This window comes from Antechinus flavipes, chromosome 1 (assembly GCF_016432865.1).
Source record: "Antechinus flavipes isolate AdamAnt ecotype Samford, QLD, Australia chromosome 1, AdamAnt_v2, whole genome shotgun sequence".
Classification (NCBI taxonomy): domain Eukaryota; kingdom Metazoa; phylum Chordata; class Mammalia; order Dasyuromorphia; family Dasyuridae; genus Antechinus; species Antechinus flavipes.
In genome coordinates, this window is record NC_067398.1 from 300091656 (window position 1) to 300332681 (window position 241026).

The 241026-nt window shown below is 34.0% G+C and overlaps 1 protein-coding gene across 6 annotated transcripts; it reads right to left on the bottom strand.

The window, feature by feature from the left end:
• Positions 1 to 20917: 20917 nt before the first annotated feature.
• On the bottom strand, positions 20918 to 237960 carry CLEC16A (C-type lectin domain containing 16A). 6 transcript variants are annotated; one of them, XM_051963137.1, is made up of 24 exons: positions 237734 to 237956; positions 213151 to 213279; positions 211763 to 211896; positions 208976 to 209124; positions 207663 to 207768; positions 205914 to 206037; positions 205373 to 205547; positions 203814 to 203867; positions 199525 to 199638; positions 186223 to 186451; positions 174996 to 175125; positions 168879 to 168979; positions 161920 to 162042; positions 156052 to 156161; positions 155721 to 155765; positions 148999 to 149049; positions 143174 to 143302; positions 129561 to 129681; positions 76583 to 76734; positions 74637 to 74841; positions 71792 to 71959; positions 35603 to 35764; positions 25534 to 25842; positions 20918 to 24784 (listed from the first exon to the last, which is right to left on the bottom strand). In XM_051963137.1, exons 1-24 carry the CDS (start codon positions 237808 to 237810, stop codon positions 24744 to 24746), a joined length of 3138 nt encoding a protein of 1045 aa, XP_051819097.1. In that variant the 5' UTR covers positions 237811 to 237956; the 3' UTR covers positions 20918 to 24743. The 6 variants fall into 6 exon arrangements, with proteins under 6 accessions (XP_051819097.1, XP_051819115.1, XP_051819106.1 ...); XM_051963173.1 differs by lacking the exon at positions 20918 to 24784 and adding an exon at positions 29249 to 29372 and having other exon boundaries at positions 25754 to 25842; positions 237734 to 237960; XM_051963155.1 differs by having other exon boundaries at positions 20918 to 25842; positions 174996 to 175068.
• Between the last annotated feature and the right edge of the window lie 3066 nt (positions 237961 to 241026).

Genomic DNA, 241026 nt, shown 5'->3' on the forward strand with positions numbered 1-241026 from the left:
AAATGGTTTTGACAACTGTTGCTTTTTAATATAGTATTAAATCTGATACAGTTAGGCTGTATGTTCTGTTTATTTTACAGCATGACTTATGTGGAAACAAGTTAACAAATTAACACATATATATATAACCTATCAGATTGCTTGCCATCTTGGTGACAGGAGGTGGAAGAAAAGGAGGGAAGAAATAAACATTTGAAACTCAAAATCGTATTTAAAATGAATATTGAAAATGAAATGAATATGCATTTAGTTGGAAGAAAATACTGTTAACCAAAAAAAAATGTTTTAGTCATTCATAATCTATCTCCAACCTCAAAACCCCCTGACGTTCAGTTAAGAACACAGAAAAACAAAAACCATTACAAATATGTAAATAAATAGACAATCACATTTCCACAATGGCCATGCTGAAAAAAAAAAAAAAAAGATTTCATTCTGCATTATAAGTTCTTTATTTCTGTATCAAGAGGTGAGTAGCATGTCTCATCCTCTGAAATCATTGTTGGTCATTATGCTGACAAGAGTTCAACATAATAGTATTCCATCATATTTATATTTCATGACTTGTCCATCTATTCCCCAATTTATGGACACCCCATCAGATTCCCATTTTTGCCACTTCAAAAGAAATTATAGTTTTATACAGCCTTAGAATATTTTGTTTAGGACCAGTCCTGCCTTGCTCTGCCTCTAGTTTATTCTTCCTCTAATTCCTCCTCACCCTTTCTCCTTTTCTCCTATTTCCTTGTTGAGTAAAATGTATCTCTATGCCCAACTGTGTGTGTCCTTCTTTTGATCGGTTCAGATGACAATAAAGTTCAGGTGTCAGCCATTCCCCTTCCTGCCTCCTTGTTTGTGCATCCTGATTATGAAAAATGATTTCCCCTAATCTTCAATTCTCTTTTTTCCTCCCTGTTATGGGCTAGAACTCTGAACTTGAAACAAGGATTCTCACAAGGTGCTAATTCAATGGAATTGATGAAACAATGGTTATCTAGTTTAGCATGGTGATTAATAGTTCTCTAAGTTCAATATCATTGATTTAATCTTACAACAAATAATAGTTTCCTAGTGATATGATGATTGGTTTATACTCAGTGTAGAGCATATAAACTGGGACAAACTCAGCCAGGGTCAGAGCCATAATCTCACACCATCTCACATCTCACTCCTGCACTTTCTCCACTGAGACCAAGGCTGGTCTGAAAGGCTCTCCAGAAAGCTGGCCCCGGGTCCCAGTCAAGGAAACTAGATTGTGAAGGAGATAATAAAGGATTTGGACTTCAACACCTGGCTATTTTCGTGGTGATGACAGAATTGAAAAGAAGGCTGGTCCCAAGACCTCCAAAAAAACAACCAAAAAGAATATTACACCTCTCTTCAGTATATTCTTCTTCCCTTCTTTTTTCATAAAATCATTAAGATATCATCACCACTGTCCTCATGATGAAAATTACATTTATATAGCACTTGCTATGTGCCAGGCAATTATTATCTCATCTGACCCTCACAAAAACCATTGGAGGTGAGTGCTATTTTTATCTCCATTTTACAACTGAGGAATCTGAGCTAAAAATAATTTAAGTGACTTGCTCAGGGGTCACCCAGGTAGGGAATGCCTGAGACTGGGTTTGAACTTAGATCTTCCTCACTCCAAACCCAGCACTCTATACCACTGTACCATCTAGCTGTCCCAGAATACAAAAGAACCACTCCTAGGTTCTGTTTAATTTGATTTCCCCTATGAATCCTGATGGTAATAGCGTTCACACATGAATCATCTCTCCATATCTGAATGTAAACAGTTAAAGCTTGTTTAGTCTTTTATGTTTATTATTTAGTTCATTCATGTTTACTTTTTTATGTTTCTCTTTACTCTTGTGCTAGAACTGCAAAGTTTCTCTACAACTCTGGTATTTTTACCTAGAATACTTGGAAATTCTCTATTTCATTAAAGATCTATTTTTTCCTTGTAGCATTATACTTACTGGGTAAGTTATTTTTGGTTTTAAATCTATGTCCTTTGCTTTCTGGAATATCAATGCCCAGGCTCTTAGTTCCTTTATGATAATGCCTGCTAAAGCATGTGTCAGCCTAATTGTGACTCCCTGATAAGTGAATTCTTTCTTTATGACTGCTTGCAGTATTTTATTTTTGACCTGTAAGTTTTGATTTGGCTATGATGTTCCTGGGAGTTTTCACTTTGGGGCTTCTTTAAAGAGGTGACTGATTGATTCTTTCTATTTCCATTTTTATCTTTGATTCCAAGATATCTGGTAGCTTTAAGATTTCTTGAAATGATGTCTAGGCAAGGAGCATTCTGAGAAGTTGGTGGAGTAGGTCAAAAAATTCCAAGATCTCTAGATTTCCCCCACAAACAAATCTGCACCTCAGGGCAAAAGTAGACCAATGAAAACAAATAAGGGTAGGGGGAGAACAGAGGTCCTCCTGGAACAAACAATAGGAAGAAAAATCCCAGGATAGAAGTGTGATCAATGTGAAGAGTAAACACCTCCCAGCTAGCTCCAATGTAACTACAAGCAAAGAGCCCTGGGGCTAGCTGGGGGCACTGCCTTAACATTCATCTCCCAAACAGTATCAGGGCTTGGAGGTCTGACTGAGTCTAGGAAGATTGAAGCAACCTTGCTGATATAGAATAATGAGCCCGGCAGTACTGCTGAGGAACTGCCCTGGGAAAGAGGGAATGAGAAACTTACAATCCTGGTGAATGCAGAAGCAGTGGGATAGGGAAGCTGCTGGCTAGTCACCTAAAAGCAGAGTGGATTTCAGGCCAGAGGGGAGAACTGAAGTGAAGCCAAAGGCACCATCCCCTCACCCCAAGATTAGGGGTGATTACACTAAAAAGCTCTTATTTAAAAAAAAGAGAGAGAGAGAGCAGGAAAAGGAGAATGAACCCAACCATAAAAAGTTACTTTGAAAATAGGGAAGATCAGAGTTCATCTTTAGGAGAGGATACTAAAATAAAAAAAAAAAGTTCTCTCCTACCCCAAAGAATAAAGTTAAATTGCTACTTACCCCAAAAGAATTTATAGAACTCAAAAGACTTTAAAAATCAAATGAGAGTGATTGAAGAAAAACTTTTTTAAAAATCAAGAAAAAAAAAGTCAACCAACTTTAAAAAAAAAAGAGATCTAGAGTATTTTTTTCCTTTCTCTTTTTTTTTTGATCCAAAATCATGAGGAAGAAAATGACTCTGAAAATCAGAATTGGGAAAGGGAAAGTCTTGAAATCATAAGAAACCAAAAGATAATAAAGCAAAATATGAGAAATGAAAAAAAAAACGAAGAGAATGTTAGACATCTCATAAGAAAAACAACAGATCTGGAGAACAGATCAAAAAGAGAAAACATAAGAATGATTAGTCTACCTGAAAGCTTTGATGGAAAAAAGAACAACAACAACAAAAAGAAATAATTAAAGAAAATTGTCTTGAACTGAGAGAACATGAGGGGAAAGTAGAAAGAGAAAAAAACTCATTGAAAGAGATCCTATACCCCCTGAAAGAGATCCTACAAGGAAAATATATAGGAAGATCATTGCTAAATTTTGAAATCCTCAGAGAAAATTTTATAAGCAACAGCAATAACAACAACAACAACAACAACAACAAACAATTCAAATCTCTGGAGTTACAATTAGAACTTCAGAAGACCTATCAGTGGATACAGTAAAAGACCATAAGTCCTAGAAAATTATATATCAATAATAAAAAAACAATAAAAAGTAGAAAATATATTCTGTAAAATTAAGTATAATACTGGATGGAAAAAAATGGGCATTCAACGAACTGTCAGATTTTCAAGATTTTGTTGCAAACAAACCCAAACTTAATAGAAAATTTAACAGATAACAGCCAGCATTAAAGCAAGGGACTCAATAAGGACAAACTGTTTTAGACATGAAATGTAAACCATATGTCTAAATTTGACATTAGAAATTGGGAAGTCCAAAAGAAAGATTGGGGTAGAGCTAAGTATGATGTGATGTTAAACAGCAAAATCATCTAGAAAAAGGTCAAAACAGTAATTATGCTATAAGAATGGGGTGTGAAAGCAAGAAATTACACAGAGGAATTAGAGGGGAGGAAGCCTAGTAGTTTTGAAATCCTACTCACATCAGGAATGGGTTAAAGAGGAAACATTACAGACAAATCTAGAAGGGTATAACACCCTCCAAAATCTATAAAGAAATAAGAGGGCGAGGGGATAGGATAAGGCGAGGTTCAGAAAGATGTGTAGATTAACTGGAATGGAATAAAGAGGGAGGCAAAAGATGGGAGGGGAAAGATAAGGGAAGAATGCTGCAGTCAGGGGAGTAATGATAAGTAATAGCAAGGAAAGCTAGCAGGTAGAAGTAAAGAAGAAGAATTAGCAGGGATAGGAAACAAGAAATACACAAAATCACAATAAAAACAATAAATGATCAGGAGTAGAATTCATTAGGTAGAAAAAGTAAGGGTAATTATCATTGATCTTAGACTGAGTCAAATTTTAAAAAGATTCAATCAAGAGAGAAATCTACATTATATGTCAGCCTTATTAAAACTATTTTAAGATATTTGTGTATGTGTGTGTGTATATATATATATATATGTACATATATATGTTTGTGTGTGTATGTATGTGTGTATATATGTATATATATATAAATGTGTGTGTGTGTGTGTGTGTGTGTGTGTGTGTGTGTGTGTGCGTGTGCATATGATGCTGTTCTAGTGGAAGAGTAAAGAGTTGTGGGAATCCCCTTCTGGTTGGTGTAGGTCCTTCATGAAAGAATTCATGAACCTGAAAAGTCTGACTGGCAAAAGGGAAGTTTTATTGGCACTGCAGAAATCAGTTTGCTAGAAGTCAGTCAGGAGACTTCTTCAGTGACAGAGAAAAAACAAAAGGTTTTTCCTTGAGAGGAGGGTCTCTTCACAGCAGGCAGGAGCCCTGACAGGCAGCTATGCCAAGGAGAGGTTCTTTGACAAGACATAGTCCTGCTTTGGATATTCTACAAAGAAATGTGTTAAAATTGCCCTTTGATAGAAAATCTGAGGCTCAGGTTTCAAATAGAAAAGAAAGCCAAAGTCTCCAGGCCTAGATGCTTATCAATATCAGGCCCAGATCTCCAATTGAATGAAAATCACTTTGAAGGCTTCCTGAATGAGGATCCAGCTACCAATGAGGGGAAGGGGGAACGGTGATTTGCCTTAGAAAAGGTCCAGTCTGAAAAGTATGTTTTCTCCCAGACTCTTTGGGAGCCTGGGAGATCCCAATCTCTCTTCTTTTGCAGATTATAGGGGACATAGTTTCAGTAATTATTTTACACAATTTTTATAGAGTTTACCTGCATCAAAAGAGTATACAATTCAGTTTTCAGAATTCACCCCGTCATATATATGTGCATGTATATATAAATATGTCTGGGGAAGAAAAGGGGAAAAAGAATAAAGTAAAAAGTGCATAGCCGAAAACAAAAGAAAACCTACAAGGAAACAAAGATGGACAGTGTGGAATACAATAATTTCTATTATTATATATGCTTTCTTGAAATGGAAATTTATTGTTACATATTTTTGAATCCTCTCTGATGTTCTGCTGAGCACATAAAGATGGGTTTTTTTCCCCTTTTCTATTTTTCTAGTTTGTATTGAAATTTTAAATTAAAATTTTAAAAAAATGTCTAGGTTTTTTGGTTAAGATATTTGGATAATGTTTAAAAATGCTTTTTCTTTGATCTGTTTCACAAGTCAGTAGCTTTTGCAGTGAAATAAATTATGTTTTCTTCTATTTTTTCATCCTTTTGTGTTTGTTTATAATATTTCTTGTTGCTTCATGAAGTCATTGGCTTCTATTTGGTTCATTCTAATTTTCGGGGAGTTTGTTGCTTAAGCAAGGTTTTGGACCAATTGGTAGTTGTGACCAATGACCAATGTGACTATGGTGACTGGTGTGTGAATTGGATTTAAGTCATTATTGCACAAAATAATCAGCCTTACTCTCCTTCCAGAGACATCAAAGTCCACTGGCAAGACTATTGGTGATGGTCTGGGATGTAGTGGAAGAACCTGGCATCTTCAATGTCTCTTCAAGCTCTAAACACTTCATAGTACCTGCTTTAGTTGACTTCATGTCTGTTGGAACAAATAGTTCTCATTTGCCCATTCTACCAGGATATATATTCACATACTTGGGATAGATATTGCCCTAAATCCTTGATGGTTTTAAGACCTTTTAGTTACCCTCAGTCCTGGTTTATCCTGTCTGCTTAGATGCTTTTACTGGGGTGTGGCTGCTATATATGCTATAGCTTCTTTCTTTGTACTCTGTTTAACTCCCTTTCCAGTTCTTTCTTCCATGGCCCTCAATCCTTTTCTAGTTTTTTTCTCCTAATGCTCCCATTTCATTTAAAAAACATTTTAATTTTAAAAAACTCTTCCTTCATCTTTTCTGAGAGATCTAGTTGAGTTTGAGCCCAAACTGCATTTTTTTCTTTGTGTGTGTGGGGGTGGAGTGGGGGGGATTTGTAAATGTTTTGGAGTCATTTTCTTCTGTTTTTGCATCTTGAGTACACTTGACATCATAATAATTTATTATGGTTGGGGTCATTTTTTGTTTGCCCCTTCTTTCAACTTCATATTTGATGTTAGGACTGGGTTGGGCTAGTTGTGCTGCAGCTTTGGGAAGACTACTGGGATAAGTGGAAAACTGTGAGCTTTCAGTACTCCCAAAATGAAAAAAGGGAAAATTTTATTGTTGCTCTCCTTATTTGAACTCTGCCAAGATGCTGACCTGGGTTTGAGACTGGGTTTGGCTGCTGCTGAACTATTTTTGCTAGAAAGCTGTTGGTGCAGAAGGGCAAAATTGTAGGCTTTCCTTTGTTTGGAATTCTTGCCTTGGTTATTCCCTTGTAAGTTGGGCTAGATCCTTGGAGACTTTGCATTTGGGGGTCTGAAGTACATCATTACTGCTTCTGACTTCTGAATGTTGTCCTTTCTCTGGACATAGCCCAGGACCTCCCTACCTATAATGCCACTCCCTTCTATAGGTCCCCTTCTCAGTCCTCTCTGGTTCTGTGACCTGGAATAAGGAGGTAGGTAATAGAGCTGACAGTTTGCACCTGTCCCCATCTTTGCCTAAGGCTGTTCCAGCCCGATCCCAGTATGGGACCTCCTCTTGCTGTGGTGCAGTCTCTCCTTGGATGCTGGAGTACTATGTGCAGTGTGATCCTGCCTCAAGTCTGCTATATTTCTCTCTAGGCTGAGCTGTTCTAGACAAAGGTCTCACTGCAACTTTTTCTGAATTTTTCCCATCAGGATTCAGTATGGTGCATTTTCTGTAACTGGAGGAATTTGTAGAGGGAGTTAACCACACTGCTTTCTAACATTCTGCTATCGTGAGCTACTCTAGGCCAACTGAACAACTCTTTTATAAATGAATTTTCCTTGCACTCAATTTATTCTCAATCACTGAAAACCTGCTATGCACAGAACATTATTCTGTGTACTGAGAGTGAAGGGAAAGAATAGAAATAACAAATGGCCAAAGTAGTTCTGGCTTCCAAGAAGTACGCAGGACAATAGAGAAGACAAGCTGTACTAATAAGAAAAAAAGTACAAGTGAGAAAAATTTGCAGAATATCTGTATGTAATGCCGAGCATTTAGGTTATGTTTAATGAATGAGAATGATGACCAAATTTGAAGGAGAGAAGAAGCTGACGACAGATATCTTGATGAAGAGGAAAGGGCAGAGGACATTTTTGATGTCTAAAAGACATACTAGAAGTATGGAGAGGACATGAAGAGAATAGATAAGAAGTTGGTTTCTTTCAATAAATTACATAATTTGTTGAATTTCAAGAAGCAGAAAAATTCTTTTTGTCATGGCCCTTTTCCTCCTAATCCTAATCCTTCACATTGGGAAATTCATTCTTGAATGGTTCCAAGGATGAAATACAAGTAGAGTCACGCAAAAGAACAGGTAGTGCTGGTCTGGCATAGTTTACCAGCTGGTTACTTGAGGAATGAAATTCAATTCAATTCAATAAACTCTTGTTAAGTATCTTTTATGGGCAAGACACAGTACTAGTGGCTAGGGTTATAGAGACAAAAAATAAATGGTCCCTGCCCCTAGGGAGTCCACATATTACTAGGAATGATGGGATATATGCACAGATAGGGAGGAATTATGGCAAAGGAAATGGGGGTGGGTTGTGGTGGGGGATAAATTAGGGAAGTCTACCCCGAGAAGGTGACACCTAAGCTGAGCCTTAAAGAATAAGTTCTCTGAAAGGTAGAGATGAGAAAGGAGTTCATTTTAGACATGGTTGTTCATCTTTAATTTTTGAATGACTTATGGGATGATGTTTTGACTTGTGCATAAACTGGATTTAAGTGAGGCAAAGTGTACAAGTTCAATGGCAAGACAAAAGTCAAGACAATCGGTAATGGCCTACATATTCCATATCGGACCAAGCTCTAAGTGTATCAGAGTACCTGCTTCAGCTGGTTTTGTGGCCACTGGAACAAGGTGTTCTCATTTGTTCATTCTACCGGAGGAAGTCTTCCCATGCTTGGGATAGTCACCTCCCTAAATCACCAATAGATCTGAGGCCTGTCACTTACCCTTAACGTGATTTAGCCCATCTGCCAAGGCACTTTTACTGAAGTGTAGTCCCTGTGCATGCTACAGCTTCTTGGAGCCACAGGGGAGAATTAGGTGACAAGCACCAAAAGTAGATGAGCAGCCCTGAAAAGAGTCCAGCAAGCCCTCACACTAGAGGTGCTATTATACCTTCTTGAAAGCCCATGCCATGGAAGATGGCTGGGGAGGTGGGAGATGTTAGTTGGAATTCTGAATTAGCTAGAATAGGGCTCAAAAGATAAGTTAGAATTAGGTTATGGAAGGCCTCAAATGCCAGGCTGCAGAGGGTGGGGATTTGACTTATCTTTCAGGCAAAGAAGAGTCAATAGAGGTTTTAAAATAGGGGAATAACATAGTCAAACATGTTTCTTTGAGATATTATGGCAATCGTTGTGCTAAGAGCTGGAGTACATAAAGAAATGCTTCAGTGACTTCAAGGAGCTCAATGGAGGAAACAATATGTAAACAACTAAGTACATATAAGATGTTTATATCTTATAAGGAAGATAATCTCAGAAGGGAAGGCAATAGCAGTTAGAAGGAAGTGGGAAAGGCCCAGAGAATTTAAGAGATGGGAGTGAAGAGGGAGATCATTCCATGCAAAGGCCAATGCCCTTTGGGAAGTGAACAATGTAGCTTAATCATATTTTGTGGAAAGGAATAAAGTGAACAGAGACCAGAAAGGCAGGAAGATGTCAGATTGTGAAGAGAGTTAAATGCCAGAAGACATATTTTATCCTACAGGTAACAAGGAGCTACTGGAGGTAGGGGTAAGGATGTGTGTGTGTGTGTGTGTGTGTGTGTGTGTGTGTATGTGTGTGTGTGTGTAGGAGCATGATGGGGTGGGAGGTCATAACTACTCTTTAGAGCAATCATGTTGGCAGTAGAGTGGAGGACATATTGGAGAGGGGAGAGAAGATGCTTGGAGATCAACTCAAAGGCAATTGCAATGGTCTAGGAGACATGTATGAGTGCCTACATTAAGATGACAGTTTTGTGAGAGAAGAGAAGTATAGGAGAGAGTTGTGAAGGTAGAAATAGTAAGATTTGACAATAGATCAAACACATGAGGGTGATACAGAGGTTGTAAGCCTGGGTGAGAACATGGTAATTATCCTCTACAATAATAGGGAAGTTTGGAGGGTTTTCTGGGGAAAAATTGAGTTTTAGACATATTGAATTTATAGCACCATCTATATCAAAATATCCCCAAAAGCTGTTGGTTATTTAGTACTGAAGCTCAGGATAGGGACCAGGTTTAGAAAAAGAGATTTGGGGACAAAGCCTGCAATGGAGAAATCTGGATGCCAGATCAATGTGATTAACAGGATGTCCCAGAATAAGTGTTCCTCAATTCCTGCCAGGCAAAGCTGTTGTATCCGCTGAATTGATATATACATATTCCTGCCATGCTTACATTTATATAGTGTTTTAATGTTTGTAAAGTGCTTTACATATATTATCTCATTTGAACCTCCCTCTCCCCAGATGGGTGCTATTATTACTTCCATTTTACAAATGAGGAAACAGGCTGAGAGGCTCTAAGACCCAGCCAAGTTAAGTGTCTGAAGTACAATTTGAATTCAGCTCTTCCGACTTGTCCAACCCAGCACTCTGTATAACCACTGTACCACCATTTAGAAATCATGTTCTTTTCTTACCTCTCACATGACAGTGCTCTGTGTGGGTTGCTTGCCTGTTGGGCTCTACTGAGATGGTCTCCTGCATTGGCTCCTGACAGAGTCGGGAGAAACTTCCAAGGGAAAAAGTAATGACAGCAGCAAGGGTAGGCTCTTAAGCTCACAATCATTAAACACTCAAGGGAAAACTGCTTACATGATGGTCAGAATGGAGGCGAAAAGGCCAGGTCACAGGGCCATATCAGGTGGAGGCAGGATGCAGTGGGGGTGAGGCAAGACTGTAATTCTTTGAAGACCCTGTTTTAGGGAGGTTCCTTTTCTGGGGAATTGCTGTTGCTTAACTAACATGACCAGAAAGCAATTTTTTATTTTTCTAAATCACTTCAGATAGGAATTCTAAACATTCTGACCAAGCCAGAGCAAAAAGCTCAGATACAAAGAGCGGTTGCTAGGGGTTCAAGGAATAAATTATGCGTTGGATTGGGTGATTATCAAATTTCTTTCCAATTCTAAGAATAATAAATGTTCAGTACTTACTATGCGAATAGTACCAGTGCTAGGTATGGGGATATAAAGTTTAGATCTGACACAGGCTTAGTTTACACAAGAATTTGCATTATATAATGGGAAGAATTGGGTTTTAAGACTCAGGAGTTCTGGTTTCAGGTCCTAGTTCTATTTACTATAAGTGTGGTCATAGGTATATTACTTATCAGTTTCATCTTTAAAATGGCATGAATCCTTATACTACCTATCTCACAGAGTTGTAAACCAAATGTTTTATGAATCTTGACAGTTACATAGATAGGATTTATTATTATTCCATTCTAATTGAGCAGTGGGAATGCAGGAAAAAGCAGGATACAGATGAAGAAAAGTAATTCCCTTCTTCCTAGTCTTGTCCACATACATAAACCATAATTTCCTTATTTAATGAAGTTTCTCAGCTTTAGTACTCTCAGGGATATTAGTATGATTTTTCTTTTTATTTACACCACAGAACTGAGTAGAACAATCCTAAATTTCTATATGTAACATATATTACATGCAATATTATATATAATATGTATTACATGTAATAATTCTATATGTGATTAATTTCTAAACCGTAAATGCTATTATCTAAATAACCACATCCAAATGACCACAGAAACCCACAAAGAGGATCAAGTTGTGAAGAAGGTACTAGGAAGGGACTAGATCCTGGCTCTTAATGTCCCCTGGGCCATTATGTATAGTTGGACTGGATTAATCTATGTGAACATCGCTGAGGCTGAAGACATCCTAGATTTCAAAATAGCCCATGAAAACAAGACTGAAAATTGGAATAATCACATTCTTGATCCTTTCTTGGATCATAAAGTCATATAGTTTTGACTGGAATGGAGGTCAATAGTCATCTTTATTTTAGAGATGAACAAACTATGGTCCAGTAAGGTAATTATGGAGTATACAAATTCTTAATAACTTGAACAGACTTCTGCGAAGATACAACACAGCATGCATGGGTTTTAAGACTATAAATACTTGAATAAAGAAGCTAAATTTTCATGATAATATAATTATCTATATGTCAATACCATTTAATAAATTATTTGCATTGTTTGTAAAAATAAAATATTATTAAATATTAATTTATATATTATGTAATGCACTCCAAGATCAGGTTGATTATCTTCAATTATCTGTTGTTTTTCCTAATCCATATTTCAGTTTCTGATTAAGAGGTGATATTTTTCAAATGAAGAGATAGGATATTCTTTGCAACCATGACTGCAACACTGGACTTAAAATTTTAAAATGGCTCTAAGGGATCCCTTCAGGGTAAAAGAAAATCTTATCTACCCAGATTGTCACAATATAGGGCTATATATAGTTTTTGAGGGAGAGGGAGAAGGAGGGTTTCTTGGTCCATCCATAGGGACTTGGCACAGATCCCTGAAGAATATGAATAAATAAATATGAACACATAACCAGTAATGATGGCAGATCCCTCCATGTATAATTTAGGGAAACATCTTTATTTATTCCACCTCTTCAGAAAGATGGATCTGAAGTGACCACTTCTCTCCACAAAAGGAAGCCCAGAGAGCCCAGCTTCATAGTCACAGCTGCAGAGCAGTGGTACTGGCCATGTATTGCTTTTGCATACCCGCCAAAGGCCAGGTTCCCTCCAGGTAAGCCTGACATCAGAGTTCAATTCCATCATGGGCCACTTCCACCTGACTCAATTTCTCTTTTGGCCTGATATTTCAGGCTACAGAACTCAACAAGGTAAATGATGCACAGGCTTAAAAAAATGCAAATGCTACTTACGATTGTCTAAGCTATAGGTGCGATAGCTCTGCCACTGAAGACATCTTCTTGGAATGACTTCTACTAACTTATATTAAGTCCAGAAGGGCTGTCAAGATGTAGCTGTCATGTGCCTGCCCAGGAAAAAACCACTCCCCAATTAGGAGTCAAAGGTATGAATAAAGTTCTGAACTCCACCCCAGGTGGAACACCATCAAATTTGCCCTGGCTATGGAACATCTCTATCACTTCCTTTACCCATGTGCCAGGGGTGCCCTGGGGATCTCTGACTAAAAGACTGTATGGAGTAGTAGGAAAAGTGCTATAGCTAAGAGATGAGACCTAGGTACAAATCTTAATTTTAATATTTCTAGCTACTGAACCATGGAAAAGTAAACCTTTCATCCTCAGTTTCCTCATCTGGAAAATAGGTATGCTACTACTTAGTATGATTTGTTTTTCTTTTCCCTCACCCAAGAGCCTTCTAATTAATGGAGCATAAGTCAAATAGAGCATTAATGAAACATAAGTTTTATCCTGAAAATTCCAATTAGGGAAACTATTTTAAAAACTAAAGAAAGAACAATCTTTTATAGTAAGTCCTTTAGAAATATGGATTACACTTCATTTGGCATTTAATTGTGCCTTTGTGTGCCTTAATTCCTCTCTTATACTTCTTTGTCTACTTCCTCATATCCTACACAAAGTTTATTGAGTCATAAAGCAGGAAAAGTGTTGTACTATTTAGGACATAGAGGGAAAAAATGAACCCCCTTTGCCTTCCATATGATCTGAGCTAAATGAATTTAAAACAGGCATTGGTTGACACTCATTCCCCCTTTCAGGGAAAGAAGTGATGAGCTCAGGGTTTTTTCTTTACCATGGAAAACTATGTTTATTGCCTCTGGCCAGAAAATTCCTCTATATGTGCAAAACCAATTAATCTAAAGTGCTTCAGGCCTCTAAAGCACATTCCTACAACATTTGGTAATTTTCTTGGTGTTAGTTGGAATTTTTTTATACCAACTCAGAGACATAGGGATGAAAAACAATTATAGTTCTCTACTCCCACTATCTCCATTATTTAAAAAATATATATTTACTCCAAGTGGAACTTTTCAATGGATTTTAGCATATCTTTTGGGGGTGGGGAATGAGTTTAGTTTCAGATGTCTGAATATAGTGAAATGGCAAGAACAGTAGTCACTGTGAAAAAGAAAACTTCAATTCCCAAAAGTAACTTGGTATTACCATGGGAAGACTGGGCTCAGGTCCATAGGTTCATTTCACCTTCATGGCAATCACATTTCATTTGACTTGATATTTAGGGGCATTAAATGCTTTACATATTTCTCACCTCTAGGGGAGAGGTGATAGGTAATAGATACAGAATGAGCCACATTTTTGTTTGCTTGACTTTATTAGTTACAAGAAAAGCCTTTAATTGGGGAAGAGGAAATTTGTATGTGAGAAGAGGATAATAATAAAGAATAATAAAAAAGTTATAAATGAAATATATAAAAATATACATAAAAGAGCAAAAGAAAATCCAGTAGAGGAGAGATGGAGACAAGAAATGTTACAACTATCTTCAACTGGACCTAGAGTCAAAAAATAAACAACAAACTACACATGGTAGAGTCATAGTTTCATGTATAATCCTCTTTCTGCCCTTCTTTGAATATTAAAATATGTAATGGGCTGAGGCTCGAGTTGATGCACTGAGGTCCCAAGCATGTGAGGCTGAATAGTAATTGGACCATACTCTACTAATATATAAGATTGGAGAAAAAATGGCCCCCGCCCACTCTTTGTGCAAGGCCTGATGTGTTGTATAGGAAATGACGATTTTGGTGGGTGGAGGCAGGGGAGTGGAAAGGGAAGGGGAAGGAGAGACTGCTGGCTGGTGTCTTGTCACAGCTGCTCACATTGCTATTGTGAGAGCCCTTCACCTCCAATCCCCCTCTGCTAGCTGGCTTCCTGTTGCAGCTGCCCATATTACTATCGCAATCCTTCTTCACCTCTTCACTTTAATAAAGATTGAAGATTTTTCCCTTAACCTGAATTCTTGACTTCGGCTGATTTTAAATACGCGGTCATCATAGAAATATTCATATTTATTGATGATTGTCAATAAAAGAATTAAAAATAAAATACTGCAATATATTATATTTTTACAATGCTAAAGAAAAACTATTTTAAGATAGCTAAAACGACTATGAGAGACTGAGAGGGTCAAACTTGAGAAAATGTAAGGTGAACAAATTTGGAAAATTTGAATCCTCTTTTTACTTCTAAACTGGGCCACCTCTGCATATAGCCCTATGACTCTTTTCCTTCTTCCCTCCCTCCCTTACCCCAACCCCATTTCTTCAGTTTAGATTCCCAAGTTCTGTTCTTCAAGTCCTTTTTGCTTCTAATCTTTAACTGGAGGGACTTGAGCCACTTGTAGAGTGTGGGGCTTGGAATCAGTAAGACTTAGATTTAAATTCTGGCCTCACTTACTAGTCTTGTAACTCTGGTTAAGTCATTTAACTGCTCTGACCCTCAGTTTCTTTCATTGTAAAAAGAGGAATTTGGATTAGATGTCCTCAAGTGCCTTCCTAAATCTATGATCTTATGAATGCAATACAAACTGCAGGACTTGTGGCTATGCTTCACATAGGACTCTTAGATTTTTATATGAATTGTTGAGTAAGAAATGGAGGTGAGAGCTTCAAGAAACTATTTGCATTTTCATTTAAGGGCAAAAAACAATATTCCTTAATAGAAAAGCACTGCAATAGCCATCCCATCTCAAAGTGTTTTTAAAGAACAGGGTATGGTTTGAGGAAGGGGAAGATATCTTTGTAGACTGATGTGGAGCAGCATCCAACGTCAAAAACCTTTACACAGACATTTTACATACAAGCTACCAGGGTATACTATAACTAGAACCATAGACACGAATAACTATACAACAATGTAAATCAAGTCACTACAAAGAAGCAAAGAAACCTTTAGCAAGTACAACAATGAATATTGTTCCATTACTCTACAGTAGCAGTTCTCCAAGTGGATTCAGAGATCACCCTGAAGCTCCCTGGAACTTTTGATGTCAAAAGTATTTTCATTGGTATCAAAGTGTTCTAATTTTTAATATGATAAATACTCTGGCACAAGTAAGCACTTAGTAAGTGTTTGATTGATGATTAAAATCATCAAAACGTTTTTTTGAGGGAGGGTCCTCAATTTTTAAAAGTGTGAAGGAATCCTGAGAATGAAAAATATGAGAACTGCTGTTTTAAAGTTGAGACTCAGAATCCTAGGCTCTTAGATTTAGAGCTGGCCGAAAAGTGAAAGGTCATTTATCTTTATCCTCTTATCTCAGAGGTGAGAAAACTAAGGTTTACATAAGTTATATGACACATTCTTTCTTACCTTAACAATCCATAAACTACTCAGTGGAAAGTGAAATGTATCATCAATCAAAAATTATACTATTAAGTGATTTTCTTAGTGAGTGTGCTTTTTAAGTTTTATTTGGTATTTAATGGAAAGGACATTGTGGCAAAACTGATCAATACATTAAAAAAAATGACCAAGAATGGAGAAAGACTCCTTTTTTGTTATTTTCATTTTTCATGATTTTGACTCTCTCCCATGACTCCCTTTCAGAAACTCTGTTCCAGTCACTGAACTGTCTATACACATTCTTTCACCAACTATCTTTCCCCTGACTCCTTCATTCCAGCCTCAAGCCCAGCTCATTTGCTCCCTCCTATAGGAAGCCTTCCCTGATTATCATAGTTGTAATTATTTCCTCCCTCCTCATTTACTTTGTGTTTACTTATCAACATGTATCCCTCTAGTAGAATGCATTGTCCTCTAGGGTAAAAATGATTTAGTTCTTAACTTTGTATTCCTAGACGTAGAGTCTAGAAGAACGTTTCATATTTAGTAGATACTTAAGTAATGTTTGCTGGAATCTATTTAAAGAAAATGATTAACAACCGAACTATATTCTCCTTCCCCCATCTTCTCTTAGGATCCTGTGAAATCCCAAATCCAGAAGAAAAAAGTATCTTCAAGGTCTGTTGGCAAGAGTGAATTAAAAAAAAAATACTTTGTGAACCAGAGTTCTATTTAAGTTGCTGTGTACCTTGAGGTAGATCTGAATGGGATGAAGGGAGCAGCACAGGTCAGCTATAATTTTCAACAAAAACTTAATAGCTCAAAGGTCTCTGAAGAGAAGTGACTCCATTCTAAAACAATGGGAATCTTGATCTCAGTTGAGCCTGTTCCTACTCTACACTAAATCCACACTTGGGAATTGCTTAATACTCTCTGGGAGGATTGAAAGAAGGAGTCTGTGCAGGCCAAATTTCCAGGGAAATGCACAAAGATAAACCAGCCAGAAGAATGCAAGGGAAGGAAGTGCCAGTACTGATTCACCATACATAGGATTCCAGGAATAAGATTGACATAGAGGACTTTGTCAAGCAAAACCTTTTCATGTGAAAAGGTTTTGGAGATTTACAGATGAGTAAACTGAGGCCCAGAAGGGTGAGCAAGGTGACTTGCTCAAGGTTAAAAAGAGTGGCAGAGCTCAGTTTCAGTGACTCTCAAGTTCAGCACTCTTTCCATCATTTTTCACAGCTTTTGTTCTCAAATGACTTGCATTTTAGAAGTGATATATCATGTGGACAAAATTTTAAGATATGAGAATGTAATAAAGGGTATAGGAGAAATGCAAAAGAAATTGACAGTACTGATTTCCAGATGGCGGAATAAAGACTTTATTGAACCTAGATAAGGTTAGGTGGAACCTAAGATGGGATTTGAAGAGGATTTCAACAGTTTGCAACATGAAGGGGAAGCAGATACAGAAGCTGACCTATACAAAATGCATGGATAGAACAATGTAGAACTCTTGAGAATGGGGAATATCTAGTAATAGTTTGACTGAAGTTTGTGAAGCAAAGAAGTATAAAATGAGGTTGGAAATTTAGGTTACAATTATGGAAGGCCCTACCTGGCAGGCTAAGGAATTTGCATTTTATCCAATATGCAATGGGATGTACGGTTTTTGAGCAGAGAAATGACATGGTTTAGATCTAATAATTACAGGAAAATTAATAGGACATTGTGAAAAGTAGATTAGGAAGGCGAAACATTCAAATCAGGGAGAACAGTTTGGTGGCCATTATAATCGTGTAGGTTCATAGAACTCCAAGCTTTTTTGATGATACATTTCTATTGATAAACATTTGAGCACAACCCCCAAATATGAATCCAGTGGGAGCTTGGTGCATATGCAGAGTGCCATAATGTGCTTTTCTTTGTATAATGTTTTCTGTGAAGCAGCCAAGGAGCCTGCTTCTAAGAAGTGATAACATAAATTGGAATAGTAATAGCTAATAGTTGTATGGAGTGTTATGTATAAGGCTCTATGGTAAACACTTGATCTTATTTGATTCTCACAACAATCTTGCAATATTATGAGGCTTGTTTTACAGATGAGGAAACTGAGGCAGAGTTTGTGACTTGCCTGCCAGTCACACGGTAATTATTTGAGTCTGAATTTGAACTCAGGTCCTCCTGACTCTAGGCATTCTATCAACTCGGCCACTTTGCTGGAAAAGCCTTGGGAGAGACTATGGGGCACACAAATATTCCCCAACTGGGTCTACTCTGTTCACTATGTAGTTAGCCAGCTTTTCTTGCAATGGCTATTTAACCAGACCTGAGATTATTTTCTAAAACATCTATGGCCTATTAGTCGTCTTGGTCACATTCACTTCATCTTATCTTCTTGGTGGAGTTTCTGGACTTCTTAAGAGCATTCAGTGAGAGATGATCTTGCTAATGGGAGAGGCCCTGGACCCTCCCCACTAAAGCTGCCTTATGGTCCTGTGAATATGGGCTTAGATTCTTTGCTTGTCTTTATGTTCTTTCATTTTAAGTGAATATCCTCAGCATCTCTGTTTTTTTCAGAGCATTAGCACTGGTACCATGAGAAGCAATGCAGATCTTTAGGATCCAGCCTGGAGTAGGTAAGATGAAGGATTTTTGATAGGTATGTTGCACTTGAGGGGACCAACATACCATAGGAACTGTGCTAAGAGAAAGACTACTCTCCAGATTTTGAGATGGAACAGAGGGAATTGTGTCCCTAAGGTCCTGGGGTGAGGTAGAGGGAGAATGTTATTCTTATTACATTTTCGAAGTAAATATCCTTCAACAAAAGCTAATTGATGCTAAGGGGTCACATGGAACTGGCACACTGATCACTGGTACCTGAGGTGGGGACAAATACAGCGGGGGAGGACCTTGAATTTCCAATGGCAGAGAAGCTATGCTTCTCAAGTACACCCACATGTATACATTCAATACATCAATTTAACCACACTAATAATTATGTACATTATAAAGTTTACCCAAAAATATACATTAAAGGCCGAAAGATTATCACGTTTAAAATTAATGAAGAGGTTCTGGAATTTAATGAATAACAGAGTGGCTCAGTAAGATCTGCACTTTAGGGAAAGAACTTTATCAGTAGTGTGGCAAGACTTGAAGAAGGGAGATCCAATAGAAACCTATTAAGAGTCCTGACAAGAAGCGGCAAGGACCTGCAATAGAGCAGTGACTGAAGTAATATAGATGCAAAAGATGTGAAGATAGGAACAATAAAATTTGGCTACAGGACATGTAGAGTGAGGAAAAATAAGGAGTTGAAAACGGCACCCTAGATGACTAGGATGATGATGGGTGTCCTTGATAATAAGAGGGAAGTTGGGAAGGATGAGTTCGGGGAGGAAGATAATGAGATCTACAACGCAAACCACAATTTATCCAAGTATGCCAATTCCATGATGCACCCGATGCTACCCAAAATGTCACTACCTCCAAGCACTTGCAACTAAAAAGGGATCTGAAGGGAAAGAGGGTTTTCCCATTAATAACTGCACAATCACTGCTGGGTTGTTGGGTAGCAGTTGGATTATAACTTCCTTGAGGAAAGACCGCTAGGACCAGGATGAAGAGGCCAGGCAGTGCTGAGAGCTGGGAGATGTGATTGTTAGAGATCTCTCCCCCCCCACCTTAGGGGTCAGGGGATGACAGGAGAGCAGTGGCACGATAGGGAAAGTAGACTGCTTCTTTAGATGTTTAGATATTTAGATGTTTACACAAAGGGGACAGAAAGAGGGAGGTGGAGAGCCAGGGCAGCATAGAATAATGGAAGTGATGCTGAACTTGGGGTGTGAAGACCTACATTTGACTTCAAACTCTAATACGTACTAATATGATTGTGCAAATAATAGCATCTATAAGTTTCCTTATTTATTAGACTGAAGCTACTTGAGGGCACAGATTGTCATCTTTATGTGCCCAGCATCCATCCCAAAGCCTGGAACATATACCAAATAACAAATTAAGCAGAACTGAACCAAAGATGAGGAATGTTTCCACAAAAGCACTGGAGACAACAGCTTTACAGAAGCCAAAGGAAGAGAAATGATGACCAAAAAAATTAAATATTGCAGAAAATTTAAGGTAGGTAAGGAATAAAACAAGCCATTCGGTTTGGAAATTTGGAGGTTACTAGTGACCTTTGAGAAGAGTTTTAATTGAGTGGTGGAGATGGAAGTCAGGTCAGGCAGGAAACCATCTCAGACCATTTTCATCTCAAGGGGAGAGGCCACTAAGTTCAGGTTGCATTCGAATTGATCTGGATTAGTACCTTTCATCCTAAAGAACTCAAGATACTTTTTTAGCTATTTTGTACCTCTGATTCTAAGCAATAAAAAACAATGGCTAAAAATTAAGTCTGAAAGCCCTAATAATCTAAACAAAGCTTAACATCACATCTAATGTACTTCATTTTATAACATCTTCTAAAATGTGTTTCTCATGATGTTGTTCAATCTACTCCCTCTTACTTATCTATTAGAGATGAAAAATAACTTAGCACTACTTAAGTATCTTTCTCTCTGCATTTTAGACTTCCTTCTTAAAAGAAAAAATCCACTTTTCTCAGTACAACAAATCATTTTGCTATGAACCCAGTTGCTAAACCTAAGGTTATTCTTGTTTATGGTCAAAAGCCAAGTATCTAAAAGGATAAATTTTCAAATAGTTCTATTTTACCAAGTTAGTAGAGAGCTCCACCCTTCTAAGAAGTGATTGATAAGTAACTGTCAGAAGAAAAGGGATGGGTTTCCTCCATTCTATACAACCTGGAGTGACTCAGCATAATGGGGTACTGCTTTCTAGCTCTCTGCCTTTCTGAGGAAGCCTTCTGTAATATATGAAGAAGCCTCTATTATGACACAGTATAGCAGCAGACCAGATTCTCCATAACACCATTTTTTATTACCAAGTTAAATTTACAAGGAAGTTCCAGTTTTCATTTCCACCCTCATGCTTAGTACACATGAACTCTGTGACTCATGTCAGCAAATGCAGGTACTTCCCTAGAATGGGCCACATTTTCAGTAATATTTACTGTACCAAGATTTCCCAAATATGTGCCTCTCCAATATCTAGCATTTGCATTTATTATTTAAAGGAACATAATGTATTATTACATTCACTCCAAACATTTAACATGACAAATATATTTATTGCCTCTAGAAAAAAGTTCAGAATTAAATTCTCCCTGTATTTTCTTTTTTTACAGTGCATCTTCAGAACTATATGCTATCAAGTATTATACATCACTTTAATTAAATATGTGCACCCTACTACTTACCTGATCTTTTCTGCTTACAGAACATATAAATGTTGATCACTCTCTTTGGGGGAAAAAAAAAGATACCTTCCTCCTTTCAATGAAGAGCAAACAAGACAGTAAAATACAATGTGTTTTCAAATGAAAAATTAAATGAAATCAGTTTTAACCTCTGTGCCACCTGCAGGGAATAGCTCTATCAAAACTGGTTCACTTTCAGTTACAATGTTTTGAAAGAGTTATCATTTCATGATATCACATCCACTATAACAATCATGGTGGTAACATTTCTGCTTCAATAGTAACTATGGTAGAACAAAAATCAGTCCCTTTGATTTGCCAATTTCCCCAAGAGGCCCTAGCACGGCATTTTCCTTTCATTCCCATTTTTCCTCTCTCCATTTCTCCAAAGAACTCAAAGTAATAAAAGCATAGGCCCCCTACACCTAACATTCTTCAGAAGTACATTTAAGAGGAATTCATTGCATTTGCTATGACCATGAGCCAGGTTTGCTTGTTTTTTAGCTATATTTTAAAATCTTATACAATCCAATCCCTTGGGAGTGGTTGGGCTGTATACCCAAATCCTGGCATTAAGCCTGTGCTTAACTGGGATTAGTGCTGGTTAGATTATATGCTTCAGAGAGAGCATTTGGGATTAAAGTCAAAGTGATTTAACAAGCTTGTCTCTCTACTCTGGCAAATTAATTTATGTTTCCAGGTCAAGAGCTAGGTTAAGGAGCAAAAGTATTGAAATGGAGCTAACCAATGTATCTGCATTTCCTGCAGGTGATAACCAGATTAAAAGATTTTCTAAACCAAATTCCAAGGATTTAGGTCTAGGATCCAAACTTCAGAGAGGTCATATGACAATTACAAAATTTCCTAAGGCTGTTCTAACGGTCCAATGCAAAAGGTCATGAGAATTTGGTCTACTTACATTTGGCTATATACTCAACTATGGCGTGTTAATATGCATTAAAAAAGAATCCACATTGTTCTAATTAAAAATGTAAAGTGATGTGGGAAGTGAAGATTCATTTCCACAATAAAACGGAACCCTCCTAATAATCTGCTGAAAGTTTGCAGTTGGACAGTTCTGCCTTGTCAAGTTCAATGCTAAGTTTGCTATTGGTTTTTGGTGTAAAGTCTGCAACTATTCTTCCAGTTTAAAACAAATTAAATATACAAGGTCCAAAGGGTTCCACACGTACTTAAGTATTCTAAAGAATCAATCTCATCTGGACAGTCTGTAAAAGAGTTTAGAGTACTGGGATTACTAGAGTTTATTAGACAATAATCATGTTCACTTCTCTTGGTGTGTGCAACATTTCGGTGAAGTATATCTCAAGACCCTTTTAATTTCCATACTATCCAATCAAATAAATTAGATTATTCTTTCAAATATTGCTTTGAGAACCTACTTCTTACAAAAACTTGGGTCCTATCTTTTCCATTCATTCATAATTACTTGAAATTGTCTGGCAGTAGGGAAAATGGCCTATGATCCTACCAATACTTTGTTGAACAAGTATCTTGGGAAGAAAAAAACTGGAGGGAATACATTAAATCACAAAAGCTGCTCAATTCAACCCAACTTTGATTTCTTGGAATAGTTATTCCCAGAAAAGAAGGAATTTATAGGCCTTCAATAAAGGGATACAATTTGCATTTAGTAAGAGCCAAAATACATCAGTCCCATTACAAATTCTGAAGGGTATACTGAATTAGACTGAAAATACTTAAAAATTAGAGGGTCCCCCAAGACCACAAAGATCCCACAATTTACAATTTCTTTCATAATGCTCTGATACGGCAATCAATGAAACCATATTTTTCAATAAATATGGTTCTATAGATTTTTTAGTAGGAATTTTTTTCATTTTTTATTTCTGGAAAAATATTATTTTTCTTCCTTCCTTTCTTTAATGACACTGGCCTGAGAAACTAAGTGTGCTTCTCTATTTTATGTTGCCAGAAAAAATAAGTACAAATAATTTCAAAAACAGAAGTAGCATAGTTCTCAGAGGTTTACTGGCTTCCAAGAGGGTAAGAGGGAAACTCCATGTGTATGAAATATATGAAATGTTGCCTTTCCTGTTAAGATACTCATGTTGCTGTAAGAAGAAAATGAGTAAACACTGAATAATTAGCTGTTTGAGGAGGGAGGGTCACTCATTCCTTTATTCATTTATTTCCATCAATCATCTTTTGCCCTTTTCTACCTACCATCCCTTCCTTTGCAGGGGAGCACGTTACTGTCAATAACTATGGTTTTTACTGTCTTTACAAGGGCCTTATTCACTTCTGCTCAAACAGCATGTTTCAGATTGGATGTTTTCTTTTTTAATATGAAGGTCCACCTGTTGTCATGTTTCTGATTGGAGGTCTGCAGGATGAAACTAAGAGGGAGATCTATTTGGAGTAACTTGGTACCCATACTTAAATTTTTTCTACTTCTTTATCCACTCTTTACAACTCTTTTAGGCCATTTCTATTCCAGTGATGTAAAATCTGAATTTTACCAAGTCAATAGGCTACAGCATAAAACTAGTTTGAAAGTTGTTGCAAGGACATTGGTTCTCTGGTTGATCACATCTTCAAAGATGTGCCAGGGAAAGTCTTTGATAACTTCACCAACAGTTCAAAGTCAATGAGAATCATTATTGACACATTCGAAGGACAGATTCTTCAGCAAAAAGAAAGTAGTCTTTCAGTTTTACAGTTGAATGGATTGAGATGAATAATATATTAACTATTTGTGGATGATTAAACAATTTTGTTTTGTAGAAACGTGTATATAATCTTTAGTTTAATTTTAAATATACCAATGTATTCATCCACATGTACAACAATATATGATATTGAAAGGATGAAAGAGGAAATGTAGAGTCTTGACTTGTTTTACAAACAAGCTTGTACATTTGTACAAAGGTTGAGAGGGAAGGGGGAGGAGAGCAACTGAGTCAAAGACTGCAAAAGCCTTGAATGTCATAACCATTAAAATTATTAGCTGGCTCTTGGATTTTTACCTCTGTGAATGAGTACACAAAACTGGTTTTATGGGCAAAATCAGTAGACAAATTTCATTTCACTTGTGTAAAATTATGGGAAGTCTATTCTGTAGTCCTCATGTTTTCCACATTTCTTTCTTTGCCTCATACAGAGATGGCAATTACTAAAGGGGATGCTCAAAACAGTTCACATGTGGTTACAGAAAAAAGCCTGAGTAGAAGATTTCTTGGAACTTTTTATCTTTTCAAGAAAAGATGTTCTCATTAATGAATAAAATAGGGCTTCTTAGCTGTGACAAAGAAATCTATTATACATAATATCTTCAAATTTCTTCTCTGTTTGAAAAAGAAGTTAGGCTTTCTAGGAAGGTGCTTTTTTATTCAACAGACATGCAGAGTTAGGTTGGTGAATAATGAAGTCATAAATGTCACTTAAGACAGTGTAGCATACCACACCTTCTTCATAGACAGCTCTGAAAAGACAGAGAAGCCCAAGATTAAAAAAAAATTATACATTATATACTCTTAGCTTTACAAGAAACTTCAGGAATGAGGTGGTGGTGGTTTTTCTCTTTTTAAATAAATGTTTCTAGTTTAGTATCAAATGCTGAAATAAATATTACACCAATTACTACAGTTCATCTTGTTTTGCATATCTTTTGAAATGACCTCATCGACTGCCATTAGATAAATCTGTTGGGTCAACCCAAAATGAACAAAATGAAAACAGAACTACTTCAGCTGAATGGAAAGTTTTTTGATGGTGGGTTCAAAATAGCTTCAAGAGCCTTTTGTAGCTTAGTTTTTTGCCTCTTTCTGGACAAGTGTTTTGCATCTGAAGTCTAACAAAAAGAATAACAAGATCACACAGAAGTCTCTTCTTTTGGCAGCAAATAGGAAATAGCATTGCTCAGGTATAATTACAGGAGTCTGGAGAAACTCTGTCTTCATCAATTTCTTTGATGCCTTGTTCTTTCTTACATGCAACATAAGAAATGTGAACTCAATAGAGAACTGGGTTTCTTTCATTTCAAGAGACAGAAAAAATATTTGTTAGGATAGGCTATTGCCTTTTCTTAAAATCCTGTCTTTTTTCCAAGTATCCTTCATGTAGCTACCATTTAGTCCCTATAGCTTTTTGAGGGGCCACAAATGAAAACAGAGCAAAATCAACTGCATCACTGTTCAGACTGATCTGCTGGCTCATGAGGGGCAATCTCACCCTCTGTCACTTTACAAGTTTCTGTCTGTGTGGAAAATTGAGGGGTGCAGGTAAAAGAGCGAAGGCTGTGTGGGTCAACTGGAGGAACCAGGGTCAAAGATTCCACACTCAGTGCATCTGTTGTGTCATCAGAAATGAGAGAGATGGTGGGTTGCTGGGCAGGAATCAGGCTGGGAGACAGGTTTGCAGTTTCCACTTCTGAACCCTTTCCAAGGCTCTTGCTGGACTTGGAAGTTGTAGGGACTTCATTAACAATCACCACTTGGTCAGAAAAGGTCACCTGGAGCTGCTGCGAAGCCATAGGATCATCTAGTAGAGAAAACAAATAAATATTTAACACAATACCATTTTTTTCTACTTGAGGTGTTGAAGATTGTCTACCTTCTTTCTTGAAAATGATTCTCTAAAGACTACTTGAGCCATGTGAAAAAATATGCAAGAAGCAGCCAGATATCTGGCAAGTAACTTGCCTCTAACAATCTTTCTGTATGCTTAAGAGTGAGCATATCAAAATACTATCTCTAAGTATGATACAAATCTGCATTACTATGACTATGGAAATATTCTGGAACATATATATAATTACAGGTGGACAATGACTTATAACACTGCAGTGCAGAAACATGGATGTGGTTTATGTGTGGCTGGATCCTGGCAACACCATCCAGAGCACATCATTGAGGAAAGCAAACTAGGTCTAATAAACTTATGGGTATATTTCAAGTCTGTATAATGACCATTTCCAGAAACTGAATTTGGTGAAATTTGCTCAAGGTTGGCATGGGAGGTCAAACTGAGAAATCACTGTGGGGGAAAAAAAGGCCTAATACTGCAGAACTTTTCAGCTAATACAAACCCTGGACTGTGGTTAGTTTCACACTGGTGTACATAAGTGCTGAGTTAGCAATCAGAGAGGGACCTCTAATAGTCAAACTCCATTACTAGAGTGATTATTCTCCACTGGGACTATGGAAGAGAGCCATTTCTGAGGAAAGGAGAGGCTTTCCACCTAATGAAGTTATTTTAAGGAACTGCAATTTCTTTTTTGGTACTTTTCAAAATGCTGATTAAATTACAGACAAATTACCTATTTGCCTTCCAGTGAGTGTTTCACATATACAGAAACACTCAATAAGACTGGAGTTCATTTTAAATACATCTTCCAAGATTTCAGATGATGGTAATTTAAAAAACCATTATAGTGATGCAGACATTCTTCTAGAGGAAATAATTTTTATTTATATGGATCTTCATTTCATGGATACCATTTAATTACACTGGCCATCTAGTAGAAGACCCTCTAATGAATTTTTGTTCTGATGCTGCCTGCACTGTATCTTAAGGATGATTTCAGAAATCTGTTTCATATGATTTCTGTTAATTTGAATCAAACAAAACCAAAACAAAAGCAAAAACTAAAGCTACAGCAAAGGACAGAAAACAAAATAGTGTACAGAATGGAAACAGAAAATCCTGATTAATGCTCCCTATTTCAAAGAGGAAAAAAAAAAAAAACAAACATGAAATTGATCTCTGCAAGTACCAATCCAGATTTTTTGTAATAAGCCTGCCAATCAAAATATATTCATGGCTTGGTTTTTTAAAATTAAAGATGGGTCTTAAAAAAAAAAGGGGGAGACGACCACAAAGATGCTCATCAAATAGAACAAGTTAGTTAAAATTCAGAGAAATCAGGATTCATGTTCTGTGTTTGCTCAGCATTTCTTGGTCTGAGTTTTTGCCTTGAATCCTTTATCCATTATTGCTTACCACTGTCCTACAGCCTTTTGCATCTACTCAAAACAAACTCTAAAGCTACCAATTCTTCATTTCACATTGTTTTCCTCTAATCTGGGCTAATTTTCTCATGAAGTGAATATGAAGGCTAATTAAACTGTAATTTAGGAGCTGAGAAAGCAGTTTGCAAATGATAAAGAGTCAAATTGTGCATTAATAATGCATGCACATTTTTACAGGTGCAACTTTCAAAATTTTTTTCCAATGGTTTTCTACTTGTTGAATTTTGTGTTTTAATGTAGCTTTTATATATACAGAAAAAAGCTACTTAGATGTGGCCAATATCACAGCCCAGATTTTTGAACAATGTTACAATCGAGGGCTCTTTGATGATAACAATAAACAAAGTTAGAAATTTGCAGAAAAAAATATAATTATATTTTAAGAATATATATTAAAAATCAAAAATACATATATATAAAATCATTTCAGAAATCTTTTAAAGCAATAATCTTTATTCTTTCCTAAATGATTATACCATTCCTATTTTTAAACCAAATATCCTTGACTGTGACATAAATGTGAAGAAAAAAAGGAGAACTTTTTAAAGCTTTCATAAAGGAGGATGAGGATTAAAAGAAGAGCAATTTTCCAGCCAAATATTCATATGAAGGTCACTTCTGTAATTATTGCCCCATGTGAATATTCCTGCCAGCAATCCACCAAAATGGATGAAGGCTTTTTCTTACTTCCACAAAATATTATGTTTATAACCTAGAATACACTTGTATTTGAGGAAAATACTGTGAGCAAAGAGGTATGAGACTAAAGTGTTTAGAGTCTCATATTGGGAAATGAATTTTTAATTAATGAATTTTATCAGGCACCTGCCACACTACAGTGTTATGCATCCTGTGGACAAGTGCTAAATACTTGTTGCCTAAGGGCTTGGAATAAAAGACTTTTGATATATATATATATACATACATTTTTTTTTTTATGACAGAAAGGCACAGAGTAAAGTTATATAGAAAATTAAGAAAACTGCAAAGTAAGCAAGAGTGAAAAACCCAAAGGGAAAATACTTTTAAATAAAAAGAAGTCAAAATACTACCAACAGACAAAAGAAATCATAAACTACTAGAACACAACTTAGAAACCAAACAGGAAAAGCAATTTGCAAAAGTTAAAATGTTTTAAGTCCACAACAAAGGAATTATTAGCAAAGATTCTTGTCAATGGTCCACAATCAATCCGAATGTCTAGTATTATGAAAAATATTATTTAAAAGGGGAAAAACAATAAACATTGATGTATATAAGAGAAATTATTGTTGCATTAAGATTTCTGCTGTTTCAATTACATTTATTACTTCAAGTAGAACAAAAAAATATTCCATAATAACATCTGACTGCTTGGTTAATTGTTCATTTTCTTTCGTATACCACCCTTTATCTTCTGACTTCCCCCTCCCCCACAAAAACAACCCCAAAGCAAAACTTCCAAACCAAACTTGAATTGGGGTTTAACCCTGAAGAAATTTTTTTGGAAATTTATCTCTATATCACAGCACATTGAATAAGCCTGCTGGTGGATAGGTTTGTGCCAATCTTGACTTTGACATTATATTTCATAGAAATGGGCATCATTCCAGGTCTGTACAAATTTGGCTTGGAACTGAACTTGAAGTACCTTATTGGTCTCTAAGTATTTCATCCTACCAACTAAACAGAGCCAAAAAGATAATTTGAAGAAAACCTTCTACATGAAAGCTTATAAAGAGCCAATTATGATGAACTATATTGAAGTTTAGAATGATGTTCTTAAATCATACAGCCAAATGCTTTCAAAGTTCTGCTGGTTGATGCTTTTTTAGAGTGTGTCCCACCTGTACCTGAGCGAGTCATGGTTGTTAGTATGGAAATACAGCATAGCTTTTAAAGGCTGTGAGCTCGTGAAGTCTAATGGAGGAACCTGCCTGAATTGATTTTGCGTGAGTTGCCGTGGCAGCTGCTGCTTGAAGACCTAAACCCAGTGTCCACCATGACTGTCAGCCTCCGACAGACTGAACACTCGCCGTCGTCCTTTCCTGCCAGACCTTACTAAAGGAAAACACAGCGACAGATCATAGGAAGCCTTTAACAATGGAACAGAGAAAAGGGAAATGGGAATGGACACAGGATAAATGCTACAATACCAACAACAAAACAGTAAAAGATGCAGTGTAACATCTGCTCATAACTGCTGGTGTTTAGTGCTATTTATGAAGTCACGCTTAGCATGCAGATTAGATAAAGCTACTGAAGAACAAAATGACATCTAAGAAGGAACATGTCCCTCTCCAATCATAAATATATATATGTATATGTATATGTATATTTTTTTTAACAGCGTAAAGATAATGAAACATCAGGCCTGTTGGAAAGGAAACAAGATTTCGATTCAATAATATATAGCATAGGTTGCAAAGTTCAACAGACTCAAGAAAAAACATCTTGTGGATTTTAGATGTGAACCAGCAGTTAAGAAATGATAGTTTTACATATGGGATAGAGTAGAAAGGTAGAGTTGTTAGGGGGGGAGGAAGGGAAGGACCAGCCAAACCAGCTAATTGAAACAAGCATATTTTTGACATTGATTAATAAAGCAGACATCTATCAGTGTCATATCAGGAAAAGTACAATACCGTTCTCTGATGAGTGAATCAACAAAACCAGAGCCAGAGGGCACGGTTTATAAGAAAGCCTTTAGGTATTACAGCAGACTAAAATAATACAATTCTGGGGCTGGAAAGACCTATAGATCACCTAGTCCAATCCCTTCATTGGCTCAGATGTATGAAGTGATTTGCCCAAGCAACACAAATTATCAGTAGTAGGGTGAGGATTAGAACTGATGCTGTCTCCTAGTCTCTTTTCACTATACATAACGCGTACAGGTAGCTGCATTTCCTTAAAGGATCCCCAAAGTAATACCATTTAAAAAGAAAGGGTAAAATAATTAAACACAAAGGGCCTAAAATGAAATATGGTGCTATTTTAATTGTAAGAAAAAGAAAAAAAATCTTGTGGTAAGAGAAAAGTTACTTGTCTTTGAAAGAAACAGACTGCTAAGATGTGAATTCTAAATGAATATAATAAGGACTCTGAAAAGAGGCACATTTTTTTTCTGGGTGTTCGTCCTCAAAATGAAATTAAATTGTACGCATCTTCATTTAGTAGTAGTCTGATTTTTTGTTATTTTTGAAATGGAAATTTGGACTATATTAAAACTGATGGTTCAAGTGTATGGAATGGGAAACTATACACAGTATGCAGACTCACGATCTCCCAGGAATGATCTATGCTAACTTGCTTATATTAAGTCAAGGACATTCCAATTGCCTTTTTTTTTTTTTTTTTAAAGGCTTGGTTCTTTCTTCCCATGTCCTTCATGTCATTCTTTTTATATCTTTTTTTTTTCATAGAAACTTGGAGAAATTAAAATGAAACTGCATCTTATAACTTGACATAACTTTAAAATGGACATGATTAAAAAAAAAAGAACATGACTTACAACTCAATACCCCATTTCAGCTTCATCAAAAGGTAGACTTCTCCCATACTCAAAAAGCAGCACTTCCAAAACACATTTTAAAAACCTCAAAATATGCATAACAGAGGCCACAGTATAGCTGGGACAATTAGAGAAACCTGTATACACTTTAGAGAATGCTTACTAAAGAACACCGTATACTAAAATAATTCACAAGAACTAAAGAAGGGGAAAAAAAAAAACCTTAGTAAAATAACTTTCTAATGGGCTTATTTTTATTTCTATTATAATTTTTGCAATTCAGGTTTCTCAAAAACTGTAAAATACTATAAAAAATGCAAAATGCATCCAATCCCATAATAATCTAAAAAGGGATCAAATTAAAGGCTACTAGCCTACTTATAAAGATCTGGTCTGTCACAGACATGACTCTTGGCTTTCAGTCCAATAGTAAAAAGTTTAATTTCTTTAACAAGAAATTGTTTTGCTAACCACTGATCTTTTTAGATATCTCAAAGCACTTGGTTTAAAAGGCAGAAGTGCATGGAAATTATTAAGATACTAATAATAATCTTGATGCATTGCTTTTAATATACAAAGAACCTGTAATTAGACCTCTTTGGTTCTAAATAGATTTCTCAGTAGTGAATCCTCCTAAGAAGTAGCATCTTCTTCTTCCTAATTTCATTATAACACTGACTTCCCAGCTGACATGGAAATATTTACTCTTAAAGGGTTATACAATATGTATTGTTAAATGACTACTGCATTGATTAATAAGTTGATATTGACAATATCACTCTTTCATGTGATTAAAAAAAAAAGAAACTGAAAAGCTCTCTACTGGACTATAGTAATGTACAGGGAGATAATTAGGAGAAGTTTCAAAAAGACACTTGTCTTTAGTTCTAAGTACTGAATTCAGAATTGGCATAGTAATTTGTTCACAAAGATATGCCTCAAGCAGTAATTTTCAACCTTTTCAATTTTTGAAAAGATAGACTCTTTATAAAACTAAAGGAACCATTTCATTAAACATTTATTAAGGGGAAAGGAGAATATGTGACCTCAATAACACATTTTCCTGAAAACAGAAAAACACCAAACAGCATGGTCAAGGTGGGCTAAAGAAGGAAAGTGATACTGTATGAGGGCAGACAAAAATATTAGAAGGCAGACATCAAAGTCTAAAAAAAATCAAAATGTGTATGAAGAGTATGAAAAATGAATGTTTCCCAAATCCTAAGATTCTACAATAATCTACAAACCTCCATAAAATTTGAAGGAATTAAATTTAGGCCACACAAGAAAAAGTACTTTCTTCAAACAGTGGATAGTATAGGCAGAAAATAGAGTTAAGTTAAAAAATAACAGACTTATTAATGGGTTATTAGACATTCTTGATTCTTTGAGGTTGAACAAGGATAACTGTATCTTTTCATAATATATGTTTTGGCCTTAATTAAGATAGAACCATGTGGACTCTGCTAGTTTTCGCTTAAGGTTAATAATAATATTAATACTTTCTAGATATCTGAGTTTGCTTTTTTTTTTTTTTAGTGTGAGTTTAAATCTTCAGTGAAAGAAACACTTTAAAAAGCATTAATTTGTGCTAAATCTACATAGATCATTTGAAAGATTAGTAATGGTCACTATCACAGATATAAGGCTGATTTTCAAAACTTTATTTTGAATAGGTCATGATGAATAATGATCTTGTTTATTCCCTTTGTGTATAGTTCAACTCTGACGGATTATTTAAGAGTAATATGAGTAACCAACATCTTCTTTGGGACACCACTTAAATTGTGTACAATTCTAGGCATTTTATTTAAGAGAGTTTCAAGTTAAGAGAAAATCTAGTTCTATAATTCAATGAATGCTTCAAGTATATCAAGCAAATGATCAGTATAAATGGGAAGTTTACTTTGATTCTAGGAGGCTACATAAACAGCAACAAAATTCAACTGATTCAGCACCATTGCCCTCAGAAACTATTCCAATAATAAGTAGCAACTGTCTGGATAGAGCATTTTTCTACTGTATAAAATGATTCCAGCAAATAGTAGACTGGAAGGGTTGACTGAAGTAGTGCTCTATTTGGTCTGTAACAGACTAGGCTGGTCTGACCAGAATATTGGGAGGGGGAGAAACCTTTTCATCAGAGGCTAGAAAATGTGGTGGTAAAATATCATAGCTGTGGCTGAAGGTCAGAAAGCTGGGCCTCTGGTAAGCATCTCAGGGACCGACTCCCTAAAAGCCAACACCGTGTCAAACAACTGGCAAAAGGACAGCCACGGCAAGAATGATGGCCCTCTCTCTTTGTGTTCAGGGCTGTGGTACAGCATGATATTAACCAGATGTTGGAGACATGTGGCTAAAGAGACATCTTTCCCCTCCCCCCACTTCCATAAAGAATCCAGAAAACCAATATCCTATTTTCTAAATGAAATTGAGAATACCACAAGTTTAAGCCAGAAATTCTATTTCTCAACAAAACTGAGTTGTTGCTGGCTTTCAGATTTAGATTTTTATATAATTCAGAAACAGTCTGGCTCCCAAGGGATAACTTATCTACTTACCTACAAAGCTGTTGTGTGCACCACACTTTGTAAATCCTGAGGTGCTTTCTAGAAGGGAGCCATTCATTATCATCATAAAAACAGTTCATATTCTTTGTTACTTTGTTGCTAGTGATCAATGGAAAGCAAGCAGCCTGCCTGCCACCTACTGCTCTTCATCATATAGGTGAGTCACTGTAGTTTCAGGAGAGTTGGGCAGGAAGGCTTTTACTTCAGTGTTTCTACTGTCAGGCCACATAAAAAATGGTGACCCAATAGATTTCTTCCAGACATAGTGGGATGCACAAAATTAGAGTACATACTTATAATGTTATGGCCATCACTTACTGACTTAGGACTAAAATTAGCAGAACTGCCCAGTTATTTTCACCTTCAGCTAAATTAATAGTTTCTCCTTTTCTAACATGAGAAAACACGTCACTGACATGTCATGGAGAATGAAGAGGAGATAGGTGTCAAGGGATTAGGAAAACCTGAGAAAAAACAATTCTCGGCATCTGAGGGAAGTGATGAAATTGATATACATATCAGGATAAGATGAACATTTCACACATTTTAAATTAGGATAAAATATTGCATTTTAAACAGATTTAGGAACTTAGTAGCATTCATTCACTGAGTCTGGGGGTTCTTAATTTTTTTTTTTTTAATGTCACAGGCGCCCTCTCAGCAGTTTGCCAAAACCTGTGGACCTCTCCTCAGAATAAGATTTTAAATGTACAAACTAAATATATAGGATTACAAAGGAAACCAATTATATTGGAATATGGTTATCAAAACAATAAAAATTTTTTAAAAATAGATTGATGGACTCCAGGTTAAGAATCCTAACAGTTCACACTTATTTTTTAAAAATGTTATGTATCTATTAAGAAGAGTTTTAAATTTTAAATGTCATTTTTACACATGTGATCACTGATTACAGTATAAGTGTATGGAAATAAAAATTGTACTTCTAATACAAAATGTAAGCATTAATACAAAGCTTAACAAAGTCTCAGGTTAGTCTTTGACATTCTGATAAAAGTAACAAATTTCTAAGATATAAAACAGAAAACCTGGCAATCACTTTAAATCCCAAATCAGGGTTTCAGACTCTAAGGCTGTTCTCAAAAGACGGTCAGTCACCTCAAATTTCAAGACCAAACTGGGTCAGGAGGGATCAGGTGCTGAATGGAAGAGCATCTAAGTGAAGTGGCTTTAGGATGACCTTTCTGCTTGCCCCTCACTTCAATTCCCAGCAGCTCTCTCAGGCTCATGAATGTCAATAGAAGATCAAGGTAATGGATGCTCGGTAAATGTTATGTGGGGGACTCTTAACAGGATAGAGATACACTGAGCCAAACAAATGGTTGAATGAAAATCATGGCATTTTAACCCTCTACTGAGGACCAGAAAAGCTTAAAACAACTTTCAAGAGAGCAATCTGCAAACAATAGTATATCATTTTCCTGAAGATGAATAAGTACCATTATTGAGTGACAAACTCATATGGCTACACATGAAAATACTAGAGAGATACCACCAACAGTGAAACATAGCCTAGAATCTTGTTAAATCTATTTCATTAGGATAAGTAAACTACCAACTTAATAAGAGTCTAATCTAAATATGCTACATTGCCCATGTCTCTGGGTCATAATTCCTTGACAATGATAGTACAGCATCAACTATAATATAAATTTAAAATGTAAGCACAGTATTTTTTAAAAAAAGAAAAACATTTATGGTGATAAAATTCATTTAAATTTCAAATAAATGAACTTAAGCATACTTTCATCTTTATGGATCCCCCCCCAATAATAACTGGGACTAACTGAGGAAGAACAAAGTTGACAAACTTCATTTCCCTGCATCTCTTGAGTCAGCGAAGGGCTGAATGTGCTTCAATAATAAGTAGTAAAAGAGATTTAATCAGACTAGGTCAATCTGGAAGCAGGAGCAGGCAAGTCAGCAAGTATCATTCAAATTGTCATGAGCAGAAAAAACAGATCAATGGAAAAAGCAATCCAGAAAGCTAAAACTATATCCTCTAGTGTCTATGATGATGAATACCTCATAACACCATCTGATCTAGGGGTGGGGAGGTTCAAGGGAGAAGGGCACCCTGTGTATGAACTGGCCAGTTTCCCAAACAAGATTGAAAATTATGATTTCATAATATTTTTTCTGGCCACTACACATTCCCCATCTTGCCCTTAAAAAATATCCAATACCTGATGGGCTTTGTGCTGCAGAAGGAGTGGAAGTGGAGCTGGGTGCAACCGAGTCACAGCGCCCCGTACTCCCACTACCACTGGAACTGCCACTGGAAGGAGGAGATGATGATGACAGGGGTGACGAACCATGTTGGTTTATACACTGGGCCACAGCAAAACCTGTAAGACAAGACCCTGAAATTCACAAACAGGGACAAAAAAATCATCCAATCTTATCAGGCAAAGATGACCTTAAGATGGACTGAGAAGACCAAAGGATTAGTATTCATTTCAGAAAATCTATGATTCTACAGGTCAAATAAAAAATGAAAACCATTATTTAGAATAATGAATAATTTCTAAGTTGAAGCCAGTGGTCCAACTGGTTGAACATTTAACACAACAAAATTAAAGGTCACAAACAAGAAAACAGAGATGGTTGAATATAAGAATCACAAATCTAAGTTCTTGCTCTTGGCTCAATGATGAGTTTAGTAAGCAGGCCACTCAAAGCTCTGTGTTTCAGAATATTCTTAATATACTGTGCCTTCTTAATTGTAAAGTAAGGACAGTGGTGGTAACTCCTTAATGAGAAGAGTTCTAATTTTAAAATATTTTACAAATGTGAATCATCACATGGAAGCTTAAGGACATTTACAGGATACACACAAAGCACAGAATGAGCACAAGAATGAATGTCTTAATTTATTAGTGAGTTTTCAAAGGATCACCAGTCTAGTCAATTCTAACATCAAATGTTGCTTCTGGCACAAAGAAAGTTTTCTATCAAAAACTATAAAAAGACTCCATAACAACTTGGAATTTCAGCAGGTTTAACATTTTCTCTGGCATGTAATTCTCAACAATTAAAACCAATAGTTTTAGTAGGCACATACTTTCATGCATGAATTAAGTGCTGGCACTCTAAAAACAACAGCTTTCAGTTAAGCGAATGTAGTAAATACAAAATAATAAATCTTGAATGTGGAAAAAGCCATTTGTAAAGAAGTTTTTGTTTAGATTCCCAACAATTTCAAAGTTCTCTCTCATGACTATCAAATAGCCGGACTCTCAATTTGGTGCATGACACCAAAACAAGAACAAATCAGTGATCACAAGGTCTTCTTCATCTGATTACTGTTCCAGGAATATTTTGTGCTTATGCTGGACATGAAGCCTTTTTTCTTTTCATGTTTTCCCTTCAGATTGCCAGACTACCTTTCCCCTTGCTATCTACCTATTTCAGTCCTTTTCATTTTCCATCTTCTTTATAAAGCCAGCCTTTTCTAACTATTTCATTCTACAATGACTTTTGCCTTCTCTAGACTTAAGGCACTAACCTCACCATTCAATCATGCTTAATTAATGTGCATATATACATACATGCATTATATATATATAATATATATGTATCCTGATCCTACAACTGGAATGTAAACTCTTAGAGGACAGGGATCATAGCTTACTTTTCCTTTACATCCTCTGCAGGACCTGGCATGGTGTTATATTTGATTATAATGAATATAAAGTATCTTCTTAACATGGTGGAATATATTATTTTTTTAATAAGCAGGAAAAAAACGGTATCTTCACAGACTGACAGTGAAAATTACAAAACATTTCTGGTCAACAGTCAATAAAAACAATAGATAGAGCACTAGATCAGGAGACAGGAATACCTCAGTATATATCCAGCCTCAGACACTTATTAACTGTGTATGCCTAGGCAAGTCACTTTACTCTGTTTACCTTAGTTTTCTCATCTTTAAAATCAACTGGAAACAGCAAACCACTCTAGTATCTTTGCCAAGAAAAGCCTAAATGAGGTCACAAAAAATTTGACATGACTGAAATGACCGAACAATCACAAAAGTGATATTTAATCCTAGAAAGTATTTCAACAAAGGTTTTTAGAACTTAATATAAGCATCAAGTGAAATGAGCAGAATCAGGAGATTATTATATACCTCAACAACGATACTGTTTGAGGATGTATTCTGATGGAAGCGGATCTCTTTAATAAAGAGAGCTAATTCAGTTTCAATTGATCAAGGATGGACAGAAGCAGCTACACCCAAAGAAAGAACATTGGGAGTTTCTTTTGGGCTTATAGCCTAAAGAAATACTAAAGAAGGGAAAGGGACCTGTATGTGCCAAAATGTTTGTGGCAGCCCTGTTTGTAGTGGCTAGAAGCTGGAAAATGAATGGATGCCCATCAATTGGAGAATGGCTGGGTAAATTGTGGTATATGAATGTTATGGAATATTATTGTTCTGTAAGAAATGACCAGCAGGATGAATACAGAGAGGACTGGCGAGACTTACATGAACTGATGCTAAGTGAAATGAGCAGAACCAGGAGATCATTATATACTTCGACAACGATATTGTATGAGGATGTATTCTGATGGAAGTGGATTTCTTTGACAAAGAGACCTAACTGAGTTTCAATTGATAAATGATGGACAGAAGCAGCTACACCCAAAGAAAGAACACTGGGAAATGAATGTGAACTATCTGCATTTTTGTTTTTCTTCTCAGGTTATTTTTACCTTCTGAATCCAATTCTCCCTGTGCAACAAGAGAACTGTTCAGTTCTGCAAACATATATTGTATCTAGGATATACTGTAACATATCTAACATATATAGGACTGCTTGCCATCTAGGGGAGGGAGTAAAGGGAAGGAGGGGAAAAATCAGAACAGAAATGAGTGCAAGGGATAATATTGTAAAAAAAATTACCCTGGCATGGATTCTGCCAATATAAAGTTATTATTCAATAAAATTAAAAAAAATAAAATAAAAAAAAAATAACACTGGGTAATGAATATAAACTGCTTGCATTTTTTGTTTTTCTTCCCAGGTTATTTATACCTTCTGAATCCAATTCTCCCTGTGCAACAAGAAAACTGTTCGGTTCCACACACATATATTGTATCTAAGATATACTGTAACCTATTCAACATGTAAAGGACTGCTTGCCATCTGGGGGAGGGCGTGGAGGGAGGGGAGGGAAAAATCGGAACAGAAGTGAGTGCAAGGAATAATGCTGTAAAAAATTACCCTGGCATGGGTTCTATCAATAAAAAGTTATTAAAAAAAAAAAGAACTTAATATAAGCATCTATGAAATATTTACCAATAGCAGTCTTTCACCTCATTCCCATTATTTATCAATTTCTCTTTGTACGCTGAAACAGTTATTCCTTCCACACACAGTTTAGCATTTGAAAATAGTTCTATTGTGTAATGTTTTCCAAATGTTTCTTTTAAGTTTTATCTTCTCAATCAGACTGAAGGCTCTGCAAGGGCAGGAATCATGTTTTATAATCCTCAAAATACCTAAAATTCTGGGGATACAGTAGACACTACACAAATATTCACAAATTTATTCAAACATTTATTAAGTATCTATGTGTTAAATACCAGCTACACCAAGCAAAAAACAAAATCCCTTTCCTCAAGGAGTAGAGGGAGGCAAAGAAGCAAAGAATTATATATATATATATATATATGCGCAAATAAACAGAAGATACGATGTGGCTAAAGAAAAGGATAACTATAAAATACTTTAAGAAAATCTGAGAAGAGCATCATCACTTTTATCTAGCAGTGGAAATTAGTGAAAGCTTCACAGAGGTAGCTAGAATTTGACCTGGATGTAATTTAAGCAAAAGGATTTTAATAAGCACAGATGGGGAAAGAGTGCATAATCAAACAAAGAATGCATAGTTGGTCCCAGTATATGGAGAAGCTAGGACAAAAATCAGGGAATTATTTAGCTCGATCAGAATACAGAGTGAATGAAAGGATATTGTGTGTGGATTACAGACTTTCAAGTGCTGTGTGTAAATGAATATTGTTAAATAAGTCTGGAAAAGCAGATTGCAGCCAGACTGAGGAAGTCTTAAATACTAGGTTTAGCAGTTTGTGATTTCTTATTTTATAGATAAAAGTTACTTATTGAAGGAGCTGGGAAGTAACATGGTGAGACCTGAGCATTAGGAAGAATAAATTGGCAGCTGTGTGAAGAATGGATTGGCAAGGGAAGATACTGAAGTTAGTGGGAACAGTCAGAAAGATAATTTTTGCAGAGAAGCTTCTTTACTGTAGATTTAAAATGAAGAATCATCTGTGTCAAAGTGTGTTAAATCTTCTACACACCAGATGATATCAGACCAAATATATGAAGCAGCTATTACCATAGGTCTCAGGTGCTACTTCTTAGGGTCATTTCCCCTTTCCTTTTTACTTCATATTTTATTACTGCATGGCAAAATTTCAGGACCTGAGCTGAACATCAGCATCTGAGATATGAAAGTTCAGGATACTAATGTTCTTTAGTTTACGAATGGATTAAAAGTCTTGCTATATAGATTAGCTAATAAATATTGAACACCTTCACATACTTTGAAAGTGGAAAAATCATCAATCTCAGATACTATTTCTTGTTAGGCCTAAATGAGCAAAGTATTAGCGCACACAGTCTCTTTCTAAAGCTCGTGTGCTTTCCTGATGTTGTTCAATTCAATCTCACCTCCCAGCCCTCTCCTTTCTCTTAATGGCAGTGTGCACTCAAGAATGGTTTGGCTGGGCTACCTTCTACCGTTACTCAGACCACTCTACAACCTCAAGGAATAATTTCATGTACCAAAGGTTGCCACCTTTTCAGAATGCAGCCAGAGGGTCAGATTGGTGCTAAGCAGATCATGTGATGAATAAATTGCAGCTAGAGTATTTTTCTTTCTTACTTGCCTACTGTCTAAGGCAGGATGAATTAAGCTTGGTCGAGATACAAGAGTGTTTCTAAAACTAGTCAAACATACACAGACTGCCAAGTCAAACACATACATTAGATATAATGTATCATGGGGACACTTAAGAATTAGGGCAAATGTAGCTAAGACTTAACTCTAAACATCTCAGATCAATAACCAATGAAAATCTAAATATTTTTTGGAAATATCTCCAGATAATAATATGAAATTCTTTTGTTTAATTGACAAAAACCCTAACATACAACTGAGATCTTCTTTGGGACACAAATCAATTCTTAAGATTCAACAATTGCCCTTCTGGATTTTGTCAATGTTGCATATAAAATGAAATTTTATTGTGAAATTACATAATTTTGGAAACAACTGGAGATTTACCCATGAACTTGTTTTTCACAAATGGTGTTGTCTCCTAACCAAATGGGCCTCTGCTCTATTATTTTCATGCTGGGAACACTCTTCCTCTGCTTCTTGGGATCACTGATTTTTTTCAAGATACTGTTCAAGCAGGAGATCTTTCCTTGGCACCTGGCTCCTAGTACTTATTCCCTAAGATCACCTTGTATCCTGAGTACGTATACACACACACACACACACACACACACACACACACGCTGTATCCCCAATTGGACAGTAAGCTCCTTGACAGTAGAGACTCTCATTTTTCTTTGCCTCCTTAGCACTTTGCATGGTGCCTGGCACAAAGTAGGTACTTACTTATAATATATGTTTGCTGACAGACTAATTTTCTTCATTTTACAGATAAGGTAACTAAAGACTTAATGGCAAGATAACTTTTTGAACCAGTAGATGGTGGACTAGATTCTGATTTTATTGATTCCTATTATTCTTTTCCTATAATCATCTTTATAATGTGACAGCGAGTTACATGTATTCTCATGTGCTTTTTAGATAGAACATAAGACTAATACATTCACATGTTTAAAAACAAAACAAAAAACATCCTTATGACCTGAATGTCTAGGAACCTGGTTTATGTCAGGTACATCTGAGACCCTGTGTGAGCCTTTGGCTCCTCCCTATCAGGGAGAGAATAAAAAAATAAGAAAGAATAATTCATGAAAAATATCATTAGGAATTTGGCTAAAAAGTATCATTTATATATGTTATTTCCAATCTGGGAGCTGTAGTTTGACCCCCAAGAGGTATAAGATCAGTCAACTTTACAGTCAGAAGATGGGTGACTTCCTCACTTGTCTGCAAGACAATTATGGGTTTCCCTTAACCTATTACAGTTCAATATTCTTCCATTCTGCCCTCCTTCCCCACTGGTCTCCTGGGCATTGGATTCTCAAAGAAATAATAATCTAAGTTGAATTTAAGACACTCCAAATAGCTGTACTGGCAATATGTCCTGTTTCTCTCTTTTTCCTGAGCATGTTCCTCTTGAGGTTGTTGCAAGTACTTTTCATTAGGTGTGTTCTGAGCTAGAGAGCAAGGGAGCAATAACCAGTGACTAAGATCTGATCCACTTTCTTCTCCCAAACCACTTTTTTCCCCCATGGGGAAAAAAATCCCCAAAACAAGTTGCACAGAAAAAGCAGATATAGATGGGTTGTACTTTAGAACTCATGCTATCTTTCTCCCCAAACCTATCTCTCTTACAAACTTCCCTATTCTGAATAAATCTAAACTGTACTTATAGGTTTAGATCAGGCCATATAAGCAATTAGAAGGGCATTTTCTTGGCTTTCAATAATAGCTAGCAAGTTGACTATATAAAGGCAAAATACACATTAGTAAGTCAATCACAACACTATTTACCCTCTGTACTTAATGTATATTTCTCAGTTGGGAGAAGTTAAATCTAGCAAACAGATAACTCCTCTTTGAAACTTTTAGATAAAGTTATATAAGTGTAAGTGATCTTAGAATAGAATGCTAACTAGAAAACAGAGGAAGATATGGGGAAATACTATTTTTAAATATATTTTTTGAATGTTTTAAATAAAGGTAAAAAGATGGCTCGAAAAAGATTTCAATGGATTTTTCTTCTTGCTAAACTTAGTTAAAAGATATATTTCAAAACCTTGTTTCAAAAACTTTGGGCCTGAATCTCATTTCATCATTTAAAAAAAGCTATTATACATCAAGGTGATATCTGGAAGATTCATCTGAGAAAGGGAATTCCAATTCATAATTATAATCAACATATGGTATGTAAATACCAACCCCATTGATCTGGTGCAATCATTAAACATGAAATAAAATATGAGTTCACATGAAGACATTCAGTAGGTTCAGGAGAAACTATCTAGTGATCCTATAGTCTTCAACATAAATGACTTTTATAAACTCACGATGGTTAAAGTTTGCCTTTCATTAGCAAATTCATTCAGACTGAATATCAAGTTTCTGCTGCAGTATTCATATTTTAGTACAACCCCAGCTATGCTGGGAAACAGTGAATAATCAATTGGCCTTCTGACCTCACATGCACAGCATTAGATACGGAGTGAGGCCGCGACCTTTATTTTCTAACAAATGCTACTTCATTTAGTCTGTTTTCAACTCTGAGCAAAACTCACTAAATCATTCACAAGGAAGCTAAATATGGGAAGATAGCCCTGGATGAAATTAAGTTGAAATTTTATGTTGAAAATTTCTTTGAATTAATGTTATATAGACGTAAAGAGGGAAAATATGAAGGGAGGAAAAGGCATGGTACCCAGCTGATTCATCATCACACTAAACTGCCAAAGATTTGCATTTCTATTTTTTTCTCTTTGGGTGATAAAAGAACATAGTCATGAATTTATTCAAAACACGTTTGTTAAGAACCTTCAGTGTCTTAGGCACTGAGAGACAAAAAGCTTTGTACCTATTGGGGACTAAGATGTAAGTTCAGAAAACTAGTATATGACATTACTGAAACATATGAGAGCTGTAAAATAAGATTTTATGGAGCAGCAGCACGGGAACTGCATCCTGTGTGAGCAAAGGTTGAAGAGAGCAAAACACAGGGCGCCCTCAGGGGCACAGCAAACCAGCCTGATCATGGCATGGCATGTGAAAAGTAGAAGCATGAAGGAAGAACGAAAGGGCAGGCTGATGGCACTCCATGGAAGGACGTGAAGGGGCAAAAGAATCTGAACTGTATTTTGGAGAAAACAGGGGGTGACATGTTTCTTGGCAGAAGAATGGCACGGCCAGCGCTGTCTGTAACAATTTTTGTTCTGCAAGGGAAAAAATGGAGGCAGTCAAGGGAACAGAGGGGGTGAGACTTAATAGGAGATGAAAATGCCTCTAAGGAGAGTAAAAATTTTCAAGATTTGAGCATAGGAGACAGAGTAAGCAGTAGTGCCACTAACAGAAATAATCAAGTCAAAAGGAGTAATAGGTTTTGAGGAAAAGATAAATTCAGTTTGGGACATGTTGCATTTGAGTTTCCATTGGGATAAACAGGTAGTACTATATTATAAGCTAAGACTTTTCCACTTTAAAACCCCTTTTCATCTGAGAAATTTTTACATGACTCTAGATTATATATATAATAGGCATACAAATCAAACATTTACTGATAATAAATTATAATTTTGCTACCTCCACATTCACTTATGAGCTCTGTATGGTGTCTTTAAAACAACAACAAATTGAGATCAAAGACAATTGAAAATGCAGTACTAGGACTCTAAAAGAGACACAAATCCAGATTTGAAAGCCTCTGTTCATATACAAGTAGCAGCTAAAATTGCTAGAGTGAATAAAAATAGTGAGATTTTTATGTATATTTTTATTAACATATTAACACAGAGATACACATAATCATTCCATTAATCAACAAGCATTTTAAAAAGTGCCTATCATTAGATATGCTAGGCAGAAATGAGATTTTCCCTGTCCTTAAGGAATTTATAACCACTCACCCTTCTCTGTCATCCTCCATCCCCTTGTTTTCCTCCCCATTTAAGGAAAAAAACTCTTGGGAAACAACTCCACTGAGACACTGGGGGAAAGGATGAGGTACCATCAAAAAAAAAAACAAAAAAAAACGAGCACAGAAATAGGAGAAATCAGAGAATATTATGGTATAGTGTACAGATATAAATAAACTAATTATGACAAATTTCTTTTTTTTTCTTTTTTCTGAAACAGTCAAAATGGGGAAAATGAGATGCAGAGTTGATAAAAGGATAGGATAGAAAAACTGTGGAGAAGCAGATGGGCTTAATCAAGGGGGCAATAAATTTATTGTGGTTGAAATTAGCTCTACACACAGTGGTTACAATTGCTGAAACTCAAAATAAGATACCAAACCAAAACCATTATTAAAACCCTCACTCTTTTTTGGAAGTAACCAAAGTGCTTAAAGTACATATAAGTGACACTTTACCATTGATGCTTTTATATACACACTATACATATATGTGTATGTGTGTGTGTATACATACATAAACATGTTTGCATTACACTTATACTTTTAAAACATTTTCTGGTTCCTGTTAAAATAATATTTTGTCCTAAGTATTGTACAGTCACAAAATCTTTTAGCCTGTAGATCTGCTTACCATTTTGTTACTTCTTGGAATTTTTGAATTTTTAAAAATTTTAGAAACTTTGTCAACTTCCTGAAGATGAAAATTTGCTTTTCATTATCTTGCATTTTCTTATTATTTCTCCCAAATGTATTCTTTTCTGGCTCCTTTTATAATTTCCCTCCAAATAGAGTCTGCCATTCACAGACAAGATCGAAACTCAGTGCACACATTTCAGTAGTGCAGTAAGGTCTAAGAAATTAGTTTTTATCTTTAACTTGTACAAACACACTGTGTTCTGTAATTTTATTTACTTCTGCCATCTCCAAGGATATGTAACAATTTACCTGCTTCCCAGGATTCAGATGGCATTAGGATAATTATCACTGCTGTAGATCTTGTCAGATCAAACCCCTCCTTTTTTGGGAATTTTGCTATTTAATTTGGAATGCCAAGAATTAGCATATATTTAGGCAATGCCTATCTTTCCTACGTCCACCCCTCTCCAGATCTTATTACTATCTGTAAATTAGAAATTATGGCTCAGTAACAGTCTCTCAGGAATAGATTTTTAGGACTTATTTCTGAACCTTTTATCTATATCTTCTCAATATCCATATCTATCTATATCTTCTCAATCTTAATTGAAGACAGAACAAGAAGAAATGAATTTTCACTATACAAATGGGGAATGAAGAATAGCTATCAGAGAAGACTTCCAGATAGTAAGAGTCAAGAACCTTATGGAACAAAAATCTATTTCCTCTATTTTATTATAGGAGTTGACAAACTACAGCTTGAGGTCCAAATAAAAATCTAAAAGCAATCATTAGCTCAAGGCCTCTACAAAAAAGAGTAATGAGCCATATTTGGCCTCCAGACCATAGTTTTTTGACTCCTGCTCTCTAAAAATTATCCATATGCCATATATCCATATGGCTTGGGTATCTTGTGTACTAGGTACAGCCCTGTTTGAAGCAAAGTTCTAGTCATTTCAATGATTTCCCAATTTTTTCTTGTATTTGTAGTATCTCATTAATACTACCTTTTTTTGCTTCAGGATGAAAGCAGCATGTAGAAATTACATGGAGAGTATTCATAATGTACATACTCTTGGTGATCATGTATAGAGGATATATAAAGTGATTATGTAAGGAGTTCCAATTCTTTTCAAAGGCATTAATAATTTCCATAAATACTTAAAGTACTCCCAAATTAGTAAGCCATTTCATTGATATTATTTTACATTTGACTATAATATGAAGATAATGCTTAGGATCTTGATTTTGTGTTGAATGAAAAGCCATTACAATCATGGATATGTTTGTGACATTTATGTTTGACCTAACGCAGTGACATTCAGTCACAAATGATATAATAAAATGAATAACAATAATTTCTTGAAATCTATACATGCTAAAGAAATTTATACAATATTACAAAAAAATCTAGATATTTAATCAGACCCAATCAAATTTTGAAATTCTATATGTGAGGCCCTTAGGTAAACTTATTACTTTGTAATTTGGGTCTTGACATACATTGTGGGAAAAAGCAAATCATGCTTCCATTCTTTCTTATTTCTTTGAAATAGGTATTCCCTAAATTTCTATCCAGTTTTGTCTTTTTATACTCATTCCCATGACAAACATTCACTTGAATAGCTCCAACCTTTGCACAGATGTCACAACAATTAATTTGATAAGTAGAACAAAAAAGTTTTTGAACTATTGTAAGTGTTTTTGATTTGTTAAAACAAATATTATATTTTTCACAAGTTTTTGTTTTACCTCATCAATATTAACAAAATGATCAAAAAGATGTTGCAGATAACATCCAAAGTAATTGCTTTGAATTTAGTCAATAAATCTAGCACTTAAATATAACGAAACCTCTAGCATAAATGGAGTTTTATTTGAGCAAAACAAGTACTTCATCACATGGTGATTTAGGAGACTATGAATAACTTGGTGCCTTAAAAACTACTTGTTTATGCCTTTCTTAAAAACAGCAATTGAATGTTTCAAGAGTAAATAAGATTACAGATTTAAAGGCTGAAAAGGACCTTAGAGCCCTAAAACAACTCCCTCATTTTATAAATGGGGAAAGTGAGGGCTAGAGAAGCTAAATGATTACCCATGTTTACAAAATTACTAAGAATAGTAGAAACAGATGCAAACTCTGACTCCAAATTCAATGCTTTTTTTTCTACTTTATAAGATGATAAATTTAAGAACTAAGGATGCCTTTAAATTCTGTAGACATGTTTAGAAATTAGTTTATTAAATATGCTGTATAAGAAAACACAAGTCTCTCTTCACCTGAAACTAGATCTCCTAAATCTTAATTGTCATGGGTATAATGAATATATACTAATCACATGTTACTCTTTCATTTGGTATTTCTTTTTTTAGATCCAATAAGTAGTAGACATCCCTTATTAAGAGTAATTAAATATATAAACCTTGGTTATATTAACATAACTATAAGTAACTGCAAGTTACTTATAGAAACTTATAACTATAAGTTCTAGTAACTTATAAATCAGACTCAATTATAAAGTAGAAAAGAATTTTGGTATGTGTTAACTACATTTAAAAAATCTGAATATTGATAGATCCTGTTGGGCAGCGTGCTGCGGCAAATGTGTTCTCCTATTAGTTAATCACCTGCTGTATTTTGAATTGAAGCCATTGCTGAAGTTTTGTCTTTTCTTCCCCCCTCCTCAGTTGAAATCAATCTCAATCTTAAAAAGCTGGCAATTTAGACAGTGCTCCAATAGAGTTTCAGCAAATTAAATAAGCTATATGTACTTTTGCAAGGATCTGGGAAACAGGAAGGGTTTGAAGAACCTTTGAGACATAATCTAGACTGTTCTAGTCAATTAAGCTTTTCGTGTTTTTCCTTCCTTTCCATCACTGCACCAAACATTAAAATAACTCTTAACTATTTTACATTCATAGTTTGATTTATTTTTAGTATTAATATTTAGAATAAAATTGATTTCCATCTCTCAACATCAAATTTTAAACTTTGCCACTTTCTTGGAAGCACCTTGTTTTTCATGCATCTTTAATCTCTCTCCAAAGCTTTTTCTCATCTGACTGCAAACATGGGTTATCTTGCCAGTCTTAAAAACATGATTCCATACCACAACGTTCCTGTTTTATCTCTTTCTTTCTTTCATGTTCAAACTTCTCAAAACATTTCTCTCCAATTGATGTCTCTATTTCCTCACTCCCCTACTGCCTTGTGGTACACTCCCCTGGCAGTTGGGCCTACCATCCAATTGGAATTTCTCTCCAAATAACATTAAACAAATATTTATTAAGTGTTTGTTATGTGCACAGCACTTGTTCTTGGTGCTAGAGATTTTAAAAAAAAGAAAAAAAAAGAAAAAGGGAAACAGTTTTTGTCATTAAGGAACTTAACAGTCTACTTAAGGAACACAAAGTAACAAACACCCGCATTGACATAGCATCTTAAGATCATGCAAAGTGAATTTTTTATACCAACTCTAAGAGGTAGACAATGAAACTACGATTATTCTCAATTTATAGATCAAAAAACCTCTGAAGAGAACAAGTAACTTATCCATGATTAGCAGTAATAACTGAACCCAGATCTCTTGACTATGTCATGGACAATCAACTATCCACTATTTCATTATACTACATAAAGATAGACAAATCTTTGTTTTAATAAGTCCGTATAAACTCTTTGGTATGAATACTAGCCTAACAAAATTTTTTTTAAAAAATCAATTACAGATAAAATGATTGATTTAAAAATATATATATGATTTAAACAGAAGAGCTTCCAAGGACAAAAAAAAATATGCCTAGTATTTCTATGACTCCTTAAAATCTATTCCATCATTCCATTGTTTAAAAAAACTTGATTTTTAAATTTTTTCTTTTCCTTTGTTTTAAAAAAAGGCAACAGAAAGATCACTGTGATTTTGTATTGTCTGTTCATGTATTTCAAATACTTGGGGGAAAAACATATATTTTACTGATTTTACATCCACAAAGAGGCAGGAATAGTAACTGGAAAAATGACGTAATTGTCCTGAATTCGGTTTTTAAATATTCTGACATCCTTCCCATTTCCTCCACATTTATTATTAACAATTGTCCAAATCATTTTATGTGTTATACTTTATCCTTTTTCATCAAAAGAATTTAAGGTTTGATATATAGTCTAGGGATGGAGTGAGGCAGGTGAGATTTTAGTTTGCTTCTTTCAGTCTGTTTGTTCCAAAGTCTCTATGGAAAATTTTTATATTAAGAATTAAAGTTTTAGACGTATACATTCTTGGGAATATCTTATCTTTATTTTAAATGAACCCTGATGTCTAAATTCAGGTGATTGACCTACCAAATATTAGACTTCAAATTTTCCCAGGACCAAAACATAGTATGAAAGTTCTATGCTTTGAGTGAAATTTAGTGAAGAACATTTATGCCACTGGACAATTTTTTTCATTAAGAAAAAATTTATGCTTTTTCAGGATGCAATTTACTTTTCCACCTCTAGTCAATGATATTAAGAATGGAATTTCCATCACCTACAAACAGGTAAAAAATATATATCTAAAATAAGCAAACTCCATTTGCTATATTTCAATGCAAAATGGGGATTGCTGCCAAAAGATTTGTGCACGAAATGCTGTCCAAATGAACTAAACATCCAGAAAAAGTTGTATTCCCTTCCTTTTCCCCCAGGAAAAAGATTTAGGATTGAAAATCTAAAATCTTTTTTGGAAAAAAAAAGTAGCAAGTACCTTGTTCTTAATAGGAAAATATGCACATAAAAACCTCCCCAAAGGAAGGTTCTTACCAGACTTCCTATCAGAACAATATGGTTGCAATCATTAATTTTTCCTAGGCTTTTATCCATTCAAATAAAAATGTCCCAAATGACTGCCCTTGCTTCCAGTTTCCTTTAAAAGGCAGCACCACATTTGAGATCGATGTTTTCCTTTGAAGTGAAGTCTAAATTTATCCTTCCCTTCATCCTGCTACTTTCTTTTACCACTAGACTCAACCCAGCAAGCTAATCTATCCCTTTCCTTGATGATTCCACCTTTCACATTCTGTACACTGTTATTGTTCAGAATGTACACATATATCTCTTTTAACTTTCTTTCAAAATCAAAATTCTCTTAATGATTTTTTTCCTGCAGCAGCTTTGCTTTGTTCCCTTTAATAACAACACTTCATTTACAGTGTTTCTTGATTCACAGATCTGAAATTCTATCCATAAAAGTAATCAGGTTTGCTTGCTATGATTTGCTTTTTATAAGTCTCCTACCCCCACTCAAAAGTGGCTGATTGTTCATTATTTGATTGCCTTTCAGTAGTGGAATGATGTAGACTACTGTGCTTTATTGACTGAACTAAATCACACAACTTATTTCTTTCTTGGTATAACTTGGAAAATTGCCCTGTGAATGAGATTTCAGTGATTGATTTAATGCCTGACATCCAAGAGCCAGCATTCCTAAAATCTTTACACTTGCATGTAGTTTCATAAAAACCATTCCTAACAGGAATTCAAGCTGTGATATTTTTTTGTTGTGGTCTTGTACCTTACCTACATTTAGTAGAATGTAGGAAGAATAAAATAAAAACACTAGTACATATTAAAAAATAATTCACCTTTAAAAAACTAATTTGTATGGAAAAGCACACAATGTAACTCTAAAGTACCTTGATTTAAAACAAAATAAAACACAAATCCTTAAATTGAAATTAAACCTTCACATTTAATTCTCTGCTATTATACTCAAAGAACCACCAAGACATTCAGAAACTTTAAAATGTGGTTCCAAAATATGATATGTAAGTAGATCAATTTTCTGGAAAAAGTGGTAATAAATAAATAGACTGAGCTCTAAGTCTTTAAAAAAGAAGTCAAATGTATTTGATATTCCTCAAGTACCCAGAAAGACCTAAATATTAATAAATTTGTCTTCACAATTTATAATCCTTTGGTACCAGATATATCACCAAGAGAATAGAGAGGAAAATGTTTTCCAGTTTTAGAACCCACCTTAACTATGATAGTGCTTAGCCATTTAATAGAACAAAAATACTGGGGGCTTAAACAAAAAGCTTATGGGTATTCCAGCTGTTTTTATCAATGTCAGATCCAATTACTTTTGGCTGCTTCTACACATAAAATGTGATCAAGTTAACTCATCTAAACAGAATCCCATCCTCCAGTACCTTAATCAGGATGAAATATGGCTGCTTACCTTGCCTTTGGTAATACACTTGCCACTTTGATAAATCATCTCTTTTACTCTCTCTGTCCTTTATTTTTCTGAGTTCCTTGGCCTTTTATTGCTTTTCGGGAGTTTATCATATTGAACCTTTATCCTTTTCCAGGAAACCCTATTTTTTCTTTCCTTTTACAATTAATAAATAATAATGAGAGCTTCCTTTGACATAAATACATCCTGGTTCTCAAACAGAACTTGCTGCAGCTTCTTTTCTGCAATAGTTATTTATCTTTTGCTAAAAGATGTATTTCCTGCCCTGCCCCAACCCTCCTCCAAAAAAAAAAAAAAAAAAAAAAAAAAGGGATAGTTTTGGCATGGTATTGATCTTAAAGAAAAGCAGATAGTCCAGATCTTTTAAAGTCCATTGAACACTCTTGGTCCTACAAAACTGCTCCAACAGAATAACCTTAGGAATAATGCAGAATAAAGAACAATGGCCTAGGAACATCTCATCGCTTTGGGAATTTGGTAATGTGTGACAGGATTAAGAATTCTGGATTATACTTCTAAAAAATCCACTAAAATTCTCAGAGAGAATGAAATTTTGAAATACTAATGAAAATCAAGATATTTTCTTGTCTCTGATAAATAGAAATCAAGTTCTAGACAAAGAGGTGCTTTTCATCTGTTTTTCTATTTCAATTTCACAACACAAAATGCAAAGGACTTTAGAGGTTCACAATAAATGCCCACAGAAGTAATTCTAATGACCGACTTTTCTTTTCATAAGTCATGATTCTGAGGTCAGACCACAATCAAAGCAGATTTCTGGAAAGGTATGAAATGAAAACTTATCTCATAACTTACAGGAAAGAAAAGGGAACAAATGTTACTTTACCAGTAATAAGAATTTCTTTTTCAAAATGGGGATGGGGGGAAGGAATGGAAGAGTAATAATTTTAGGGAAAAGGAAAGCTGCCAGGTGTTTCTGGAGCTCATTGAGATCTTCAAATTAATATGGAATGTACTAAAAGTTTCCAATTTTTTAACAAAAATTTGGATCACTGTGAGGAAAATGCTACAAAAAAAGCTGGCTTTGACTAATGCTGCCTGCAAATCAGATAATATGGTACATAAGTTCTGAAATAGACCAGTGTTTTAATGTGGCCCTGACAAGCTGGTAACACGTTATGATTAGTAGTAATTATGATGAATAACACTGACTTGAAGGATTACAAAAGGATACACTCAAACATAACAACTTTAAAAAAGTTCAGATTTCATATCATGCAGTTCTCCAATCTTAGTATGTCTGCTCATCTGTTTGTCTCTCTTTCACACACAAACACAAATAGGAAAGAAAAAAAAAGGTTACTTTTTTCTCTCTCTAAAGAAATATTAATAGAAATAGCATTTTATTATACTTTTGTTTCTTACAATCTCGTGAGGGACCCACTACTAAAATATAGGAAGTGATAAGAGCCTTAATCTAAATCTCTGCACTGTTCACCAGACTAGGGATTTTTCTTTCTATCCTTTGGCTTATACCAAACTTTGGACCAAAGGAGTTAGGAAAACTTTGGATCTAATGCTTCTCATGTTCTATTAAAAATTTACCTCAGTAATTATTCTTTCCAAAGGTATTGATGCAATCACGTTAATGTGAAATATTGGTGTTGATGCTGGTTGTTTTCTGAGGTTTTGTTTGTTTGTTTTTTGAACTAGAGCTTCAAGTTACATTGTAGAGCATTTTTTAAGTTCTAGAAAGACAGAAATATTATTATAGAGTATGAACACTTGTAGCATATGGCACTACATAGTTCTTCCAGATGATTTGTTCTCCAGCTGTTAGGCACATGCATATGCTATCAGCTACAGGCCTCTTTGTCAACTAAATTTGGGTCATTAGATCTCACACGCAGGATGACTCAGAACCTGACCCTATTAACAATTTTATTCATACTCCAGAGAAACATGATAAGATTAAAATATCCTGAATTTCATTTTCAAAATATGTCAGAATTATCTTTTTCTAAATACCGATATATCTCACATGGCAAAATCTTTTTCCTGACATGGTGAAAAAGCTTATTCCTTAAGGAAAATATTTTTCAGTATTTTAAGTGAATCTTGTTCACTTGATCGCTCAGTGTTAACTTCAATAATGGAAATGAAGAAATAAAAGATGAGAAAAACAAGTAACTTGTCCATGGACTATTTCTATCTGAAGCCCAACAAAAAAGATGAGAAAAATGAGATAATCATAATAATAACTGATATTTATGCAGTACAAAGTATTGCACAAATATGATTTCATTTGAATCTTCACAAAAAAAAAAAAAGGGTGACATGGGCCCTATAAATAACATTATTACCATTTTACAGAGGAAGAAACAACCTCCAATTAGTTGACTTGACCAAACAGCTAACTAGAAAATCTTTCACAATCCCAGTCTACCCCATTTTCCATCACACTGTGCTGCCTAATGACACTACAAACCAAGCTAACTGAAACATAATTAAATAGCATTTTTGGTTTTTTGAACATTCTTTGAATCTATCTTTACATTTCACTTCCTTGGGATACCTTTTTAGAATACAAAGCCATTTAAAGCAGAATCAGCAAGGATTCCTTATATTTATTTTCTCAATCTGATGGCTTTCAATGAGAATGATTTGGTATAGCTCTCATTGTTGTGTGTTTAGAAAAATATCTTTTAAGATACCCTATATTATTATTATCCAAGTCCAACAAATTCTGGGAAATTCACTAGCTGACAAGAGTTTTACCTATGCCTGTTTTTCAAATATCTAATTACAATTTTATAGGTGTTATAAAAATGTACAAACTTCAGGATTAAATGTGCATATATCAAAGAAGTTTCTAGAATATTCAAGCATCACTATTAGGATTATAGAGCTCTCTACTAAGTTGGTTAAAGACTACATACAATGCACATAGTCTAACAGTCACCATCAACATAAAAAAAATCTCCAACATGAATATTGAAATGTTGCTCTTTTAAGTGTAAGGAAGAAAACCCCACTCTTCAATTCCTATGTAATTATTCTTATCCTTATTATTCTTTTTTCCATCAGGAGTTTGTAGACAGTAGGGAAGATAAAACCTGTATAAAAATAATTGTAATATAAAGCAGAACAAATGTGATAGTTGCCTATAAGAACACTCAGAGGAAGGCAAATTAACTTGGGCTTTTTCTTTTCTTTTTCTTGTGCAATTTTTATGTAATTAAGAAGCTGCTCATAAAAGTCTTCAATATTTTTGTTTAGATGCCACGACATATTTCCTTTTTGAATTACAGAGAATTTCTTATTTGAATTTGAATGTGATGCTATGCACTCAGTAAATCAACAAACATTTACTGAACAAAGTCAGGGACCCCTCTCCCAGTTTCCTACTTAGATTCTGGCCAAATATATTTCAATTACTGCTCTTGAAAGCCCCATGCCTAAATTCTAAATTCTTTTTAGACATGGTCATCACTGACTAGCAGCAGATTTCAAATTCATAGTTTAAAAGTGCTGGTTTTTTATAGCACTTAAGCTTTTTTCACTGTAGGTAATTTTTTTTTTTTTTTTAAATTAAGAGTTCTGGCTAACAGCCAAACTGGATTTCAACCAGTACAAGAGCCAGCTGTTAATGAATCCCACCTACTGGGCAAAAGTCTAGGTCTAGGAAAGCTTTGACAACTACCTCCAGTTTTGAGCCAAGAGTATGGCTTTTTGCTACTTGATTTATGAGTTAGCATTCATAGCATTGCTCAGAAAATCATTTGCAGAGCCCTCAGCACATGAGAGATTTCAAATTTGGTTCTGACATGTAAGGAAGAAGTGCTCAGCTGGATCTAGGATATGAATCAAAGTTTCCTTGTGGCACAGGCCTAAAATTCCATTAGATTTCTTGGATCTTTGAGGATTGGCTCTGTGAATTTCTGAAGCAAATGTACTATCTATACAATTTGAGCTTTTAAAATGCAATATTCAGTGATATTATATAAAACAGTTAAACCTAGAAATGGAGTATTAATGTTTAATTAGTTTCTTTTAAGGTTTGCAAAATGTCTTCTTCACTGGGAATCTGTGGGAGTTCATAGTATAACTGGCAACAGTGACTCCATTACATTTGTCAGAAACATAAGCAAAGTAAACATCAAATTTAACATTTGTAAGTATTCTCTTTACTGCTCTTGATCTCTAGAATACTTAATCTTCAAAGCTTGACAACTTGGTTCAATTGGAGTCTAGAAAACTGTGATCTTTTCAATCTTTTCTCTCCTAAAATTAAGCACTCAACACAATCTTCTATGCCTAGAATTTTATAAGGATGTAAATATTTCCCTACCAAAGGACATTGTGAAAAATGTTAGTTGTATCTGTTTTTTAAATACATGAATATGTACTGAAATGTTTCTTCTCCCTTTGCTATTTTGGCCATGGGAAGAGAGAATGAGAAGATAAATGAGAGTTTACTAAAAACTTTGTTTATGTTTCATGAAAACTATAACATTAAGAATTGCGGGAGAGTTACACTAAGAATTAAACTGGAAATCTGGGGAGGGGAGAAACAACCTTTTGCATTATTCTAAACTTTTAAGAATTAATAAACATTAAATATTTTAATCATGATCTACTGTCACCAGCGAAAATATTGGTTTAAATGATATTATCCAAATATTTTGTTTCTGTTTGTGTGTGTGTATACACATACACAGTTTTGAACAATAGTTATTGTACACACACACACACACACACACACACACACACACACTATTCTATGGACTTCAGAGTTTTCCCAAAAATGTGAATGGAGTTCTTATCTTAGTTAAGAGAGACCTTCACAATTACCTAGTACAACTCCCTGCAAAGATAAAGAAATTGGCCCATATTGGATAAGTAGCTTGTCTAAAACCACACAGTTAAGGATCAGAATCAGGATTAGAATCCAGGCTCACTGATTACATCTTTTAACTATTTCCCCTCTATTGCCCCCTGAACTTGTGAATTTCTCTGTGAGAAAATTACAAGGCTAACATAATTCCCCTTCTAAAATATTAAGTTATTCATAAAAATATCACTAGAGAGCTGTTTCAAAATATACAAAAGGCCTTGCATTCTGGGAATTCACAATGTTTGAGACTAAGTAATGAAGCTACATGTTTAGAAATGTTTCAGGATGAATTGGAAAGCTGTCCATTCTGCTTCTTTACTTCCTTTTTTGTTCTTTCATTCAGAGTTCCAGGAAGACATGACACTTCTGAATCCTTATGCAAAGCATTGGCTTAAATTGAGTTCTCCTTTATCTCAAGACTTGAAGTGTAATTTTTGGCTCATATTTTTCCAGGTTCCACATGTAAAAAAATGCTTTATTTGAAAAGGGTTTTTGTAGAAGAGACATGGGGTGGTAAGGCAAGTAAAAAGAAACAAATGATGATGAGGGAATGGTGGGGGAAAAAAGGGCTTTCTTTACTTCATGGTTACCATATCAATAAAGAGAAAGCCTGCATCTGTTTAGATGGGTCATAATACAAGCGCTAACTTTATTTATGTAATTTTGTTCTATGTATTTGAGCCAAAACACTTTCATATAACTCATCTGCAGAGAACTCTGCAAACCTTAAAGTCCTAGGTAAATGAATTATTATATGATCCATCTTTTTCCATTGTTTGGGGCTATATTTTTATACGTTAACCTCTATTTTTCACTATGGACATAAAAAAATTATTAGAAAATAAGACAATCTATTATGCATGCTGAAAAGGTTTCTGAGTTAGGATACTTATTTAATGCATGTTCAAAATAATCTCAAAAATGGTATACTTATCAATTTTACAATCATACTTTTGGTTATAAAAGGACTTGGAAATAATTAATTTTAAGCTCTTTGGTCATTTTATAGATGTCAGAATGATGTGGAAGACAAAAAAAATGTCATTCATTCAAAATAATACTTATTTTGCTTAAAAGTTCTGATTTTTAAAAAAAACGATACCTCAACCTGTGAGAATTTTGTAATAAAGAAAAAATAAAGCCACAATTACTAGAAGTGAAATCAGATAGGAACTCTTGGTGCAGACCTGTGAAGTTCTGGGATGGTAGCTCTGATGGTAATGATAAAATACAGTTTGCAGCTAGGTCCATTAGAACCAAACCACTCTTTGCAATAAACATGGCTGCTACAGTTTTGACAGACTTAAAAATGACTAGGTTAACGTTGCACTTAGAATTATTGAACAGACGTGGCTGCAAATGTTCTAATTTGTTATATATACCGATATACTGAGTTTTCTGTAGTACCCACTGGCTTTAAACCTTTTTGTAAAATTGATTTTGCAATTGGTCTTTATTTTATTTTTTTAATTTTATTTTATTTAATAATAACTTTGTATTGACAGAATCCATGCCAAGATAATTTTTACACGACATTATCCCTTGCAATCACTTATGTTTCGTTTTTTTCCCCCCCCCCCCCCCCCCCCCCAGATGGCAATTTTGGAAATGAGGTCCTATATATGTTAAATATGTTGCAGTATATCCTAGATACAATACATATTTGCAGAACCGAACAGTTCTCCCGCTGCACAGGGAGAATTGGATTCAGAAGGTAAAAATAACTCGGGAAGAAAATCAAAAATGCAAATAGTTCACATTCATTTCCCAGTATTCCTTCTTTGGGTGTAGCTGTTTCTGTCCATCATTTCTCCAATAAAACTCAGTTAAGTCTCTTTGTCAGAGAAATCCACTTCCGTCAGAATACATCCTCATACAATATCGTTGTCGAAGTGTATAATGATCTCCTGGTTCTGCTCATCTCACTTAGCATCAGTCCATGTAAGTCTCTCCAAGCCTCTCTGTATTCATCCTGCTGGTCATTCCTTACAGAGCAATAATATTCCATAACATTCATATACCACAATTTACCCAGCCATTCTCCAATTGATGGGCATCCATTCATTTTCCAGTTTCTAGCCGCTACAAACAGGGCTGCTACAAACATTTTGGCACATACAGGTCCCCTTCCCTTTTTTAGTATCTCTTTGGGGTATAAGCCCAATAGAAACACTGCTGGATCAAAGGGTATGCACAGTTTGATAACTTTTTGGGCATAATTCCAGATCGCTCTCCAGAATGGCTGGATTCGTTCACAACTCCACCAACAATGCATCAGTGTCCCCGTTTTCCCGCATCCCCTCCAACATTCATCATTATTTTTTCCTGTCATCTTAGCCAATCTGACAGGTGTGTAGTGATATCTCAGAGTTGTCTTAATTTGCATTTCTCTGATCAATAGTGATTTGGAACACTTTCATATGAGTGGTAATAGTTTCAATTTCTTCATCTGAAAATTGTCTGTTCATATCCTTTGACCATTTATCAATTGGAGAATGGCTTGATTTTTTATAAATTTGAGTCAGTTCTCTATATATTTTGGAAATGAGGCCTTTATCAGAACCTTTAATTGTAAAGATGTTTTCCCAGTTTGTTACTTCCCTACTAATCTTGTTTGCATTCGTTCTGTTTGTACAAAGGCTTTTTAATTTGATATAATCAAAATTTTCTATTTTGTGATCGGTAATGGTCTCTAGTTCATCTTTGGTCACAAATTTCTTTCTCCTCCACAAGTCTGAGAGATAAACTATCCTATGTTCCTCTAATTTATTTATAATCTCGTTCTTTATGCCTAGGTCATGGACCCATTTTGATCTTATCTTGGTATGTGGTGTTAAGTGTGGGTCCTTGCCTAATTTCTGCCATACTAATTTCCAGTTATCCCAGCAGTTTTTATCAAATAATGAAATCTTATCCCAAAATTTAGAATCTTTGGGTTTGTCAAACACTAGATTGCTATAGTTGACTATTCTGTCTTGTGAACCTAACCTTTTCCACTGATCAACTAATCTATTTCTAAGCCAATACCAAATGGTTTTGGTGACTGCTGCTTTATAATATAATTTTAGATCAGGTACAGCTAGACCACCTTCATTTGTTTTTTTTTCATTAATTCCCTTGAGATTCTCGACTTTTTATTGTTCCATATGAATTTTGTTGTTATTTTTTCTAAATCATTAAAATATTTTCTTGGAAGTCTGATTGGTATAGCACTAAATAAATAGATTAGTTTAGGGAGTTGCAATTGGTCTTTAAAAAAAAAAAAAGAGTTTCTTTGCAGAGCTCTGAATCGAAAAACTGTTTCTTATTTTTCCTTTTCAGGAAAATTGTCCAAAGTGCCACTTATCCATTCCATTACCTAAGAGCTCTGAATTATTTTTAGAAAGAGTTTAGGGATAAAAGGAAGCAACACTTGCATAGACTAGTGAACATCTGCCTGCAACCTTCAAGTCAAGTAAGCTTGACTATTCTATTTAATACCACAAAATCTTTCCCCTCTTATTTAGTATTTTTAGTTTTGAGTATTTTAATATTTTTGCTACTTGTGAATTCTCATTAACCCTTTAATATCCCTGGCAAAACCTGTTTTCTTTTTCTTTTTCTAAATAGTATTTTATTGGGGTAGCTAAATGGCATAGTAGATAGAGCACCAGCTCTGAAATCAGACGGACCTAAGTTCAAATCTGACCTTAGATGCTTAATACTTCCTGGCTGTGTGACCCTGGGCAAGTCACTTAACCCCAATTGCCTCAGGAAAAAAATAGTATTTTATACACGCAAACAACATTCACCTCTGCAAAACCTTGTGTTCAAAATTCTTCTACCTCTCTTCCCACCTCCTCCCTTCCCAAGTGCAAGCAAATCGAACTAAATTAAATATGTGCAATTCTTCTAAATGTATTTCATGCTGCACAAGAAAAAAAATCAGATCAAAAGTAAAAAAAACCAAGCAAACAAACACCAACAACAAAGGTAAAAATACTATACTTTGATCCACACTCAGGCCACAGTTCTTTTTCTGGATGGCACTTTTTCTCACATATCTTTTGATACCACAATGCTTGTTTTCAACTAAGAAATATATTTATCTGCTTTTTTATTCCAACAAGTCCATTTGGTCATTATAAAAGGAGATTTTAAATTAAATTCTCTGTCACTGACTAACAGTGTGACCTCTATTTCAAACCAATGAATCTGTTTCCTAATTTGTAAAATGTTAATTCCAACAACTATCCAAAATTTTACAAGGTTTCAGTGAAGATTAAATGAGAAAATTTAGTGAAAGCATTATGAAAAATATAAAATATAACACAAAGATAGACAATAAAGAGGCTTTTTTTTTCTCCTTTCCCTTTTGATACTGCACCTATCTATCCCAAGTAGGAAAATGCAGTGGTCATTCAAAGACTCAACCTACTACTGATCAAAATAGGAGCTTTGGCCTACTTTCTTTCTAACACCCTTTCTTAGGGAATCTGTGGGTTCTCTGATCCTGGGGAGTTCACCATACCGATGAGTGAATTAATATGGACAATAGATTGGCTTAGGCTACTAATGAACTAATCGAGCTCAAGAGATCCATTATCTTCAGGATCCTGGGCAGTATTACAAATATCATGTTTGGCAAAGTCATCATATACAGTAGAATGTAATGATATCATAAAGAGTTTTGTTGATTTCAAGTTCAAACTCCAAGAAAAAGGGAATAATATGGGACAAGTTTTAGGGTGAATACTTTAAAAGAAACTGATTATTCAGATACTCCATTTATTGATGTAAATTCCACTAATTTTAAGACTATTTTATGGGTTGCTGTGGTCCCCAAAATTGAGTCACCTAATGAAGACTCATGTATTCTATCAAAGGCTCTCTCCAAACTTACCTAGGCTGAAATTAGATAAGATCAAAGACAGAATTTATTACATGACTTGTCCTTGAAGACCTTCTTGATTAGAAGGATCTGCAAGAAGTTGCTCTCTGCTTGACATATAATCTTTGAGAATCTAGGATCATATTCATATTACTATTAAATATCTATAACTGTACTAGAGATCTTGGAGGAAAACCAGAAGCAAAAATCCCAATTGTAAATTTTATTTTGAAGATGTTACACATTTTGTCTGTCCTATAAAACTATACCACAAGTTCTTACCACACTACTGTGCTCTGTCAGGAATGTTCCAAGATATAGTGAATGTCAAATGATAGATAGTTTCTGTTTTGGTTAATGAATCCTCTATTTATTCTGATCCTCATCCTTTGCCTACTTTTGCATTTGCTTCCCAAATTCACTTCAAAAAACAACAGCTTATTATTTGGACTAGCTATTAAATTGAAAAAATAACAACTGCTACTGTTTGAATCCCATTCTAAACAAGAGAAAAATGTCACATTTGGTAATAAATAGGCATGCCCATGAACATGAAGCAACATTTCTATAGCAATGTTTTTTTTCCTTTCATCCTTCTCTACCTAGGAAAATCTGGTTTAGGAAATAACCCCATTTCTACATGAACATTTCAAAAAGTGAAGGGTATGTATTTAAATAAATACTGTTACGATATATTGTAAAAATGTGTGTGTAGGGCATCCAAAATAGAGAAACTATGGCAGAAATATGCTCCCTTTTCCTAAGTTACTCCTAAGTCATAAATCTGCAAACTCCCTAACTCTATTCCCTTTCTTAGGCTAAAATACTATTGTTTAAGTACTGTTATGCTGTACAGTCTCTAATGGTCTGAAAAGTGATTGACAACTAGTTTAGATGCACTGTGATTATTTGGTTTATTTAGATTTATTCTAAAATGCATTCTGAATGATACCTCTGACATCATTCAATCAATTAGTTGTCATGCATCTACCATGAACATGACCCTATGTACATTTGGGAAGATGAACAATATAGCTACATTCAAGACTGTTAATTAGATTCAGAAAATGGATCAAATTCAGATGTTTCTATTTTGGTATGTTACAAAAACTTTTGTAAAGATTAGCCAGTTTCAGTAATCTATTATATAAATTTACTGTGATGAAGTGGCTTACACTGATTTTCTTTTTTTTTCCCTTTTTAAAACATTTTTAATTAAAACTTTATATTTTCATGCATAGATAATTTTCAACATTCACTCTTGTAAAACTTTGTGTTCTAATTTTTTTCTTGTGGCAAGTAATCCAATGTATTAAACATGTGCAATTCTTCTATATACATTTCCACAATTATCATGCTGCACAAGAAAAATCAGATCAAAAATGAAAAAAAATGAAAAAGAAAACAAAATGCAAGCCAACAACAACAAAAAGAGTCAAAATACTATGTTGTGATCCATACTCAGTTCCCACTATCCTCTGTCTGGATGTGGATGGCTCTCTTCATCACAAGTCCATTGGAACTGGCCTGAATGATTTCACTGTTGAAAAGAGCCATGTCCATCAGAGCCGATCATCACATAATCTTCCTTGTTGCCATATACAATGATCTCCTTGTTCTGCTCATTTCACTTAGCATCGGTTCATGTGAGTCTCTCCAGGCCTCTCTGAAATCATCCTGCTGGTCATTTCTTGCAGGACAATAATATTCCCTAACATTCATATACCATAATTACCTTCATGGTTGAAAAGCGCCACATCTATCAGAATTGATCATCACATAATCTTGCTGTTGCCATGTATAATGATCTCCTGGTTCTGTTCATTTCACTTTGCAACACAGGCTTCTCTGAAATCATCTTGCTGATCATTTCTTACAGAAAAATAATATTCCATAACATTCATAAATGATAACTTATTCAGCCATTCTCCAATTGATGGGCATCCATTCGGATTCCAGTTTCTTGCCACTACAAAGAAAGCTGCCACAAACATTTTTGCACTTGTGGGTCCTTTTCCCTCCTCTGTGATCTCTTTGGGATGCAGACGCAGTAGAAACACTGCTGGATCAAAGGGTATACACATTTTGATAGCCCTTTGGGCATAGTTCCAAATTGCTTTCCAAAATGGGTGAATCAGTTCACAACTCCATAAAGAGTGTAGTAATTATACTGATTTTCAAATCAGTGAATAGGCTAATTCTTTAGAAGAGTTGTTTTTATGAGTAGAAGCTCATCAACTTAATATGTATAGCCAGTCATTTTATTTTGTGAAGTGATCTTTTTTTAGCTATGAAAACCACTAGAACTAAGTACCAAAATAAACCAAATTTAGAATTTTCAAATTACTATTTAATGATATTAAACAAAGGTTTTAAAAAAATGAAGCATATTCAATTACATTGCTCTAATATATTAGTATTAACAATAATATATTTTTAGTGAGGGCAAATAGGTCTTTTGTATCACTAATGAATAGTTTGATTTACAAAACAAATTATCTTTATCTTGTCCTTTTGACATTTCTATTTTGTGCTATTTTAAAATACATATAATTAGTATGGTAATATGTATGTAATTTATAAATAAATAAATAAAGACATATCGGGGGCACATATTAAAACTCTTTTGTTAATGGAACTTTCAATTTAAAAAAGTTGGAGACTATTGCTTTATGATTGGGATTTCCAAAAACGAGGCAGAAGGGTTCAGGAAGATCCCAATCTGAAAATGGAAAAATGATTTAATTTCATCTTCCCCACAAAAATGCCTTTCTCCAACACAGTGAACACCTAACCTTCATTTATTAAAAACAACATCTCCCCACTTCACCCCATTTCACTGCTATACAAACTAAAAAATTTCCCTTTTTTGGGGGTGTCAGCCCTTCAAGGCAGTTACATAATCTAGTACCCACAGCACTAGCTGTTTGGGTACCACAGAAAAAAATTATGATCCCCTCCTGCTCTTTACCTAGGGAAGCTATCTACTTCCCTATTCCTAAATCACACTGTGATTGTGGCAGATCCTTTTGGATGGGCAATGAACTTAGGGGCTATGAATGCTCTTACTAAGACCCCTGACCCTTTTCTGTTAGTTTTGGGTGAAACAGAGTGAATTAGTTACATAGGCATGTATACAATGCTTCTTATTACATTGTCTTTTCTCACTGTGGTAAGTATAACATCTATTAATTTCTTTGAAAATGGTAGTACTCTTATCATACACTAAATATGGTCTAAAAAGACTTCAATATATTTTTTAGAGAAGCAAGTTTTTCTCTAAAATGGCAATGAAATTGCCTCCAACACCTAACACTTAAACTGCTGACAGAATTTCCCAGCTATCTAATGGATAAAAGTCCTGCATATCAGTGGTTTAAGGTCCACAGCCTTAGAAGAACTCCCACTGCCTGTTAATCAGTGTATTTTTCTGATGGTGCACATCACTATAACAAGTTTGGAGGTGAGGGGACCCGAATCCAACTGAACCAACATTACACCAGGACAGTTAGTGGCACAATGGATAGAGCATAAGGCCTGGAGATGGGAAGACCTGAGTTCAAATCTGACCTCCCTACCTACTAATATGTGTGACCCTGGGCAAAGCATTTAATTGCCTTGGTTTCCTCAACTATAAAATGGAGATAATAACTTAACTTTCAGGATTGTGAGGATCAAATGAGAAAATAACTATCAAGTGCTCAGCACTGTGTCTGGCACATAGCAACTGCAACATAAACATCAGCCATTGTTATCTTTTTCAGTGGTGTTACTGAATAAACTTCCTTTCATTAAAAGTGTATTGTATCATGCCATTTACTTCCAGTTCCAGGCCTACACAAATAGAAAGGCCTGAGTTGGGCTTTACCTAGAACACACCTAAATTCACTCCATTAAAGAACTTGCTATTTCTGTCCTTGACAAAGACATCCAGGTTCAACTCACTCTCAATAGCCCCAACTTTCATCCAACCTATATAACCATGCAGGTGCCCTCCTTCCATGCCTTTCTCTTCTCTATTCTCATCACTACCACTGTGATTCAGGCCTTGACTACTGGAATGATTTCTCCTTTGGACTCCCTACCCTAAGACTCCATTCCAATCCATCCTGTCCACAGTTTGCCAAGTACATAGTCTGGGGAAGTGGGGCCCTTTCCAAGTTCATGAACTCCAGTGGTTCCCTATTACACTGAAGACCAAACATAGCATCTTTTGCTTGGTTTCTGAACTACTTTATAACATAGTACCCTCTTACTTTTTCCTCTTCTCCCTACACATCATATAGAATTCAGCAACAGTGGCCTTCTTACTAATCCTCTGGTCAGTCAGTAGTAAATACACTATCATCTTTATATGTTTCCTCTACTGCTCAGCTGCCCAAAATACCTCTTTGCAGTTTTTCTTTTCTACAGACCTATTAAATACTTCAAGTCAGATGCTGACAGCCTATTTATTTTGCTTTGATAAAGATTACACGTAAGAAAAATTAGATACTCCATATTCTCAAGAGACATAAATGTTTATTCAAAAACAGAGAAGGCCCATGACACAACTTAAGACTGTATTAGGAAGAAGACACAGTTACAGCTCCAAACTATACATAAAAGGAGCTGTTACGAAATTTGTGAGACTTGGCTATGATCAGCAACTGGGTTCTGAATTAAGAACTTTAAGCTCGTCAGTTAGCCACAATGAGTGACATTTAACGTAAAGTATGCTGCCTGTCACTCTTTTAAAACAACTGTTAATGCTTTCAGTGAACATTAATTTAACAGAAACAGTTACTAAAAATGGCTATTTTTATAGGAATTATATGGTTCTAGAAACCTATGGCATGATATGCTTCTCAAGTTTATGATACTCCCTCCAAGAAAGTACCCCAAACACATAAGCAATCCATAAGTTACATCAGGTAATTAATTACTTCCACCCTTTCCCTCCCCCAATTTAGTTGAATATACATAAATGAATCAATAAGCATTTATAAACTACTAAGATAAAAATGAAACAAGTTTGCGCTCAAAAAAATTACGTACTGTTAGATCAGGGAATAAAACTTGTACCAACACATGTATGTGTGTGTCTGTGCAAGCACAAAAAGACATATTTACAAAGTAATAGTGCAGTTTTAAGCTTTAATAGCTTAAATATGGAACTATGCCTCAAAAGCTATTAAACTGTACAGACCCTTTGATCCAGCAATACCACTAAAGCTCTATGTCCCAAAGAGATCAAAGAGGAAAAGGATCCATAGATACAAAACTATTTATAGCAGCTCTTATTGTGATGGCAAAGAATAACAAACTAAGGGATGCACAATAATTGAGGAAAAGTTGATGTGACAGAATTCTTCTGTGCTAATGATGAATGGGATGCTTTCAGAGAAATCTAGGAAGAACTGTAGAAACTGATGCAAATTGCCGTGAGCAGAACTAGGAGAACAATTTATACAACAACAATGCTGTAAAGATGCAAAACTTTGAAAGGCTGAAAATTTTATCAACATGATAACCAACTATAATTCCAGAAGACTCAAAATGAAATATATTACTTTCAGTTAAAGAGGTGGACACAGTTTGATTGAAAAGGGTGTGAGGTAGCATATACACATGTTATATGTAAAGAGTATACACATACATAAAAAATACATAAAAATTACATATTTTAATATCTAAAATATTCAACATGCATACATTTTATAGACACATGTGTATATATATTCAAATATACACAAATACATATATATGTATAGGAATTTTTTACTTGACTAGGCATGTTTGTAACAGGTTTTGTTTTTCTTTCTTTCTCAATGAAAGGTGAGAGGAAAGAATGTGAATTTGGAAACATGACAAAAATTAATAAAAAATAAAAATCAACAAAAAATCTTAAAGTCAGTACAATAAATAAAGTATATTTTTGGGGGGTGGGTGGGTGGTAGTGGTGCTGGGAAACGATCTAGCAGCAAAGGCAGCAGAGAGATCAGGAAATGCTTCATATGGAAAGTAGCACTCCAGAAAAGTTTTAAAGGAAACGAGGGATTCCATTAGGTGTTTGGAGGACGGAGTGGGGAGAGGGGAGAGATAGTGCTATTCAGGAATGGAGGATGGCCAGTGTTGAAAGAAAAATAATATCATAAGGTTGGTATACTGAAACAGATTTTCTCAATATAAATAGCCCCAAGGAAGCATAGGCATTTTGAATTAACTTTTAGTTTCTATGTAAGCAAAGAACAAATTTTAACTCTGGTTCCCTACTTGATTAAGAGAGAGGCAACTTTTCAAAGTAACTTACTTCTTAGAGGTTTTTGCTCTGAGGGAATCTAATTCATTCATTTTTATATAAGAGACTGTCAATTTTAGTTATTTGGGCCCATTAACTTCTTAGAGACATCTGTAAATTATGTCTAAACTCAGTATGTGGTATAGGATCTTTGTTTCTAGCATTTAAATATGGGTATATTAAATTTCTAAATTTTTGCCTTTCTTAAGAGTTTTAATTTAACCACAACATGTGCATTATGTTCAAATTCATACTAGCCTAACAGGACAAGAAAATAAAGCAAAAAAATCTAGATTCTACATGGTTAATTATCTAATTATCCCCCATCAAAATTCTGGCTCAGTTGCTTCTCAAAAGAAATATATAAGGTGTATTTTAGATAAAGAATGATTCTTATCATAGTAGGGAGGAGATAAAAATGATAGAAGATAATTGTAATACTTATACTTTATAATAACAGTAACATATATATTCAATGTCATCTTTCTTGTAAATTATTCGGAGAGCAGCAAAAAATATCTCAAGTTGCCATAATGGATTTTTTTTTTCTTATTAGTATGGAATTAAGCAATTATATTCCTATGAGGAAATCTGGATGTGGAATGTCTACTAGGGAATAAACAACTAGTTGAAACAATTAAAATGCGATGTCAGCAACAGATTTCAGTTTGAAAATCTATTTCTTGCTTTTTTAATGCAAATTATCTGCCCACCATCTAGCTCCCACATGTTATTTGTTCTGTGGAGTTTCTACTCAAACTTCTGAAATAACATGAATTAAGCTTTGAGTAGTGAAATTAAAGCCTATTCAGCAAACTTTTCCTTATCTCAGCCTTTAGCACAGAGAGTGGGACACAGCAGAAGCTTAAATACTTGTTGACTCCCTAGGTCTTTCCATAAACTATTCATAGCCAAGAAGTTTATTACCTTAATTTTGCTGCTCAGAGGTCTAATGACCTAAGTAATAAAAAAAATACTCAAAATCATGATTATTTTTTCCCAGATTTCTCTTGTTAATCACTGTGGATTAAACCAGTGGTCAAATGTGGAAAATCTCAGCTTTCCTGGGTATTTCAACAAATGACAGTTAAGACACTTAAAATTTGGCTTACATGCTTTTAAAGGATTGCTATAGTCACCAATTGTGGGCTTGTTCAGTTTTTGTTATGTAGACTATTACTAAGACTCAATAATCCTACTCTGGTCTTTGGGTAATAATCAATTTGGATAATAATCAATATCCTGAGTCAAGAGGGCTGTACTTGTAACTGGGGAGGTAACATTTTCTTCATTGTACCTATGTACCTCTTTCCAGGAGGATTGGAAAAGAGCTGACAAAAAGGAATGAAAATAGAAAACCCACATCACCAGTGTGCAAAATCTAATTGTTAGGCGTCTTTCAGAAACTCCTAACACAGGAGGAGATGTAGTCAAGAACCTATGTATCCAATGGAGAGCAGAAGAGGAAGAGAGGAAAGACATCCTAGTGGAGCCATAACTGGTATTGCTGTGGGCCTAGGGCGCTTTACAAATATTGATCTCATTTTATCTTCACAATTATGGGAGGTAGGTGCTATTATTCTTATTTTACAGATGAGGAAATTGAGGCAAAGAAATGAAATACTTTCTCTGGAAGAGTCTGAGCCTGATAAGGTCTTAACTCTAGGTCTAGAGCTTTATGCACTATGTACCACATAGGTGCTGAAAAGGCAGGCAAAAGAAAGAAGTAAGCTGGCTTATTTCTCTCCATGGGCTGATGATCTCAACACTAGTGAAAATCTAAGCAGGGCAAAAGAGATAACTAATAAGCCATCATAAAGCACTCTGCAAATGGGGAAGGCAAAGCATCTAGATGAAAATAAAATTATGCACATTTTCCTCAAGCTAAAAGAAGTTTCAATAGATTAAAAGTAATTTACAAAATCTCTTTGACATTTTCCTTCTTCCTGTGCCATGTTACATGCTAAGGAAAGCTAAACTTTTCTAAGCCATGCTGTGCCAAACTATTTAAAACATATCTATATAGATGAGAATTCATTTTCATTTATTATGGATCAAAACAATACTCCAGACTTTTGAATGGTAATAAAAGAGAAAACACTGATATTGCTATTTGATGCTTGAGAAAGATATATAATCATAAATGACATGGCTCATGATAGGGTCAGTACTAGATGCTTCCTTATTATCAGCCTATAAAAGATACTGGGGGAAGAGGAGGGGGAATTTTAGGGGAACAGAGAAAGGATAATTAAAATATTAAAATTTAATTTAAAAATAATAATAGCTTTTTATTTTTCACAATAAAACACAATGATAGTTTTCAACATCCACCTTGCAAAACCTTGTGTTCTAAATTTTTCTCCCTCCCTTTTCTTCCTTAGATAGCAAGTAAGCCAATGTAGGTTAGACATGAGGAATTCTTCTAAACATATTTCTACATGTATCACCCTGGGCAAGAAAAATCAGATCAAAAGAGGAAAAAAAAATGAGAAAACAAAAAACAAGCAAACAACCAACTACCACCACCAACAAAGGTAAAAATGCTATGTTGTGATCCACATTCAGTTTCTGTAGTCCTCTCTGGATGTGGATGAGTCTCTCCGCTACAAATCTATTAGAGTTGCCTTGGATTATCTCATGGTTAAAAAAAAACATGTCTAGCACAGTTGATCATTATGTAATCTTATTGCTTGGTTTCCTTGGTAATGTTTCCTTGGTAATGCTCACTTCACTTAGCATCAGTTCATGTCTCTCCAGGCCTCTCTGAAATCAACCTGCTCATCATTTCTTACAGAACAATAATTTTTCATGAATATTCATATACCATAACTTACTCAGCCATTCTTCAATTGATGGGCATTCACTCAGTTCCTTGCCTCTACAAAAAGAGCTACAACAAACATTTTTGCACATGTGTGTCCTTTTCCCTTTTTTATGATCTCTTTGGGATCAAAGGGTTAGTACATTTTGATAGCCCTTTGGGCATAGTTCCAAATTGCTCAAGGTTGGATCAGTTCACAACTTTACAAATAATGTATTAGTGACCCGGTTTTCCCATATTTCTTCCAACATTTATCATTGTCTTTTCCTATCATCTCAGCCAATCTGAGAGGTGTGTAGTGATATTTCAGAGTTGTCTTAATTTGCATTTCTCTAATCAATAGTGATTTAGAGCATTTTTTTCCCACATGACTAGAAATGGCTTTAATTTCTTCATCTGAAAATTGTCCATTTATATTCTTTGACCACTTATCAATGGAAAATGCCTTAGATTCTTATAAATGAGTCAATTCTCTATATATTTTAGAAATGATATCTTTATCAGAAATACTGGATATAAAAATTTTAGGAAGGATAATTTTCAAAAAGTACAGATAAATATTTAAACATCTTAGCAAATAATGTTTCAGAACAGATTTTGACATTATAATAGAAGGATATTCTAATTTAAGTTCTAAATACATAAAGAAATTGATTTGAATTTAGTTCTAACTCCAAATCAAATATTCTCTTTTCACTATACCTGGGAGTTTGGCTTGTTTTTATAAAATTTATAATAAAGAGAAAAGTACTTTGTCTAGGAATACAATGTACTTATGGGCTTATTTTAAGTAAAAATGTTGAAATAGTAGGTTACAGAGCCATTCTTTTATTACTGAAGTAATCTATGCTACTTTCTCAAGTAAAGCCTTCTAAACACCTACCCACCCATATATGCACACACACATACTCACTTATTCACAGAACCTGAGAGTTTAAAGGGACCTCCAAGGTTATTCAGTCAGTCCAATCTATAAATTGTCAAGAATAGTTAGTCATCTACAAGCCCAACATCTTGATTCACTTGGATTCAGAACCTCCAAGGAAGAGGACTCTTGTACTGTAAGCCAGACCATTCCACTTGAGAAATGTTAAGTTTTTTCTTCAGTCAAGCAAGCTTAAAGTTGTCCCTCTACAAATTCCACTTACTGCTCGTAGTTCAGTCCTCTAGGATACAGCAAAATAAGTTTCATCACTGTCCTACATAAAAGGCTTCCACACTCATGAAGACTGTAATCATAATCAAGCCTCAACATCCACCTTAAATATCTCCTAACTAATGCATTTTGCTGAAAATGGGAAAAGATTTTCAGAGATGGAATGAAATAAAAGGCACAACATTGATAGTAGAACATTTTTCTTAAGTATCTCTTCTTCAACTGGATTAGACCACTGACCACACACACACACACACACACACACTATCTCTTTGTAGTCATTTTTGCACTAAGACAGAAATTACTCTATCACAACTTTATTAATACTAATTTAAGTATTTCCAAGAAACGAACAAAAAATCTCTTGAGCTTAATTCTAATAAGTTTTTCTACATATCTCAGAAATGCTCTGGGAAACTAAACTAAAAATAAAGCCAAGATTTATTTTTGTGCCTTTAGTTTAACCTGGCATCATACCTTCATGGATTTTTAAAGAAAGAACACTGCAAAGCCAGCAATAGTTTTGAGCTGAACAATTTAATGAAGATGAAAATCTGTAGCCTAGAGCTGTGGCGGGGAAATGTTAGATGGAAGGGAGTATGGGGAAGAAGGTTCCACGCTTCAAAAAGACGATGTACAACTCAAACATGGGTTGTAGCTTAGGCTTACCTGGTACCTTGTCAACAGATGCGAAAACAGAACGCTGCACAGTTGGATCACTGCTGCCACGGCGAGATTGTTCATAGAATCGGAAAGGCAGGTGCTGGTTTGAAGCTGTAGCAGTAAGGGCAAACCCCATGACTTCTGTTGAAGGTTGGATTGGAAGGTCTAGTAGTGCTAGATTTAAATAATATGGTATTTGGTTAATAAAACCACAGATGATGAAGATTCAAGACTTTGTGTTAAGCTCATGCAGCCATAATACTAATACTTGATCATAGTTAAGGTAGAGCATCTACCAAGGCATATACTATTCATTTTGATATATTACACATACTTCCAACTAACAAAGTCTAAAATAATAATAATTCAAATTTTAATAATACTTTAAAGTCCATAAGCCACTTTCCTTACTTTAACCTTATGAGATAGATAGTACAAGTGTTAACAGGATCATTTACCAAAGACAAAAACAAAACAAAAAGCCCTTGAGGCATAAAGAAATTAAATGAATTGCCCAGGTAATACACAACTAATAAATGGTGACTGTGACTCTAAGATCAGTTGACTTTCCACTATAAAATGCTACAGAATGCTATTAATGAATGGTTCAGTGGCCGAAAATCTGGAGGTCTGGATGCTAGTCCAGATTCTTCTTGGACTTACTGCTATCTCCTTTTCTTGACTTATCAAGATTTTTTTTTGTGCCTTTAGTTTAACCTGGCATCATACCTTCATAGATTTTTAAAGAAAGAACACTGCAAAGCCAGCAATAGTTTTGAGCTGAACAATTTAATGAAGATGAAAATCTGTAGCCTAGAGCTGTGGCGGGGAAATGTTAGATGGAAGGGAGTATGGGGAAGAAGGTTTCACGCTTCAATAAGACGATGTACAACAAGGTTTATTTCCCAAGGTTCAGGTGCTTTTTTTTTTTTCCATTTCAGACCACGTATTCAGCCCTCAAATTATATATGACAAAGATGCTAATCTCCACTTCTATAAATAAATCTTACTGTAAATCAAAGTTGTTAGAATTTTAAAAATCAACTTTTAAAATATCCTATGATATAAGTTCTAACAGCCACTTTATAGCATAATTCCCAATTTTAAAATGAAATATTTTTACAGTTGAGCCAGCTGTAAGAAATTATTTTAAAGAGAAGAAAATTCTCCTAGAATAAATCTTACAAGAAAGGACTGAATGATTTGATTCATTTTTTGCATTATAAAATGCTTCTGTAATGATTTTGAAAGCCAAGTTTTTGTAAAATGGAAAATAAGATGACAGAAGCTCTCAACAGAATAGAAGATTAATAAAATAAATGAGGATGAGTGAACCCTAGTAAATAACTAAATTCAAGAATATACATAAATTAGACCCTAAAAAGTTTTTTTTTTTAATTTTCAGGGAATTAATTAAGCATTGCCAGATAGACTTACAACAGCCAAACAACTGTACTGCAAAATTCATTTGTTCTTGAAATGAAAGATGATTGGACGACTTGAAAAAGATAGAAGTTAGGAGCCTACTTCAAAGACTTTTGCTAAAATCTATACAGTGGTTATTTAACCAGGAATCACCAAATATCCTAATTATTTAAAAATTTATTTTATTAAAAAAGAAAGAATAGAAAAACAAACCAGAAAAAAAAAAAAGAAAAACAAAACAGAACAGAACATTGTAAAGGACCCAGCAGAACATCAGAAAGGATTCAAAATATATAATAAATTACAAGTTCAAGAAAGGAAATACAATAGTAGAAGAAATTATATTCATGAGGTTATTCTTTTGTTCTCTGCTGTGTACTTTTCACTTTATTCTTTTTTCCCCTTTTATCCTCTCCATCTTCCCCAACAGGCTAGAGTTGAACACAGATATATGTTATAGATCTATATAGATAAATACATTGCCACCCACACCCACACCCACACCCACAAACTCCTGTGCACAACCCACTACACACACACACACACACACACACACACACACACACACACACGTATACATATATACACAGAGAGAACAACATCCATACAAAACGACATATACTCAAGATACACACATGCATTTACCTATATATAAATATGTATATAAAACAATCTAAAAAATGTTAGTATGACTGACATAAAATGTAGATTTCTCTCCTGATTGAATTAAATGTCCAATTTTTCAAAAACTTTTTTTTAACACAAAAACGTATTTTCTTTACAGAATGTTAGAAATGAGCCTATTTCTCAAATTCTCTCAATTCCCCTACAATGATATACTCCTTTATATACTCCTATATATAGCTTCTGATGCTTATTAAGCAGAATGATCTAGGTCAAGTCTCTGAGATAATCCTGAATTCGAGACTAACTCTGAATTTAGCTAATCTACACTCTTTTTAAAAGAGAACTTTATAGAGAGAGGCAATATCCCCAACCCAAAATTTCTTTCAGTGTTAGTAGGTCAGGGCAGATAAGTAATTGGATAAATTGATTTTGATAAGGAGGCTACTTCCTCTATTCTATCCAGATAACAAATAATTTTTAGCTAATCATTTATAAGCCAAGCACCCCAATTGCTCATCTTGTGCTTAAGAAGAGAAGAAATGTTAGTTTCTCTTCCACATCTCAGGAAGGGCATCTATGGCAAGAGATTTACTGGAAATTCTGATTATCATCTTTTCCTTCTTTAAATAAGCAGAAAGAAAAAATTTGTTACTAACTTGGATTTGCTATCTTATTAAAAAATATACTATCTTCACTGATAGCTGATCAATAGTTTCAATATATCATGGTTCTTTTCTGTGTTAGGAGAGGGAAGTCATTCCATTACCAAAAGTAGTAAGAAAAATTTTGATCTACTTACCAGCTATACGTTGCATCTTCATACGTCGAGCCTGGATACGACCTTTTGCTAAACGCTGTTTTGCAATAATACAGCGGATATGATCAGAAAATACAAATGTGGCTTGGAGAATGGGGAAAGGTTTAGAATGCGGGCTAGAAGCAGGCTTGTGAATGATAATGTTCAGAGCTCTACTATCTTCTTCTACTCCAGTTACCTGCATATCCTGCAGAAATAAGTAATTCAATTTATTCACGACATGGTAGCATCTCAAAGGGCCCTAATATTAGCCCAATCTACTCTTACGAAAAAATTCTGAGAAATGTCAAAAACACAAATGCTTACTCCATTAGTAAAAGATGAATTACCTTTCCAAGTCTATAAGATGTTAGTGAGCAAAGCCAGAGAAAGGACTTCTGGATACTACATACAATCAGATGGAATAGAATAACTAAAAAAGACTAGTTCTTCTTAACAGGTTATAGTACACAATTTATAGAACATAATATTGCGTGACCTTTCTTATAAAATATTGTATAGCATACCATATTATAGGTCTATTCTGTCCCACAATTCCCATCCCTCAATTAAAAGAAGGACAAAATCCTTTCAATTGACTTTCAACTGGTTGACTGACTGATACAGCAAACAAGTCTGAAGAAAGAGAAAGCAAGAGAAACTAACCTGAAAAGATTTCCTTTACTTTCATAGGAAGTGGAAATTTTAGAGCAAGAAGAAGCCTTAGAGACCATTCAGTTCAAACACCCCACCCCCTTTTTTTTTTTGACACACAAGAAAACAGAAGCTTAGAGAGGCAGGAGAGGATTTTCCTTAAATCACAAAAGCAAAGATTTGAACCCAGGATGGCTGGGCTCTTTCTACAGAAAGATAGTACCTCCTTTCAGAAAACAAGGCTCGCAAGTAGAGAGGTGGTAAAAAGTATATAGAGCTTCACATTTTACAAAGTATTTTTCTCACATCTCTGATAGATTGGTAATATAAACATGTTGTTATCATTAAAGAGATGAGTTAAATGAAGCTCAAGGAGGTCAAAGAACTTGCATCTCTAAAGTCACAAAACTGGTATCAGGTTGAATCCTGATCCCAAATTCAGCATGATTTTTACTCCTGGAACAAGGTTATGTCCAACAGGACTTCACTGATCTAAATCAAAGGCTATGCCACATAAAAGTGGAATGTGACATTTTAGAAAACCTGATGATTTTGAAGGCAAGGGTGGCAGATTATACTCTAGACCTGGTATTTAAAACATGTCTCAATCAACAAATAAAAATTTGGTATAAACTGTAATGTCTATAAAATGCTGGGAAAACCTTAAAGTGCTAGATAGATGTCAGCAAAATAGATATATATACAATCTTTTAACAAAAAACTGTTTCAAAGTTTCTTTAATTCTGAGAAATCATAGATAATGAATTAAAGTTCATGACTTATCATAGACTGTATAACCTATTCAAATATTCTGAAACTTATTTATTAAGAATGATGAATAATTCTGTATACTTGTGAAATCTGGAAAATGGAGAAAAAGTAGGTTAGAAGAATGAATGAAACTAAAAACAAAGATGATATTTTACTGTAAAATTTCTGTCATTTTTGGAAGAAAAAATATTTCATTTGGAAAAGACTTAGGTTTGATACTGATCTTCAAATATTTAAGTGCTACTGTGTGTGATAATTTATTTTTTGTAACTCCAGAGCACAAAACTAGAATCATTGGGTATAAGTTAAAAGGTTTTAACTAACAACTAACACTCTTTGAAGTACAAGAATCGTTTTCTAAGTTATTAAGAACAGTGAATGTATTCCAACAAAAACTACAATGATGTTCTAAGAGGCATTTCCATATTAACTGGGAGATTAAATTAGATCACCTTTGAGATCCCTCCTAATCCTGAAAGTCACAAGATACATAAGAATATTTTCAGAACTTTCTGACATCTTACCTGTAAGAGACCTGCAAATTTGACTACTCCCCACCCTAGTCTTGCAACATCTGGCTCCACCAGACTCATCTGATAAATATCCACAGCTAGAAAGCGTTGAACGAGACCTCCATCTTTTGTAATCACTGTACAAGCAATTAAGTCACTATTATCTGAAAAGAATGAGAAATAGAGATCAAAATGATATACTCTACAATCAGCCCATTACAGCTTGGATTGTACAACACAATTCATATTTGAATGAATGTCTTACTTTTTAGTTTCATAAAACAGCTCTTTTTAAAGCATAATCTTTTTCTGGCAGAAAAACACAAATGAGAGGAGAGATTTAAGTATCTAGCTATCCATCTAACAATCTGACACACATGTATGAACACTTTTAGTTAGTTAATATATGTTCCAAGTACTTCTTTAATTTATCTTGTTTATTTCAGATAGCCTTGAAATGTCTTTATTTATACAGTATTACTAATTTCATTGCAATGGTATCCTTTGGGGAACAAAAGAAACATGAAGAGGAAAGAAACTCAGCTTTCTTCCATTTCCATTGTCATAAAATGAGTCAATCTGAATGCTTTTATTGTGGGAAAACATAGTCATATAATATCAGTTCCTGTGGCATTTGACTGTATTGGCCCTAACCTCCCTGATTTCTGAACATGGTTAGTTTCTGAATGTTGGGCTATGGAAGCTATTAAAAAAAAAAAGGGGGGGGGGGGAAACACTCAAAAAATGTGGCTGAGTGTGATGTTCTCTTCTTTTGTATAATATGATGGTTCTCTGTGAGCAGGTTTCTTGGGGAGGTTTTCTGGAGGCAGCCTTAGTTTTGGTTCAAAGTAATAATCACCCCAAACGCAGCCAGGGATTTTAGTACAGTCTTTTATTGTCTCTTCCAAAACAGCCTGGTTAATTTTCTTAGAGACCTCTCTCTCTGCTTGGTTCCAAGAGCTCTTGCAACTTGTCCTTTGTTGCCCCCAGCTCCCCCTGTATCTTGGTTCTACTCCTCCAAACCCTTCGTTCTGCCCAACTGTAGTCTCTAGCTTGTCAATCTTCCGAACTGACTGACTCCAGGAGCTCTTTATATATGTTCTTTTAAAGGTGTGAACCCATTGTGGATTTCTGACTTGTGAATCTTCCAAGCTTATGAACTCTAATGTGTGAGCTAATGTGTGAATTCTCAAAGGTGTAAACTCAAGCATTGTTTCTATCAACTCTAATGAGTTAACACCTTGTTTCAAGTTCTGGCCCATAACAGCTGAGGAGTCAAAGTTCTATAAGTACAAAGGCACAAATTCATGAGAAAACCAAAAAGGAGCCACTCGTTAAGAAAATAGGAAGTTAAGTCAATGATGGACCTTTCTCTTTTTTGGAAATCTTGAGGGCACTTTGTATTTGATGAACTTAATCACTGAATCATGCTTTTCTCTCTGGTTTAAAAATAGGATAATTTCCTTACTGAAAATTTAAGACGTACTGGCTTCAAGTTATAGAACCCAAATCATTTAACAGTTCATTTCAATTTGACTGATCAATAATCTGAGGTCATTCAGTTATTAGCTACTCCCCTTTCCTGATGTTTATCTTCAAAACTGGATTATATAAAATGTGTAGGCAATTCTTCAGCTATGTTCCTCTGCTCAGAAGGGAACTTAAGTTCAAGAAAAATGCATTACAGAGGCAGATAACAAATAATACGAAATGTCACTTCTAACAACAATTTTGAGTTAATAAAAAAAGAAGCACCCATAAATGGCTCAATGATAAATATGAAAAGAGATATCATGGGTATAAATACCTGATTGGAAAAAAAACCTATTCAGAGATACAATAAAAAATAAAGGGTGGAAAATAGGAAAAAAAGGGAAACACAATGTTCAGTCATTTTCTAAGAATGTACATGTAGATTACCAAGTAAAAAGGCTTTCAGTATCCCTTTACCTACTAATATTTTGTTGGTAGCCTTACACTAGGAGGTGAATAGTTTCTTAGGATCCTAGGTAACCACCCTAGACCAAAGTCACACTTCTAAGATACACCTACCTATCCACACACACATCCAGATGCCCATATCTAATGCAACTCAATCTATAATAATAATTATACCTTAACAAAATATATCAATATTTTGGATACTAATATTATTTATACTTCTGATCTTAGCATTTGTGTCTTCAAATACATTTAAGATTTTTGCCTCGTACTATCTATACAGCCCTGTTGAATTAAAGTTCTTTGAAATCAAATATCTAAGGGCATATTTACTTTTCTTGAACACTAATGCAGCTTGCAGTTTAAATGTGTAATACTGAATGTAGATATTCAATTACAACTACAAAGGCTTTCAGACATATGTTGTTAATCAGAGGTCAGAAAATAGCAGTATATCAAATTCTTCGTACTAAGCAAGATTCACTTTGAATTCTCAATATTTAAGGACTCAAAGTAAAGCATAACAGCTAATAGGGAATCTTGATTACTTCTATGAGCATAAAGACAGATCATTCATTTTCTTTGGCAATTAGCATAGTAGCATTTCCCCAGAAATATTTCCATTCCATCTTCCGTTTTAATAAACCCTAGCTCACAAAGAAGAAATAAAACGATCAATTTCTGAAATGACATGATAGTTTGCTTAGAGAATCTTAGATAGTCAACTAAAACAATAATTTTAGTAAAGGAGTAAGATAGAAAATAAACAAAACCCATCAGACTTTATATTACAAACAAAACTTAGCAAGAACAAATAGAGAACAAAGTTAACTATACAAGCTGGGAGTTCAAATAGCAAGACCCACATAAGTACTATATGAACTTAATTACAAAACACTCTTTACAGAAATAAAGATAGACAAATAATTTTTGACATGTTTTCATTAAATAATTTCATATATAATGAGAAAACTCAAAGCTAATCACTACTAAAGAACAACTTCTACTTAATATGCAGGGTTTTGAATTTATCTATTTCTCTGACAAATACACATTACTTAGCTTTAGATGAGACAGGATTTCTGTCCTTTGGAAACTTAATATATGAAGTATGTATTTTATTACAAGGTTTAATTTATATCACGTTTATGTCTAATTTATATCACTGAGCTGAAATTTTAGTTTCCTACATGTTATCCTAAATTACTGTGATACCAACATGTAATCATTAGGAGTACTGGACTTAAAGTCAAGAAAATTTGGGTTTTCACCCTTTCTCATTCCTCAGGTAGGCATTTCCTGGCTGTGTGATCTTAGACAAGTCATGTATCTGCTCTCAATCTCACTTTCCTCATACTAAAAAAGGGGATTATAAATAGCTGGTATACTTATTTCACAGTGTGTGAGAATTAAATGAAATAATGTATGTAAAGCACTTTTCTAACCTCCCCAGCTAAACAATTGTCAATTAGTTTTGTTTTTTAACAACAATAAAAATAGGTATTTTACTATCAGTTATTTAAATAAAAAGTATTTTCTTATTTTTCTCTATTTTCCACCATTCTTTTTTTCCCTTTTAAAATATTTTTATTTATTGAAATACAAAATAAGAAAAAACAGAATAGAAAAAAAAAGACAGAAAAGGAAAATAAACAAAACAAAACAAAATGTGGTCATATGCTCAGTAGAATATCAAGGATTAAAAATCTATAACAATAAATTTCCATTTCAAGAAAGCATTATATTATAATAATAGAAGAAATTATTTTCATGAGTGACATTTTTTTTTGCTTCCTTGTAGATTATTCTTTTGTTCTCTGCTGCACACTAAAAAAAACTTATTCTTTCCCCGCCTCCATTTTTATCCCCTCCACTTCTCCCAAGCAAGTTACAGTTAAGCAGATATATATATATATATAAACATATATATATATTCACATACATATGAACACACATATACATATATGTATATTTACACCCTCCCAGATACACATATCTATATTCACATAGACACAGATCTACATGCATACATAACCACATATATTCAGACATATATATGCATTTACTCATATGTAAACATGTATCTAAAACAATAATAATAATATGGCTGCCATATAATGTAGATATTTCTCTTGATTGAATCTTTAAATCTGGTCAATTATTAGCCCTAATTTTTTTTCTAAAAAATTCTACTCCTGATCCTTTTTGTTTCTGTATATATCTTATTTCCTATCCTTGCTAATGCTTCTATTTTAATTCTGCTCCTTAATTTGCCCTTAATTTAAGTAATAATTTAATCTCCCCCCACCCATGGATCTTTCTTTTTCTTCTCCCCCCACCATTTCCTTCACTCTTAATCCTATTCCTACTAATCTACATACCTTATCCCACTCTTGACTAATCTAAACATCCTATCTTATGAGATCTTCCCATCTTTATCTCTTGCCCATTAATCTATATACCTTGTCCCATTGTCATAAATCTATAGATCCTTCTATATTCAACTTTATCTTATCCCTTTTCTCAACAACCCTCTTATATCCTCCAAATGTGTCTGTCTGTCTCTCTCTTTCACTCTCTCTCTCTCTCTCTCTCTCTCTCTCTCTCACACACACACACACACCTATATAACCCACTCCTGATGTAAGTTTTCAGAACTATGGGCCTTCTTCCCCTCTCTAATGCCTCTATGTCTATTCCTCTTCTGCACACTTTATTTGTATAACATAATCACTATTTTTATCTTTTCCTAGACAGTTTTGCTTTATAGAATCAGATCATGCTCAACTCTACCCTAATCTTTCTTTTGAACTACCCAATTACTGACATCAATCTTAAACATATGGTATATATTTCTATGTTAAAAAACATAAAGAATTTGTCCATGAAAAGATCCTTGAAATTAATCTGTGCTATTGATTTTTATATGTTAAATTTTCTATTACGTTTGGTTTTAGCTGAGATAAAATCCTAAAAATCTGCAAGTCTGTTCATTTTTTTTTTCCATCTAATGTTATGGATAATTTTGCTGGATAAGGTATATTTGGCTATAGGCCTAGTTCTTTTGATTGCTGATATATGATTTCAGGACCTGTGGCCATTGATAAATCCTGTTTGTAGCTCCAGCATATTTGAATTGTTCTTTTCTTACTTTTTTGCAAAATTTTCTCTTTGTTCTAGGGGTTTCAAAATTTGGCAATAATGATTCCTATGTATTTTTCACAAATGATCTCTTTGAAGTTGTGATTGATAGATTTTTTTTCTATTTCTACTTTCCCCTCAAGTTCTATCACTCCAGGACAATTTTCTTGGATTATTTCTTGCATTATTAGATCAAGGTTCTTTTTTTTGGTCACAACTTTCAGGTAGTTCAATTATTCTTATATTTTCTTTCTTGATCCATTCTCCATATCTGTTGTTTTTCTTATACAATGTTTCACATTCTGTTCTGTATTTTCATTCTTTATATTTTGTTTTATTATTTCTTGGTCTCATAGCTTCACAGGATTCCCCTTGCCCAATTCTAATTTTCAAAGAATTATTTTCTTCTTTAAGCTTTGTGTCTCTTTTTCTAGTTGGTTAACTTTTTTTCATAATCTTGTTTTCCTTGGATTTTTTTAAAGCTTTTCCTCAATTTCTCTCATTTGATTTTTAAAGTCTTTCTTGAATTCTATCAATTCTCTCTGGAGAGGGACCCATTTAACATCACTCTTTGGAGTAAAAGAAGTTTTTTTTACTTTATCGTTCTCTGAAGATGAATTCTGATCTTCCCTATTCTCACTGTAGGTTCTCTGGTTGGATTCTTTCTTCTTTGTGGGTTCATTTTATTTCATTTTAAATGAGAAGTTTTAGTATAAGTACCTCAATTCGTGGAGTGGGGGGATGGTACCTTCAGCTTCCCTTCAGCTCACCCTCTGACCAAGAACCCCAAACCAAGAGTTCCACCCTCCTACAAGTGCCTTCAGCACCAGTGTCCCTGCCCCCTGCCTTGCACTCATGAGATGTGTCCTTCTCTCCCTGGGCCATATTTAAGTAGCAAAGCTGGGCCTGGGTTCCTAATCAATCAGGACCCCCTCAGTCTGCTTGGGCTCAGACCTCTGATTCCTCACACTATCTGGAATGTGAAAGTTTCTGGGGTTCCTTCAGAGGCTCCAGCCAAATCCAGCTAGCCTCAGAATAGCCATTTGGTGATTCTGGGGAGCTAGTCTGGAGGTGTTTGCACTTCATAGCAGTTAATCCCCAGGCTGTGTCTTTCTTTGGGTCTTCTTGGGTTGTACCAGAAGGATCCCTGTTCTGCCCCAAGTCTAGGTTTTTTACCTGTTGGTTTTCTATGTATGCCCTGAGGTACAAATTCATTCTGTTTTGAGGCAGGGGAGGGAAGAGAATCTGGAGAGTTTGAAATTTACTGACCTACTCTGCCATGTTTTTTGGTTTGCTTATTTTTGCAGAAGGTAGGGTTTCAGAATGCTAAGAGGCAAAATTGAGGCAGAGAGAGCCATCAAGGTATGGGAAACCACCAGTGCAAAGGCAGAAAGATGAGAGATTCAGTACTGTATAGGAAAGAACAAAAAATAGAATCCTCCTTGTATTTTCTTATTTAGATTTTGAACTAACATAAACTAAGTTTATCTTCCCAGCTCCATTTCTGGCATTGTTCTTGTATTAATATACTTTAAAGGAATTACTTGACATGGTTAACATTTTTTGAAATTATGAGTCTGGGATATAGCTATAAGCCACTTGATATTTGATAAAATTTGATAAAATACTAGAGTATTTTAACCAATAAAAAGATATTTTGGTTGTGGCACTGTATATAGCTTTGAGTTTTATGCCAGAGAAGGTCAGTAACCACAGCCTGGAAAGCTAAATACTCCTCACTAACCTAGGGAATGGAAATGTGTAATATATAGGTAGAAGTCTTTAATCAAACCAATGATTCATTTATATAAAATACACTTATCTGGCTTACAGTTATCTTTTTTGTCGGTGTTCAGAAAAGACTATGAGAGAAAGTCATCCATCACCCAAATGTCACCATTCTACCAAAATCCATCATCAAAATGAAAACAGTACCCATCGTTAGATATTAGAAAGTTACTAATAGCACATTTCCTCAGGAATTACCTTGAATTTTTTGAAAATAAATGCCTTCTAATGGTATACAATTGGGATAAGAAAAGAGATCCTTGTAATAATTTACTCCAGAACATTGTGCGCTCAGCTCCGAAGTGATTTTCTTAAAGCACAGGTCTGACCATGCCACTCCCCACCCCAATTTACCCCACTGGGTTCCCTATTAAATAAGATAAAATATAAAGTCCCCTCTCATTTAAAGTTCTTCATATATGAACAGATAATTTTCAGATGATGAAATTGAAACTATTTCTACTTATATGAAAGTGTTCCAAATCACTATTGATCAGAGAAATGCAAATTAAGACAACTGTGAGCTACCACTACACACCTGTCAGATTGGCTAAGATGACAGGAAAAGATAATGACGAATGTTGGAGGGGATGAAGGAAAACTGAGACACTGATGCATGGATGTGAATGGCTCCAATCGTTCTGGAGAGCAATTTGGAACTATACTCAAAAAGTTATCAAACTGTGATGCAGTTTGATCCCTTTGATCCAGCAGTGCTACTACTGAGCTTATTTTCCAAAGAGATCTTAAAGAAGGGAAAGGGACCCACATGAAGAAAAATGTTTAGGGCAGCCTTTTTTGTACTGGCCAGAAACTGGAAAATGAATGGATGCCCATCAATTGGAGAATGGCTGAACAAATTATGATACATGAATGTTATGGAATATTATTGTTCTGTAAGAAATGACCAGCAGGATGAATACACAGAGGCTTGGAGAGACTCACATGAACTGATGCTAAGTGAAATGAGCAGAACCAGGAGATCATTATATACCTCAACAATGATATTGTATGAAGATGTATTCTGACAGAAGTGGATTTCTTCAACAATGAGAAGATCTAATTCAGTTCCAATTGATCACTGATGGACAGAATCAGCTACATCCAGAGAAAGAACAAAAGGAAATGAATGTAAACTATTTGCATTTTTGTTTTTCTTCCCAGGTTATTTTTACCTTCTGAATCCAATTCTTCCTGTGCAACAAGAGAACTGTTCAGTTCTGCAAACATATATTGTAGCTAGGATATACTGTGACATACCTGCCTGCCATCTAGGGGAGGAGGTGGAGAGAGGGAAGGCTGTGCTACCAAATATTTTCTCTCACCACACATTGAATCTGTCATGTTTTTGCTTTTGCCCTGGCTGTCCCCCATATCTTGAAGGCTCTCTCTGCCTTAATTTTGTCTCTTAGGATTCTTGGCTTCCTTCAAGGCCCAGAGGTCTTCTGATTATCTCCTGCTAAGTACCTTCCATGCATTCTGTATATAGCTTGTGTTTACTCAGTTACTCCTCCATTAGAATGCAAGCTCTTTCCTTTTCTAGCATCCCTACTACTTAGCACAGTGCCTGGAACATAGTAAATGCAGTTGTTAATTAAGTTAGTGATGATGCAAATGTTCCCAAAGAGAGAAAGTGATTTTGTAAAAATAACATGAAAACAAATAGCTCAGTAGCATGTTATAACTAGTATATGAGGTGAGTATAATTTTTACGTGTTTACATAATAGCGTCCATTCATAGTACTTTACCAGTTGCATAGCCAGAGCAAAAAGAAAGGTCTTCTTTATCCCTTCTATCTCAAGATTTTCACTATAACACACTGTCTTAAAACTATCAGACACAGCATTAAGTATCTGATCTTTCACAGTTAGGGTGTAAAGGACTACGCAGAATCAATTTTGCTGACAGTCACTCAATCCTTGGAAGAAAATTAAGTAACTATTTCTCCATTAACCCAGCAAAAGCTTATGAATCATTTGTTGCAAGTAATCATCAATTACTTTGTCTTTTTGAAGAATGGTTTAATGTATTCATTTCCCCAGCATGCTAAGATGATTCTATAAATCATAATATTTCAATGACCAAATATAGAACAAAAATGGAATTATCAACTTTTGTTCTATAACATAACCCAGTGCTCAAAAAAAAAAAAAAATGAAGGGGGAAAAGGTTGTCCTATCCTTCTAGAAGGTACGTGAAATCTCGAAAGGATCATGCTAATTAAGCAATCTACAAATACATCCTATGTGTGTTTATAATATCTAAAAAAGGAGCTGGTATTACTTAGGGAAATTCCACTCCACTAGTCTGTTCCTACACTTAAATCTACTACATCCAGGGCAATTTACTGCTAACAATCTATTTATCTTCTTCTTTCTCCAATCTACCCTATACAGTCTTGAGTCATTTTCCTAAAGAAATTTTTAAAGTATTTTAATATTTCCCCAATATTCCATACTCCTCATTCATTTCTTTCCTACCAGGCCCTAGTTGTTGTTGGTTGTTGTTGTTGTTCTTCTTCTTTTTAAACATTAGTTATTCATCAGTCTCGCTAAATTTTCTATCATTGATTAATTTTGTTGATTTTAAATGAAGAAGTTAGTTCTACAAGATATGAAAATTTACCAGAGCTACACCTTGAGTTCTGACCTTGGCCCTATGGTTAAAATTTTTTTTCCTTATCAATAACATGGATAAAGATGATGCGGATTGTGGTCTCTTTAAGAAACTAGTCCTTCATATATATTTATTTAGTATTTAATTTACACTTTAATATATTTAACATGTATTGGTCATCCTGCCATCTAGGGGAGGGGTGGGGGGAAAGAGAGGAAAAATTGGAACAAAAGGTTTGGCAATTGTCAATGTTGTAAAATTACCTGTGCATAGAACTTGTAAATAAAAAGCTATTAAATTTTTTTTTTTAATTGGAAATTAGTAGCAGAAACTAGGCATTGACCTACACATAACACCATACACCAAGATAAGGTTAAAATGCGTTCATGACCTAGACATAAAGAATGAGATTACAAATAAATTGGAAGAGCATAGGATAGTTTACCTCTCAGACCTGTGGAAGAGGAAGGAATTTATGACCAAAGAAGAACTAGAGATCACTATTGACCACAAAATAGAAAATTTTGATTATATCAAATTGAAAAGTTTTTGTACAAACAAAACTAATGCAGACAAGAGTAGAAGGGAAACAATAAACTGGGAAAATATTTTTACAATCAAAGGTTCTGATAAAGGCCTCATTTCCAAAATATATAGAAAATTGACTCTAATTTATAAGAAATCAAGCCATTCTCCAATTGATAAATGGTCAAAGGATATGAACAGACAATTCTCAGATGAAGAAATTGAAACTATTTCTAGCCATATGAAAATATGCTCCAAGTCATTATTAATCAGAGAAATGAAAATTAAGACAAGGGAGTTTGAGAGAAAAAAGAGAAAAGAAGTCTTAAAATAGGGAGTGGTACTACACACCTGTCAGATTGGCTAAGATGACAGGAAAAAATAATGATGAATGTTGGAGGGATGCGGGAAAACTGGGACACTCATGCATTGTTGGTGGAGTTGTGAACGAATCTAATCATTCTAGAGAGCAATCTGGAATTATGGCCAAAAAGTTATCAAAGTGTGCATACCCTTTGATCCAGCAGTGTTTCTACTGGGCTTATACCCCAAAGAGATACTAAAGAAGGGCAAGGGACCTATATGTGCCAAAATGTTTGTGGCAGCCCTGTTTGTAGTGGCTAGAAGCTAGAAAATGAATGGATGCCCATCAATTGAAGAATGGTTGAGTAAATTATGGTATATGAATGTTATGGAATATTATTGTTCTGTAAGAAATGACCAGCAGGATGAATACAGAGAGGATTGGCGAGACTTACATGAACTGATGCTGAGTGAAATGAGCAGAACCAGGAGATCATTATATACCTCAACAACAATACTATATGAGGATGTATTCTGATGGAAGTGGATTCCTTCAACAAAGAGATCTAACTCAGTTTCAATTGATCAAGGATAGACAGAAGCAGCGACACCCAAAGAAAGAACACTGGGCAATGAATGTAAACTGCTTGCATTTTTGTCTTTCTTCCCAGGTTATTTTTACCTTCTGAATCCAATTCTTCCTGTGCAACAAGAGAACTGTTCGGTTCTGCACACATATATTATATCTAGGATATACTGCGACATATTTAACTTGTATAGGACTGCTTGCCATCTGGGGGAGGGGGTAAAAGGAGGGAGGGGAAAAGTTGGAACAGGAGGGAGAGGAAAAGTTGGAACAGAAGTGAGTGCAAGGGATAATGTTGTAAAAAAATTACCCAGGCATGGGCTCTATCAATAAAAAGTTATAATAATTAAAAAAAAATTTTTTTAAAGAAAAGAAATTAGTCCTTTCAGATTGATTTATTCCTTTCTGATTCCCAACCCTCCTAGCTGATGCATTATCAATTCAAGAAGCTAGGACCTTTGATTCACAAATCCCAGTCAAAAGCACCCCTTTGAATTCCAATAGGAGATCTGGGCTCTCCCAGATCCCAGTCTAATGATCTGCTTAGGTTTCCCATCCCCCACCAAGCAAATTCTAGCCCTCGCTGAAACCCATCAAGGAGCCAACTTGGGACTCCACCCACAGGCCCCTTTAGCTAAATCTCTCATTATAAAAGAGTCAAGCTGAAGTCTTCTCTTTGCAGAGGAATGAAACATGCCAGCACCATACCTGGCACCAAGATCTCTCTGTTCACTGGAAACTGTTTCCAGTGCCCTCTTATCTCTACCTTCACCTATTTCCTTAACTAGACTTTAACCTTACTTCCAAATCCCATAATAAACCTCTTTTATCAATCTAGGTTTTCGGGTCTGTAAATTCCTTTACAGGGGACTCTTGCACCGCTACTAGATCTCATTTAACTCTGTATCCTTGTACCGAATCCCAAGAGGTTGCAGGGGAGCTCTATTTGACTCCCTGTATCCCAAACCTTCACTAGACCTCAATTAAGCCCTAATTTCAGTAGGTGCCCCAAATCTATACTTCATCAAAGACATATAACATGTCGATTACATTTATAGGATCAGTTAACAAACTGGATGACAGTATCAGGATTCAAAAAATTTCAGCAGACTATAATGTTGGGCCAAATCTAAGAATTTTATATATATATATATATATATAGTACAAATATAAAGTCTAGAGTTCGAAAAATCAGTTTTGGAAGTACAAGTAATAAGAATTCATAGCTCCTATGAAAAGATCTAAAAGCCATCTTAATGCATGAATGCGATCTTAAGCTTCACTGAGAGATGCAATGTCTAAAATTAGAGAGGTAACAGCAATGTTTTTCTCCACTGTTCACTGAACACTCCATGTTCTTACACACTATGCTCAGGTTGGGGGACTATACTTTTTAAGAACATTGAAAAGCTGGATCACACCCAGAAGGACAACCTACATGAAGAAATGCTTCAAGCTTACTCTATATGAGGGTCAAATGAAAGAACCAGATATATTAAGCCTGGAGAAGAAAACACTTGAGTAGAGCAAGAGAGCTGTCTTTAGTAACTAAAGAGATCTTTATTCTGCTAAAACACAGACAGACAGATTGGACTATGAGAACTCTTCCAATTCAGAAATTCTATAAAGATACTGATTTCCCTAAGTTATACTAAAGATAATTTATCTTGATCTTTTGTAATTCTATATATAATTATAAATAAATCTTTTAAATATGGGCCCTCTTTCTATTTCATTATGCTTCTAACAGAACTATGGCTAAGGTTTTTAAATACATAGGATCAGAGACTTTAGTGCTGGAATGCTAAGTATTTGTATAGCACTTTAGGATTTGAAACACTACAAGTTATCATTTGATTTACATAAACTATCTCATTTATTTTATAAAGTAATACAAAATTTGTTATTAAGAATTATAAATAGCTCACATCTTCATGATACATAGTGACTACACACTTTCAGATTTTGCTCTCAGGAATTCTGGATTTGCATAATATATTGCAAAATTTCCTTTCAAAAGCATTGTAAACAAGTTGTCTAATTTAGTAAAGAATAGAGATGGGAAATTGGAGATTTCCTAGAAAATATTTGAATACTATAACATCCTGTTGTAATACTGTAAGGTTAGTCAATAAGCTTTAGTAAATTTAGTTAGTTTACTTCTGATAAATTTATACATTCTGTAACTCCTTTCTTTTACCCAACTTCTTGTGTAATACTTTATGCTATCTTGCTGGTGAATAATTAGTCTGCCTTCCAAAACTCCTCCTCATTTTGATTGATCTTTTGTTGTATGTCCTTTTAAAACAAAAATATTTATTCTACCTTGCTTTATTTTGTGTTTACACTCTCATGATTTTTCACACATGTATATTGTAGCACTGAAAGTAGAATAAAAGATCCCAGCTGACAATAAACACATCCTCTATTGCCTGTATTATATTCTCACTGTGTCTTTTGGAACACTAGGACTATTTGTGGCTGTTAATTTGAAGGCAGAATAAACAATTCATAGCTCCAGAAAATAGTTTTCTACTTAGGATAGACTCATTAACCAATGAAGGACTTGGAAAGAAATTACAAAGACCATTTCTAGCGTCTTCCTTCCCTAAATTACCCTGCTATTTTATAATGTCTGTTTATATGCTTATCTATGACATGTTTTATTTCTTAGTAGAGAAAAAGGTCCTTGAGAATGGGTTATTTCACTTTTGTCTGCATCCCCAGTGCTTACCAAAGTGGATGGCACATAATATGTACTTAATAAGTGTTTGTTGAATGGTTACATATAAAAGTATATAAAGAATATAAAGATAAAAATTTTATGAATTTGCATTTCATTGTCACTAAAGAAACTCTAAAGCAATTCCACTTTTTAAAAATACATTTATTTTAGATCACAAAGATAAAGTTAACTAGAATTATTCAGAGAACTGTTTCAAATCATTTTACTGTAACTCAAGTTCAAACTCCACAGCCTGGCATTCAAGTTCTTTCACTTTCACTTTATCTTGCCTATTCAAATTTGTCTTGTTCTTGTTTTCTAATCAGACCAGTCAGTAAATAATGGCAATTCAAAGACAATTTTCCAACCCCTTCACACTGTGTATGTTGTCTTTACCTTGAATGCTACATTTGTTGAGAAAGTGCAAACACTAAAAAGTTAATAAATTTGACATTTTCTTTATGACAGATAAATTTAACTTATTCCTACAAACTGTTGGTTTAAATCTAATTTTAAGTAATCTTTTTAAAATTTTTAATTCTCCAAATAGCAAGCAGTTTGTAATATAGTTATATAATTTTCTATATCTTGCTTTAGGATGTTTGCTCTCATGACTAAATTGTCTAATTCAAAATGCAAAAACTACTTTTTCTGTAATGTTCCCAGTGCATAAGTGCTACCTTGCATAAATGATGGGGGCAGAGTAAGTGTGGAATTACATGGACTTTACTAATCAGAAAGAAGTGAATGTTATAGTTAAAATTAATAGCATGCTACACACACACACACACACACACACACACACACACACACGCTCGCGCATGTTCCATATTCTAAATGTTTATTAACACAACAACCCATTATTTAAATAAACTTTTGAGAATAGAACACATTTAACAATCCTCTTATTTGAGGTTACACAATCAAGCATGCAATCTCCTAATTTATGATTTGATATATTTACATAATATTTGTATATTATATATAGTACACATAAATTTCAAGAATAACAAATTATATAATGTGACATAGCAGATAATATAATACATTTGTAATTCACCAAATTATAATTTATAATTTAAGCCATTATCATTAATATAAAATTACATTTTAGTGGGACAATTTTAATTCCAATTACTATAAATCTTGTCATTCATTTGCAAGCTACCCATTGCTTGTACAGTGTGCTTTTTTCATAGCCATCACATAAAATATGTTGACAATTTCTTGTATTTTTGTTTATTTTTTTAAAAAATTAAAACAACTTTTAAAAATAGAAAATTTCATACATTGCTAGGAGGAAGTTAATATTTTTTATATTAATGCCTAGAGTTTGGAGAAAGATGTAATGTGGTTATTCTAGTTATTCAGACGAATCATATTAATCCAGACCTTGTTAATTTCAAATTTATAAAGGGCATTTGATAAATATCCACTTATAAATACTAAGATAATTACAACTAATTCATATTTAGGTAACAAAGCCTCTTTCCTTAGAGTTCTCCTTGGCAACATTTGTTTACCTTATAATCTTACTGTTATGAGCCAGAACTTGAAACAAAGTACTAAGTGGAATTGATGGAAGCAATGCTTGTGTGCTTGGATTTGCACCTTTAAGAGTTTACATATTAGAAGTCACACATTAGAGCTCACACATTAGAGTTCACAAGTATAGGAGATACACAAAGTTAACTCTGTAACTTTGTGAATTCACACCTCCCATAATTCCACTCTCAGAGGAGGAGTCAACCTTTTACACCAAGCATAAAAAGAGCTTCAGTCAGTCAGTTAAAAAGATTCAGAGTGGAGGAGCATCAGTTCAGAAGAAGGCACGAATCGGAGTTGTGCTAGAGCCAGAAGTCACTTCGGAAGATTGACAGAGTGAGAGTTCAGTTTGGGAGATTGAGAAGCTAATGTGCAGTTGGGCTGAAGCTAGCAACAAGAACTCTCAAAACCAAAGAAAGCTAACTGGGCTATTTTGGAAGAAACAATAAAGAACTACTTTAACACCTGGCTGCATGTGGAGTGATTATTACTTTGAACCGAAACTAAGGCTGCCTCCAGAAAACCTCCCCAAGAAACCTGCTCTCACAGAGAACCATTTTATATTATATAAAAGAAGAGAACACCACATCATACCATCTATAAATTTAAACAAAATTGTCTCTGTAAATGTATTAAATGATTCAGATGTTTCACAATGATTTGGATGCAGTGTCCCCAAACCAGTTGAAATTTGTTAGGCATGTTGTTGGTGACAAACGAATAAAACACAAGAGAAAAATTGTGGGCAGAGTTAAATGTATCTGGAGTCAGGAAGACCTGAATTTAAATTTGGCCCTAGACATTTTTGAGCTGTATAAATCTGGACAAACTACATCACCTTTGTTTGCTTTAGTTTCCTCATTTGTAAAATGGAAATAAAAACAGCACCTTCTTCCCGGGGTTTTTGTGATGATAAAAATGACATAATATTTATAAAGCATTTTGCAAATTTAAAGACCTATATAAGCATTGTCTATTATTATCATTCCTGATAAATAAAACTAAGATCTTCTATTTCAGCTTTCCTGCAAAATTTCTAGCACAATAGGCTAATGAATTAGCAGAGAAAGATCATAGAAATGGAGGTTTTTCCACTATGATGTCCAGATGTAGTCATATGCATATAGAGCGTTAAGTTTAAAGTAAGTTGAATTTTTCACTATTACATATGAATGTGTAAAAACTTTTCTCTGGCATCTTACATACAGAAACCATCAATATTGCTAAGATTTCACTGAATCAATTTTGGTTGTAATAAATAGCTTTTGGTAGAAAAAGCTTATAAGAATTTTGACTTTAAAATCTGCAAAAGTATGATGGATGTGAAAACAATATTTAAAACCTAAGTCTAAAACCAATATGTCTCCACTCTTTTAACTCTGGAAATTCAATAGGACTGTTCAAACAATTATATCCAGTTGTGCCACTAACTGCTCTTAATCTGGGCCACCTCAACCTAAGGAAAAAAAATCAATAGCATATAGACACATATTTCAAAAAGAAGGATTTAAAAAATAGTTACAACCAAAGGTTAAAATCCAGATATAATGTCTATAAGATCAGGTCTATTCTAAATTTATTTGATTACAGCACAATTTCAGGACAGGAAAATATATTCAGTAGAACCACCAAACACTTTAAGCTCCTCCCATGTAATGCAGTGACATAAAGGCAGCATGACCTAATGTTCTAGAACTACTTGACCTGGAAAAACTGAAAGCTTTGGCAAAATTCAATCTTGGTTATTCACCAAAATAAACACAAATGAGAAATGTGTCATCTCATAGAAAACTCTGGCAAGTTAATCTCATAATTAAACCAATCAGGAAAACACCAATTAGACAACAAAAAGAAAATTGACAGGTCTTCAATTGTCAAAAAGAGGCATTTTTTAGACTTTCTTGCAAAGAATTATAAAACATTTCTAAGTCCTAAGTTTTAAAGGACATAAATGTTGGAATCTTTACAAACTGCTAACTCATTAGAGTTGATAGATTATTGATCTGATCTTACAAGAAGATGTTTTGGGCCAGAACCTGAAATAAGGTACTAAGTAGAACTAATTGATACAATGCTTGTGTTCACACCTTTACTCACTGGAGTTCAAAGTATGAGAGATTCACTTTGTGAATTCATACCTAGATTTCATTGGAATTACATAAAGAGCGGAGCTGGCTGGAGGCTGAAGACAGCAGAGGCAAAAGCAAAGGACAATCTGCAGATCTTTCCGAGAGCCTCTGTCTGTTTCTTTTATATGAGAGAGAGAGAGAGAGAGAGAGAGGAATTGTGGGATCTGAGAGAGAGGGATTATGGATTTTCTCCCATAGTGCTCTCTGGCCCTAAGGGCTTCAAGGGAGGTCTGAATTCACAAAGTTACACAGTTAATTTTGTGAATCTCTCATACTTGTGAACTCCAGTGAGTAAAGGTGTGAACACAAGCATTGTATCAATTAGTTCTACTTAGTACCTTGTTTCAGGTTCTGGCCCAAAACATTTTCTTGTAAGATCAGATCAATAATCTATCAACTCTAATGAGTTAGCAGTTTGTAAAGATTCCAACACATAAAATTTTAAATTATTTTCACATTCAACTATGTAAAACCTGCCATTCATTAAGGGAGTAAGTGGCTATTTTAAGGCTGTCTTAGTCTATTTTATTTCTCTTACTTTACTCAGGGAGGGCATATTACTGACCGCTCACAGATACTTTAAAAACTAAAGTTCACAGTACCAATATAAAGACAAATAGACAGCATGATGCTAATGAACTTAGTTTCTTCTTCAGTCCCTTGGCTTTTTAAAAATTGGTTTGAAAACAGGGCCTTGAATATACTAGCAAGCATCTGATTGTTCTCAGACTATATTGCTGATTGTATTTAATTATAAAAGTATGTACTACTTTCTTTTAAAAAATGATTTATGTCACCGTTATTTCCCAATATATATTATTCTCTTTTCCCCTCCCAAAGAGCCATCTCTTGTAATGAAAAAAAAGAAAAAGAGAAAAAAAAGCCATTTCTGCAAAAACTAACCAATAATTCAATCAAGTCTGGCATTAAATGCAATATTCCACATTCTCCTACCCATGCAAAGAACAGAGGGTGGTTCATTTTTCATATCTCTTCTATGCAGTCCAACTCAGTCATTAAAATTTCAGAGCATTGTTTTTTCCCCTTTTTTTCTTTGCTATTGTTCTTTCTATTTATAAAGCTGTAGTGATTTTATTTTCTTTGTTCTGCTAACTTTATTCTGTATCAAGTTGTAAGTTTTCCTATACATTTCTATAGTTTTCAGATTCATCATTTCTTCAAGCACAATAATACTACATTCATATAAAACAGGTTGCTTAGCTATTCCCCAATCAACAGCTATCACTTTGTCTGTCTTTGCTATTACAAAAATAAAAGCTATAAATATTTTGGTATGGGTCTTCCTTTTTATCATTCCCCAATTAGAATATATGTCCTACAGCCGTATTTTTAAATCAAAGAGTATTTTGGTCACCCTCTAAAGGATAATTCCAAATTACTTTGGTGTGATAACTAATGCATTAAGGATTTCAGTAAATGAACACATAAAAGAATTATCTAAGAAAAAGAAATCTAGGAATGGCTAAGGCTTCTAAAAATATTTTCCAAATGTCAAATTTAAATTAATAATTAACCCATTCACACCCATGCAGTTAATGAAGATATTAAAATGCATTTATAGAAGCACTGGGGAAAAAATGAGCAACTGGCAAATAGTCACAGAGAGATTATATAATTAAATCCTTACTGCTCAGGAATTCATAAGTATTGGGATAGATTTTCTAAAAGGTGTGAATTTAAATTACTTCAATGAATCTGTGACTTAAACTGATATGAATAGTGGAAAGAGTAGTATCTGAAGTCAAAAAAATCTCAGTTCAAATTCCACTTCAATCACAATTAGTTTCTTCAACTGTAAAATGAAGGGGCTAGACTCAAATCTTTAAAGCCTCTTATGCCTTATGATTCTATATAGTGAGTGTACCTTTCAGGTATGCTTTCTTATCCCATGTGATATTGGTTCACATTGGCCTACAGCTTGTTCACAGAGTATCTATTCAATATGCTGTAGAATGTATTATAAATCTTTTAACTTTCTGTAAAAAAAAAAAAAAAATGAAACATTGGGCTATCCATCTGTTATTTTTGCTCTTATTACACGATTGTTTCATTTCTTCTAAGCATAAATAGGCTGGGTAATATTTTTATATTACTTCTTTTTAAAAAAATCACATGTAGCAATATACTACTCATCATTAGTGCCTAATTTGCTTTTAAGGTTAACTTTAATTCTGATTCTTCTAAGATATGGTGCTCCACAAGTCACAGCCACAACTCCATAAGAAAACTGGTCATAAAAACATAGTTTCTTGTGGGAGTCAATATCTTGGAACCTATGAATTCCCTAAGTTATTTTTCAAATGCAATCTTCTTTACTTTCTCTCTTATTCAAATCTGGATCTTAGTCCTAGATCCCTATGCATTTGCATTTCCTATGCAAGACAAATATACTGGCAGACTAATTCAATCTATGCACTTGAATGTCGTCATCTCAGAATATATAGTTTTCATCCACTTAGTTCTCTGTATGACTGTTACGCTGATCTCTTTTGAATGGAAAAAGATTTCATAATAGAGTCCTGTACTATTCTGGGGTTCTTTATGCTTATTTGTATAATACCAATTATGAACAGAATTATCACTGTCATAGAGAGACCAATCATTCTAATGTATCCTTTACTGCATATCTTTTTCACCTTTTCCAGGTGACTATCTCCACAATAATCCTTCATATGCTCTCTTATATTCATTACTTCTTTTTGTGGGATATATGATGTTCAAGAGAAATAATGCGAGGGCCTGTTGAGCCCATTTCAGGTTTGCTCATCCATCTGTGGCATTGACCTGATTCATTGAACTCTTACCTGTGGCTCCAAAAAGCTGCAGTATGCACAGTGGCCACACTCTTGGTAAACCATCTTGGCAAGAGGCCAAACCAGAGTGAGGGTAACCAACCAGCTTCAAATGTGTCAGTGAGGTAGGGAAATGTCTAACCCAAGCTTCTGAAGACTATCTCCAGTGAAAGGGACAAACCAGAACAATTGGTTCCAATAGCCTTGAAGGTAGCTGAAGCAGGTACTATGGAGTGCTTAAAGCTTAGTCAAAGATACCAAGATCATGCACTGCATTCTGGGTCATTGTTAGGACCTGTGTCTTGCCAATGAATTTCAGTGACTTGGGAAAAGGATGAGGCTGTTGATTGTGCAACTCTGCCTCATTTTAATTCAATTCAGGTACAAGTCAAGAAATCACCCATGATTCCATTGGTTCTTTTTGAAAATGAAGGACAAATAACAACGCTCTCCTTAGATTCTTTCCATGTTGCCAAGAAACATATCCAACTCTCCCTTTTCTTTAAAAAATCATTAGACCATATCATTCTATCAATATAGTGTTCTATAATTCTAATATATTCAGGATGGAAACACCATTCACACCCAGAGAGAAACCATGAAGAATGAATATGGATCAAGATATTTTCACCTTTTTTTTATGTGTTTGCTTTTTCTTTCTTATGAGTTTTTTTTTCCTTTGTAGCCTGATTTTTCTTGTACATGACAAATACAGAAATGTTTAAAATTATTGTACATGTATAATCTATATCAAGTTGCAGCCATGGGGAGGGGGGAAGTAAGCAAAGGAGGGAGAAAAAATTTGGAATAAAAAATCTTACAAAACTGAATGCTGATTTTGGAATTATGCCCAAAGAGCTATAAAACTATGCATGCTCTTTGATTCAGCAGTGTCTTTACTGCGTCTGTATCCCAAAGAGATCATAAAAAAGGAAAATGGACCCACATGTGCAAAAATGTTTGTAGTAGCTTTTTTTTGTAGTAGCAAGGAATGGAAACTGGGCAAATGCCCATCAGTTGGAAAATGACTGAATAAGTTATGGTATGTGAATGTAATGGAATATTGTTGCTCTGTAAGAAATTATAAACACTGATTCCAGGAAAGCCTGGAAAGACTCACCTGAACTGATACTTAGTGAAGTGAGCAGAACAAAGAAAACATTGTACACAGAATCAACAAGATGAAAAACTATGATGGACTTGGCTCTTGTCAACAATGTGGCAATTCAAGGCAATTGCAATAGACTTGTGATGGAATGAGCCATCTGAATCCAGAAAGAGAATTATGGAGACTGAATATGGATCAAAGCATAGTATGCTTTTGTTTTTGATGCTTTCTTTTTTTTTCCTTTTTCTTTCTTGTGGTCTTTTCCCTTTTGATCTAACTTTTCTTGAACAATATGAAAAATATAGAAATAGGTTTAAAAGAATCTCACATATTTAACCTATATCAAATTGACTGCTGTCTTGGGAAAGGAAAGGGAAAGGAAGGAGGGAGAAAAATTTGGGACACAAAGTCTTACAAAAATGAGTATTGAAAAATATCTTTACATGAATTTGGAAAGATAAAATACTACTGATTTCCAAAAAAAATAAACAAACAAACATTCAATTGCAGAGGAAAAAGGACATGAATGCTGAAAACTATCTTTACATGTATTAGGAAAAATAGAATACTACTGAAAGGAAAAAAAAAGATAATGTCCCTTTCAAAGCCAAATACCAAGAAAAAAGCTGCCTAAGTCTGTTTCCTCCTCCACCTTTTCCCTCCCTAACTCCTCAACCTTTTGCAATATGGTTTTTAATCTCATTATTCAACCTATAAACGGCTCTCTTCAAAGTTATCCAAATCTTTTGGCCCCTACATAATTCTCATTCTCTGTCTCTTTAGTGTTTGACATTACTGACTATCCCCTCTTCCTTTTCTGGATTTTCATAATACTATTCTATTTTGTTCCCCTTTTGGCAATTCCTCAGTTTTTCCTTTGCTAGTTCATTATCTGTCTCATAGTTCAGTCCTTTTAGTCCTGTCAGACTCTTTGTGAGCCCATTTAGGCTTTCTTGGCAGAGATAAAGGAGTGGTTTGCATTTCCTTCTCCAGCTTTTTTTATAGATGAGGAAACTGAGGCAAACAGGGTAAAATGCCTTACCCAGGCTCACACAGCTAGGGAGTGTCTGAGACTGGATTTGAACTCAGGAAGATGAGTGTTCCTGACTTTAGGCCCAGCACTCTATCTACAGAGCCATGTGAACTGCCTTGTATGAATCATAGCCTCTAACTATAGATGCTCTCAACTGTTCTTATTTTAGTCTTCTTCTCTTTCTACATCAGGGATATTTTGTGTGTGTGTGTGTGTGTGTGTGTGTCTCCTTTTTTAGTGTCATGGAACTCTGGTTATATGATGAAGCCAATGATTGCTTGCTAAGAATAATGTTTTTTAATGCATAGGATAAAATATAAAGGACTACAAAGGAAATAAATTATAACAAAATACATTAATTTTAAAAAATATTATGTTCATAGATCCTAGATTAAGAACCTGACTCTACATTCAATCCTTTGTTGGCTTCATCAGTTTTAATGGGTTTGATTATATCTATGCAGTTGATGCTGAAATCTAAATATCCAACTCTAATTACTTTCCTGAGTTTCAGTCCCACATCTCCACCTGTTTACTGGTTATTTCAAACTATATATTCCACAGTCTCATCAAACCCAACACATCCAAACCCAAAACACATCTCATTATCTCCTCTTTGCTTTTATCAAATCTATCCCTTTCCCCAACTTCCCTCTTTCTGTTAAAGGTAAGAACATTATTTCAATCATTAAGGTTATAATCCTTAGAGACATTCTTGAGTCCTCACTTGGTCTTATCCCACATATTTACTCAGTTGTCAGTTTTTTAAACCACCTTTTTTATATGTCTCCTCCATTTTACCCTAGTTCTGGCTGTCATTGTTTTTTTCTTGAACTACTGTAAAAGTCTTGCATTTGGTAAGGTCTCTGTTCTGTCCATTCCTTTCTTTATGGTTGCCAAAATGATTTTTCTAAAGTTTGAATATGAACACATCAGCCCTTTAAGCTCTAACTCAATAAAATCCAATCACTCTAGGATCAAGTAAGTATAATAGATGCATTCTTTCCCTACTTCCACTTTGTAGAATCCCTCAGTTCCTTCAAAGGACTATTCATGCACAACATACTTCACAATGTTCTTACTGATATCCCTGAGCTACTAGTGCCCTCCCTGCAAAATATTTTCCTTGTATTTACTCTGTGTGTGTATATAAACAAATATACATACAACATATTTATGTGTAGACATACACATACATAGTCTCTCCTTATAGGATAAAAATTCCTTAAGACCAGGAACATTTCATTTTTGTATTTTTTATCCAATGCTTTACAAATAGGTGTTTAATAAATACCCATTGACTAAGTGATTTCTATTGTTGTCTTGACTAAGATAACTTGTTGGAAAATGGTTCTCAAGGCTATACTTTGTTATGTTGAATCAAATACTTTCTTATAAAAGTGATACGACCTTGTATTTTCTAGAATATATCTAATTGTAAAGATATGATTTGAAAGAGAATACCGTGAAAGCTTGTCTATTTGAGTTGTTTTTTAGCAATGATATCCTCATTGTATGGAAAAATAATTTTTACAAAGATTCTATGGAAAATTTTAAAAAGTACCATGGGTATTTTTCCATTTTTCAGAATATCCTAAAAATATCCAGTGCTTTCAAAACATTGTCATCACCTTCAGTATTGTCTTTTGTGTATATTTGGTTTCATCTAGCCATCCATCTAAACTTCATTTTTTTTAAGCATAAGTTATACTTTCATCTCTAGAATATTGGAGACTAAGGTATTGAATCCAAATGTGGTTATGTCACTGTTACAAATCATAAAAGTAAAAATGCTTCATTAAGGGATGGCTAGGTGGTGCAGTGGATAGAGCACCAGCCCTGAAGTCAGGAGGACCCGAGTTCAAGTCTGGTCTCAGACACTTAACACTTCCTAGCTGTGTGACCCTGGGCAAGTCACTCAACCCCAATTGCCTCAGTGGGGGGAAAAGCTTCATTAAGAAATTCATAACTGTCTTTCCAGTTTTATTTACAAATATTCTTTAATTTATAGAATATGATCTGGGCTTATAATGTTAGGTCTAACACCAAATTTTCTGTATAACTGATTTGCCCTCTACTCAGTTTTCCCATTTTATGAAGCCAAATTATTCATAATCTTTCACTATCTTCCTCTGCAATATGCTGCAATGATTTTACATTTTAAACTGGTATTACTCTTTGATTTCAAATATCTCTGGTTTGCAAGGAGATCAAGTGGTTTGTTAGAAATCTGAGGTAGCTATTTGTCTTCTTTTCTGTGGTAATTACAATAGATAAATTTTCTGGAGGAAACAGTGAATCAACTTTGGTATCTTTTTCTTTTATCTATTTTTTATATTTCATTGGCAAAATAGTTTATTAAATGAATCATATTGGAGTTGTTTTGCTTAATGTCTTTTCGTCATGCTTATCCCTTCTTTTAATTTGGGGTTTATTTCGGTGATTTTAACTAGCTTACAATCGAATGCACAAAGCCAGCCGATTCAAAAATGACTTCCATCTCAGTAAATTCAGTTATTTCTTATCTATTAAATAGAGTTCATTTTTCATGTTATCAGGCTCACTGTATCTAGTGTTTCTCAAATGTCTTCAGAAAGAAATTATTCATGAAATTTAGCATGAGGTTTAAACATTAGGCCTTTTCCATTTCTTAATCACAAACCATATTTTCCAACACAAATTTTTTGTCATCTTTTTCTTTTTATTAGTCACTAAGCATTAAGGTATTTATTTGTTTTCAAGCCATGGTTGCTAAAATGATTTTATCATACACCTTTATTATTAAAAAAAATTTAGGAGGAATTCCCAGGTGTATTGATTTGTAAAACACAAACATATACTACTATACTAATGAATTATATATTACAAAACATAAAAAAAAGAACTTTTGAAGGATGATAAATGAAATATATTAAATATTGTGCTTTATTATGTTCATTTAATTTTAAATTCATTAATACTCATAAATCTTTTTATTAATCTTAAGTAATATGATTGAATGCTTTTTATTTAAAAAAATTTTTGGTTCAATACTATATGATAGCAATTTGAAGGCCTGGTTCTATCTCAGTTTATTTCAATACTTGGTTTTAATAACTGCCATTGCTGGAAAAGATACTTTACAAAGATAAATAGATTCAAATGGAACAAATATATCATTGATTGTACATATTAAATGATGAGCTTCATTTTTCAAACCTATCCACCAAAGTAGTTTTTGTTGAGATTTGTCAAGTAAATTTTCATCTTTTTATATTATCAACTATCAAAATAATCAGGAGATGCTCCTTTTTTAGTTATAACAATATGTTCAAAACCCATTGAAACTCACTGGAAGATTTTAAACAGATTAGAAAATTCTGTTTACAAATTTTTAAGTGTGCAAATATGAATGTTGTGATAAATGACAAATGTACATCATTTTCAGAAACAAGAGTTTACTTTTTGAATGCCTTGCTGCTATGACTTCATATTACCATTAGCAAATAGGTCAACATACATATTCGGTTCTAACTGTTGGTTCTTAACCTAACTTATCTCCTCAGGAGACAAGTAAGATGATCTAGTATCCCCAATTCTTTGAAGTCTTGACATAGTTTGTTGTGATCCACAGAGTCAATGCCTTTAGTGTAGTCAATGAAGCACAAGTAGATGGCTTCCCCCTCGCCCCCACCCCCAGAACTCCCTTACTTTCTCCACAATTCAGTGAATGCTAGCAAATTGGTCTCCAGTTTCTCTGCCTTTTTGAAAACCAGCTAGCACTTCTGATAATTCTTGGTTCAAATACTGCTGAAGCTTAGTATGCTGACTCTTAAACAAAATCTTGCTGACATGTGAAATGAGCACAACTGTTTGGTAATTTGAACATTCTCTGGCACTATCATTCTTTAGGATTGGTATGCAAACTGTTCTTTTTCGATCCAGTGGTCATTGTTGAGTCTCCAAAGTTGTTGACATACTGAATACAACACTTCAACAGCATCATCTTTTAGGATTTTAAATAGCTTAGTTGGAATTCCATCATCTCCACTAGTCTTATTACCAGCAAAGCTTTGTGAGGTCCACCTGTTCTCAATTTCCAGGATGTTTGGCTCTAGATCAGTAACTACACTGTAGTAGTTATTCATCAATAACAATAACATCAAAAATGATGTTAATTAAGATCTTTCTTGTATGGTTCTTCTGTATATTCTTGCCACTTCTTCTTTTTTTTTTTTTTTAAAGGAGACAATTGGCATTACATGATTTGCCTAGGATCACACAGCTAATAAGGTCACGTTTGAATTCACATTCTCCTGCCGCCAAGATCTGTGGTTTTACCTTTTTCCTTAATCTCTTTTATTTCTGTAAAGTCCTTACCATTTTGCTCTTTTATCATGTCTATTTTTGCTTGAAAAATTTTGCATGAAACAATCCCTTGATATCTCTAATTTTCTTGAAGAGCTCTGTCTTTCCCATTCTATTGCCCACAGTAGTATATATAATGATCACCTGAATTAAACTCACTGATCCCATTCATTTAGGTTCACTGACATACAAGACATTATTGTTTAATGTTTCTATCTCCTGTTTGAACATATCCAGCTTACCTTAGTTCATGGATCTTCCATTCCAAGTTCCTCTGCAATACTGATTTTTACAACATTGGACTTTCCTTTCATCATCACACACATCTACACACCTAAGCTACTTTTTTGGTTTTGGCCCAGCTAATACATCAGTTCTGGAGCTACTTATAAATATCCTCCACTCATCTGTCCTCTAGACTATTGTACCCCTTCTGACCTGAGGGATTCATTTTCCATTGTCAAAACTTTTATCATTTTAATACTGCACATTTAACAATGCACTTTCCTGGTAAAGATACTGGGGTAGTTTGCCATTTTCTTTTCCAGCTTTTGTCAAAATCTATACTTCGACCTGTACTAATAATATCATTTCTAGACTTGTCCCATCCTTCCAAACCCACAAAGCCTTCCTTGCAACAGAAAGAAAAAAATTAAGCAAAACTGCCCAATCAAAAGACTATTTCCATAATACATGTAACAATCAACATCTCTAGACCTTCTCCCTACCCACAAAGAATAAGGGTACTAAAAACAGCCTAGTCTTTCCAATTAAGTGACATGGTTGCTATCGTTGTAGTCCCTATTCATACTATTTTCTTGATTTTGATTGTTTCACTCTGCACCGAAGTCCATACAAATTTTCACTATGCTCCTTTAAATTCCTCATATCAGTTGTTTCTTACAGAGCATTAAATTAAATTTAGATACTACAATATTTTCAAATATTCTGTAACTGATAGAACCATACTTTTGGTTTCCAGGTTTTTTTGTTATAGAAAATTGTTGATATAAATATTTTGATATACATAGGACCTTTCTTTTAGGCTTTGACCTCCTTGGGGTATATGCTCAGTAACTACCTTAATTTTAAACAGTATCAGTTAACAGAACATTTCTTAGATTTTATGCTCACAACTATAGCAAACTATTTCCACAGAACATTTTACATGATTTAAATCTTGTCTCAGAACTTTATGATTAAACCTATTGTGGGATTAGTATAATAATCATGTAAATTAAGAAACCAATATAAAAAGAATTTAAGTAATGTACTGAAGGTCACAAAAGAGACATGATACAATTAAGATTGAATTCTTAATTCAATTTACAACTCATTTTTTTTCCATTGAGGAAAATGACTTATGTTATTTCCAATCTCTTTTGGTTAAGATAAACTGAATACTTGAAATAGCAACATTTCTACTTTCCATAACACAATTGACTACTTTTTCTTTAAATCATTTACATTAGGAATCTCAATCTTATAAACATAGTAGAGATTTTAAACAGAATGACAAATAAAGATCTTGTGATACTAACTATCATTGAATGAGACAGCAGGTAATGGAAAGTCTGACAAATTTATTCTGGTTATGGTTACAGACACCACAGTGATAAAATTAAAAACTCTACTACTCATACTTAAAATGTGGTCTTAGTTTTAAGAGGGCTAGGGAATATAAAAGGTTAAGTGGGTAAAGATTTGCCATATAACAGAGATCTTATCACAACTGAGCAGTTAATCACTAGTAGAAGTTTTTTCCACCATAGAGAAGACAAGTAAACCAGAGCAGAAGCACTTTAAATTTCCTAAAATATTTCTCTGTAACATTCTACAGATTTTGTCACTTAAATATACTTATGTAAAATTCACTGAAATTATGCAAATATAACTTTATAGCTTAATGATTTTAATGATATAATGATATAGCTTAATGATAAAATATACAATAGGGATAGTGAAGAAAAGAGAAAAGAATTAGCAGTATGATTCTGGCAGCAAGGTAGAGGCATATGAAAGGAAAAGCTCTCAGCAGTGATTTACAGGAAAGGAGGTATAAGTTAAAACGCTCTCAAAAAGAAAACTTCTGCTTCTATTAAAATATTTGTGCGTTTCAGTGGGAGCACCCTAAAATCAGGTCATTGTAACTTCCTCTAATTTTACGAAGACTACACATTTTAAATTTTACTTAAATTTCAATACAGCTTGATTTGGAATAGCTATAACAGAAGTCACCTCCAAAAAGCAAATCAGTAAAAACAGAATGCTTATACATTAAGTCACGAATGAACTTTATATATAAAGGATGTTAGCTGCACAAAATGAAAGACTCTTCCTACGAGAAACACCTACCAACCCTGTTCATTTTGTGTTAAACTCGACCCACGTTTTCACTGAACATGTAAGAAGGTACCTTCAGACTACAATAAATGCACTGCTGGAAACATTGCTGTATAATGTCTGCAAAAGAGTGATTAAGGTTCTATGTAAGTTTTCTGGAACACTTGACTCACAGCTTTCAATTTCACTTTGAACCTGTTATATTCTGAATTTACTTTTTCCAGATGATAACATAGTATAATGCTGTTTATAAAATGACTAATTACTACACTGATTTGGATATAACACTGGTCAAATCATGTCCTACAAAGGAAACAGGAAGAGATAACAGAATTGCAAGGCTAGTAGACAGAGGTAGCCTATCCTTTTATTCTATCACAGATTTCATTCAAGGAAGCATAATTATTTTTTTTACTAGAAAAAAATTCAATATAACATAGTTCTAGAGCATAGTTCCATAGCATAGGCTCAGAAGATATAAAATACCATTGCATAATTTAAGACTATCATTTTCATTATTATTTTTTGCTTATTTTTCACTGAAAGAGCTAAGCTTTCATAAGTCTCATAAGTCTCAAAAAGAGACTAATATAAGAAAATAATATATTTTTATCTCCTCAAAGTCAAAAATCAAATGCAGCTATCTATATATTTAAATGATCTATCAACTCTTTTTATAAAATTTGGGTGTCCCCTATATAGTTTTCCTAACATATAATTGAAATCTTATTTCATGTACCAATTAATTTCAACAGAAATAAATGAGGAAGCGTGAATATTTTTGGTATTATTTAAAAATAAAGTGAATATACAGACAATAAAAGAAAGTTTAAACACATTATTAGTGGCTCTTTGATAAATAGTAGAGGGTGAAAAAGCACACAGTTGTACTCACTTTAAATCCAAATGGGAGGAAATAATCTATCTTGATCACTTGTTTTTAATTATCAAAGAAATAGCTAATTTGACGAAAACAGAGGTCAAGAGTCTTATACTCACAGAGAGTCTAGATAAGAGGTCTTTTTATTTTATTATATTAAGAGCATTTTGCTTAAAGGTAGACTGACTCTGGGAATGAATTTACCCCAGTCTTTTCTAGAATGATGATAGTACATTATTCTAAAACCTTGTCTATTGCCTCTGAAGAAAATTCTTCTTCTACCTGATTTTAATGAAGGTAGAAGCTCACATATGTAGGCACATATCTCTATGATTTGATTATCTACATGACAACACCTCACAATAACTTGTCTCTACTCTGGGCAGTTCATTTATTTAATAAAAGGGAGAACAGGAGAAAAGACAGCAGAGATACAAATCAACTTTAGAAAAACAACAAGGTTTTGACTCTGTCACAGTTAAGATTTTTAAAAGAAAAATGAGAGTTAAAAGCACTAATCAGAGTAGTCAAGTTCTGTTCTAAAGATGCTACATGCTGATTTATGCCTTAGCATTACTGACCCAGTAGTCTTCCAGTCATTCCAGGGAACAGGACAATAGAGAAAAGCAACAAATCTCAAAGCTTTCTCTCAAAGCCTTCACTTTCTATGCTTGGCCATGTGCAAAATTTCACAAAATTTCTCAGGACAGCCAATTCCTTGACAGAAAACGCCTATGAGACTCCTTTAAAGATTTTATATAACCATTAACCCCTTGTTTCTATCATTTCACAAAAAGACAAGAATGACTCTGAGACTATGAAGAAGAATCTTGATAAAGTGTTATATAATGCATGTGACATTCCAACTACTATAAACACTTTACAAACTCCAGCTGGGCACTGGTTAACCTTATTTCAAACATGAAAGCTGAAAAAATTATTTTGTGCTGGAGGAATCTACTTGCCTTTCAATCTGGAAGGCCCATAGAGGCAGTTTAAGAGAAGAAACCCTCTGGTTGAAAGATGTTATTTCACTTATAGTTTGCTAGAATAAATAATTATTCTAGCAGACACTGAATTTGATGGAGTTAAATGTGTGACCAGCTCTCTAAAGAAAGAGATTCCTGAGATCATTAAGTTCTAGAGACCTTCACTGACACTCTGAAGTGTATATATATAGTGGCCTCTTCAGAGTGAAAAGCACAGCTACAATATATTCTATGTGGCCACCCTTTAAAACTATTAAGTTTCCAAGTGGCCTTCAAGGGTGACGATATACTGCAGAATGTTGTAATCCATATTCTTTGAACCTATCCAATTCTCAATTTCCCCATCCTTACTAAAATTCTGATAGCAATAAACTACTTCGAAGTGCAAGTGTTTGAATGACTTTGACTCTTAATCACTTTTGACATGTTTCCTCATATGCAACATGAAAGATTTAAGCAAGAGTTTTTTTAAGGTCTCTTCTAGCTGTAAAAGGCTCTAAATCTAAACTAAATCAAGTGGTCTCTCATTTTTATTAGTTTATTTATTTCCTAACAGTTGCTTTCATTTGAGGTTCAATTATGGTTTTAGATTTGAAGCTCATCATCACAGCCAACATTTATATAGCATTTTTACAATAATTACATAACCTACTTTGTGCCACATGTTATACTAAGTGTTTATAATTATTACTGTATTTGATTCTCAAACAACAGCAAAATAAGTGCTATTATTATCCCCAATTTAGAGAGGAGGAAACCAAGACAAACAGACTTGTCCAGACTCACACAGCTAGTGAGTGAGTATCTAAATTCAAACTTGAATACAGGTCTTTTTGAGTCTAGACCCAGTACTCTCTCCATTGAATTAGCTAGCTGACTATAAATGGCTTAGCACATTTATAAGCTAATTATTTTAATATTTTGGTAGGATTAACTTTTTTACTGAAAATATTCTAATGTAAATATTCTTTTCTAGAAAAAAGGCAAAAGAAACAAATATTGATTTCCCCCCTCCCCCCTCGGGGCCCATTGAGTTTAGTAATAATACTTGAAAACTACAGGTAAGCTGCTATAATCTATGTGTAAGTAGCGGAACCACAAAAATCACAAAGGAGACCACCAGTTATTTTTTCTTGAAAAGAATGGAATCATTGTTGGACTACACAACTCTACTAAATATTTAAAATCTAATTGATGATAACTGACGTATGTAAGCTTAAGTCCAAAGTATTGTAATATAAATAATTTTGTATTATATATTGGTTTGAGGTGCACATAGACAATGTCACAGAGCCAAATCTATTTCTCTAAGAGGGAAAATAAAATTCTAATAGTTTAATTGTGCCATGATTTTACTGAAACATGTCATAACTCCAGTTATGTAAGCTGAGTTCACCCAGCATGGTGAAGAGCTCTTTGATGCTGCTTTTTTCTAATGAAATTCAAAGGCTATCGGTTATCACTCATCCTCACTACAGGATCTGTTCACTTTGTATTCTAGTCATATACTTTGCTGATGGTATCTCTTGGACCACTATTCCTGAGCAACTACTTATTGTCTATCATATACTGCTTCATTGTCTTTTAGGTGATTTGCAATTTTAATCTTCAAAGGCAGAGATAATTCATGAATTTGCTCATATCACCAGAAGAAAAGGACTGTTAAAATATCGTTTTTTATTTCAGTGAGATTTGTGGAGTTATTAAAAGCCTTCTGAAATTTTCAAATGGCAATCTAGCCAGCTTTCTCTATTTCTTAATATTTTAGCCAAGTTCACTATCTAGTAACAGTAAAAGAATAAGATTTATGCAATGATGAACCAACCCTCGGAATTATCTACATATCAATCAACATCAGTGGTGTCAAAATTAAATGGAAAAGGGGCTGTTTTGGCTGGCTGAATCTTAACTTAGAACACATGTTAACAAAATGGTATCTATTTTATTTTTATTTATCTTGTTATACATTTACTAAGTACAGTTTAATTTGGTTTGTTGTTTGATTATCTCTGATTAACACAATAAACATTTTGAGTTCTTTCCTAGAACCTTTACTTAGAGAGCATCCATGCTCACTTCAAATCTGGCTCAGTTCAATCCTCCTCAAAGCAATTTTTCACCTTCCCCAGACCTTTTCAGTTGCTTTGTGTGTTATACCTGTCCCCACTAAAATAAAAGAAGGGATTATCTTTCTTTATACTTGTATTTCACAGTCTCAGCATTTAATTCAGTGTCTGATAGTAAAGTGCTTAAAAATGTTCTATCTAGGTATCTATGCATTCTCAAAGCTGAACTCTTTTGAGTGACTGTATGTTTCATTAAGGAAGTTTTGGAATATTCTATGGTTTAAGACAATAAGCACAATGTCCTCTGCAAATAGGAGCAACTTGAATACTTCACCACTGTTAGGGAAATCCTCTTTGTTCTGAATGCTTCACTGTTTATGCTTCATGAACTTTTCAGTGCACATATATTTGCCTGTTTTATGCCTCAGAGGGCAAGCTAGAATTTCGGCTGTTAAATTTTTCTTTCTTTTTAAAATAATATTTTCTCCTGATTACATGTAAAAAACAATTATTAATATTCACTTTTTTTCAAATTTTGAGTTCTAAATTTTTTCCCTCACTGCTCCTCCTCTCTCCTCGTATTGAGAAAGCAAAAAATGTGATATAGGTTATACATGTAAAATCATGTAAGACATATGTCCACAGTAGTCATTTTGTGGAAGAAAACAAATAAAAAGGAGGAAAAAAATAAGAAGAAAGGAAAAAAGAGAAAGAGAGAGAGAGAGAGAGAGAGAGAGAGAGAGAGAGAGAGAGAGAAGAAAGGGAGAAAAAAAAAGACAAAGAAAAGTGAAAAATAGTATGCTTCAACCTGCATTCAGGTGTCATTCATTCTTTTTCTAAATACGGAGAACATTTTTCATCATGGTTACTTTGGTCCTGTCTTGGGTCATTGTTTTGCTGAAAATAGCAAGGTCATTCACAGCTGATTATTATACAATATTGCTATTACTGTGTACAATGTTTTCCTGGTTCTGTTCCCTTTATTCTGCAACAATTCATTTAAGTCTAGGAGCTAGTTTTTTCTGAAATCTGCCTGTTCATCATTTCTTATAGCAGAATAATTTCCATTACAATCATATACTACAACTTGTTTAGCCATTCTCAACTTGATAGATATCTTCGTAACTTCCAATTCTTTCCCATCAAAAAAAATATTTTTGTACAACAAATAGGTACTTTTCCCTTTTTAAAAAACAATCTTTTTTGGGATATAGACCTAGAAGTAGTATTGCTGAAGTTACATTTTTTAAGGAAATCTGGATGATTTTGAAAAATGAATGGAAGCAGCTTCTATCTTGCTGAAGGAAGAAACCATTAAGGTATCATTTTACTCTCTCAAATAAAAAGTTACTTTTTTATAATCAATAAACCAAAAGAAGTATCAGAGATATTGAATTCTCTACCCTTCTCAGGTACATTGTAGGATGATAATATTGATCATTCTCTCTCATTTCTTCAGCAATGATGACTTTATTGGATTATTGTCCTAAAAATTTTACACAAATCAGAAATTAGGAATGTGAATCAGAAGTTGCTAATGTTGTCTTAGCATTCATGATACTAGATAAATATCTAATAATATAATAATTATCATCTAGCTTTTATAGAGTTTAAAAGGTTATTACTTCTTTCATTTTGAGCCATGCTTCTCAAAACATTTTTTGACCATCATTCACTATGTCCAACTTTTGCAGTGAAGCAGTACTTCCCAAGGGAAGTGGCATCTGAGTTGAGCCACAAAAATTATAGTAATTCTAAGAGGTAGATGTGAGGACAAACATGTAAGACAATCTACATAAAGGCAAAGAGGCAGGAGATGGGATTTTAAATCAGGGAATGGTATGAAGAAATTGGACTAGATAGCTTCTGAAGTCCCTTCCAGGTCTCTTCCTTTGAATTTAAAGGACAGGCTGAATTTTGTTGGAGCTAAGATGGAAAAATGTTAAAACAAGGTACAGCTGAGCTCCCCACCACCAGCTTCTTGCCACAGATAGAGAAAATCCATCAGGCCAAGTCCTGATGGGACCATGCAAGAAAAAAAAAATCACGAGTCATTTTTTTCCAGGATAGGGTAGCATAGGAAGACAGGGAGAGATTTGTGCCCCTGGGTAGGGACTCAGCCAGCAGCTACCATGTGGAGCATTCCATTCAGGAGAGGGTTACATACCAGGGCAAGAAGAAACCTGTGATCCAATATAGAAGGACTAGACCTTCGGGATGCAGGAGCAAAGGCCATCCATCAGTTCTATCCTTCCCCCTCCAGATGCATGCCACAGATACAGGGAAGAACTGTGTCTGGAAGGAGAAGAGCAGTCAAGAGCCCCTGGCTGTATTCTGAGTTAAAAAACAAGTCAGTAGTGGAATGAGGTCTCATTTTTGAGCTCTAACCTAGTCTGAAACATCCTGAGGAATAACAAGAAGAAAAATCCTAGGTCAAAGGTAAGCCTACAATTTGGTCACTGAACCAGGAGAGTTTTCCAACTGTCTAATTGTGACTAAATTCAACAATAGACTATTGAAATGAACCCATAGACATACTGATGAGACCTAATTACAAGGCAGGTAATTGAAGAGCTCAGACAAGAGAGGAGCAATCAGACTGTGTCCTAAATCATAATACTTTGGGACCTCTGAAAGCTTGTAGTCCCCAGTCTGAGTAGTCTCTGAGATTCTAGATCACAACACTCTATATCCCCAAAAAGCCAGTCAAGACATTTATTCCACTGGAATTTGAGTGGATGCCCATCAGTTGGGGAATGTTACGGAATATTACTGTTCTATAAGAACTATATAAGAATTATTTTATAAGAAACAATCAGCAGGATGATTTCAGAATGGCCTGGAGAGACTTACATGATCGGAAATGCTAAGTGAAGTGAGTAGAACCTAGAGAACATTGTACACAGCAACAAAAGATTGTGTGATGATCAATTCTGATAGATTTGGCTTTTTTTTTTTTTTTCCAAAAATAAGGTGATTCAGGCCAATTCCAATAGACTTGTGATGGAGAAAGCCATCTGCATGCAGAGAGAGAACTGTGAAGACTGAATGTGGATCACCACACAGTATTTTCACCTTTTGTTGTTGTTTGTTTGCTTTTTTTTCCGCTTTTTTTTCCTTTTTAATTTTATTTTTCTTATGTAGCATGATAAATGGAAATATGTTTAGAAGCATTGCACATATTTAACTTAAATTGGTTTATTTGCTGTCTAGGGGAGAGAATGGAGGGAAAGGAGGGAGAAAAATTTGGAACACCAAGTTTTGCAAGGGTAAATGTTGAAAACTATCTTTACATGTATTTTGAAAATAAAGTCATTATTTAAAAAAAAAAAAGACAAAATAAAAAGAAACATTTATTCCAGAAGTGTACAGAACTCATTCCTACCATAAATATGAAAATCTGGAAGTAGACTGGAAAAATGAGTAAATAAAAAAAGAATATTAAAATGAAAAGGTAGTTTTGTGACAGAGATACTCAAGACACAAACCCAGAAGAGTGATTCCAAAATATCTATAAGCAAAGCCTGAAAAACACACACACACACACACACAGAATTGCGTATAGAAATACATTTTACACAACAAGGAAACAGGAGGAAAAAGGTAAAGATCTCTTTACAAGTGTGAGTAGAATAAGGGAGGAATTAGTCCCAAGCAAGGATTGGTCTTGAAGAGAAGTTTAAAAGGAAAAAAAAAAAGGACTCAGGATGATATCTGCTACCTGCTTCTGGATAGTGGACTGATGGATTCAAGAGTGCAGAATAAGTTTATTTGGTTTTTTTGATCTAGTATTGACTAGAAATATGGAAATATGTTTTGCTTGAATATGGGTGTTTATAATAAGCATTTTCTCTTGCTTTCTCAGTAGATAATGGGGTGGGGAAAGCAAATTTTTGCTAATTGAAAAAAATTTTAATTTAAAAAAGAATTCATTTTGATCAGCTATATATAACACTGGTAGGTCTAGACCATGCCAAATTCAAAGAAAAAATGTACAAATGTACAAAAAAAAAAAATAGCAGCTTTTTGTTCTGGTAAAGAACTGAAAACTACAGGCATGTCTTGTCATCTGAGGAATGGCTTAATAAATATTGTGTATGAATGCAGTGGAATATTATTGTGATCTGAGAAAAGAAAAGAGATAATTTCAAAGCAGCATGGAAAGACTTGTATGAAGTGATGTGGAGTGAAATCAAAAGAACCAGGAGAATAACTTATACAATAACAATAATCTAAAGACAAACAACGCTGAAAGCTGCAATCAATCTGATTGTCACAGTAACTCTTCATTATCTTAGAGTACTGCTGATGTAGTATGCTGTTTACTAGAGAGGTTTAAAAAAAAAAGAAAAAGAAAAAGATAGAGGGCAGAATGAGTTGTATATTTTTTGGACACAGCCAACAAGGGAAAATTTTTTTTTTATTCTTTTGTTTAACTATGGAGGTTTTACATACACATACACACCCACACAACACATACACACACACACATTTTGCTGAGGCAATTAGGGTTAAGTGACTTGCCCAGGAAGTATTGTCTGAGGCTGGATTTAAACTCAGATCCTCCTAACTTCAGGGCTGGTACTGCACTATGCCATCTAGCTGCACCACTTTGGATATTTTTAATAAGGCTTTTGCTTTTTTTTTTTCTTTCCTCAATGAGATGGGTGTAGGAGAGAAAATAAGATTTTTTTTTTTAAGATAAAGTTGAGTTTATATTTCGTCCTAAAAGCAATAGAGAGGAACTGAAATTTTTTGAGTAGTGAAGTGACATAGTAAGATGTATATTCAGAAATAACAATCTGGCATTTTTATTAAAGATGTATTGAGGGAAAAACCTTGAGGTAAAACGAACATTTATGAGATTACTGCATTAGTCTAGGAGAGTTGATGAGACATGAACTAAGGTATAGATTATAGGAAAGAAAGGGTTAGATGCAAGAAATATTGTGAGGGCAGGACCAATAAGACTTGAGAACTAACTGGATGTGGGAAAGAGAAAACAAGACAAGGGAAGAATTATGGATGATTCTAAAGTTGAAAATCTAGGTACCTCAAAGGGTGACAGTACTGTCAACTTAAACAGGGAAATTTGGAAGAACGATATTGGGGGAGGGGGGGAAGGGGAGAGAGGGAGAATAGGGAAGAGAGAGTTTGATTGTGGAATTGTTGAATTTGAAATGTCTATGGGATACCTAAGTAGAAATGAAGGGCAAGCAATAGTTAATATAAGCCTGGAATTCAGGAAAGAGATTAGATTTGAACATATAAATTTAGAAGTAATCTGCACAGAGATAACTGAATCCATGAGAGCTAATGAGATCACTGGAAAAAACAGAGAAAACAGTCCAAAATAGAGCCATGTGGGGAACACCTGCACTTAATGGGTGGGAGGATAATAATGACCTAACAAAGGAGACTGAAAATGCCAGATTCCTGGGATGGGAATCAAGAGAACATTATTACAGAAATCAAAGAAGGAGGCAATATCTAGAAAGAAGAATTGGGGAATAGTGTTAAAAACTTACAGACTGGTCAAGTAGTACTGAGAAAAGTTATAGGATTTAATAGTAAAGTGATTATTAGTAATCCTGGAGTGAACAGTCTCAGTCAAATGACAGGCTCTCAAAGTCAGATTTTTATGGAACCTAATAAGTGGGAAGTGATCTAATGATAGTAATGAGTATAGATGGTCTTTACTAATTTAGCCATGAAAGGGAGAAAACATTAAGATGACAGCTTAAGAGAATAATAGATGGCAGGGGAGATGAAAGTAGAAGAGGAGAAAGAAGATGACAGGAAGCAAGGTATTAATCCAAGGGTAAGATTTTGGAGGAGATGGGAGGGGAAGAGATAAGAAATACAAATGTAAGGTTTAGCTTTTGCAAAGAGAAGACCTATTCCTTTAGCAGAAGTTGGAGCAAATGACAAGAGTATGGTTAACGCTGAGGAGAGATTTTACAGTAAGGAGTAGGAAAAAAGAGGAAGGTCACAATGACTTCTATTTTCTTAATATAAATAATGTAAAGGAAAGGTCCTTGATTAGAAAGACGTAAGTAGGAGATAATATGGGAAACTGAAAGAGACAAAATTTGGACTATCACCACAGAAAGTAATAGGAAATAAGTCAACCTGGAGTTAGCCTGTGAAGGGCTGATGAGTTTGTACAGTACTTGACTTTACAGACAGTAGGGGACAATGTATGGCCATAGTCATTAATAAGGTCAGAGAATTAATTACCATCAGATCAGCCTAATATATACTGATGTATTTAATTAAATTGGTGCTCAAAAAACAGCCTATTGTGGATACTATTCTCAAAGCTTTTTGGCAGGACTAGCACTGCCTTCCAAAAACTCAATTACCCGAATGCCCCAATAAGGATGTCAAACAGCATGTAGTATACTAGACCTTCTGCTCTCCCAATTTATATGGCTTATATAAGTCTCTTGTTCTTATCATTTCCTCAACTACTATAATTTAATTGAACAAAAGCTCCATTTTGATATAAAGTTCTCTGTGGTAGAACTAATTTCTAAAGTTCTAAGAGAAATTCTTTATTTATTTCTTCCTTATCTCCACTCTCAAGATTTCTATCTGGATACTGGGCTCCTACTTTAGTCTTCAGTAAGAAGATCATTTAGGAACAGGAACTCCCTCATCAACAGTTAACCACAAACGTGGAACTTAATGTACACAAGCACCAAATTATATAAACTGAAACAGAGATGAAGCAATTTAATGAAGGTCAAAAAGTGAGGTTACAAAGAACTAGATAGAGGGTAGCCTTAACTCTTGCTCCCCCTTCACCAGACTAGAAGTCTAAGATAACCAAAAACACACACACACACAAAAATAATGAAAAAAATTCAGGCTTCAGATATCAACTGGGCCAGGCACAGTATTCATATTCTGTGGATGCAAGTGTAAAGAATGAAACAACCTCTATCTGCAAGATTACATTCTAATTGGAGAGATTTTTAAAAAGAGAGGAAGATATATACAGTTAATAAGCATTAACTGGTTCAATAAAAATGCATATAAAGTAGTTAAAAATATGATAATCTGGGAGAGAGGCAATTGCAATTTTGGGGATTAGGCAAGACTTCATGCAGAATAAGGAGTTTGAACTGCTTCTTAAAGGAAGAGGGACTTCACTATTCAGAGATAGAGGAAGAATGAATTCCAGGCACAAGGGATGGCCTGTGCAAAACCACAAAAATAGGAGAGGGAATGTCTACTATGACAAGCAAAAACAAGATCAATTTGGCTGGGCTACAAAATGTAGAAGAGGGGATAATATTAAATAGGAATAAAAAAAGAAAAGTCCAAGGCACACTGTTAGGTCTTTAAAAGTGAAGGCAAATAAATACCCTTTACTCAGCAATACAACTACTAGGTCTGTATCCCAAAAAGATTTTTAAAAAGATAAAGGATCTATAAAAAAGCTTCTTAAACTATGGATCATGAGCCCATATGGGGTTGCATAATTGAATGTAGGGGTCACAAAAATTTGATAACAGTAAAAAGTATTAAATATTACACCAAGATTTAATTCTTTCTGTAAAAATAAATAAGCATATCCATTTCAATAATATGCAAATATGCTTTCATCTTTTATAAATGGTAAAATTATGTATATACTAAAGGATTGTTTTAAAACCAGCAAATGTTTGATCTGTTTAACTTTTATATACCCATACACCTGGGGTCATGTAAATAATTTTCTCAGATAAAAGGGGTCACAACTACTGGGCCTGTATCCCAAAGAGATCTTAAAGGAGGGAAAAGGACCCATATGTGCAAAAATGTTTGTGGCAGCCTTTTTTGTAGTGGCTAGGAACTAGAAACTGAATGGATACCCATCAATTGGAGAATGGCCGAGTAAACTGTGGTATATGAATGTTATGGAATATTTTTGTTCTGTAAGTAATGAGCAACAGAATGATTTCAGAGAGGCCTGGAGAGACTTACATGAACTGATGCTGAGTGAAATGAGCAGAACCAGATTATTATACAAGACGACGACTATATGATGATCAATTCTGATTGACGAGGCCCTCTTTAACAATGAGATGATTCAAACCAGTTCCAATTGTTCAGTAATGAAGAAAGCCATCTATATGCAAAGAGAGGACTATGGGAACTGAGTGAGTGTGGACTATAACATAGCATTTTCACTCTTTCTGTTATTGTTTGCTTGCATTTTCCTTCTCAGGTTTTTTTTCTTTCTAAATCCGATTTTTCTTGTGCAGCAAGATAACTTATAGATATGTATATATATATATTGGATTTAACATATAATTTAACATATTTAACATGTATTGGACTATTGCCATCTAGGGGAGGGGGTGGGGAAAGGAGGGGAAAATTTGGAACAGAAGGTTTTGCAAGGTCAATGTTGAAAAAATTACCCATAGACAGGTTTTATAAACAAAAAGATATAATAAATTTTTTTTTTAAAAAGCGGTCACAATCAGACAAAGTTTAAGAAATGCTTGTCCATACATACAAAAATATTTGTAGCTACTCTGTAGTGGCAAAAAATTGGAAATTGAGGTCATGTAGGGAATGGCTGAACAAGCTGTAGCCTATGAATATAAATGAAATTCTATCATGAAATGTGCTTTACACATATTTTATTATTACCACACTCACATTTTATCAATCTTAAACTGAAAATGTACCAAGGCATCTGATAAATCATTCTAGACAATAAGGAAGTACCATAGGGAACAAGATTCAGAAGGATTTTTTCCCTTTCCTCAACCTAAATAAAGGATTCTAATGTCAATTTCAATGAAAGTAATTGCAAATGCAGAGACTACCAAAAACAGGAGAGAGATAAAACAGCAAATGACTTCTCACTCATAATAAAGAAAAAAAATCTGGAACTAAACTTTTCATGATATCAAAATTGATAGAAAGTTATTTTTTCCAAATCAATCATCTTTTCAGATCAGCTTTGCTTTTCATGACAGAATCTAAAAGGCATCTAAACAAGTACTGACTTCCAAGAGACTTCTCAAAGGGACAGTGATAATATATTTACCAGAGTTGCACATAGGTGACATTTTTTTAAGTTTAAAAATATCCTCTCCTAGAATTAAATTGATATATATACAATATAATATAAAAATATAATAATAATATGTGATAGCAAAAATCATAATTCACCATTCCAATACATCCAACCAGTTGTCAGCATGATTTTCCTAAAAATTAGACATGACCACATCATCCCTGACCCAGTAAATAAATTCCAGTGGTTTTCTAATACTTCTGGGAATAAATACAAAATCCTTTGTCTTTCAAAGTCCTTCATAATCTGGCCCCCTTCCTATCTTTCTAGTCTTCTTATATCTTACATTCCTCCATTCACTACAGGGACACTGGCCTGCTTATGATTTAGTCTCTTGACAAAGCATTTTCTCTGGTTGTGCCCATGCAATTCTTCTCATCACAGCCTTCTGACTTCCTTGGCTTTTTTCAAGTCCCAGCTAAAGTCCCATCTCTGCAAGAAGCCTCTCCTAGTCATATTTATTGCTAGAGATTGTCCTCTGAGATTATTCCCAATTAACCCTTTATAGATCTAGTTTGTACACAATAGCCTGCCTGTTGTCTCCATCCAAACGTTAGTTACTTGAGGGCAAGAACAATTTTTTTTTTTTTTTTTTGCTTTTCTTTGTTGTATTCCCATCACTGAGGGGGGCTTAATAAATGCCAGCTGACTTTTCCAATAACACACACTCACAAATAATGTGAATATTATTATCATCCTCTTTTGTCAGGTAAAGGAGCTTAAGACACAGAACAGCAATTACATGACTTGCAAGATTGAATTACTAAGTCAGAAATGGGATTCAACCTGGGTGTTCTAACACCTAGACCAGTGCTCTTTCCAATACACTATATTGTTTGTTCAACTTCATTAGAGAATTCAGTGGTTACCCTCATCATCACATCTGTTGAGTTCTTGCATTAGTCTCTTAATTGGCCTTTCTTGCCTTAAGACACCCCCCCCCCAAAAAAAAAAAAAAAAACATTTTTCACATGGTCACCAAGGTAATTTTCCTAAGTATGACCATGTTAATCCCTTAACTCTCATGATTTCCTGTCTTCTCCAGTGCCAAAATATAAACTCCTATGTTTCATTTACAATTCTTCACAATTTGGCTTTTTCCTAGATTTTTATCCTTCTTACACATTACTTCCCTCTGTTCTACAGAGCCTACATATAGTTAGTTGACTCCTGACATCCCATTTCCTGGTTTTGTGCCTTTTTACAAGTTGTCTCTCTTGCCTATGATGCTCTTTTTTCTTCATCTTCTCCTGCAGCCTCTAAGTAAGCTTAGTTTCCTCAAGATTCAGTTCAAATTCAATCATATGTTAGAACACTTTCCTAGTTCCTCCCAGTTGCTGATGCCTCCCCCTCTAAGATTATCATGTACTTACTTTATATAGTATCTTATAAATATTTATGTATGCCATCTCTCTCCTCTTAAACTGTATGTTCCTCAAGGGCAGAGTCTGTTTTACTTGTCTTTGTTTAGCACAGTAGATGCTTAAAAAATATCTGTTTATTTTAGAGCTGGACAAAAACTGATGAGAATTGTATTGTAAACTTCTTTGGTTCAATAGGTTCTATCCTGTATTGTCTAGAAACTATTGTCCAAAGGAATGATGGTACTAGGGTTTTAGATACTTAGATTTAAATTGGGATGCTTGTTTATATCAGAAAGATTCTAAAAGTTTCTTAAATAATATCAAGTGACAAATCAAATTATCAGAATGAAAGAAGATATCTTAAGTGGAAAATTCTAAGTAAATAAGATCCACCAGATTTAATTCAAGTGCAAAATTCAGTACCTCTGCAAAAGAATTTTGAATAACAAAATATAAGCCTCCAGAAAATAAAAATTAGTATTTTTTTAAAAAAAAATCTGTAACAGAAATTATTATTTACTCCAAACTTCAAAGAAAAGCCATAGTCAAGAATGAAGGCTTGAATGAAGGCTTATTTCCCTTTCAGCTAAAGAAAAAAGTATAGATGATGAGATTTCACATTTCTGTACAACTGGGTACATGAAAAAATAGATTATTTAAATACCACACACACTACAGTGATGATGAGAACCAATGAGTGCCTCCACTTTCATTTTTAACTCTACTGAAATAATTTGGTGAAGGTGATTTTCAAAGAGAACCATCTATTTTCAATTGAAAGATTTTTTATAACTACAAAACTGAAAGAACAGACTTGAGTATTCTGGGGGAAGTGAAAATGGGGTACCCCACAGAGAAGTTCCAAATTTTTTGCCCCTGAATATTTTAGTAATTGTATATAGGTAGAGTTGAGTCACTCTGATTTCCCATTACACACATTCATACCAACTGTATTGAGGTTTACTCTGGGGTTTTTGCATCTGATCTCAAAAAACTGAATGAAACATCTGCAGACACATTTTTAAAGCCCTGAGCAAGACATATTTTTCTCATAATATCAAAAAAATTGCTTCAAGGAAAAATTTTGAAAATATAACCTTTATAAAAAAAGAACTACTACTTTATAAAAGAGCTATTGAACACCAATAACTCTTTCTCTCTTTTCCTAAGAAAAGTCCATAGTTCAACTTAATCTTAATAAAAACTTTCCTTTTCAAAATTACTTGTGAATTTTAAAGTAGCTCTATTGTTGAACCAGCCACACCCAGCGAAAGAACTCTGGGAGAAGACTAAGAACCATTACATTGATTTCCCAATCCCTATATTTTTGCCTGCTTGCATTTTTTTTTTTTTTATTTCCTTCACAGGCTAATTGTACAATATTTCAGAGTCCAATTCTTTTTGTACAGCAAAATAATGGTTTGGACATGTATACTTAGTTTGTATTTAATTTATACTTTAATATATTTAACATGTATTGGTCATCCCGCCATCTAGGGGAGGGGTGGAAAAATTGAAACAAAAGGTTTGGCAATTGTCAATGCTGTAAAATTACCCATGCATATAATTCGTAAATAAAAAGCTATTAAAAAAAATAAAGCATCTCTATTCTGACAGAAGTCATACGAATTGAGAATTGTAACTAGATAACAGTGCACTACTGCTCTGTGCTAATATTGTTTGAAAAGAGACAATGGTTGAGAAGCAAGGCTTGGAAAGATGACTTTCAGAGAGAGTACTAGTGGTGATGTTTTAGAAAGGATGTTAGAAGCCCCAGCATGAATGACATGGAGCTGGTGAGGGAGCCACTGCAAAGGATGCTTGAGGATTTTAGAACAGACTAACGTAAAAATAACTGAGAGACTAGATGACTTTGGAGGTAAACATTAATGATAAGGAGAGATTATGAGAGGTAAAGGGATTACCACCAGATTACAGACTTCTAACTGTAAGGAACCTTAGAGGGTACCCAATACAATCTATTTGTTTAACAGTCTCTGAGAGACCTTACCGAAAAAGTCACAGAGGTAGAGTAGAAAATGGCAAAATTTGGGAAAAAAATTAGTTCCTTTAAGCCCAATCCACTGCTCTTTCTACTGTACCACAGTCCAGTTAGTACTGTTATGTTAGGCTAAAAGTATACTATGTCCAAAGAAGAAGCTTCTCAAGGAAAAATTGAGGAATGTCACTGAGTTAAGGTCTGGGAACATTTGCTAGTGATGCCAATAAAGTTCAGAGAGAAGAGGGCCGTGTATCTCCAAGGATAAAGAAAGATGAAGGAAACAGTTTAGCTCTAGTCTGGATATGGAAAGTATGGAGAAAATAAGAAAGATAGGGAATAACCTCCAAAACTTAGTTATAACGTGAGCCATTTAATTTAGGGGGGGGATAGCCTAGACAAGCTAACAATTAGGTCAGATTGTGTAGTCCTCATTTACCTGTTCTTCTGTTTGTACGAAGAGCTCCTCTCAAAATTAAGAACATTCACTATTTACTTTAACATTATTGACTATATAGTATGCATAATTAATTAATCAATTAACAATTAATCAACAAACATCTGTTAAATGCCTACAATGTGCCATATATCATCTTAGAAGCTGGAGTTATAATGCAATGAGAAGACACTATGAAATACAAAGATACTGTGCAGCATGTTTAATGTATATTGGATTGCTTGCTGTCTAGGGGAAGGGAGTAAGGGGAAGGGAAGGAGAAAAACTTGGAACACAAGTTTTGCAAGGATGAATGTTGAAAACTATCTTTGCATGTATTTTGATAATTAAAAGGTATTTTAAAATTTAAAAAGAAAAAAAGATACTGTGCAGGTAAGGAAACTGCAAAAGAAACGAAAGCAGAAATGTAATTACAACAACTTAAAAGATGTCCCTCAATTCCCTAGGGTGTTGGCATCAGCAAAGCATTCCAAGCAGCCAGCAAGGAATATAGTCAGGGAGTCTTTGATCTGGGAAATGCCTAAGGGACAAAGAGCTTACATCCTAATAGGTGAGATGACATGTACAGGTATAATGGCTCTCTGACACAGGACTTGAGCAGTGAGGACTGCTAAGTGACGGGAAGGAAACAAGCTTTGGAAACTGCACTAATTTTAGTTCAATTGCCAAATGCAATTATAGGTGTCTCACGTTGGGGAACCTTGAAAACATTATTACTTCTCTTTCTGTGTCTTAGTTTCCTCATCCTAAGAATGACAGGTTCATCCTGAAGGCCTCAAAATTCCCATAAGCTCTTTTCTAGGGTCCTATGATCTGTGTCTATTTCACTGCAACAGGAGAGAAAACAGCTTTATGGGCATCAAAAAAGGCTAAAGGTTATACTAGCCATTAAAATTACAAACATTTTCCTGCCTAAGAACTTTGGAAAGTCCCAAATATTTTAGAAAAATGAAAAGCATAGTTTAAAATTTGAAAGTCAGATAAGAGTAATGAAAACAAGTGAATGAAAAGATAGCTTTTAAGCATCAAACTGAAGAAATCAGGAAGGTAAGATTTTTCTATATGAACATTTTTAGGAGGTAGAAGGTAGAAGAAATATCTATTTTAAAAGGAATTAGGTTCTATTTAGAACAATTGTATCCAAAATTGAACAAAATGTGAAAAACATTCAGATCAATTTTTTTTTCTTTCTTTCTTTTTTTTTTATTATAGCTTTTTATTCACAAGTTATATGCATGGGTAATTTTACAGCATTGACAATTGCCAAACCTTTTGTTCCAATTTTTCTCTTCCTTCCCCCCATCCTTTCCCCTCGATGGCAGATTGACCAATACAATACAGATTGACAATATGTTAAAGCATAAATTAAATACAATATAAGTATATATGTCCTAACAGTTATTTTACTGTACAAAAAGAATCGAACTTTGAAATAGTGTACTATTAGTCTTGTGAAGAAATCAAAAGTGCAGGCGGACAAAAATATAGGGATTGGGAATTCTATGTAATGGTTCATAGTCATCTCCCAGAGTTCTTTCACTGGGTGTAGCTGGTTCAATTTATTACTGCACTATTGGAACTGATTTGGTTCATCTCATTGCTGGAGAAGGCCACGTCCATCAGAATTGCGATCTCAATTGCAAGGTAAGGAATTTTTGACTATAATTATAAAATTAATACTCTTCAAAGAATAGAAGATCACTCCTTCCTGATGACATCTGAATGATAAATTGAGCTGTTCCTATGACTGGTGCTAATTTTTGATAATGGTATTTGAAGTTTTAGTCCTAGAAGCACAGTATTTTCTTGTAGTTTAAAAATATTAATATTTTTCATTAATAATTCCCTTAATTTAATTTAATTTTTTTTTCTTTCTTTTTTGCTGAGGAAGTTGAGGTTAAGTGACTTGCCCAGGGTCACACAGCTAAGAAATGTTAAGTGTCTGAGCTCATATTTGAACTCACGTCCTCCTAACTTCAGGGCTGGTGCTCTATCCACTGTGCCACCTAAACTGCCTCATGTAGGTGCTATTTTCATAAAATTTAAGAACCAGAAGAAACTTTAGAATTTAGAGCCTATTATAGTCACTAGCACATAGTAGGACCTTAATGAATGTTTGCTTCTATGACTATCATTTTCTAGATAAGAGAACTGAAGACTGAGAGAGAACATAGTCACTATTGATAGTAGCTTAAATTCCAGGTCAGGTTTCTTAAATTCTGGATCAGTGGCTTTTTACTTTTAACCACACTGTCTCTCAAAGACACCACAAATATGCCTGCATTAGAGATTTTCTGTAGGCTTTTTATTTTTTTTGGGAAATAGAGGATACTAGACAAGATGACTTGGTAGCTGGGGGAAATCAAGAAGTAAAGGCTTACTATATGCATATCTAATTCTAATATGTATCATAGTTTAACTCATTTACTATCTTATGCTCTTCCCACAGTTTCAAAAGTACTTTCCCCATCATATACTTCAATGGGATCATGTCCATCCATTTCAATTCATTGCTCCCATGTCACCATACTGTGATCTCTTAACAATGTTACAGACAAGTCACTATATTAACTATAGAACTCAGTTATCTTAAAATCCTCTGAGGAGGAAGGATTTGTTTCTGGTCCATATGATCAATCACAAAATACGCAAAACAAATCTCTAAAGAATTTGAACACGTTGCAGATAATATGACCTTTAATAAAGGTCTAAAGTCAAAAGAAAACTAGCTCTCAGTGCATAGTACTCAATCCAATAAGCATTATCTCCCTTCTCTCCTTAACTGATTCTCTTTCTAAATTACTGAAGTTTTAAACTAATTGCTTAAGAACTCTTAATCATAAAAATCTTGTATATATGTAACCTCCTAAATATTTGTTAGTAATGATGAAGATGAGGATGTTAAATGATAAACAGCTTTTATCTTCCAAATGTCTTTCAGAGGAATGCAGAATGCAGAATGTAAGGAGGACATTTTATAGCTTTTGTTACTAGGAACATTTTAAAAACCTCCTATTGAGGAAAAACTAACTGAAGTTTTTAAGATGCTCTTAGTAACAAAACTTGCTTCTTAGTTTCTTTATCCATCAAGACAGTTAAGAAACTGTTATTTTTGTATAGAATAAATTTGATAAATAGTAGATAGCCTGAGGCCAATCCTCTGATGTATAGGGTATGTAGAAAGACAGATCTGAAAAACAAATTTCCTTTATTTCTACTCAATCCAAAGAGAAAATGACAACTTTGGCTTTAATATATTTCAAGTTTAGAACTCTTACCTGTTTCTTAAAAGATAGACAAAAATGGGGGTAAAGGCAAGAGTAGGATAACAAATAGGATAGCAAAGGTAATAACTAGAACAAAACTCTTAAGTGGAGAAACCACTCATTTCAGAAAATGCTCATTCAGGCTTTTGGTGGCAATACCAATTCACAGAAAAAAATTTTAAAACAATTTAAGACAGATAATATAATTACCTACCTATTGTGAAAAATAAAATAAAACATTGCATTCATCAATAAACACAAATTAATGAAAGAACATAGTCAAGTGATTAACATTAGGAAATCATTTCTATTTGAACAATTTTTTTAAACAGCTAAGACCAATAGAAACTCTTCAGATCCATAGGGAAAATTACTATATGGTCTTTGATAGACAGTAAGCATAACTTTAAAAGGTAAAGCTTAACACTCTCTTCCCAAATGCTTTTTTAAAATTTCCCAACACCAATTAAACATAGAAAGTCAGTTAGAAAGATGAGTTTTTTGCCTTTTCTGAAAGAAATGTTTTAGGTTTATTCCAGTACATAAAAAAGAATATATAAATGAACATTTACTCCAGTAGAACATGTCTCTAAAGCACCTCAATTATGATTGTAAGTTTGTAAAAATGGGGAAAGATTACAGGAATATACATTAAACCACATCAATGAGCATTACTGAAAAAAAAGTTGTAGCAGACAGGTACCAATCAAATAATCAATATGCAGGAAACAACTACATCATCCTGCTTTAAAAGTACAAACTAATATTACAATTTGATTTACTTTAAGAATATCTACTCATACAAAAACGACAGCTGTATTATAATCACATTTCCAGTCAGTTTATAAGACAAAATTTCATTTTTCTGTATTTCTACTTCATTTCTGAAAAAAAGCCAGGAGTATTATTCATCAAACACTCAGGGAACAAGTATAATTCATAGAGAGAGGAGAAATGATGTTAATTTCATGTTATCATTCCCTTGGAGAATTGGCAGTTTAATTCAAATATGACCCTCTTTCTGATTAGTATAACATATAGCCCAAGTTTCAAGAAGGAAGAAAATAGAGGAGGATGTTGGCAGAACATAAATAATACAACAAAAAATTAAGATTGGAGTGGCTAAGTTAACAAAAATTAAAATACAACCTACATTTTGTGTGGATCTTTAAAATCTTTATGTAAGGTTCCATTTGAACAAAAACAATTTTTAAAAACAATTTGTATTTCAAATTTTATGGAAAATGTTAGGATATTCATAGTTAGGAGAATTTGTGAATGGCAACAATGTATAATGCATATAAAAATTTGTTTAGCTATATTTAGGCCTCCTTAAAAAGTTCTGCTATTACAATTGTTTCAAACCACTAAACCTTTAACATTTAAAAAGACCAATTTCATGTTAATAAAATCACCTTAAGTGTTTATTTATAATTAAAGTGGTTGTTATACCTTGTTATTTTAATGTTGTTTCCCATATGAATAAATATATTTTAAAATAGACCAATCAAACTTGAATTGCATTCTCTTTCAAAAGAAAACAACAAAATGGGGAAAATATTACCCACAAAAGCCACAATGGCCACATGCATTTGCTTTTCAAATGCCACACAACTGCCTCTCAAATTTCATTGTAATTAACTCAGCTCACTCTTCTTTTGCTCAAGCAACTCTCTAACTCTAAGTATTTGAATCTGAATGGCATGATTGCCATTTAATTCATAATGTATTTGGATAAAATGTTGACCTGTACTTTTTATCATTTAACTATTTATTCCAAAAAAATTCTCAAAAAACCCCATTTGAATTAAAATATACTTAAGTTACCTAATGTGACACATAAAAACAAGAAAACACATGAAAAACTCTTTGTGATTGCAAAATGCTATGATTATTATATGCTTTTTAGTATATTGATATTGAATGATCACTAATTTTTTAGTCTTTCATATTACTCTTCTGTTCACACTATCTTGAAAAATATTGCTTTTTTGTTTTAAACAAGGTTAACTATAAAACAAATGAAAAAGTACTGAATCAGTTTTGTGGAAAGAATTTTTGTATAGTGATATAGGACCATAATAATAAATACTGTTGTTATTGTTGTTTCAGTCATGTCTAAGTCTTCCCTTACACCATTTGAGTTTTTCTTGGCAAAGATAGTGGAGTGATTTTTCATTTCCCTTTCCAGCTTATTTTACAGATGAGAAACTAAAGCAAATAGAGCAAATTCTCGCCTAATTGGTAAGCCTCAGTGGTACTGCTTACATTCTGATCTGTCTGAAACAATTTAGTAGTTTGAGTTCCCTTCTAGTTCTATGATCTTATGATGGTGTGATGTTATGTTATTTTCACTGACCATATTCAATAAATTCCAAGAAATCCACCTACATAAAAGTTATGAAACACCTGGCAGACTTACAATTTTTCAAATATCCATGACTAGTTTATTCAGTTAGTTAATAATATGGTACCAGTGAAAGCAATGGCATAGGTCTGAATCTTAGATGATCAAATATGTTTCACATACTTTGTCAGTTGTCTTATAAATGTGTGCAACTGATCATGAGACAGAAAAGTTAAAAAGTTCACAGATAGCCATCAATAACTCATTCTTGCTACAGGAAAAACAACTGAAACTACATAAGTTGGTAGCATCACCCCTCTATATAAAAGTAGCACATTATTACTACTACTATACGTTTCAAAACTACTTAGTTCTTGGGATTAAGAAATAGTTTGGACAAAATGAGTACGGCAACCATGGCAAAATTACAATGCTCCTCATTCAACTTTAAAGAAAATAGTCAACATGTAAAGGAAAATCAGGCAATGTGTAAGGATTTTTGAGAAAAACTATTAATCTAATCATAACATTAATATATTTCTTCCAGCTTGTGTTTCTACACAATTTTCAGCCCAAGATCACTAGGAAGCTTAAAAATATGGGAAGAAACTCATGAGAGGGAAAGGGCATACTCTACGGGATGATTTAAAATTTTCCAGTTTTACTGAAAATTATACTGAAGCATAAGGAATCAGAACTAAAACATGTATTTATTTTATATTCAAGAGAAATCTTTTTGTACTTCTTACTTTCAAACCATTGGGTCTAAAAGTTTAAAGAAACTACTTCAAAGAATTATTTGAGAAGAACACAGTATCAAATAAAACTTCTCCAGTAACCTTTCTGAATCTACCCATAACCCTTGATTTGCTTTTACTATTATAACAAATTTTCATTCACTAGATTGTTTGGAAGAATTACTTTGCTCAGGCTTAACCCCTTTTAGGTCAAATGGGAAAATACTTCCAAAAAAAAAAAAAAATGATCCCCATTAGCCAACGAATCAATTAAAACTAGTAAGCAAAATTCTTTGGACCTTTATTTCAGTTGGCTATTCATAAAGACAGAGGAGAAAAGTCTCCAGCATATCTCCTGACATTTAATTTCCCCTCACTGATGAAAATATTCATGGTCAAACTCAAGAAAAACTTTTTAAAAAAATGTTCAACATAAGCAATCCAATACTCTTGTGTTACCTATTAGAAATGACAATAGTAATAAGGCAAAGACAGAGTAAAGAAAACTAATAGCATAGACAAGAGAATTAAATTTCTAAGAAAGGGAAAAAAGAACAGATGCAAGCAAAGAAAATAAAAATAATTAAGAGATTGAAAACAAGTAAAGACAGGAGAAACTAATTGGCATAATTCTACAGATATAGAAAGGGGTTAAAAATAAAAAGCATTTATAGTCTAACTCAAAGTAGAGAAAAATTAGTGTATTTTCTTCAAATTAGAGTAGACATCATACAGATGCAGTATGGTTAGTAAAACTGTCATTTGGCAAGACAAAAGTCAAATGTTTATTTGTTTTGCCCCTGTAAAGGATGCTGTTAGCTTTCTCCACAGTTATTATGAATAACAAAGGGTTACTTACTCAGATCCAGAACATCATCTGTTTTTATCAAGTCCTCTTCTCTTGTCAGTGGTAACTGAGTCTCTGGTTCATCTCGAAGCTGCAGTGACAGTGAGCGGTACATGAAGAAAACTCGAATTGCCTAGAAAAATACATAAGAAAATAGAAACAGTAAAATTGCAATTTCATTTATATAAAGCTCCACATAAAAATCATACAGAAGATCTAAATGCAACACAATATTTAACACATACTCCTCCCCCCCCCCCCCCCCCCCCCCCCCGCCACACACACAAGTATGCATATACACTCATCTCTTAGTCTCACTCTTCTGGCATAATTATACCTGGATAACCAAGGTTTTCATGGCAAAAGGAAATAATCAATCAATTAAGCATCCACTATAAGCCAGGATCTATGCTAAACATGGATGAAAAATAAGCCTACTCTCAAATGTATTTTTTAAAAAATTTTTATTTTTTCAATGAACAAAATTCAAATTTTTACTAACCTCCCCCAAATACTGTAAAAACGCAAACAAATAAACATAAAACTGGCTAAAAAAAAAAATATATATATATATATATATATATATTCTGATAACAGCACTTTTTGTGACAGTAAAACATTAGAAACAGAGTAGATATGCATTAATTAGGGAATGACTAAACATTATAGCTCCTGAATAGTAGCACAAGGTATTATCAGTAATTATGTTCCACAAGAACTGATGCAGAGTGAAGTAAGCAGAGCCAAGAAAACTATATATATAATTACAACAATGTAAATGGAAATAACCATTTTTAAAAATGAATAAATTTATCAAAACTACCAACAGGAGTCAAAGAAAGAAATATGAAAGGATACCCCTAACCAACCTTTTTTGTAGAAGTAGGAAGTGCACAGATATTATACATTGCACATGTTTTTGGACTTTTTCCAATGTGTTGATGACTTGTGCTAATTTTTTTTCCTTTTTAAAAAATACCATTTGTTATATGGAATAGCTGTCTTGGAGAGGCAGAAATACTTGTGAAAATTATGATGAGTTAGAAAATGAAGACATTAATAAAAACTTAATTAAAAATAACAAATATACAGAAAAGCAAAACAAATTCCTGAATTAGCTGTATCTAAAAATAGAGGATTCATTCTGCAACTTCACCTCCTCTGCTTAATTTTAATTGCCCAAAGTTAACACATGATAATACTGAAGTAGGAGAAAGTGAGGACAAAACCAATAAATATTTAGGCAAGATTTTAAACTTTTCCTTTGGGGTACTGAATGATTTTAATTTATTCTTCTTTCCATTCTTTAGATGATTCTCTTGTAGAGCATTAACATGGTCAAGTCACAGAATTTGCAGTTGGAAATGACTCTGGCAATCATCTAAATTCAACCTACACCTGAAAGGAATTCCCATCACAACATATTTGACCAGCAATCTGTTTCAGGAAAGCAGACAGCAAAATAAGAGGAAAAGCAGCAATTGATCTGCTACCTATAATAAAGAAAATCCGTATAGGGAAGTTGGCTGTATAGAAAGTAATTAATTTTACACAAACCAAATGCTTTGGGGGTTCATCTTGCTATGGCCTCTCTCTCTCTCTCAAAAAAAAAAACCAAAAACATACTCTAGATTCTATCTTTATTGTCAACAAAAATTTTGGGTGAAGGAAAAAAAAATTTTAATTCTTTTAATATCAGTGAAGCTGTATCTTTACCTCTGTAGAAAAAAATAGTACTCAGACTTAAGTGTCTCTTTTTTCATATAAAGAGGAAGAAATCTGTTTTTTCAAATCGACATCAGAATTACTAGCAGTTATCGGTCATCTAGTGCTAATGGCCATAGTTAATGTCTTCATGTGGATCATCTCTTTTCCAATGCTAAAAATCAGTGGGCTCATCAATCTCATTTTGCCTCTATTTCCCCATAAGAGATTTATCAAGAATAATATGAGGGCATTTCAACCCATTTCACTAACTTTTTGGTAAAAGATTTTTAAGTTAAAACTAATAGTACCACAACTGTGATCTATTGTATAGTTTCATCATCTCCAAAATGAGAGATTGTTAAGTAGAATTCAGAGAATCTTCTATAGAGTTCTAACATTATAAATGATTAAAGTTCTTACTTAAATACCAATATAACTTGTCTTATAATCCCTGTCAGGTAGATAGCACAAATACTATTATATCTAATTTACAGATGAACATGAGGTTAAGGGAAGTTAAATGGCTTGCCTGTAGATGATCAGCTAGGAAACAGAGGAATAGGACATGAAATAAAATCATTTGATTCTAAGTCCAATGTTATTTTTATTATATTATGCTAAAAAAAAATGGAAAGGAAAGTATCCTTCCCCAGAAGTCTTTATTTTTGCTTGAAGAAAGATGAATTTCCACTGGCTAATTTCCTAAGTGAGCCTCGAGGAGCTTAAACAACTCAGTTTCGTGCTTTGAGCTCTTCTAAGGAAAGGCTTAAATAATGCTATTGCTTTTTTTTTTTTTTTTAAAGAAGTTTAAAATGTCTGCACCTACATAAATAATATGTAAAGAAACAAAAAAAAAATAACGTAATCCCATCAAGCAATAGCCACTTAAGCAAAGGTTCTAATTAAACCCATGCATTTATGTTAGGTAAAGACCAATCTTGACAGAGCTATCCTAATATGTTACACAGTACAAACTGTGGGTGGCCACTGACAAGTTACTTAAGATTTCAAAAGAAAAGTTCTGCCCGTATATGCAATGGAGGAAAAATTCTACCAAATTTTCAGAAAGCTGAAGTCTCATTTTCAAGTCACCAGTTTAACACTCCAGAAGTATAAAAGGACATATTTAAGTGAAGAAAAATTAAGCAGAATCCTGGCCTGTACACGTGAAAATAGAATCCTTATATGTCTTATTACAATCCATTTCTTTAAAAAGTGAAACCTCAAAATACAAAACGTGTACTGAATTTGGCTCAAAATGCAGGTCTTTTTTGGTAAAACATCTGGTTTCACTATGAACAACAAATGGGAAATATTTCCAGGAATATTTTAAAAAAAAATAAAATCTCCCATTACATTTCCTGTTTCTATACAAGCCCATAAAAGAAAGTATCAAGCTTAAGAACCAGGCACTATGAATATTTAAAAGCATATATATGAAAAGAGCAGACAGCTACATTTCTGAGCAGGACTAATCCAATGGTGATCAAACTTTGCATGAGCAACAATATATAGTATCAACATGTGCCTTTGAAGTCTGTCTATGCACCCAGGTATTCCCTCATAATGGCCAAAGATAAGTTCTTTTATTTTTCTCCTTGAACTCTCTCACACACATACTCATGCCAAAGTCCTGACGCAAAATTCATTTTTTTTGCTTATTAATTTTAAATTTTTTCTCAATTACATATAAAAATGATTTTTAACCTTTGTTTTTATAATTCTGAGTTCCAAATTTCTCCTCCTTTCTTTCCTGTTCCCCATCGTGAAGGCAAGCAATTTGACAAAGGTTATACATGTGCAGTCATGTGAAGTATATCATGTTTGTGAAAGAAAATATAGATCAAAAAAAAAAAAAAAGGAAGCAAAACAACAGTATGCTTTGATCTGCTTTTAGAGTCCATCAGTTCTTTCTCTGGAGGTGATTTTTCATCATAAATCTTTCATAATTGTGTTGAATAATTTATTGCTAGAAATAAGCATGTGACCTATAGCTGATCACATCACAATATTGCTATAATTGTAACCAATGTTCTGGTATTGCTCACTTTGCATCAGTTCAAGTTAAATGTTTCCAAGTTTTTCTGAAAGCATACTGCTTATCATTTCAATAATATTTTATCACAATCATATAGTACAACCTGTTCAGCAATTCTCCAATTGATGGGCATCCCCTCAATTTTCTATTCCTTGCCACCAAAAAAAAAAAAAAAAAAAAAAAAAAGAGCTGCTATAAAGATAGGTCCTTCTCCCCCCACTTTTAAAAAAAAAATCTCTTTGGGATATAGACCTAAGAGTGGTATTGCTGGATCAAAGGGCATGTATAGTTTTATGGCTTTGGAGTCACAGTTTCATATTTCTCTCCAGAATAGAGGGATTAGTTCACTATTCCACCAATAGGGCACCAATTAGTGCCCTAATTTTTCCACATGACCGCCAACATTTGTCATTTTCCGTTTTTGTTCTATTAGCTAATCTGATAGGTATGAAGTTGTTTTGTTTTTAACAAATTAACAAACTCAGAGTTGTTTTAATTTGCATTTCTTTAATCAGTAAAAATTCAGAACATTTTTTCATATGACTAGAGATTTGATTTCTTCATCTGAAAACTGCTTGTTCATATTCTTTGATCATTTATCAATTGAGAATGATTCACATTAATATAATATATATTTGAGAATGGAGCCTTTATCAGAGCAATTTGCCATTAAAATCCTCCCTGTCCCTTCCCACCCACACCCCCCCAAATTTTCTGCTGTTTTTTAATCTTGGCTGCATTGGTTTTATTTGTGTAAAATCTTTTTTGATATAATGTAACCAAAATTATCTATTTTATATCCTGTAATGCTTTCTATCTCATTTAATAATAAATCCTTCCTTTATCTACAGATCTGACAGGTAAATTATTCCATGCTCTCCTAATCTGCTTATGGTATCTTTGTATCTAAATCACGTATCCATTTTGATCTTGCTTTGGTATATACAGTGTGAAGTGTTGGTCCATACCTAGTTTCTACCAAACCACTTTCCAGTTTTTCCAGCAGTTTTTGTTCAACAGAATTATTGTTCTTAAAGCTTGGATCTTTGAGTTTACCAAACACTAGATTAGGATCATTTCCCAATGGGTACTCTGTACCTAATCTATTTTGCTTATGTACTACTCCATTTCTTAGTCAGTACCTGACCATTTTGATGATTACTGCTTTGTGATAGTTTGAGATGTGGTATACCTAAGGCTGTCTTCCTTCACATTTTTCCTTAATATTCTCAACCTTTTGTTCTTTGATGAATTCTGTTATTTTTTTTTCTAGCATCATAAAATGATTTTTGGAGTTTGGTGTAGCATTGAATTAATATATTAATTTAAATAGAATTGTCATTTTTGTTATATTGGTTTGGTCAAGTTATGAGCTATTATCAAGTTATTTTCTCTCAATTGTTCAGATCTAACTATTTATGTGAACAGTATTTTGTAACTGTATTAGTATAGTTCCTGCCTTTGTCTTGGCAAGTAGTCTTCCAAATATTTTATATTATCTATAGTTATTTTAAATGGAATTTCTCTCTCTTGCTGCTGGGGTCTGTAGGTTGTAAATAGAAATGCAGATGATTTGTATGGGTTTATTTTAAATCTGAAGCTTTGCTAAAATTACTATTTTGACTGGCTTTTAAGTTGATTCTCTAGAAATCTCCAAGAATACCATCATATCATCTGCAAAGAATGATTATTTTGTTTTCTTATTATCTATTCCCTCTATTTCTACTTCTTATTTTATTGCTAAAGCTAACATTTTTTAATACAGTATTGGATAACAAGTGGTGACAATGGGCATCCTTGCTGATCTTACTGGGAAGAATTCTGGTTAAGCTCAACAATACTTAATACCTGCTGTTAGCTTTAGATGAAGATTGCCATTTTAAGAAATGCTCCATTTGTTCTGAAACTTCCTAGACGTTTTAATAGGAATGAGTGTTGTATTTTGTCAAAGCCTTTATTGAGATAATCATATGAATTTTGTTGATTTTGTTTTTGATAGGGTCAATTATGTTAGTCTCCCTAATATTGAACCAGCCCTTCATTCTTGATGTAAATCCCACCTAGTTATTGTGTGTAATCTTTGCAATATATTACTGTGGTCTGCTTGCTAGTATTTTACTTAAAATTTTCACATGAATATTCATTAGGGAAATTGGGTTTATAGGTTTCTTTTTCTGTTCTGGCTCTTCTTGGTTTAGGTATCAGCACCATATGTGTATCACAAAAGAAATTTGGTAGGCGTCCCTCTTTACCTGTTTTTCCAAGTAGTCTATAAAGAATTAGAATTAATTGTTCTTTAAATGGAAGAATTCATTTATCAAGCCATCTGGCACTAGGGATTTTTTTTTAAATGAACTCACTAATGGGGCACTCAATTTCTTTTTCTAAAATAGTGTTATTTAAGTGTTCTATCTTCTCTTCTGTTAATCTGAGCAATTTATAATTTCATAAATATTTTTTCATTTCACTTTAGATTGTCAAATTTATTGACAATAAGCAAAACAGCTCCTTGTGGTGAATTCATCCTTTTCATTCTTGATACTGGCAATCTGGCTTTTTCCTTTTTTAAAATCAAATTAACCAATGGTTTAACTTTTTTTTTTAATTGTTTTTCCCCCCAAACTACCAGACACCAGCTCTTAGTTTTATTGTTCAATAGTTTTATTGCTTTCAATTTTATTAGTCTCTCCTTTGATTTTCAGGATTTCCAATTTGCTATTTCATTTGGAATTTGGAGATTTTATATATATATATGTATATATCTTTATTATTCAAATTTTATTATCCAAATTATTTTATTATTATTATTGTGTAAAAATAAATGAAAGATAGGATACCAACTGACCAGGATTTCTAATTTGCTGCTTAATTGGGAATTCTGATATAAGATTTATATAAACAAACAAATAAATGTATGTATATAAATGAAACTTCAAGGCCTGAGAAATCATGATATTCTTAATTCCTTTTTCTTCCAATATAAATGATAGGATACTAACTGACCAGATACCTTCTAACAATGCTGGTCAAGCAGTCATTTGCCCAAAGTCACACAGTCAGTATGTGGTAGAGGCAGGACTTGTATTTAAGTCTTCTTCACTCCAAGCCCAGATTTCTACTACTTCCGTCTGCCTCATTTTTAACACAAAAAAATTTAATTTAACAAACTATATATATACATTATATATATATATATAACATATACTTTAACATGTATGGGGGACTACTTACTATCTAGGGAAGGGGGTGGAGAGGAGTGGAAAAGGTAAAACAGAAGTTTTTGCAAGGGTCAATGTTGAAAAATTACCCATGCATATGTTTTGTATATAAAAAGCTATATATATATAAAAGAATAAAGCAAATCCATTCACTAGGGAATTAAGAAAAAAAAGAAAAGTGATTCTGGTTTCTTCCTCCATGAAGTACACTATAATTTATATATGGTTACTTATACACAGAAAGACTCACTTGAGAAATATGCTTAACTTCCAAACATCATTTTAATGTGAATTATTTCTGAAAATATGACAAGAATTCCACTAATTAGAAAATTCAATTTGAGAAGACTGAGGACCTAAGTCCAAATTAGTGTCTCCTTCACCACTACTACCCCTTACTGCCCCCAAAAAGGAAACCTTCAATTTCCTCATGATTATAATAAAGAAAAATGGATTGGAAATTTCTCTATGACTTAAGAGGCAAAAAAAAAAAAAAAAAAAAAAAGAATGATGAAAAAAGATGAATAATGTATTTTAAGATTTGATTTGCCAAAGAAAATGTCAAATGCTTTAAGGGCTTAGGGAAAACATGTAAACTAATGCATTACTGGTAAAACTGTGAAGTGGTTCAGTTATTCTGAAAAACAATTTGGAACAATGCCTCCAGTCACTTGACTGTATATATTCTTTGACAACTACTAGGTTTACACAACAAAGAGATAAAAGGAAAAAGAGATAATTTGCATCAAATTTTTTTGTAATGGCCATGAACTGGAAAATAAGGAGTTTTGTTGTTGTTCAGTTGGTTCAGCATCACAAAAATGCTATTTGGGTTTTTCTTGGCAAAGATAGTTTGAGTAGTTTGCCACTTTCTTCTCCAGCTTCTTTTACAGATAAGGAAACTGAGGCAAACAAGATTAAGTAATTTGCCCAAGGTCACAAAGCTAGTAAATGTCTAAGGCAAGATTTGAATTCAGGAAGAGGAACCTTCTTGACTCATGGCTCAGTGTTTTATACACTACTCCATCAATTAAGGAATGATTGAACAAATTATGGCATATGAATGTGATAGAAAAGGACAGTTATAGAGAAACCTTGGAAGACTATGAATTGATTAAGAGTGAAGTGAAAAGAATTAAGAGAACAATATATATATAATATCAATTTACACAATTCTGTGAAGAGAAGCAACTTTGAAAGACTTAAGAATCTAAGCAATGAAAAGATCAACTACAATTCTAAAGGACTCAGGATGAAACATGCTATTCACTTCCTGGCATTTTTGGTAGAGCAAATAAAAGAATCTGTTTTGCTTGATCATGAACATTTGTTACAAAAAATTTGTCTAACTTTTTTTTGGAAACTGCTCAATAGCACTATAATGATAATCAACTGTAAAAGTCTGTTCCCAATAGACTACTACAACTATCTTGATAGACAACAATTTATGACTATTCCAAAGAATCCATGTTGAAAAATGCTACCTCCACCTCCAGAGAGAACGATGAACTCTCTGAGTACAGATTAAAGTAAACTTTTTTGAAACTTTCTTTTTCTTTTTTTTTTTTTTTTTATTCCAACATGGCTAATAAGTTTTGCATGACTTCATATGTATGACTGATATTGTATTTCTTGTCTTCTAAGTAGGTGGGGGAAAGGGAAAAAGACAGGAGGGAATTTGGAACTCAAAATTTTAAAATTTAAAAATTTAAAAAAGAATGTAAGCTTCTTGAGAACAGGAACTATTTTTATCTTTTTTATATCTCCATTGCTTAGCAGAGTGAGTGACACAGCAGGCACTTAAACAATAACAACTACTTTGTTCATTAGGTTAAATCTCCCACTAGCTCCCACTTCCTGATTTTTTACCAATAAAAACACAAAGCTCTTCAGGGTTCATTTATCCCTGGAATCACACTTTGAGACCACTATTTTCCTTTCCTAGGCCAATGTTAACTTTATTAGCAGCCCTTATCCTTATTAACTGTGAGCTTCTGGTTGGCTTTTTCTACATTTCTGAGGTAGAATTTGAGTGGAACCCAAATAGAGACAGGTAGATCAGCTGCCCCACACCTACTCTACCAAAAATTTAAAAATCAAAGCAAACTGAATAACGATCAAGAAATCCTATGATAAACTACACTAAATAATTTAATCCACCTTAGAACTGCCAAAAAGCTAGCCAGAAGCCCAAGAGCAATAAGAAAGAGCTACAAGTAAAATCCTCATTGATCTAAGGAAATAAAAATTTATATAAATAAGTAAAAATTTAAAAGCATGATTCTAGGAATGAACAAAGCTTGAAGACAAGGCAACAAGTTCAGCGCTCCAGTGTCATCAGAAAAACACAGCAAGGATCACAGAAAGCCTAGAACCTGTAGCAACCAATGCTAGACAGGCAGCATGTAGAAGACACCCCAGAGCTAAAAGATCCTTAACACTATATTGTAAGATTATCATAAAGGATTCTAAATATTCAACTTTCTAAAACTCAAAAGGTCTAACTTTCTGAAGGTGAAGGAACCACCCTTCTGGAGTGGGAGGGATAGATAATAAATACCTGAAAAAGATAACTATTAAATAACTGGTTTCCATGGCCTATGTATGCCTAGTAACACAATCTAAGTCAAAGGTTACAGAAATTTCAGCCTCTCAATTTGCATAACTTCAAACTGCTTTCCAAAATAGTTATACAAATTCATAGTCCCATTTTAATGCATTAGAGTGGTTTATGTCTGAAGATCAACCAAAAAATCTCCCACCTCTATAAAGTATTAATGTAGAGTCAGAGATGGCTAAAATCCAACCTAGGAATTTTTTGAAATTGAAAGCAGAGAACCAAAAGGAAGAAATGCAGAAATTTTTTAAAATGAAATAAAAGTTAAGAATTAGGAGAATAATTTAGAACACAAAATGATAAGCCTTAATTAAGTAATAAACTTCCTGAAAATGAGAATAGATAAAACAGAAATCAATGACTCCATGAGATAGCAAGAAATAGCAGAATGAGAACATAATAAAAACAGAAAAAATCCACTGAAGAAGCCCTCAAAGGAATCATCCTAGAAATGTCAGCCAAAATTCAGAGCTCCCACATCAAAGAAAAAATGCCGCAAAAATCCAGAAAGAAGCAGTTCAAGTAGCAAAGTCCAACAGACAAGATCAATAAAACCTGGCAGCTTTTTCCATAAATAAAAGGAGAGTATATGATACAATATTCCAAAAGACAAAAGATATGAACTTATAACTAAGAACAACTTACCCTGCAAAGCTGAGTATAATCCTACAGAGGAAAAAAATGGATCCTTAATGAAAAAGACAACTTTCTTTAAAAAAAAAAAAAGTTATCTTTGGTTTTCATATAATTTAAATATCGCCCCTATTCTTCTCACTCCTCTCTCACAGATAACATATAAAAAATACTTTTTTAATGAAGAAAAAAATAAGCAAAACTAATTAATACATCAAAAAAAATAAAAAAATCTAACACTATATACATATCATTCCAAATCAATGAACTTCTGACTACTGCTGAGAAGAAAGAACACTTGTCTTTTTGAGGCTGAGTTTGTTCTTTATGATTTTACAGTACTTGTAATTGTTTTGTGATGTTTGTTCTTTTGTATATAGTTTTTTTGGTTCTGCTTATTTCACTTTCCATCACTTCAAGTAAGAATTTTTTTATGCTTCTCAGTATTCATATATTTATATCACACAGAAATATTCTATTACATTGCTATATTTCAATTTGTTTATATATTCCCCAATGGATAGCCATCTACTTTGTTTTTATAAATATTTTCAGGAATACAGGGGAGACTTTTATTTTAATTAATGACTTCTTGAAAAACTTCCAAGACTTTGAAATTCTAATCAATACAAGGATAACCATGAATGCAGAGAACTGATAATGAAAATAGTACTTTCCTCCTACCAGAGGTGACAGAATTAAAATGCAGATTGAGATAAACATTTTTAGACATGGCCAATACACAAATTTGTTTTGCTGGAACATGCTTATTTGTTTTGACAGTCACTTTTTTGGGTCCAATATGGGAGGTAATGAGAAAGATCAATTAATTAATTATAAAAATCTGATGGTCTACTTGGGTATGTGCCTAATAGTGGAATCACCAGATCAAAGATTATGGACATTTTCACCTTTTTATTTGCATAATTCCAAATTATTTTTCATAATGATTACACTAATTCATAGGGTCTACTCAACAATAGATTTGTATGCTTATCTTTCTATTAATTCCTACAACACTGACTACTCTCATTTTTTCTTATTTTTGCCAATTTGTTCAGTATGAAATCAAATGTAAACTTTTAATTTGGTTTATATTTCTTTTGTTCAGAGTGATTTAGAGCATTTTTTTTTTTTTGGCTGAGGCAACTGGAGTTAAGTGACTTGCCCAGAGTCACACAGATAGGAAGTGTTAAATGTCTGAAACCAAATTTGAACTCAGATCCTCCTGACTTCAGGGCTAGTGCTCTATCCACTGCACCAACTAGCTACCCCAAGCATTTTTTCATATAGTGGTTAATAATTTACAATTCTTAATAAAAATATCTGCAACAGAAGACTTTCAAGTACTTTTAATAAAAAGTCTTATTTTTCATGAAATATTTGTATCATATATGAGTGTTTGAGAAGAAAACACAAACACATATAATAGTTGAACAAAAACACACACAGACATGCATCAAGTACATATGTATACAGACATATACACATAAAATGTAATGCAGAAATACATCAAACTCAATAGGGAAACAAGTAAAGACTGGGGGGGGGGGGGAGTTAAGATGGAGGGTAGTACCAGTGGAGAATAGCTGCAAAGGAGAATCAATTTCTAGATGCTGAAAGGAGAAATTAAAAAGAAAGAAAAGAAAGATTTGGAAACCAGGGGAGCAACTATTTATTGAGAAATGGCTAATTAAAATGAGGCATATAGATGTAATGGAATGTAATACAGTGAAATCACTGTAGGAAATTCTTTAAAAAGGTAATTTCAAAAAATTCTTGAGACTAAGAATTGATGCAGTAAAAAGAACAAATGCAGAACAATTTATAAAATGACAACAATGCAAAAGAAAAATAACTCTGAACCTTTATGGTCAAAAGCAAGTGATACTACTACTAGGGTAACTTTCTCTAAAAGTGATAATATTTTCCTATTACTTTCCAGTCTGCTGGATTTTAAGGCTCAGGAGAAAAAACAAAGTTTAACATCAGCTCCCCCTACCCCTAATTTCAATAAAATGTTCAAGAAAAGATGGAAAAAAACAATAAATCATTGAAATGCTACTTTAGATCAGAAGCAGTCATTCAATGCCAAATGGATTCTGTCTCACCTAAACTGATATTTGATTGAAATGAAATAAACTCTACCAGGTAATTTCTTATATACTGCATAAAGAGGTTCATTCAAAGGCTAGATTCTATAATGAGATCTGTGGGTTTGGTCACACAAGAGCAAAGGTAGATATAGCAAGAAAGATTTTACCACATTTTACCAAAGTAGTAGATCACAGAATTATAGAAATAAAAAAAATGAGAAAATACTTTGCTTCACATGATAAGAAAGTAATAATGAAGATAGTAACAGCTGTCTTTTGTTGAATACTTAGCAAAGAGTTATTACCTTTTAGAAAACAATAAGTAAACCACCAATGACTACACAGTTATATATATGATTTAAGTTAAAAGAAACATGCATCCCAATAATAGGTGCTTACTTCAATGAATTTCTTTAAAACATCCATTAATATTAATTGCCTCCATGGAATGATTTTTCTAGGAAAAGATTTGAGTACTTTCTAAGAAACAATGATCTTACAAAGTAAGATAAAATACTATGAATAATGCAAGAGAGTTTCCTAAATCAAATGCTTTAGATTAAGTGCTGATAAGGAAAGAACACTTTACAGAGTGTTCTAGGAATTAATCTACTTTCTTACACATTTTCTCCTGCAGACAAACATGAATCACAATGATATATGACTGTGCTTAAACCAAGACAAAATAAATTTTTTACTAACAAATCATCAAGGAGTAGGGAGTTCATTTGTACTTTATTTGACACTGTTCCTTATTTCCCACAGTGCTTAGTGCTTTACTTTAAATTGGTGAAGTCAACTTTTTAAAAAAATTAATATTCATTGTCAAGAGAAATGAATTTAAATATGAATGTATAAACAGTTTCTAAAGAAATTTCTATAGATTTCTACAGAAATCTTAGCTTTCCTGATGAATTATTTGTGGTATCATCTTCTAGTATTCTAACAAATGTTAGGGAAAAGGAGGAAACAAGATTTATTAAGTACCTACTGTGTGCCTAGTACTGCGCAAAATACTTTATAAATATCTCATTTGATCTTTATAACAATTCTATGAATTAGATGCTGTTATGATCTCCATTTTACAAAGGAAGAAATTGAAGCAGATGAAAGTTAAGTGACTTGGATAGGTTCACACAACAAGTGTCTGAAGTTGGATTTGAACTCAGATTTTCCTAGGCACAGTATTCTATTAGGCACAGCAACATCTAGCTGCCTAGACTATATATTTTACTGTGACCAAGTATTTTTCACTTTATATTCAAAAGCTACTCTGTGTAATTGAATTTTAGTGACAAAAATTAAAGTATACTCACTCTACGGGTTCTTTCCACATCACCACATGGCAATCGCTTTACAAAGTCAATCCCAGTTAGAGGTGTTCCAGTTGGAGGTAGCAAGATAGAGGCATCCATCATTAAATATTCCACATTCATAGGCTTAATCTGTTAAAGAGAAATTCAAGTTAAGCTTGGAAAAAGAAGGCTACATGGTAGATTAAGCAGGTCTTACATACAAATTAAATGCCTCAGTTTAAAACAAAATTCAATAAATATGATGCCTTGATCCATCTCAGTAAAGAGTATGCTATTGAAAAAGAAAAGTTCCTCATGCTATATTCAATTGCAAAGATAATCTCTTGGCTATTTGTCATCTCCCCACACAAACACATTAAATCCTCTCCATTATAACAGTCAGAAAAAATTTCTATCTTCTCCAGAAGTTCACATTTTAACTCCCCCATGTCATTCTTTTCTTCTACATGACATTTTACTTCTTTCTAACCTATCCATTGTTAAGGTTGTCCTCAAGTCTTATCTTCTCCAGGAAGCCTTTGACAATAATTTGAATCCACCCCAGACTGGCCTTTCTTTGATTTCTTAACACATTTAGCACCATAAAATTAGTGTTTAATTGCTCCACGTGTATACTGTTCAAGGGAATACTACTTAAAGGTAGGGGACATTTTTTTTTAAATGCAGCAAATTAAGACAACTCTGAGGTACCCCTTCATGCCTCTCGGATTGGCTAAGATGACAGGAAAATTTTTTGCTAAATGTTGGAGGGGATGTGGGAAAAATGGGACATTAATACATTGTTAGAAGAGTTGTGAACTGATCCAAACATTTTAGAGAACAATTTAAAACTATGCCTAAAGGGCTATTATACTGTATATACCCTTCGATTCAGCAGTAGCTGTATTTCAAAGAAATCATAAAAAAGGGAAAAGAACCACAAGTGCAAAATTGTTTGTGGTAGCCCTTTTTATAGTGGCAAGGAACTGGAAATGGAGTGGATGGCCCATCAGTTGGGGAATGGCTGAATAAGTTATGGTATATGAACATTATGAAATATTATTGTTCTATAAGGAACAACCAGCAGGACAATTTCAGAAAGATCTGCAAAGAGTTACATGAACGAGGCTAAGTGAAGTGAGTAGCACCAAGAGAACATTATATACAGCAACAATAAGATCATGTGATGATGTTTTGGACTTGGCTCTTTTCAACAATGAGATGATTCAAGGTAATTTCAATAGACTTGTGATGGAAAAAGCCATCAGCATCCAGAGAGAGAACTATAGAAACTGAGTATAGCTCAAAGCATAGTATTTTCATCTTTTTTGTTGCTATTGTTGTTTGCTTGTTTTATTTTCTTTCTCTTGCTTTTTTCACCCCTTTGATCTAATTTTTCTTGCATAGCATAATATATGTAGAAATATGTTTAGAAAAATTGCATGCTTAACCTATCCTGGATTACTTGCTGACTAGGGGAGGGGGGAGGAGGGAAAAGGGGAAGAAAAGAGGGAGAAAAATTTGGAACACAAGATTTTGTAAGGGTGGATGATGAAAACTATCTTTGCATATATTTTGAAAAATAAAAAGCTTTTATTTAAAAAAATTGTCTTTGTAATTAGGTCCTTAAAATAAATTCAATTTGCTTCCTCAAAAAAAAATTAAGAGAAATTAAGAACACTTAATTTATTCAACATCATTAGGAGCTTAAGGGATTCTACATAAGCAAATGGATTTTAATGGAAATTTATATAAAATATATTGTACATTTCCTAACTTCTTTTAAGCAAATGTTACAAAGTAGAATTTAACTTTTCATGATTAGAGGGTTATTTTGACAACTGTTACTATAAGATGTAGTAATAGAGTTTTGCTTTTAATTTTTTCCTTGATTTTTCAGAATATTAACTTCCTTTTTTTAGTATACTGATTGTCTCTAGAAGATTCCTAGTCCTTCCTTTCCTATAGCCTTCTCATTCCATTCTATTCTAATTAGTTTTGGACTAGAAAAACCAGACAATCAAGTTCAGCAAGACCTGTATAGTAAACAAAAGTTTTGCATTTTAAACAACAAGGTTCAGAGCGAAGGAGTCTAAAGTAAAGTACTTGGCTTAGGGTTGAGGCTTTGGAGCAATTGTTTTGGAGTTACATGATGCAGTGAGAGTGAGTAGAGCACTGGATTTAGAATTAGGAATATATCTTAGTTCAAATATTGTCTCAGATACTTCCCTAGTTGTGTGAGCCTAAGCAGGCCATTTGACCTCTGTGTGCCTCATTTTCCTCAACTGTACAATGGGGACAATAATAGCACCTGCCTCTCAAAGTTATTGGGAAGATATAAGATAATATTTGTAAGACACAGAACAGGGCTTAGCACATAATAAGACAACACAAATTCCCTCCAACCCTCCCCTCCTAAACTCTGAAGCTTTTTTTTATTTCCCTAGTGAGGCTTTCTTCTAACTTTCAAGGCTAACTAAGAAAAAAAAACTATGCACATGACCAGAAAATTTCAATTTAAAAAACATTTGATTAAGTGCTTACTACAGGTTTATAAGGCATTGTGTTATATGAAGGGATAAAGAGAGTTCTTGTCTTCAGGAACTTAAAAATATAATAGAAATAATGTATAATATACAAATATGATAAGTAAAAAAAGATAAAGAGAAGGGAGAAATTCACATAAAATGTCATAAGAAAATCTGAAGAAGAGATCATTTTCAGTTAAAGGGACAGCTTCACAGAGAAATAGGAATCTGAAGTGGATATTTCATTATAAGAATTATAATAGGTGGGTTTGTGATGGGAGAACTTTCCATATAAGACAGTTACTATCTAGTAAAAAGTAGGGTGATCCACTAGTGCCCAGCTACTAGCTCAGCTGGATGAAGAGCTAGTAGCCCAACTTGGTTAGAAAGGAGTGGTGGTGCATGAAGAATACTATGTTACAGAGCAAGTCAAGCAGATGGAAAGTCAGATTGCAAAAATTCCAAATGTCCAGCTGTAGAGTTTTTTAATCATATAGGCAATGAGAAGCTGAAGAAGTTATTTTGTTTTGAATAAGCAGAGTGACAGTCAAATCCATGCATTATACCTGAGCCATCTGAATGGCTCCACGACCTCACTAAAGTGGGTTTTCACTCCAATAATACTAATCATAACCTATATATGCCTACTGATCTTGTAACTCTTGTTTAAGTCTTCTCCTAAGTTTCCCATTATATTAGAGAGCTTCTTCACATCACAAGGCTACCAGAGGTACATACTGTATGCCTACTCTGAAGTGTAATTACAATAAAGAGGTGACTCTGGTTGATAAAGAGGTAATTGGTTCTTAAAGGTTATGCCAGAAAAATGAAGGCTCTGTCAAATTTTACTAAGCTAAAAAGGCTTTGAGTACAATCCTAATATGAAATAATATCTACTTCCCAAAGACAAACCTAGCCAAGAATAGAAAAACTTATCACCATTAGTCCAGGTAATCAGTGATGGTATAAAATAGTTAAAAGACTGTGTAATATAAAATGAATTGGAGGTGAGGTACCAGAGCCATGAAAACCAGTTCAGAGATTATTATAGTATTTTAGAAGAGAAAAACAATAAAGGATCAATTTAGAGTTAGAAATGGTGTCAAACTGAGCAGAGGAGAGATAGATGCAACAGATACTTTGGAGGCAGAATCACAGAATCAGAAAAATGAGTGACTTGTTTGCACATTAGGCTGGGAAAGAGGTAAAAATCATTCCAAAGTGACCCCAAAGTTTTGAGCTAGGGGATGGGAAGAAATAATATCAACTGACATAGGGAAGTGAAGAAAGAGGATAAGTTCAGTTTGACCATGAGTCTGAAGTGCTGGCAAGGCATTCTATTCTAGCACATAGATGAAAATGTAAGACTAGAGTTCAGGGCAGATATAAGGACTGAATACAGAGCTATGAGACTCATCTTTATAGAGGCTGTGCCTTCACTGTCTCCTCCAAAGTACTTATCACTAACCTGAACAAACAGTAGGTACTCAATAAATACCTGATTGATTATAGGAAAGACTGAAGCCTTCTGTAATGCCTCTAAGAGAAGACAATCCATAATTACAGTACTATTTAAATGTTCATCAGAAAATAAGCCTTAACTTTTCAAAAAATAAAACAGGTTGGCAGAATTTCATTAGAGAAGGAATTATTATAGGATAAGCTAAAATGGCAAATAACCACTAAATACATTTCACTTTAATGGTCAGAATATAATAGTAAACTTTTTCTAAGGGATTAGAAAGAACAGTGAGCTGATTGTGACCATCAATGAAAACTGTGAGCAGAAATACACAAACATATACATCTCTATTAAAATGACATGGAACAAGTGGCTGCATCTTTAGAATTGTTCATAGAAGACATTTTAAAAAGTCAGTTATGCTAATTTATACTTTTTCTTAAAATAGTTTCATATAAAAGTGTGAGGGGGTACTCAAAACAGTTCTAGAGGAGTATTGTGAATGATGAAATGACAATAACACCAATGCCTATATATAGTCAATACAGTTGGGGAGGTGGAATGCTTTTGGAACTTAAAAGGTTTTCTCAGTAGAATCAGTTAAGACAGCAACGCAAAGCATTAGGTCCTTTATTTGGCAGGCTTAACTTAAAAAAGGAGGCTATGAGACTTAGTGGAAATATTTAAGGGTGATAAGGAAGATAGAGCAAAAATTTGAAAAGGATAGTAAATAGTGAGATAAAGGATGCTCCCAGAATCTGGAGGGTACCTTGAGGTGTGAAGCAAGAGAAAGGAGTCTTCATGATGATCTACATTCCCTCCAATCCCATCCTATCTTAGGCCCTTTGCATATTACACCAAATTCTTAAACCATTGTTTCTCTTATCACTCCAAGAACTGGGAAAGGTCTGAGATATAGAAGAGAAGCAGAAATTTTCTGGGGATGGGTGGGGTTTCTTTCAAGTAGATGTTTTCCATCTTTGATAGTGTTGTCACTTATACCAATCAATGAAGTTTCCAGCTAAATGGAAGGTTTCAAGAATAATAGAGAAGGGAGAAAATGTCAAGAAGCAGAAGGATATGTATCCAGAGATAAGGTAGCTAGTTTCAAGAACCACCATCATGGAAGTGGCTATCTTCAATAATGAGAGGATCCAAATCAGTTCCAATTGATCAGTAATGAACAGAACCAGCTACACCTAGCAAAAGAACACTGGAAAATGAGTGTGGACCACAACATAGCATTTACACTCTTTCTGTTATTGTTTGTTTGCATTTTTGTTTTTCTTCCCAAGTTATTTTTACCTTCTTTCTAAATCTGATTTTTCTTTTGTAGCAAGACAACTATATAAATATGTATACATATATTGTATTTAACATATACTTTAACATATTTAACATGTATGGGACTACCTGCCATCTAGGGGAGGGAGTAGAGGGAAGAAGGGGAAAAGTTAAAAGTTTTTGCAAGAGTCAATGTTGAAAAATTGCCCATCCTATATGTTTTGTCAATAAAAAGCTGTAATAATTAAAAAAAAATAACTACCATCATTTTTTTTGGGGGGGGGAGGCTGTGAACATTTATTTATTGTTATTTCTGGCAGTCCTACTTGTAAAAACCTACTCTCACTAATAGGATATAATCTGCAATATCAGCAGCACCAAGAACAAATGGTAAGGGGGCAAATTAAATTTCCTAAAGGGTTAACAAAAAAAGAACGAAATTCCTCAATTAATCTTTAACATGCTGTAAGTTCTCTTTTTGTTACTCAATTGTTAAACATTAAAGGAAATCAGCCAGTTTCTGACATACATGCATTTCTTCATACAGTTTATTACTTTGATTAGTCACTTACTGTCATACTCCTATATTCATCTTCAAACATATCCAAAAAAATTTCTTCTCCCTTAAAGAAAAAGGACAAGATTATTCTTTTTTTTTCCATAAACAAGAAAAGTATTATAAATTCCATTTCATGGCTGTTAAGCCATCTGTTTTTCATTACTAAGTTCTCGTAAATCATCAGGAACTAAAACACAGATACAGATACACACACACATGCAAACACACACACACACACACACACACACAAAATCAAATGATATACAAAATCTCACATTTCACCAGTCAACAATTTTTAAAATCCTTTTAAGCAAAACTAAAACAAAAAAAAACTAAAAAAATAATTCTTATTAATTAATCTAAGGTGACAGCATTGTACTATCATTTACACAACTTTAGGAGAGTGTAGGAAGAATGGAAAGGGAAAAGAAAACTTAAATCCTTTCTTTTGGGTAAGCGGTTAGTAAAAAAACAAACACTACAAATAATTCAAATAAAGTTAATATTAAAATGTTTTCAAAAGATGCTGATTCTAAAATTTGCCAAATTAAACATAGCAAATTCTGTTTATTCATAATGGTTGGGAATTGGATATTCTGGTTAGTTGAGAATTACTATTTGACCATATAAGGTTTACCAATCCTTAAAGAATTCTAATGTGATAAAATGATAAACATTATCTTAAATATGGTATAGAGCTAAATCTTTCTTTCTTTTTTTTTTGCTGAGACAATTAGGGTTAAGTGACTTGCTCAGGGTCACACAGCTACGAAGTGTTAAGTGTCTTGAGGCCAGATTTAAACTCAGGTTCTCCTGACTTCAGGGCTGGTGCTCTATCTACAGCACCATCTAGCTGCCCCAATCTAAATCTTTCTCAAAATGATTCAGAAGGCACTTTAGAATTTTGTAATTCTTTAAGGTCATCATTCTAAAGAGGAATGCCCATAGTGCTAGAGTTTTTAACTTACAGAAGGGTTACAAGATGGTGCTGAATATTCTCTGATATGTTATCTTTAAAAAAAAATCAAAGTAGTTGGATGGAACCTCAGAAGCCATCTAATACAATAAAAATTCTCTGTTTAAACAATCTAATGAGTGGCCAATCAGTCTTTACTTGAAGAGCTCTTATGAAGAAGAATTTAATACCTCCCCAAGCAGCACATTCCACTTTTGGATGGCTATAATTGTTATAAGTTTTTCTGCAATCAAGCCTAAAGTTGTCTTTTAACTTCTTCCAATCATAACTCCTAGTTCTGCCCAGTAAAGCTAAATTGAACATGACTAATTCCTTTTCCATGTAATTCCCTTCCATGTTCCCTTAATACCAGAAGGTAATATGTTGCCCCCATGTCTTCTCTTTTGCAGGCTAAACATACCAGTTCCTTCAACCAGTCCCGATAGCATGAATTCAAGTGCCTTCACAATCTTGGTTAACCTCCCCAGGCTAATGTAGTATATTAATGTCCTTCCTAAAATGTAGTGATAAGAATTGAAAACAAGACTCTGTATGTGTGAAGATGATGGCAGAGTACAGATAAACTACAATCTCCTTAGTGTTCTACACCAGGGCTTCTTAAAACTTTTTTACTTATAACTCCTTTTTTGCCAGAGAAATTTTTATACAACCTCCGATATATACATATATATACAAATAAAATATATACTGATAAATCATAATTTTATGATCCCCAATTTACATGACCCCATATGGGATTGCAACCCATACTTTAAGAACCATTTGCTCTATCCAACACACCTCTTAATGCAAATTTGTTTTGGCAGCTATATCACACTGGTGACTCATTTTGAACATTAAAATCCCCAGATCCTTTTCAATCAACAATCAAACTGTTATCTAGTTACTTTTCTCTCATTTTGTAATGCTGAAATTAATTCTAACTTTAAGTCAAATATAAGACAATAAATGTATTCGTGTTAATTGTATTTTGTTGATTCAGCCTAGCATTCTAGCTAGTAAAAATATTTTTTGAAGTCTGTCATCAATATGTTACCTTTTCTTCCCAGTTTTATGTCAGAAGTGAATTTGAGAAGCATGCTACCTATTTCTTTACCCAAGCCATTGATAAAAGCCTTAAAAGGCACCTAACTCTGGTGTACTTTATTGAAGGCCTCTTACACCTAAGTGACCACAAATCTGACTGTCTGGGATGCCAGCCTTTCGACTGAGATCGAGTCAAATGCTTTGCTGAATCCAACTAAGTACACACACACACACACACACAGAATTCCCCTGGTCTTCCATTCCAGTAATTATATCCAAAATATAATTGTTCTGGCATGACTTGCTCTTCATGAAATGAAACTAGTTCTTTCCAATCATTTCTTTTTCTAGATGTTTTTAATCACTCCTTTATAATCACCATCTAAAATTTTAGAAGGAATCATGTCAAGTTCAATGGCTTTAGACCTCATTGCTTCCCCCATTAAAAACAACAACAACAGGCATTTGGACTTCTCGGGGCCTGTGGTACCTTTGCTATTCTCCAGAATCTTTGAAAGATCACTGGCAGTGGATCAACAATCATTTATACCATTATTTTTAGTATCCTGGGATACTGATGATTTGAACACATTAAGGGCAAATTAAATACTCTTTTACTATCACCTTGTTTATTTTAGAAATTAATTTTTTTTTCTTTCTTTCTTTTTTTTTTTTTTTTGCTGAGGCAATTGGGGTTAAGTGACTTGCCCAGGATCATATAGCTAGGAAGTATTAAGAATCTGAGGCCAGATTTGAACTCAGATCCTCCTGACTTCAGGGCTGGTGCTCTATCCATTGCACCACCTAGCTGCCCCTATCAACTCTTTTAATGATTTTTGTTCTTTGCTTGTTCTTGGCATAGAAAACAGAAGCCTTCAATCCATGATCAGTTATCATTGTCCTATCTATGCTAAATAATAGTTCTATCCTTTCTTGAATTTCAATATAACTTTAAAAAAACAATCCCCAATTTTTTTGCCATTAGAATTCCTTGTCCACCTCAGCTTAATCAGGGTTTTAATATTCCTGACATTTTTATCAGACTGTTCCACAATCTTGTATTCATCCTTCACTGCCTTTTCCTTGCTTTCAATCTCAGAACAAATGTAACAATTTTTCTCCCCAAACCCCACTTCAAGACTATCCTTCTTGTCCTATTCTATCTCTGTATCTTCCATAGGGTTTTCTCTGTTATTCAACAGAATGCTCCCATGTTTATTTCCTCTCACTAAGTTTCAAATTTCTTTCCCCCTACCTAAGGGATTGCTTCTCTGTTGCCTGCAAACACTCCTAAGTCTTGCCTACCCTCACATGCGCCTAATCATCCCCTTAAGTTTTCAGCTAATTTCTCTCTTGCCTTGTTTCTGCTTCATCTCTTTGGTTCAATTCTCAAACCTTTTAAATCTGGCTTCCAACTTCATCATTTAACTAATACGGCTCCTTTCCAAAGTTATAAGTGATCTCTTAGTTGTAAGATCTGATAATACTTTCTAAGTGCTCAGTCTTCCCGATGTCTCTTATAACATGAGACACTTTTGACTATCCTATTGTCCTAGATACTCTCCTTTGGTGATACTGCTTTCTTTTGGTTCTCTTCTACATGTCTGATTACTTCTCAGTTTCCTTCAACGGATCATACCTTTTTTAAAATTTTTACATTTATTTTCAAATATATATCAAAGATATTTTAAATTAAAAAAAAAAATGTTGAGTTCCATATTCTTTTCCTTCTTTCTAGCCCCTTCAGTGAGAAGACAAGCAATTTGATATAGATTATACACATGCAATAATGCAAAGCATATATGTATTAGTTATGTTTTAAGAAAAATAAAAAAGAGAGAAAGAGAAAGAGAAAGGAAGAAAGAAGAAGGGAGGGAGGGAGAAGGAGGAAAAAAGGAAAGAGAGAGAAATCTAAAAGTTGAAAGAACAAGATGTTTCAATTTGCACTCAAGACTCCACCAGCTCTTTATCTGGAAGCGGATAGCATTTTTCTTATGTTCTTCAGAACTGTCTTAGATCACTATATTGCAAAGAGTAGCCAAGTCATTCACAGTTGATCACTGTACTATATTCTAGTTACTGTGTACAATGTTCTCCTGGTTCTGCTCACCTCTTTGCATTAGTTCATGTAAGTTCTTATATATTTGAAAAATAAGGTCTTTATCAGAAAAACTTTCTGTAAAAATTTACTGCATATTTCCCTCCATCCAAGTTTTCCCTGTTAATTTCTCTCTCTTTTAGTCTATCCCTCAAGTATATTGCTTCTGACTACCCATCTCCCTCAATCTTCCCTCCTTTCTATTAACCCACTCCCTGAACTCCTTTTGTCATCCCTTCCCCTTCTACTTCTCTGTAGTGTAAGATAGATTTCTTTACAATTGAGTGTGCATGTTATTCCCTTTGATCAATTCCAATGAGAGTTAAAGTTCAAGTGTTGTCTGCCACTCTTCATCACATTCCATCTTCCCCTCCACTGTTAAAAGTTCTTTCAACCCTCTTTTATGTGAGATAATTTACCTCATTCTACCTCTCCTTTACCCCTTCTTCAAATGCATATCTCTTTCAATTTCATTTTTTTTTTTAGATATCATCCCATCGGAGTCAACTCCTTTTTGTAACCTCTATTTATATAGATTCCTTCTAACTGTCTTAACAATGATTATGTTCTTAAGAGTTACAAGTATCGTCTTCCCATATAGGAAAGTAAACAGTTTAACCTAATTGAACCATTTATGGATTCTCTTTCTGTTTACCTTTTAATACTCTTCTTGAGTCTTGTATCTGAAAATCAACCTTTCTATTATTCAGCTGTGATCTTTTCATGAGGAATGCTTAAAGAGTCTTCTCTTTCATTAAATATTCAATTTTCCCCCAAAGAATTATATTGTTTTGATGAGTAGGTGATTCTTGGTTGTAATTCTAATTCTTTTGACCTCTGGAATATCATATTATAAGCTCTCCAGTCTTTAAAAAGTGGTAACTGTTAAATCTTGTATTATCGTGACTGTAGCTCTGTAATATTTGAATTGCTTCTTTCTGGTTGCTTGAAATATTTTCTCCTTGGCCTAGAAGCTTTAGAATTTGACTGTAACATTCCTGGGAGTGTTCATTGTGGGATTTCTTTTAGGAGGTGAACAGTGGATTCTTTCAATTTCTTTTTTTACCTCTGGTTCAGAACAGCAGGGCAGTTTTCCTTGATAATTTCTTGAAAGATGATGTTTAGGCTCTGTTTTTGATCATGACTTTCAGGTAGTCAACAAATTCTTAAATTCTCTCTCCTCAATCTAGTTCCAGGTCAGTTGTTTTACCAATGAGATATTTCATATTTTCTTCTCTTTTTTCATTCTTTTGATGATGTTTTATTATTTCTATTTATCTCATGAAGTCATTAGTTTCCACTTGTGCAACTCTAATTTTTAAGAAATTATTTTCTTCAGTGAGCTTTTATATCTCCTTTTCCATTTGGCCAATTCTGCTTTTTAAGGAGTTCTTTAGTGAATCTCTGTAATTTTTCCCCCCAACTTGGTCAGTTCTGCTTCTTAAGGAGTTGTTCTTTTCAATAGATTTATGTGTCTCTTTTATCATTTGGTCTATTCTGTTTTTTAACAGAATTTATTTTCTTCAGGATTTGTTTTTTGGAAATTTTTTTTTTTTTTTTGGTGCTTCCTTTACCAAGTTGTTGACTCATCTTTTGCATCACTCTCATTTCTTTTCCTCTTTTTTCCTCTACTTCTCTTACCAAAGGAACTCTCTTTGGGCCTTAAACCAATTCACTTTTTTCTTTGGATGTAGCAACTTGACTCTGTTGTCTTCTTCTGAGATTGTATTTTAATCTTCCCTGTCACCACAGTAACTTTCTATGGTCAAATTCTTCATTTTGTTGTTGCTTGCTCATTTTTCTAGGCTATTTCTTGACTTTTAACTTATTAAGTTGGGTTCTCCTGCAGTAGAGGGGGCTATTTTGGGTTTTGATTTTTAGAGCTGGTTTTGGGGGAAAGTCTTTTAAGTTTTCAGTTCTTCAAAGGCAGTATGTTAAGGAGAGGTGTGGTTACTGCTCTCCTGGCCTATACTCTCTCTGGTCTGTTAATGACCACAAACATTCTTTTCCACCCTAGAACTATGTCCAATGTTCCTGCTTCCCTGCAACCAATGGTTCTGGTGTACTAGTGCTCCTCCTCACCTTAGGACTGCGAGTTGGAATTGAGTATGGGAAACGTAACAGAATCCTGCATCTACTATCAGCAAAGGGTTTTCTATAATCCCCTTCTAACCAAATGTCTAAACACTCGCCCTCACTCTTACCATCTATGGGCTGAGAACTCCTGAAGCTGCTGCTGCCAATTCAGCTGCCCCTAAGACTTGCAGCTGACTTGTAGCTGTGCTTCACTCTGACTTCAGTGAGGCAGATCTTTTCTGCCAACCTTTTATATTTTCTTGGACTGGAAAACTGTTTTACTACGTCCTTTTGTTAGTTTTGCCACTCCAGATTTGGTGTGAAGGTGTTATTTTAAAAATACTTAAGAGGGAAATTTGGGAGAGCTCATGCAGTTCCATATCTTACTGTACCATCTACGCTCTGTCTCTTCTGAATCATTCTTCATGCTCTTTTTACTTGAAAATCTATTGCCTAAGTTTAAATGTTTGAGGAATCATTGGAGTGCTACACATGTCTTGTGCACATGCACATTTTTTTATTTGCACGCATACACACACAAAGATATGTATATATTTACCTTATAAAAATGCCTCACAAGGTGAACACTTTCCTCTCTTGCACCCTATTAAAGAAAGAAAAAAACACAAAAGAATCAAATCTTACGTGGAAAAAGTTCAGAAAACTGACTGAATTAAAAATCTTAGGATACACGTTAAGAATCAAATAATTGCTGAAAAAAATTATTTTAAAATAATTTTTTAAAAAATGTATTTTAAATTCAAAAAAGAACCTACATTTCATGAGAAAAAATTTAAGATCTTGCTTTTCCTTGCTAAAGTTGTCCACTAAATGAAGTGGATTACAATGCTATTGGAAAGCTTATCTCTCTATAGAAGATGGGTCCTTACCTCAAGGCAGGCAAGGTGAACATCCTTTATAATACTGCCATTGTTTGTCATGACTTGCTGCTTTAGTAACAAACAGCTAAGTTCCAAAGTGGCCAGTCTGATTTTTCCATCTATAGAAAATAAGAGATAACTTAGTAAAAAAACTTAAAAGCCTTATTAGCTCATTTGAAAAGAAGGTCATTTTTTCCCCACAAATAGTCCACAAAAATTAGTACTGTTCAATAGAACCAAGCTATCAGGATCCAATGGGAAGAGATGCCAAATCCTAAATATCTTACTTACACAACTATACTGTTCATGTGCCCGTTAGCAATTTAATAGTCAATGCTGTAATAATATATATAATCTGCAAATGAATTCTCAGACAGAACTAATTATACCTAATTTGAATGTACACAAATGACAATTTAAAATTAGTTGGTAATTCCTAAGTACCATTTTTTTTGATTTGGGTTTCTCTAATGATTTTCTAGAAGTAACAGGCAAAAGGTAAAGCCTGAAAGATTCTTTCCCCATGCCCCCAAGGCCTAAGCCTTGTCTTTTCTCTTTCTATACTATCTCCAATTCCTCTAAATTCAATTTTCCTCTCTATGCAGATGATTTCCACATTTATATGATCAGTCCTTATTTTCTTCTTGCATGCTAGTTTCACATCATTTACTGCTTTTTTGGATATCTGGCTTCAAACATTCCAAAGGCATCTCAAATTTACTATGTCTAAATCAGAACTCCTGAACTCTATCATCCTCATAGCTTTCCTTTTATCATCAAGAGTATCAGCATCCTCCCAGTCACACAGGACTCCCAATGTTGGAATCATAATCCATTTTTAAAAAGCATAGAATTACAAAGAAGGAATTATATACATACTCAATATGGGTATAGAAATCTATCATACCTTACAGAAAAATAGGAGGGGAATGGAATATGGGAATGGAATATGAAAAAGAGGGCATATCAGGGAAGGGAGTAATCCATACCAAAATACTATGGAGGAGGGGCAGGGTGAAAGGAGAGAATAAATGGGAGGGAATACAATTAATTATAGCAATTGTAAAAAGAATTTTGAAGCAAGTTTTTCTGATAAGGCCTCATTTCTCAAATATAGAGGGAAATGAGGTCAAAAGGAAAGTTATTTATATGTATTTAATATTCATAGCAGCTCTCTTCCCAGGGCAAAAATACTAGAAATTGAGGGGATGCCCATCAATTGGGGAATGGCTCAATAAACTGTGTTATATGTTTGGGATAAGATATTATTATTCTGTGGGAAATGATGAGCAGGATGCTCTCAGAAACAACATCTATAACAATAACAACAACAACAACAACCTGAAAAGCAAAGTGAACTCAACTCAAGCAAAGTGAAATGTATTGTATACAAAGTGATAGCAATGCTCTGGGATGACTAGCTGTAAATGACTTTGCTATTCTCAGTAGCATAATCATCCATGACTACTCTGAAGGACTTACGATGAAAAATTCTTTCCATACCCAGAGAAGGATTGTGTCTGAATACAGATTGAAACATTCTCTCTTTCTTTCTTTTTAATTTAATTTTTCTTGAAGGGTTTTCTTTTCATTAGGATGGGAAATCTATGTTTTCTTTCACAACTTGACTTTTATCGAAATGTTTTACATAACTTCCCATGTGGTTCCTTAATTATGGGAGGAGATAGGGAGAGAATCTAGAATTCAAAACTTTAAAAAAAATTTTTTTATTTAGAATGTAACTGGGGAAAATATTGAATAAATAATAAAAAGCATAAAGTTAATTAGATCATTCTTCTCTGCACTTCCACACCTAATTCCAGTGGCTCATTATTTCTGAAATAAAATAAATACTCCTCTTGCATTTAATGCCCTTAATAACTTCCTTCATTCCTACCTTTTTCTTTTTTATACATTTTTTCTCTCTTTCTATGCAATGATCCAATCACATCAGTGTTTCTCACACATAATATTTATTCTGTTTTCTCTATGCCATTGATACCGGCTGAACCAATGGCTGGAATACTCTCCCTCTTTACCTTCACTTCTTAGTTTCTCTGACTTACTTAAAGACTTTAACTCCCATCTTCCACAAGAAACCTTTTCCCAGCTTATTAAGATCATTTGCCACCTTCTCTGTATGTATCTTATATCCATACCTAATGATTAACATGTTTGTTTCCCTTTGGTTTTCAAACTCCTTCAAGATAAGAATTGTAGTTCTGCCTTTATTTGTATCCTTAATGCTTTTTAGGGTCTGGTCCATAATAAGAATTTAATAAGCGTTGATTGATCTGGGGCACTAAAAGAAACAGTACTATCCCTCTCAGAGCCTGAGCTCCCTTTCTACTAATAAATATTAGATCTATAAATTACAATCTATCCGCTGTGGCTAAGAGGTATAAATCTTCAAGGACATTACAAACAAACATGAAAATGGAAAATAACTATGACTGGAACAAACTGGATATGATATGCCTAAAAACCCCTATGACCTTCTGTATTGCCACTACTATAACTGATTAGACATTATTTTCCATTCACAATTTTAAAATGATCATTAATGATATAACGTAAGTAGTGTGATCTCCCTTGGGACCCAATTATTTAATATTTTTGCATATTAGTTAAAAGAGAGAGTATTCAGTGAAACTATCCAAGTTTAGAGACAGTTTGAAGATCTTCCAAAAAATCAAATGTCAACATGAATAACAAAGAAAGTTCTACAAGATTTTCTGAATGTGAGAAATGGTAGGTGAGATTTAATTTGGGCAGTGTGAGGTAATGTGTCCAGATAAAAATAATCTGATATTATCCTTATGAAACTATCAACTCAGGTCAATTATAACACAGAAAAAAAGAGTTAGGAGTCAGTCATAAAAATCACAGAATTTGAAGCCTACAAGACTTTGAAGACTTCAGAGACAAACTAGTCCCTCTTTCTCATTTTTACAGATGAAGAAATTGAACCTCAGAAAAGTAGCGACTTGTCCAGGGTCAAACAAATAGGTTAATGCCAAAGCCAAAGCCAAGGCTTAAAGCTCTGCTCTCTTGTTATTCTTCTACTCTGCCTCACTAAGTGTTGCCACATAACAGCCCATTGTGCTGCCCTCATTGAGTGAGATAACAGAAGAGAGAGAATATTATCCTATTGCAGGACATTTACAATTGGACTACTAAGCATGAAGAAAGGGCAAATCTGATGAAATGTGCCCTCCGGGGAGCCAACAAATGGAAATTCGTGGCAAAAGTTCAACTGCTTTTACTGACAAGGTAACTTTCTTCTGATAAAAGGTAATTTTTTTCCCCAACTACCAAGCTCTTGGGATTCCATTTTAATTTCTCTTCTGCATAAAATATACAAGTGGTGTTAAGCTCAAATAGAAAGTACCCCTGTAAACTGCATATTGACTTAGGAAACTACAAATTATCATTATCTATGTTGTATTATATTTTTATTCATTTTGTTAAACATTTCCCAATTACAATTTGATACATGTTTGATACACTAGAGCATAGTACAAGTCATCAGTTATTTTAAAATACACAAAAAATTTATAGAATTTATAACCAGAATTGATTAATTAGAGGGAAACAATTACTAAGTTATCTCAACTTGGTTTAAAATATTACTGACTGTCTTATTCCCTATTTCATTCCAATTATCTCCTTTTCTATGGAGAAATGTTTCTTAAGAATCATTCCTTGACTAGAAACTGGAAAATGAATGGATGCCCATCAATTGGAGAATGGCTGGGTAAATTGTGGTATATGAATGTTATGGAATATTATTGCTCTGTAAGGAATGACCAGCAGGATGAATACAGAGAGGCTTGGAGAGACCTACATGGACTGATGCTAAGTGAGATGAGCAGAACCAGGAGATCATTATACACTTCGACAACGATATTGTATGAGGATGTATTCTGATGGAAGTGGATTTCTCTGACAAAGAGACTTAACTGAGTTTCATTGGAGAAATGATGGACAGAAACAGCTACACCCAAAGAAGGAATACTGGGAAATGAATGTGAACTATTTGATTTTTGATTTTCTTCCTGAGTTATTTTTACCTTCTGAATCCAATTCTCCCTGTGCAGCGGGAGAACTGTTCGGTTCTGCAAATATGTATTGTATCTAGGATATACTGCAACATATTTAACATATATAGGACTGCTTGCCATCTTGGGGGGGGGGGGGAGGGAGGGAGGGGAAAAAACGAAACATAAGTGATTGCAAGAGATAATGCTGTGTAAAAATTATCCTGGCATGGATTCTGTCAATACAAAGTTATTATTAAATAAAATAAAATAAAAAAAAAAAAAAAAAAAGAATCATTCCTTACTAGTTTCACTAGGTTCTTTCTTTCTTCCCACATTGTACAAAATGGAACCAGTAATGTCAGTCCATTTTGACACTAGAGAATCAAAACCTGGGCCTAGGTCTACTCCTCAGTTTTTGTTTGAAAGTTTTCTTTCAATACCCTAAAGGCCTGAATTAGCCTCTCTACTGATGGCTCATAGTCTACTTCTAGCTTTCCATTTGTTAATTCCACAAGTATGCACTGAATGCTTAATATATGCAAGCTGTTGTGAGGGGAATAAAATAAAGAGTAACACAAATAAGACTGTTTTCTTTCCTTTTAGTTTTCTTTCATTACCCACTGTGTAATGGCATCAATGTATCATTAGTCCTACTTACTTTTTGAGTGAGTTTATTCTACAGCTTCTCATCTCAGCCTAAATTTCTCTAAGGTTTTCTGTTTTCTATTTTCTTTTGCTCTAAAAGTTCTAAACTCCATTCTTTTTCCAGCTATCACCATCATGTATGTACAATTTATTTTGTGTGTGTGTGTGCTGGATTACCACATCCCCATTTGGGAATCATTTTTCTAAGCACTGATAATGCCCTGAACTTCATTTGTACTTATTTAATTTTAATTTCTCTGACCCAATCCACACATAACTTTTGGTGAAGCATTTTGGTTGGTTTAAAAACACTAAGAACCCACCACTAAATGCTTATCTTTTTCAAAGGAAGTTAAAATAAAATTTACTACAGTAAGGGGAAAAAACCATCACCAAAAAAGACACAAAGTTATATTTCCCAGGTCACGATGATAACAATAGACAAAAGCCATCTGGGAACATTTTACCAAATAATTAGGATTGTACCTTACATTAATAACACTTTACAATAAGTGTTTTCACATTCATTTTCTCATTTGACTTTTACAACTTTGTAGAAATGAATTATCCTCAGATAAAAGGAAGAAGAATTTAGATATTCCAGATTAGGTAATTAAGGATTGGAAGGGTTAAGTGACTTGTCCAAATATTACTGCTCTACTAAACATGCTCAGCAGGCTGATTTCAGAAAGGCCTGGAGAGACTTATCTGATCTGACACTAAGTGAAGTGAGTAGAACCAAGATAACATTATATACTGAAGCAACAAGATTATGTGATAATCAACTGTGATGGACTTGACTCCAACAATGAAGTGACTCAGGCCAATTCCAAGTCTTGTGATGGAGAGAGCCATTTGCATCCAGAGAGTGAACTATGGAACTGAATGTGGATCACAATACTATTTTCACCTTTTTTATTAGTTTGCTTTTTTTTTTCTATTTTTTCCCCTTTTATTCTAATTTTTCTTGTGCAGCATGACAAATGTCTAAATATGTTTAGAAGATTGATTTATCTGCCAATCCCCTTGCCAAGGGGAAGTTAGGAAGGGGGAGTGAGGGGAAAGAAAGGAGAAAATTTTGGAACATAAGGTTTTGCAAGGGTGAATGTTGAAAACTACCTTTGCATGTGTTTTGAAAAATAATACAGAAATTGAAAAGAAAATTACATAATATTTAAGATGTACTTACCAGGCTGAGCAGCATAGTTCATTATCCGGATAAGTCTTTCAGCAAGTAAGTGGTTATAGGAGGTCTTCTCAACTTCAGTCTGCACTGGAAGCTGAATTCTATCTAACTTCTCTGGATCAATTCCTAAAATGAAAATAAACAAACAATATAAAACATGAAAAAAAAATTTTTATCAGAAGACTTGCTCTCCTAAGAAAGAGAAACCAATAGATAACAAAGGGAAACTATATTGTAACTAAATTTACCACCATTCAATGTAGATATCATTTCACAAAGGCTCATATGTTCATTATTAGAAATATGCAACTTCAACAAACTTTTGACATATATTTCAGATAATTTAGAGGACAGGGAGAAAACACACATATTGGAAAAAAACTATTCTAAAAATTCATTGTTTCTGTGCCAATGAAATAAATAAACAGCTATTTAAATCTTAAAACTGGAAGGAAAAGGGTAGCACAAAAGAGAAATGCCACTGCTTGGAACATCTGAAATATTATCCTTTGAAATCTAGATGATGTTTCCTAAGAAACTTGACAAAAGAGCTGAAAACTGAATTGGATAACTTATTGTCTGAATTCTAAGTAAAAGCAATATGCACATTAACATAATAAACATAACAATATCTTATTTTATTGAATTTCTTCCAACAGTGAACATAAGTTGTTAAATAATTCCATGGAGATGACATTTTTGACACATACCTTCTAAATACTTTTAATAACTCCTGTCATATACAACAACAAAAACACCTATTCTTTAAAAACTGCATTTTAATGAAAATTAATCTTATCTAGAATACATTTTTTAAAATACCAAACATTATTCATACTATAATGGAAAAGTACTGATTTTGTTTCCTAGTTGTATTTTATTTGGAAAAAAAAAAAACTAAAAAATCATTTTGATTGCAATTTTTATTGTTACCTAGATAGTTCAGCAACAGTATACATAATTTTTGGAAAAGAAAACAGCACCTTATTCCTAAACTTGTCACCTAACATTACAGTCCTTTAATCAAATCTAATGATTTTAAAGAAGAGGGTAGATAGTACACAGATTGCTGCTTTGCTCTGGAATTCAATGGCAGGTCATACAACAAAGTGAAAGACAAAAATTTAGGTAAATTTCTCCACTGACTTATATATGTTCATTATTTCTCTTTCCTCTTTTCCTCCTTTTTCTTCTTCTTCTTCTTTTTTTTTTTTTTTTGGACACTAATAAGAAACATATAGAGGTCTATTCTCACAGGAACAAAACACTTTATTTTCAATAGTTACTCTAATCTTCCTGAATCTGATATACTACTTTCTGTAATGAAGAGTCCCAACTCAAGAAAGATAAAATTTAAAAATGAAGGAAGAGGAAAAACAAAAATATTAATTCAAAAGCTGTAACAACTATAACTACTTATTGACATTTATTCTGTCCTTCTATTTCATGATATCCTTTTAAAATAATTTACAGATATTTCACAGACTTCTAAAGGATATCATCATATCCAAAAGTTTAAAATTGAATAGGTCAGTCCAATATCCTGAAACAAAATATTGGTTGACAATATGTTCAAATGACATTTTATGTAATTTTCACGAATTTTCCTGAATTTAATGAAATTTGGTTCACAGATATAAGGCAAATATTGAATGGGAACCACAATTCTCAAAATGCTAAATGGCTGTAATATCGTTTACATTTAAATGAAAAGAAATATTTTAATTGGAATGAAATCTTTGCTACTTGAAAAAAGTTTAAAATATATTTTAGAAACAGTAATTAGGAAAGATTTTACATATACAAAAAGCCTAAGACAGTCAAATACTCAGGAAAAAAAAGAAAAGGAAAAGAAAGCTATCTCCAAGTCACAGCTTCTCCCTTCCTTAACTTTATATATACATTTAGACGTCAAAAAAAAATTTTAAATGTTTAAAATTCTATTGTTCCCCCTAACTATAATAAGATAAGATAGCGGAATATTTCCAATAAGTAATTCTATGTCATATTACGTATTTCTCTAACTCTGAATAGTTAAAACAATGTCTTAATTATTTTATATCCTCTAAAATGAAGAAGACTAGTAATTTTTAAGCAGAGAAAGACAGGGACAGTTGCAAGGGAATTTAGATTCTCTGCAGGACAATATCTTTCATTTTTCAAGTTGATATTAGTGCTGAATACATAACAGGTACTTAATAAATGTTTGATAACAAATTCTGGAGATATAATCTTGTACTTCCTGTATTTCCTATGACTTGGACTGGGACAAAAGAGAAGAAGGTAGGTAAGTGAATGAGAGGGGAAAGAGTTAGAAGGGGTTAGGGAGAAGGTAGGATTTTTGAAATCTTCCAAACATATGGCATGGCAAGTCTTTCCCTCTATACCTATATCTGTCAGATTCTGACCTGAAAAAATAAGTCAGTATGTGTTTTGCTTTATCCCAATCTATTACCACCACAATACCAAGGGTGAAAGAGACTGATTTAAAAGAACTAAAGGCAGTATTACTTTGTGGGAAGGTTCTTAATCAGCCAATCTCGGTTACTGGTAATTAAATACACTTTCTTATTCTTGGATTTCCTCCCACAAGAGTGACTCTGGAGGCAAAACTGTTGGGGGTGGCCTCAAATTTTATGAAAATGAACTGATAGACATTCTTGGATAGAAAAATGTACAAAAATCTCCCCTTTCACCACTCAAAAAAAGTCAATAAGCATGTTCAAAATATCCTCTGCTAGATTATAGATAGTAGATCTGAATCAACTGGGCTGGGGGAGAATGAGGGGAGGAAACTGAACAAGTAACACTCAAAAGCACATCTTCAGTTAGGCTAACATTTATAGTTGTTAAAAAATAGCCTGCTTCAGAATCTAATCTATACTGGGCTTTATTATAAGTTGTTCATAACTAGAAGGAATGCCTTGGGCAGTAATGAAAGGAAACAGCATGGCATCATACATGTACCAGCTATGTGATCTTGGCAAGTCTTTTAACTAAATTGCCAAACTTGATTCCTCATCTGGAAAATGAAGATAATAATAACATCTACTTCAAAGGATTGTTGTGATATTAAAATATATTAGGCTTTGCAAACCTTAAAGCACTATATAAATGAGAGAAATTATTATAAGTGAAATAATAATATAACTTGCAAAAATAATACAACCAAAATATTTAAGTATTTAAACAAAAGTTTTTAGTTAAACAAAGTATTTAAAGTATTTAAACAAGTATTTAAACAAAAATTAGATAACCAGCAAATAGGAATTCTGTAGAGGAAATTCCTATATGAGATATGTTTGGACTACACTAAACTTTCTTCCCATTCTGAAATATTCTGTATAATTTGAACTCTTAGTTTTTCAACATTTCTGAAAAACCAAAGTTCTACTTTATTTTGGCGGCTGTCTACTTTTCCCACTCCTCTCACCTATTCCCAGTAATATCACCTTCAAGAAGCTTATTATGTATAGAACAGATTATTTCCATAAATAGCTATAACAACAACAACAACAAAAAAAAAAAAACCATGATAAACATAGAAGTGCTACAAGTACTAGATGAGATTCTAGAAGTAGAATAACATAATAGAAAAAAGAAATGTTAAATACGAAAAAAAATACAGAAAAACAGCTTCTATTCTTGCTGTACACCTATACTAGCCACATTTTCTTTATTTTATTTTCTCTTAGGTAAAATTTCTCACAAAAATGTGCTTGTATGTTGTACTGGGGGAAAAAAGGGGAGGGATTGGGTTGGAGGTTGCTTTAAAATAGAAATGCTCTGAAGATCACCAGGTTGGTTTATGTAGAAAAGGTTTCCACGACAAGACACTGATTTTAGGAGACTCCATAAAGGAATGAAAGGACAAATTTTCTATTATAGTCATGAACCAGAATTCATTATGTCACCTTACTGAATCATAACTGGCAAAGCTCTTTTATTCCATCTAACCCTTTTCACTGCTGTATATTTATTTTGATGTAGCCTTTAATCTACTGTTATTTACTGGAAGTCCTAAGCCTAACATTCAGTTTTTATTATCATTGCTTTTATGTTTAAATTGTCTCATGATGAAAAATCCATCTCAATGAGAGACCATCTCATTAGGAGAGCTGTGACGGGGGTAAAAATCTAGAATAAAACTCCAGAAGATGAAACAGAAATGACCTTCTGGCGCCTCAAAGAAAAACACCTAACCAAAGCCCTATTCTAAAAGTGGAAATAAAGCATAAACAAACAACAAATTCTACAAATGAGATGCTGTGTCCTTTTTGCGCATAATTCTATTCCAGTAACATTAACACAAACTTTCTCAAAGAAAACAATGTTTCAAGTAAATTATTAGCAGGAGGCTGGATTCTTTGAGATGATAGTCTCGTCCAGCCCTGGGACCAACCATGGATCCATTGGTCCCAGTATTTCTCTTCATTTAATAAACTATTGAATTGGGCTCTAAAAAAAAAAAAAATTATTAGCAGGAAAGTAAAGAATGAAACAATTTGACTTTTTTTTCTTATTGATATCTGCACTGTCAAATGTTTTTTTGTTGTAAAAAGTTTTTAACTGATGAGTACACTGATGGGATTTATCATCCATAAATATTTAGCTAAATTTTTTAAAGCCAAAATGTTAGTCATAGAAAAGAAACGTCACTAACATGTGACCCAGTACTCATAAGGACTACAACAATGAAGTTATTCAAAAGGTTATGGTGACATAACCATTCACCAATTCCAAAAGCAAAGTGATTTGCCTAAGGCAATGTGGCTAATATAGGCGTACAGCAAGAATAGAAGCTGTTTTTCTGTAATTTTTTTGTATTTAGCATTCCTTCTAATATGCTAACCTACTTCTCAGATCTAACACTTTGTAGCACTCTTATAATTTTTTTTGTTATATCCATTTTTGCAAATGATGAGTTTTTCTATAGATAATAAGCTTCTTCAGAATACAGAATATCTTGCCCAAGTTTTCTCTCTTACCTAGATATCAGCATAATGCTCTTCAAATAATGAGATGACCAATCTCAAGGACTACAGCAGATTATTTTCCTATCACTATTCAGGATAGATAGGTTGACAGTAAGAGAAAGCCTTACTGTTTTTATTTTGTTATTTTAAGAAATGTTATTTTGTTTCTGGTGGTGTCAATGATTGAAAATTAAAAAATCACCAAGGCTAACAAAAGTTGATATTTAAGAAAAGCAAAAAGCAAAATCCTCTAGCAGCCATAAATTAGCTGAGTCATCAAGTGAAGACAATCTTTATTCAAGGGTACAAAAAAGGATTGAAAAATGTCATTCCAGAGGCACTCCTGTAAAAGCTGTTTGAAAGAAGAGATACTACAAACTTGGAGAAGAGCAAATGTCCCAACTGAATAGCTGGAATCTTGCAAGGATTGAAAGCAGCAAATTAGATTTTATTCCTAGAAAAAATTCTAGGAGTTCTTATTATAAGAATATTGCAAGGAAGCAAAATGGTTTCACTAAAAATAAGTCATTTTGAAAAGAATAAAATATGGGCAAATGGTTCACTTGAAAGCAACATATTGAATTCATTATGTAGTTTTTAAAATAGCAAGGAATATAGAAAATCCATGGTTTCATAAACAATCCTCTTTTGGATTCTACTTTGTATATGAAAATGTTTCTAGGTTGTATCTGCTAAATCAAACAACTTACTTATATTGAACTTAAGAGTCCACGAAAAGCTTGCTGGAGTCGTGTCTCCTCCATATTGTACTAGTGAAATTATTTTTTAAACTCAACTGTAAATTTGTTACTATTAAATGTCATCTTAGTGTCAGCTCAACATTCTGGTTTATCAAGATCTTTTTACATCTTGATTCTAACAATGTGTTAAGAGTTTCAACTTTGTATCATCTGATATTCCATCCATATATATTTCTAAAAAACAGACACTTCTGGCACAATTATTTAATATATTTCCATTTGATAAACTGTAGAGGAATCCTCAAATGGACAAAATCCCCTCATTCCCAGATGCCATAAGCAAATGGGATGAGGGACAAGAATTGGACCTATACCTGCACTAGCATAGGGAAATCCCTCTAACAAGGCAGCTTCATATCTAGTCTGAAACTTAAGACTTTTAAGTTACCTGGAGCTCAACGGATCAAGTGATTTGTCCTTAGTCAGGTTTTTATGGCTTTGAGGTTTTCTTTGAAACTTCTATGCCATGAATGAAAGAATGCTAATCACATTTAAAAAATAGGAAGCACTTTAATCATACAAGGTTCTAGACTTTGACACTATTTGATCAAAATAGAAATAATGCTGACTTTTTGAAAGATAGAAATCTCAGTTTCACATCCTACATACTCTTTAATAGACATCAGAAATATAAATTAATTACAAAGAGAAAAACCAAAATTACTAAATCAATTGATTTTAGCACAAATGCTTGGAAAACACTTTAAAACCACCATAAACTTAGTTTTATAGAAAAATACTAGAAAAATAACAAAATAACATATGAACTCAGTTAAGAGGCAGCATGGTATGTTGGCTATGGAGTCAGAAAGTCTAGGATTCAAGTCTTGCTTCTAATGTATTCTAACTGTGCATCCACAGGCAAATCACTCAGCCTTTCAATGCTTCAGTCAATTCTCTGTGAACGTCAGTTAGAGATGAGATGCTTATCTTTACAGGTAGAGATTACCAAGCTTAGAGTTCCTCATAACCATTGAAATAATAGGTCCAGACCAAAAGAAAAAATGTTTGAAATTTATTTTTAATACTGATTTATTTTTCTGGCATAGATATAGGAAAATCAAGCTATACATTCTATCTCTCATGAAGTAGTATTCTAAAACTATAATAATGTTAATTATAAAAGAAATCCCTTAATAAAAGTATCTTTTAGTTCTTTTAAAAATGGAGAAATACAATATTTGAAAATATCCCTAGTTATGATTAGGATCATTTTAAATCTTACCTTTATTATGAGACATGGCATATAGAAGACAGAGCACAAAAAGGGCATGATAATCATCTTCAGGACTGTCCAGTGCATTATATACCATATCAAGGAAAGGCCTATGAGAGAATTATGATAGAAGTTAATGATGAATTATTTGATGAATTATTAATTGATTTCAGAAATCTGATGTCTTTTTGAGGTAATCTCAAAAGTTCTTAAATGCCATGTCAACAGAGGATAAGTTATGGCATTTTCTATAATGTTGGAAAGGGGATGAGATCAGTTCCTATAAGAAGTATGTTTATTTTCCAAGAACCTTTCTTTATATCTCCAGAACTTACCACAGTGCTTGGCACATAATGAGTGTTAAATAAATATTTACTGTCTGACTGACCAAAGAGACACTCCACAGCTCCCAATTTCTAAGTACCCAGAATTTGTGTCCCTCCAGAATATACCCTCTATTGCCTCCAGTGCCTTGAAACTCGGGTAGTCTTCTTTTTGCTTTCATTATTTACATTCATTGTAAATTTACAGAAAGCCATCTATTTCAAAATCTTTTCCTTTTCTCTCCTGCCACCTCCAACACATACACTGCTCCCACCTACCACTTGCAAATATTCTCTTTGCTGTAATTAATCAGCAACCTCGCTTCTCTGAGGTTCACTTTATCCAAATTATCACCCAATCCAAATTCTGGAGATTATTACTCACTAACTCCAGATCATTATTTTCTTAAAGCTGAGGTGCACCTATGTCATTCCCAACTCAACAAACTCCAGTAGTTGCCTATTACCCCAGGATTAAATATAAACTTCTCTACATGGCATTTAAAATTCTTTGTAACTCAGTCTCTTCCTACCTTTCTAATGTTCTAATGCTTCACTCTCTCTCCCCCAGCAATACTCTTGCTGTTCCTCACACATTACATTCTATATCCCATCTCTTTACCTGATCTCCATACCTAGAATGCTCTCTCTTGTCATTCTGCCTCTTAGAAGCTCTGGCTTCCTTCAAGACTCAAGAGTCAACCAAAGTATCACATGTAGGCCTTTCCTGGTCTCCAAAGATGTTAATACCTTCCTCTCTAATGTACTTTCCATTTATTCTTTATTTGTCTTATATGTACTATTTTAAATATATTGTCTCAAAAGAATATAAACTTCTTGGAGTCAGGAAGTTTGTTGCTTTTTTCTTTGTACCTCTGGCACATTGTACAAAGCCTGGCACATGGTAAGCATTGAATAAATGCTTTTTGATTGACTAACTCCATTACAGTATTACTTTTCACCCCAACTCCTGCCTTTTTACTAAGAAACTTTGTGCTGATATTCTGCCAATCACTCTAATCTTTCAGTTCCTCAAAATCCTTAGTTCCCAAAACTAACTTTTCCATTTCACCTCAACTACATAGAGATAGCCATACCCTTGATCTCATCATCACCCACAAATATTCCAATTGCATATTCAAAAACTCTGAAATCCCTTTATCCAATAATAAATTTCTCTATTTCCACCTCTTCCTTTTAATCATATTCTTGTTTTCACCTGAACCTCCTATTTCTTATTAGTTTGTCCTTCTATCTCTGCTAATCTGACTTCACTTCACTCTCAATCTCAACACTATAGTTAGCCAGCTTAAACTGTATTGTGCTCTATTCTTGAATAACTTACTTATTTATTTTAGCTACATTCAAGCTTTATCAAACCTCTCAACCCTTTCATGACTCCCAAATGCTTCTAATAATTTTCATGTGATGATAAATAGTACTAGAGAATGTCACAAAACTATAGTGACTAAACTTAATTGGGCAAGCAAGAATTCTTCCCTAAATTATTCTCTATTTACTTATCATAGAGTAGGCTATTCCAAGTTGTTCCAAACTTTTGCTTCTTTCCTCAAGACTCACAGCATCAGCTATCCTAGTCTCTCAGGTGAGAACAAAAATTAGAGGCCTATTAACTACTAACTCCCTCTTTTCTTCATCTCTATATCTCAAAATCCTTGACAACATTCTTCTTTTTCTTCTCCTTTATTCCAATATCACAAGTACCTCTTTTTCTTGGCAAGCCTAACCTCTTTACATGCACACTGACCCATCCTAATCCAGCTTCTTTTGCAGATTTTTCCCAAAATCACATCTATTCCCTCAGTAATCTTCACTTTCTTCTACTACTGGTTCCTTCCCTGCTTCCTACAAGTATGTCCAATCTTTAAAAAGCTCTTACTAAACTTCTCTCCCTCTTCCTCCCTCCCTCTTCTGTTCTGTTCTGTTCTGTTCTGTTCTGTTCTGTTCTCTTCTCTTCTCTTCTCTCTCTCTTCTCTTCTCTCTCTCTCTCTCTCTCTCTCTCTCTCTCTCTCTCTCTCTCACACACACACACACCCACACCGCCTACAAATTTAGATGTCTATACTTCCTCTCCTCTTACTTTTCAATTCTTTATAATTTGGCTTCTGATCTTATTGTTCAACTAAAATTGCTCTCTTCAAAGTTAAGCAAGATCTCTTAATTGATAAATTCAATGTGGTATAAATTCTTTTCTCTCTCTACACTCTCTCATTTGATAGTCTCATCAGTTCCCAGGGGTTTAATTATCATCTAAATGCAGATGACCATCAGATCTATGTATCTAGTCCTAATATCTCTCCTGAGTTCCATTACTAAATTATCAACTGTTTTCTAGACAATTCAAATCAAATGTGCCATAGACAATTCAAATTCAACATAATCAAAACAGACTATTTCCCTCACTTCATCAAATCAACCTTTCCCTTAATTTCCCTGTTTTAGCTGAAAGTACCACCATCCTTTTAGTATCCTAGTTTTTTTCTACTGGCATTATTCTTTACTTTGCGTCCTCCAAATATACATTTGGTAATCAAATTTTGCTGTTCTTATCTTCATAAAATTTCTCACAATTGTCCCACACTCTCTACACACAGCAACCACATTAGTACAAATGTTCATCAACCTATATTACTGCAATAGATTCTTACCTGATTTTTTTCTTTCACATCTCTTATTTCTACAATCCATAATCTACACAATTATCCAAATGATTATACTAAATACAGGTTTGACAATGTAATCTCCTCTTTCTCAATAAATTACAGATGTTAGATTGATGTGAAATTATAATGACCAAACTTTGGACCCAAAGAAGAGATGCAAAAAGATCTCTCCATTCTGCTTCTTTGCAAAGATAGGAGGACTACTGGATGAACACTACATACAATACCCTTCTCCCCCCAACCCCAATGTTAAGTTTGCTGAATTTTTATTTCCATCGTGCTTGGGTTTTTTTATTATTATTATTATTATAAGGTACTACTCTCTAAGACAGAAGAGGGGAAAAGATGTGGTAAACATAGCAAGTGATGCAAACAAAAACATCAATAAATATTTTAAAAACAAAAACAATCCACTGCAATAGTAACCTTTGAAAGAAATCTAAAGACCATGTCAAGGTAAATTTACTAGGATCTACAGTAAGCAAAATAAGCAGTAAGCATCCCTCAAAAAATATACAAACAAACTGAAAACTCCAGTGATCCTTCCTGCCTTTAAGATGAAATAAGCACTCTTGGCATTTAGGGTTCCCACTTCTTGACTTCAATCTATCTTTTCATCCTTATTAATTACATTATTCCTTTTTCCACACTCATACAGTCTAGTTAAACTGGCTTTCTTAATATTACTCTTACACAACACTCCATCTCCCATTTCTATGCCTTAGCATACTTTGCCCCTTTTCTTAGAATGCACTCCTTCTCTACTTCTTTTAATCCCTTGTTTTCTTCAAGACTATCAGTTCACTAGATTCTAGAAAAAATCTTTCCTGATCTCCCAGTTCCTGGTGCTTTCTCTGCCAAAGTTCTCTTAGGTATTCTGAGTAGACTTATTTATATGCATATTTTCTTCTCAAACAAAATGTGAGCCCCTTGAAAGCAGGAATTATTGCATTTTAGTCTGTATTTCCAATATATAGGCTCAGGGCCCAACACATATTAGGTATTCAAATAATGCTCATTGATTTTTGGATGCAAGACTAATTTCTAGACAGAAAACAGCACTTATACGTACATTTTAAGTCATAAATATTCTCTTGCTCAATACTTAGTTCCTAATCTTTAATTAGATACATCTACCATGACTGTGATTTTTAATGATTTACCAGTTAATTAATTCATTAATTCTTAAGCCAATAAAAATAATCTCCAACTAATAAAAGGGGCTTTTTCAGCAAATGTGTGTTTACTAATTGTTTGGTAACTTAAATTTTTTTGAGAATATGTAGTATTACTGAGTGGTTAGGTTCTCAAACCAGTCTAAAAAGGACTACTTAATCCATAATGTAATTGAAGTAAAGATTGTGGAAGTACTATTCCAACTACATCTAACCAACATTCACAAATAAAATACACATGTCAAGGATTCAAAATTTCATCAGGACAGGTATTTCCTCACTGATGCATACTAAATCCCTCCTAAGTGACAGCAGATGGTCTTCATGAATTTCTTAAAAACAAAAACAAAAACAAAAAAGACAGCTGACCTCCTGATAAGCCTTTCTAAACTAAATTCGACAGATAGGTCATTAGACAACAAAAAAACAAGCTATCCATTGGGGCATTATATAATCTTTTTTTATTTTAACAAATCTTCTAAAGCTTTCATTCCACCAGAACAGCCTTTCAGAGGTCAGTATCATCTAAGTACCCCAATGAAGCATCAAACTAGAATTTAAGAAGAGCTACTATTTATAATATTAAAATATAATTATTAAAAATGATTAATTCCCATTAACACTAAACTAGAAGCAGAGGTTTAGGACTCTTACTCATTATTCCTATGTATCTTTTTTAAGAAAAATATTTTACAAATCTTGTACTATTTCCCATGGTTAAGTCAGTTAACTGGTAAGATGCCAATTACTGCATATGGCAATCACATAAAATTGTAAGAAACTCACCAATAATGTCATCAACTTAGCTCCATAAGAGCTCTTAAGAAAGGTACTCATCATCAGTTTTAAAATTAATACATATGCAAATATATGCATGTGTATATAGATACATACATATACATACAATATGCCCACATAGCATCTATTAGGCTGCTCAAAAATATTAAACAAAAATTACAAAAGGCATTCGCAGGTTGCAGCAATTGAGAGTGCATCCTGTTCAACCATATGCTTTTTATAGTTAACTTAGCCTAGAAATATATACCTTGTTCAACTCAAAAAAATCAATTAATTCTGGTAAATAACAGAGACTTTTGCAGAACAAAGATATAAGTTGGAGAAAAGGAAAAGAGAGAAAGTCAGTGACTCTTAAATACTTACTATTAATTCAAATTCATAGATAGGTCAGGAATACTTTTTTCTCAGGAGATACTACATTTCCTACTGGATATGTACATAAGACCCATCATGCATGCACATAAAGGTACTCTTTTTTTTTACACTGTCCTCAGGTTCTACTACAACAATGAAATCATTCTGTAATAAGACTCTCTGGATATTTTACTAACTAAACACTGAACTGGAATCAATCTTATGCCTTATTCTGTATCATAAGAGACTACTGGGAGAGAAGTACTATTTTTCATTCTAAAAATTTTTTAAAAAATTTTGTACCAGGAAAATTCAACTTCACTTGATCATCTCCAGAGTAATAATGTATCCACTCTCATTGAGATGACCTCTAATACTAATCAGTCAACTAAATTATGATAGGTAGGTCAATTAGGCTATATACATATAGTGGGAACTAGGAAAGATAGTGAGGCACATCTAAGAGGATGAATGACTACAAATGCATTCATATCCAAATCAAATATGGCATTTCTCCAAATTGATACAACAGTGCCAAGAGCTGGCTGATTCACAGAATGAATGTGTGCTCTTTAGGATTGGCTCCAAGATCGAAGTGCACTGGGGGAAACAAACATCTCCTTTTCCAGGCAAGTTTCATCAGAAGTACAAAAGCATAACATGTAACTAGAATTCATTACACTGGCCAAACCTAATAATTATCTGGTGGTCAAGCATAGGAGGAGATTGTCTTCAAACACTGGGATAAATAAACAAAATTTGGAAGCAGGATCCTCATGTGGGAGAACCCACCTGTTCCATTGTGTGTTCTCAGTCCCAGAGGCAGCGGCACTCTTCTCTTCATCCGTTGTATTCTGTTCTGTCACTACAGAAATGGCTAATTCGGTTAGTTTGCTTCGCTCCATGATTACCATCTCTATTTCTTAAAGAGAATAAAATTCATTTTATTTGATGAAGAATCCACAGAAGTATTTCTGATGTAACCAGTGTGAATTTTATAAATACTTACACTAACACTGGTAAGCAAATGCAATTATTCCCACTGTTAATGGTAATGTTCAATAGTAACTAACTCAGGTAATACAGTTCACATGTATGTAAAGAACAAAATTATAAGTCCAGTTGCTGAGTTTTTTTTAGCTGTAAGCAGGGTCAAAAACATATTTCTGATTTTAAGAAGGCAAAAGGATTTTATCAACTATTGTTCTAGAACATTTTAATACATAAATGATGGATGTTTAATGGATTCATTCAAAAGCTTAAGTATATTTTTAAAGTTTTCATTAGTTATTTTGAAGATTGCTTTGTATGCCCTTTTCTTTCCTCATTCCCAGTTTACTAATTAACTAGTGGTTTCTTTCCTGATCAAATAAACAAATCAATGTCCTAACAATTTAATGTTTGAAAATTATCTAGTTTCCTGGAAAACTTCAAAAAACCTTTTGAATTGATTCCAAATCAACAATATTTCATATTTTGTGCCTAAGACATTTATCTATTCAAATGAAAAATATATGTTCATAAGCTACAGAGAAGATAAAAAAAAAAAAAAATCCTTTTTGCTCTCTTCATTCTTCCTCAACTAAAGTACTTCTCCATTAGCTTCCTATCATCTATGTATCAAATTCAAATGACATACTGAATTTCAATTTCTTCTAAACCATCCATATGCTAATTGTCCATATTAAGTGATCTATTTTTCTACCTATCCGTTTTATTCCAAAGCTCTCAGACCTCTATTACAAACCTTTCTACTTAAGTCAACTATTCCCATTCTTTCATACTGTCACTTATGTCTCCCCTCCACCTAATTTTAAGTTAAATTATGTCCAAGCTTTCTTCCTCCAGAAAGCCTAATCTATCTAAATAAAGAAAATCAGTGCAGCCCATTCTTTAACATAAAATCAAACACTTTCAACCACACTCTCTCCCAATCTGCCTTTATTTATATATCTACCTTCTTTGACAAACAACTGCTCTCTTTTATTTGTTAGGATTGAAGCTCTGATAAACACTTTCCAAACAGTCTTTTTATAATCAAATACCAGGTAGAAGTTCCCCAGAGAAAGACTTTGCCTATCTAAGAGTGTCTAGCAGAAACAGTCTTTCCTTATCTACTGTTTTTGTCTTTGATTCCCTAGAGCCTTGCATAGTCTTAACACATAGCAAGCACTTAATAAATACCGGCTGATTAACTGATTGATCTATACATCTCTGAGGGGAAAACAATACTCCAGGCCACTTAATGCATTTACCAGATGATTTCTGCAATTAACATTAGTAGTGTCTAATGAGCAAAGTGATATGAACATCTATAATTCTATGTAATTCCAATTCAATTCCTATTATTGCATTTTTCATATAGCATATGTACCATCACTGTTAATAAATTACAATCCATCAGTTTCACATCCACCTGTGTTAACATCTACTTTTTACATCAAGATAAAGACCTTGCAAGACCAAAGGGAAAAATAGTGGTAGTATGGGGAATGGAGGGTAGGGTAGGATCAACAACTGACTACATTTTTTCCTGAATGTAATCAATGTATTTCAGGAGACTTTAATTTGACCTTTGGTAATCACAGTAGGGTTGACTTATGCTATATATCAAAATTCATGTTATAATAAATCTTCTTGTAATAGATTTCTACTCTATTTTTGTAACCATATGAATGGCTGAACTTGTTTAATATATTGACATATTCTAATTGACACAAGAAGCATAACATAATGGATAGATCTTAAGAGTCAATGAGATTGGGGATTATGATCCAACTCCAAAGGTTGGAGGTCCAACTTCCAAGGCTGTGTGATCCTGGGTAAATCACAACCTTTCCGGGCTACACAAGTGATTCTATAAGACAATAAGTGGCAGAATAAGTGTAGTTCTGCATTTGTGGTGGGAATTTTCTTACCTTTGCCAATGAAATCACAAATAAAATTTTAAGAAATAAATCATTATTTGTGGATAATATATTGTGGATGGTGCAATGAAGCTTCACCACTACTTTATTAGCAATTCTACTAGCTCTTCCTTATCTTTTTCACATTGCACTGCAATATCAAAACCAGAAACTATTATTGTGTAATAGATTCTCTTGACATGACCAGTGATTTAAATTCAAGAGGACATGCAAATTTCATTATAAGGCAAACAGCATAGGATAAATTCTCTGGTTAACTTGACTTCTCCCCTATTCCTGAAGATTCTTCCACTTTAGAAGCTAACAAGCCCATAGGACTCTTTCTGATGGTCATAATTTATATGAAATTCCTAAGGCTACTTTACCCTGACCCAAAATTGAACTATTAGAGCCACCTGTTCCTAGGAGGCTTTCTGGCCGGCAAAGACCAATTACTTCTTAGAGCTTTCCAAGGGCAGGATGTATCTTCCTTTCTTGTAGAAAATCTTGCCTAAACTGAAAACTAAGGGAATGTCCATTATTTGGGGAAGAATAGCAGAACAAATAATGATATATGGATGTGTCAGAATACTTTTGTTTGCAAACTCTCTCCATTCTTCAACTAAATCACTTTTACATTAACTTAGTATCACACCATACATCAAATTCAAATGACATATTGAATGTCTAACTCCTCCACACTATCCATATCCTAATTTTCCACCTTAAGTGATCAATTTCCCTATCTATCACCTATCCATTTAACTGTATCATCTGAATTTGTCTAAGTTATATCAGTCTGGCACAAATGTGTGGAAGATAAGAGTATAGATTACAAGAAACTAGAGAATAAACAATTATTAGAGAATGAACAACTATCAGGGTGTTATTTAAAAACTCAAAGAAAGAATTGCTATAGGCCTGAATAGACCTAAGAGAATAGGAAAAAAGGAACAGAAGCAAGAGAAGACAATAAAGAGAACAGAAGTGAGAGAAGAGAAACCATAATCAACACTTGTCAAATGACTGAAAATGAAGGTAAGTGAAATTGACAAGTGAAGAATGACTCACAATCTGGAATGATACATTCTATTCCAAACAAAGTGAGCGAGAGATATCTAGAAGACATTAAAATGGAGATATCACTAGGCAACTTGGAGATGAGGTACAGGAACTCAGGAAAGGATTAGGGCTCCATCTGAAGACCATTTGCTTTATCTAGCAGTGAGAATGGAGAGAACTTACAGGAGAATATGGTCAAGAGTCATATAGGATGGGCAGGAATGTATGACTTAAGATCTATATCATTTGAAGGAAAAATAATTGAGATGTTTAAAAAAGTATTTTCTTTTATTTATTTATACAGCAAGGTCTCTCTGGTGATCAACAGCAGACATCTGTAATACAGATGGTCAGAGTTAAAATCCTAGTATGTGGCCACAGAACAAGAAAAACTTACTGCCTCACATGGGACTTAAATGTCTCTTTGGATTCATTTGCAAAGCTTTAATCAACAGGCCTAACCAGACACAAATGAGAAAAGAAAGGAGGGAGAAAGAAAACGGTGCATATAGCATAGAGAAGTTGTATGCTACCACTAACTGCGTTGGATTAGCATCTATGACAATGATTGCCAGCTTTACATTAACCCAAAGACTGAATTCATTTCTATATAGCTTAAAAAGATATAGGAAGTCCAAATCTCTGTGTCAAGATGATTGTTGATGTTTAAAGTCTAGTTCTAGATTACAGAATGAAGGATTGGGTAGGGTGGACTGGGAAGAAGAGTAAGAAACCAAATGGGTCATGTTCTAATTACAAACCTAGCAACTCAGAAATAAAGTTCCTGGATTTCTAATAACTCCTCTTCATTATTTTTAAATTGTAATAATTTATCTACTTTACAAGGATAATGTACATTTTAATCTGCTTACTATTTGTGAAATAAAACACTTTTCAGGGAAATAGAACTAATAATCTCTCTTTTGAAAAACTGTAATAATTCTATCTCTGGTTACCTTTCACCCATTTCCCATCAATCATAACTAGGATTAAAAAAATTCTACAATTTACATATTTGAACAAATACACACATATTTATATGAAGGTGAAAGAGAGAGAAAATTGTGTTCAAACAATAGCAGGATGAATTCTGAATAATTTATCGGGAAGTTCCTTACTAAAAGATGCCTTCCCTCCTCCAAAACAAATTCATATTATATGTGTCAATCATCTTCTCAAAACTGAAAAATTATCATTCCCAATTCTTTCCACAAGTGCTTTAAAACATTCTCCCCTTACCACACCCATAATGAAATTATGAGAACATGACCACAATTGGTTTGGTGGAGAGCCAAAGAAAAGGGGTTCTAACAAATGGAGCTAGATATTTCATATCAATAAAGAAGACCATTAGATTCCATATTGTGGACTTTGCTGCCAAACCCAGACATATCCTTATCAAGAAAACTGGCACATTTATCCGTATTTTATGGTCTGATCTAGTCCAAGGTAAGGCAATGTATGATAATCTCTTTTAAAGGGTCTGAGAAGGAATCTCCTGCTTTCTTTGGAAGAGTAACTATAAATTTTGCTAGCTTCATTGCAAATGAAGGCTTTCTTAAAAGGTTTTTAATTCAGGACATATTAAAGAATAAAGAAAGCTTAGGTCGTTTATTTTACAGGCTATTTTTTCAGTTCCTCTAGTTCAGAAAATTTGATTTAGAATCTAAAAACTTTTGTCAAATATATTTTATAACTGCATTTATACATAATTAGTTTTAAAAAAAAATATTCTTCTGAAAATAGACCTCTGAATAGGACCTCTGAAAATAGGTCCATAGGCTTCACCAAACTGCCAAAGAAGACATAAAACAAAAAAATTTAAGAATCCATGCTCTACCCTATACTAAGATAAGGTCAAAATGAGTTCAGGAATTGGACATAAAAGTGTGATAGATATTATAAACAAATTAGAACAAAAGACAGCCTACTCAGATCTGTGGAAAAAGAAGGAATATGTAGCCAAAGAAGAAATAAAGTGCATTATGAAATGTAAAATGGCTAATTTTGATTATATTAAGTTAAAAAGTTTTTGTACAAACCAAATCAATGCAGATAAGATTAGAAGGGAAGCAGTAAACTTTTAGGAAAAAATTTTTTTACATCCAGAGGTTCTGATAAAGGCCTCATTTCTAAAATATATAGAAATCTGACTCAAAATTACAAGAATAAAAGCCATTCTCCAATTGATAAATGGTCAAAGGATATCAACAGACAATTTTCAGATGAAGAAATTAAAACCATTTCTAATCATATGAAAAAATGCTCTAAATCATTACTGATCAGAGAAATGTAAATTAAGACAACTCTTCAGGTACCACTGCACACTTCTCAGATTGGCTAAAATGACAAGAAAAGATAATGATGAATGTTGGAGGGTATGTGGGAAAATTGGGACACTCAGACATTGTTGGCGGACTTGTGAATTGATCTAACCATTCTGGAACTAGGCCCAAAGGGCTATCAAACTGTATATACTCTTTGATCCTGCAGTATTTCTCTCCTGTATCTAACTAGCTTATACCCCAAAGAAATAAAAAATGGAAAAAGGACCCACATGTGCAAAAATGTTTGTGGTAGCCCTTTTAATAGTGGCAAGGAACTAAGAAACTGAGTGGATGCCCATCAGGTGGAGAATGGTTAAATTAAGTTATGATATATGGAATGTTATGAATATTATTGTTATATAATAAATGATCAGCCAGAAAATTTCAGAAAGGCCTAGAGAAACCTACATGAATTGATGCTAAGTGAGAAGTGAGTAGAACCAAAAAAACATTTTACACAGCAACAAGATAATATGAGGATCAATTCTAATCAACATGGCTCTTTTTTAACAATAAGGTGACTCAGGCCAGTTCCAATGGTCTTGTAATGGAGAGTCATCTGCACTCAGAGGACTGAGTGTGGATCACAACATAATTTTTTTCATTTTTGTTGTGGTTGTTTGCATTTTTTTTCCTTTTTTATTTGAGTTTTCTTGTGCAGCATGATAATTGGGGAAGTATATATATATATATATAAAATGCACATGTTTAACATATATTGGATTATCTGCGGTCTAGGAGAGAAATTAAGAGAGAAGGGAGGGAGAAAAAAATTTGCAACACAAGGTTTTGCAAAAGTGAATGTTGAAAACTATTTATGTATATGTTTTGAAAATAAAAAGCTTTAAAAAAAAATCCCTGTTCTAGTTTGAGCTACACTGAGCAAATTGTAGATAAAAGATAACTTTAAAATAAAGGGTGTGAAATGTCAATTATTTCCATAAACAAATAAATGGAATTAGCTAAATTTTTCTAAGCAACAAAGTTAGTTTATTTGTATTGTTCAGAATTACTTTTTTCTCTTAATACACTTACAAAAATTATCTAATAAAGACTATACAGGCAGACTAGAAACTGAACTGAAAAGTCAAAATGCACTTTATAAAGAGATAAGTTAACCTACATATAACCTTTATATAAAAAAGTGATTGTCATTTCTTGTTATCTGATCCCATGACAAAACCTGTTTTTTTTTTTTTTTTTTAAGTATCCAGTGTCAACAAATTTAGGTGCATTGTGAATCCAGGTAACTTTTTTCTTGCCAATCAACAAATTCCAAGTGGCTCTTTTTCTGGGTTTTAATGTGAAGAAGGTTTGAGAATAGGTGCAACATTTAGACTAATCTGATTGTTAATTATTTTAATTATACAAGTTCAGATGATACAATTAAATAAGTCTAGGGTAATGTGACCACACTTATAACTACACCACATTGTCTATGTGCTTATACACATAAGCCTTCTTTTTAATTAACCTAATTATGTGGGTAAAAATAAATGGAGTTGAAAGTGGGCTGTCATAAACAGACCCCAGTGGCAGCATCTGGAAGCTTAACTGCCTCCACCAAAAGAAATGCCTTGGGGGGTCCAAAATGCTTCTTTTTTTATCTCTATATCCTCCCCTCCTATTTCCACTCCTTCCCTGCAGCCCTTCCCTGTCAAATGCTTCACAAATACAAATAAGCATTAGAATCATTCATCTTTGGTAATATCTTCTTACTTTGTTAACATTTAGAAAATAGGATTGGCTAATTTTTCTAAGTTAAATCAGATCCCTAATGTCTAAATCAACATGCCAAAATATTAAGAAAATTAGAAAAGAATTAAATGCACTGTGTATATAGACACCAGGGATAATGGTAATGAAAATAAAAGGAGGGTATACCAGCAAATATAACTTGAGGGAGGTATTACTATCTTCTCCTAACACCAAAACAGATAAGGCAACTAAGATGCAGAGATCTTAAGGAATTTTATTAATACAATAAAGTCAAGACTAGAAACATATATACATAGGCTTAGAGTACAAAGGGACCTTAAAGATTATCTAGTACATATCCCTCATTTTACAGGCCAAGAGAGACAAAGCTTGAAATAGAACCCAAGTCTCCCTTTCCACTGTAATTACTCTCTTAAATCTGATTTCATGTCTTTTTTACATTGCTAGGAACACAAAAACCTATGTCTTCTCTTTATTTACAAGAACTTTTAGAAAACCTTGAAGGTTAAAAAAAAAAAGATTTGAACCAACATATTACTTCTTATAACCAATAATGAACTCCAAAAAGCCAATCTAAATAATATTTACATTAGAGGAGAATGAAACTTGCACATCTATGACTAGGAAAAGAATTCTTAACCAAAAAGGAGGGAACAATGACAATAAAGGATAAAACAAGCTATTTTAATTATATAAAGGTAAAAAAAATTTTTTTGCAAAATAAAATCAAAGCAGCCAGAATAAAAAATTAGGATCTCAAATGGAAAAAAAAAAACCTCTTTGTACCAAATTTTTCTAAAAAAAGGCCTAATTGTATGTATGTATGTGTGCGTGTGTGTGTGTGTGCACATGCACAAATGTAAATATATGTAACTAATACAAACAGGTAAGAACAAAATCCATTCAGCAAAAGATACTCAAAGGCACTTTTCAAAAGATGAAAGGTATGAAAGAATGCTTCAAATCATTAACAATAAAAAAATGCAATTAAAACAACTTGGAGATTTTAGCTCATATCCATCAGACTGATAAAAATGAAAATTAGAGGAACACTAATATACTCGTAAGTAGAGCTGTAAAGTAGCACAAATATTCTGAAATACAATGTTTATATCCTTTAAACCCACTGAAAATTACTAGTAAACATTCAAGGATAATTCTAAAACTTCAAGCATAGGAGATGTGGTAAATGGTAGCACAACTGACAGAAACAAGGAAAGAGGAACAGGTTTAGGGACACATGCTTGAAAATTGGTTGCTGATTGTTGAGTTGTCAAGGCAAGGACAGCCCAACCAATCTTAATTTAATGAAATTTAATACTTTGTAGGCACTAAAAATATATTTTTACAGAAATTCTGTTTTCATAAATCTGACCAAATTAAGTAATGGATCAGTTAGCCTTCAGACAAGTAATAGAATGAGACTTTAAATTTAAAAAACCTAAGCTCAAATTCTAGTTTATCTAAATTATCTAGTTATTATTACTACTAAACTATTAATTTTTAAATTATTTACTTTTTATCATTTATATGATTTTATGCAAGTAATTTAAATACTTAATGTCTCAGTTTCCTTTCCTAGAAAATGAAAAAGGTTGGTCTAGTTGGATCTCTTAAGGTCTCTTCCAGATTTCAATTTGTGAAGCTTCCCATATCAGCTATACCTGAACTGAGAATTTTCATTTTAAAAAGGTAAAATTCCACCAAAATCACGCTATTTTTTATTTTGGGGGAAGCATCAAATTTTCTTTGTTCTTGTCTGTCTGCCCAACAAGTGACTAAAAACATCTCTAGCTTTGAGGCCATCTGATCACTACTTCTCAGAAGTAGGACTTAATACTAGCAGCCTATTCTGACAGGTAAACAAAGAGTCTTTAAATCTTTTGCAAAGCTGTATTTATTCAACTGGAGTACAAATTCTCTTCCAAGTCACATGGATTAAACTCAGTATTATTTCACTCTGATATAGATACAGCCTAAAGGAGAAACATACTCAGATCTCTCCCTCATTATTTGAATATGGGAAACAAAAAGTTAAAGAACGTAATCATCTTTGCCAAATGAAGACTTTCTTTGTACAATGGGTAAATGATCGTCATGTTTATTCAAAGCCATTTAGATGAGAAAGATGACATGCATATCATATTTAGGAATGACTAACTTGTTAAAGAAAATGTTAAGGTCACCAAAAATTCTGACAGGTTCAATGAAAGCTATGTCTGTATGAGCTGTAAAATAAGTATCAGCTGTACAAGCAAATGTACTAGTGGGAAACTCCTATGCCCTGCTCATTCTAATAGAAAATTAAATAGCTTTCCAAATACTGTTTTAACAAGTTTATAAAAATGCCTCCTGCCCATCCCTAACCATTATCCTCCAAACCAAGGCCGTTTGGTACAAAGGACATGAGGTTCAAAAAAAGGATAGTCAAGCCCCCCCACTAATTCAACTAACCTGAGCAGAACCACTGTCTTAAGTGGCTTAAGTTCTTGATTTCAACTTGTATGCTTTGGGATGGCCTAGGAATGGTGACTAATTTAATTTTGATTCCATAGCAAACCCTGTAAATCTCTGTCCATACCACAGTTAGTCATGGGCAGTGCAATATTAAAAATTATCCCTTAAAAGGGATGGAATAAAGGCGCTACATTTTCCCAGAAGAAATGGACAAGAGTAGAATATGCAAAACATCTTTTTTAAAAGAGCAAAAGAGAGTAATATTTTCTCTGAAACAATCACTATTATTTTAAGTAACTGAATTTTTTCTAGTTAAAAAAAAAAAAACTTTACTCTGTACATTGCCCTGTATTTAATCTGTTTCTTTACAAAAATCTGTGAAGCTGATTTATCAAAAAGAAAACCCAAACTCATATCACTGCCTCCTTAGAATAAAAATATCTAATTTATGTTTTGGTCTAAAAAGGCACATTACTGAGGTTTAGGTGATTTTTCTTAAAAGCCTCAACACAATATTACTACTGCATCAATGAAATTCTTCTCAAATACTTAATGAAAATGTAATCATTAAATACATTATAAAATGGCAAGTGCTAAGAAAATCCTAACCCAAAAGAAAGATAGAGCATTGGCTGTATGTTAGAGAGATGTGCATTTTCCAGAAAATGAGTTCTCACTCTCTGAATTGTTTTTGGCACTATGAGAAATATATTGACAATCCTGACAGAGTGCTGAAATAACTGGCTGAAGAGCATCCCCTAATGGTGCATCAATACAGAAGAACAGCTAGAAAAAAGAATGTAATGCTTCAGTACAACGGAATAGCAGACTACCTAAGAGTTATATTTAAAAAAAAAAAAGGCTCTCTTATATGTCACAAAATCTCTTTTGATCTCATCTGCAATGAACCATTACTACTACCATTATCACCACTCACAAAGAATAGACTTGTTGGGAATGTTGTAGAAGATATTCTCGACCAGGTATGGTTTGGACCAGATCACCTCTGAGGTTCTTTCCGGTTCTTTCCAACTCTTAAAATTCTGCAAGGTCTAAAAGCATATATGCTTAAAATACAACAGAAGGAATTACACAATATTTTATAGGCAATGTTTTCCACAAACAAGAATACTATTTTCTGAATAGTTAATTACATGGAAATGGGAAGTAAAAAGTAAACCAGAATTAGTGATAGGAAAAAGGAATTTAAGAATCTATTAAGCAAATGTACACAGAGTACTGATACACTTCACTTTAAACATATTTGCTAACTAAAAATCTGAATTTATAAAGAGATTATTTGCTTTCCAAAAAGATTGACAAAACTGACGTAAGATATTTAAAATATTTTAATTTTTTAAAAATCCAATTTCAAAATGTTTAAGGAACATATTTTACATTTTATTGTAAAATAATTTAAAAAGTATTGTAACTGAATTAAAAGTATATACTATATACTTCAAACAAGAAACTTATTTTGACCTAAACAATATTTCTAAATTAAATGTCAGTCATCATATATTTTTTTAAATTCAATGATTTACTCACCTTCACTCTCCCCACTTGTCTTCATGCCTTTTGAACTACCTTCTATACCTTTAGTCTTATCAGTATCTTCCTGGGTTTCTTCAGGGCCTTTCTCCTCCTCTTCTTCCTCACCAACATTTTTATAGTTAGGTCTCTTTTGTTGTCTTTTCTTTCCCTTGTGTTTATTTATTTCAAGAGATCTTTCCAGTGACTCAGTTGGCTTAATAAAACACCTTATGCTGGACTTTGCCTAGAAAATTCAACAAAGAAGACATTTTAAGATGTGTGAAGCCTCATTTTATTCTAATTTGCTATACAGAAATTTTTAAACCACATGAAAAGATTCTCCAGAAATGTGAATGTTTGCTCAAGACTTTATAAATTATCACTTTATCTTTGGTGAATGAATCAAACCAATTTAACAAATTACAACATTCAGTTTACCCTCACTTGAATTATATACAATAAATTTCTCATCACTGGCATGTTATGTAAGATTATTTTTAGGTCTTCCTAATCTACCAAAAATATGAACATGTACCAGAGATATGACAACTTTAATATAGACTAAAGTAAAATATATTTTGAAAGTTGTTGTAGAATCCATTTCAAATCTAAAACCCCTATAAGGCTAAAATCCAAAACCAATTATAAATCCATTCTACTGCTCCACTATTCACATAAATTCCTAGTTGAAAATGGACCTATACACAAAGCCATACATTATTCTAGTTTTCAACTAGCAAAAGAATACTGATTATAAAAACAAAAGGCTTTCTAACATATTTTTGGAAGACAGGAAACATCTGTCAACATCTGATTTATATTATTGTTTTATTAAAACATAGATCAATACACCATCTTTCTTTTGAAGAACTCTAACAGAGAAAATCAAACACTTTTTGTTTACTTGCCTAAAAACAAGTAGAAGAGACAAGAATAGATCTTTAAAACTGTTTATTTCAATACTCATTCCCAGTTGAATACAAGTTAGTTTTAGATCAGATAACAGCAAAATAAAAAATTTCTAAAAACATATTAAAGACTATACATGTAGAGAGCTTCAATAACAGGATCCTGGGCTATATGTTATGGGTCATGAAACTCATAGGGATTAATTTAAAAGATTCTATAAATAAGTTGCTATAAACTCAATGATAATGTGATAGCATGATACATATATATGTGCATTATTTAATAAGAGGCCAATTGTAAAAATAAAGTACTTATATATCTCACCAAAGGATAAATTATATTAACATTAATGACTTGTGTGCTAAAAAGTGCATAAAAGTTGTCAAGAAGATAATATGGGTGGGTATGTATCAAAAAGATGTATGGCTAGGGTAAAAGATAACTAGTACATAATTCTACTATACTGGTACTTAAATAATATCTGGGAACCTAAAGAAAGGTACTCACATTCTGAGTGGACCCCCCCTGCCATGGAAGCTCAGTAAAAGAACATGGGCAAAAGTCTTGTATGAGAAAGCTTGGAGAAATTTAGATCCCACTAGGAAGGTGGGAAGTAGTTGCCACATAAATAATAATAAAAACAGCTGACATTTAAATAGCATTTTACAGTTTGCAAAATGCTTTACATACACCACCTTACTTGATCATCCTTACAACCCTGTGAAGCAGGTACTGTTATCATCCTCATTTTATAGACTGGAGAACTGATGCTAAGAGAGATTCAGTGACACAGCAGGCAAATATCTAAGAACTCAAGGTTAGGTGTTCCAAACTTCTATCATCATTCTTCCCAAGTAACCAGTAGCTTCTTGGGATCAAGAACATCAGTACAACAGAAGTGTCACAAAAGTGTCAAACTCATGTATTCTGATGGAAGTGGATCTCTTTGATAAAGAGAGCCTTAATTGATCAAAGATGGACAGAAGCAGCTACACCCAGAGAAAGAACACTGGAAATGAATATAAACTGCTTGCATTTATATTTTTCCTCCCGGGTTATTTATACCTTCTGAATTCATTCTCCCTGTGCAACAAGAAAACTGTTTGGTTCTGTACACATATATTGTATCTAGGATATACTGCAACCCATTCAACATGTAAAGGACTCTTGCCATCTGGGGGAAGGGGTGGAGGGAGGGAGGGGAAAAATCGCAACAAAAATGAATGCAAGGGATAATGCTGTAAAAAATTACCCTGGCATGCGTTCTATCAATAAAAAATTATTTAAAAAAAAAAGAAAGTATCAATTCTTCCACCTTAATAAAATATCTAGAAGTTTCATTTTCAAAAAAAAAAAAAAGAAGTGAATGCAAGGGATAATGCTGTAAAAAATTACCCTGGCATGTGTTCTATCAATAAAAAGTTATTTAAAAAAAAAAGTGTCAAACTCTGGGCATGGTGCATACTGCTAAATCAGACTAAAATGTAACTAAGAAGTAGTTAGCAAAATAAATAAAAATACAACATAAATAATGTTAATTTGTGGATTTTTGGAGCCATTATGTAGTGGGAGGGATGGTTTCTAGTTAACTTTGATTCCACCACACTAAAACATTGGATTGTACCTGAAACATAGACTAGCAGTTTGAAAACACAATTATCATGGAAAAGCTAAAACAACTTTATTCCTTAATATAGGGTTATTGAAAGGATTTATAATCTTCTATGATGATGCCAATCTTAAAAAAAGAAACAGTACATCTTCTACAAAGTCAAATTTTGTTTCAAATTTAACTTAATCCAAGGTGTCGGTTTCTCTTGCATAAATCCCCTTCTATCTATTCATCCAGCAATCAATCTAATTCAAGCCTTTGTCTTCTGACTTATTAGAACAACTTCTCAGTCAACTTGTCTCTCCCTTCTCCATGCAGATGCCAAGGTGATTCTCTTAAAACATGTACTGACCATATTACCTCAAAGTACCTCCAAGACCAAGAACAAAGGCCTCTACTTGGTGTTTAAAGCCCTTCAAAACAGGATTTCCATTTACTTTACCTATTTTATTATATATTGCTCATTTCAGCCAAACTGACATTCTTGCTTTTCTTATCTTGGTACTGTTGCACATGTCTGGGTGGACTGTACTCAGAATCTCTAGTGTCTTTGAAAGCTCATCTTAAGAATCACCTTCTCTAGGAATCATTTTCTGATCCATCATTCTTCCCCTCAACTACTAATCCCCTCCCACCATTTATTTTGTATGTATGTCTCTCCCAAGAGAATATGAGCTCCTTGAAGGCAAGGATTTTTATTTCTGAATTTATACCTCCAGAGCTTAACACAATATCTGATACATAGTGGGCATTTAATAAATGCATGCTAACCATCTGAATAGTGTTTTATATATTTTTTTAAATCTAAATTACAAGGTTAAAAATAAAACAATCATTTAAACAAGTTGAACTAATCTGTTAACAGACAAAAGTCACGAGCTTTTGTTCTTAAAAAGAAAATATATGACATGTTAATAGACAAATGCATATTAGTGACCTGAATAAGTCACATAAAGATGTTTATGCTTTTAACCTTGCCATCTTCTACAAAGGCACCATACTTCCATGTTCAAAAATTTCCAAATTCCCTTGTTCATACAAAATTTATTGGCTTTGCACCTCTTTCTTAGCCCACCCTTTCAAAAGTCTATTATTCATCTTCACTGGGACTTCTAATCCCTTGGCCTTTCAATACTTTCCAGTACTTCTCCTTTGCATTAACCATTCTCTCCTCTTTTCTTTATCTTCACCCTCTGGTGAACCAATTCAACTCTATATGGTTTTCCTTTCTTGAATCCCTGTCTCCCTTATCACATCACCAATTAAGCTTTGCCAAACCTCAGCCTTTGATCACTCCTACCACGTGCTGTCTTTACTCTAACACTAGTATTAATGAATGAATGATGAAAAAAGCACAACCATTCTGACTACATCCACTAAACATTATACAACTAGGCCTTCATTGCTGCTGGTCATTATATTATACCTTCCTTACCAACTCACTATCCCTCTCTCCACAATGGCTCTTTGAAGCCTTTTCATCCTTTTTCTTACCTCCCACAGCTCCCTCTTCCCCATCCCCCAGCTCTCAATTTAATACCTGTGTGAATTTTGACATCATGTAACCTCTCTGGGCCTCAATTTCCTCATCTGGAAAATGACACAGTTGAAGTAGCTTCTAGTTCTAGATTTATGATCTCTTAACACACATACCAAGTCTTCTCTTCTCCAGACCAAACATCTGAAATGCTTTCAGAAATTCCCTATGCAGCATAGCTTTACACATTCTGGTTCACTCTCTGGATATGGTAAAGCTTTAGTCCCAAATCTTTCACAGATTCATCAATTGACAAATATTCTCATCTGGTTAAGATATCAAGGTGTATCATCTTGCCACTTTAAGTGGCATGGGGTAACTGATTGACCAACTTAGTGATCCTGATCCTTATACTACAATATGGTGTCCAGAAAGAAATATATTTCAGAAATATTTTGACCTAGGCAAGTTATAGCAGGACTCTAATAGACTCCTTTGTTCTATAGACATTGACCCTAGTAATGCAGCCTAAGAATACATTCACTATTTAAGTTGCTATTATAACATTCTTTACAGAGAGAGAACTAGGAGCCTACTGAATTCTACATCTTTTTTATATAAACTGCTGCGTAGTCCCATCAAACCTAATCAGGAAAATTGTTTGTTTTCATAAATTAAGTGCAAACCTTTATGTCTATCCCTATTAAATTTCATGTTCTTAGATTTGGCCTGTTATCCTGAATCACATTTTTATTATATGTCTGGAGCCCACTCCCTTTGTTTTTATTTCTAACAAATAAAATCCTTCTCTTCTTCAAATCTAGCTCAGTGAAGCTTTCACTAATTCGCAACAGAAACTTATCACTCCTTTCTCAGATTTCTCTAAAGCAGTCTGATCTTTCTCCTTTTCATTCTCTACCTTGCATTGTACTTAGTTGGAGAATGCTTTTATCCTTCCATTAATGTTGAAGGCAATCCTTGATAGCAGTATCTGGTGTAGAATCAGAAGAATAAAGTAAAAATCCCAGCTTCCTCACTTATCAGTGAGATAAAAAACCTTGGGTGGCATCTACACTCCTAAGGCTTCATTTTTCTTTTCTGTAAAATATGGAATTATGTCTCCAAAGGATTACTGTGAAGAAAGCACTTTAAAGTAAATGAACAAATCACTTGGCAAGCATTTATTAAGGATATATTATGTGCTTGGCACTGTGCTAAGTGCCCAGGGATACAAAGAAAGGCAAAAAATAAGCCTTGTCTTCAAGGAGCTCAGGCAATTAACTAGGTATACAAGATATATGGAAAGAAATCTCAGAAAGAATGTGGTCTATAAGCCAATGATACTGGCCTTCTTGCTGTTTTTAGCACATACCGCTTTTTCACCTGACTTGGCCTTTTTATTGGCTGTTCCTTCTCTCTGGAATGTTGCCCTTCTTCACCTCTATTTCTTGGATTCCTTGGCCACTTCAGGATTAAGTTTCAATATTACTTTCTGCAGGAGGCCATGCCCATTCCCTTCCTTGCTAGTTGTTACTAGAGTCTCTCCTCAGAGACCACTTTCCATCACTTATCATTCTGTAAGTCTCATATTTAGAGTTGTTTTTAGGGGAGTTCTTGGAGGGCAGGATTTGGGTTTTTTGGTTTGTATATTTTGCTCTCTTCTGTGTCCCTATTGTTGTCCCACACTGCCTGGCACAGGGAAAACCCTTAATAAATGTTTGCTGAGTAAAATAGGATATATTTTGTATTTACATAATTGTTTTCCCCCTGTCCTTCCCATAGGAATGAGAGTTGCTCAAGGGCTGGGACAGACCCCTGTCCACCTTGCTAGTTCTCTTACACATTACTTCCTTTAATACATGCTGTGATCCAATGACTCTGGCCTCCTTGTTATTTCCTCGAACAATCTCTGTGCTTTCCCTTTGAAACCACCTCTAATTAATCCTGCATCTATTTTGTTTGGATGTAGTTCTTTGTATGTTGTTTTCCCTATTCACAATTGTGCTCACTGCTTTTTTTGTTTTTGTCTTTCTTTCTATCTCCAATACTGAGCACAGTACCTAGCACACAGCAGGTACTAAATAAATGCTAGCTGATTGATGATATCATCACAGGACAGAAGAGTTCCTGGCACATAATATTAAGCATCAAATAATTGCTTGCTGAATGAATACAGGAGTTCAAAAAATTTTGAATCTCTGATTATATTGGATCTCCATATCTGCCTAGAACAGCTAAGTGGATAGAAATTGATCTTCACGACCTCAAATTCAGACTCAGACACATTCTAATTTTCTGCCTTAGTTCCTCATTTCTAAAATGAGCTGAAGAAGTAAATGGCAAACCATCCCAGAGTATTTTCTCCAAAAACTAAAAAAAGAAACCTACAAAGAATTGGACACAACTGAAAAAATAGAACAATATATACCTATTTTACAATTAGATTAAAATACAAATAAATCTGAAGCATAAAATAAGCCAGCCTTCAATTAAATATATCTCAATGTGAAAAGACAATATTACAACTGATGTTGATCTTTTCCCTAGCAATAGCCAAAGAATCGAGGCTTTAAAGAAAGTACAATCTTTTAACACCAAAGATAATGCCTAGAAGTAAACTCAGCAATTTTGAAGTTCACTGTGGCCACAAGTTACTGATTAGTATTAATGTTCACTAAAGTTCTATTTAAATCTATAAAAACAGAAAGCATAAATTACAAGTCATGCTGAATAAGTGAAACATGCGACAGGATTAATTCTCTTCTCAAAAAGGAAATTGTCTTAATATCCCTTTTAAGGTTGGCCTAATATTATAACTATAAGTGTCCTTTAGGAAACTATAACCAGTTAATTTATAATTTGCACTTACAAAAATATTCATGCTTTTAAAATACTGTTATCACTTATGTTAAATAACAAATCTAAAATGATGCTAAAGATTTGTGAGAACTGGATGGAAATATTATTTTCTCAATAAGCAACTTCCTTCCCAGGAGACTTATTACATTTCAATAAAAGTCTTATTAAGGGAAAGTTAACAGGTTCATACACTACCTTCCCAAAACACAAGTAGTTAGAAAATTTCAGGATTTAGGAACTTATGTTCAATGCACACAGTATAGTGCAGGGTGTGCTACAGAACTTAAATACTTTAGGACTGATATATTCTTGCATTAGTATTAGTATTTTTTCAATATTAATAACAAAGAACAAGAATAGCTAATACAAACACACACACACACACACACACACACGTACGCACATATACATAGTGCCAACTTAATGTCTTAAGCACTTTACCAATATTATCTTATTGATCCTCAGAATAACTCTGGAAGGTAAGATATATTACAGCTAATATAACTGAAGTAAACAGAAGTGAAGTGATTTGCTTAGGGTCACACAGCTCATTAAGTACCTAAAGTTAAGTTTGAACTCAGGTCTTTCTGATTCCAGGCCTAGTACTCTTTCCACTGTGCCATCTAGCCTTCCGCAAAACCTAAGTAATCTCAGTTTTTAATAAATTAAGAATGCAGAGCTTTCTAAATCAACAGGTTTGTTTATACACAATTGCCCAATATATGTTCTTTAGACCTTTGTATAATTAAGTCTGCATACAACATGGAAAGATACTGTATTTTCAGCCAAAATACACATTATCACATTATTCAAAATTAATCATAAGCAAGGCAATATAAGATAAACCAAATTAAAAACAATGATATTGACTTGAATGGCTTTAAAACAAGACTAGGAATTGTAGTACATGATGTAATCACTGAAAAGTATACATATTTCATTCCAGAATGAAAATTATCAATAGGTATATAACAGACTGACTAAACTAGCAGATGTATAAGTATGTATATGTTGTATGCCAAATCTTAATATGATTCTTGAACTAAAGCCCAAAAGTATATCCAGAATGCAAAATACCATCAAAGGGATCTGATAATGCAACTAAAGCTAATGTGAAAAATAAAACCTAAACAGGTGCTGCAATTGACATGAAAATGGCACTCCTCTAAGAGAATGTTACAAATAAATGATTACTATAATGGTAAAGCTATAAATATGATAAACTTTCATCTATCTGAAAATTCAAATAAGAAAGCTCAAATAATCAACTACCACATGAAAGAATGCTCCAAATCACTAATAAAAATATAAATTAAAGCAGTTCTGCAATAACACCTATCATCAGAGTAGCAAAGATGATAAAAAGTCAGTTACTGGAAAGGATGTAGGAGAACAGGCACCCTAATGTACTGTTAGTGGAGTTGTGAATTGTTCCAATCACTCTGCAAAACAACTTGGAACTGCACTCAAAAAGTACAAAACAACCATATACTCTGACCTCATAATATGACTACAAGGTATATCTCAAAGAAGCACTGGGGTAGAGGGAAAAGAGTCAGATAAACAAAAACATTTGTAGTAGGACTTTTTGTTGTAGTAAAGAATTGAAAACAAAGTATACTTTGCATTAAAAATGTATCAGAAGAATTCAGTGAAACTCAAAAAATCTGAATGAATTGACAGAATAAAATAATAAAAGCAGGAGAATATACAGGATGACCACAAGATAAATGAATGAAAAAATATTTATTTAGTACTTACTACATGGGCAAAACATTGTACTAAGTGCTGAACATAAAAATAGGGGAAAAAAGTTTCTATTCACAAACATATCTTAATAAGGGAAACATTACATATTAGAGATTTCAAGTCAGTCAAATGTTAGGGTCCCATGGGTCTTAGGATGCAATATCAAAATGAATGATAATGCCTGTTCTTTAATTTTTTGTGTGTTTATTTTGTGAGGACTGGCTTAGCTATATATAGAGAAGCTTATTATCAACTTGGCAAGAAGGTGATAATTTTTTGGCCACAGCAATTTTCAGAGACCATCTGGTAAGTTGTACAGGTTTGTTTTCTCTCCAGAGGAGAGTATTATTGAAAAATCAAGAGATTTCCTACATATCTACATAAAGTATCCTTCTATTAAGAACTGCATTATGCATTGTTGGTGGAGTTGTGAAATGATCTGGAGATATATATATATATAACTGTGCACACCCTTCAATATAGTAGTGTCTCTACTGGGCTTGTATCCCAAAGAGGTGGTTTTTTTTCCCTTTTGATCTGATTTTTTTTTGGTTGTTCAGTATGGCAAATGTGGAAATAACATTTAGAAGAATTGCACATCAGATTGCTTGCTGCTTTGGAGAGAGGGGGGTAGGGTGTGGAAAAAAAATTTGGAACACAAGACTGTGAAGGTGAATGTTGGAAACTATCTTTTGCATGTATTTGGAAAAATGAAATATCATTAAAAATAATATTATGTTCTAATTCTTCAAGAATACAGCCTTTCAAAGAATGTGCATTATTAATGCATAGCACAAAGAAGGTACTCAATAAATGCTTGTTGACTTAGTGGATCTGGATTAGTTGAGGGAGTTTTCTTACTGGAAGTTCTCTATGCCAATAAAATCACAATTCTATACTAAAAATACACACACAACATAATTATAGCTAGCAATTACAAAACACTTTAAAATTGGCACTATGATGTTATTTCATTTGATTCTTACAAAAATCTTAAGAAACAGGAGCTATGATTATCCCCATTTTGAGGAAACTGAAAGTTAGAGAGATTAAGTAACTTGTCCAGTTGTGAGTATCTGAGGGAGGATCTGAATTCTGCTCTGATTACAAGACTTATACTGTCTATTATAGAAGGAGTATTTCTTCTGTTTCAAGAGGAAAAAAAAGATAACTATAAGGATTTTCTAAATGTAAATCTATTATATTGTTAATTAAGTAGCCCAGAATTTGAAGAAGCTTACATTGTGATTTTTTTTTTATTCTACTAAACATTGTTATTTAACCAGAATAACATACTGAATGCTTCAGGAGATAACTGCATTATGGAGCTATAATTCCACTGAGGGAATACTGTGATAAACCACAATAACCATGTGAAAATGGAAAACACAAATTAAGTTCTAATCTTTATGGAAACATTTTATAACCTACCAATTATGGAACTTGATTTATGGATGTCTATTTTTTCCCACTCCTCAATCACTACCTCCCAGAAGCCTATTATTCCTTTCCAAATCAAAGATATACGTGCCTAAGACTATCATTAATTCCTAGTTTTATACATGAGGTTAGGGTTATACTAAAATACACAGTGAAATATTATAATCATGATTTGAAGTTAAGACGTTTTGATATGTAGAATATTTAACGTTTGATTTAAATCACATCTATTGGAAAGACAGTATTATAGCATCCAAACCTGAGAAACACAAAATAAATTAGTAGTATTTTAAATTAGCAAACATGTAAGTTAAGAAAAGCAAGCAACCTATTTATCCATATAACACCCATATGAGAATTCTCTAACAGAAAAAATTAGCAATAATGCTAAGTCTTCTTACATAGAGGATAAATGATTTACCAAGGGGACGTGCTCCAGATCTCTAGGGTACCTATCATCTAGTGACCACCCCAAGAACTACTAGGTCCTAGACTTGAGCCAGTGAGGTTGCTAGAAGTGTCTACTGTTCATACTATTGTAACTCACTACACTTATATAATCAATCGACCCTATCAATTAATCTGCCTTTAGCAAATGTCTGCTATGGACTTAGCCCTCTGACATTGTCCTTTTCCCCAAAAATCACTAAATCTGCTATGCTTCAGGTTAAATGCTCTTAATAAGGTATGGTCTATATTCCTATCATAATCCTAATCATCCTTTTCTAGGTACATTCCTATTCATTAATGCTTTTCTTAAAATGTGTTGCCCTGAACTAAACTTCACCAGGGGAAAATAGAAGAGAATTATCACTATCTCTGATCTCAACACTAACTCCTATTAATATAGCCAAAGAATGAATTAGGCATTTTGACTGTTATCTCATATTGTTGTTGCAGCCCAATGAACTGTAGTCTAACCCTGTCTGTTGATATCTCAAGTTAACTAACAAGATCCTTCTATGTTCCAGGGATGATATATCAGGGAATATTATACCCATTTGAAAGCTACAGAAGCTAAGAAATAGAGTGATTTTCCAAAGTCACCAATTATTAGAACTAGGATTTGGAACTGTATCAAAGTCCATTTTCTTCTTGGAAACCATGTTGCCTCTAAGATAAAGAAAACCCTTTATGTTCAACAGAAATTTTCAAATTCTTTCAAATTTTGATAGTTTACCTCTAAAGGAGTTTCGGGATTCCTGCTCAGCCTTGCTCCTATCAAAAGTGTTATGAGGCCTCTCTTAATCTCTTGTTTTAAACCAAAATACATTAATTTAGTTCTGGGGATCAAGGATAAAACATCTCAAGATAACTGAAGAGAGCCAGATTTAACAAAAAGTAGTTATGCAAATTCTACAACAACAAAAAAATCAATTTTCATTTGTAAAAAGTAACAAACTAATACTTGCTCCAGGCTTAGAGATCTTGCATTACATTTCCTTAAATTAGAAGCCACTATTTTGCTTTTGCAAGACTAGAATAGTAAAAGTTACCCTATTTCATATATCTCTATTACTAACCAACATATTTTGACATATAAGTTTCTATTGTTCATGTATCTTACTAAACTGGTGTATTTGAATTCAATGCCCAATTACATATTCTTTAAATAACTTCTCTCCTTGTTTAATTTTAGTTGTATTTTGTGAAAGGTCTGCTGGTAACATGAAACAGTACCAGTAATTTATTTACATGTTACGGGAAGGAGAAAGTAGGTTAAAAAAGACCAAGAGACTTAAAACAAGTGTGATAAAACCCCATCAGACTTGTACAGGAAATAAAAGAAGGCAGTTCTCACTCATCAGGAAGAAAAGTAACCTTGCCATGACTACTGTCAAACAAGTTATACTACATTTATCTTCTTCCCAAATTTAAACTGTGGTCATCAGAAGACCAACATATGACTTCAAATTCAAATATCAGGATAAGTTAGATGACACTCTCACTCTAAACAACAAATTTTTTCACATCCAGATCAAGTCTCATTTTCAGTTTATTGAATAAGAAGTGGGGAGTTAAAAACAAGAGGAGGAGGAGATTATTTAAACAGAAAAAAAATCTAACAGTAATATCTCTATTGCACTCCTTTCAAGGTCCTTCATCTTATAAAGTTTGGCTGAAGTATGTATCACACATATAGAAGGTTGCAAGAACTTTCTGTATTTACCCTCACTGAATTAGCAAACCAGTACACTATATTATTGTGATTTCCTGTTTAATTTATTAAGATATCACATCTTCCAAGAGTTTCTTCATCCTATAAAATTAACCTTTGAAATGGGCACTGAATTCAAGTGCAATCTTTGATGGAACATTAATGATGTCTCTTTTTAAGGTGTTTTGCAAACACAAAATGGCATTCCTAGATACAAAGATCCATTTTTGTACTGCTGAGGTCTTCTGTATTATCAGTAGTAGACTTGCAAATACTTTTTATGTTTGGAGTGAAAAGGGTTACAAACACCTAATTTGTCACCAAAAAGTCATATTAGGTACCAATGAATTTAGTATTCACTCATTAATTCAATATTAAATATTTATCAGAGACCTCCAATAAAGCATTTGCAGAAGAGTATTCATTTTATTCCTAAGTTCTTAGAGTTCCTTGAAGCACAAAGTGACTTGTTCAAGGTCATACATCCATGATGGGTCAGAGGTGGGCCTTGAATGCAGATCTTCCTGACTTTAAAGTTTGCTAATTCACTATGTAAAATTAATTTCAAATTCAATAAACATTGATTAAGCCTACTACATATAAGATACTGTGTTTGGCAATAAAGATAACAGAGAAAAAAATGGAACAGTCACTTCTCTTTAAGAACCAACATCCTAATGAAGAGTATATAGCATATATGCAAATAAATTTAACAGAAAGTAACTTGAGGAAGAAGAAAAGAGAGAACTCAAACCTGGGAGATCCAAGAAAGCAGCTCAGAGAAAGCCTTCTGGTTTTGTGTCCTCAATTATGATTTAATTAGTTTAGGGGCCTCGAAGATGAGGAAATTCCCATATCCAAGTGACAGGCATCTTTGCCTGGAGCACTGGAAGTTTAAGTGATTTTAAGTTTCCCAGTGTGCATTTGAGGTGATGTGAATCCAAGTCACTTTAGATCCAAAGTCAGCCCCTATCCATTAGCTCTTATGCTTCTCTCAAGCATTAATTATACAAACAAAATACCTATTTTGACCTTAACCAAAAAAAAAAAAAAAAAATCAAGGTATTCTTTCATTAATATAGTCCATGTACATTATGAAAGTGAAAGACTTACAGAACTTCTCTGAATATCTTGTTCAGACCTACAACAGAACACGGAGAGATCCCCATTTAGAATGACTTCAGCTAATGAGTTCACCAGTGGTGCATAATGTATAATTAGGAAAACCTAATGAAAAAGAGAAATGATATATTAGAATGCGGCAATTTGCAAATATGTTTCTCTTTACTGAATTGATAAAATAGAATAATTTCATTTGGGCAAAGCCAAAATCTTAGAATTGTAAGGAGCTTAGATATTTTTCCCCCAATCTCATATTAGAGAAGCAGAAGCAACTTGCTCAAGAGTATTTAACATCTAAGATTTATAGGAGTATTATTCTCATTGCAAAAAACTAGAAACAAGCTGTCTACAAGTTGAGGAATGGCTGTATAAATCATGGCATATAAATATAATAGAATTTTACAATTACAATTATAAATAAGAATTTTTAAAATTTGAAAAAGGCAGTGAATAGATACACATTGTTTAAAGAAGAGAACAAAGAAAATAGAACCAGAAAAATAATATATATGCTGAATTCAATCAGGAAGGAGAAAAACAGAAAAAAAAAAAACAAGACTTCTTATATTCTCCCCTAACAACAGAACATAGATGTTTTAGCTAATAGTAGTATTAGTCAGTCAACAAGTATTTATTAAGTATTAAGTAGTTCCCATATGCAACACACCGCGATAATAACTAGAATTACAAAGAAAGGCAAAAATAACTTCTGCCCTTAAGAGAGTTTCCCTTCTAATAGGGTAACAAACATGTAAACAGCTAGACAGATACAAGATATATCAGAGTAAATGGAAGGCAATCTCGGGGAGAAGGGGAGTGGAGAACTCGCTGGAAGAACTGGGAGAGGTTTCTTGTAGAAAGTGAAATTTGAGTGAATCATGAGAGAAGCCAGAGAAAGAGGCAAAGGTGAGGGGGCAGAACATTCCAGGCACAGAGAACAGACATGTCCAAGGCACAGAGATGAGAAATAGTAGTCATGTTCAATGAACTAAAAATAGGTTGGATTTTAGAATAACAATAACCAGTATTTCTATAGCATTTTAAGGTTTACTAAGTGCTTTATATTCTCTCACTTACATTAATACACTCACATTATTTCGTTTGATCTTTGCAACAACTCTCTGAGGTAAGGTCTATTATTAATCCTATTTTACAGATGAGGAATGGAGGGTCAGAATTCAAATGACTTGCCCAGAGTTACCCAGTCCATGAGTGAAAGAGGCAGGAATTCAGGCCTTGTAGACTTCGATCCAGAACTCTGAAATATGCTGCCATTTACAGGGTTCAAAAGGAATGACCAAAAATGTGCTGAGAATGTTTTTACTTTCTACCAAGTTTTCAATGTCATGAATGTGACTAGTAACAAGAGCCTACTTAACTCCCAGAATACTAAATAGGCTATGTTGGCGTATTTTTTTTCATAAGGTGGCAGCACCAAGTATCCACTTGCCAAAATCAGCTAGGGTTCTAAATTCTGAGCATTTGAATAATCATATATGAGATTAAAGACAACAACCTACAACAAAAAAAATTCATGAACATCATAATTATTCAGTCAGCATCAGAAGCCAGAAATTTATCCATCAAAAGGATGCAAGAAGGTCTCAACTCAATGTTCACATTGAGAAACATGAAACAAATTTTTATCCCCAAATGGCATAAAGCTCAGGAACTAAGATCATAAGCACTCCCTTTCATGAAGATAAATAATTCTATTTTCAGAAATAGAACCAACTTATGGTCAAATGTTTGAATATTTGACAATAAAACTAGATGACTTAAGAATGTGGGTTATTCATAATAAAAATATTTTAAAAGGTTACATAACTAGGTTACCATAGAGTTTTTCCCTTCATGTAAATATTACGCAATCATGGGAAGGAAGTACAATTCTTGAGGTGGGGAAAAGAAAAAGACAGCTTTAGCTAAATACACAAACTCATGAGATGAAAAGAACGAGAACTGCTACAAGTTTACTTAACAAAGTAATATTCCAACTTGGCATAAAAAAAATTACAAAAACAATAAATTTTTAAAAAACACAATTCTACTAAATGAAATACTATATTGTGATTCCTTAGTAAATACAAGTGCATCCTTAGTCTTGAAGTTAAGGGCTTAACTTCAAAATTCCATAAACAAGATTTTTGCATTGTTAAAAACAAAAACTATGGATTTCTAAAATATTACGAGCATCCTATAAATCTTTTAGAAAACTAGTCTATAGATTACTAAGATAATATAATGGAAAGAACCTCTTATTTGAAGTCAGGAAGTCTGAGTTTCAACTCTCTATTCTACCACTTAATACTTGGATGATCATGAGAAAAAGACAATCTTTTAGGGCCTAAGTTTCCTCATCTGATAAATCAGACTTAGAATAAATAATATCCTAAGTCTTTCCCAACTCCAAAAACCTATGCATCTATGAATGTGTAAGCATAGTTTTGTTTTTCATTTCATTTCAAGCATATTTTTGTTATTATGAAGATGGTAGATAACACCTACTTTACTCCAACACTGGAAAAGTCATATTTTCTAATGATATTTAAAAATTTTTATTCTATTACACATAACTATAAGCAAAAATAATTTAAAATATATTCAAACTAAGGAATGAAACTTTACATAAAACCCTTAGCATTTAAAAGGCAACTAAATGAATTTATAAATAATGGCTTTTTTGTATTATATCACTTTCTGGCCCAGTTTGCTATTTTTGATTTTTCTTTTTGATGTTTTAACATAATTACATACATATAATTATATATAGTTATGGCTCTACTGATTTCAATTTGTATCACTTTGTTTTTCCACAATTCCTTATAATTTCACATTTACTGGCATTTGGAAATTTTTTTTTATTAAAACTTTTTATTTTCAAAACATATGCATGGATAATTTTTCAACACTGAACCTTGCAAAACCTTGTTTTACAAGTTTCCTTCCCTTTCCCCAACCATTCCCTAAATGCAAGTAATCCAATATATGTTAAACATGGTAAAAAAAATGTTAAATCCAATATATGCATACATATTTATATAATTATCTTGCTGCACAAGAAAAATCAGATGAAAGAGGAAAAAAATGAGAAAGAAAATAAAATGCAATCAACAACAAAAAAGTGAAAATGCTATGCTGTAGTCCATATTCACTTCCCACAATCCTCTCTCTGGGTGTAGATGGCTCTTTCATTACAAGATCATTGGAAATGGTCTGAATCATCTCATTGTTGAAGAGAGCTACATCCATCAGAATTGAGCATCGTTTAATCTTGTTGTTGCCATGAATAATGATGTCCTGGTTCTGCTCATTTCACTTAGCATCAGTTCATGTAAGTCTCTCCAGACCTCTCTGAAATCATCCTGCTGATTGTTTCTTAGATAACAATAATATTCCATAACATTCATATATCATAACTTATTTAGTCATTCTCCAAATGATGGGCATTCACTCAGTTTCTAGTTTCTTGCCACTACAAAAACAGCTGCCACATTTTTGCACATGTGGGTCCCTTTCCCTCCTTTATGATCTCTTTGGGACATAAGCCCAGTAGAAACAATACTGGATCAGAATATGCACATTTTGATTGTGCTTTGGTCACAGTTTTTGGAAATATTTCTTACATTAACATGTCATAATGTGTTCAACCATTCTTTAATCATTGAATATAAGAATTTCTGATTTCTGAATGATAGATAAAGAAGATTTTACATTAAGAGTCAGAGGATTCTCATTCTCCTCCAAACTCTGCTACTTACATGACAATGGGCAAGTCACTTAGTCCTAAAACTAGAATCAACCTGATCAAAATGCATAACTGGTTTTATGATTCATTTTACATTATCATATTTCTCTTTCAAAACATTTCATCACTGATAGCTCCACCAACATTTCCCCTGCACTCTAGCTAACAGGGAATTTTTTGCTATTTTTTGTCATTCTAGGTTATATTCTAAAGTTGTCCTAATTTACATCTCTTTATTATTATGGAGTAGAAGTATATTTCATGTGGTTATTAATAGTATGCCCTTCTTCTTTTGAAACTATTATTATTCATTATCAGTTTAATACATGCAAATCCATTCTTTATGAATTCTGGATTTCAAATCATTATCAGAAAAGCATAAAGCAAATTTTTCCACAATTTAGGACCAAAAAAGAGAAGATGACATATAATAGCTATTATTAAAGAAGATTCCTTACAAAGCATTACTCAAAATTAATCAGTTGGAAAATCTTGACATACTCCAGTGAAACAATAAAGCCAACAAACATACCTGTGACAGAAGATAGAGAGAAACTGGAAGGCTTATTTTTGGACGTTCTCCTCCCTGAGGGAAAAAAAAAGGGATAGGGATGATAGGGAAAGAGATGAGAAGAAAATATATGCAAGTCATACAAACACTGAAAACAGAAAAGAGTCTATTAAAGTAAAGTAATTATTGCAAACTTATAGTTTTTAAAACTTTCTAGTTTTATAAACACTAAATAATTAATTTTTTTTTTTTACATTAGCCTCTCCCTCATTTATATAAAACTGTTCTTCACAAAATAAATCACTGATAGAACTTCACTTAACACTATTTTACAACTAGGTCATTTTTCATCTTAAAATCATCTTCATTAACAAAGAATTTAGCTCCAAGACTTCAGAAAATAGCATTCAATTTTCTCCTTAAATTCTCTGGAATGTTAATTTCAAACAGCTGCCTTAGTAGAAAAGCAGGCTTACAAGAAAGGACTCTTGTGGTGCCCAATTCCTGTAAGGCAACTTTCAAAGTATAAGAAGCAAAGATGAATGTTTTAGGTAGAAAATGTAGACATTTTTTCAAACTGGCTTCACTTGGATTTGATTAGTACTTTAATAGTTTTAATTTGTTGTCTGTCTTATTTCCCTAAAGGAAAAGTATAGGTATACTTAGAAAAATAATTTATAGATAATATCTTAAAATCTTGTGCCCTGCTGGGATTTTTCCCCCTGTTCTTCTAATGAAACATAATGAAACAAATTCCCAGTATCCTTTTATTTCAACTTCTTCCTCCTCCAACCATCTCCAATTAATTAGATCCAAATTTCAAAGGTCCAGATCAGAATTGGCCCTAGAGATTCCTTCACATAGATCATAGTCATTCTTATTCCAGAAAAGACCAAAATGCTAATCAGTTCTGGTAAGGTTCTATATGTAATAAAATGGACCCCCAAGGCAATTAGATTGTATTTAAAACTGATCTCAATCTGAGACCAAGATTTCAGACTAGTTCTTAAATTATACTGGTCTCCTGGAACTGATTTTTAAAAAGGATTCTCTAAATCTTAAATAGTTAAGATAACTTTAGTATGTTTAAAGATAACCAAAAACCAGACCAACATCAAGCAGGAGGTGAGCTGTCATGCCATTTGTCAGGATATTCACTCAGTACTTATTCAAAATATTAGTGGGTATTCACACTTGCACTGTATTTTTATTACTTAAGAGATTTGTTCCTTCTACTGAATCTTCTCCAGATCAAATACTTATTGCAGATATATAGGTATGCTACAAGTAATCAAAACCTCAAATGAGAAATACATAAAAACCTTCATCCCTTCCCCCCCCAAAAAAGAAAAGCTTCAAGTTTTTTTTCTAGTGTCAATAATTTGTTTGAATTAATTGGTTTATAGTATAAAAAGAATAATCACAGAAAAAGAAAAGGGAAATGATCTTAATTTCTGTAGCCTATATCAGGCGCTAGGATTCTTGGATCTCTGCCCAAAACAAGTAACTGTTCCTTTTTGAATACCTGCTGGCTTTTCCAGTATGTTTGTCATGATACCTCCATTATGCTCCAAACTCACCTTGTCTTGATTTACCAGTGAATATACATAAAGAGGCAGAAAAAGCCTATTGAGTAAGTGGTCTGTGAGCACATCATTTAGGAATTCACAATTGATAATAAGGATGTCATTAAGGTAATGCAGATGGTCAAGATGTTCTGCTACCAAGTCACTTAGTTTTCCTCTATTCCTATGCCTGTAAAAGAAAAATAACTATTTCAAATTTGAATCTAATGTCCCTGGAATGAAGATAAAGTATAAGGTGGTGCAACTATTGGATTGTCCCTTAAACACTCAATTTCTCCTCTCTCTTACTATTCCCTCCTTCCCCAGCATAATTTTTGGTATAGCAAAAAATTACTATTGTCAGGAGTTTTGGGAATGATACAGAAAACGGAAACCTGGAGAATAGTATTTTAGCAGGAGAATTACTAAAGTATATGCAACTGATGACTAAATAAGGATGCTCATTTGTAGTAATCTGCTCTATTTCCCAATGAAAAGTACATTGTTCAAGAAGTGATACTTTCAGCTAATTAAGGACCAGATAAAAGTTACTTACTCTTCATCAGTCTGGACACAATTATCCAATTCAATCACATGACTTCCAATAAACCAGACCAAATTGGAAAAATAAGGGACTGCAGTTTTATCTCTGATATAGTGCAGCATGGCCTGATTATCCACTAGGAAAGTTTACAAAAGAAAAGAAATCAACTTTCTGCAGAAAATTTCAAGGAAAGAAAATTAGCATTAATATTCTAAATTTTTGGGGGGAGTTGGTTAAAAATGTTGATCTTAAGCTACTTTTCCTTAAATTATTATGGCATTTTTATATCAGCATGACAAGTTAATCTGATTGAATATTAATAGCACTTATTAAAGGGCTTATTTCCCTATCAGTCTAAAGGTAGCAAGTTTAGTTAAGACTAAAGCAGAAAGCATTATCAAGCAAATTTTTTTATTTACATGTAAGAATAAAGCAAGAATGCTGAAAACCAAGAGTGGTTAATAACTTACATGACACTGCAATAAGGAACACAGGAATCATCATTGAAGGAAGGGCAAAAAACAGACAACAGTTAACAGGATTAGGAACTGGGATGGTGAGACATCCGCCCAAAGGGATAAATAGCTAAAGCAGGAAGCATCTAAACTAAAAGATATAGGTTAGAAAAGAACAAGTACAAACCAGAAAGCAAGAAACTACTACCTCAGAATTAACTAATGCATTTTTCAAATTCATTAATTGGAGAAGCTCTAAAATTTAATACATTCTAAAACAAAAACTTTAGTGCAAACTTTAATTAGAACATCAGATTAAAATTTCCAACATGCAATGTTCAAAACCTTTGGTTCTTGAAAAAATGCAGACCTAACTATATCACAATAGTGTGACCCTCTATTGACAAAAGCAAAAATAATACCACCATACTGAAATGATATCTCTGAGCATAAAGCCTCAAAAAGCTTGCCACTGAGATGACATTTTCCAGCTTGGGAAATTAATATACATAAACTCAGTATTTGCAACAGTATATAAAGATACACAGAAAGTTATTATTCAATCTTAGATGCAATATTCTACATGTTGCAACATCTTGAAAGAGAAAGAGTATATTAATGTTGCATGCTGCAGATTCTCACTAATAATATTATGCTGCCCTCTCCTGGTCATGAAGATGAAAATGATTTTATACATTAAAGAGGATCATATAACTCAACACTACATTTTACACAGGGAGAGGGACCAGACTGTGATTTTGTTGATTCCTTAATTCAGACTAGCACCTTCCTAGCAATTAATATTCTTAGTTGTTTTAGCACTAATAGATTCAGTGACCTGCCTAAAGTCACATAGCTAAGTTGTATCAAAGGTGGGACTTGAATCCAATTCTTCCTGGTTCTTAATTTGGCTCTCTATTCCACCATGCAACACTGTCTTTCACATTTTATATGCAAAAACAATAGAATTAATTTCAATCTTTCTTTCTCTTACAACTAAATAGCTACTCAAACTCTTATATAATTTTTTCAGTATAATCACTTCTAATGTACCATATATCTAATTTGTCCATTCTTATGCATAGTACATAAAAATGGGGTTGAAAAAATGCATGAGATGCTAGTTAAGTTGTAATTATTAAAAATCAATTTAAAAAGACTTCATTTAGGTACATGATTTCTGCTCTCAGTTTAGAATAAAACTAATAGTTGAACCTCAAAATGAACAAATGCACAAAACCATGAGTTAGAATCCACTACTAAGCTAGGAAGCAATAACTATATGACCAAATACATGACATCTTACCTTTATAAACATTTAAAGTTATGGTTCTTACAGCAATCCTGACCATGCTTTCGGGGTGATTAAAAAATTTGATGGCTTCTGTGTATAGGGCAAAGTCATTTGTGTGCTACAACATAAATGCCATGAAAAACAAATTACAAAACTTTAAGAATTTTCCCCATCCCAGTAACTCAATAACTCAAAAAAGAAAACACTATCAATGAAGTAGTTACACCCTATCTCTTATAGGATCCAAATCTAGGTGGGGAGGGGAAGAGAAAAAAAAAAAAAAAAAAAACTTGAAAAGCATTAACAATGACCTCCCTGCCCTCTTGTGGTCATTTTTAATCCCACCACAGTTCCTTCATATAGAAGAAGGAGGTCAAGTAAAAGCCAAAATGTTTCATATATACATAACTTTTAAGTACAGTCTAGAACAATACTAGAATGCAAATCCTTAGGGCCAGAGATCATGCTTTATTTACTTCTATCTCTTCTAAGCCTAGTACAAAACTTTGTATATAGCAAGCGTTCGATTAATATATATTCTGAATTAGCAAAATAAGCCACACCTTTGAATTGATATTCTTCACAATAAATTTGGGAATAAAGTGATTTACTTTAAATCTGTGAGAACCAGAGAGACCTACAGATAACTGTGTATTCAGATGTTCTGATCCTATTATGGCTTGCAGTAAACTATGCTCCACCTCCATAGCTTCACATATCTAGGTATCATGCATGTATAGAAAAGATTCTGTCTTTTATAATCTATATATGAGTCCACTCTATGCTGATAAGGGGAAAAAATAAGGCTCAATTTGCCATACTTTCATTTCTTATAAATTCGCAGAGACTATTAACAGTCTGATCCTCAAATTACTTTTCCTTGCATAATTAGGGCTAATACCTAGCAAATTTTAAATCCCAAGAAGACTGTTCCTCATCTAATATACTTTTAGGTACTTCTCACAATCAATCATAATGTGTTCAACGATCCCAAACTAATTTTGACATTAAAATAAGAAAGGTAAATCTACTGCAAAAACCAAATAAAAACAAAAAATTACTTTTGGATTACTTTTGGATTACCCATGCCAATAGTGAACTACTGCAGACTACTTAAAGTAGGTGACATACTTTTTAAAATAGATACATATCTAGAATATTATACTATATAGGCCGATATATATGTACATATATATCGGCCTATATAGTGTATATATATATATATACATATATATCGGCCTATATAGTATATGTACACATACATATACGTATACATTTATTCATAATTTAGCTTTCAAAAAATTGTTTCAATAATTACCACTTACCTCATTGTAAAAGAAATGAACAGTGTGATTGTTGAGTTTCAATGAAAGTGTTTTCAAGAATGATATATAATATGCCATAATCTCCTCATCAGAAAAGTCAAATTTATGGACAATGATAGAATTTACATAGTTATTAGAGAGTAAATAATCTGGGAACAAAAAAGCCAAAAACTATGTGTTAATTCATACTGGAAACTGAGATGTTAAATAAATATTCTGAAACAAGCTTACCACAGTAGTATTAGTAAGCATCTCCATTTTAGGTACAAAACAAGTACAAGTTTTAACATTTTAAACAATTTTATTTCTTAGATCCTACTATTCAGAACTTATGCAAGATCAACTCTCTAACAAATCTGAATGTCTTCCACCAAAATCAAATAAAGTATCTACAATGAAAAAAAAAAAAACCTTAGCTGAGAGAAGGGAGAGAGGGGAGATAGAAGTGATAAATAGTAGTGAAGATATGCTGGCATTTTCACAAATATGAAATTGTATATGAGCACCAAATTGTCCAGGGTTTATGAATTATATTCTTCACTTTCTTGGGTATAACTGGCATAACCATTTTTAAAAACGCCTTAATATTGTACTAAATTTTAATAAACTTTACAAATATATAAAATCTAAATTTAAGGATTACTCATTATTCTCCATACATGTCCAATGCTTTCTAATGCAAAGCACTTTGTAACTCTTTCAACCACCACTATGGTCTATTTTGTATTATAGGTATTTGTGAATGGACTGTATGCTTCTCAATTAGATTATAAACATCAATTAGGAATAGAACTGTCTTATTTATCTTGAAATCTTTCCCAATTCAAGTATAAAACTTTGTAAAGAGAAGCAAATTAATAAAAGGAGGTGAAAGACCAAGGAGGGTTTATATAGTTTTGAGGCTTCCCATTACTATTTACCAACACGGATTTCTAAATAAGACTCACTTTAGGACTAAGGAAACTATAATTTAGTGATGTTTTTCATGTTTACTAATGTCATCAAGTTAGACTGTGCTCTTTTTCTAAAGGAAGGAGGGAGTCAGGTGAGCACAAGCTATTAACATAACTAATAAGAATGAAGTAAAGCTCCTGATTCAAAGGTAATTTTTAACAACTTACATATTTATATTTATCTGTCCTCATAGACTGTACATTTTTTAAAAGATCCAGCTCTCTGTTTACCTTAGAATAAAATCCAACAAACCCCAATATCAGCCAGGGGACCCATAAAACTATTAACATTTTGGGCAGGCCACTTTATTAAGGCTACTGGATATCTCTCAAAACCAGAGACAAAATGAAGAAATTAAAAATTCCTGAACTTGCGACTGTCCCACTCATACAAAATTAGTGACAGACACTACCTACTCTGAGGCATCCCAGACAAGCTGTGGCCAGCATAAAACACCGTCACTTCTCTCTCCATTTCAGGAGAGGCCCTCAAGCAAAGCTGGAAATAACTGCTTGTCAAGTATGTTGTAGGGGGATTCTTGTTCATGCAAGGGTTTGACTAGCTTACAATTCTATGACTGGTCTCTTTTACTTCCTTCTCAGAAGGATAAGGAGACACATCATGTATTTTTACTCTTCCACCATACACTGTCTGAAGCAGTATTTCTTTTTCATATGTACACAAACACACAAAATCCCCTGCCCCTTCACAGGCTTCTTTCCTCCTTCTTGCTTTTCCTATTCTTACTATTTACTTCAGGACACTAATCTCCTGCTCTGAAGTCTTCTTGGAGCCAGACTATAAGTGGTCTTGAATGCCATGCTAAGGATCATATATTCTATCCTATAGGGAAAGGAACTTTCAGAGTATGAGAACAAGACTAGACCTGTTGTTTGTTTGTTTGTTTTTAATTTAAATTTAAAAAAAAATTTTTTAAAAAACTAACTTGCAGCTCAGAGGGATATCAGTTAGGCCTCAAAAGCCCAGCCAGGAGGTAATAAAGAACCTAAATTAAGGCATTAATTGTATGCATGGAAAGGAAGGAATACATTCAAAAGATTCAAGAGTTACTGATAAAACTTGACAATTGACTGGACCAAAGGCCAAGAAATAGAAAATTCAAAGATGATTGCAAAGTTTATTTGATAATATAGCTGAAATTTTTTTGTAAAGAAAACTAATAGAAAACAGTATCATTGCAATGCTAATAATGGAAACCGCAAATAGAAATACTGTTGCCTAAGATAATTGGTTTTGAAAACTGATGCCTGGTGGGGTGGGAGAGGAAGGTAGTTTTTTTGAAGATTTCCTTGAAGATTGATTTTATTCTCATTGCATAAGTTAATACCTCTATGAAGATGAAACATTTGCATGGTTTTAGCCAGCTCCAACTCTTTTCCTGAGCTCCAGTCCTCTATTTGAAACTGCCTGCTGGCAATTATAATCGGATATCTTACTGGCACCTTAAACTGAGAATGTCTTTCTTCCAAAACATACCTCTCTTCCCAACTTTCCTTTTTTTCTTAATGGTACCACCATCCCTTTGATCACTTTTAAGGTCATCTTTGTATTTTGTAAAAATAATTCATTTATGAGTTGGGGATTATCTATATTACCAAGTCAACTTACATTCATATAGAATTCACTAGTCAACATCCTTACAACTGAAGGTTTCTGCAGATAGATATTTAAATAGAATGAAAAATAATCATTCAGAAATAGCCAAACAATTGTCTTATTTTACTGATAATCTATTTTAAATTACAAGCCACAGATGTAAATAGCTTCACAAATAGGCAAATGGTTTAAAAAAAAAAAAAAAAGCAATCTTACAAAGTGAGGTCTCATGACTGATATTTTCAAAAAGGATGTTCAAGGTTTGTAGCAGCTGAACACAGACATAACGACCAGATTTCTGACGCAGAATGTTCAAGAAGAAAACAAACATATTCTTCTCCAGGAAAAAGCTAGGATATAATTAAGAGAGTTAGTGATTCATTTTTCATATTCACACTCTTCATTTCAAATCATATATACTTCACAGTACACAGTAGATGATTATGATTAAAACCCCAACTATGAGTTCAAAATGAAGAAAAATGTCTTCCTGCATAAGGGAGAGAAATATCATTTGAAAAGTTCTTCAATTTTGCAGTAGTGAGCATTTAAGGAACAGGTGCTTAAAAATTCAATAAAATGCACCCCACTATAAAGGACATGGAAATAAATCATCTATTCTAAGAAGAATTGAAGTACAACTTGACAGAATAGGAAATGTACTCACTTTACCTGCTATACAAGTGTGAAATCATTTACAATTATAAAACCAATAAATACTATTTTCCACTTAAATTCATCTACTTAATATTTTGCTTTAATATTTGTCTAGGTTTCAGTATTTGTCTAGTGTTACTAACTGATCTTTAGATAAAATTTTCAAGATTGAAGATTGATTAAAAATATTTTTCAATTAATCTAAAATTATCTGAATATTTGTTTACTGAGAACAGAAAAGTTCAGACAGAAAGTCAAGAAGCCTACATTCTCACTTCTCTTCAGATCATATAAATCATTATTTATTAGTTTATTCTTACATTTGTATTCTCCTAAGATGAGAAAATTTAGTTGTTATAATCCTTTCTTTAACAATCTTTCCACAAAGAATAACTTTTTCCAAGTTCTTTTTAAAGATCCTAAACAATTTCTTTTGAATATATAATATTTTTCTCTTAGCACCTAACATCACTATCAAACTGGTAGCATTTTAAAGGGATGTAGATTAGGATTTTACAAGTGTAATTTTGCCTTTCTCATTTAACTAAAGAGCTTGGTAAGCATATAAAATTTTTCAGACTATCCTTATTTCTCTTAAAGATAGCATTCAAATTAGTTTCATTTTAAATCTAAGTGGAAGAGGATTTTCTCACACCTTCGAAAAGATCATCAGACATTGTTTAGGAAATAAAATTATCCATGACTATACTGAGATTTCTGAAGGGGCAACAGTTTTAAATTTTTGATATGCTCTTTTTAAATTTACATATTAAATCTTTATATTATAACAACAATGACATGAGCAATATGTACATGCTATATGTATATGCATATATACATGCAAATATACAAAGAAAATCTAGACCTAACTCCTGATATCCCTAGGGACAATGTATTGTGTAAATTTTGAAAAATATTCAAAAGAAACAAAAAGTCAAAATTCTTACTCGAATACAGAGCTGTCATTCTGATCCCCCCAAATAAGAATCTCCGTGATGGAACGTATAGTCTCCACAAGCAAATTGCGATTTTGTTCTGTTACTGTGGTGTTTTTGGTCAAAACATGATACAAATATCTAAAAGGAAGGAAAAAAGAAAAGGCTTTATTCTTTATATTCAGCTATAATATTATTCCAGCAATAACACTACTGACTTGTGTGTCTCAGATAGCTTTGCTACACCTGCGTGTTTAAACACAATTCCTCACTAAGCATGGAATTCCTCAACAGACAACACAAAAGACTTTGATTAGAGGTTCCACAGTCCAGTCCCTTAGTTTAAAAAATAAGCAAAGTGATATTAAGAATAAAGTAACCTTCACAGGGTCATATTGGTCCTAAAGGCAGAAGAATCAAAGGTCTAACCTAAATCTTCTGATTTAATGTTCCATATGTTCCCATCTACTAAACCTCAACCTGGTTAATGCAAGCACTAGATACTTGGCCAAATAGTAATGCCACAATTTATTCCAATGGATTCTAAGTAACAAGTTTTCCAGAGATTTCTTCAGATATTAGAATGTTCCCAGCTGCTCTATTCTCTGAATTGAAAACCATACTAGGAGGAAATAGCTCTGGATACTGTCATCCTCATTGTCAGTGGAGTAAGAACATATAGTTTTAGAACTTCCTCAATTAGAAGTCCTCTACAAAAGTCCTATGCTAATGTTTCTTTTTGGTATGGAGGTAATCCTTGTTCCCCAAATAGAGCACAAGCTGGTACACCTTCAAGCTGGAACAGTTTTAAGTAATGACCCGACAAAGGTCTTTGACACTGACCCACCCATCTAAAACTGGGAAAATGGGTGTATCACCAGAAAGTGGGGGCCAGTTGATAAATAAGCAAGATTACATCAATTCATATGGTTTGTCCAGTATGGCACAGAAGGAAAACTACACTGGCAAGGGAGTATCCATGCTAATCAAACTAGGCTGCTTTGAAATATTGAAGTCTATAAAGTATAAATACGGTTCCACCTCTGTGAAAATAATCCTAAAGAGAATCAAACAGAATCACAGATCCAGAGCTGGGGCTGTCTCTCTGAGGGAAAAGACCTCAGAACACACACATACAAATTAATGCATTTGAACCACCTCATGAATCAAACATTTGAATTTCATTGTGTCTCAAAATAATATACTCATAATTTCACATCCATCCTCCATCTATAACTACATCACATGCATATTAAACTTTTAGATATAATGTTCAAAAGAAGAACTTCCCAGTTTGCCTTTTTTTTCCCCTTAACTTGTTTATTCCCTAAACAATAATGCTTCCTCTAATTTTAGAAGGAAATTTCTTTTTCAGATTTAAATGTTAATATATATTTTAGGACTACAAATATATATTAGTGCATTGCTAGATGCCTAAATCCTCTTGATTCCAGGGCCAGTGCTCTATCCTTTGAACCATCTAGCTGCCCCACTGGTTCCACTTTTACCATAAATTATATATGAGTGTGTGTGTGTGTGTGTGTGTATGTATGTATATATTTCAACATCAGAAAATATGAAAATCCAGCATTTAGGATACCCACACTTTATAGTAAGATTATAAAACCTGGAATTCAAAATCCAAATTTGTGACTTTTTATCTAAAAAATAATGATTAATCACAATGAAAATATATCAAATATATCAAAGAAAACTTTGATCATTTCTCCAAGTCGGGAAGCTTCAATACTATGCATAAATTTAAAATGCAAGGATCACAAAAATACATGCTAATAAACTCAGGAGTTGTCGATCAAAAATTCTACTTTGAAAACATCCTCAGTAAAGAAAACAAGGGTAGCTACAGACAGTTTAGTAATCACTCATTTAGTATTTCAGCTTAACAATAAACATGGTCCAGATCAACAAGCTCAAGATTATGTAATTGCCCATATCAATCAAATTGGTCTATCAATTTATTGGTTTTGATTTCTTCCACTAAAAGACAACGTAAAGGAGCATTCCATCTTGTAACATTTAACTCCAAAGCACTGGGTTAATATATGTGCCTATGAGGGAAAATTTTTGACTGCACATACAACAGTGATTTTTTTATACTTTCAAGTTTACAGATTTAAGTCATTAAAAGAGAAAATAGTATAAATTCAACAAAACCATGAAAATTTTATTAGTAAATATTAATATTCTTTAGGAATTTTCCATCTAATAAGTAAACTGAACAAGTAATACATCAAAAATTGGGAGAATCCACGCTTTCCTATTTTAAAAGAAACCCACAACACCAAACACCAGCATATAACATTCTATTATATTAAAATAGAATAAACACATGCATGTACACACAAACAGCTGCTGAAGCAATTTTCCTAAAACATTGGTCTCTTTCTGCTCCTCAACAGTTCTCTAGCTTTATTCTCTAGCTAGTTCTCTAGCACTATAAAGTGCTGAGTTTTTAATTCAGTATAGGTCAACTAGCACTCTACTAAATATATAATATGCTATGTATACACTCAAAATACAAAGAAGCAAATGACAATGTTAAGGAGCTCAGTTTAATGAGAGACAGCTTGCAAACAAGACTACAGAATTATTTTAAAATAATCCACAAAGAGAAGTCCCAAACTTTAAGGAGAATCTGGAAAGGTTTCTTGCAAAGGTGAGACCTTAGATATGCCTTAAAAGAAGCCAGGGAAATTAGGAAGCAGAGATGCAGAGCAAGAGTGTTTCAGGAAGATGACAGTAAACTTGCTCAAACTGACAGGTGAGTGGAGGATGAACTGGAATGGAGTGCAAAGAGGCAAGGAGACCAACAAAGCAAGCTTTTGCAATAGCACAGGCATAAAATGTTGTGAAGTCACAATATCTTTTCATTACTGATGCTCCCTTTCAACATCACTCCCTCTCCACCATACTGCAATCTAGCCAGGATGACTATTCCTCACACACAGTGCTGCTCTTTCTATTTCCTATGCCTTTGCCCTAACTATCCCACAATCCATACCTGAAATGCACTCCCCTTCTTATCTCTATTGCTTTGACTCCTCTATTTCCTCCAAAATTCAGTTCACCACTTTCTACATTGGAGTTCATAACTTTCAGTCATATGAACTTAAAAAAAGCCTCCAATAGTGGTTTTTCAATACAGTTCGTTTCTGCTAATATGATGAAAAAGGAAAATGAAAACTGTTGGAGGGAAGTAGGAAAATCGGGACACTGTACTGTAAGTGGAGTTATTAACTGATCCAATTATTCTGGAAAGCAATTTGGAACTATGCCCAAAGGGAAACCAAATTGTGCTTACTCTTTGTCCAATAATACCACACATCCTGAAAAAATCATAAAAAAGAAGAGAGAACCTATTTGTGCAAAATATTCTTAGTAGCTATTTTCTTCATGATGGCAAAGGATTGGAAATTGAAGGAATGCCCATCAACTGGGGAATAGCTGAACAAACTGTGGCATATGAATGTAATGGAATACACTAATGACTTCAGAAAAGCCTGCAAAGACCTGTATGAACTCTAATACAAAGTGAAATGAGTAGAATCAGGAAAACGTAATACACAGTATCAGCAACACTGCATGATAATCAACTATGAATGACTCAGCCCTCTTCAGTAACACAATAATCCAAGATAAGTACAAAGGACTCAGGAAGGAAAATGTTATCCACATCCAGCTAAAGAACCCATAGATTTTGAATGCAGAGAAAGGCACATTGTTTTCACTAATAGTATTTTTTTTCTCATTTTTTCCTTTTTAATATGTTTTTTCTTTCACAACTGTGACCAATATGGAAATATGTTTTACTGGTATCATAGGTATATAAACTATATCAAACTGCCTACCATCTTTGGAAGAAGGGAGGGTGAGGAAAAAAATTTGGAGCTCAAAATCCTGTAAAAATGAATGCTAAAAAAATTTTTATTGTAACTGAGGGAAAAATATTATTTAATTTAAAAATAAGATAAAAAACACTCAGCAATAAAACTGATTTCCTTTATATGCTTATGCATTTTATTTCATGCATTTAAAAAGAACAATCTTTCCCACGAACAACAAGATGAAGTACTAGACTTTCTCTCTGACCCCCTGGCTCTCCTCCAAAAAGCTCCTCCTACAGAGAAATTATGCACTAAAGAAAAAGCAACTTCAGTTGTCTCTATGCTAGGTCTAGAACAGTGGTTCTCAAACTTTTGTTTTCAGTATCTTTATCCTATTAAAAATTGAGGATCTCTCCAAAGCGGTTTTTGTTTATCTAGATTATATTTGTAGACATTTACCATATTGGAAATAAAAATTATTTTTGAATTTGTAGACCTTCTAATAGGGTTTCAGAGATCCCCAGAATTCTCTAGACCAGGGTCCTCAAACTTTTTAAATAGGGGGCCAGTTCACTGTCCCTCAGACTGTTGGAGGGCCAGACTACAGTAAAAACAAAAACTTTGTTTTGTGGGCCTTTAAATAAACTTCATAGCCCTGGGTGAGGGAGATAAATGTCCTCAGCTGCTGCATCTGGCTCGCAGTTTGAGGACCCCTGCTCTGTACCATCCTTTAAGAACCGCTGGTCTAGGACCTCCAGAATCCAAAATAAAGGTAAAAACAAGAAACTCATGAATTTTAGCTTCTTGATTCTAAGCTCACCGAGTATTTCTCTCCTATCTCCCAAATTACCTGCAGTCATTAGCAGATCTGAGGATACAAAGGTTTACAATAAATTCACTCCTCTTTTCCAGTGCTATAGCGACTTCACCTCCAGGCTGTAAAATTCTAGCACAATTCTAGCACAATTCTAGCACTACCAGTATTGTAAAGCCCTCAACTGCCAGAATGGACATTCCTAAAGTATTGCTGCAGGAGGCAAACAACCTTGTAGTTATCAGAAGAGCACTGTTTCTTTGGACAACTCCAGACAATAACATCAGTACAAAGGAAAAGAAGAGGGACAGGACGTGTGTGTGTGTGTGTGTGTGTGTGTGTGTGTGTGTGTGTAGGGAAAGGGAAGTAAGGTGTGTGTGTGTTTATGTGTGTAGGGAAAGGGAAGTGAGGTAGGGGTGTGTGTGTGGGGGGGGAGGGGGGAGTGTTGTGTGTGTGTGTAGGGAAAGGGAAGTAAGGTTTCCAGTTCTGGCCAAATAAGTCACTTGGGACACAAAGGACAACCACCTTTGTTGTTGAATTATAAATTGCCCAGCATAGGAGGAGGCCAAGATGCTCTGAGATGCAGTCCCCAAGGAAACCACTATCAGAGAGGCCAGAGTAAAAACTAAAAAGAGAAAAACTGGGGAAGGAAAGACTGAAATTACTAAAGAAGGAAAGAAGAAAATGCAAAGACCTTGAGAAAACATTAACATGTTATGTGACTTTATAAAATTTTTCTTTTATTTTTCAGGACTCTGAACCATTCATCTTGCAAATTTTGATCAACTAAGTCTGTCATAATATTAACTTTATCTGACCAAAATCTGAAATAAGGGGAGACTGATATTTCTTGGACAGAAGTCAAAGGGGATCAAAAGAATTTAATTAGATTAGTCAGGTTAAGTGACCTAAGAAGGATTTTGCACCAGATCCAGTCTTCTTGGTTATCTTGGTGATTTATAAATCTTCCTCTTCAATTAGCCTGTTTGGGAACCCTTTCCTCTCTCCCTTTCCCTCCTTCCCTCCCTCCTCTCATTCTGTCTCTCCCGCTTTCTCTCATTCTGTCTCTCCTTTCTTCTCTGTGTCTCTCTCTCCCTCCTTTCTCTTTCTCTCAAGCATTTTATTTTCAAAACATATGCATGAATAATTTTTCAACATTGATCCTTGAACCTTGTGTTTCAGATTTTCCCTTCCTTCCCCCACCCCTTTCCCTAGATGGCAAGCAATCCAATATATGTTATACATGTCAAAATATGTTAAATCCAATAACATTGATTATGTAAACATATTTATACAATTCTCTTGTTGCACAAGAAAAATCAGATCAAAAAGGAAAGTAAATGAGTAAGAAAACAACAAAAACAACAAAAAAAGTGAGACTGTTATGTTGTGATCCACATTCAGTTTCCAGTCCTCTCTCTGGGTGTAGATGGCTCTTCATCACAAGATCACTGGAACTGGCATCAGTCATCTCATTGTTGGGAACCTTTCAAATGTAGTTTAATCTATAACCTGACTTAAGACTACCTATATTGTTTGACAACATTTGTTTCTGTGGGGGATATATGAGATTATGATTGTGTTTAATTAAATTTTTTCAACTTTTATTACACTGAAGTATGGAATTAATGTAGCTATATTTTCTTTAACATTTATCTCCAAAGAGGAATGTATAAGATTACAATATGTAAATGATACAATCAAAGGTTCTGATAAAGGCCTCATTTCCAAAATATATAGAGAACTGACCCTAATCTATAAGAAATCAAACCATTCTCCAATTGATAAATGGTCAAAGGATATGAACAGACAATTCTCAGACGAAGAAATTGAAACTATTTATAGACATATGAAAATATGCTCCAAATCATTATTAATCAGAGAAATGCAAATTAAGACAACTCTGAGATACCACTACACACCTGTCAGATTGGCTAGAATGACAGGGAAAGATAATGGGGAATGTTGGAGGGGATGTGCGAAAACAGGGACACTGATACATTGTTGGTGGAATTGTGAACACATCCAGCCATTCTGGAGAGCAATTTGGAACTATGCTCAAAAAGTTATCAAGCTGTGCATACCCTTTGATCCAGCATTGTTTCTACTGGGCTTATACCCCAAAGAGATACTAAAGAAAGGAAAGGGACCTGTATGTGCCAAAATGTTTGTGGCAGCCCTGTTTGTAGTGGCTAGAAGCTGGAAAATTAAAGGATGTCCATCAATTGGAGAATGGTTGAGTAAATTGTGGTATATGAACGTTATGGAATATTATTGTTCTGTAAGGAACGACCAGCAGGATGAATACAGAGAGGACTGGCGAGACTTGCATGAACTGATGCTGAGTGAAATGAGCAGAACCAGGAGATCATTAGATACCCCAACAATGATACTGTTTGAGGATGTATTCTGATGGAAGTGGACCTCTTTGATAAAGAGAGCCTTAATTGATCAAAGATGGACAGAAGCAGCTACACCCAGAGAAAGAACACTGAAAATGAATATAAACTGCTTGCATTTATGTTTTTCCTCCCGGGTTATTTATACCTTCTGAATTCAATTCTCCCTGTGCAACAAGAAAACTGTTTGGTTCTGCACACATATATTGTATCTAGGATATACTGCAACCCATTCAACATGTAAAGGACTCTTGCCATCTGGGGGAAGGGGTGGAGGGAGGGAGGGGAAAAATCGGAACAGAAATGAATGCAAGGGATAATGCTGTAAAAAAATTACCCTGGCATGCGTTCTATCAATAAAAAATTATTAAAAAAAAAACAAACAAACAATATGTAAATGAATAACTTCTGTCATTCTGATATAATTTTTACTAAAAGAAACCTCATTCAAAGTTCAGGTTATCTTTTGAGATCTGAACCTATGGTTGGGCACAAAAATTAAACTTAGGTTTTTAACCTCTATAATTTCTACATTGTGGATGAATATATTTTTGGCATTAGTTAACCTACCACATGAACTCACAGAGAGAACTCAAATATATGGGAATGTGTCTCCCATAACTAACAAAAGGAAATATGGCCTCCAGATCTAGTAAATGAATTCAGGTATTCATGAATATTATAAGATAAAAAATTATTTAGTATTCGATAAAACAGAGCATCCTGTGAAATATAAAGAAAACATGGAACTAGAACACACTATTCCTGAATGGTTTAAAAGAGAAATGAGAATTATGAGAACAGAATTTATGGCCTGCATTCAAAAATAATTAGCAAAACTGAAAAAAAAAAAAAACTGGAATCTGCAATACATGTCTCACCAAAGAAACAAAAAAAAAAAAAAAAAGAATGCAAATATAAAGAAAGATAATTTAAAGGAAAAGGAAAAAAAAATTAAAAGAAAATATGCTCATTAAGCAAGCAAAAATACTGATCTGAAAGACAGAATGTACAGAAACAACCTAGGGATCAGAGATCTTCCAAAAAAAACACAAGATAATAAACCTTACCATCATACTGGATGTTAAGGAAATAATAGAAAATAAGAGTAATAAAAATAACACAAAAGAACTTTCCAGAAATTCTAAACACAGAAAATGAAATACCAAGTGAAAGGATTCACAGATCATCTTCAGGAAAATAACAAAGTCAATGCAATAAACTAAAAATGTATAGTAGCTAAATTAAACAATTAAAATTAAATTTAGAAACAAATTCTTCAAGACATCAGGAGAAAGACCTTCAAATCCAAAAGAAAATAAATTTTGATAACACAAGACTATTCTGCACCCACCATAAGACATAGTGGGGAATGGAATAATGTGTTCTAAAGAGCAAAGCTCAGGATGCTCAGGGTCACCTACTCTGCAAATCTGAACATAATCATACATGAAAAAGATGGACATTCAGTAGTTAAAAGCTGCCTGAAATATTTTTAAAAAGAAAACTAAAACTAGATCTTATTTGCTTTTCAAACACTGCAAACAATAGACACAGGAGGAATGAATGTAGCTTATCAGGGATAAGAGAGAAGAAACCAGTAAAAAATGTTTATCTAAATGTATACAAGAAAGTAACAGAGGTGGCCCTGGGGTATTATAGGAAGAACTCCGCCACAACCCTGCCAGAAGGTGAATCAATGTTCTTTCTTGAAACCACACACGAAAGAGGGGAAAGAAGTGAACAGGAAGCTGAAGAGAACTGTGATATGCTAGGATCAAATCAAGGACTAACAATGAGTAGGAGGAAAATGACTTCTGAGGCCTCAGAAAAAGAAGTTGTGAAGGAATGGATGAGGAGAAAAGGGAAGGACAAGAAAGGAAGAAGACTTTAATATGTTGGTGAAAGGGGGTTAAATGATGAATACTCCAAAGATGGTCTGTGAAGAGAGAAAAGGATCTTGCATTGGGTTTGACCTGGGAAATTTTGTGCTTGAAAATTCTACACGTCTTACCTCAAGAGGAAGGAAATTTAAAATCTTGGGGGAGTAACTGGCATCTGAGGGGAATGGGAGATCATGGATCCAAAGAGAATATATTGAGAAAAATGAGGAAAAAGATAACCTGAGGAGAATATAGAACAGATGAAGAGGATATAGAACAGAGGCAGGCAATCAGGGATGGGGTTAGGCAAGAGGCCAAAACATATCAACAATTAATAAATACATATATAAGAGAAGTAGTCTTTCCCCAAATCTTATAAATAAACAATTCTCAAAAGAATAGCAAAATATTCACAAAGAAAACACTAGTCAAAATAACCTGGGGATTTTGCCTCACACCTGATAATTGGCAAAAATGACAAAAATAGCGATAATCAATGTTGGGCAGTGGAGATTATGGAAAGATAGGCACACTGATACAATTGTTGCTAGAGCTATGAATGATACAACCATTTTGGAAAGCAATTTGGAATTATGAAAAAAAAGTGATTAAAATTTATATACTCATTTATACCCACAGAAAGTTATCAATAAGAAGAAAATTCCCATATACTCTACAATATTTATAGCATTTATAGCATAATATTTGATAACTTAAGAACTAGAAGCAAAGATGTCCATCAATTGGGGAATGATTAAATAAATAAACTATGGCACCTTCACATAATGGAATATTACTATGATGTAAAAGATGATGTATGTGATAAATACAGAGAAGCATAGAAAAATCTATATGAAATTATGCAGAAGCAAGAAAACAATATACAACAATGTAAACTAAAAGAATACCAAAAAATTCAAAAGAAAATATGACAAAATTATAATGCTAGAGCAGGATTCAAATAAGATATGAAGATACTCCTAATTCATTTTTAATGTGTTTAAGTAGTTGTGCTGATTTTTTCCCCTCTAAAAATACTATGTGTTACCTGTCAGACTGGCAAGAATGACAGGGAAAGATAATGCGGAATGTTGGAGGGGATGTAGGAAAACAGGGACACTAACACATTGTTGGTGGAATTGTAAATACATCCAACCATTCTGGAGAGCAATTTGGAACTATGCTCAAAAAGTTACCAAACTGTGCATACCCTTTGATCCAGTAGTGTTACTACTGGGCTTATATCCCAAAGAGATGCTAAAGAAGGGAAAGGGACCTGTATGTGCCAAAATGTTTGTGGCAGCCCTCTTTGTAGTGGCCAGAAACTGGAAACTGAGTAGATACCCATCGATTGGAGAATGGCTGAATAAATTGTGGTATATGAATATTATGGAATATTATTGTTCAGTAAGAAATGACCAACAGGATGATTTCAGAAAGGCCTGGAGAGATTTACATGAACTGATGCTGAGTGAAATGAGCAGGACCAGGAGATCATTATATATTCAACAACAATACTATATGATGATCAATTCTGATGGACCTGGCCATCTTCAGCAATGAGATGAACCCAATCAGTTCTAATGGAGCAGTAATGAACTGAACCAGCTACAGCCAGCGAAAGAACTCTGGGAGATGACTATGAACCACTACATAGAATTCCCAATCCCTATATTTCTGCCCACCTGAATTTTTTTATTTCTTTCACAGGCTAATTGTACAATATTTCAGAGGCCAATTCTTTTTGTACAGCAAAATAACGGTTTGAACATGTATACTTATTTTGCATTTAATTTATACTTTAATATATTTAACATGTATTTGTCATCCTACCATCTAGGGGAGGGGGTGGGGAGGAGGGGAAAAATTGGAACAAAAGGTTGGCAATTGTCAATGCTGTAAAATTACCCATGCATATAACTTGTAAATAAAAAGCAATACTTAAAAAAAATAATAAAATAAAATTAAAACAAAATACTATGTGTTACATGGAATGGTTCTCAGAAAGGGAAAGGAAGAATACTTGAGAAAACTATGATAATATGAAACCTATTCTAAACAAAATCAATTAAAAAATTATCTGAATAAAATGTTAAGTTTTTACACAATCAGAACCTAAGTAGGAAAAATTAGAGGAATGAATAGGGGGAAAAATATTTGCAATACAGAAAACTCTCTATATGAAAGTCAGCTATGTATAAATCAAGGGCATCTTTGAAGATGGTATTAGGAGAGGAAAAATAGATTTTCATGATTTCATGAGCAATATTCAACCATATTAGGTTATCATCTCATGATTCAGTGAAAGATATAATAACATCCCTTCGTGCTTATTGTTTGTTGTTGGAATCCTAGCGTTAACTCAACTTGAAACAAGGTGATAACTCAAGGGAGATGTTAGAATCCTAGTGTTAACTCAATGCAATTGATACAATGCTTGTGTTCACACCTTTACTCATGGGAGTTCACAAGTATGGGAGTTTCACAAAGTAAACTTTGTAACTTTGTGAATTCACACCTCCCTTGAAGCTCTTAGGGCCAGAGAGCATTCTGGGAAGAAACCCATAATCCCTCTCTCTCATATCCCACAATTTCTCTCTCTCGTATTCCACAATTCCTCTCTTTCATACATAAGAAACAGACAGAGGCTCTCGGAGAGAATTCAGCTGAATTACATGAAGAGTGGAGCTGAATTTAGATTGAGAGGGGAGTGTCAAGTGAGTTTAGCCAGAAGCCTTCTCTGAGGGTTCACTCTCCGAGTGAGGAGTTTTACTTTGGAACATTGACTGGGGTTGGAGAGGAGCACTCTGGGAGATTGAGAGCCAGAAGCCCTCTCTCAGAGGCAAGACAGATTCAACTTGGTGCTGGCTGGAGGCTGAAGAAAGCAGAGGCAGAAGCAAAGGACAAAGCTGCAAGAGCTCTTAGAACCAAGCAGAGAGATAGGCCTCAACTAACCGGGTTATTTTGGAAGGAGAAAATAAATGTTTGCATTTTTATCAGCTGGCTGCATTTTGGGTGATTATTACTCTTAACCGAAAGTAAGGCTGCCTCCAGAAAACCTCCTCGAGAAACCTGCTCTCACCCAGAGAGAACCATCATATTATATATTTTAAAGAAGAAAAAGAACACCACATTTTGGCGCCCAACATGGGGGGAAAATCCACAATCCCAGTCTCTGATACATAAGAAGAAAGCAGAGGCCCAATTGGAGAGAGATTCATTCCATTTTCCACTTGGCTGGCTGGTGGCAGAAGAGAGTTCAGGTGAATTACATTGGAGAGCACCACTCTGGGCCAGACACAGAGCACTCTGGGAGAGCCAGAAGAAGCCTTCTCTCAGATGCAAGAAAGATTCATTACAACTTTTACCTTGGTGCTGGCTGGAGACAGAGGCAGAAGCAAAGGACAAAGCTGCAAGAGCTCTTAGAACCAAGGAGAGAGAGAGAGAGGCCTCTAAGAAAACTAACCAGGCTATAGTGGAGACAATAAAAGATCTGAACTTTTATCACCTGGCTATGTTTGGGAACAAGAACACCAGCAGTTTGTTGATGATGAAAAGGCATTTGATTCAAATGCAATGCCTACACAACAAAAATATTACCTTTCCAGCTCTTTTCCAGCAAAGTGGCTTTCAAATATTAAGAGCATTCAAAACTTTTGACAAATCATTATTAATCAGAGAAATGCAAATTAAGACAACTCTGAGATACCACTACACACCTGTCAGATTGGCTAGAATGACAGGGAAAGATAATGGGGAATGTTGGAGGGGATGTGGGAAAACAGGGACACTGATACATTGTTGGTGGAATTGTGAACACATCCAGCCCTTCTGGAGAGCAATTTGGAACTATGCTCTAAAAGTTATCAAACTGTGCATACCCTTTGATCCAGCAGTGTTTCTACTGGGCTTATATCCCAAAGAGATACTAACGAAGGGAAAGGGACCTGTATGTGCCAAAATGTTTGTGGCAGCCGTGTTTGTAGTGGCTAGAAGCTGGAAAATGAATGGATGCCCATCAATTGGAGATGGAATATTATTGTTCTGTAAGGAATGACCAGCAGGATGAATACAGAAAGGACTGGCGAGACTTACATGAACTGATGCTAAGTGAAATGAGCAGAACCAGGAGATCATTATATACCGCAACAACGATACTGTTTGAGGATGTATTCTGATGGAAGTGGATCTCTTAGATATAGAGATCAATTAAGATCAAAGATGGACAGAAGCAGCTACACCCAGAGAAAGAATACTAGGAAATGAATATAAACTGCTTGCATTTTTGTTTTTCTTCCCGGATTATTTATACCTTCTGAATTCAATTCTCCCTGTGCAACAAGAAAACTGTTCGGTTCTGCACACATATATTGTATCTAGGATATACTGTAACCCATTCAACATGTAAAGGACTGCTTGCCATCTGGGGGAAGGGGTGGAGGGAGGGAGGGGAAAAATCGGAACAGAAGTGAATGCAAGGGATAATGCTATAAAAAATTACCCTGGCATGCATTCTATCAATAAAAAGTTATTAAAAAAAAAAACTTTTGGGAAGATCTAATGTTTAATGACACTGATGACGATAAACATGATATGAGGCAAAAAGGAGGGGAGCTGTATCTTCAGCAACAGTATTCACCACTGTGATGAAAGAAATGTAGGGCAGAAATCAGGGAAAGAAAGCATTCCCTATGGATGGTGAGACACCCGCCAGATGCTACTATTTGTAGATATCCTTGTGCTGACTCTATTGAAACCAAGGACACTGCCAAAACCTCCTAAAAGAAATCTATAATAATTCAAAGAAGTTTGACTCATCCATTCACACAGGAAATAATCAAAAAATGTTTATTAATATCTACTTAGGTACAGCTAGGGCAGGTCTGTGGCAAACTGGATTGAGTGGCAGTTCTGAGGTCAGGAAGACCTGAGTCTGGCCTCATACGATTTCTAGCTATGTCATTTAATCCTGTTTGCCTCAGTTTCCCCATCTGTAAAATAAGCTAGAAAAGGAAATGACAAAACTAAACATAACAGTATTTTTGCCAAGAAAACCTCAAATGGGGTTAGGAAATTTCAGACATGACTGAAATGACAACATCACCAATAAGCATCTGTGATGTACTAGGTACTTTGTTATGCACTAGAAATGGGATACAAGGAAAAGCAAAAGATAATCCCTGCTCTAATCTAATGGGAAAACAACACATAAAAGAGGTTAAAAAGATGAGGAGGGAAGGCTAGTGGCAAATGATGGCATGATGAAGAACTTCAACTGGTTGGGAAATTATGATCTGAAAGGAGTTCTCTTATGTACACACTCTTGCCCTCTCCAATCAGAGGGAGAAAGGGATCCCAGGGCAAGGGATATGGAGAAAGTATGAATTTATTGGAGACAAAGAAAAAGTTCAGGAGATTAGCTGGATAGGAAATAATGAAGTAGCTACACTGGGCACTCTCCTTAAAATGGAGGATTTGAGAGTTCTCTAATGCCCACCCTTCACCTCTCAAATCAAAGGGGGAGAAATGTCTCAGGCCAGGAAAAATCAAATACTCAAAAAAATTAAATACTCAAATTTCCAGATGCACTTGTATGGATATCCCATAAAGGTTATTCTACAGTATCTCTATTTGGGGCAGACAACACAAGATGAACAATGTTTTGGACTCAGAATTGAAAAGGAAAATGAGCTGATTGTTTTCAAGAAAATCATAGCTATTTTATTGACTTTTAAGCATCTCATGAAATGAAGACCTATCTTTTCAATACTAATATTTTATGGTATTACTGTATTGTAGAAAGAAAAGCTCCTAAGAGCTCCCAAGAACTAAAGTATCACACAGTAGACACAGCAAGAAAGCAATTACATATGGTAAATGAAAAATGATTGCAGCATATAACCAAAAACAACTCTGAAAGGCAGTGTGCTAAAGTTTATCATCCTGGAAATGAATATAAACTGCTTGCATTTATGTTTTTCCTCCTGGGTTATTTATACCTTCTGAATCCAATTCTCCCTGTGCAACAAGAAAACTGTTTGGTTCTGCACACATATATTGTATAGGATATACTGCAACCCATTCAACATGTAAAGGACTCTTGCCATCTCAGGGAAGGGGTGGAGGGAGGGAGGGGTAAAATCGGAACAGAAATGAAAGCAAGGGATAATGCTGTAAAAATTACCCTGGCATGCGTTCTATCAATAAAAAATAAATAAATAAATAAAGTTTATCATCAAGGAATTAAGAATATAGGAAGAAAAGATAGGTTAGTCAGATAGCAAGAGTAAGGAATGACTGATAGGAAGCTAGGATACATTAATTCCCTTCCCACATAGTAAAACAGTTCTCTGAGACACCAGTGGACCAGTGATGAACTTTTAGAAGAATTTGAAGAAATATCACAAGACAAGCAAGGCTTCATAGGTTGTCAATGGTAGTACTGAAGATAATTCCTGACTGTAGAGACATCCATTTGAGTATTTAATTATCTCCAGCACATAGAAATACCTAGTAAATGCTGGAAATCAATTCCTATCAAGCCTCTTTCCAAATCATACTAAGGAAATGAAATATTTAAGAAATACATGTCACTACCAAAAATCAATGATTTCCTTGTGGATCCTGAGAAAGAATGCCAGAGCTCTGCTATTTCATGTGAGACATGTGAGAAGAGATCATTCTTCAAATAATATGCTGCAATCTTCATTTAATAACCTTCCAAATAATGGCGCCTATAAGAAATTTAAAACTATAGGACGACAGTAGAATACAAAATTAAGTGTTTACATGCACTGCTTCTCCCTATGACTCATGCCTAAAAAATGTAAAAGTAGGTCAATGAGCAAGACTGGGCTTGGGACATCATTAAGCCTACAACTATCTGAATATATCTGTTATCTGTAGAACTATAATTTTTATGCCAAAGGAGGATACTGCCTTGTAGCAAATGTCACAAACAATGACACTGGGATATATATTGAAGTGACATAACCTCATTATTCAAATAATACCAGACAGCAAAGATTTTTTAAAATTATGTACTTTGGATTGTCTGTGCTAGGACAGCAAAGAATATAACACTGTGTCTACTGACAAGGTAATTAGAATCCAAATGAAGAGATTAAGACATAAAATTGAGCAAAACAGTATGTGATAAAAATGTTCATTGTAAAGTAGAGGCAAAAAGTTTAAAACATTGTAAGAAAAGAAAGGATCAAGATAAGTTGGAGTCACTGAACCATTTTTACAAAATAACCCAGGCACCGAAAGATGGTGAACATATGGCTAAACAGAGGGACATTTAATACAGGAAGAACGGCACTGAGTAAACTGAGCCAAGAGTTAAGGAACAGATGAATAGGGAGAATGAAATCAGATTATGTAGGGTCTAAAAAAGCTAAGCAAAGGGTTCACAGGATCATAGGATTTTAGGTTTAAAAAAGAGACCTTAGACATTAGATTAGATTAGAGATTATCAGTTAAGAAAACTGCATCAGATATATTAGAAATGCTAGCTTTGGCAATAAGAGTTGAGAAAAAGATTAAAGGAATAAGAATAGGCAATGAGGAAACCAAATTTTCACTCTTTGCTGATGATATAATGGTATACTTAGAGAACCCCAGAGACTCTACTAAAAAGTTATTAGAAACGATCCACACCTTTAGCAAAGTTGCAGGATACAAAATAAACCCACATAAATCATCAGCATTCTTATATATCACTAACAAAACCCAACAGTTAGAGTTACAAAGAGAAATTCAATTTAAAGTAACTACTGATTGTATAAAATATTTAGGAATCTATCTGCCAAGAGAAAATCAGAAACTTTATGAGCAAAACTACAAAACACTTTCCACACAAATTAAGTCTGATGTAACCAACCGGAAAAATATTAAATGTTCTTGGATTGGGCAAACAAATATAATAAAGATGACAATATACCTAAATTAATCTATTTATTTAGCACTATACCAATCAGAGTCCCAAAAAACTACTTTGATGAGCTAGAAAAAATAACAACAGATCAAAGCAGCACAGAATGGTGGGGCGGGCCATTTTCCAAGCAAATGCTAATAGAGTATTGTCCAATTGGTAATTAGCTTTATGTGCTTGCTTGTCCGAAACGCAGTGCATGAACTCAAGAGTTTCAACCCTTTACACATCTGCAAGAAACATCTGAGATTGCTGTGACCAACTTTTTACCTAAAATTTTAGGAAACTGTTGGATGTGGAGTTAAATAATTTATCTAATATCACTTAAGTTGTAAGTGGCAGAGTCAGGATTTAATTCAAGTCCTTGGATTGAATGCAAGAGTTCTTATATTGTACCAAACTGCATTGTCATTCCAAGTTATTTCTATTTTAATTGTAAATTAAAAAAAAAAACTTCAAATCAAAAAAAAAAAAAAAAAAAAGAAAAAATAACAACAAAGTTCATATGGAAAAACAAAAGGTCAAGAATTTCAAGGGAATTAATGAAAAAAAAAAATCAAATGAAGGTGGCCTAGTTGTACCAGATCTAAAATTATATTATAAAGCAGCAGTTACTAAAACCATCTGGTATTGGCTAAGAAACAGACTAGTTGATCAATGGAATAGGTTAGGTTCAAAGGACAAAACAGCCAATAGCTTTAATAATATAGTGTTTGACAAACCCAAAGATCCCAGTTTTTGGGATAGGAATGCATTATTTGACAAAAATTGCTGGGAAAATTGGAAATTAATATGGCAGAAATGAGGCATTGACCCACACTTAACACCGTACACCAAGATAAATGGGTTCATGACCTAGACATAAAGAATGAGATTATAAATAAACTGAAAGAGCATAGGATAGTTTACCTCTCAGACCTGTGGAAGAGGGAGGAATTTATGATCAAAGAAGAACTAGAGATCACTACTGACTACAAAATAGAAAATTTTGATTATAGTAAATTGAAAAGTTTTTGTACAAACAAAACAAATGCAGACAAGATTAGAAGGGAAATAATAAACTGGGAAAATATTTTTACAGTCAAAGGTTCTAATAAAGGCCTCATTTCCAAAATATATAGAGAATTGACTAATTTATAAGAAATCAAGCCATTCTCCAATTGATAAATGGTCAAAGGCTATGAACAGACAATTCTCAGACGAAGAAACTGAAACTATTTATAGACATATGAAAATATGCTCCAAATCATTATTAATCAGAAAAATGCAAATTAAGACAACTCTGAGATACCACTACACACCTGTCAGATTGGCTAGAATGACAGGGAAAGATAATGGGGAATGTTGGAGGGGATGTGGGAAAACAGGGACACTGATACATTGCTGGTGGAATTGTGAACACATCCAGCCATTCTGGAGAGCAATTTGGAACTATGCTCAAAAAGTTATCAAACTGTGCATACCCTTTGATCCAGTAGTGTTTCTACTGGGCTTATATCCCAAAGAGATACTAAAGAAGGGAAAGGGACCTGTATATGCCAAAATGTTTGTGGCAGCCCTGTTTGTAGTGGCTAGAAGCTGGAAAATGAATGGATGCCCATCAACTGGAGAATGGTTGAGTAAATTGTGGTATATGAATGTTATGGAATATTATTGTTCTGTAAGGAATGACCAGCAGGATGAATACAGAGAGGACTGACGAGACTTACATAAATTGATGCTAAGTGAAATGAACAGAACCAGGAGATCATTATATACCTCAACAACGATACTGTTTGAGGATGTATTCTGATGGAAGTGGATCTCTTCGATAAAGAGAGCTAATTCAGTTTCAATTGATCAAGGGTGGACAGAAGCAGCTATACCCAAAGAAAGAACACTGGGAAATGAATATAAACTGCTTGCATTTTTGTTTTTTTTCCCAGGTTATTTATACCTTCTGAATCCAATTCTCCCTGTGCAACAAGAAAACTGTTCGGTTCTGCACACATATATTGTATCTAGGATATACTGTAACCTATTTAACATGTAAAGGACTACTTGCCATCTGGGGGAGGCGGTGGAGGGAGGGAGGGTAAAAATCGGAACAGAAGTGAATGCAAGGAATAATGCTGTAAAAAATTACCCTGGCATGGGTTCTGTTAATAAAAAGTTATTAAAATTTAAAAAAAAGAAAAGAAAAAAGAAAAATAAAACTGCGTCAGAGAGGGGAAATAATTTACCCGTGGTCACACAGGTCATAAAAAGAAGCTTGTTATGGAAGGAAAAATCCTAGAATGAGAATCAAGAGTTCCTGAGTTCAAATCCCAATGGTGCTACTTACAGCCTCAAAGAATTCCAATGAAAAAGCATTTAAGTGCCTATTATATGCCAGGAACTGTGCTGGGCACTTGGGAAACAAAAACAGGAATGAAACAATCCTATTCTCAAGGACCTTCCATTCTAATGGCAGAGACAACTAGAGACATATAAATAAATGCCAAATAAATATAAAGAAAATAAATGCAAACGAGTCACTTGGCTTCTCCAAGCTTCAGTTTCCTTACCTACAGAATAAGGAGGTCAGATTAGATGAGCTTTAAACTACTTTTGAACTACAGATCTATGATTCAGAATTCACATTCAAGTCTTTTGACTCCAGTGTTCTTTCCACAACATTACAAATTTCAACTAGTTGTGGTAGACAACCAAAAATCATCATATGGCCTCAATAGAGGAGTAAAACCTAAAACATATATTTGAAGAAGATTAATCAGATTTAAGGTGATTTTAGAAGTAGAAGGGTCCTTAGGTTAAAGTCATCTATCTAATCCACATTCTCTGTCCATTAAAAAAAAAAAAAAACCTATTGAGATTTGCTTTATGTTACTTCATTTCCCAATAGATATCCTTATATCCCCGCTAAATCACAGAGCTGCTACCTATAACAAATTTAAAAATAAAAAGCAGAGAGTAAAAGTAGATCGACAAAACTGTATAGTGATCTACATTCATAGATGTATATAATGGAATAAGATATATTCTTATAACTCTCCATAGAAGTTAAACTTGGTCATTTTATTTATACAGTATTCCTGTATGAAGATGTATTCTGATGGAAGTGGATTTCTTTGACAAAAAGACCTAACTCAGTTCTAATTGATCAATGATGGACAGAAACAGCTACACCCAAAGAAAGAACACTGGGAAATGAATGTAAACTATTTGCATTTTTGTTTTTCTTCCCAGGTTATTTTTACTTTCTGAATCCAATTCTCCCTGTGCAGCAAGAGAACTGTTCGGTTCTGCATACATATATTGTATCTAGGATATACTGCAACATATTTAACATATATAGGACTGCTTGCCATCTAAAGGGGATGGAGGAGGGGAAAAATCGGAACAGAAGTGAGTGGAAGGAATAATGTTGTAAAAAAATTATCCTGGCATGGGTTCTGTCAATAAAAAGTTACTATAAAATAAATAAATAAAATTTAAAAATTAATAATTATACAGTATTCAATTTCAATTTTTTTTGTTATTCTTCATTCACATTATCACAGTCATTATGTTTGTTGTTTTCCTGATTCTGTTTTTTTCACTTTCTACTGGTTCATTTAAGTTTCCCAAGCCTCCCTATATGTTATATTTATCATTTCCCTGTTTAAAAATGTTATTGAAAAATATTTCCAAGAAATAAGTGATTTTATATTTAAACAATAGCTGACAATATCACTAAATATTACATTGAGTGTAACTGAGTGAGAGGTTTTGAAATTGAGCATGACCCAAAAGAAAAGTGTAATGGGCTGAGACTCGAGTTGATGCACTGAGGTCCCAAGCACTTGAGGCTAAATAGTAATTGGACAATACTCTATTAATATATATGCTTGGAGAAAGAATGGTCCCCACCCATTCTTTGTGCAAGTCCTGATGTGTTGTATAGGAAATGACGATTTTGGTGGGTGGAGGCAGGGGAGTAGAAAGGGAAGCAGAAAGAGAGACTGCTGGCTGGTTTCTTGACACAGCTGCTCGCATTGCTATTGCAACCACCCTTCACCTCCAATCTCCCTTCACCTGCAATACCCTTCACCTCTGCTGGCTGGCTTCCTGTCGCAGCTGCCCATATTGCTATCATAATCCCCCTTCACCTCAAAAAGAATAAAGATTGAAGATTTTTCCCTTAACCTGAATTCCTGACTCTAGCTGATTTTAAATACGCAGTCATCACAAAAAGGTACATCATATCTTGTGTATCATCTTACAGTTTACATGGAAATTCTTTATGAAGAATCAAAAGCCTATTTCTTATAGTATAGTAATATTCCAATTATATTCATATACCCACAACTTGAATAACCATTTCCCACATGACAGGTTCTCATTATTTTATTTTCTATTACAAAAGTAGGATATAAATTTTTTTTTTTTTATGTCTAGTTGACCTTTCTTGTTGCCTTTGAGCTTGGTTTTTATGCCCAGGGGTAAAACTTTGGATCAAAACAAAGAAAATTTTAGTCACTTTCTTAGAATAATTCCAAATTACACTGATACATCGTTAGTGGAATTGTGAATACATCCAACCATTCTGGAGAGCAATTTGGAACTATGCTCAAAAAGTTATCAAACTGTGCATATCCTTTGATCCAGCAGTGTTACTACTGGGCTTATATCCCAAAGACATCTTAAAGAAGGTAAAGGAATCTGTATGTGCAAGAATGTTTGTGGCAGCTCTCTTTGTAGTGACCAGAAACTGGAAACTGGGTGGATGCCCATCAATTGGAGAATGGCTGATTAAATTGTGGTATATGAATGTTATGGAATATTGTTGTTCTGTAAGAAATGACCAACAGGATGATTTCAGAAAGGCCTGGAGAGACTTACATGAACTGTTGCTGAATGAAATGAGCAGGACCAGGAGATCATTATATACTTCACAACAATACTATATGATGATCAATTCTGATGAAGTGGCCCTTTTCAACAATGAGATGAAACAAATCAGTTCCAATAGAGCAGTAATGAATTGAACCAGCTACACCCAGCGAAAGAACTCTGGGAAATGAGTATGAACAACTACATAGAATTCCCAATCCCTCTATTTTTGTCTTCCTGCATTTTTTATTTCCTTTACAGGTTAATTGTACACTATTTCAAAATCCGATTCTTTTTCTACAGCAAAATAACTGTATGGACATATATACATATATTGTATTTAACATATACTTTAACATATTTAACATGTATTGGTCAACCGGCCATCTGGGGGAGGGGGTGGGAGGAAGGAGGGGAAAAATTGGAACAAAAGGTTTTGCACTTGTCAATGCTGAAAAATTACTCATGCATTTATCTTGTAAATAAAAAGCTATAATAATAATTTAAAAAAGAATAATCCCAAACTACTTCCCAATGCACCAGTCCCTGTACTTTACAGGTAATGAAATTAAGACCAGAAAGATTAAATAACTCATTGAAGGAGACACAGCAAAGTAAAATCTGGGCAACTACTAGAATCCAGCTCTCCTGACTCCCAATGAATTCCTGTGCTAAATACTACAGATACAAAAACAAATAAGCAACACAATCTCTGTCCTCACAAAGTTCACCTTTTACTAAGAGAAGACAGCACATATAAATTAGAATTGGAAAGGAGCGATGGGGCAGGGATAGAATTGGGTAAGGTAATGTCAGCATCTCATGGAAGCTCTCAGGAAATATTCTGGATTTGGAATATGCAAAATAAGGGGAAAACTCATCAGTCAGACCCCTGGCTCAAGAGTACTAATTCAGGTGGGAAAGAAAGAGGTCAAAGTATATAAGCACCATAGCTCAGAGATTTCCAGGAAGTAGAAAATACATTTTACTTTCCCTTACATTTAATAATGATGTCCCAAGGATATAATGATGTCAGCATAATTTTCAAATATGCCAGATGTTGTTAGAATTGGGAAGGCAAGCAAAAAAGTAAGCCAGTTTGTTTGAAATTCCTATTAAAAAACTGAATGTGAATATTGTGTTTCAGTGGTAACCAATTTTACTAATAAAAGTAACAATGTATTGGCAAGCATCAGTTCTTTGCCATTATTCAAAGTAAAAATTGCTCATGGTATTTTGTAAATAATAACAGATCTCTGCGTATTGTTACTTCTTCCAACTACATAACTTAAATTAGATATGGCTATCTGAATTCTATTCAACTGATTTTATATGCTTCAGTACAATCTCTATAGTCCTAAAGAATGTTAAGAAGCAGTCCAAGAATTAAAGTTGCCCATCCTTATAGAAAACTAAAATTTTGACTAACAAGATCTTTTTATCTCTCATTAGGATTTTCAGTGAAGGGAGAGATAAACACAGAAAAAGTTTATTGACAGTATCACAAATGGCTGCTTCAATACTTCCTAAAGTCAAGACCAGCTAAAGAAAAAAAAAAAATAACAAAAAAAAACCACTTTTATTCCGTGCTCATTTGTTATGCAAGTATCATTTCTCAGATATCAGCTTATAATAATAGTCTAAGATTGAAAACAACTTCTTAGTTCCTTTAATCTGTAATACTGATTAATAGATCTAATTAATGATGAATGTGATAAAATAGCAACTGATGACACAAGAAAGCAGTTACTATAAGCATTTTCTGGGACACTTCCAGAAAATCTGAAGATCTTCACTGTCTTTCTCGATTCAGACACAATGAAAAAGTTCCTAACTTTGCACATAATTGATCCTGATTTCTCAGCATAGTAGAAAGAACCCTAGTATTGAAATCAGAATGTCTGATTTCGAGCTTGATGACTGCAGAGATTTTGGACAAGTCATTCTCTTCCCTGGGCCTCAGTTTCCACATCTATAAAGACTGGACCAGTTGATTACTAAGGTGTTTTTCACCACCTGATCCTCACTAAGGAGTCCAGTAAGCAAGCATTTATTAACCCCTTGGTATGTGCTACACATTGCTAAGATCTGGGGCCATGCAAAGAAAGGCAAAGAAACTGTCAAGGTTGAGCAAAGAGAAAAAGTCCACCAAAACTAAGCTGGAACAACAGAATGCGCATATGAGCAAGAAAACATCCAACAGGACTCTGGATTATGTTGGTCAAAAATCTGTAGGCACTGTAGAACAGACGAGAAAAAGACCAGCGGTGGCCGATGAGGACATCCGTTCCTCTTCATTTGTCTAAATTCCACCCTAACTCCTACTGCCCTTTTTTCCTTCTGAGATTCCTATTTTGAACCTCCTCTCCCCCCCCCCCCCCAATCCCCAAACTCTTTCCACTTCCACCGGACTAACATCCGGGATCAGCCTTCTTTTCAGAGATCGTTGCCATCCACACTCCATACTTTTCTTTCATTGCCCCTTTTCTCTACACACCCCTCTTGCATTCTTCCAAGTGCTCGCCCTCATCCCAAGAGACTTTTTCTCCTCTTTGGTCCCTCCCACCTTCCACCTCCCAGACATCGCCAGCTTCAGCGTGAAGATCCAGACACCCATCGACCCCAAGTCCTTGGACTTCGAGCCCCCATCTTTCTCCCTATACCATGGAGACGTTTCTCTCCCCCCTTCCACCTCATTCTTATTCCTGACCTCAGAGTACAGGTACTTGATCACTGGCCTCAGCCCCCTGCCGGCCTGATTCCCAAACTCGGTCTTGCTCTCCCCTCCTTCCACGCCCCACCTGGAGGCTTAAGCTCCTCTTCCCCGCCCCCAATAAGAAAGGCTCCCCCCTCCCCCAACTCACTTCAGGTGGTCCAAGGAGTGGATGCTGCGGGACTTCCCATGGCCCCCACCCACCCAGCTCCGCGAGCGACCAAACATTTCCGCGGGCCCCTTCCAGTAGCTTCCCCTCACGGCTTCATCCCGGGAGCCGCCGAAAACCTGCGGCAGCAGAAGCGGCAACGGCGGCGGCGGTGGCCGCAGACGAACCGCCAACCACCTTCCCCCCAAGCCTTACAGCCCGGTACTGACATTCAGTCCCGGAACCCGGCCAGTCGGCCCTCGCGCTTTACGGCTGCCGCCCAGAATGCCGGGAAGTGGAGTTCTTTCCAGGGGCCCCTGCGGCCGGGACTCGAGGAGGGCCACAGGCTAATTGTGTCCAAACTACAAATCCCGTCGTGCACAGCGCAAATCTCCGTTTGCTCCCCACCCCCAATCCTTATGCCTTTCAACCTCCTCCTAAGGGGGCGGATCTAAAGAGAAACCCCGCAACTTAATGCAGAGGAGAGAGAGAGGGGAGAGGGGAGGAAGAGTCATCCCCTGGGAGTGATGGATAATGATGTTGTTGTTAATAAATAATAATAAACTTTGAATTTACAAAGGATATTATCTTCCTTCGTCCCAAAAGTCCGGAGAATTCCGATAGTTAAAAACTCACTCTCCAAGGATTCTTTTTTTTTAAAATAAAATAATAAAGGTCAATATAGTGGAATAAAAAGAATTACAGTTTCGAAGTCAGACGATCCTCAAATCTGTCAACAAGCATTAAGTGTCTGCTATGTTTTAGACACTGATAAACGCTGGAGGCCTGGGTTCACTTAACCCTTCTGGGCCTCAGTTTCCTCCTCATCGGTAAAATTAGGGGCTTTGACAAGATGACCTTTAAAATCTCTTCCCACTCTTAAATTGTGCCCTTTTAATGTCCTGACCCAGTTTCTCTAATTGTCCTATTTAGTTACTCTGCCTCAGGTTATAACCTTTCCCTCTTAATGTTTGATGAGATAAAGGTTTTATATCTTTAGGCTATAATCATTACTTCTTAATGTTTGACAGGATAAAGGTCTCTCTGTTTTAGACATCATTAGAATTTTAGTAACCTCTCCGGGACCTCCCTCCATTATGTCATGGTAGGTGCCTCCCCTCATTAGGTTATCCCCATCCAGACACCTCCCCCAATATGTGGTTGTTCTTGTTACCTTATAAAAGAATCTTGTTATCCGATATTCAGGGCTGGATTCTTTGAGACATAGTCTGGTTTAGCCCTCGGACCAAACATGGATCATTTGGTCCCACTAAAATCTCTCCATTTAATAAACTATTAAATTGTTCTCTAATTTCTGTCTTGCTCAGTTTCTCCGACATTACAAATTCAGTGATCATAAGGCAAGATATTCACTTACAATGGAAAGCAGTTTAGTGTCAGGGAGAGTCTGCTGGTTTATAATGTTAGAAAACCTGATTTTGGATATCAGATTGGTATTTACTAGAGCTATGACCTTGGAGAACCTCTCTAGGCCTCATAGGAAAAAAAAAAAGTAGAGTGGGGAGAGGGAATTTATAATGTTTTGGGGAAAACCCTTGGTAAATAATAGCTGGCATTTATGCAGCATTCTAAGGTTTTCCAAAGTACATGCAAAAAATAATTTGATCCTTATAACAACTCTGAAATGGGCACTATTTTCCCCATTTAACAAAAGAGAAAAGTGAAGCTCAAGTCATTAGGTTTCACTGTGACTAGTAATGAATTCTAATCAACTCCAGTACTCTATCCATTGTACCATCCAGCTGTCTTGCTATTTTTACTTCTAGTAAACCTTAAAGCATCAAGCCAAATATGTATTGCTATTATTGACAGGTATGGTGGTTGTTGCCCTTAGAAGTCCAGAGATCTGTGTCCTGGCTCTGGCTTTCACCAGCTGCCTGACTTTGGGTAAATTGCTTAAATCCCAGAATTTAAGGGGAAAGGGGGATTTCAAAGATTTTGAGCCTCAATTAAACAAGAATCGTCTATACAATATTCCTAAGAAGTGGTCCAGCCTTTGTTGGTTAAGCAATGTGTTTTCATGGAATAAGAAAGGATTATGGAGTCAGTGGACTTCAGTTCAGATTCTACACCTGATACTTACTCCCTGTATGACTTTGAGCAAATCACTTAAGTTGCAAGCACTCCAACTTTTTTTTTAATCTGTACAAGAGAGAAGGAGTTAAACTCTAACCTTATATATTACAGCCTGTCCATATTCACCATGAGTTTAACCTAAAGGTGCTAAGAAGCACCTGTTGGTACAGTGAATAGTGCTAGACTTGGAGCTGAGTTCAAATCTGAAATCAGACATTTACTTGTTGGGCCTCTGTTTTTCTCAGATTCCTCAATCTGAAGATTGAAGATAATAATAAAATGAGGATAATAATAGTCTTTATCTTATAGGGTGTTGTGATAATATTTGTAAAGTGTCTGACACGTGACTTTTCTCCTCCCCCTTGATTTTTGTATTGACTTTGACTCGGGAAGAGAGATCAGGAATGACTGCTTTCTGAAACTCTGCCTCACTTAAATCCAACTCAGGAGGAAATCAAGACCACCTCTGTGATGTCATTAATCCTCTTGCAGAATGAAAGAAAAATAACTACAATGATGACACATAGTAGATGCTCAAAAATGCTTGTTTTCTTTCCTTCCTCCCTCCAAGAAAGACTAAATAGATGAAGATTTGTGGCCTAGATTTTGACATGAATATGAGTAAATACTCTTTAGGGTACAGCTTCTTAAACTGTTTCTCTAATCCATATGGGGTCTAATAACTGAAAGTGGGGGTCCTGAAATTATGATTTGTCATCAGTAAATGTTTGATTTGTATGATATATATATTTAATATGGTTGTAATACCTGGGATCCACAATATGTATATTTAGAATAGATAGTATGAATAGTGTGTGACTTAAAAAGACCCTTACTCAAAATGACTACTCAGAGATCACTCAAAGTAGAGAGCAGAAAGACTGTTTATTGAATCCTCATAAGGATGAGCAGTCCTACCACAAGATAAGGGAGAGAGAAAGCTCACAGTAGTAGGCCTAAAGAAGTAGTAAAGATACACAACTTTTATACAAGAGATTACATCACAAGTAAGAGAGCATTGAGAGGGGAGGAGGAGGCATCTAATTGATTGTTGCTATATGGAGAGATTGGAATGGTAGGTTTCTGTTTCCCTGAAATCACCTGATTTCTAGGAAACAAAAAATCAGGCCTTCAGGCTTTAGATAATCAAGCAGACAGTGTTTAAACTAATAATCTAAATATCAATAAATGTCAAATAC

What these genes read in the sequence shown, in the direction of transcription:
- CLEC16A (XM_051963128.1), bottom strand. Translation starts at nt 237,810, where the DNA reads ATGTTTGGTCGCTCGCGGAGCTGGGTGGGTGGGGGCCATGGGAAGTCC. An exon ending in AACTTTAAATGTTTATAAAG is followed by an intron (nt 206,038 to 207,662) that starts GTAAGATGTCAT and finishes AAACTTTCCTAG; the next exon opens with TGGATAATCAGGCCATGCTG. An exon ending in TGTGTCCAGACTGATGAAGA is followed by an intron (nt 205,548 to 205,913) that starts GTAAGTAACTTT and finishes TTTCTTTTACAG; the next exon opens with GCATAGGAATAGAGGAAAAC.